The sequence below is a fragment of the Peromyscus californicus genome, unplaced genomic scaffold (assembly GCF_007827085.1).
Source record: "Peromyscus californicus insignis strain IS unplaced genomic scaffold, ASM782708v3 Scaffold_5__1_contigs__length_169319896, whole genome shotgun sequence".
NCBI classification, from domain to species: Eukaryota; Metazoa; Chordata; class Mammalia; order Rodentia; family Cricetidae; genus Peromyscus; species Peromyscus californicus.
In genome coordinates, this window is record NW_026294573.1 from 105,018,924 (window position 1) to 105,221,679 (window position 202,756).

Sequence of the window (202,756 nt, forward strand, 5' to 3'; positions counted from 1 at the left end):
GCGTGCTGGGGGCTCCAGCCCAGGCGGGCTGGCTAGATGAGAGGAAAAACATGCGGTTTGGTGGGCTGGACATGGAAAAACAAGCCAATTAGGAGGAAAACAAACAAACCCCAGGCCAGCAGAGGCACACGCACACGGCCCTGTATGGGACTCAGACACTGTCCCAGCTGACACAGTGACTCAGGCATCTCAGGAACCCCCACAAGGGGAAGCTCGGGCTGCCTGGGCATCTGAGAGCATGCCGCATACCCAGGTATGACACTGTCATGTATGTATAGGAGTTTGCTCAAACACCCCTGACGTACTCTCACACCAGGTCCAGCCCATTTGTAGACTGGGCATTCAGGGTTTCTTCTCATACCCATGGTTTGAAAAGCACACTCAGAGCCAGGTGTGGTAGCACACACCTTTAATCCCAGCACTCAGAAGGCAGAGGCCAGCAGATCTCTATGAGTTTGAGGCCAGCCTGGTCTGCATAGTAAGTTGTAGGCTAGTCAGGGTTACCTGAGACCCTGTCTTAAGGCGGGGAGGGGAGCACATTCCGACTCAAGCTCCATCACATAGACAGTGTAGCTGGCCGGCTGCGTGTTTCAGGTACAGTGACACACGGGAGGACCTTATGTCCAAGCCTTGCCCTCACAGACACCGGGCAGCCTCACCCCACGTCACACAGTCATCCAGCTTGTCCCACACAGCCTCCACTTTTACACGACCAGGAGTCGCCCACGAAGCCACCTCGCAGCCACAGGGCCTTCCAGCAGTTCTCCGAGCTCACAGCTCACTCAGCGCCAGGGCCTCCCGATCCCACACTGTCCCACAGCCTCACACTTGGTCTCTCGCTACACCCCCATCTCCGCCCACCCGGCCCCTCAGCTGGGCTCCAGCTGCAGCAACTCGCTCCTTCCTTTTCTTCCTTTTCTTTGTTTTTCTTTCCTCCTTTCCCCTCGGAGAAACCTGGTCCCTGTCAGGGAACCCAAACCCTCCTCTCCTCAGGGCCCTGGGCCAGGCAGGAGTAGCCAGATGACAGACCGAACCCCTGCTTGGCCCCTACCCCTTGTGACCTGCCCATTCAGAGAGGGGAGCTGGTCTGAGGGGGAGGTTTGAAAGGGGACTGGTCTGAAGGGGAGGATAGAAGGAAAGGGGTGGAGATACATCAGCCCGTCCAGGGGAGGGGGCTGTGAGTCCAGTGCCATGGCCTGCTCTGCCCTCCACACCCCGGGCAGGCAGCAGGGAGCTGACTCTGCAGCTCCCCCCCCCCCCCAGCGCTCTCCTCCTTTGAAGCTGGGGGTAAGGGGGGGTAGCAGCGGGAGCGGGGAGTGGAGGTTTCTCGGCGACCTCGGAATGTCCTTTCCTCCTAGAGCGGCTGCCAACTCTGGCCTGGCCCACGGGCCCCCAGAAGGCACTTCCTGTGTCCTTGGCCACCCCCACCCCACCCCCATACAGCACTCTATACCCATGGGGTAGGTAGGGCAGGGACACCACAGGCACACAGGATGACAGGAGACCCACATAAGAGGGGCAGCTTCCCCGGGAAGGACGACAGTGGTGAGCAGATGCAAGGCAGCCCCGGTGTGCTCTCCCCTGCGCTGGGGAAGGGCTGCTCTGCCCACAGTGTCTCCACCTGCTGCAGGGAGGCTTCTCCTGGTGCCCTTCCTGCCCCTCAGCTCTGGCTGCAGAGCCGGGTTTACGCTCTGGGACATGTGTCCCGGGCTCCGCCACGTCGTCACACAGATTTCACATACTAGATGTGTGCATCTAGAAGTCACCCCAAGTCATGTACACCGTGGAAACCTCGGTTCCCCAAGGGTCACCACAGCCACTCTACAAGCGTAGACATGTACTCCCCTTCACTGTCCCTGGCTTGTTCAGTTACCCCCTCCCATTTCCTGTCCACCTGTCAGGCAGGGGGTGGGGAGGGGAGAGGCACAGAAGGGAGGTGTCAGTGTCCCTGGAGCCACAGACAGACATTCCTTGCCTGGGTCAGATCACAGAAGCTGCCTCCTTCCAGGAACTTGAGCCGCCTGTCCTCACGCCTTGCCCAGTGCCTGAAGGTGGGACAGCTGGGCTAAATGCTCACAGCAGCAAAAAGCACAGTTAGACAACAGAAAGAACTTCCCAAATGTAGTCATGTAGGTGAGTAACACCTTTCTGAGAGTAATTTCAGTTCTGGTTTTCTGTGTGACCTCCAGCCAAACAGTATCCCTCGCTGTGTTTCCTTACTCCACACGGAAGGCGGCCACCGATCATGTCACAGCCTTTCTTAAGGTGGCGGAGCACTCGGAGGCTGGAGCCAGGAGCCAGGGGGAAACACACCAGTGGAACCGCTGCTTTCTTCCAACAGACACTTTGCACACACAAATAGTCACATAGCGTTGTGCGTGGATGATGTGACCAAGAGCGGCATAGATGCTGCATGTTTCCAGTCACTCCTTCATGTCAGAGACGTGTGTGTGTCACATACACTGATACACGCAGGTCTGTACACACGTGGATGTGCTCATGCCTGTCCAGTTTGTACTCCTGTGTGGCTGCCAGGCCTCTTCTTGTATCAGTTGGCCCAGGGGGGGAGGGCGCTCTTCTCCAAAAGGTGCACAGGTCACCCTAGCAGGTAGAGAGGACCACTTGGTTCCCTTCAGTGTCCACGGCACTTCTTTGGACGTGGGCACATTTGTGATAGGAGACATGGCCAAGGACAATTCCCTGAGACATCATCTCCGTGCTGTGATCGATGAGCTGGGACTCACAGCTCCCCCCCCCCCCCCCCCCCCCCCCCCGTCCAGTTCCTGCCTCCATTGAGCAGGTGTGGGGGGAGGAATCCCCCACACAGCCTTGTTTTTCTTTAATTAAACATCTGGCTCTCTGTGGCCTGGGAAGCCTCAGACCCTTGCTGACAGCACCCCCCCCCACACCTTTGGCATCGATGATAGGTAAGGGGGGAGTGCTGGGGCCCACCTGTCCCCAAACTAGCACAAGGGACTGGATGCTTCAAGAAGGCCCTGACCTCCCTATCCTCACCCCCAGTGCCGCCGCGGGAGCCTGTGCTCAGCTGCCGCTCCAACACTTACCCCAAGGGCTTCTACTGCAGCTGGCATCTGCCCACCCCTACCTACATCCCCAATACCTTCAATGTGACTGTGCTGTGAGTAACTGCGCGCTTGACCCGGTTCCAGCCCTGACCTTTGACCTCCCCCTCTCCTCATCACGTCCTGAGTCCAAGACCCCGGCCCAGCCTTGGGCTTGACCTTCCCCCAGCCTGCCCCAACCTGACCCCCGATGTTGGTGACAGTACCTGGGCCTCCTTCCCTTCCAGGCACGGCTCCAAAATTATGGTCTGTGAGAAGGACCCAGCCCTCAAGAACCGCTGCCACATCCGCTACATGCACCTGTTCTCCACCATCAAGTACAAGGTCTCCATAAGTGTCAGCAACGCCTTGGGTCACAACACCACGGCTATTACCTTCGACGAGTTCACCATCGGTGCGTGTGGTAGTGATGGTGGGGGGAACCGCTGCCTACCCTGGGAGTGTGACAGCGTGTCAGAGGTGTACCTGCGCGTTGGTAGGGATGTTCACGTGTGTGCACCATGGCGCGAACATGCCTCCATGTACACCTGTGATCGCACAAGTGGATATCCTTACCTGCAGGGCAGAGACTTCTCCAGCAGTTCTTTTCATTGTCTCTTTGGCTCAAAGAACATGCAACAGGGGGAAAGGGGGCCGAGCTGGGCCAGACTCCTGCGCAGCTGCAGCCCCCCCCCCCCCCCATGCTAATGGCTTCCTTACGGTCTGTGATAAATGAGGTGTCAGAACAGGGAGACAGGAGAGGAGAGACACCGCCCTCACCCCACCCCTTACCCCATCCAGACCCTCTGCCTGCCCTTGCCATCCTCCAGACAGGCCCTGCCTGCTCCTGCCCCATCCCGTCCCAGACAAACCCTCTATTTGTCTCTGAGACAGTCTCTCGCCTTCCTCTCCTCCATCTTCCCCGCAAGCCTCACAGCTGGCTCTTCCGTCAGATTATTTCAATATGAGCTGGGCCCTTGGATGCCGCTACCATCAGATCCACAGCTTACCTCTAACGCCTCAAATCTAGACTCTTAACAAAGGTGTCCAGTCCCCGTTTAGAACTGAAAAAGCCCGAGGGGGAGCCAGCAGGGTCAGTGTGTGATCCCGGTGGAGGAGAGGTGATCTGGGTGGCAATAGGGGTGATGTGCCGGCTTCGTCTTCGGCGTGCTGGACAGCAGCGTGAGAATGGAGTTGTGATGGAGGTTGGTTGAAATTTAGGATGTTGCTGCCGAGAGCTGGTGACTGTGGCTGTAGTGACGGCCAAGGGTGACGATGGGAGGTCAGAGCTGGTGACTCATTAGGTGGTGGTTCATTGTAGCTGCCAGAGCTGACAACGGGAAAGAGAGACGGTAGCTGTGGGTCGTGTCAACTGTTGGCAACAGAGATGGCTGATCAGTGGCTGGAGTTGACAGTGTGTGATTCTTCCCAGAGATCAGCACACTAATGAAACAAATGTCTTCTCAATAGTGAAGCCTGATCCTCCAGAAAACGTGGTAGCTCGGCCGGTGCCCAGCAACCCTCGTCGACTGGAGGTGACATGGCAGACGCCCTCAACCTGGCCTGACCCCGAATCCTTCCCTCTCAAGTTCTTTCTGCGCTACCGGCCTCTCATCCTGGACCAGTGGCAGCATGTGAGTGCCCTGCCCTGCCCAGATCCTGATGCCTGAGTGTGCGGTACTGTGAAGGAGGAAACTATGCCCCAGGTAGTATCAGCACCACGAGGGGACCCAGTGGCCGAGGCTTGCGGCGGGGAGAAAGGGATCGGGTAGGCTTGGGAAGATGAGTAGAGCTGACGGAGGCATCCTCATCAGAACATGTCTGAGCGTGGTGGAGGGAAGTGCTGGGAGGGAGGTGAAGGGTTTCCTGTCCTATTCCTAACGATCCCTACCCCTAATCTTGACTGTCAGCCCTGATCAGGTACCTCCCATTACACGCTGGGTCCGTGATGGACCCAAAGAACAGGATGGTCCCACCCCCTCAAAGGTTTGCAGATGGGCCCAAGGGGTTAGGACCAGACACTGCGGTCAAGTTCGGTCTAGGGGGGTCTGAGTTTAGATCCTAATGACTATCCAGGCTCTAAAGTTAGGCCTAGTTTAAAGGTCGCTTTAAGGTTATAGGTCAGGGAGTGGCCTGGACTGGGAACCAAACAGTGGACAAGGGTCAGTGTGGGGTGAGAGGCTATGGTCTGGCTATTGATCGAGCTATGATGGAGAGCTCTAGGAAACAGCCAGGGATTTGAAGACTTCCGGGTATTCTCATATTGAGAGCCCAGGGTCTATTAGGCTGTGGGCACTCTGGGTGGCCCTTGAGCTCTGGGCTAGGACTAGAGTTGGGAGTGTTCCATGAGGCAAGCCAGTCTGTCTACTGGGGGTCAGCTTGAACCCCCACTGGGCTCCAGGGCCATCTCCTTCTGCCCTTCTCCCGTCTGGCCTTTAAAGCGTGTAATTTGATTCCTAGGTGCCTGTCCTGGTTGTAGGCCTGGCCCCCACAAAGGCTACTCACACTCTCACTCACGTGTTCCCTGACAGAGTCCGGAGTCCCTCCCGCCTGGCCAGCTGCCCGCGCCTAATGCATTGCTAATAACCAGGGTCTGGTTTCACAAGCCCCCTCCCCCGCTAACGAGCTACAGGCAGCAGCTCTGCGCGTCGCAGCGCACACGCCTTGCTGTGGACCTGGCATACTGCCCACCCCACACACACACGGGAACATACACACACACACACACACACACACACACACACACACACACACACACACGTGGCTCCCAGCAGGAACCATGCTGATCCGTGTACGGGACCAACATGCCAAGGACCATACATGGGCCTATACTATGGGCAGGACTCACCTCTGCACTGAGAACATGCATGTCCAGTGGCACGTTGTTCCTTATTCCATGTCTCACAGGCGTTGGGACAGGTTAGATTTGTGGCTCTTTTCAACTTGAATTTTGTATAGAATGTCTTCCCTGTCCTTGATTTTGGAGAGTAACAGGTGTAGGCTGCAAGAGGGGAGCAGAGAAAAACGTCCCTTGGATTTTCAGGGAACATGTAGACTAGGAATATGTAAGTAATATGTCGTACCAGGTGGTACGACAGAAGCTGTCTCAGCATGGACAAGCCCTGCGTGGGTACCTTTGTCACCTGCTCTGGCCCTAACTTGGCTTAACTCAGTGTCTGACATCCGCAGCTGACTGGGTAGAGGGCTTCCAGGCCAGTGGGTGCCAGCGAGAGCGCCTGTTCATTGAAGAGCTCTTCTCTGAAGGGTTAGTGACAACCTGGCAAGGAGGGTCCAGGCCTAGGATTGTCGCTGCCCAGAGATCATTGGCGAGAAGCACAGTGTCATGAGTCCCCCGGTGATCCACTCCCCTGGGCTCTCTCCTTTGTCTTCGGGGAAAGACATGTGGAGTTCTGTAGGCCAAGAAGGAGGGAGAAGTGAGCTAATCAGCCAGAGGGAATCTTTATAGACAGAGGAGAGTGAGATCCAGAGTTGGGACTGGAGCCTCACTTCCATGAGAGGAAGGCTTTTGGTGCCCACCCATATTTTAGGGCTTGGGAATAGGATTGACTGGGCCAGGGTCTGGGCTCAAGTGTATGTCAGCATGACCCTGACCTTTCCCTGGGGCTCCAGCATCAGGACCACAGACACAGCAGGACTTAGAGAGGCTTCCTGCTCTACATGGGCCTGACAGCACACACACACACACACACACACACACACACACACACACACACACACGCAAGCGTATCACAGACTAGCAGGTCAGGTGGCCTAGACCTTATTTTTCTGTGAGGAAGAAAAGGCCCTAAAGCCAGACATGGCCCAGAGCAGCCCCCCCTTCACCCCCGCCGGCTGCCCCTGTTTACGAGGAGGCTTAATGAGGCGGCGGGTGCCGCTGAGATGAACCAGAGCCCAGCCTGGGTCTGGGAGGGGCGCCGGACAGGCAGGCCGCCCTGGAGAATGGAGGAGAGACCAGAAGGATGAGGCCAGCCAGCGGGGCGGTGTGTGTGTGTGTGTGTGTGTGTGTGTGTGTGTGTGTGTGTGTGTGTGTGTGTGGAGTGGTGATGCCATTCCTCCAGGAGGAAATGGAGCGGCAGTCCCGTCACCCTGGGGACTGTCCCCACCCCTTTCCTACTTCAAGCAGAGTGATACCACATGGAAGCCTTTCTGGGAGAGGCCCTACTGGGGCTAGGTGGTGGGTACACTGGCTCTGGGCTGAAACCCACAGTGACAGTGTTGGCTGAGGTCTAATTGGTACTCTCCTCGTGGCTTAGTCCTCATTATAAATCTAAGGCAGATACTGTCACTAATAGCCATTTATAGAGAGGGACTCAAAGCCGATGGAGGCTAAGCAGCTTGATCTCCAAGTTAGCAAGAGATGGAGCCAAAACTTTATGTTAGGCACCTCTCCAGCGTCGGTGCTTGTGGCCTTTCCTCCATGGCTCCCTGAGAAGGAGGTACCCAACCACCACGCTGCTCTCCATTAGTCTCCCCCTTGGCACAGCAGCATCTTGGACAACAGCATCATGGCTACTGAGCAGAGTCACTCTGGGAGCATTCCAGCCTCCTTCATGCCTGAGGCCCCTCCTCTAGGTCTTCTTCCCGATGGCTTTACTCTCGCATGAAAAGTGAAGGCCGCTCATTGTGGCCCCTCTCCCCACAGGAAGCCCCCACTCCCTCCAGGGGTACATTCATGTCCCTCTCCCAAGATGCATCTTTGCTTCCCTTGGGGACAGCTCGCCTGTGACCCCAAAGGTGTCTCTGCTCACCCCGTCCCATGGCTGGCCTTGCAGGTGGAGCTGTCAGATGGCACAGCACATACCATCACGGATGCCTATGCTGGGAAGGAGTACATCATCCAGGTGGCAGCCAAGGACAACGAGATTGGGACGTGGAGTGACTGGAGCGTGGCTGCTCACGCCACACCCTGGACGGAGGAACCACGCCACCTCACCACGGAAGCCCAGGCCCCCGGTGAGCCTGCCTGCCCCCTGCCCTGCCCCCTGTGCATACTCCCTCCAGCTCCTCCTAGCAGCAGAGTGTCTGTGACTCACCCTCCCTGACTGTCCCAGACCCACCCATCTGCCCAGCACCTGGGTTCCTGGTTCTTGTTCTCTAGATGTCCTTGGTAGGGATGACTGGGTGCAGGGGTCACCTGTGAGCCTTGGGGAGCAGGATGGGAGAGGCAACACTAATCTGATCAGGAAGCAGGAACAGGGTGCCTGATGAAACCCCAGCTCCGGGTGGGACTCAGTCCCGGCCCTGCCCTGAGTTTCCCCCATGCTCCCCAGAGACCACGACCGGCACCACCAGCTCCCTGGCACCCCCACCCACCACGAAGATCTGTGACCCCGGAGAGCTCGGCAGCGGCGGGGGACCCTCGATACCCTTCATGACCAGTGTCCCTATCACTCTGGCCCTGGCTGCCGCTGCTGCCACAGCCAGCAATCTCCTGATCTGGTAGGTTTGAGTGAGGCTGGGCAGCGAGGGGAGGGAGGGAGGGAGGGCCTTAGGGACCTCCATCCCAGCCTCCACCCTCACAGCCCCACCTCCCCCCGCCTATCTCCCCAGAGCCAGGCATCCTATGAGGACGCGCCAGAGCACCTGCAGAGGAGCAGGAGGCCGGAGCTGAGCCTGCAGACCCGGTTTCTATTTTGCACACGGGCAGGAGGACCTTCTGCATTCTCTTCAGACACAATTTGTAGAGACCCCGGCAGGCCCGGGCCTGCCGTCCCCTAGCCCCCACCACACCAAGCCGGCCCTCCTTTCCAGGGAGGACCATGCAGCTAACCCACCCACCAAAGACCCCTCTCACCTTGCCCCCCTCGGGCTGGACCCTCCAACGCCAGCGACTCCCAGGAGCCCTTGGGGGACCTGAGGGGAGCCCCCCATAGCCCCAGTTTTCTCCTCCTGCCCCAGCCTCCTGTCTGTCCCAGGGTCTCTGTTGCCACCATCAGATTATAAGCTCCTGACACTGGGGGGGCCCAGCCATCCCCCTCCCCCCGGTGCCCACACTTTTCAGTCCCTCCACCTCTGCCCCTGTTTTGTACTATTCTCCATGGACCCTTCCTGCCCCCAGTATTTAATGTCCTGCCGGTCCCCTCTAGTCTGACTCAGTGGTAACTTGCTGTATTTGAATTTTTTATAGATGTATTATACAGGGGTGGGAGGGGGGTAGGGAGTTCTCATTAAACGTCACCATTTCATGAGACCTTGGAGCAGAACCACTTTGGAGGGAACTCCTCTTCTGAGGACCTCTGCCCTGCAGGCATGGAAGAAGAGAGAAGCCAGGCTGGGGAAGGTGGACAAAGGTTCAGCCTCCAGGCCGCAGTTCGTTACGGATGATGGGTTCTACTTCAGGGGTGGGGCTCCCCTGCAGCCAAGGGCAGACTTGTGGGAGATGGACCCACATTGGGTACCAGTCACTCGGAGAAGCCGCTGAAGTTCTGACTGGCTGTTTATGAATCACCCCCAGAGCTACCTTCTAGGAGGGCCCAGGCGGGAGGCCTAGTCCAGATGGACCAGCAGGTATTCAGCCAGGCCACAGAGGTTCAGAACACAGTGTCCCAGGCCTGGCCAAGCAGGAAGGCAGCCTGAAGGCAGAGATTCCTTAGAGCATGGATAGGGATTGAACCTGGGCTTCAGAACTGGAATTATACAGGGTTAGGTCTCAGATTGTGTGTGTGTGTGTGTGTGTGTGTGTGTGTGTGTGTGTGTGTGTGTGTGTGTGTGTGTGTGTGTAGTATTTAGGGGGATCTGGGCTTTTAAAGTTCCTAAACGGGTCTAAGTTCCCTCTGACTTCTCCTGGTTGTCCCATATGTGTTCAAGGTCCAATTCCAGCCAGATGTGGTGGCACATTCTTCTAATCCCAGCACCCAGGAGGCAGAGGCAAGATGATCTCTGTGAGTTTGAGGTTAGCTGGTCTACATAGTGAGTTCCAGGCCAGCCAGGGCTATGTAGCAAGAGGCCCAATTTCTCTCATAGAAGCCACCTTACCAAAGCTCCTTTGCTGGAAATACCTAGGGCTAGAGTCAAGTCAACAGACTTATGAGGTAGGGTGAGAAGAGGCCAGAGTCCTAGCCTGGAAGCCAGGCTGTTCTGTGTGCTTAGAGAAAAGTGGGGGTGTCATCAAATCCACACACACCAGAGTATCTGCTCTAGTCCACGCTCCCCATAGCAGGTGCTCGATACCACCAAGAATTCCCCCTGGACACCACAACCCTTTCTCCTAGACCAGGCACTTTGCACAGGCCTTTGCAGGCCCACATGGGACCATGCCTTGGGAGAGAGTTCACAGACCTAGAGCATTGGTGCATCACGCCTAGACAAGATACAGACTGAGTTAGTCCCAGCGGAGGGTCTACAGAGTGAAGGAGGTTGGCCGTCCCCCAGACTGGAAGACAGAGAATGTTTCAGGTGGAGACTTGTGGATAGAAAAGACCCAACACAGGGCAACCTGTGGCTTTTCTGTTTTTGTTTTCAAGACAGGACCTCACTGTGCAGTTCTGGGTGCTCTAGAACTCACTTATGTAGACCAGGCTGGCCTCAAACTCACAGAGATTCACCTGTCTCTGCCTCCCAAATGCTGGGAATAAAGGCATGTGCCACTATGCCTGGCTAACCTGTGGCTTTTCAAACAATGGGGACTGTGCCTCGTTGGGCACAGAAAGAGACTCCCAGAGCGGACATCCTAAGAAGTAGCTGTGGACCTGCATCTGTACTGTGAACTCCCAATTCTGCCTGTTGGTTTGGGCTCGGCGAGGTGTGGCTCAGGCTGGAGCCTGCATTCTAGGTCCAGCAGGGTTATGTAGAGATCAGGGGTTACCAGCTGTCTTGCCAAGAACATCAATAGTCCTGCAGTGTGTTAGAACCTTGCCCCTTGCCTATCTTTAAGGTGGGTGGGCTGAAGTCAGAGGGTCTCTGGCTTGTGCTGCCTTTCTGACTCAAGAGCCTTGGTCAGCCCTGACCCACCCACAGCCCACCCAAAGCTTGGGCATCAGCAATCTGGCCTCCATTAGCAACATGGGAAAGCAATTATGTTGGGCCTGGAAAGGAGGGGGCAGAGCAAGGAGAGGGGGCCTGCTGAAGCCTTGGAGGCTTATGGAGGGGAGAACTGGGGTATCTCCCTGCCCCCAACCCCAAGGGATCAGCCTTGTCCTGAGCCCTTCTGGTCAGTATCATTGACTCTGGGGGTGTTTTCCCCTCCTTGCAAGCCCTCACCCCTTAACATCAGAGAACATTCGCTCTGGAGGGTCGCGGCTGCTGGCGCCTGCTACCTCTCTTGAGCGCCATCTCTCCACAGCCCGCTGCAGGGGTAGTTCTGGAGAGCCTGGGGTGAGTATAGGCACCAGTTCTTGGAGCTGGAGCAGAACTCAGAGAATCAGAACATTTTTGAGGGGCCAGGGAAGCTGGGGGCCACATCTGCAGCCTATGTAGCAGCAGCAGCCTAGTAGACCAGTCTTCCAGTTCATTATTTCTGTTTGCTCCCCCAAACTGCACTGGGAATGGGGTACCCTCTATGTCTTGATCTATCAGCAACCTGGCTGCAGGATCTCTCCTCTCAGTGTGGCTGCCCTGTGCTTTACCCCTGTCCTCTCTGACCTGACTCTTGTCTCTATATTTGGGTCTCTCTATCCTCCTGTCTCTGGATAAGTCTTTGGCCTGGTCCCAAATCCCCTGGAAATGGAGTTACAGGCAGTTATGTGCTGCCTGGCATGGATGCTGGGAAGTGAACTCAGGTCCTCTGGAAGAGCAGTACACACTCTTAACCACTGAGCCTTCTCTCTTCCTCTGGTCCCCAATCTTTGCATTTCTGTGCGTCTCTGTCTCTTTCCTCCTCTGTCTTTTGGGTTGTTTTCCCTCTTTATCCATCTCTTGCCCTCTGACTCCTTCCTTTTCTTAGTATCTCTCTGCCCGGTCCCTCTCTTTCTCTTTGCCTTTCTCCCCATCCCCCTGTGTCTCTAACCCCATCTGCTCTGTCTCTGTCTCTGTCTCTCCATCCCTGTCTCTGTGTATATGTGTCTTTCTCTACAACCATCTCCATCCCTATGTCCATCCCAGTCTTGGTCCCTTTTCCAAGACTCAACTCCTCTTCCTTTGCCTCCCTCTGGGTTCCTGCCCCACATCCAGACCCCAGGCTGTGGCCTTTGCCCCTCCCTGGTCTGAGCCAGGGTCTGTCCTAGATTCTGCTGCCCCCTCTCGGCCACCTGTCTGCCCTTCGTTCCTGTTCCGAGGCTAGTGGCTATGAGCATGGCGATCCTGTGTCTGCATTCCTAGCAGCTAGCCAGGGTAGAGGTAGCTATTAGGCACGACTCCATGCGGACAGCCCCCAGTCCTGAGAACTGTCAACAGTAGGGAGCTTACCACCTCTGTAGAATGAGACCCAGGAAGTTCATTGTCACAAGGAGAGAATGGGTGCTTGGCTCTGAACTCCAGTGGTATGTCCTGCACCTGGGTATCTTTGTATCATTAGTCCTACATGCCCACTGTATCCACAGTCAAGAGGCGCCTAACCTTTAGAAGCTTCCACACAGCCCTGTAGGCAGGAAGGATTGAGGTGTAATTCCCTCTTCTTTCGACTCTCCTCAAAGGTAAAAAGGGAGGTAGGTTGGCTTGAGGAGAGCAGCAGGGGGGACCTTATCTGGTAATGCCACTGGAGGGGGCGGGTACGGGGCGGGGGGTGCTAACCTGAGAGTGAACAGCGTGAGAGGCCTGGGTAACAGGGTCAGCTTGAAGGGAAGATACTAGTCTGGTCCATGCATCCCAGGACATTCTAATTTAAACTGCTAGTCTGAAGGAGTAGGTCTGATCGGTCCTGGCTAAGGAGACTGATCTGAAGACATAGTGTGTCAAAGGAATAAGATCTCCACCTGGTCCTGGTTTGCCTGGAGCTTTCCCGGTTTTGGTACTGAATATCTCAAATCTTGGAAAACCCATCCCAAGCAAAGTGGAACAGTTGGCCACTCTATCTGCAATGGCTCTGCCGCATACCAATCTGAGTGGACGGACTGGTGTGGAGGGTATCTTAGGGGTCCTAACCTGACAGTTACTGTGAGAGGGAGGCTGTTCTAGGCCAGAGACTTCCTTGACTAGACAGCAGGCCAGGGAGGTAGATAGAGTACTTCCAGGGGAGTGACCACCAGGGGGCAGGGCAGGTTCTCAGGAGATTCAGGCGATGGCTCCAGAGAGAAGCCAGCCGTCTGGGGCTGTGTGCAAAGGCTACAGGTACAACAGCAAATGCAACTGTGGAATTGCGTGCAAACTGTGGTGCTGGTGTGCAAACACGCAGTGTTGTGTGTTAGGGGACTTGGTGTACAGGGTACATCTGTGTGGTATGTTGGTTTGTGGCTTGTCTGGTGTGGCCCCAGTTGAGGCCTTTCCTGTGGCTGGAGAAAGACAGCAGGAACACCTTGGGCCTCATTAGGACAGGGATGTCATGAGAATCTAGCAGCAGAGATGCTTCCTGGGAGGGGGCGGAGGATGGAAGGAGAAACCTGGAACGAGGCTTTCCTGTGGTGGTATTTTACTTGTACTGAAATGTGATAACTCTAGCTACACTTTCCAATGTGTCCCTGCCCCATCCGGCAGAGAGTTCTCTCTCTACAGGAGTGTGTCCTGTAGGAGCACAGCGCACACAGTAGAGAGAACATAGGGACAGTTTTTAAGGAACCGCCAGAGTTGGCCAGAGGAAAAGCGTTTGGGAAGAGAGACATGGATGAAGCAAGGCCAGGATGAGACAAGAGTGAAGCCATCACAGAATCCTTCCACCTCAGCCCCACTAAGAAAATGAACAAAAGCTGAAACAGGACACAATCAAAGGAATTTAGAAGAACCCTTAAATAATGACAACCCCCCCCCCCCCCCCCCCCGCTAAAAGTAACACAAGATTTGAGTGCAGTGAAGCATTCAGAAAAGGTGAACTGGCAAACGAGAATTCATACTAACATGGCCCTGCAGGTGAGCACGTAGGCATAGGGAGAGTCAGGCCATCGTGATGAGGGAACTTAAAAAAAACAACAATTTCTTTATTCATGCACCCTAATTCTGCTCACCTCCCAGTCCCCCATATCCTCCCCTCACCCCTGCAGTGCAAAAAAACCAAACAAAACAAAGTAAACAAACAAGAACAAAACAAAACACCTTTTCTCCATCTTTCCTGCCTCTCCAACACCTCTTCATTCATCCTGGTGGCATTGGGAGCTGCAGTGTGTCACAGTATACCCTCTTGTCCAATCAGCTTTACTAGCAAATGTTCATTGCAATGGGTCACTGGTCTGGTTCAAGGCCTCTGGTTTCCGATACACCATCATCACTGGGTCCTCACCGGAACTCCTCTGGGATATTCTAAGGCCGCCTCAAATCACAGAGATCCTACGGGTATCATTCCACAGGACCATCACAAGCTCCAGCAGGTCCTAGATGGGGTAGACGTTAGGGTGGCCAACCCAAGGCCTGGGTGGTAGGTGAGCTGGTCAGTCCAGGTCACTGGGGTCGCCCACCTCAGGCGAGGGGGCAGAATCAGCTCCCCAATGCCCATGCCATAAGGGTCAGTTCTCCCTTGCCTATGGTGAGGGGTGAGGCCGTCTCTCCCAAGAGCAGGGGTCAGCTCTCCCATGGGGGGTTGGGGCTAGCTCTCTTGCTGCAGTGTCCAGCGAGAGGCAGGGCCAGCTTTTCCTGGGCCAGCAAAGGGCGGGGCCAGCTCAGGATGGCCCCCTGATTTCATTACACAGGGTTCCTTTGGCCCCCTGGGGTGACATGGGCCACAGACTGCAATGGGGGCCACAGGCCCCAACTGACATGGTCCTTGGCAGCAGTTTGGGCCCAAATGACATCCTGGCTCTGGGTAGAAGCATGGGCCACTCAGATTAGGATTGCTCTGGTGACGGCATGACCCCCAGACATCATCAAGGCCTCAGGTTGCGGCCCCAACCCCGGGCTTCTCTGCAACCTTTGGTGGCAATGTAAGACTTGGACTTCAGCACAGACCCCAGCCGTGGTAGGCCCACAGACCCAGACATGGTCCTCAGCAGCAGCCAGGTCAAGATATCACCATTATCCTATGTGGTAGTGCAGGCCGCTCAGATAGGCAGGGCCCCAGAGGTAGTGTGGCCCTCGGACACAAACATGGCTCCAGACCTTGGGTGTCCACATGGCCGTCGATGGTAACAGGAGCCTTGGACATCAACACAGACCCTCACTGCAGTAGGACCACGGACCCAGACATGGCCCTCAGCTGCAGCTCTGGCCCAGATGTCACCAGAGCATTGGGTAGCAGCGCAGGCCACTCAGATCAGCATTGCCCTGCCTGCATCATGGCCCTTGGACCCCAACATGGACTCAGGTAGCTGACCTGACCCTGGGCATCCACGAGGCCCTTGGTGGCAACAGGAACCACATATATCCATCAAGACCTTGGTCCCTATAGGGCCATGGACCCAGACATGGCCCTTGACAGCAACCTGTACCCGGATGACACCATGGCCTTGACTACAGTATGGCCTGATAAAGGAACCTTTTAAGTAGAAGCCCCATGACCCTCTGTGACACCTCCACAGAGGCAAGAAGAATATGGCATCTTCCATAGTATGGACTGCTGTCCCAGGGACTTGAGCTATAAGGCTGTAAGAATGGAATACACTCCCCTTCAATTGGAGCAGATATCTAAGGGTCCTGGGAGGATGAATACTTAAGCACCAGCAAGGTTGACTGGTAGTCCCAGCCAGGCCACCGTCAAGCCACAGCATTAGGAGGCATGACGGGCCCAAAGCAACAGCTGTTCCTTAGGGGAGGATAAATTAGTTGGGATGAAGGGATCGACAATGCAAAGGAGGAGTTTTTTAAACATGAGCCGTGGCAGGTAGCAGTAGGAGAAAAAGAAAAGGATGGCCTTTGGGTACAAAGGCCATGAGCAAAACACAGGCAGGAAGGAAAGTGAGAGAGTGGGAAGGACTCTGGAACATAACACACACACACTTACACACCCGAGTGCTCACACACACTCACACCAATCTAGAAGAAAATATAAACAAAGGATTTCCCACAAGTTCTTCCTGTGGTAGGTCTTATTAATATATAATATCGATAGGACGAAGGACCCAAGGACAAGATGATAAGACAGAATGAGGCGAGTAGAGAGAGTAGAGAACAGACAGACATAATAGAGGACCCAAACAGTAGTGTTGTAGACACAGCAAATAAGCCAGACACAGTGGCTGCAAGTGATGTGGAGGAAAGGCTTGGGCTGTGGAGTCAGCTGGTAGGAAAAGATGAGGCCGGGAAAGCACCAGGCAGGCGAGAGAACCAACACCACAGTGAGCACAGCCAGGAGCATCCTTAAGACAGGTGGAGGCTCCGAAAATTGAAGGCCAGAATATGCTACAGGGTTAAAATACAGGGGAAATCCCCCAATGGAGAACTGGATGTCCGTCTTGAAGATGACACCACACACCAGAGTAGCTGACCTTAGGACGTGCGGCTCTGGACAGCCTGGCGCTGCTCCAGGCTAGCGCGTTACGAGGTAAGCGGCATCTCCGGAGGCTTCAGGGTGAACGCAAGCATAAACGACAGGGTTAATCATGAGTCTGGGCGTGGGCTGAGAACTCAGGAACCTTTCTAGAAAAACAAACCCCTGGAAACTCAGGGCTAGGAATGTGGCTCAGTAGGTAAAGTGTTTGCCTGGCATGAGCGATGCCCTTGATTCAGTCCCCAGCATTGCTTAAACCAAGGCCTGGAGATACAGGCCTGGTATCCCAGCACTCAGGAGGATCAGGAGTTCAAGGTCATCCTCAGCTCCAGAGTGGTTTGAGGCCAGCCTGGGATACATAAAACCTTGTGGGTTTTGTTTTTGTTTTTAAAAGACAAAATCCAGTCAGCCAAGAAATTAATCAAAACCACGAATGGAGGAGAGGAGAGCCGTAGTAAAAAGGACTGGTGGTGACATTAATTCCATTTAGGTTCAGATTAAACTGTGGGAATTTTAGTTGTAGAACAAAATGTAAATGTTATAAATCTTGATAAAATAAAAACAACATTGGCAGCGTGATCTGGAGAGGAGAGGAGGGCCGAAGAAGGAGGGTACTAATCACATTTTCTTCCACAGCACAGAGTCAATTAATAGTGTATAAAGCTGAAACACGATGGTAAAAATCCTACCCTAGCTTCTTAATTGAAAGCATTTTTCTAAACGCAAGAGAGATCTTTTAGGAATGACTGCTTTTTGAGGTGAAGAAATAATTCAACTTGAGTTCATTTATTGCATTTTTACTTGTCTCTTTTCCTAGTTAAGTTCAAGTTAATTTTTTACTTTTGCTTAAAAAAAAAAATCTGCTACGGCGTGTGCAATTAGAACTATATGAACAGTCCCGTTCTTAGCTAGCTCTGCACTGTTCCCTGTCTCCCTCAACGCTTCTTTCTCTATATAGGCATCTGCTAACTAAATGTAACACCAACCGTTTCTGGGCGGTGACATTGACTTGCAATTTTATTTTATTTTAATTTTTTTTAAAGATTTATTTTATTTATTATGTATACAGTGTTCTGCCTGCATGTGTCTTTGCAGGCCAGAAGAGGGCACCAGATCTCATTGCAGGTGGTTGTGAGCCACCATGTGGGTGCTGGGAATTGAACTCAGGACCTCTGGAAGAGCAGTCAGTGCTCTTAACCACTGAGCCATCTCTCCAGCCCGACTTGCAATTTTAAAAAAATTATCTACAACTTTAATAGTAACATTTTCGGTGTATTTTAAAAATGTCAGCCTAAAACAAGACATAGTTGTTTATGCTTTTAATCCCAGTAATCAGGAAGCAGAGACAGATGGGTCTCTGTGAGGTCAAGGCCAGCCTGGTCTACATAGCCAGATCCAGGCCAACCAGTGCTACACATGGAAAATGACTTAACTTATGTTAAGTCTAGTGCTAGGCTTAAATTTCAGGCTAACTAAATGCACATTAGAGGGCATTTTGAAGATTGTGAGATAATCGGCCACCCTCCTGTAGTAGGCTGAATAATGGTACCCAACATGTCCGAGTCTGAGTTCCCAGACCTGTGACTATTACCTCATACGAGAAAAGGACTTTGAAGATGTGATTAAGATCAGGATCTTGAGATGCAAAGATTATTCTGGGTTGTCCAGACGTGCCTAAGAATTGCAATGGTTCTGAAGGAAAAGAGGGAGGAGGAGAAAGAGGAGGAGGAGGAGGAGGAGGAGGAGGAGGAGGAGAAGGAGGAGGAAGAGGAGGAGGGACTTAGAGAAGGTGCCAGAATGATGGAGGCAAAGTCAGGGTGATGTGCTCTGAGGATAAAGCAGTCCGTAGCCGGGGTGTATAAGCTCCCTAGAAGCTGGAAAGGAAGGATACAGATTGATTTGTCAAAGCCCACAGATGAGAGCAGTCTCTCTGACACCTTGACTTTAGCCCAGTGAGATGGATTTCAGACCACCAGACGGTAAGAAAAGACCTGTGTTGTTCAAAGCCACTAAGTCCATACAGACTTGTTCCAGCAGCAACAAGAAACTGTCACTGTCCTCCATGCCCTCCCTTTGCCCGCTGACTTTCTCATCTATGTCTCATCCAGCCGGTTCTGACCCCTCCTTCTGCCCCGACGTGGGTGCTCGTGGATCTCTCTCTCTCTGTGTCTCTCTGTATCTCTCTCTGTCTCTGTCTCTCTCTCTCCCTTTTCTACATTTACCTGGTTTTCTCATGTCTTGTACATAATGTTCTTCTGATTTCTAGAAAACTGATCACTGTCATCGATTCAAAAAACACTGTCTGGTACTTGTTGTGTGATTGGGAGTAGGTTTATCTTAACATGGGTGTATCATGGCCACTGGCCTGGAACTTGTTATATAGGACAGGCTAGTCTTGAACTCACAGAGATCCACCTGCACCTGACTTCCTAATGCTGAGATTCAAGGTATGTGTCACCATGCCCAGCCTTTTATGGAAAAAAACAACACAATAAAAACTTTATTTTATTTTATTACTTTTAGACATGGTCTCATTTTGAAGCCTAGCCTGGGCTTGAATTTGTTTTCCTCTTGCCTCAACCTCTTAAGAGCTGGTTCCCCGGTGTCCTAGTTAGCTTTCAGTTCTGTGATAAACAGCATGGAGGAGAGGGTGTATTTCATCTTACAGCTTAACATTGAAAGAAGCCAGGGGAGGAATTGGAGGCTGGAACGCAAGCAGAAGCCGTGGAGGAATGCTGCTTACTGGCTTGCTCCCCACGGCTTGCTTATATAACCTAGGACCACCTGCCCAGAGGTGGCACCACCCGCAATGGACTGGGTCCTCCTGCATCAATCGTTGATCAAGAAAATGCCCCACCTGGACTTGTCTACTGGCTAGTCTGATAAGAAACATGTTCGCAACCTAGGTTCCTTCCCAAATAACTCCAGCTTATGTGAAGTTGACAAAAGGGTAACCATCACAGCAAGGGTGTAGCCCACTCGCGGCTGTCTGTGAACTTTTTTGAGTCAGTTTTCCTGGATGTGTGGTATCTAGGCAATGAATGTTAAATGTGTATATTCTCTATGTGAACATGTGTTTTTATGTGCATACGCCCAAGTGGGTTTTTAAAGATTTATTTATTTACTCATTTATTTTCCTGAGACAGTGTTTCTCTATGTAACAGCCATGGCTGTCCTGGAAATCACTCTGTAGACCAGGCTGGTCTTGAACTCACAGAGATCTGCCTGACTCTGCCTCCTAAATGCTGGGATTAAAGGCGTGCACCACCACCACCCAGCTCTTAAAGAGAGCAGCTTACTTTATGTGTTTGGATGTCTTTCCTGAATATGTGTATGTGTACCACAAGTGTGCCTTGTGCCCTTGGAGGTCAGAGCAGGGTGTTGGATTCCCGGAACTGGAAACCACCAGCTCCTCTGCAAGAGCAACAAGTGCTCTTAACTGCTGAGCCAGACCTCCAGACCCCACTGAGTGTTTTTTGAACAATTACTTATTTATTTGAGAGAGCGTGCAATTCCACGGTGCATATGTGGTAGTCAGAGGACAATTTGAGGGAGTCCTCTCTACATGTGAGTTCCAGGAAATGAACTCAGGTTGTTAGGCTTGGCAGCAGACGTCTTTACCTACTGAGACATCTCACCAGCTGTGTACTTAGTGGGGTTGTTTTTTTTTGTTTGTTTGTTTTTGTTTTTGAGTTTTTCGAGACAGAGTTTCTCTGAAGCTTTGGAGCCTGTCCTGGAACTCACTCTGTAGCCCAGGCTGGCTTCGAACTCACAGACATCTGCCTGCCTCTGCCTCCTGAGTGCTGGGATTAAAGGCATGCACCACCATGGCCCAGCGTACACTTAGTTTTTATGAAACAGAAACTATTGATTTTGTCCACCTGAGCACACACAACATTAGGCTCAATGTTAGTGGAAAACCCTCATCAGTGGGGAAAAGATTGGGACTATGTGAAGGCAGGAAACATCCCCTGCCTGTGAAGGGCGGAGCATGAGGAAAGACGGCGGGAAAGATAGGGTCTTCTGTGTTTCTTGGTGGGCTGGGGAGGAGTTGGGGCTGCAGAAGATGTGGGGCCACATGCCCTACTTTTGAAAGTCAAGCTGAGGTTCTGAAGTTTTTGCTGACAGTGGAGGGCTCAGGGTTGAGGCACCAGGTCAGCTGCATGCTCACGGTGCATGGAAGAGTATGGACTCTGGTGGTTGGGGACTCTGAGATATCCTGGGAGAAGCTTTGATTAGACGGTGTGTAAAGTCATGTGCAGCTTCTGGCTGGGGATGTAGCTCACTTGGTGGAATACTTGTCTAGCATGCACAGAGCCCTGGGTGTTACAGAAATGCCTGTAATCCCAATATTTGGGAAGGCATGCCGAGCAGAGGTTCAAGGATGGCCTCAGCTATATAGTGAGTTTGAGGCCAGCCTGGATTTCAAGCTATTCTGTCTCCAAACAAACCAAAAGCTCTTGCCATGCAGCCATGAGGACCAAAGTTCAAATCAACAGAAAAGAAGCCGACACAGTGTAATACCAGCACTCCTGCAGGAAGATGGAAGCAGAGATAGAAACCACCCCCACCCCCACCCCCCCCACCCCCACCCCCACCCCCCACCCCCACCCCCACCCCCGGGCCGCCCACCGCCAAGCATGTGGGCCAGCTAGCCCATATATTCAACATGAAAACAACCAAGATCCTGTCTCAAGGTGGAAGCAAGGACCAACATGCTTTGATAGGTCCACCACCCCACCCCTCCATTCAAATTAACAACCACCCAGCTTAGCAACAAAAAGTTCCGCTGCCTGCTGTATTCAGGCAGAAGGACTAGGATTGGGCAGTGAGAAGGGTACTTACCGGAATACACGGTCCTCAATCTTGGTGAACAAGGATCTGGGAAGGAGAGAGGAAGAAGAGTCTTGTAGAATCCTGTCGACTTGGGGATAATAAGACTGTCTGTTAAAATAGCCATCATGAGAAGACAGGATTTGGGCTACAGCTTGAACATCTTGTCACTTACTCTGGTCACACAGCTGAATAGGGACAGACAGGCTGAGACTCAGCCATTTCAAATATGAGGCGCTAAACATACCTCCTGATAAAAGAGTCAGCAGGTAAGACAGTGACTAAGCCTGGTGTGGTGCTAGGTGCTTGTAATCTCAGAATTAGGGAGTCTGAGGCAGGAGGATGGTGAGCTCAAGGCCAGCCTGAACTACATAGCAAGACTGTGTTTCATACAATGACTTAAGGTTCAGATAAAGCTTGGCTTCTGCTGACCTCGAGACAAGTTGACAACTTCTCTAATACTCAGTCTTAGGAAAATAGTGTATGAATATCTGCCTCTCAGTGTTCTGAGGATTTAATACGATAACACACATAACGAGTTTGGCATCGCACCCACCCTGTGGTAACACTATAAACCTCCGGTCTTAATAACGACAGCAGCCAACAGTAAATAGCATCTGGGACTTGGGGAGTGAGGTCTGGGTGAGTGGTAAAGCATTGTCTAAACAAAAATGGGCACTGAAACTACGCAGAGAAGCTTGCTGCAGATGGGAGAAGGGGTGTGGGGGAGGGGACAGGGGAGGGAGGGAGGGTGGGTGCAGAGAGCTGTGTCCACGAAGGAGCTAAGGAGGGCCAGAGAGGCGGGAATCCAGTGAGCTAGAGTCAAGGGCAAAGGAGCAGACTTAGGTTCAAATCCAGCACTTGTTGCTATGGGGCCTTGGGAAAACGCCTTGGTTGCCTGGAGCCTTGGTTCCCTCATCTGTTTCCTGCACCTGTCTCACAAGGCCGAGAGAAGTATCTGCAAGGGATGTAAAGCTCCAACAGAGTGCAGGTGCTCCGTCAACAAGAGTTGTTTTAGTAGGAAGAATAAATGTTCTCGGAGAAAGGACCCACCTGGAGACAAGAAAGGACAGTTTCAAAAAGGCGTCCTCAGCGCCAAATAGTCAACAAAGATGATAAGGACTAAAAATGTTCACTGGAAATGACAGGGAGATGAAAGTGACCTTGTGAGCCAGCCTCCGGGATGGTGAGAGCAGAAGGCTGTGATGGGGTGGGGGGTGGGGGAGGGGGAGGGTGGGGGGGCATGTGGAGCTAGGAAAGAAGGTAAGAGCTGGGCAGGGCTGAGCAGTGAGGGGGTGAGCGGGTACAGCGATGGGCAGGGTTTGGAGAAGGGGGATCAGAGCACAAGCAAGTTTGCCTGTCCCAGAATGGAGTGGCTCTGTCCTGCCCTGCCCCTGCGAGGGAAGGACTGGCCCCAGCTTTGGGACTCTCTGTTCTTCACACAAAGCGTCTCTGTCTGGGTACAGTTCCAGGCCCTAGGTGCTCCCAGGGCTACAACTTGGGTCACCCAGTGCTGAGGCCAGGCACCTCCTCTCCCTGCCCTACTTTCTGCTGTGACTTGGGGAGAGTTGGACAGGCTCCTATCTGCTGCCCTGGCTTTGACTCCTGCCCTTGACCCCACTTGCCTGGATCTACACAGCACAAGGCGGTGGGTAACAGTACCAGGAGCTGTGAGTCAATCCTTCCTTCTGGTTCCTTCCCACCAGTATTTGTCCACGTAAGAAACTTAAAATTTCATTTTAAAAAATTATACCTATAGACTGATTGATTGCGGGGATGGGATATAACGGGTATTAGGACGAAAATATTCTCAAAAATAGACCTGAAAATGAGGGACTGACTAAGCTGGTGGACAGAGGGCAGTGGGCGTCACCTAATCCCAGCGTGAGAGGGGCCAGTAAGACGGCTCAGTGGGTCAAGAGGCTTGCCCTCAAGTCTAGCGATCGGAGTTTGATACCCAGAACCCACATGGTTGAAGGAAAGGACCAACTCACCTAAGTTGCGCGCACATACACACTCAGCAAATACATACACATGCACACATACATGCATACATACATACATACATACATAGGCATGCATTCATGAATACATACATACATACATGCATGCGATGCAATAACCCAGTGTAAGGCTCTGGGAGCCTTTTCATGTGACAGCAGTGCATTGCTTTGCTGCAGTCTGTTGTTGCTTCTGAGATCTTGTGCCGGCTGAAGCGTTTGCAGACACGGTGGGCGGTTAGAAAGTCAAGGCATCCGGAATGGGTGGTCTGCGAGCCGCCGGGGGAAACAGAATGCTTCGGATTTGGAGAAGAGAACTTGATTTAGTCTTGACCCCAGGTTGCTAGGAGTTAGACAATTATGCTGCCTTGCTGAGTTTCAGACGCTGTTGTTTGTTCCTCTCTAATTAAGGAACCGTGAGTTACCAGCAATCAGGACCGGGATACACTGAACCACCAGAGGCCTGGGAACCCCCACTTGGTGTTTCTAGCCTGATGGGCAAATGGGGTAGCACTTCTGTTGAAAAGTCGTTGGCCAGAGTGGGATAAGACAAGCGCATTATTCCAGGACGGTGTAAAATGGTCCATTAGTCTGTGTTTCCCAGGAAGCCCGAAGGCATGGTGAGAAGGATCAGAAGAAATTACTCAGAACCATGCCCAGACCGTGGGTCTTCTTGGTGGTTCGGGGAACATGGCTTCACTAACTTCCTGTGTTGCTGTGGCGCACAGCAGTAGAAATATTCAGTGTTCATGAATGTCTTTCACCCTTCAGACAGTTGTCCTATCTGGAAAAATTCCAACTTTAAAATCCTACCTTTAGAAATAAAAATTACTTATGCTTCACCCCCATCTCCCTGAAATCTTGTCGGGCATGTTGGTGCACTCTGGAGCAGAGACAGGCAGATCTCTCTAAGTTCAAGGTCAGTCTGGTCCACTGGACAAGTTCCAGGCCTGTCAAGGCTGCACAGTGATACCGTGTCTCAAGAAAAGAAAAACAGATCCTACCTCCACAGGGGGCGAAAATCAGAAACGGCATGTGTTCTCAGCATCCCTGGCGGCTTGTCTACAAGCATGCTTCTTCACCCATGTGAGACTTCTGTGTGGAGGGGAACAACAGAAATAAATTGAAAATGACTAAAGTTGACTAATAGTTCTGGTTCCTTTTCTTCAGAGCACAAAGATTGATTTCCTGTGTCCTTTGATGTTAGTTATGGCTGTGAGAGTTGATCAACGCATGGCGGCAGAGGCCAGCGTGTGCTTGCTTTTGTTTGTTGTTTGTTTGTTTGTTTGTTTGAGACAATGTTTCAAGTGCCCAGGCTGGCCTCACACTGGATACATAGCTGAAGCTGGCCTTGGACTCCTTCGGCTTTCACCTTCCAAAGTGCTGGGTGTGAAGGCTCAGGAACCGCTTTCCTAGTCTGCCTAGCAACAGCAGGCCTGACACTCAGGTCAGGAAGGTGGCATCCGGTGGGGGTTGGGGGGTGGTGGTGGTGGTTCACGCTTGTAATCCTACCACTTGGGAAGCTGAGACTGGAGAATTTCTGCAAGTTCCAGGCCTGCCTTACTTACTTACTCACTTACTTCAAAGTAAGACCCTGACTATAAATAAGTCTGGAACTCCCTGCAGCCTGACCCTTTAGTGATCACAGTGAGCAGGACTTCCCCATCCAAGCCTGGCCCATGCTGGAACTACAGTACAAGCAAGAAATGTGTCTGTGCTGTTTGAAGTCCATGAAATAGGAGAGCTGTTTGTAATTATGCTGCCTCCTAGCTAGTCTTGATTGACATAGATAGGAAGCGTGTTGACATAGGGCTTTGGTTTCTGCTGTTGGTAGGAACACAAGTGTCCAGCTTTGGGGCTGGTCGTGGCAACAGCCATGGTTTCCCAGTGGTTGCAGTGAGTTCCTACCACAGGAGCGCTGCGGAGCTTTTGACTTTGGCAGGCGAAGGAGCTCTGAGTGACAATGGCTGTGATTTCCTCATCAGGCTGTGTGATAAGGCTTGGGTGTTGTTCCTATAGCAGCTTAGCCTCAAGACCATTTTCCAGTTCCCCTAACAATTCTGGGCTAAACAATCTCTTTTAACAAGTCCCTTCTCTGCTCTAACTAGCCAGTGTAGAGTCTATTGTTTGTGAAAAAGAACCCTGACCTGGTAAAATCATTGTATTTAAAAAAGCTCATATCCCATTGATTACAAAAGGCAAGTTACTTTGTGAATTCCTAAGGGGAAAAAGGACTGGAGATCTATTACATGTCACTACTTGAAAAACCCTTTCTGATTCCAAAGTTGTTTAAGCTGGGGCGGGGTCGGGGGGAAGCCCCTTAGGATCAATGAAACACTTTCTCAGCAAATGGGAGCGCCCCTGCTCCATGAAATTGCCAAGTCATTTGTTGTTGTTGTTGTTGTTTTTTAAAGATATTTGTTGTTGTTTTATTCACTGAATTTTTGCACTTATGTGGTGGCGGCGGCGGGTGTGGTGGCGGCGGCGGGTGTGCATGAGCGTTCCGGAGCATGTGGGGATAAGAGAACAAGTTGAAGGAGCTGGTTCTTTCCTTCCATTATGTGGGTCACAGGGATCCAATTCAGGTCATCAGACTTTTCAAATGCCTCTATTCTCTCTTTCTCTCTCTCTCTCTCTCTCTCTCTCTCTCTCTCTCTCTCTCTCTCTCTCTCTCACACACACACACACACACACACACACACACACACACACACACACAGCACACTGCACCTGTATATTGTATCATCTGGAGAGAGACCTCCACACCTAATCCTTATAAATGAAAAAATCTATGCTTGCTCAATCTCAGGACAATCCCTAAAACACCACTAGAGGAGCAAAGTTCATTGGAACAGGGAACTCCTCCACAGCAGTCCTTTCAGAACACTGAAGAAGGGTCTCATCATTGTGAATAAAAGCTAGACCAGCTGACCAAGGAGCTTCACAATCAAAAAAGTACGTCAGCAAACAGATATCATGAAGTTGTCTAGTCTTATTTTATTATTCATGGCCCAAAATATACAGATGATGCTGTGGATTAGTGACAAACACATAATGCTTTATTTTGATTCCATTTTGTTCTCTATTTTTCCATTTCCTTGGAGAGACAAGTGCATTGGTTTAAAGATGATCAAAAGGTACTGGACTTACTAGAAGCCGTATTCCTATATCACAGAGACCTAAGTAGATCATGAAGGGACATTACCCTGAGAACCTGTATTTGAACAATGGTCCTATACAATGACCTCCAGAGGTAGCAGCTGAATTGCCCATGATTGGAAAGGAGATGAATTTATTGTCATATGTATATGACAATATAATCTCAATTGTCAATTTGGTGAGTCCTAAATCGCCTGGGTGTGGCCATGGAGATTACTTCTGTTAGGCTTGTTGGGGTCAGAAGATTTACCCACTGTGGGTGGCACCATTCCCTGGGCTGAGATTCTGGACTTTATAAGAAGGAGAAAGTAAGCCGAACACAATTACTCGTTACTCCCTGCTTCTCGATTGTAGATATAAAATGACTGTGACTTCTCTGTCATAATGAACTACAACTTCAAACTGAGAGCCAAAGTAAACTCTTGTTCATGTTCGTTTGGTTGGTTTGTTGTTGTTGTGTTTTTTTTTTTTTTTTTTTGAGACGGGGTTTTGTTTTTTGTTTTAGATTTATTTATTTATTACATATACAATGTTCAGCCTGCATGTATGCCTGCACACCAGAAGAAAGCACCAGATCTCATTATATATGGTTGTGACCACCATGTGGCTGCTGGAAACTGAACCCAGGACCCCTGGTACAGCAGTTCGTGCTCTTAACCTCTGAGCCATCTCTCCAGCCCGTAAACTCTTCTTTAAGTCTCTTTTATTAGGGTATTTTATCACCCCAACAGGAAAAGTAACCAAGACAGTGAGTTTTCCACTGCTGTAACAGACACTTGAGATATTCAACATTGTTTATTTATTTGTCTGTTGGGACTTGGTCTCACTATGTAGTCCTGGCTGTTCTGGAATTCACTATGTAGGCCAGGCTGGCTTCGAACTCATGGAGTTCCACTTGCCACTGCCTCCTGAGTGCTGGAATCAAAGGCGTGCGCCACCATGCCTGGCTCATCTTCAACTTTTAAAAAAATAAAGAGGGGCTGGCAAGATGGCTTAGTGAGTAAATATTTTACCACCAAGCCCGATGATCTGAGTTCAATCCCCAGAACTCACTGGTGCAATGAGAGAACCACCTCCTGAAAGCTGTCCTCTGACCTCCACACCTGTGCGGCTCCTGCACATGTGCGCACACACACACACACACACACATTCATAAATGTAACGAAGATTTAAGTTAAAAGGTTACTTCAGCTCACAGTTTTGCAGGTGTCACCAGGGCAGAAAGAGGGCGAAACTACTCGCTTCTTGGCCCAGACAAGAAAAACAGAGGAAGAGGAAAAGATTCAAGTTCCACAGTCCCCTTCAAGAGCACGCCTGCAGGGACCCAACACTTCCCGCCTCCCGACAGCCCGTAACACATGGCCTTCAGGAACATTCTAGATCCAGGATCTAGCAGTTTCTGAGGATGTTTTGGAATCATATACAGAGAAAATGATGTGTCTGTGTCTGGGAAATAATGTGTAGAAATAGTGAGTACCTGCCATTCTGTTTCTTCGTGACCTGTCTCCTGGAAGCCACCCACCCCACTTCCTTAGGGTTATCATGTGGGTCATGTTAACCAGTTGGGCTCTCTTCTCCACCACTGCCGAGCAGTCCGAAGCTAAGCAAATCAGAGTACTTTCTGAGGAATTTCAAATCGTGTCCAAAAAGCAGCAGTGGCGACAGCAGCTGCCCCTCCACCGGTCTCCTTGACTACCTAGACAAGAAGATTTTAATATCCGGAACTCTTCGAAGTCTTGTTGCACTACGTGAACTGGGCAAACATTAGAGACCATATGAGGGTAGGGATGACCAGGACACAAGGCGGGGGGTCTATTGGGACTGTTTAAGCCACTCTGACTCCCCTTAAGTGAGCTCATATAGTTTTCGGACTTAACTCTCTTTCACCTAGTTGCAAAAACTCATGGGACATCTTTCCTGGACCTCGGAGCTGTTTATCCATGCCTACTGAACAGCTCCACTAAGGCATTCTATCGGCATCTCCAATTTGACGTCTTCAAATATTACCGCCTAAGTCCTTGCTGAAACTTACATTTAAATTATATTTGTTTGGTGGGGGGCACACATGTGCTACAGTGAGTAGCATGGAAGTCAGTGGACAACTTGGGGTCGGTTCTCAACTTCCACCACACTGATCCCAGGGATTGAACTAAGGTCATCAGGCTTGGTGGCCTCTCATCAGCCTGCTCATGTATTCTTTATCACTGGACATTGCATCACGGTATTGCGGCTACTAACCAGTTACCCCAGAATGTCCTCTTCTAACTTCCCCTATTTTTTTTTTTTTTTTTTGGTTTTTCGAGACAGGGTTTCTCTGTGTAGCTTTGCGCCTTTCCTGGAACTCGCTTTGGAGACCAGGCTGGCCTCGAACTCACAGAGATCCGCCTGGCTCTGCCTCCCGAGTGCTGGGATTAAAGGCGTGCGCCACCACCGCCCGGCTTAACTTCCCCTATTTTATAAGCTCTGCTTACTGATGTAACCGAATACCCCCAGTGACCTTCCACTCTGTTTGCCAGGGCCATTTTTAGCTGCTCATCAATACCCCTATCTTTCACCCTCAAATGCTTTTAAAACTCCTTTCCACCCAACAGCCCCAAATCATGCTTCTAATTTCTGGATATGATCACATCACTCCCGTGCTCAAAATTCTTCAGTGACTCCCCACTGTTTCCAGGATAAAATCTGAACCCCTGTGGCTAGGTCACAAATTCACTCACATTACACTCAGATGTGCGACCATATGTCTCCTCTCCTTCCTATAACTGATCTGATCTTTCTCACAATACCCCCACCCTGCGGGGGTAACAGGGGGGAAACTAAAATTAATCCATTCTGACAAACTCCACGGGGTCCACAGTTTATTTTAGACAGCCTCTAACACAGTAGCTTTAGATGATTCAGCTGTTCACATTACTTTATACTTCTCTTTCTCCTTTTCAAATAGTATCCAGGTTTCCAGGGGTCTTTTGGAAGGAGGGGGCCTGCCCTTTAGCCACCTGGTCCTGGATTTATGTCAGCTGGCATTTGCTGATGCAGATGCAGTTGGTATGGTATAAATGAATTAGTGAGAAACCTGAGAAGTAGCTATTACTATAACCATCCTGTAGAGAAGAAAGCCCTGGTTAGGAGAGTCAAGAAATTTGCCCAACGTCATAAAGTTAACCGCGACTCCAGTAGACATTTTGCTGTGAGTGTAGTAAGTATTCCAGAGTGAAGTTAAGCCTGGATGTGGGGCAGTAGGAGCCACATGATAGAACTGATAGTCCATGGACAATATTTAAAAGAGACAAGAGGGCCCGGATAAGAACACTTAAGAATCCCTGGAGGGCTAAGAATGTAGCTCAGTGGTCGAGTACATGGTTGCCTGGCATGCATGAGCCCAGAGCCCTTGGTTAGAACGTCACTGCCGTGTGAGGATCGGGGAGAGGAAGGCCTACTGGACTGCTCCTGTCCGAGCTGCTTTGGTCTCAGGAGAACTATCAGGACGGAGAGTCAGGGCATCCACCAAGCCCGGATCTAGTCCAGCTAGAGCTCAGCCATTCTTCAGGTGTCTCAGGCTCCCTCTAGCAAGCAAAGCACAAGCCTGTGACCAACACTGAGCGAGAAATCAGTAAAACGCAACAAAGGTCTTGTGTTACCAGGGATCACACTGTTCTTGGGACCCGGGGCAATCTATAGGTGCTGTAACGTGGGAATGCGGAGTGAGAATGGGATCTGTAGGAAGATAAGAGGTGAGGGTCAGGGGTGGAGACACATGGACTTTTCCCAGATAATAGGGACAGACTTCTCCCAGATATGGAGGGGTGGATGTCTCACACACAGGGGTGCATTCCAGGTGTGGGAGCTACAAGAAATCACTGCAAAAAGGTGAGCCTGGCCCTCCACCCTCTCAAGGGATGAATCAAAACAAAGTGGCCCCTTCATCCCCCTCTCGCCTCCCCCCTCCGCCCCTCCCTCCTTCTCTCCTGCACCAGGACAGTGGTGTCCCACCCCAGAGCACAACCAATGGTGCGGGAACTCGGCCCGACCAGCCAATTGAACGGCGGCAGCGGCACAGAGATGGCTCCGCCCCCGAAGGGCCGCAGGCCGCTGGCCACTCACGAGGCGGGGCTTTTCGCTGTTTTTGCTGCCCGCCGAGCTCAGCCGAGCTCAGCCGACTCCCTCCCGCCGTAGCCGAGCCCAGTCGAACCCAGCCGAACTCAGCCGAGCCCAGCCGAACTCCTCGACGCTCCAGCCGCCGCCGCCCGAGCGCCGCCGAGCGAGCGAGCTAGCGGCCCCGGCCGCGGAGGAGGCGCCGCCCCAGGGGGAGGAGGTGCCCGCTCTCCGCAGACCGCCCGCGGCAGAGGCCGGCCCGGTCGCGCCCCGGCGGGAGCGGCCGGCAGAGGCTGCGCGGCCCAGGGGGAGGGCCCGGGGAGTGGACGTCGCCCCTGCCCGCCTCCCGCCGCCCCCCGCCCGCAGGCTTTCGAGCCTCAGTCGGCGCTGAGCATCCCGCTGCCCCGGACCCTCCCGCGGGCGCGCACCGGGCTCAACTCAGGTAAGGGGGGGGAGGCCTCCCCTACGGGCAGGGGGTCGAGATACAGAGATCCTGAACGGAGATGGAAGAGACAGTGACCCACACAGAGACAGAGACACACGGCTTGGAGGAGAGATAGACACAAAGACAGAGACACATGCAACACGCACAGAACCCCTGATGCCGACCCCACGGAGAAAGGAAGAGACATGTCCTGGAGGGCAGAGGGACATAGAGTCGTGAAAAGAGACAAGAGATACCCAGAGACAGACTGGTGGAGAAATGAGACACACACATGAAACACTCAAAACACTCTGAGATAGGGACACAGAGACAGGCAGCCACACACCTTCACAGAGGTAGGTATGGAAGGACAAGGATGCAAATCCAGCAAGGGACAGAGGGACAGGAGGGTGTACCGTTCAGACACACACACACACCTGATCCAGAGAGGCAAAGTGTGTGCCAGGGAAAGGCACACCTCGGCACAACCTTGGATATGCAGGACCCACACATTCCTGCCAGGGCCTCCACAAAGTTCCCTTCTGGGTGAGCCGGCACCTCTGCAGGTTTCCTGGACTCGCTTACTGCAGCCCTCAGAAAGAGAGGATGCCCTAGCCTCCTCAATGATGGTCGTAATTCTCTTCCTCCTGGGCCTTGGGCCACCTCAGTCCCGCCCACCAACAGCATGTCTGAAGGCTAGAAGCTTGGTGGGCAGGGCTAGGCTATACCCACCAGTTCCACGGAGGATGAGACAGAGGGTGCCTGCCTGTTAACAGCTTCCCTACTCCGGCGGCACCACGCACCAGGTGCTCAGAGCCAGGCCTGAGGATGGAGGTCCTGGCTTTGGGAGGCTCCTGAGCCTGCTGGGACTCAATGCCCTCTGCCTGAGAGGCCAAAGATGGGAGAGGGGAGCTGCCCCCCCAGGCTTCAGCCCACTTCTTCCTCTTCACCCCCTCTCCTTTCCTCTGTACTTCCCCAGGCTCAGGACTGCAGGTGGGCATTTCCACTGCCCAGGAATCACTGTGTGTGGACAGGACAGCCTCCTTGGAAAGTCGGCCATACCGGAGTTGTGCCTCGGCATGGGCCTTGCCATTGAGGTAGCTCCGCTCTCTGCTCTGGCCTGAGGGTGCTGCCTGTCATGGGGGCAGCCATCTCCCAGGGGGCCCTCATCGCCATCGTCTGCAACGGCCTTGTTGGCTTCTTGCTGCTGCTGCTTTGGGTCATTCTCTGCTGGGCCTGCCACTCCCGTTCCACTGACGTCGATTCTCTCTCGGAATCCAGTCCCAACTCCAGCCCTGGCCCCTGTCCTGAGAAGGCACCACCCCCCCAGAAGCCTAGCCATGAAGGCAGCTACCTGCTGCAGCCCTGAAGGCGCCTGGCCTACCCTGGAGTCCTGGACCTGAGTATACCAGAGTCAGAGTGTGGCAGCTGATCCCAGAGTTCAGCCAGTCTGGGGTCCAGAATCTGGAGTCCAGTCTATTTGAAGCTGGACCCAGCAGCCTAGATTGTAGCCAGCCTGACTCAAGAGAGGCCTGAGTAGCCCTAGAGAGACAGGCCTGGTGTGGGGGGTCAGGAGTCGGTGCTAGGGCCAGGGCCCTCTGGACTCTGCTCCATCCCAAGGGCCAAGGGCTGCTCACTTCCCTAAGCTCGGTGCCTCTGGGCTCTCTAGGTTGGGGAAGCAAACTGGAACCCATGGCAATAATGGGAGGGTGTCCGGGCTGGGCCCCTTCTCTGGTCCTCCCACTGTTTGTTGGATAATAAATGGAACTATGGCTTACCCCGAGACTTCTCTTCTTGGGGGCTGTGTGGTAGAAAACACTAACGGTATGAGTTTTCAAACAGGTTTATTTGTGTAAAGGGAGTGTAATGGAGGTTGAGAACCAGGTCATGGAGAAGAGTGCTCTGACCATAAGAACTAGAATGTGGGAAGCAAATACTAGGACTTGGTCAGGGTGGGTACATCCTTGGTGCCCAGGCACCCTGGTGCCCAGGCAGAGCGCTGTACACGTTGGGCTGAGGCGGGGCCGGGCCAGACGCTCAGGTTTTGGTTTTGACTTCCCTCACGACGTTTAGCAGTTTGTCCAGCTTTGCGATCTCCACAGCTGGCCCCTTCTGCACTTCCTGCCCCTTCTTTTCCTGGGGAGAGGGGAAATGCCAATGGGAATGGTGAAGGACCGACTGCCTCTTTTTAGATGCCACCACTGGCTCCTCTGCCCAGCCTGCCCTAGCTATTCCCTGACCCTCCCTTGCTACTCCCATTCAGTCCTCCCCCTACTCAGGTTAGGTGACTCAGAGGCTCATCGGAGGGCCTGTGAGGAGGACTCCAACTCTAGCTCCAAAGCTTAGCAAGGGCTTGGTGCTGGCAGGATTGGGAAAAGGCATTTATCTTCAGTCTCTCAGAAGCTGGCCATGGAGAGCTGTAGGCTCCAGGGAGAGGCAGGAGCTTTCTGTTAGGACCACCCAGGTTCAGCCCTGTAAAGAGGGGATAGATGTGTGCTGCAGGAGAGGGAGAGATGAGGACTAGGCCACAGGTGTCCTCACAGGCTTGGGGAGGGGTGCCACTCGATGCCAGTGGTACCAGGAGACCCGTGAGAGCAGACAGAATTTTCCATGTGACTCCTTGTGGTGGGGACTGTATCTCAGATCCTGAGTTTATGACCCTTGCCCTCACCTGCAGAACATTCTAATGCTTCCACTGCTAAGTTGGGCCCTGAAACAATGGAATTTTAGACACAGGTACATTTGGCCCCCAGGCTTGAAAATTCTGTAGCAGGCCACACCAGTCACATTCGCCCTACTGTCCAGACAGTGGGCTGTGGACTGTGCCGAGACAGGCTGGGCATCTTCCTGCCTCCCCTCTCTTCTCTGCCACCTGTGCCCACTGTTTCCTGGCACCTGCCCCAGCCACACCTGCTGGGGCTGTAAGGTCAGAGGAGAGTGCCGAGGCAGGAGGCGCCTTCCTGGCTCCATCTAGCTGCAGCTACTCTGCAGAGCTCCAATTTCCTCTGGCCTTGACCCCTCCACCGGCTCCCAGGTCTGCTCCTGCAGCCTCTGGCAGTCTGTGCTTTCGCCCGTTACCCAGCTCCCTGCTCCGGGAGGCACAGGACAGTCATCTTTTTCTCTCTCCCCATTCTCCCTCCATCATTAAGCTGTTTCTCAGCCTTACCCCATCCCTTGGTATTTAAGGGACCTGATTTTTAGTTCCGTCGCTGCACTAGATCCCCCATGAGACTGGACAAGTCCCTTTCTGAGCCTCACTTTTCCAACCATTCAGGAGGAAAGGAAAGACAGTTCTTGACCTCTGATGGCACTCCGAGGAAGTTCCCGGGAGAGGAGTCGAGACCTCTCGGGAAGAGCAGGGAATCTGCAGCTCCCAGAGAAAGGGCAGCGGGGATGCCCAGAGGACTTCCTTCTGTATGAATCACTTGACTCTGACAGGGTCACCTCACAGGAACTTCTAATCCTGCCAAGTACTAGCCCCCACTGTCCCTGCTCAGATCCTGGGTGATTTAGGTTTCCAGATTCAGAGTTCAGCTCTCTCAGCCACAACTGACCCTTGCTTTGTGAGGAGATGGAACTATGATAAATCTTGCTTCCCAGGATCACATCGGGTAGCATTCCTTCATATCTTCCACGCTCCTGGTGTCAGGGCTATGGCCCTCTCCTAAAGAGTGACCATCATCCTCCCAGGGGGCTGTCTAGCTCTGCCATCTTAAGCCTGCCCCTCATTAAATTAAGAACAGATTTTATCTGTTCTACAAACATTGCTGCCTCCTTTCTCCCTCCTGAGGCCAAGGAGCTGGGCTCAGCAAAGAGATTTAGACCATGCCTGACTTCCCCCAACCCCCAAAGCCCACCACAGCCTGCAGGCCACAGCTGCAGGCGCTTAGCAAGCCTTCTGAGTATTTATAGCCAAGTCCACCCCCTCCCCCAGCTGGCTACAATTACGGGCCGTCCATACTTCCAGTCCATGCCTCCCTGGCCATGGTGGGGAATAGTCTATGCCAGTATCCAAAGGATGGTGCACAGTCCCTGGCTGGGTAGGGACTTGGGGAAGAAGACTAGCCGAACAAGACAAGCCCCAGACCCTGCCCCAAACTGCAGTATATGCCTCAGATTGTACCCTGGAGGTTCAATGGTCAGGGCAACTTGGTGACCCTGACCCTGGCCCAAAGCTGGGCAGAGAGCAAAGGGCCATTTCTACTCTCATATACAAATGGGTTCTGTATTTTTTAAGTTGGGTTCTGAGGCTCTGGATTCTAAGGCCTGTGCTGTGAAGCTTGAGTCTTAAGTCTGATTTTGGGCTCAGGTATAGATTTGAGGGCATTTCTCTGGGCTTTGTGTCATACATTTGGGGTCCTTGGGCTCTGGTCTGGTTCTTCTCACCATTAGAGTCCCGAGAAACAGAATCCTGAACTCAGAAGGAGACCTGCATGGCTGCTGACCTAGTTACCCTGCTCACGGCTCACTTGCTCCTTCCTGGGTAGACTCACAGCTCCCAGTTCAGGGACCATTGGAGCTGAAACTCTATATAAGCCCAGCAGCAATGCTTCAGCTAAGCCTTGAGTCCCTCTCCTGGTGACCTGTCCCAACAGCCTGCACTTCCGGTAAGCCAATGGTGCTTGCCTCCCCCGTGTTCCAAGGCCACTTACTCTTTGGAAATCACCCCAGGACCCTACAGGATGCAGCAGGTCAAACTGATCTGTTACTTCACAAACCTTTTCCCCAGCCTCCTCATTCATGCACTGATACCATCCTTACCTCGAGTCCTTCAAGCCAGAAACTTGGGGTGGCCCCTGGCTCCTCCCTATCATTCCCCTATCTCTTGATGGCAGCTAGGACTCCCAGAGCCCATACCTTCGGCATCTTTCGCAGGTTGGGAGAGAGCTTGAGACAGGTGATGTGACCACGGTCATCGCCCACAATTATGATGGGGTGGATGGGGTTGAACTGCACGTGGGTGATCTTGTTCTTCTTCTTGGCCACCACAGGCTGGTTGCAGATAGCTTCATACTTGTTGACAGCTAAGTCAAACACATGGGCCTACGGAGAGGCTAAGTGTCATCAGTTGGGTAAACAGGGCCCTGGTCTCCCACCTCGGGCTTTCTGGAAGCCCTACAGCAGGCTAACGGTCAGCCCGGCCGAGCTAGCGACAGCAGAAGGGTCTTTATGTCGGCTTGCTGTCCTCCCATGATGAGGGAATGAGGATAAAAAAGTGTAGAATTCTTGAGTCTATGCAGACTAAATAGCAATAGCCGCTATGGGATGTATGTGACATGAAAGCGAGGGGGGGCTCTTAGAGGGGACAAAGGGAACAGGCAAGGGGGATCAGAGGGATGGAGAGCACAGTGAGGGAAGAAGACGGAACAAATTATAACGACATGTATGTATAAAAATACCACAAAGAAACCCAAAGCCATATAAAAAGAGCCAATAATGGCAGCTACCATTTATCCAGTCTAATATACTTACCATGTTCCAGGCTCTGGGCAGGAGTGTTACAAGGTTGGATCATCTAATTATACCCCTCACAACCACTCCATATGGTGGTTCTGTTACTATCCCTGTTTTATAAATGAGGATTTGGAAGCCGTTGGAGGTTAACTTGCTTGTAAGTGGTGGAGCCAGGGGTTTATCCCAGCTAATAAATACAAAGTGCTCAGAGTTTGATGCCTAAGTGCCCAATAATGTCTGATATTATCTTTGCCTCACCGGGAGTCCAAATCACTATCAGCTCCTGCTGTGACAGCTAGCAGTCTCCCTGCTTCTGCTCTTGCCCATCCACAATCCATCCTCCATGCTGTACCTCGGCTTCCCTTTAAATTTTTTCTCTCAGCCTCCTTGGAGCCAAATTCCATATACTGCCCATGTCCTTCCTCTCATCCTAAGCCCTCTGCCTTTGCTGACTGAGCCCAGGCGTGTGGCCTCAGTTCCTAAGGCTGGACTCATTCCCATTCGCACCTCAGAATGCTGGAGTCCTGCTGCCTCCCTGTTCGCACAGCTTCCCCACCTCATCTTCATAAGGCTGCTGCTACAGAGCACAGTGGCCCACACTTTTAACCCCAGCACTCGGGAGGCAGAGGCAGATGCAGATGGATCTCTGTGAGTTCGAGGCTAGCCTGGTCTACATAAGAGGACAGGCAGGATGACATAATAGAGAGACCCTGTCTCAAAAAGAAAAAAGAAAAAGGCTAAAGGCTAGTGCTCGCCCGTCAGCTCCCAATTGGAGCTTCACCTCACCCAAGAAGCCTTTCCTCAGAAACCGCCCGGCTCCCACCACCACCTCAGGGGCTTGCTGTGTAGCTCAGTCTGGCCTGCTGGCACTTGCTGTCAATGCAGACTGGCCTCAGACTTTTGATCTCTGGCTTCCTCCTTCTGCATGCTGGGATTATAGGCATAGGCATGTACCACCAAACCTGGCTTCCTCTGATATATCACTTTATGGAGGTAATAATTCACATACTATAAGGTTCATCCATTTAACGTACCTAATGTACACACTTCTTGGTTTTAAGCATATTCACTTTTCAAGCCATTATCACAACCAATTTTAGTGTTTTTTTACCCACAAGGCAAACTTTGTACTCATTAACAGTCACTCCCCATTTTTTTCTCAACCCCTCTATCTGAAGCAAACACAAATATACTCTGTATCTCTATAGATCTGTCTCTTGACATGATGCACACGGTGCAAATCTGTTTTGGACATACCAGATATTTGTTCTTTTGTGTGTCTGGCCTATTTGACTTAGCATAAGCTTTTCATACCCATCTATGTTATCATATATGTTCCTTGTCTGCTGACTATGATCCTTTTGCATACACACTGCACTGTTTGCTGTTCATGATTTGATGGACCCTGGCTTCTCTCACTGTTTGGACACTAGGAATAATGCTGCTATCAGCACTTGATCCATGCCCCACCCTCTTTCGGTCCTCTGCTCTAACATGGTGGGAATTTTGGTGCCTGCTTTTTGTCTTCCTCCCCACTATAATGTGAGCTCCACAAGAGCAGGTGCCCGAATCGCCAGATCCTAGCCTGGAACGGATCACCACATTGGCCCTTAATAACGTGTTCTTGGGGGGCTGACTGATGTGAAGGTGATGTCTTAATCGCCAGATTCTTTCCTTGGGGCTGCAGGTACTTGTCAGGTTATATCAAATTCCATAAAGAAAACAAGCCTGCACCTAAGAACAGTCTCACACGAGGTGGCTTCTGAGTCTCTGTGGCATTCTACTCAAGCTCCCCAGACCAGCTTGGACACTTCTGGAGGTGGGGGTGCTCACTACCTTACAGACCAGTGACTGGCCCAGAGGCTAGGCATCCTCTAACCCACTCACAGAGACCTCAAGGAAGACAACTTCTGGATGGCACCTCAGCTCCCCAGAGGGCCTGTTCCCCAAGGTGAACATTCCTGTCCTTCCTTGAGGGCCCCTGTGATGAAGGATTCCTCCACACTTCCCTGCGTAGCCTGGCCTTTAAAATACACAGTCCTCTGTCTCTTCACCCCCTACCGACCTGGGGTGGCATGTGGTGGGTGGGCTCTCTAGGAAGGGACCCTGAGGCACCTCCTGGTCTCCATGGTGGCTCCGCAGGGTGAGAAAGGACTACTCACCTTCCCATCTGTGGTGACCGCTGCAAACACCGTGGAAGAGTATGGTGCCCAGGCCACGTCACCCACGGCTGAGTTCAGGTCATAAATGAACATGGGGGTCCTGCAGTGACAAAAAGGTCAAGCCCGTAACACAGAGGGTTCACAGTGCCAGAGCCAAGGGGAGGTCGGGGCAGGGCAGGGCCAAGGCAGGCCCCTCACTTGATGGTGTGGTCCCAGATCTTCACGGTCCAGTCAGAGCTGCAGGACATGAAGACCTTGGTGTGGAATGGGTTCCATATCACAGCATCCACGGCCATGTTGTGAGCATCATAGGTGTCCAAGAATTGGCTGGAGTAGGATTTAGAGCACTATGGAAGGGAAGGGGATGGATGATTCAGGAAGGCTGAGATCAACAGTGAGAGAAAAGTCAGCGGCAACCTTCCCCTAGGGGCCCTAGAGGACCAGCACCTGAGCCTGTCTGTCCATCTGCGCACTCCCCCGCCAACTCCCAAAGGAAGAGGAAGCATTGAAGGACTGGGGTTCGGGCTGGGCACGGAACCCTCCTGGAGGGTGAAGGGAAGTGACTGACCAGAAAGTGACCTCTCTCTCTGTTGCAAGGCAAAGTGGGTCTCACACCCCGGGCAAGGGTGGGGCACAGCCTGATCTCTTGTCCATGCTAGAGCCTGGGTAGACAGAGCCACGGGTTTACTGCAGCTCAGACATCATCCAGGCCACAGTAAGCAGCACCCCGCCTCGTACAGGTAAGAGCAGGTGTGGAGCCAGGAGCCACCTCAGATTTCCCATTCAGTGTCTGCCCTGGCCAGCAAGCCTCTCTCCTTCCCTCCAGGAGACAAAGTGGCCAGTCTTTCCTTCCTCTGCCTCTCTCTGGCAGCCACAGGGAGGGGTGGGGAGGGGGTGGGGACCTCTTTTGCATTCAGACCAACTCGGGCTGGGCCTCTGGGGCTCCCGGGAGGCTGTCTGTAATTAACATTCTGAGTCTCTGAGCCTAAGAAAAGCTCACAGCAAAGCTATTTCTGGACGATGGAGGTTCAGAGGGATGTTCACCTACTAACACTGAGACACGGCAGAAAGCTGGCTGTGAGGCTGTGTCCTGATGGCGGCTGTGCACCTCATCCTCAGAGATGACTCTGTTGGATACCTGGCCTTCAAAGCTGGGCTCCAGTTCAGATCTCCTCCAGGAAGTCTGCCCAGAATGGCCTAGCTCCCCCAAGCCCCTACTCCCATGTCTGCCTCTTAGGAGAGGAGGAAAGAGACTGCCTTGAGCTACTCTCCAGATTCTCCATCACCTTTCCTAATTGTAGCCCCTCTTCCTGCCACCAAGCAGAACAAGACATGCGTGCGTTCTTGGACCGTGAGATGGCTCAGCAAATAAAGGTGCTTGCTGCTAAGCCCGATGACCTGAGTTCAACCCGTGGAAAACTACAAGCTATCTGCTGAGCTCCATACATGTACTGTGGCATGCATGTGTCCCCAACACCACCACTAAATAAATAAATGTAAAAAAAAAAAAAAAAAAAAAAAAAAAAAAAAAGAGCTTACAGGACGGCTCGGTGGCTAAAGTGCTTGCCACCAAACCTGAAGACCTGAGTTAGAGCCCCACACGCCACGAAGTTGTCCTTTGACCTCCACGTGCACACTATCACACACACACACACACACACACACACACACACACACACACGCACACAAATAACAATTAAAAAGAACTTTTAAAAAAAGAAATGCATTCTTCTCCCCCACAAAAGGCTTCCAGAAGAGTGAACACTAGATGGTGTCAGAACAGGATGTGTTGAATACTATACCCTCCCTGGGTGCTTAGGTCCAAGTGGCCCTGTGAGGAGCTGACGGGGCATGCTGCCTCACCTTGTAGATTTTCCCCTCCTCTGTGCCCACCAGGAACATGTAGTCGATCTCCCTGTGGAAGTCAAAGGCGGTGCCACAGCCTTGGAAGAAGAGGGGCAGACTTAGCCTGGTTCTCCCAGGGAACCTCCCACCCAGCCCAGTGCAGGACACAAAGAACTAGGCTGTAAGGGCTGGGCTCAGGCCAGGAAAACAGAAACTGGACCACGGGCTTGCTTGCCCTAGGCAGTTAGGACTTTGCAGACAAGAATGGGGGACTGGGTAAACAAGGCAGGAATTGAGTTAAGCAGGGTCAGGGTCACAGTAAACAGGGATGGGGGTCTGCAAACAGGGACATGGTCTGTGCAAACAGGGATAGAGTCTGCATAAACAGGGTAGGAATTGAGTAAACAGGGACAGGATCTGGGTAAACAGGGCTTAGATCTGCATAAACAGGGATGGATCTGCAGAGCAGCACCTGATCTGCATAAACAAGAGCAGGGTCTGCACATGGGAAGGGACCTGCCTGAAGAGCAGTGTGTGCCAATGGTCAAGGGCTCTGCCCATAACATTGGGCTTTTCTGTCTCCTCCAGTCTAGGCTCCAGTACAAAGGAGGGGAGAGTGTTGGGAAGGTAAATGGCCACTGTCACTGATCGTGGGGTGCTGGGGCTGAATGGTCTCATCAGTCGGGAGGTGTGAGGGCTGGGATTCCTACCTACAGTGTGCAGCTGCAACCCCTCAGGGGTCTCTGTGGTACTGCTCCCCTCTACCTTCAGCTTGATGACGTCTATGTGAACCAGCTCACTCTGCAGTCAGAGAGGACGGGGACAGGTGAGGGCGACTGGTTCAGTAGCTCTTCGCCTTTAGCTCCTCCCACTTCACCCCTCCATGACCCTTATCTGGGAAACAGGCACCTTTACGAGGGTCCATGACACAATCCTGCCGTCAGACGACACAGAAAAGAAGTTGAGGTTGTGGTCCATGTCATCCTTCTGCCATTTGACCTGAAAGATCACAAGCCACGGGTTTTGGAACTCTGTTAGGGGGTTGAGTTAGGGCTGCAGGCGGGGCTCAGCTAGAAGTTCTGCGAGCCTGTTTTCCAGAACTCTATAGTGAGACCTCCCAGTCTCATTTCGCTCAGCTCTGTTTCCAACCTGGGGGCCACAGTGCCAGCCAGAGCACTGCCCTAGGACGCGCTTTTGGCAGTAGTGGTACCCAATCTCTTTCTGCGTTCGGTTCTGGCAGTCTGGCTATGGGAAGTTCTGGTTCTGGGTTTAATCTCCCCACTCAGCCATGGGAAGGTCAGGGCCCCACAACTGGTTTTTCACTTATAAAATGGAAGCCATGAGAACATGTGAGAAGAAAAAGATCAAATGTGTGTAAAATCTTCAGAACACTGCCCATAGTAAATGTTCAAAAAAATACGAGCTAATGGAGTCAAACCTCCAGTTTGATGACATCTGTGTGAACTGACTCCCAGCATTCAGAAGACTGAGGCAGGAGGATCATGAGTTCTAAACCAGCCCAGGCTAAACAGCAAGACCCTGTCTCAAAAAAACGAACAAAATCTCTAGCTAGCTAATATCCTCATTATTGCCATCATCCTAGGAAGGTGGGCTGCAAGCTTCTGTAGGGCTTGTTCCCTGCTCAGTGGGTGAGGGGAGGGAGTCGGTCCCCTCTTCTAGGCTTGGCCTTTCTCTGGAAAGTCTCCTTTGTTCCCACCTTCAAACCGACACCAGCTCCTGCTCCCAGAATCTTGCTCCCAAATCCCAGATTTGAGCTGCATTTCTCCATCTGCAAATCCGGGTTAATTACCCCGCCCCGCCCGTCTTCTCGGGGCTGGAAGCAAACACATGGGGAAGTGTTTTGGAGACAGAGCTGTTGTCTTATGAAGATGACACGCTTGAGGCTGAAGTTTCTGTTGCCAGATGTGGAGGCCTGGCCAAGCCAAGTCCCAGAAAGCCGGGGTGGGGCTGGGTGCCCAGGGCCTCCCATCCTCCGACTCCCTCCAGACCCCCCATGCTGGGACCCCTGTCCAGTCCCTTCCCTCTGTCACAAGCTGAGGTCCAGAGAGGGAGGCCAAGAACCCAGGCCTGTTGACTGTAACTGCCGTTGCCTGCAACCGCAGCTGTCACCATGGCTGCTGGGGGCGAGGAGGGGGGGTGTCTCTCCATCCAGCCCCTAGGCCTGGTGAATCAGATTGCAGTCGCTGCAGGAGGCAAGGCTGAGTCCTGCCTGGGCCTGTCTGGGTAGCGGGTTCTTTTTTGCTTTCATGGGGAGGCCAGAATGCTGCAGAGGCCGTACCGCACAGTATGGACGGATCTTGAGCCCCACTTCCACTTCCCCTTCTGTGCATGCACGGTCCCTTTAAAGTGGCGAGGGGACAAAAATGTCAAAGGCCAGGCTGTAAGAGGCGCAGGGGAGCTGCAAAGGGAAGTGTTTAATGAGCAGACGCCAGCACTCATGGAAATTGTATTTCACACCCCACTTAGCAGCCTCATGCCCAGTGTGTGTGTGTGTGTGTGTGTGTGTGTGTGTGTGTGTGCAAATTACACATGCACTCCTACAGTGGAGGTGAGAGGGAAGGGATAAAGTGGAGAGGGAAGGTTTACCAGCAGGGTCCAGAGAATCAGTGAGGACCCAGGGACCAGTGTGGGGAGCACTGCACAGAATTCCTCTTCTTCTTCCCTTTATCTGATTATGACAGAGCACTGGACCAGTCTCTCCTCATACTTTCTTCCTGTTCCCTTTCTAGAACTGTACAGCACGAGTGTTCCTGGTTAGGGCTTCACAGTAGGGTTTGATCAGGGCTCAGGCACCCATGCGGGCCACCTAGGGAAGGAGCCTGTGCAATACAGGACAGGAGTAGTCTTAAAACACTGGCTCCACAGCCTCCCGTGGCTTCCTATGGCCAACACAACAGACTGCCCCAGACTGGCGACTGAGTCCATAATGAAGTCTTGTGTCCAGACACACAGCACAGTCCCTTTAAGAAGGACCTGGTTCTTAGGTCTTGGACATCTCATTCAACCAGTCAGGCTTGTCTTAAAGCCCCAGGGTTCTAATAGAACACTGGAGCTTCCCCTCTGCCTTTTCTATTAATCTCTGGTCACACATGTTCCTCCCTGCCATTTCCCACATCTACTGATGCCCGACTGGGCACCCCAAATCCCCAGCAACACGACTCTTCCCTTTCCCCGTGTCTAAGCACCTCCTTCTATTGATGCCCCTGCCCCAACAGCTTCCCACTCTATGTCCACATCTCCATCTCCACTACCGCTGCCCTTCCCCAGCCTTCAAAAATTTTCATGCTCTAGCCAGAGTGCCTTTCCAAACCACTGTCGTGACTGTTACACCTCCACCCGAATCCTCCGATGATTGTGATTTTCCAACTATGCTCATAGGATGTGTCTTAGCCCCCCCCCCCCCCCGGAAGAACCGCAGGAGGCAGCAGAGAGGACAGCGGGGACCGTAGGGAGGCGAGGCCCTGGCTTTATCAGAGCGGCTCTGCTCTCGTCTATATATTGTACTTTTATTTGAAAACCACTGAGCTGTAATGCCCAAGCTAAGCACACTCCCGCCTGGGTGCCTGCCCCTCCTCAGGTCTCCCCTCCCCCACTTCACATGCTCTGAATGATGTCCTGTTCCCCAGAGGGCCGCTATACTTGAGGCCCCTTATTATTGCCAGGGGCTCCTTTTGTCACAGTGACATCCTTTAAAATCCAGATCAGGAGCCAGGTGCGGTGACATACACCTTTAATCCCAGCATTCCAGAGGCAGAGGCAGGAGGATCTCTGTGAGTTCAAGGATGGGATGGTCTACACAGTGAGTTCCAGGACAACCAGGGCTATGCAGGGAGACCCCGTCTCAAAAAAATAGAATAAAACAAAAATCCAGATCAGAGGTTATTTCCTCTAGAAAGAGCTCCGTGGCCTCCCGCCTTCGGCCCTCTCTGCACGCTCACATTCAGCACGGAGAGGTCTGCCCTGCCCCCAGAGGCCCTTCAGCCTCTCAGCAACTACAGGAGCAAACAGGGAGGAGTTAATGAATGAATGGATGATGGAGGGGATGAGAGGAAAAGAAGGAAACAGGAAGTGGATAGATGAGTGACAGATGGCTCCTCTCCAGGTTACGTGCCATGACGGCAGCCTGAGCCTGGATTTTGCAAAAATAGCTGCCCTGTTTTCCTGGCAGGACAGAGGAGAGCAGACCATCCTGTCCAGGTAAACTGAGTATTCTGGGATGACTCTGCTATTTGATTTAGAGAACACGGCAGGGGAGGGACAGGGTGCTTGGTCGGGATCGACCCCACAATCCTGGGTTTGAGGAGGGGGAGGTGGTCAAGTCAACTATGGATGCTTCATGCTTGGCCTTGGGCTGTCTAGGCTGGGGGAGCAGAGTCAAGGGCTCTGAAGCCTTTGGTGACATCCTCTTCATTTCTGGAGAGTCCCATGTGCATGGAGATAATGAATTGGAATGTGGACTTTCGGGTGGACAGAACCTCTCGGCCCTGCTTTGTAGAGAGAGATCAGAAAGATATGTGGCCTGAGGGCTTCCTCTTTGACACCATTCACCCCAGGCTCTGGGGAAAAGCTGAGGCTGAGAGGGTGCCATGTCCCGGGGCCTAGGAAGCCTACTCTCCGATCTGGCCTATCTGGAGTGCATATCCCATGCTGGGGGCAATGGACTCAGGGCCAGAATAGGTGAGCACAAAACATCTGCCTAAAGATCGTTGGGGGCACGAGGGCAGAGGAAGACAGAGCCCTGAGCCTGAAGAGCCCAGAGACTTGGGGAAATTTGAGGCAGAAATCCAACCTTAGAATCTCTCAGACCTGTCCATGAGGGTGCTCCATGGCTTAAAGAGGTGGAGTCTTTGGGACACAGTGGAGATGGCCTGCTCTCCGAGTGAGACAGAAGCCTTGCCTAACCTGCCTAGAGAGAGGGATGCTACAATGCGACTCAAGAACCAACTGCCCACCAGACTCTCCAGCGCCCCCCAGAGGGCATGCAACAGGCAGTGCCATTCCTATTTGGGAACATCCCCAAATCTTGCTCAGGTGGCAGAGGAGGGTCCCTTTGGGTCCAGGAACCTTATAGGTAAGGATCTGAACTGGAAGTCCTGGAGGTGTCAGCTCTGGCTGCTGAGGTACTGATGACACCAGTGAGTGAGTCTCGGCAGACAGCCAAGGTCTTCATGGTGGAACTCATGGGCAGCAGACTCCAGCTCTTTGTATTTTGTTTGTTTGTTTGTTTTGTTTTGTTTTGTTGTTGTTTTCTCCAGACAGGGTTTCTCTGTGTAGCCCAGGCTATCCTGGAATTCCTTCTGTAGACCAGGCTGTCCTCAAACTCAGAGATCTCCATGCCTCTGCCTCCCAAGTGCTGGGATTAAAGGCATGCCCCACCACCTCCCATAGACTCCAGCTCTAAAAGAAAACTCCTGGGTCTCACGTTCGTCCTTCTCTGCCCCGTCTCATATCCAGCTCCTGGGCTGGATACCTGCCGTCCCCAGCCCCTTGCTCGTGGTTTTCTCCTCCCCAAGGTCCCTCATTCATGGCCCCAGAGCCCACATGCTCTTCCCACCAGGTCCTGGGCTAACCTGCCACACAGGGTCCGTGTGCTTGCCAGACTTGGAGGTGCTACGGAAGCAGGGCTGTGAATGAGGTTTCTTGAGGTTGTAAATGGCCACGTTGCCGTCGTAGTAGCCCACAACCACCAGGTAGGGGTGGTCTACGTGCATGTCCAGACACATGATGCCGCTCTCACTGCTGAAGATGTACTCTGGGAAGCTGGGGTTCTTCATACTGTAGAGCAGCAGCATGCCCCGGCTCTGTTTCATGAAATCATCTACCCAGGGAAGATGGGAGACTGCAGATGAAGGCCCATCTGTTCTGCCAGGGGGGCCCCCTTGCCTGCACCCCACCAGATGAGTGGGCCCCACCTGGCTGTGCCGGCCAGGGAACATGGGAGGCCTGTGGGCCTTCATTCTGTGACTATGAAGTGGAAGTGTGAATGTGGCCCTCTCTTCTGATGGACAGATCCAACAGCTGGCGAAGGTGACTAGGCTAGTCATCGACGGTCACACTCTGTCCTCTCGAGGGCACAGAGCAGGCCGTGCAAGCTCAGACTGCGGCTGTGTGAAGAATGGGAGTGGATTTCAGGAGGCGTGGTATCCTCAGCAGGGGTTCGGATACCCAGGTTAGGGGCAGGCTGCTGTACAATACATACCCAGATACCCACGTTCCTCCCAATCTTCAGCCAAGGACAGGAATTAAGCATGAACTAGTGTGCTATTGTCTAACCAGGCATGGTGATATAGGCCTATAGTCCCAACACTTAGGGGCTGAGGCAGGAGGATTGCAGGTTCAAGGCCAGCCTGGGAAATTTCGTTAAGACCCCGGTCTCAAAAATTAAAGAAGAAAGGAGGAGGAAGAGCAGGGGGAGGGAGAGCAAGGAGGAGAGGGAGGAAGGGGGAGAGGAGAGAGGGATAAGAGGAACAGGCTGTGGGGGGCGTGTACACAAAGCCCCGATTTCGGTCTCCAGCTCAACAAGCAGGACAAAGCAACAAAGGCTTGCTGTTGTCTGAGGTCAGCCCATGCTGGTCACCTGTAAGCATCTCCTCATAACTTTACCCCACAGTTCCCAAGAACAGCCTGCCCGGGCTCTAAGCAGACCTCCGGTATCTGGAAGTCTCTAGCCAAGCAGGTCAGGCTTCCACAGGCCCACTCAGCCCAAGAGCAGATCTTGGTGATCAGTGATGGAGCACTCAGCAAAGGTCCTCTTCCCGACCTGCCCACGTCATCTCCTGCATTCGTAGTGACTATCCTGATACACGACTATTGAGCAGCACAAAGACCCAGCCCTCACGTCCAGTTCTCTTGCTGTCCAGACCTCCAGCCTCACCAAGCTCAAGGAGCCAGAGCTGGAAAGATAGAAGACAGACTAGTGCGGTCCTCCATCTTGTACATCCTACCCCAGGTGGCCTTTGACCTTTCCACTTTCCCTGTTCCTCCTCTAGCCTAATGGCTGCAGAGCCTGGCCATGAACTGCAAAGTAGCCAGTCCTGAGGTGTTCAGTGGTGTGGGGAAGATATGGAAAGCAAGGCCAACTTGACACGTTTGGGTTAGTCATTTCTCTCTGTCTTATTTCTAAGGCATCCCACACAGTCCCTGGACTCAGGGCATGACCTCAGCCATTATCACCCCAGGTATTACCACCCCAGAGACTCTGCAAAGACCAGGCTTATGGAAAAGCCCACCTTCCTTTGCTGGGATGAATCATCACAAGTCCTGAGGCTCTGCTCAGGAACCTTCTCTAGACTCCCTGCATGCGGGGAGGAGCCACATTGACAGTGGAAGCTTCTAGGGTCCAGCCCGAGCCACGGAGGAGGTGGCTCAGGAAGGAAAATGTTTCTGTCCTAGGGGAAGCAAGCTTGGGGCCTCAAGATCCCCTTGTAACAGGGTCAGGCCTCAGCACAACTGATGGGAGGTGCCGTTCAGGCCATAAAACTCAGCATGTAGACAGCTCCACCTGCCAAAACTAAAACAAAGACCTGATCCACCAGAGTCCGTAGCTCTGGGAGTCTCTGAATGTACTAACCTTGCTCTTTAGCTTCTGTGGTTCTGCTTCTGGCTACTGAGGTGCATCAACCCAGGACATGGGTTTTGTGTCTAAAAGCTCACCCTGAGAAGGGCTTGGTGCTACCCTGGGATCCTGAGCATCCAGTGTAGCAGTGACCTGCCAGCTAAGAAAGACTTTCTATTGGCTTAAACCCACGTCCAAGCACTCTTCTCTGGTGGATACCCCACAACACCCTGAAGCCAAAGCCACAGTAGGGGGTTGCCTTGAAGTAGGTGGGGAGGAGCTGGCGGTATGCCCATTTGTGAATTTCTGGGTGGGCCCCAAGGATTAGTTCTCCAAGGGAAGAGATCTAGATATGGCCGAGGCCATTGCCATTCTTGAAGGGCTAGAACTGGCCACTGCTGCTCCTTGGGTTCATCAAGCAGACCCTGAGCACCTGGCCTGCCTCTCCCTACCTCCCACCTTTCGCTCCTGGTTCACCCTGCAAGGTCTGAGACAGTCCATCGCTGGGCCCTCCAGCTGGCCACCAGCTCAAGGGGAGCCACTGGGGCTTCTGATTCCAATCTGTCCTCCACACTAGAAGACTGACACAGGGTACGAGCGGGACAGGCAAGAGGGGCAACGGCAGACTGAGGCAATAGTTGGTGAGGCTGAGTGCAGTACACTGGGCCTGGCCTCTTGATAGGCAGCGGTGATGAGCTCCTTTCTCTAGACAAACTCCAGGCACCCCTGGCTCCTGTAGACATGCAGTGCTCACAACCACTGAAGCCAGGAAAGGCGGGTAGGGAGCCCTAGGCTACTTAGTAACTCTGACCGATTTGCTGAATCACTGGTACAAGAAGCCGCTATTAGGGCCTCCTAATTTTATACATGGAAAAACTGAGTCTCCGAGGGGGAAAACGGTCTACTTGCATGCATAGTACATGCCACATGGTATCCTTTTAATAGCTGAACTTATCTTTCTCTGTTAACCTGGTCTTTAAAGTTGTTTTTATTTATTCATTTGTGTGTGTGGAGGCACTCACATGCCATGGTAAGCATGTGGAAGGCGGGGGACAAGGTAGGAGTCATTTCTCTCCTTCTACTCTGAGTTGCAGGGATAAAGCTTAGTCAGACTTGGTGGCAAGCACCTTTACCTGCTGGGCCATCTTGCCAGGCCTGGTAATTTGGTCTCTACATGGAAGAGGACAGAGGAAGGGGCAGAGCCAGCCAGCATAGTGTGGTGGTTATTGGCAAAGCCAATTCACACCTCCAGGTTCTGGACTAGACAATGTGTAAGGCACAGGGCAGTGAAGCATGATAAAGGGAGAGGCTGTGCAGAGAGAAGCAGATGTCATGGATAAGGTACACAAAGAACAACCAATCACACTGGTGTGATGGTCAAATGCATGCTGGGATTCAGTTCCACTTCCTCCACCTGGCTTTAGAGGTCTCCATCACTTGCAAGTAAAGGAGTCCTCTTTGCGAGGTGGTGGTGATGCACGTTTTTATCCTAGCACTTGGGAGGCAGAGGCAGGAGGATCTCTGTGAGTTGGAGGCCAACCTGGTCTACAGAGAGAGTTTCAGGACAGCCAGGGCTACACAGAGAAACCCTGTCTCAACCCCACGGCCACCACCAAAAGGGAGTCCTTCTTGATACAGAGCACAATTGCTAGTCCTGGTTAGAGTATGTGTTTTGTGAATTTTAGTTCAAGGCTCCTTTTGTCAAAATACATCGAGAAAGCAGAGAGAAGCCTCATCTGACTGGGGTCTCTCTTGACTCTTGTACTGTGAATGCCTCATTCCTGACCTCAGTGGCTCGTTGAGCTCTGAGTCATACTTTACACGTCTACCCAGTGTGACATCACAGCCCCAACCCCCAACAACCCCACATGATATCATCATCTTATCTAGAAACCATTAAATGACAACATTACTACTCAAACCACGAATGGTCCTCACGTGGCATCATCTGTTAGTGCCATCATTGCCCAGTCATCCAAACATCTTAGAATGATATCACCAGCCAGGGCACCAGAAGCCCGATGATGTCATTGCTCAGCTGCCCAACATTCCCAGTATACCACGAACCAAGTCACCAGGAGTCTCAGGATGACATTAGGATCACAGAGTGCCTCAGTTACCAATGAGATCGGAAGCCTTGGATCTCTCTCCTGGGGGTGCTTTGCTCTTAATGCCACAGACTTTCTAGTTCCAGTGAACCCCAGATGGGAGTCACCTAGCTTTCCCTTTGTATAATAAGGCAAAGACTCTAGTTTGGGGCCAATGAAAAAATCTAGAGATTTCAGGAAGTACATGTGGCTAGGTATAACAGACAGTGGGACAGAGGGAGGGAAAAGGTGTAGGAGTGAGGAAGTCTACTAGTCTTGATAGTCTCTGGGAATCCTTCCAGAACATTCAGCTACTAGGGCTCTGGTTTCCGAGAAAGTGCTGTTTCCCACCATCCGTATAAAGAATGGAAAAAGATTAAGGTAAAGATGGAACACATCTCGGCACACGTCTTGTTCTCTCTGGTGACCGAGTTTGTTTCCTGCTAACCCCACTGCTGCTCGGTCCCCAAGGCCTCCCTGATCGGTGACCCTCAAGGTTTTCAGGGGGAGAATCAACCCCCGATTGACAGAGCCTTATCATCTAAAACCACCATCTCAGGGATCGGGAGGGAGGGAGAGACAGACAGACAGACAGCTACTCTTACTGGGGACCCAATCTAGGCAAGCACTACACCACTAAGCCTAGCTCTCTTCTTATTTTTTTTCTTTTGAAACAGGGATCTCACTAAGTTGCCCTGGCTGGCCTGAAACTTACTCTGTGGCCGGGGCAGGCCATGAACTTGCCATTCTGCTTCAGCCTCCTGAGTAGCTGGGATTACATGTCTAGGCCACTAGGCCTGGCTTCATGTACCTGTCTTAATTCTACCGTAGACCAAAGTTCTGACTGTCCTCAGTTCTGCTCCTCGAGCCCTGGCAAAACAATATCCAGTGAGCAACACAGATCATCATCTTCTTTAACTGGAATCTATCACTGGGGGCCTCAGACCCACAACTACCACCCCTGTCCCGTGCAGTTCTGGGTTATGAGGGGTGGGCAATGCAGAGCATTCTGGCTGCAGAGGAAAGGCTCCAGACTCACGGAGAGCAAGGCAGGTGGAGGGCATGTTGGGGCACCAGGCTAACACCAGGTCAGTGGTCATTAGGAAGTAGGTGCCAACTGCAGAGACAAAGATACCATGCCAGCCTTGGCTGGCAGGCATCTTCTCGTACTGCGGCATCCCAAACAAGGCCAGCCTAGGACCGGTTCCAAGGCAGCAGCTGTTCGATGACTCCCTTATTAAGTCATGCAAGAGGCACTTGGAGGGGGCGTGGAGTAGGCAGAATAATGCCCCCCCCACAAATGTCCACATCCTAATCCCTAGGGCCTATAAATATGTCACTTTGTATGGCAAAAGGGACTTTGCAGATGTGATTAAGTTAAAGACCTTGAGATGGGGAGATTATCTTGGATTATCCGGGTGGATTGATGTAATCATAAGAGTTCTTATAAGGGAAAGAAGGAGGCAAGCGAGTCAGAGACTCAGACATGACGGCAGAAGCCGATGTCAGGGTGATGCAGTTGCTGGCTGGAAGAGGGCCACAAGCCACGGAATGCAGGCAGCCACTAGAAGCTGGAAACAGAAAAAGAAACAGGTGCTCCCTGGGGGGCCTCCAGAAGGAACACAGTCCTGCTGACACCTGACTTTAACTCGGTGTGATCCATCTTGAGAGTCTGGCCTCCGGAGCTCAGAAGAACTGTGGCGCTTAAGCCATTGTGTTTGTGGCCCTTTGCTGCTGCAGCAACAGGAACCAAACATCAGAGGCCTTCGGGAAGGGCGGCCCAAACGCTAATTTTAGGAGTCAGAGCAATGACACCTTTTCCTGGGTGATACAGAAGCAGTTCTAGACGTCAGACGAATGGCCGCAGTGGTCCTCAGCCCTTCTGATAACAGTGAAACTCCCGCCGTTTCCCACCCCGCCCCCCACTCTGCCACCTCGGACTCTGGAAACAGAAATGCCCCCTTGTGTTGGGATTTCCACAGGCAGAGGACCAGCCCAAGGCTGCCATGGAAAAGGGTCTTGATCCCAGGAAAGTTCCAAACCTCAGGCATGGCCGGAGGCACCAGACAAGCTGGGCTTGGGCTCTCGGGCAATGGGCTTTCCTAGGCATCCTTGTCAGACTGGGAGTTGTATTTAAACAGTGTGGGAAATAAGAGGAAGGCCTTGGAGACAGAATACATCAATTGGGACATTTAATTTGATTTAGGGAAAATGAGGCAAACATTTGAGAACCTAAATAACTAACCAGTAATTAAACTAACAACGAAATGCCCTTGTACTGCACCCTGGCAAGCTAGTGGCCTTTATGGACTGTATTTACAAAGAGACCTGACAACATAATTAGTCCTGTAAATTTCACGCAGCCTGCAGCTAAGGAGTGATGGATTCTGTGTGTGGAGGGTGAACAGGGAGAAATGAGGTGGATGAATTTCCATTTTCAGTAAATGAAATTAACACGGCTTAATTAGTGAAGCTGACAAATAAATGATCGGGAAAGATTTAAACCCTCATGAGTGTATCTCTGGCCTGGGCAAGTTCAAGGGACCGGGCAGGAATGAGTTTAGTGTTTGGAATTTAGGGCTGCTGTTGGTCTCCTTTGAGGCGCTGCCCCAGAGACGGACTGGGCAGGAGGACAGCTGACTCCTTTGCCCTTCCAACGTGGGGCCTGCTGGGAAGCTTCCTGCCTCATCTCCTGTGGGGTAGCCTCGGGACCACACAGAGTTTCTCTAATCTGCTATACCATCCCTGCCTGACAGACCCTGAGGAGTCTCCATTTCCCTGCTATGCGCTGGCTAATGAGCTGGAACGGACCCCTTTGGTCTCACAGGCTGGCACAGTCACATCCCAGCTGTTCCAAGACCATCTCTTCCTGAATTGACTCTTTTTGTCCCCCAACACCCCTGCACCCCTTTCCCCTGCTAACAGCCTCTTCCTCTCCTGAGCTGGGAAGGTGGAGCCTGAACTCTCTGTGCTTTAAGCAGCCTAGCATGCTGGTACCAGAAGCCACAGTGAGAAAGCAGATGTGGATTCCCCCCTCCCCTCTCGGGTGAATTTTGAGACAGGGTTTCTCTAGGCTGTCCTGGAACTCATTCTGTAGACCAGGCTGGCCTTGAACTCACAGAGATCTGCCGCCTCTTCCTCCTGAGTGCTGGGATGTGCCACCATGCCTGGCTTCCTATCCTCTTCTTGCTCCATATCTAACCCCAGGAAACCATGTCCTAAGGATGTGACAGGCTCCAGTCCTTCCTAGAATATATGTCTGTCTTGCTTGTGCTGCCTAGATTTATGTCAACTTGACACAAGCTAGAGTCAGCTGAGAGGAGGGAGCCTCCATTGAGAAAATGCCTCCGTAAGATTAGGCTGTAGCCAAGCCTGTAGGGCACTTCCTTAGTGATTGATGAAGGTGGTACCATTCCTGGGCTAGTGGTCCTGGGTTCTGTAAGAAAGCAGGCTAAGCAAGCCATGAGGAGCAAGCCAGTAAGCAGCACCCCTCCATGGCCTCTGCATCAGCTCCTGCCTCCAGGTTCCTGCCTGTGTGAGTTCCTGTCCTGACTTCCTTTGGTGATGAACAGCAATGTGGAAGTGTAAGCTGAATAAACCCTTTCCTCCCTCAGCTGTTTGGTCATGGTGTTTTCTCACAGCGATAGTAACCCTAACTAAGACACTATGTAATTTTTCTGTGCCTGGGTTACAGAATAAACATCTAAATTTCAGGAGGAAAGGAAGCTTAAGAGGCCTGGACTGTGCTTATTAGGATCAAACTTAGCAATAAACCTAAATTCTCATTCGGTATTTGTCTTCGGGCAGTTTTTCTCCCCTGGGGGGTTGGTATTTGGGAACTTTTGAAGACTGTGAGGGAGGTTGATGAGACTAGCTGCTCCTCACGGTGACCCGTCCACAAGCGGGGTGCTGCCTCAGCTTGCACGAAGCATGCATCTGAGAACACAGGACACCCCAGGTGATCTCAGGAGCCACTGCAGAATTTCTGAGGCCCAGCCTCGGCTGGCCCTGCTCAGGCCTGAGGCTGGTACTGTATAGATGATCACCTGAAAGCTGACCAGTGACCCCTGTGCCATTGACAGCGGCAAACAACACCACCTCTGTCCCATCTCCCATGCTGTGCTCGGGCCCTCTGAGGGGTCTGCAGGGGGCAGGCAGGAAAGTGCTCTTGGCCTGGATGTGTAAATGCTCCTGGAGATCACAGGGTGCTCCTCCCAAATGCAGGAGAAATGGTTCTCCAGAGAGGTCTGTAGCTGCCTGTGGGTACCACTGGGCCTGTGCCTCAAAAGTCCAAGGAAAGACAAAGAAGCATTTCCTAGGTCAGGGCTTGTCCAAAGGAGGCCAGTGAGCCTGTCAGCTGGAGGCCATTCCCTCGGGGAAGGCATTACCTTTTCTGACTAAGGCTACCTCGAGTGGATGGCCTCCACATGACCTTGCTTCTAACCCTGGCTAGAAGACAGGCTGTCATTTGTGGGGTTTCTCCTCCACCTTCTGGGGAGGCTCCCACACTCTCACCTCAGTCTCAAGCATCAGGCCTGGGCCTCGCGTGGGGGTCCACACCCTCTGCTGGGAGGGCCTGCCCAACCCCCAGGCTCTGTTCCAGGCCCGGTAGCTGCCGCAGAAGGGAAGAATCTGGTCGTTCCCGCCAGAGGGGGAGGTGCTTCCCATTTGGCAGCAGCCTACCCTCAGGAGTAGGGACACAAAGCAGGCATTTAGGGCATCCTCAAAGGCAGCCCAGACCACAGGGCCGGGAGCAGCTCCAAGATCTCCTCCCTGAGAGGAAGGACAAATACCAACTCCTCCCCATCCCCATCCCCCTGCATCCCTACCCTGGTCAGAGAACGGATGGGCGATCTAAGGGGCAGTGACCAGGAGCTTGTATGCCTGCCAGCCAGCAGCAGCTTGGAGAACGGGAGGGTTTTTCTGTTCACAGAAGTGAATCCTCCCAGCCAGAGAACAAGCTGTTAGCATTAGGGAGCTGCGCCTGGCTGGACGTGGAGGGCCCTTCCCATTAGGAGAGGGACTATCCAGTTCAGTGGTGGGGGTGTCTGCTTGACCCAAGGAGCAGTACATTGCGTGGACACAGGTACCACCATGTGCTGCCTCCCACCTCGAGCTTGTCCCAGCAGGGCCGGGAACATGGGTCACTGTGGTCTCCAGTGCCTCAGGCACAGAAGAACCAACTTCAACGGCTTGCTTTCCTCACTCCTATCTTGCCTCAGGCCTGGTCGGGAAGGCCAGGTGAGGAGGCAGGGAGAGGGCCTCCATCCCACCCTCCGGGGTAGCTGAGGTCTTTCCATTTCTCCTGGTACACCTGCACCAGGCCTCCCAGCTCTCCTCCGAGGCCTGCAATTCCTCCCCGTACTGGACATGTGCCTGCCCTTCTAGAATCCCTTCAGTGGTTTCCTTCTTGAATGGCTTACCGGGTCCTTTGAGGGCTGACCCCACCACATCTCTCCTGCCTGCAGGCTTGGCCTGTGCTGGTCTCTGCGACAAAATGTTCCCCTTCACTCTTTGAGGATCGGTTGGCATGTTTAGCTGTATTCTTTTGACCAGCACTAACCGCACATATGAGAGTGAGTCTTCTCATTAGAACAGTGGTTCTCAACCTGTGGGCTGTGACTCCTTAAGGGTTGAATGACCCTTTCACAGGGTCACAAGACCATCGGAAAACAGATATTTACATTATGATTCATAACAGTAGCAAAATTCATACAATTATGAAATAGCAACAAAAATACTGTTATGGTTGGGGGCCACCACAACATGAGGAGCTGTATTAAAGGGTCGCAGCAGTAGGAAGGTTGAGAACCACTGCACCGGACTGTGAGCTCTCTCCAAGGGCCAGTGCCTATGTCCTGGTCATCACTGTATTTCTCACACCTGGCCAAAAGCTCCAAACAGACTAGGAAACTAGTGTCTGTATTTGCATGAGTGAACAAATGAATAACCCGATCACTTACAGGAGCCGTGTCCCACTGCAAAGAGATCCTTGTACTTTGGATTCCTGCAAAAGAATTGTGAACTCATTGGCACAGGAAACAGACATGGCCCTCCCACGGTCAAGAACATCCATGGGCACTGGTGACTAACTCTACTGCAGATACCCACTGTCCAGCGTACAGTCTTACCAACAGTAGACATTAGATAATCCTGAAATTCAATAAGAATCCAGGCCCTATTTTTCCCCCTACTTTGTCACGTGTCATACTCAAGTTGTAAAGCCCAATAGAAGGGCCATATGGCTCAGAACTTGGCACGCAGTGGGTACTCTGGGGCCCTAGATTCACTGCAATATCTGTACTCACCAGCAGAGGGCGGTGACAGCCAGGCGCTTGGCTTTGTCATTTTGAAACTTCCAGAGAGGCAGCAGCGTACCCTCCTGGTCCCTGTATTCATCAGCAGCATCCTCATAGTACTTAAAATCTTAAACACAAACAGACACAGTCAGCCAGGAGCTGCCACTCTGTGGCAAATCGATACCTCCTTGGGCAACACAATGAACCTCTTTGTGTTTGGGGCTGGAAATAATAGAAGTACCATCTCAAAGGACCATTGTGAGAATATAGGTTGGGTTTAATATATGCAAAGTGCCTAGAAAAATGCCCGACACGTAAGTTCTCCCTGTAGATGAGTTGTTGGGGGAAATTACAGTAATGCATCCGTGTGTGTGGACAGAATCCCAGGTTGCATCCCTCACCCTTGAGCTTCTCAGTGCTTCGGAAACCCAGATCAGAGCAACCAGATTTCAAGGGTTCAGCTGCCAGAGGCCGATTAATAGTTTTATTCATCCTACCTCCTAGATTCCTAAAATACAGCTCAACTGTATACTCACTGCCAAACCTCACTGTAATGAAGCCACCTGGACACTCCTCCACGGGTTCCCAAGACTCAGCTTCGTCCTCAGCGTCCCCTCCCATTTTCACTAAATTAGCCAGAAGCCTCACTTCCCATTTACCTAACTAGGAAGCTGGGGAGCCTGGGCTGATCTCTTTCTACCCTTTCTTATACTTTCCTCCTGTCTTTTTAAATCCATTTTTTAAAAAACTCATAGCTACTATCTACATTGAGATCCCTATACCCATCATCTGACTTTCATATCCTTTAAGCTGGCCTCCCTACCTCCTCCCGTAACACCTCCTTCAGTCCATGCTCTTCAGGGCCAGCAGAGCAAGAGCAAACCCTCTCTTCACCACACCACCCTCCTCATACCACCAAAACTTCTCATGGCTCTCCTTGAACAAGGTTCTCTGGTCCGGTCAAGGCTCCTGGGCACCCCCTCCACATCCTTTCTTGTGTTTCCTCATGTTTTTCCATGTCTGGAACGCCTTGCCCCCCACCCCCAGCTGACTCCTACTTGCTCTTTATCTGATTCAACATCCTCCTTTTCTACAGGGCCTTCATTTTCCTTTCTCTCCTTTGAGAATGGATTCTCAGTTGCAAGGCCACAGCATGTGTTGCTTATCAACTCTGTCAAGAGCGTTGCAGAGGAGGGTGGCCTAATTGGGGGAGGGGGACAGGAGTGAGTCTGTGCACAGCAACAAAAGGGTCTGTAACCTGTTATCACTATGTGTTACCCAAGCTGGACTGGAACGTCTGGGCTCAAGTGATCCTCCAGCCTCAGCCTTCTGCGTAGCTGGTACTACAGGTATGAGCCACTACACTGTTTTTCACTGTGTAGCTCAGGCTGGCCTGGAAGTCATGGTGATCCTCCTGTCTCAACCACCTGAATGCTGCAAGTTCAGGCATGAGCCACCATACCTGCACCTGCACCACACCTGGCTCTTTCAAATAGAGTTAATTTGTCCATTCCAGTCTTGCCTTTCCTCTACTGAGACATCCATCAGTCTTTCTGCCTGACTTCCATGCTCACAGCTCCTAGAGAGCAGGACCTACATTACATTCATCCCTGTGTCTCCAGTGCCTGGTGCAGGGACAGCCACAGAGACCCAAAGTCAGATGGGAAATGCTCGGTCTCCTTTCAAGCAGGATGGCCAATTAGAAGGAGCTCCCTAATTGGGCACAGTCAGCCGCCCAGGCACTGCCCAGACCCTCCCACAATGCCCGTACCTTGAGGCTGTCGCAGGACTACATCCAAACCTCAAAACAGTCTTGGCACAAAAAAAGATTTGAGTGCTCAAAAAGGTGTGAGCCTTGATCACATCAAGACTCCTGAGCTTGGGGGAGCTTTGGAAATTCCTCATTTCAGAGCAGGATTAATTGGTAACACTTCTTTATTTTTATTTCTCCTTCATGATTACACTTTCCCAAAGGGAAAACACTGTGCAATTAAAAAAAATCAAAGTTCAATGCATTTTTATGTGACCGTGTTCTTATAAATGAAAGCGGTTCACAAGGCCAATTTCTGCACGGATATTAATCAGGTTTACGGCCCTGTGGTGGGCCGCTTGCAGAGGCTGGGTCTCCGGAAGCCAAGCTGTGTGAGTGACAAGTTCATTCACAGCTGCTGTGTACTTTGACAGCTTTGGAAAGACTCAAGGTCGTTTTCCAGCCTCAACGATAACGAGGGGGCTTGTTTAGGCTGCTGGTCTTGGCAGCCTTAGTTTTGTGTCCCACGGGTGAGCACTGAGCATCAAGTCACCAAGAAGGGCCCGAGGCTGTGAGCAAAGGAGCCCAGCCAGCAACATGGCATTGCCAACTCTGGGGAGGCAGCTGCTCCACATAAATGCACAACCTCTTAGGGAAATCCAAGCCACTTGGGAATGTGCTGTTCATACCATGGGAAGGAGTCATTTCCTTGGCACTGTCGGGGACACCAGACTGTCCCAGGCCCCCAGGATCGAAGCATTTCTGAATCAAGTTCAGCTTCACCTCATCACTAATTAATTGCTAGGACAGCTCTATTGAGTGTGTTCATTTGAAATGCCTCCTCCAGCTCAGAGGCTCTGTGGCACAGTGGTGAAGAGGTTAGTCACCAGATCTACCAAGGGGCCTGTGTTCAAGTTCTGGTTCAGCCTTCATAGCTCCCACTGGCTGTGGGTTTGGTCAAGAAGTAACATGTTAGCTTGGGTTCCTCATCCATAACATGGGATAATAATGTTACATCCCAGGATGGCCGTTTGGAACACGTGAAGTGCTATGCCCACATTGTGCAGCACAATGCCCGGCTTTGGTGCTTGTTCTCCACTATTACAACTCTCCCTTTGTACCATCCCCACTGACCCTGTCTGCCCAGGCATGGCGAAGCCTGCTGCACCCCATACCTTTACCTCGGTCCCTGACTTCTGCCTCGTCCATCCTCTTCCAGCTCCTCTCTCCCTGAACTCTCCCTCTTTCCCAACAACTACTGTTTGGGGCTTTGAGCCTGCTGCCCTTGTCCCCAGAGTCAGTTCCTACCCATTCTCGCCACCAAGTCTTGCTCATGCCCTCCTTTGCTGAGAACACACTCGCCCTGCTACACCCTCTCACACAGGCCCTGCTTACCCCCTGGCATCCAGTCCAGTGCCCCCTGAAGCCCTCCTTGACATGTCCCATGCATCTCATGTGTGTTTCTTATTTTTGTTTTTGTTTTTTCTAGACAGGGTTTCTCTGTGTAGCCCTGGTTGTCCTGGAATTCACTCTATAAACCAGGCTGGCCTTGAACTCAGAGATCCACCTGCCTCTGCTAAGTGCTGGGATTAAAGGTGTGCACCACCACTGACTATTTTTCTCTTCTTTAGGGGGCCCCAGAGAAGTTCCTTTCCTGTGAATTCTAGTGTTAGCATCTCCAAGCCAACTGAGTGCAGACTGGGACACAAGATCAAGACTAAATTTGGGTTCTCTTTGCCACTCACTAATCAGGCAGCTTCGGCCTTTGCTACCATCTGCGGAGTCAGAGTGACCACGTCTGCTCCGCCTGCTCCCCGGGACAGTTGGGAAGGTGGCATTAGATCATTCTTCTGCAGGTCATTTTTGCCACATGTCAGATCTCATCACTACACCCACTGCTTTTCACACCATCATTCATGGTGGACTTGCATAAGCCTCACCTCTTCAGCGACATCCAGAGGAGGAGAGGAGGTGGCTTTTTTTCTTTGGTTGCTATTTTATTTTCCCCTTCACGATAGGACTTAGTATGGGACACTCGACTACTAGTCTTTTGTGAAGGATTTTAAATTCTGAGACTGACAAGTTGGCTCACAGTTAAGAGCACTTGCAGAGGACCTGGGTTTTGATTCCCAGTACCCATAAGGCAGCTCATAAGCATCTGCAACACCAGTTCCAGGAGATCCATGCCCTCTTCTGGGCTCTGTGGGCATGGCACACATGTAGTTCACATTCAGACAGCCAGGCGAGAGTGCACACACACACACACACACACACACACACACACACACACACACCCCTAAAAATAATGAAAACCACGATCCCCTTAAGTCTCACCTTGAGCAACATCATCATATGTATTTTGGTTGACCATTCGCTCCACAATTTTAGCAGCTTGGGTCACTTTGGTGATATCATCACTCTGTGGGATACAAAAGTCACAAGGTCTCATCAGTTAGTGCCCAGCAAGGTCATATGCCCTGAGCCACAGCCCAGATTTGACATTAGTTCAGCAATATAACCCTGTGGTTTGCCTATCCCAAAGGGCTCAGAAACGGCTCACAGCCAGATTTCCCACCATCACCACATCCTAGGAGCCTTTCCTCACGGGTGCACAAGGACACCGGGGATGCATCTGGTTCCAGGACAGAGCTGCTGTTCACTCTTCCATCTGGTTGGTTTTGGAAAAGGCATTGAACAGAGCCCAGGAAGGCAGAGCACTCAAGGACCTGTTAGAGGCTTTGGTGGAGGCAGAGAGGCTTTCTCAGATCAGGGAATGACTGATTCCCATGAAAGGCCTCATGGACCCTCCAGCCCAAACTCCTTATTTAGTCTCAGGCTGAGGAGTCACAGAGGCCCAAACAGGGAGAGATGAGCTTCAGGTGGAATGCAAGGCAGAACTGAGCCTGCTAACCCAGGGCCCTTTCCAGACCGCAGACAAAGCAGCAGATTCTACCCTGGAAAATGACTCCTTCTGAATGAAGAAGCAACTTCCATAAACACACAAAGTAAACTGCTTGGCAAGGAAAGCATGCAGTGGGGGAGAGATGATGGTTCAGGAGGTCAGAGCACTTACTGCTCTTGCCCAAGACTGGAGTTCCATTCCCAGCACACATTCTGGGTAGCTCACAACAGACTGTGACTCAGCTCCAGAGGAATCAGTGGCTCTGGACTCCAAGGACCCCGCATCCCTGTGCATATAACCCTCTCTCCCCGCCCCCCACATAATTAAAAATACTAAAAAATAAGTCTTTAACAAAGAAAAGAACAAAGAGTTTGGGTGAGTGGCAGGAGAGGAACAAGCTAAGTGTATATCCAGAGAGTGACCATGGGCTGGACATGTGGATCCTGGAGGTCAGCACTGCTGGGAGAGGCCACATTGGCTGTGACTAAGAGACTAGTTTCTGGGGCTGGCAAGACTGCTCAGTGGGTAGAGCCTGAAGATCTGAGGTCATCCTCAGGACTCACATGGTGGAAGGAGAGAGACGATTCCCACAATTTGACTTCTGACTTCCACACATGCAGTGAGACATTCTTTCCACAAATTAAATAAATAAAATCTCAGAAAAACCTTAAAAAGGGACAAGATTCTAGATCACGTGGATGTGTAATTCTTTCCTAGTTGGATGCAGCCCTGAGCAAGTTATTTTGATTCTGAGTCACAGAGTCCTTGTGGCAAAGGCCTAGGCAGCCTCTCCCTCAGAGGCCACTGTGGGGAGCAAACACAACAATGCACATGTTGATTAACTCGATTCCTGGTGGCAGTGCACACAGAGCAAACAGTTGAGTTCTGGGGACTTACACACTGGCATCCGGGAAATGGCTTTTTGAGGGCCCTTCACTGCTCTTCAGACTGACTCTATTTATCTTAGAAAACCGGGCAAGGAGGGCAGATGTTGGATTCTGTAAGTATAGTGCTCAGAGTCCACCTGTTCCCAGATGCCCCTCCCACTCTTGATCCAAAGCACAACCTCTCCTTTCATAGCTTCCGGGCACTTGACTCTCCCGATGTGAGTCAATGCTTGCTGTGGACAGATAGCCACTGACAAATGGACACCAGCTTCCCTGGCTCAGCTACCTACAATCTGAACTCTTTCCTCTGGCCACAAGGAACTACATACCTGAAGATAACCCCTCTGATCTGCACAACAGTACCTCATTTCCCCACGTCAACACTTCCTACAGCAATCTCTTCCAAGCTCCATCAGCCTTACTGTGGCATATTACTAACAGTGATAGTGCTAGTACTGTGTATACACATCATTGTGAATTTGCTCAACAATCTTGCAAAGTAGGATGTCATTAAGATGGCTTTACACTTGGGGAAACTGAGGCTTCAGAGAGCTCCAGCTCATAGTATCAAAGCCAGACTTGAAGCACTAGTCTAGACTGTAGAGTCCACGCTCTTGTCCCTTCTCAGTCTGACTACACTGTCCTTGTCCTGGGAGATGCAGGATCCTAGATGTGCTCAGAAAGAGTCCAGTGGGCCATCACCTCCATTGTTCTAGACGCCATGCTCCTGGAGTAGCCACATCTGTTCATGGGTTCCGACTGAACTTGTGGCTTCTGATCCCATTTCCCCGGGCCTGCCAAATCTTTCAGACCAAACAAGCTTGCATTCATTTTTGTGTATTCAGTCAAGTCACTAATGAGCCTGAGACCTGAACTCCACTAATGGAGACCTTCTCATAGGGTATCATGAACTTATTCTCTTTTCTCCCTGCCCACACCTGAGCTTTTTACCAACCCAAATAGACAGAGATCTTTGAGGAAATGACAATTCTCTGCTCAAACTTTAGGCCTGGGCAAAGGAGAAGGTGCTGCCAGTCTTTTCTGTTCTACAGACGGCCTGGCTCAGTACTTGGTATTCCCAGCTAGAACTGAACTCATCTTGGAAGAGAGTTCTTACCAAGGTACTCACCCAGGAATGGGTGTACATTATACCCCCAGTGTCCTGCCGCACTGTGGCTTCTTGGCCTAGAGGATCAGTGTTGTGGAATATTAGCTTAAGATGTGTTACATTCATTTATGCTGTGGAATATTTGTTTAATGATGCAAAGATGTTTTGAATTCTTTTATGTGCATTTGTTTAACTCTGTAAAGCTGTGTTACTGTGCGTGCCTAAAACACCTGATTGGTCCAATAAAGAGCTGAGTGGCCAATAGATAGGCAGGAGAGGGCTAGGCGGGGCTGGGCTGAGAGAATAAATAGAGAAAAGAGTGAGAAGAGGGAAGCAAAAAAAGGAGCAAAGGAGGAGAGGAGGATGCCAAGGGCCAGCCACACGGCCACACAGCCAGACACAGAATAAGAGGGAAAGAAAAGATGTACAGAAAGAAAGGAGGGAAAAGCCCAGAGGCAAAAGATAGATGGATAATTTAAGTTAAGAAAAGCTGGCTAGAAATAAGCCAAGGTAAGGTTGGGCTTTATAAGAAAGAATAAGTCTTCGTGTGATTATTTGGGAGCTGGGTGGCGGGCCCCTTAAAGAGCAAAGGGTAAAAAGAGTTTTTTTTAAAAAGCCCTACAGATCAGAATCTGCCTGTATCCCTGTTCTCCATATCAGCAAAGCTGGAAGAACCCAATGTGACAGGGAGTGTTAGACATCATCTTGGGCAGACTTTAGGTTCCAAATCAGTTTTCAGTCTCAGCCACAGAGAGTCTTCTCCTGATTTCCGGGTCTTGATGATTCTAGTTGGGTTTTCTGCCATTATGGGTTCCAGCAGAGCCAATAGCCCAAACTCTGACAGGTCTTCACATTGAGCCTAATCCCGGCCAGAGCCTCCTCTGACATTTATATGCTCTGAGGAACGGTGTAAGGGAGCCAAGGATACCCACACAGCCCTCAAGCCAGGGCCCTATCCCACCCTGAGACTGCGTACTGGGCATGGCCATGATCATTCAGTGTTTGATCAGTGATTCAAAGAACCTGAAAGATAGTGTCTATTAAGTCATAGCAATGGCCCCTCAAACTTCCCTTCAAATATGACATCAGGGTCATGGAACAGAACTAAGAGGACCTGGGCACAGCTGGGATAAAGGAAAACAGCTCTTCTTTAAACTGAGCTGGGTTTTCGCGTGGTTGGAGAGGAGCAGAGCCACTTCCGAGGGAGGTGCCCTGGGCGCTCTCCAAAGTGCTGAAACCAGCCCCTAGCTATTGGTGACCCTCTTCCAAAGCAGGTCACACCCATAGGATCTCCACTCTGGGACTCCATCTCCTGACCCAGTTTTCTCTCTGCTACAGGAATAAATGAGGTTCTCCAGCACCTCCTGTGGTGATCCCCGCTGTGGTCATTGCCCCATGGTTATATCACTTTATTCTATATTGATCCCTAAACTCCTGCAGGCTGCACTGTTCCAAGTCCCCCACCATGGTCTTTCTAAAACTCCCACTTGGCTTCTTATGGTGAGTCCAACTCCAGGTGGCTACATCCATTGACTTGATGGTGACGGTATCTGGGATAATTGTGGGCTGGCTCCTGGCCCTGAAGACTCACTGACCTGGTTTCACTTCAGTTACTGTGATAAAAATACCTTGACAAAAGCAACTTAGGGGAATAATGGTTTATTTTAGCTCAAAATTCCAGGTTACAGTACATCATAGTGGGTAATTCAAGGCAGCAAGAACTGGAGACAACTAGTTGCTTCACAGTCAGGGGAAAGAGAGAATGAATGCCTGCCTGCCTAATACCCGCTCACTTTCTCCACTCCAAACCTAGGGAATAGCGCCACCTACAGTGGGTCGGGTCTTCCCTTGTCCATTAATGTAATCAAGACAACCCTCACAGACACACCCAAAGGCCAGTCAGATCTACACAGTCCCCCTTGAGACCTCTTCCCAAGTGACTCTGGATCGTGTCACACTGACTATTAACATGAGCCATCTCACTCACTCTGACTGCCAGATGTGATTAAATCAAAGACTGAAGGCAGAAGAACCCGACTCGCCCTAAACTCAGGGAGGGTACCTTATCCTTAGATCCCACCCCTCCACAGCAGACGCATAACGCTCCTGCGATGCAGAGAACACAGACCTTTCAAGAAAGTCGGTCCTAGGCCAGCAATTCCCAAACCCTTCTGACCTTCAGAATACCAATTGGGGGAAGGTGTGGACTGCCAGGGACAATTCTAGCTGTCATTACATCTTCTCCTGAGGTAAGAAATTATCCACACCTCAATGTCAGCCTTCCCCCTTGAGCATCTGTGAAGCCCTTTTATAGAGCCAAGCTTCCATCGACCTACAGCCCGAGGCCCCACTCAGACACTCTGTGACAGAGCTGTAGACACCCCCACCGAACCTGGGACTCCATAGACGTCAGTTTTCTCAGGGCCATCTTCTCTGTTTTCTTAGCCACTGGAGTCTTGGTCTTCTCCTTCTCTTTGGTCTTTTCCAGTTTCTCAAGCTCATCTACATAGGCATCATAGATTTCCCACTAGGCAAGAGCAAGACAAGAGAGTCACCACAGGGCACAGCTTTCACTCGGCCAGCTCTTCAGCCTGCAGGAGTTGGTCGCGTTAAACTGTCAAGTGTCTCCATAGCACCCTCTAATCATTGTAATTACATGTTCAAAGTCTGTCTTCCCTGCTAATCACCCACTCTAAAAGAGGAAGGAAGGAGTTTCCAGGGCTCCTCTGGGCTAGGCTTATCTACCCTGAAGCACAGGGTCTGAATCTCAAGCTGGAGATCCATGAATATTGTTCTAGGTTTCAACCCCCAACAGGAAGACAAAATGTGTAACCACTAGGCAACTAATAGTTTGTTAGAAACTTCTAAAACTGAATTAAGAAATATGTTTTAAAAAAAATCTTCCTCAGGTTGGTGAGATAGCTCAGAGATTAAAGACTCTTTCCAGCAAGTCTGAGGACCTGAGTTCAATACCTGGGACCCATATGGTGGAAAGAAAACTGACTTCTGAAAGCTGTCCTCTGACCTCTATGCATGGAATACACACACACACACACACACACACACACACACACACACACACACACACAGTTAATGAAAAAATGTCTGCCTCCATGGAAACAGGATAAACATATTGGCTCAAGCGGGCCATCTACTTCACTGCCCACATCTCAAGATTAGAAGGAAATACATAAGCATTCTGCCAACTGGACCTGAAGAAAGGAAAGCCCTTCTTCAAGGGCCGTAGCAGAAGCAGCGGCAAGGATCTAGGGCTGGGCAAATGCAGCAGATTACACAGAGTGCCTCCCAGACTGGTCAGTCACTGCCACCTGGAGGCCAGATAGATACACCTTACATGTGAAAATCCCATACAGGCCAGTGTGCATTTCAGCATTTGTTATCTCATTCAGAGCCCTCCAACACCTCTGGGGCAGCTTATCATCCTTTGTTGACAAAGAAAGAAACAGAAGAATTAAGAAAGAAGGGAAGCATACTATGCCCACAGTAGGAATAGTAGAGCTCCAGCCTGATCCTAACACCAGATCCTGTCCAAGTTAGCACCGCCAGCAGGGAGGGCTTAATGGGAAGGAGGAGGGTCTGCAAGAACACAAAAGGATGCTGGCACTTTAAAGCCAGTCACAGGGTGCCACAGGCTCCCGAGAGTCCATGGGAACAAGCATTCTACCATGTTCTGGGGAAGGCTCCAGAAGCCATGCCTCCAGCATGGACAGCCTTGCCCTGGAGGCATGTGGCTGGTCCAGAGCTCATACTGGAGACCTATTGTGATGTGCCCAGTGCTCAGGACTGATAGCTCAGGATGATGTGCAGCGGGGTGGATGGGTAATTAAGGCAGACTGGCAGAGGAGTCTAGCCTTGCCAGACTCCTCCTCTGCTGAGCATTTCAGGGTGCCTGGGAGTGCAGATGGAGACGGGATCTTACCTGATTGGCTGTGGCTGAAAAGTTTGTTCTCGGTGGAGGCTCCATCTGACATTCCCGATCCTACAGAACAGGGACAACAGACAGGAGAGCAGCAGATGGTCTCACCCCCCTCCCTCTCACTCAGCCCAACAGCACCTCTTTAGGAGAAGCATTTTAGTTGGAGCTGAGGAAGGAACAGAACAGAACTAGGGAAGCAAAGAAGAGCCTGGTGAAAGACTGAATTGCTCAAATCCCACATTTGGTTTTTCATTCTGGCCTCCGTCAGTCGCCTAAACCAGAGAGCAAGGGCAGTGACGATCAATCACGACAGTTTTTAATCAAGAAAAGGCCCAGGTGGGGGATGGACAGATTTATAAGGAGCCAGCCTCCAGACACGATGCACAGAGGTCAACCTCCCACAAGGCCCAGGGCTAATGCCCCTTACAAGAGAAGGCTTCTCCCCAGTAATGGGGTCTCCGCATCCAGTGTGCAAGTTGCTCCCTCCCCACTATGTATCACCCTGACTATCCAGCATCAGCCTAAGGACTACATAGGGTGACGAGGCGCTGCTCAAGAATCCACCATAGATGCACTACTGTAGAACATTCATGTGAGTGTACCGCACCTAAAACCCTGTCAGGTTCTCTCTCTCAGCCTGGTTCTCAGGATGCTTCACAGTCAGGGAACGTTCTAGCTTTTCCAAGCTGATCTGCCACAGAGACCACCAGCTTCTGTTACATTGTTTCAAGATTTCCCATACCTCTGGCACACTTCGGTCTTGATTTCTACTTTCTCTTCCCAGGCTAGCCCAGGTTTCAGCCTCTCAGTGGAGTCGAGGGTCCTAGCCTTCCTCGGGCTGACTAGATTTCTTACAGGGACTTGAATGCATGTTCCAGTTCTCCTTGGAGAAACTGTGGTCTTTCCTATCCCCCTTGTCAAGCTCAGGCCTGCAAGGACTGGTCTCAGACCTGTGTCCACCTTGCCATTGCATAGCACAGAGTCTCAAAGTAAAAGGGTGTAGTGGAAAATCTACCTGGAGGGGGTTGTTGAAGGTGTGTAGAGGGGTGTGGTGGGGGATCTACCCGAGGGGGTTGTTGAAGGTCTGTAGAGGGGTGTGGTGGGGGATCTTCCCAGAGGGCATTGTTGAAGGTCTGTAGAGGGGTGTGGTGGGGGATCTACCCAGAGGGCATTGTTGAAGGTGTGTAGAGGGGTGTGGTGGGGAATCTACCCGAGGGGGTTGTTGAAGGTCTGTAGAGGGGTGTGGTGGGGAATCTACCCGAGGGGGTTGTTGAAGGTGTGTAGAGGGGTGTGGTGGGGATCTACCCAGAGGGCATTGTTGAACGTGTGTAGAGGGGTGTGGTGGGGGATCTACCCGGAGGGCATTGTTGAAGGTCTGTAGAGGGGTGTGGTGGGGATCTACCCGGAGGGCATTGTTGAAGGTCTGTAGAGGGGTGTGGTGGGGATCTACCCGGAGGGGGTTGTTGAAGGTCTGTGATGCTCTCTCGCTGAAGTTAAACTGGTTGGTGAGTTTCCGCTCCTTGGGCTGCACAGGTGCCCTCAGTTCTTCTTCAACCACCTTTTCAGTCATCTGGAAATAAATCAGGAGGGCCAGAGCTTGACTGGGAGGGAGACAGTGGGCCATCAGGAGTCAGGGGAAGGAAACCCCGGCCAGGTAGGGTGGGGGCAGGCGAGAGGATGCTGCCAGAAACATTGGCACATGCAGCATCTACTCCACTCTTTCCTCCCCAGGTCACCCGAAAGCCTCCACCCACGGCTGCCCTGGCATGGTGGGGACCAAGAGCAACCCCACCCGCACCTCAGCTGCAGCAGCAGGCACATCTGTTTGACTGCCAGCTTCAGTTTCTGCCTCTTTGGGTTCTTCTTCCTCTTCAAGGACTTCTGTTTCTGAAGTCACCACCTTAGCAGACTCCTGTGACCCTTGACAGGATATTGCTAATGAGTTCAGGGTCCAAGATGGCTCAGTCCCTGGCAGGGAGGATCATCTTCCTGCCTGTCAGACCCTGCTTGTCCCCTGGGCTCTCCATGACCTGGGTTAGCTCCCAGGCCTGCCCAGGACAGCTTGCAGTTGGATACCATGAAAGCAGAGGTCTTGCAAAGCTCTAGAGGGACCTGAGGCCGGCCCACAGCCCTACCTGCCGCCAGCTCAGCTCGGTAGTGCTGCCGCCGTCCTTCATCTGAGTCTTTGGGAATCAGGTTCCCCACCTGGCTGAAGTGAACGGCCATTTGGTTCACAAAACCAATAGCTTTATATGTGCCTTCCTGAAAAGAGAGAGACTAATTCACACCAGGACCCCCACGAAGGGCTGGTGTCAGAATGCAGTCTGCCTTAATTCTCCAGAGCAGCGTTCTCAACCTTCCTAACACTTTGGCCCTTAGATACAGTCCCTCATGCTGTGCTGACCCCTAACCCTACAATTATTTTCGTTGCTACTTCACAACTGTAATTTGCTACTGTTATGAATCCTAATGTAAATCTCTGTCTTTCTATGGTCTTAGGCGACCCTGTGAAAGGGTTGTTTGCTCCAAAGGGGTCGCAACTCACAGATTGAGGACATTGCTCTAAAGTCAGCAGTCACCTTAAGTAAAGGAACTGTAACTCCCAATCCTTAATGTTTTCACTGAATTTCTGCTTAAAGAAGAAAAGACAAATAAAAGAAGCTTTTTTTAAGTTCTCATCAAAGACTTGTTTAAAAAAATCAATTTTGGGGGGGAGGAATCAGTCTGACTATGTAGCCCGCACACTCAGCCTCATAGATTTATTTTTAAATATTCTCTGCTTCCAATCTGAAGTGTACCACATTTACTCATCACTGGTTCAGGTGCCTTGTTGCCCACATTCATGCCAAGGGATCCCAGTTTACCCACCTCACCTTGGGCAGGTCAGACATAATTGTCCAACATACCTGGCATGGCCTTGCTATGCCACTTTAGTGGATGTCAGAGGGAACAGAACATCAGAGACAACCAGGTCTCTAGTCCCCCTATTTCTTCTATCCAAAAGGACCACAGAGGTCCAGAGAAAGTTTAGGTTTGGCACTTGTCCAGGTCACATAGCAGATGAGAAGCAGAACTGGGCTTCAAGCCCAGGAAACCGTATTTATTCGTTCAACAAATAATTTTTGAGCAGCTACAATGTGCCAAGTATTTTCTAGGTGCCCAGGATATAAAGCTGAGCAACAACAGACCCAGTTCCTGCTTTTGCAGAGCCCATGGTCTGGAGTTCCTGTGGACATCTTGTTGATTAGCCTCCTAGCAACCCCAAAAGTGGAGCTGGAGACAAGAGGCCCCCTCCTTTCTTTTAAAACAGTTCTGTTCAACCATTTCACATCATGTGGAAAAAATTATATTTGTATGGCACCCTGAGATTTAAAAAAAAATCTTACTGTGCAGTGGGGGCACATGCCTTTAATCCCAGCACTCCAGAGGCAGAGGCAGGAGGATCTCTAAGTTTGAGGCCAGCCTGGTCTACAGAGTGAGTTTTAGGACAGCCAGGGCTACACAAAGAAACCCTGTCTTAAAAAACAAAAAGAACAACAACCAAAAGAAAAAAAAAAGAAAAGAAAAGGAAAAAGAAAAAAGACCACGGGGTGGTGGTAGCACTCAGGAGGCAGAGGCAGGTGGATCTCTGTGAGTTCGAGGCCAGCCTGGTCTACAGAGCGAGATCCAGGACAGGCACCAAAACTACACAGAGAAACTCTGACTCAAAAAACAAAAACAAACAAACAAAAACCAAAAAAACCCACAAAACAAAAACAAAGTCACTATGAAGTCCTTCCTCTCTGTAACTCAGATGGATGGGGGACAGAAAAGTAGTTAAAAGCATGGTCTTTGGTGGCAGAACTGGATTCAAATCCTTAGTCTGCTCCTTATTATCTTCATGACCTTATCTTAAACCCCCAGGCCCCGGTTTCTTTCTTCTATCAAATAAAATAATAATATCCGTGGCCGGGCGGTGGTGGCGCACGCCTTTAATCCCAGCACTCGGGAGGCAGAGCCAGGCGGATCGCTGTGAGTTCGAGGCCAGCCTGGGCTACCAAGTGAGTTCCAGGAAAGGCGCAAAGCTACACAGAGAAACCCTGTCTCGAAAAACGAAAAAAAAAAAAAAAATAATAATATCCAATTTTTGAGGTAGTGTAAGTGTTGACAGTAATGGAAGTGGTCCATTAACACAACGCTGAACACATATTAAATGCCCAGTATTAATGCTCAATAAGACAGTAACTGACTGTATGATGGAGGTCCCCATGAGAATGAGTGGTCCATCCTGTTTCCTCTAAGACTTCACCTCCATCCTGTCCTCAACGCTGACTGGGAACTTCCTCTTCAATTTCGGGATGGGATTTGGATTCTTTAGCACGTCAAGGGAAAGCAGCAGCTTTGGTACCTAAAATTGGACCTTTAGGACCAACAATGTAAAGACAGCTGTGTGGGAGAATGTTCGGCAGGCCAAAGGGGTACTGAAGGCATAAATAAGGTGAGTTTTCCTGGGAACCAGCTGGCAGTTTACTCAAAGGAAGAGTAAGAAGAGGACATTGAAATGGAAAGGTAACACTCTAATACACTTGCCCCAGTCAGACCACTGAGTCCTGGCGGGCCCCTATTTCTAATGTCCAGCATGATTTCAGGGAGTGAAAGGCAGCTTCCCTCCAACCTCTCTAAACTCTCCAAGGGTGGAGGGGGAGTCATTAGTTTAGTGAAACTCTTGAATAGCATCTTTTGAGAAACACATCTGGATTTGCTTCAACATCTTTGTGGAGGGGTCTACTACACAATCTGAATAAGAAGCAGTATGTTCATGAAATTTTTCACAAGACATACACAGATGTTCATTACTTAGCAGTATTATTTAGAATTGCCCAAAGAAGAAACAATCCAAATGTCCATCAATGGGAAGATAAAGAAAATGCAGCATATTCACAGAATGAAATATTACTTGGCAATAAGAAGATATGGAGTATTGACATATGCTGTACCATGGATGAATCGAAAACATCACGCTGAATGAAAGAAGCCAGTCACAAAAGACTAGGAATTACAGGATCCATCTCCCCACACGTCCAGAATAGGCAAATCTAGAGATAAAAAATAACCCAGTGCTTCCCAGGGCTAGAGGAGATGGAGGGTTGAGTATGAGGCATGGCGTTTCCTGTGGAGGAAATGTTCTGGCCTGGCATGGTGGTGCACACCTGTAATCCTAGCACCAGGAGTGAAGGCAGGAGGACCAGGAATTCAGGGTCATACTCAGCTACCCAGCAAGCTCAAGGTCAGCTTGGACTACACGAGATTTGGTCTCTAAGAAGCAAAACGAGGACAAAGGTGTCTGGAAATGGGTTGTGTTAGAGTTGTACAGTCTGTGAATAAGCTGAAGTCATCACTGTAAGGTTTAAATGGGCAGATTCCAGGGTGTGTAAACTGTGTCTCCACAGACCCATCTTTAAAACAAAGAAGTCAAGCTGGTGACACACCCCTGTACACCCAGAACTCGAGAGTCCGAGATGCTCCAAGGATTGCAGATTTGAGGTCAGCTTGGGCTGCATGGTGAGACCCTGTCCCAGAGATTAAACAAATGAAAAACTGGGTGTCCTTCTTCCTGGAAAAGGACATGGGACGGAAGGAGGTTTGCTTTCCACCATTTTTGAATATTTTGAAACTTGTACTATGGGTTTCCATTATATATTCAAAATTCTCCCCACTCGTGTGTGTGTGTGTGTGTGTGTGTGTGTGTGTGTGTGTGTAAAAGTTTGTTGGCTGAGACAGGGTCTGTCACGTGGATGCATCCTAGACTGACCTCAGACTTGCAGTGATCTTCCTGCTTCTGCCGCCCACGTGCTGGGACAGTGTTAGCCACTACACCTGGCAAAAACTGTTGAAAAGAAGCAATGCCCCTGCTCTGGAGTCAGACGAACTAGTCAAAGCTTGCTTTGAACACAGCTTGCATGACTTTTGCCATTTGTTGGTTTTTTTTAGATATTTTTTTCTTTTTCATTTTTAAGGATCCCCTGGAACTGGAGTTACAGACAGTTGTGAGCTGCCATGTGGGTGCTGGGAATTGAACCCGGGTCCTTTGGAAGAGCAGCCAGTGCTCTTAACCACTGAGTCATCTCTCCAGCCCTTGCCATTTGTTTTATGTAATTTAATATCAGAATCAAAAAAAAAAAGAAAAGAATAGAATAGTTTCTATATTAAAGAAGCATGAGGGTTGTCTGTGGCGTTCTGCGTAAAAACACTTCGTACAGGAGCTGGTGCACAGTAGGAGCGGAGCTAAAAGGCCTCCACGTGAAAGAAGAAACAGAGGCCTGGCTTCCACTTTGGCTCAAAAGTGCTCAGAAAAACTCTCCAGTTCCCCAGGCGCTGACCCTGCTGCACTTAGACCACAGTGTTGTCTCTTATGAAGCCCTGCTGCAGGCTGTCTCCTAAGAACTTGCTCACACCGTGGTTACTGGAGATGGCCCTGGGAGTCATCTATCTGCCTGCCAGGCTGGCTAGCATGTCAAGAGACTCTGTGCCCAGAGCCTGCCAGAATTCCTCTTGGATGGGAAGGTCCTGTGTGGATGTGAGGCCAACATCTCAGAGAGGACTCTGTTCTACAAGTGTCTGGCTGGAGGGAAAGATAAAATCACTTGTGTTGGTGGAAATGTATTTTTTTTTTTTTTTTTGGTTTTTCGAGGCAGGGTTTCTCTGTGTAGCTTTGCACCTTTCCTAGAACTCACTCTGTAGACCAGGCTGGCCTCGAACTCACAGAGATCCGCCTGCCTCCCAAGTGCTGGGATTAAAGGCATGCGCCATCGCTGCCCGGTGAAAATGTATTTTGTATGTTGGAAATATTGGAAAAATCATTTTCTAACCAAATGCTTCAATATTCTTAAAAATAAAAACATACTGAAAAGCTGGGATTGTAGCTCAGTGGTAGAACACTTGATCAGTATGAGCAAAACTCTAGATTTAATGATTCAGTCACCATCACCACAAGAAAAAAAACTCCTCCTCAGGTTTTGAAGGCTTTGCAATTAGCAAGACTTCTAGGGAGATGCACTAAGAAATTTCAAAGGGGCCTGCAAGATGGCTTAGCAGATGGGGGTCCCTGCTGCCATGCCTGACAACCTCAGTTTGATCCCTTGGCTCCACAGGGTGGAAAGAGAAGCAATTCTGAAAGGTTGTCCTCTGACCTCTGACCTCCACATGCACACTGTAACCCTGTCTCCTCTCTCCCTCCCTTCTCTCTTTTGTGCACATGTTCTCTCTCTCTCTCTCTCTCTGTCTCTCTCTCTCTCTCTCTCTCTCTGTCTCTCTGTCTCTCTGTCTCTCTGTCTCTCTCTCTCTCTCTCTCTCTCTCTCTCTCTCTCTGTCCCTCCCTCCCTTCCTCCCTCTCTCCCTCCCTCACTCCTCCAAATAAAACGTACTAAAATTAAAAAAATTCAAACATCTCTGGAGCACTCCACGTAAAAACCCAGATTTCTAGCCAAGGACCTCAGTTTACAAGGACCTCGTAAATTGGCCAGGAGCCTTGTGCAATGTGCCCAACCATTGTTGCTTCAAGGAGACATTAAGGCCCTGCCCAGGAGGGGGTGACTTACTTTGAAGCTGTACCTGACAATATTCTGGGGTGCATGTGGGTTGTTGGCTGTCAGGATGCGAGTGAACTCCTCCTTTAACTCCTGAGGGGAAGAAACACCAAGAGGATCATGCATAAAGCTCCCCCCTCCCATCGCCTCTGAGGCTTGGGACCCCCAGGGTACCTGTAAGCTCTGCACAGGCTTCTAAGCTGCACTATGGAAGAATCCACTTCGGAAGCAGGAGGAGGTAAAATGAGCAAGGACAGGAGTTTGTTCACTCACTGCATCAGTCAACTCCAGCTGGTCAGGAGGTCGAACTGTGGCTCTGGATTGGGACCATTCATCAGTTCCGTCTCCCACGTCAGTCCCTGAATCTTCATCCTTAACAAAAACCACAATCAGTCAGGAGTGCCCAATCTGCTTGAACAAGCAAGTGATGCTGCAGGAAGTCCCTTTATTCACAAGTCCTCCCTGAAGCCAAGTCCTACCTATTGTGTACAGAATATGAAACGCCAACAGACCACTCATGGAAGACTCCAAAGGAACTGTTGATGCTTGGGCTCTTAGAGCCTGGAAGATCACAGCCACCTCTATCCTGGGGTCAGGCCTCACCTGAAACACTGTTGTGGGCCTTTGTCCCCAGCAGGGCATCAGAAGCACCAGCTCTTCCTATTGCCTTCCACAAAGCCTAGAAGCTGAAGTCTGGGACCAGCTGCCAAAGGCTTTTATGCAACGTGCTTAGACAGCCAGAGAGCCCAGACTGTTCTGCAACCGCTGCTATCCAAATTTGTACTTGGCCTTCCAATCTGCCACATCAAGGTTACTTTTTTAAAAGATGACTCTTAAAACAAATACTGTCTTGTACTTGGCTCCTTTAAGTCAAAAAGAGCCAAGGATAGAAACTCTGCATTGCTGGATAGAGTGTTAAATGCCTTGCCAAAGTGGCCATGGGGTATTTGAAATATTTGCTCATCTTTACTAACAATCAAAGACATTTGAAACAAAGCAATACTTTTTTCTTCCATAATAAAACTGGAAACAACAAGAGTCTTCAGGGTGGAAGGTAGGCTCCCCAAAATGGGCACAGCCTTCCTAAAGAGTAATGTGGAAATGTTTACCCAAGTTACCTAATAACTGTTTATGTTCTTTGACTCAAATATTTATATGTAGGAATTTACAATAAGGAAATAACCAGCAAGGCAGTGGTGGCACACGCCTTTAATCTCAGCACTTGGGAAGCAGAGGCAGGCAGATAGATCTCTGTGAGTTCAAGGCCAGCTTGGTCTACAAAGCAAAATCCAGGACAGCCAGAGCTGTTACACAGAGAAACCCTGTCTCAAAAATAACAATAAATAAATAAAAAGAAAGAAAAGAAAAGAACCAAAGCCATGCCTAGAGACACAGGTAACGGAATATTGGTCATAACAGTGAAAAAGAGGAAATGTTGACGTGTTTCCTCTAAAGAGAGGCATGGTGGAACACATTATGGTGCGGCCTTAAGGGACATATGGTTAAATTGTGCAATAATTTCAAATGATATAATAAAAGTATATTAGCAATGGAAAGTACCCTAAATATTGTGTGAAAAACAGGTCATAAAATAATACATACTGTTTTATTACATATATATATATATATATATATATATATTCTTTTATGTACATAAAAATACCTGGGAGGATATAACATTGCATGTTAAATAAAAGGTTATCCTAGGGTAGTGGTAGTAGTTCAAGTTTTAAAGTTCTAGCTTGTTCAAACTATCTAAAAATATATGGATAGTATTCTCAATAGACAAAATGCCACTAACATCTTGTTTGGTGACTGGTGGTCTCAGCACTTACTCTTTTCCTGGCTCCTCTGGTCGCACTGATACTCTAAAGGGAGAATAAAAACAGAAGGTGAGTCACAGTGAAACGGTACAGGAGAGGCATGAATCACACCACAAGGCGGCCTCTGCCCAAGGCCTCTGCAGCAAAGGGCTGTGAGCTCTCCCAGCTCTCAGAAACCATTCTGGGGTCACTTTTAAGGGCAGCAGGTGCTTCTTGGTTGAGTCAAGGAGGTTCTGTGTCTGAGGCAAACCTGTTTTACTATCATCACAACTAGCCCGTGAAGAGTAACCCAGGACACTTAGCACTGGGAATTTCCTACTTGTAACTAGTCCAACAAGTATATTTTTAAAATAATTTATTTAATTTTATTTTATGTGCACTGGTGTGAGGGTGTCAGATTCCCCGGAACTGGAATTACAGACAGTTGTGAGCTGCCATGCTGGGAATTGAATCCAGGTCCTCTGGAAGAGCAGCCAGTGCTCTTAATCACTGAGCCATCTCTCCAGCCCCCAACAAATATTTTTAAAGTATATGCTAAGACAGCCCCAACAAATATTTTTAAAGTATATGCTAAGAGCTGAGGATGGAGATAGATTGGTAGAATATTAGCTGCTATGCACAAAACTCTGGATTCACTTCCTAATAACACATAAAACCAGGATTTGTGGGTCAATGAGATGGCTCAGTGAGTAAAGGCACTTATTTATAAGACTGGTGACCTGAGGAATTCTAGTAACTCTAGTTCCAGGGGATCCAACCTCTGAGGGCACCAGACACACACATGGTACACAGACATGCTTGTAGACAAAATATCCATACACAAAGTAAATGAAAGAAAAATGTCATGTTCCCAAAAGCATATAGTTTTAATGTCTTCCCAAAGTTCACATGTTGAAGGCCTGGTCCCCAGGTTGGGTACTGGGAAGCAATAGGACCTCTAAGAGATGAGTCCTAGTTGGAAGCCCTTGGGATATTGAGGGCACGCCTTCGGAAGGCATTAGGGTAGTGGTCTAACTTTGTGGTTCTCAAAGAATGCTTATAAAAGGAGCAAGCCTGGCACCTCCTTCTGAGATCCTTCCTCCTGTGCTAGCTCTGCTGTGTGGTCCTCTCCTCAGCAGATCTGATGCAGAAGCAATGCCCTTGAGTCCCTCCAGAACTGTGAGCTAAAACAGACCTCTTTTCTGGCCAGGTGGTGGTGACACATGCCTTTAATCCCAGAGTGAGTTCCAGGACAGGCTTCAAAGCTACACAGAGAAACCCTCTCTCAAAATAACCAAAACAACAACAACAACAACAACAACAACAAACCCTCTTTTTTTCAAACACTACCCCCAGTATTTGTTATAGTGACAGAAGCTGTCTAATATATAAGTAACATGCTCAATTTAACTTGACAAACACTTGTGGAGCATTTATTTATTTATTTGCTGTGCACCAACCTAAACATGAGACAAGGATGAAAAGATGAGCTTCCTGTCCAAGTTTCCTTAGAGTCCAGGAGGACAGGTGAGCGGCATCAATGCCCACCACTCACTCACTTACCTTAAGTTCTTTTGAAAGCTAGCTCTGTGCCAGGGTGCTATAGGACTGTATGGGTGGTACCTTCCCAGCCTGAGGTACACAACGCAGATGCCAGAGGTGATCACTTATCATCTGGGTGTCGACGGAACAAGACTGTCGAGGTGGAGATGTTGTTTTCAACATCTATTTTTTATGTGCACGTGTGGGTGCCTGTGTGTATGTCTGCCACGTGTGTGCAGGTACCCATGACGTCAGAAGAGAGCATAGGGACCCTGGACTGAGGTTACAAGTGGTTGTGAGTCCCCCCATAAGGGTGATGGGAACCAAACTCACATCCTCTGGAAGAGTCCCCAGCATTCTTAACCACTGCGTCTTCTCTCCAGCCTGAGATCTTTTTGTTTGTTTGTTTGTTTAAAGGAGAAAACATCAGGTAAGGAGAGAACAAAGACAGAGAGTAAAATGTTTCATCAAACAACAATCGAACACGGAACATGAAGGAGGCAGACAAACCAGCTCTCACAGCTCTCACAGTGGCAGGATCCTGGGAAAGGCGTGGATGGGGAGAAGGAGAAAGGGCTTGTGGAAGAAAAAAGCACATCTCATCCAGGACTGGAATTCTGGCTGGGAAGCCAGGCGGCAGGATTCAGATTTCAGCTAGGTTGCCAAGGTTTCCAGTGATGGCTAGGCCCTGTGAGCTTTCCTTTGAAGAGACTCTGATCTCTAAGGTTGGAAGCATCACAACATCCAACAGCTTCTTGGTCCACAACAGAGCACTAAAGGGCCAATCCCCACCCAGACCCCTAGCCTTAAGTAGAAAATGAGACCCAGTTACCACCGCCCTGTGAATGTCCAGTTACCACTGCCCTGTGAATGTGTCCAGTTACCACTGCCCTGTGAATGTGTCCAGTTACCACTGCCCTGTGAATGCCCAGTTACCACTGCCCTGTGAATGTGTCTAGTTACCACTGCCCTGTAAATGTGTCTAGTTACCACTGCCCTGTGAATGCCCAGTTACCACTGCCCTGTGAATGTGTCCAGTTACCACCGCCCTGTAAATGTGTCCAGTTACCACTGTCCTGTGAATGTGTCCAGTTACCACCACCCTGTGAATGTCCAGTTACCACTGCCCTGTAAATGTGTCTAGTTACCACTGCCCTGTGAACGCCCAGTTATCACCACCCTGTGAATGTGTCCAGTTACCACTGCCCTGTGAATGTGTCCAGTTACCACTGCCCTGTGAATGTCCAGTTACCACTGCCCTGTGAATGTCCAGTTACCACTGCCCTGTGAATGTCCAGTTACCACTGCCCTGTGAATGCCCAGTTACCACCGCCCTGTGAATGTCCAGTAACCACCGCCCTGTGAACGTCCAGTTACCACTGCCCTGTGAATGTGTCCAGTTACCACTGCCCTGTAAATGTGTCTAGTTACCACTGCCCTGTGAACGCCCAGTTATCACCACCCTGTGAATGTGTCCAGTTACCACTGCCCTGTAAATGTGTCCAGTTACCGGCCGGGCGGTGGTGGCGCACGCCTTTAATCCCAGCACTCGGGAGGCAGAGCCAGGCGGATCTCTGTGAGTTCGAGGCCAGCCTGGACTACCAAGTGAGTTCCAGGAAAGGCGCAAAGCTACACAGGGAAACCCTGTCTCGAAAAACCAAAAAAAAAAAAAAAAAAAAAATGTGTCCAGTTACCACTGCCCTGTGAATGTGTCCAGTTACCACTGCCCTATGAATGTCCAGTTACCACTGCCCTGTGAATGCGTCCAGTTACCACTGCCCTGTAAATGTGTCCAGTTACCACTGCCCTGTGAATGTGTCCAGTTACCACTGCCCTGTGAATGTCCAGTAACCACCGCCCTGTGAACGTCCAGTTACTACTGCCCTGTGAATGTGTCCAGTTACCACTGCCCTGTAAATGTGTCCAGTTACCACTGCCCTGTGAATGTGTCCAGTAACCACTGCCCTGTGAATGTGTCCAGTTACCACTGCCTTGTGAATGTGTCCAGTTACCACTGCCCTGTGAATGTGTCCAGTTACCACTGCCCTGTGAATGTGTCCAGTTACCACTACCCTGTGAACGTCTGTAAAACATTTATCTGGCAATGAAAAACTGACAAGGCACTTTGAGTGTGATTGTTTTTGGCAGTTGGAAATATTTCAATTAACACACTATAAAAGCCACACTATAATAAATGCAAAACAGGCCAATGAAATCAGCTACAGCCCTGACTTCCCAACCATGGCAAAGGAGATTGAATGTCAGGCTGCCACTTTGGGCCCTTGGTCTTCCAGAAGGAGACGCCTGAGACAGACAAGCCTGAATTCCTAAAAAGCTTTTGAAGGTTGTTTCCAGAAGCCATCAAACTACAGAAGAAGAAAGCCCAGGCTTCTTCCCTGGGCCCTCAGAACTCCATCAGTCTGGCCCCATGTCTCCATTCCAGCCTCTCCGACCCCTCCCACATCAGAACTCCGAGGTGCAACCATCAAGGCTCCTTCCAGTCCCTGCGGCTGGCCTGGGCCTTCCGCCTCTCCACCTTTGCTTCTTGTTTCTTCTGCCGAGAACACCAGCCTTCTTTCCGGCCTGCTGACACCTCCGCCTGATAAAATCCACTCACCAGCCTCTGCTTCATCTAATTCCTATTACCACCTTTCTCCCACCTCCTTCTGAGCAGTTCCCTTCCACTTTTTATTACCACACAAGCACTGGCTGTTGTGAGATTAAGCACCCAATTAGTCTTTAATTAGACACTCTTTTGTCTCTTTCATTTACAAAAGGGGACAGTACTATGAGAGGAATCATACATAATAATGCAGTACATATGGGAGGTGACTTAGAAATTCCAGCACAAACGCCTGCTATTCTTATGCTGTTGTTCAAAGAAGGCCCTCTTCTCTTGGGCAGGCTATTCTACATGGTCAGCTGAAGCTATCTGCAGAGCAGGACAGGAAGACGCGTACCCAGCCCACTATGGTAGGCAGCGTAACTCTGGTCATTAGTGAGATGAACATTTTTCTGTTGTTAGGGCCTAACTACATTTGGTTTCCCTGTCTCCAGTTTCTCTTCCCTCTAATTGTATCATTAACACCATTCTCAGCTAGTGGGCACTCGCTCTGGGATAGCCACTCACTAAACTACTTATGTATATGATTGCATTTAATATTTATAACCAGCCTATGGGGTTAGAGTCATCATTACCCCCGATTTACAAATAAGAAATAAAGATTTAGAGAGATGGAGCAACTGATCCCAAATTAACACAATCTGAGATCATACCTTTAGTCCCTACAGTCTTCCTAAAATGTAAATCTGATCAGGTCACTCCCTTGATTTAAAGTCTCCAAGAACTCCCCACTGGGTAGGAGAGGGAGTCCAAGCCTTCTGTCATGACCTCATTCCTTTCCTTCTCAGTCACTTAGAGGATTCCCAAGTGTAAGTAGCAAAGAGCCATGTCAGTAGGGCCATTGAGCCTGCGTGTCTGATGGTCAGACACGTCCCCTGCAGCCTTCCCTGCTGGGCAGCAGTGGCTTACTAGGGAAAACTGCCCACATAAAAAAATGACTTCTCTCCTGGAGAAGCAGTGGCAGGTGTCATGTCCAGCTGTGAAGGTGACCAAATGAAGCCCTTGAGACGGCCCAAAAGGCAGGCCAAGGAGACACGAGGAAGAGAAGGCTTTCGTGCAAAAACAAATGGAGCAGTATCCTGGCCACAGGTGAAGCTAAGAATTCCAGCAAAAAAGAAGGTGTTCCTTGTCCTGAGATGATGGTGACCCCGATCCCTTTCCTATCTAAACATCTTTTGTGATCAAAAACCACAATGAAGTGGTGTCTTGGAGTATGTCATACATTTAATAATTAACTTCTATAAAAAGAAAAAAATCTCTCTCTCTCCATTCTATGTGCCCCATTTCCTGAGTCACCTGACTTTTCTGTTACTTGTAAGCATCTTTCTCCCTGACCTAAACACCACCAACCATGTCTGGCGAAAATTAACCCCCTTATGTCAGGCCAGCCTCCTCATTAGGTGCTGCTTTTCAGCCAAGGCGTGGTGGCACACGCCTTTAATCCTAGCATTTGGAAGGCAGAGCCAGGTGGATCTCTGTGAGTTCAAGGCCAGTCTGGTCTTCAGAGTGAGTTCCAGGACAGCCAGGGCTACACAGAGAAACTCTGTCTCAAAACAAACAATCAATAACAAAGACGCTGCCTCACTGCACACCACAGCTCTTTCCTCGGGCACAGCACTGGATCACCTGCTCAGCTCAGCATGCTTTTACATGATCTTTAGATTAAGATTGCTCCTAGACTTTGTCTTCTGAGGACCTGAGTTCCATTCCCAGCATCCACATTAGGCAGCTTACAACTGCCTCTAACTCCAGATCAGGGGCACCCCATGCCGCTGGCATTTGTAGGCACCTGCATTCACATGCAAGTACAAATACACTGATGATGATGATGATGATGATGATGATGATGATGATGATAATAATAATAATAATAATATAAACAAATAAATAAAGCTTTTAAGAATCTATCTCTTGGCCTTGTCTGGCTTCCCAGTACTGTCCCTGTTTATACTCAGCCTTCAGTGTAGCCTCGGTGTGTCTAGGACACTCAAGGAAGCCAGAGGGCAGAGAAGAGTTTCCAGAGCTGTGGACAGGAACTGAGAGAGAACAAGACAGCTAACCAGAGACCTTCTCATTACAGCAGTAACGAACCTAGATCTGGTCACTTGGCACAATGCAAAGGGGAGAAGGGTGGGAAGAGGCAGGTAGGACCAGCTGGCCACATCAGCATCCTTAGCTGCAGTCTGCTGAGCACTCACTCAGGCAAGCACTCTGCATTAGGCATCAGGCATCAGGCAGTCATTACACTTGCTCCTCAGGGGCTCCCTACAAAGCAGGTAAAATCTTCTCATTTTAAAGATAAGGCTCTTGAGAACAGTTCACGTAAATGATGTTCACAATGCAAAGGGTACATTGAAAACAAACTCTCTAGTCATCGTAAGTGCCATTGTTACCGCCTACTGTGCACTTACCAGCACTTAGAATTAATTTGTTTTCTGACTGTTTTGTTACAGTATGAGCAACCTACTCCCCGAGCATAATTTAGGGTTAATTTAAAAATTTAAAGAAGTTAATTTAAAAATTCTCTGTTTTTTGTTTGTTTGGTTGGCTGGTTTGGTTTTCCAGACATGGTTTCTCTGTGTGGCCCTGGCTGTCCTGGAACTTGCTTTGTACACCAGGCTGACTTCAAACTCAGAGATCCATCAGCCTCTGCCTCCCAAGTGCTGGGATAAAAGGCATGTGACACAACTACCCAGTAATCTAAAATTTCTTAAGTCTTCAGGAGTGAAAAATAAGTAGTAAAAAAAAAGTGAAAAAAAAAAAGAAGAAGAAAGAAAGAAAGAAAGGAAGGAAGGAAGGAAGGAAGAAAGGAAGAAAGAAAGAAAGAAAAGAGTAAAAGCACACGCCTTTAACCCCAGCACTCGGGAGGCAGAGGCAGCCGGATCTCTGTGAGTTTAAGGCCAGCCTGGTCTATATAGTGAGTTCTAGGACAGTCAGGACTGTGCAGTAAAACCCTGCCTCAAACAAACAAACAAAAAGTAAGTCATTCCTTATCATTTTTAAAATGAGGGTGCAATTAGAGAGAGCCACGGAGACGAAGTGTGGGCTTTGAATCAACTTTTCCTTGAGTGTCCACTGTGCTGCAGACCAGTTCCATGACTCTAGGAGAAATATTTGTCTTCTCCACCTCGGGGTCTTTGTCTTTAAAACACACATCACAGCACTCCCCTCTCAGGCAACCACAGGCTTGGGAGGATTCAGTCAACTTTTGCACAGAACGCATAGTGTGCTGCCTGTCTGACAAGTGGTGGCTGGCAGCAATTCACTCCTGTGTGTGGAAACAGCTCCTCCCAGCCATGCAGGGTCTGTATGCGCCTTTGCCCGTTAGGAAGCACCCACTCCAGGAATGACTAGTCTTCAGCAGCTCACATATCACATGATTGTTCCTGGAAAGAGGGGCTCTTCAAAGCATGCAAACCCACAGACACTGTTTCCTCTTTCCTGGGGCCCACGAGACTGTGTTTACCATTTCAGTTGTCTTGGTCCTTATTTTAAAACTCACTAACAGGTTTCCATTAAGCTAAATTGAAACTAAATACCTCGCCAGCTTGCAGGTTCAGTTTCTTAAAAAAGCAGAAGCCCTCAGTCCCAAGGGAACGGCAGTTCACCAACACATCTTCATCCAGCTACAATGAGTGCATTTCAAATCCCTGAGCTGAGGCCCACAAAGCACACGGTAAGTGTTTGATGAGAGGCCTTGAGTTTGGGAACAGCATCGCAGGGTAACAAGCACTGTCACACACTGCTCTGAGAGGATGAGTTGATGCAGATGTTCTGAGGGTAATTTGGTAATACACACTGAGATTTAAAATACCTATGTGCCAGGACCGGAGAGATGACTCAACACTTAAGAGCACTGGCTATTCTTTCCGAGGACTGGGGTTCAATTCCCAGCCCCCACATGCAGGCTCCTATCTGTCCATAACTCCAGCTCCAGAGGATCCTATGCCCTCTTCTGGCCTCCACAGGCACCAGCCATGCAAGTGTTGCACAGACATCCATGCAGACAAAACATCCATACACATATAATAAAATTAAACTTAAAATTTTTAGAATTCATATAGCTCTCGGTTTGGCAACCCCACTTGAGTCTTTCTCATAGAAACTTTGTACATATATCTTCTGCCTTCTGCTTCTTGCAAACTTGGTCCTTTGCAAGTCAAATGTATTTGCAGCATTATTATAATACTGCTAAATATTCATCAAGAGCACCTAGTTTAATACAATGAAGCAAGCCAGGGCTGAGGCCATAGTTCAGTCCATAAAGGGCTTGCTGAACAAGAATGTGAATCTAAATTCAGTCCCCAGAATGCACATAAAAACCCAGTCATGGTAATGCATATTCGTAATCTTTTACTAGGGAGGTAAAGATGGCAGGATCCCCAGGGCTGACTGGCTAGCCAAAGTAGCCTAATTTGTGAGCCCTAGGTCCCAGTGAGAGAGTCCGTCTTTAAAAAAAAAAGCAGAGAGATGGCTCAGCCATTAAAGGGTAAGCTCATATCCCAAAAGATAAGAGTTCGGTTCCCAGAACCCACAGCTGTCTCTCATTCCGGCACTCGGGAGGCAGAGGCAGGTGGATCTCTGTGAGTTCAAGGCCAGCCTGGTCTACAGAGTGAGTTCCAGGACAGCCAGGGCTACACAGAGAAACCCTGTCTCACCAAAACCAAGCAAGCAAACAAACAAAACAAAGCAGAAGGTTACCCCGAGGAACAACACCCAAGGTTGACCACTAGCTTCTACCTAAACACACACACACACAAACACACACACACAAACACACACACACACACAGACACACACACAAACACACACACACACACAAACACACACACACACAAACACACACACACATACACACACAAACACACACACACAAACACACACACACACACTTGAATGCACACCTACAAAAACATACATACAGCAAAGTATTGCAATTCAATGAAACATTGTGCATACATTAGGAAAGAATGGTTGTTGCACAGCATGATAATGATAGTTTTTATTACTTTCATTGTATGTGTATGGGTGTTCTGGCTACATGTATGTATGTGTGCTGTGTGTGTGCCTATTACTAGGGAATGCCAGAAAACCCTGATGGATCCCCAAAACTGGAGTTATGGATGGTTGTGAGCTGCCATGTGGGTGCTGAGAACTGAAGCCAGGTCCTCGGAAAGAGCAGCAAATGTTCTTAACTGCTGAACCATCTCTCCAGCTCCAACAATGCATTGCATTTAAATTTTTTTCTCCTTTTTTTTTTTTTTCGGGGGAGGGATGTGCCTTCTCACATCTTACTATTATTCTTGAAAATTGTTAAAAGAGTAAAATTTAACTATTAATACACATGCTAAAGGTAAACATGTGAGGTAATGCACACTAGTCAGCTCAATTTAATTATTCTTAATGTGTGCATACTTCAAAATATGTTGTATGTGGCCAGGAATGGTGGCATATACCTTTAATGCCAGCACTTGGGAGGCAGAGGCAGGTGGATCTCTCTGAGTTTGAGGCCAATCTGGTCTACATAGTAAGTTCTAGGACAGCTGTTACACAGAGAAACAAAATAAACAAACAAAAAGTATGTTGTACATATATAACATCAATTAAAAAGCACACTATTGAAAAATTAAAAGAAAGAAATACATAGTCACACGTTGTGGAAAACTCTCCAAAGTATATTATTAGAGAAAGAGTAGGTATAGGGGCTAGAGAGGCAGCTCGGTGGTTAGGAGCACTGGCTGCTCTTGCAGAGGAGCCGAGTTCAATTCCCAGCACGGGCATGGCAGCTCACAGCTGTCTGTAACTCCAACCTATTCTGGCCTCCATGAGCACCAGGCACACATGTGACTTATATGTAGGCAAAACACCCATACACATAAAAATAATTTTTAATAAAAAATAGAGGGAATAGACTATGAACCTAGACTGGAGGCCAAAGGGAACAGGACATATCAGAAAAGGGGCCCTTGAAAGGAGAATGGAAAGACTAATGCAGAATAAAGACACACAGAGGGAGAGAAGAGGCGACGAAGGCCCAGAAATACAAAAAGAAAATGAAACTTCATAATGTTTAACAACCAAACAGCAAGTTAAGGGGCTAAGTATGAAGCTTGGGAGAGCATGCATAAGGCTGAGCTTGATCTCTAGCACAGGAAAACGAAGAGAGAAGAGGTAAGGGGAAAAAAGGGAGAGAAGGAAAAAGAAATAATAAAGAAAACACACACACAAGTTACAGGGATGGAGGCCCATCGTCTTACTTTCAAGAGTATGTGTCTGGCTGGGTGGCAGTGGTGCACGCCTTTAATCCCAGCACTCGGGAGGCAGAGGCAGGCGGATCTCTGTGAGTTCAAGGCCAGCCTGGTCTACAGAGCGAGATCCAGGAGAGGCACCAAAACTACACAGAGAAACCCTGTCTCAAAAAACCAAAAAAAAAAAAAAAAAAAGTGTCTGGTGGCCAGAGAGACGGCTCAGTGTGTAGAGGCTTTCTGCCACAGAACCCAGTGGATAAGACAGAGACAAAAGCCCCGCCCTGGGCCACCTTGGTAACCGGTAAAGTCAAGAGCCAACTAACTCTATGGGTCTCTTCCCAGATATAGGTGCAGGAGACAAAGCAGTGTCTAGTCTAAAGGATCAGAGCTCAGGGGCTGAGGTGATGGTCCAGGAGACAAAGATTTTGAGGTAAAGCCTATGGATGCTAGACCTCATGGTGGAAGGAGAGAACCAGTTTCCCCAAGTTGTCCTCTGATTTCCTCATGGACACTCCCAGGTATGCACTCACTCATGCATAATAAATAACAAGTGAATGAGTGGATGAATATGAATGAATGAATGAATGAATGAAGAAAAGGAGATGAGAAGACAAAGCTCCAAAGCACGCCATGTTGGGTTGCTGGCTCTGCCACACACTACATATGTATCAACAAGGCCCTCAGTAGTCCTCACTCTTGTCTATAGAGCAGGGAAGAATATCAGTGCCCTCCTCACAGAACTGATGTCAGAACAAGAAAGTACACAAAGAACACTCATCCAGAACCCAGCACCAGGAAGTCCTCAACTATTAGCTGTAGCAGGCCTTCTCTGTCCCACAAGCCAGCTCCCAAATCATGACATGGAGACTTATTATTAGTCATGAATGCTCAACCACTTAGACTTGTCCCACTACCTCTTACAACTTAATTTAACCTCTTTCTCTTCATCTACATTTTGCCTCAGAACTTTTTACCTTTCTTTCCTTCTGTATGTCCTACTTTCCTGCTTCCTTCATTTCTGGCTGCCTGGTGGCTGCCCGGCAGCTGCCTAGCTGGCTGGCCCCGGGCGTCTCCCTCTCCTTCTCCCTAGTTCTCTCTCAAGCCTAGATTCCTCCTCCTACTTATTCTCTCTGCCTGCCAGCCCTGCCTATCCCTCTACTGCCTAGCTACTGGCCATTCAGCTTTTTATTAGACCAATCAGATCCCTTAGACAGGCAAGATAAAACAGCAACACATCTTTACATAGTTAAACAAGTGCAGCATAAACAAAAGCAACACAGCTTTACATACTAAACAATTATTCTATTCCACAACAATCAGGGGTGATGTAGGCTTTGCAGCTGCTATTACACTTATACCATAGTGCACTGTGCAAGGCAACCAGGCTCTCTCAGAGGGCAGATGATGAATAATTGAGTGTTTTGTCCTGGGCCCAAGAAGCATCTGTCAGGGAGAAGCCTGTCAATCTCAGGGTGTCACAGTAAGACAACTGATTTGCATTATATAGCATCTCTCAATTTGCCACACATTTTTGAGTGCACAATCCCATTTGACCCTTATAACAATCTTTAGTGGATGGATGTTGTATTTGTCATTTTTTCCCCCTGAATCTAGAGATGTCACCATATGGATTTTCTCTTTTATTCTGTTAATGTCAAGAAAGACTTTGATTTTTTTTCTTTTAATGTTGAGCTGATTTGAGTCTTGAACATTCTTGAGACAAACCACACTTGGTCTAATATGTTATTCTTTTGATATATTGCTGGAACAGATTTAATAATATTTTGTCAAATTCTTTTTTGCTTTGATGTTTCTAAGGATCAGTTTGTAACTTTCTTTGTGTCTAATAGCTTGGTTTTGCTATCATATCAGACTTATGCTACATCATTATTTTCTTTTTTAAAAGGATGTCGATAAGATTGGAGTTTTGTTGTTTTGTTTAGTACTATTTGGTTGAGACAGAGTCTCTCTACATTGCCCATGCTGGCCTTGAACTTCATTCCTCCTTCCTCAGCTTTCTGGGTGGCTGGGGTTATAATTCATGGCACCAAGCCTGGGAAGTCTGAGGTTCTGTTTCCGATCATTTACACCTAAAGTTTCTTTGGGGGAGGTTTTAAATCATGAATTCAATTTCTTTAATAGATAGGGTATTTTCTATTTCTTCTTACATCAGTTGAGGTGAATTGTATTTTTCAAGAAGTTTGTCCATTTCATATATGTTGATAAATTTATTGAATAAAGTTGTTAATAAGATTCTCTTACTATTCATTTAATATCTATAGGACCTGATACTGGCTACTGTATCTTTTCAAAAATCCCAATAAGCTTTGATAATTCTTTCTTCTTTCTTTCTTTCTTTCTTTCTTTGTTTCTTCCTTCCTTCCTTCCTTCCTTCCTTCCTTTCTTTCTTTCTTTCTTTCTTTCTTTTTTGTTTGTTTTTTGAGACAGGGTTTCTCTGTGTATTTTTGGAGCCTGTCCTGGAACTCACTCTGTAGACCAGGTTGGCCTTGAACTCACAGAGATCAGCCTGCTTCTGCCTCCCAAGTGCTGGGATTAAAGGCATGCGCCACCACCGCCCGGCTGCTAAGCCTTGGTAATTCTTTAAAAAAAAAAAAATTGACGTGTGGAGCCCAGTCACAGTGGATACACCAGCAACAGCTCAGGGAACATTGTGAAAGAGGGAGCAGAAAGAGTGTGAGAGCCAGAGTATAAGGCAGTCTTCTGTGAGACTGTTTCTTTAGTAACATCAGAAGCTACATGTGTCAAGTCTCACCAACACGGCTGCCTAAACATGAGCTGAGCAAGAACAACAATAGACATGCTGAAGTGGATGGGGAAAGCCCGCTAGGCTCAACTCTATAAAAAGGACCACAGGCAGCTAAGGAATGCTGAGAAGTAGTTTTCCCAGGAAAGAACAAACCAATTTGTTAGCCAATACAAAAAGGTCAGTCCTGTATCCATACATATAACATTATATAGACTGTATATAGGAATATATATATATATATATATATATATATATATATACACACATGTACATTTATGCATGTAACAATAATTAATGAAAAAAGAGGCCATGAATTTGAAAGAGATCCTATGTAAGAAGGTTTGGAGGGAGGACAGGGAAGGGGGAAATGATGTAATTATATTATAATCTCAAAAATAAAAGAAATAGGGCTAGAGAGAGATGGCTCAGAGGTTAAAAGCACTGACTGCTCTACCAGAGGTCCTGAGTTCAATTCCCAGCAACCACATGGTGGCTCACAACCATCTGTAATGAGATCTGGTGCCCTCTTCTGGCCTGCAGACATACATGCAGGCAGAACACTGTATACATAACAAATAAAAAAATCTTTAAAAATAAATAAATAAATAATAAAATAAATAATAAAAATCAACTTTATTACTCCAAAAAAAACAACTTCTGACTCTGCTAAGCTTTTTCCTTTCCAAGTTTCTCTGAAACAATAAAATAAGTTAATTCATCAAAGAAATGCAGGATGTCAAATAAATACTGATTCAACTACTTTAGGTTTGATTTGCTTATTTTTCTATGTGTGTAAATGTTTTTACATCCATTTGTTTATTTATTGGTACAGCACACATGTGGAGGTCAGAGGACACCTCTCGGGAGTTAGCTCTCTCCTTTCACTGTGTGGGTCCCAGGGGTTGAACTCAGGTCATCAGGCTTGACAAGTGCCTTAACCCACTGAACCATCTCACTGGCCTCTTTCTTCTCTTACAAGTTAGTTTTATTTTTACTTATGTGTACATGTGTGTTGGTATGGAGTTCCAGGCAGCTGTGAACTGCCTGATATGCGAGCTAGGAACCGAACTCAGGTCCTTTGGAAGGGCAGCGGGCACTGCATTGCTGAGTGCCTCTCCAGCCCACACTGGCCCTCGTGTGTGTTCTTAGAGTGGAAACTTAGAAAACTGATCTACCCCATTCTTCTTTTCCAATAAAGCATATAAAAAGCTATATATTTCTAAGACCTACTCTAGCAGCATCCCACAACTTTTATATATTTTTATCACCTCCAGTTAAGGTATTTTCTAATTTCTCTTGTGGGTTTGTTTGTTTGTCCATGGGTCATTTAGAAGTATATTCTTTAATTTTTGGAAATTTTGAACGTATTATTTAACTCTGTTTTGAACACATTGTTTGACTCTATTTTGCCTAAACTAAAACTGAAATGTTTTGTCCTCTGTGGATATATTAAATTTCAATTGAATTAAAATCTGCAGGAGCTCGGTCGTAAAAAAAATAAAAAAAAATCTGCAGGAGCTCAATCTTCAGAAATACATTAAGGTTTATTTTCAATCCCAGTGTACAGTTGATCTCTGGAAACACTACAGTTCTTGAGTGTAATGTTCTATACATGTTAATTAGGTCAAGTTGGTTGACGGTACTGTTCAGACTTTCTGTACCTCTTAATTAGTGAGAGAAGAGTGCTAAAATCTGCACTTACTTCTCTGTTTTTCTATCTCTCTTCAGTTCTGTCAATTCTTTTTTTTTTTTGGTTTTTCGAGACAGGGTTTCTCTGCGTAGCTTTGCGCCTTTCCTGGAACTCGCTTTGGAGACCAGGCTGGCCTCGAACTCACAGAGATCCGCCTGGCTCTGCCTCCCGAGTGCTGGGATTAAAGGCCTGCGCCACCACCGCCCGGCCAGTTCTGTCAATTCTTAATTCACATATATTTTGAGGTTCTAGTAGTAGGTACATATGCTTTGTGGGTTTTTTCCTCTTTTTTGAATTCACCTTGAAACATTGTAAAATGGGAATACTTCTTATCTTGAAAGTGACTATGTTTAATGAAGAAAGCTGCTCACACTGGCTACTTGCATTGCATGCTGTCACCATCACCATCATCATCACCACCACCACCATAATATCATCACCACCACAACCATAATATCATCACCACAACCACCATCACCACCACCATCATCATCACCACCACCATCATCATCACCACCACCATCATCATAACCACCACCACCATCATCACCACCACCATCATCATAATCACCACCACCATCATCACCACCATCATCACCACCACCATCATCATAACCACCACCACCATCATCACCACCATCATCATCACCACTACCATCATCATCACCACCACCACCACCATCACCACCACCATCATCATCACCACCACCACCACCACCACCACCATCACCACCACCACCACCACCACCACCACCACCACCACCATCATCATCATCATCATCATCATCATCATCATCGACAAGGCCTTAGGTAACTCAGTCTGGTCTTGAACTCACTATGTAGCCACAAGACTGTGTTACTCCTGATCTTCCTGCCTCTACCTCAGAAATGCTAGGTCATGGATGTACACCACCCCTGGCTTACACAATACATTTTCCCCCATCTTTTTATATTCTCTTTATGTCTTTACATTTAAACCCTATCTCATGTAGGCAACATATAGCTTGGGTGTGAGCTTTTTCCCTTAGGCTGGTCAACTCTACCTCTTGGATATTGATTGGTATTGATTGGTATGACGGTCTTCACTATGTTGCTCTGTGTGTAGTTACTTTTGCACTAATAAAAATTAATAGAAGGGTGGGGGAGCTAGTATTTTCCCTTTACCCACATGTTTCCTACTACCAGTGCGCCCTGGTCTTGATGAATAATGATAATAAGTCCTCAGGGCTTTGGCTTATTTAACATATGCTTCATCCTTTTATTGAGGAACCTTTTTATTGTTTATCTTTTGTTTATCATTAACAGTGTGCATGTATGTGGAAGTGCACACAGATGGAGGTCAGGGACAGCTCTTGGAGCCAGGTCTGTTTCCACTGTGGGCTCTGGGAAGCGAGCTCAGACTCTCAGGCTTGCAGAGTCAGTGCTTCCACCCTCTCAGCCATCTCACTGGCCGTTACTTTTTCTTGAGAGGAGAGGCGTTTCGCTGAATAGAGAATTCTGGGTTAATAGTAATTCTTCCAGTGCTTTAAATATATAATTACGTTGTGTCTGGACTCCATTGAGAAGTAATACATAATTTATACCACTGTTCTCTGTAAGCAATATGTCTTCTTTTTTCCCACTCCCACATCTCAGATACCTTCATTTCTCTCTGTCTCTGTCTCTGTCTCTGTCTCTCTCTGTCTCTCTGTCTCTGTCTCTGTCTCTGTCTCTCTCTCCTTGTACTAGGGATTGAACTAGATCTTCAAGAAACTACAAGATCGCTAGGAAGAACATGGAGTTGGACAGATTAGAAGTGGCTTCCCGGGATGTGGGAAATGTGTAGACTGAGGCAAAAGAAAGGGGTGGGGTGCAAAGGTCTAGCACCGACTCGTCAGTCTATTCCCTCTATGCCTTGGGCACTGGACAGAGCAGGGTCACATCACCTTCAGGGAATTCTTGGGAACTGCTCCCTAGGGAGTGCTTCCAACTTAAGGTGAAACAAGCTGGAAAGCGCTGAGGGTCTGGGTGAAGCAGCAGGAATACAAGCCAAGGCCACAGAGACTGCTTGGCTCCCCATGACTAGAGACGCAGTGCTTTACAGCAGCATGGAACCCCAAGATGCTTGAAGTGACAGGCTGCGCCAGCCCCTGTTGAGGTCAGTCCTCAGGAAACCGCTGTGCACAGTCAAGGGGCAGAGTGAATGGTTTCATTTTTATCTTTGGTTTTCAAAGGTGTTATTATGAGGGATCTGACTTCATTGTATTTATCCTGCTTGGTCTCACCGAGTTTCTCATCATCCCATAGGTTTCCTATCATTTGGGGAAGCCTTGAACACTATTTCTTCAGATTTTTTTCTTCCTCTTTTATTTTTCCTTCGAGTAGTCCAACAACATGCATATTCCAAATATACACAATATGCTGCCACAGATTACTAAAGCTCCTTTTTAAAAACTCGTGTTTCTTTCTGTTTTGCAAATTGGATTGCTTCCATTCATTTATGTACCCAGAATGTACCTTTACAGGCCTAGCAAACTGGAAGTATACAGATGTTCCTCCACTTCCAACAGAGTTACATCAGATAACTCCACTGTAAATTGAAAGCACTGTAAGTCAAAGTGCATTTAATGCACCTAAGATACCAAATGCTTTGCTTAGCAACACAGGCCGCTGTGACAGCTGTCAGGCCATCCAATGAAAATTTCCCTTCTGATAGTGTGTTTTCCCATTGTTTCTATATTTCTGCTGAGATTTCCCATCTACCCATCCATTGAGACAGTGATGTCCTTCATTCTTTGAGATGACTCTTTAAAGCCTTTGTCTGTTCTCACTGTTACCTGTAGCTCATCTCTTGCACTCCCATGCTCTCCATCACACCCCCAAGCCACGATCAAGAAATTGTCATGAGGCAGAGAACAGGGGTAAAATGTGTGACTCATATTGGGTGTTCCCTTTCCTACAGGAATCAATGTCCTGTGCTGCTCATGGCTCAGTGCCTTAGAATTGTGTCCATATTTATAGTTATTCACAGTGGGAGGGAGGCAAGTCAGGATTAACTGCTTCACGATGGCAAGAATGTAAGTCCCCTATAGTAACATCTTTAAGAGTTATATAGAAAATATATGGTATCTTAAAATTCACGCAGAAATGTGCTATTTTTTTAAGTTCTACAGTAAAGGCTTTTGTAAAGGATAAGTCTTTGTAATGTAAATATCAGCCTGAATGAAGGCATTGGGCCAGAAGAAATCTGAGCCCCTTCATGCACAATTCATGGGAAAGAAGAGATTTACCAGAAACAACACAAAAGTTACTTTAGTGTAAACCAAGTAATATTTTGCATTGAAGGAACCAATAAAAAAAAGAGTATCTCTAAGGGAAACTGCCCTGCTCCCAGCCTCGGCTGCCTAAGAGAGCCTTAGAGACTTGTCTCATGCTGATAACAGACTCCATAAACTAAAGCCACAAAGCTAAGGTCAATCAGACTCCTTCCCTAAGAGTCTGGACCAGTACCGCAGAGAGAACTGGCAGTTAGATGGAGGTAGCGATGGAGATGCTGGGAGGTAGAGAAAAGCAGGCATGATGAACTAGAAACACACTCAAGTTATGAGGGAGCAGACCATGGAAATGCTGGCTGATTTGAGGGTGGGGAGAATCGTTGCTTGGAGAAGTAGAGAGACTGCGAGCAATGTGGACAAAACCGTGGATCTCTACACCTGTTTCAGACTGAACCGTTTTTCTTTTTTCTTTCTTCTTTTTTTTACTTTCAATTTCTTATCTACTTATTTTTCTATTATCAGCTTGATACATAATAAATTCTTATCCTAAGAGTGAAATGTTTCATTGAGGCTTGCCCAGTGATTGAGTAAAACCAAAACTTATTATAAGCCACAGTCATCCCAGGGTCCCCCTGCTATGTAGCCTCCCTGGTTCTGAGGGTTGCAGTCTGATTGTCCTTTGCTTTTTATCTAGAATCCACTTATGAGTGAGTACATACCATGTTTGTCCTTCTGGGTTTGGATTACCTCACTCAGGATTTTTTCTAGTTCCATCCATTTGCCTGCAAATTTCATGCTGTCATTGTTTTTCTCTGCTGAGTAGTACTCCAGTGTGTATATGTACCACATTTTCTTAATCCATTCTTCAGTTGACGGGCATCTAGATTGTTTCCAGGTTCTGGCTATTACGAATAGTGCTGCTATGAACATAGTTGAGCATGTATCTTTGTGGTATGATTGAGCATTCCTTGGGTATATGCCCAAGAGTGGTATGGCTGGGTCTTGAGGTAGATCAATTCTCAATTTTCTGAGAAACGGCCATACTGATTTCCACAGTGGTTGTACAAGTTTGCACTCCCATCAACAGTGGAGGAGTATTCCCTTTGCTCCGCATCCTTTCCAACATAGACTGTCATTAGTGTTTTTGATCATAGTCATTCTGACAGATGTAAGGTGGTATCTCAGAGTCATTTTGATTTGCATTTCTCTGATGATTAAGGATGTTGAGCATTTCTTTAAATGTCTTTCAACCATTTGTGATTCTTCTTTTGAGAGTTCTCTGTTTAGCTCTTTAGCCCATTTTTTAATTGGATTGTTCAGTATTTTGATGTCCAGTTTCTTGAGTTCTTTATATACTTTGGAGATCAGTCCTCTGTCAGATGTGGGGTTGGTGAAGGTCTTTTCCCATTCTGTTGGCTGTCTTTTTGTCTTATTGACCATGTCTTTTGCCCTACAAAAGCGTCTCAATTTCAAGAGGTCCCATTTATTAATTGTTGTGCTCAGTGTCTGTGCTACTGGTGTTATATTTAGGAAGTGATCTCCTGTGCCAATGCGATGAACGATTTTTCAACTCCAGTGCCTGGCTATCTATACATTTATCTATATGTGATGTACCTCTCTGTGATACCCACACAGCCCTCTACATAGAAACTTTGCATATTCTCCTCCTGCCTCTTTTGAGCTAACTTGAGGACCTCTGTTCTCTTACCTAAAATATAGACAGCCTCTGGCTGATGATGCTTTGACTTACATTTCTTCAACCTATGATGGTGAAAGTGATATGCATTCAGTACAGACAACACTTTAAATGCTGATCCCTGCTATGCCACACCATATGGTATACTTCCCTCAGATGCTCGGCAGCAGTGGTGAGGCAAATCGTCCAGTCAGCTAAGGAATCTGATACTCTACAATGGACTGTGTTGCTAAATTATGATGTTTGGCAAGTGATATATAGTAAATGCATTTGACTCTCAATATTTTCAGTTGACATTGGGTTTATATGATTGTAAACCTATTGGAAGAAAAATAAACCGCCTGCACATATTCCTTACAATTTACTAGGCCTATAGCAGTAAAAGAAATAGCTTGGCTATTCTAGGGAGAGAGGAAAAAATCATTACAAAGGCAAGAAGCCTTTGACATAGGTGTCTGTCTAGTCAAGGATCCACAAATTATTTGACCCACTTATACTCCAGGGCTGGATCTGGATACATGATACATAGAAAGAGCAAGTAAATGAGAAGATGAATATGAGGTAAATAGTCAGGAGGAGGAGGAGGAGGAGGAGGAACCTAAGCTAAACAGCAGAGTCAGGGTCCCTCTTTGTTTGCGGGACTGGACTGCTGTTATTGGGATAAAGGCAGCATGAACAACTTCTCTAGGCGGAAAGAAGTTAGTGCCATGCTTACCTCTCCACCATCCACTGAACCACTCACTCATCTGACTCACGCAGCCATCAGCCACTCACCCACCCAGCTAAAGGAACAGAGCTGGGCTAGTTCCCACTCCCAAGGGTTCTTACAGCGGGGAGGCAAGATAAACAGAGGACATTAAAAGCCAGTGAATCCAAAGCACGGTGGCACTCAAAGAAGAGGAACTGAAGTTTGATCAACAGCTACATTCCTTGCTTTTCCCACACACCCTGTCAGTGCTCGGTAACTGGGAAGATTGAGCACGCCATACACATTCCTAACTGGCAGAAACAATTTCATGTGGCTTGCTCACAGCTGGAGCCAAAGAACCAACATTACTCTTCAGCATCGGCTTGCAGGCTGCAAAGCCCAATGATAAGCACAAGAGTGCTCTGTCATTATTATTCCAGTACCTGGCATGTCCCAAACACTAACAATGTGTTAGGCTACAAAGCGAATGGGGGTGGGGGTGGGACCAAGTTCTGGCCTCAAACGCTCACAGCTGTTTTGTAATCTGATAATTGCGCATGACAAACCTCAGACCATAACTCTGAAAATAGCATGACTGTAATCATAACAAAATGGAACAGCCATTGGCAAAATTTGTTTTCTAGTTATCACTTCCAGAAGGAATTCCGTAACACTATTAGGGGAAGAGAAGAGAAAAACCCTCTCAACTTCCTGCCACGAAACCTCAAAATTATCATCGTCAGCATCCATCCTTTCTTCTCCCCTGTTTCAAAGCATTCCCCCCGTCCTGTCTGTGAGGATCCCTTCCCACCTTCTCAGAAACTTGGATCAAGTCATAATTCAATTTTTCTCTCCTTTATCTTCAACTCCTCTCCATCCGGATCTTTTGCCACAGTGCTTAATATATTCAAGTTTTACTTTCATCTTTAAAAAAATACACACTTGCCCATATGGTCTTCACTGCCTCCTAGTTCACGGTCTCGCTTTTACCTCTGAAGTTGTTCTCTGCAAAATCCTTAATGAATTCCTAATCCTTGCATCTGAAGGCCATGTCTTAGTGGTTACTCCGCTGACACTTGAGCAGTTGGCCACATGGCTGACAGCCAACTCTTCCCTTCAGCTTCTGAAGAACTACCCCCCACACCACCACCACCACCACCGTCTTACTTCTTTGGTTATTTCTTATTCTTCATTTTGGATTCATGTGTGTCTGTTCAAACCTGCTGTTGGTATTTCTCTCAGAAGTCTCTCCTGTTTCCCCCAGAATCAGTGTGAGGAGACACAGTGTGGTACACCCCCACCGAATTCCCTTATTCATTCAACACTCAGTCAGTCATTCAGCGTTTCTGACATGATAGCCACTGTGTTAGCCTGAGAATACAGCTGTAAACAAAAGTATCCACAAGCCCTGCTCCAAGGAGACTACAATCTCATGAGAGACATACAATGATCAATGTAATGTAAACAATTACACAAACAAGTGAATAATTACAAACCATCATTCACGCTATGGAAGAAAGGAGCATATAGCACAATAATACCCACATAAATATGAATGAATATGAACTTTAGCCCCATCTTCCTCAACAAAAGGGCAGGAGACATCAGAACAGGTTGTAGGGATTGGTTTCTGAGTTAAAAATCTTAAGATTACATGTATGAGTGAAGATTTGAAGACTGTTTAAGATGGAGAGGAAAGGCAGGCATGCCTGTAGTCACAGCATTTGGGAGGCAGAGGCAGGAGGATCAGGAGTTCAAGGCCCTCTTCAGCTGGGCTAGGTGAGGCCCCCATGTCAAAACAAAACAAAACATCATAAATAGGGGACAGCACATAAAAACGAGGTAGAGTAATTTTTTTTTTTTTTTTGAGACAGGGTTTCTCTGTGTAGCTTTGTACCTTTCCTGGAACTCACTCTGTAGCCCAGGCTGCCCTTGAACTCACAGAGATCTGGCTGGCTCTCCCTCCCAAGTGCTGGGATTAAAAGCATGCGCCACCACTGCCCAGTGAGGTAGAGGAATTATGAGGGAAGATAAGTACATATTAAGTTTTAAGGCATGAGCAAGCCTCAGTCCATACAGGACCCTGAGGGATTACTTAAAAATCAGGACTCTATCTGAAAAACAATGGGAGTCACTAAAGAGTTCTGAATGGGGGAATGGCCTAATCATATTGGCAGTTTGAAAAGATTTGGGGCCTGGTGGTGGTGGTCCATGCCTTTAATCCCAGCACTTGGGAGGCAGAGGCAGGCAGATCTCTGTGAGTTCGAGGCCAGCCTGGTCTACAAAGCCAGTTCCAGGACAGGCTCCAAAATTATACAGAAAAACTCTGTCTAAAAAAACCAAGGAGGAGGAGGAGGAGGGGGAGGGGGAGGAGGAGGAGGGGGAGAAGGAGGAGAAGGAGAAGAAGAAGAAGAAGAAGAAGAAGAAGAAGAAGAAGAAGAAGAAGAAGAAGAAGAAGAAGAAGAAGAAGAAGAAGAAGAAGAAAGGAATAAAAGATTTGGGGTTTTGTTTGCTTTGAATTACATTTATGCTTTTATATATCTATTTGTGTGTGTGTGCATGCCACATCATGCATGTGGAGGTCAGAGGACAATTCCTGGTAACTGGTTTTCTCCTTCTACCATGTGCGTTCTCAGGATAAAATTTGAGTTTCCAGGCCTGATGGCAAGCTCCCCTTTTTCCACTGAGACATCTCAGCAGACCAGGTTTTTGTTTTTGTTTTTGTTTTTGAAGCAGGGTCTTGCTGTGTACTACCATGGGTGAAAATAAAAATCATTCTTGATGCAGTGTAGAGAATGGATTCGAAAGGGCGTGAACAGGTGCAAGGTTTTTGTAGCATTCTAGGTGGGAGAGGTTTATGGATTGGGCATGGGGGTGGGAGTGGTTTAGTCTGAGGTATTTAGAAGGAAGTGAGGTAGGAAAGCCTAGGAAGAAATTACTTATCTAATGCTCTCTTCTGGCCTCATGCCAATCCAGTCCCTCTACCCCATCCCAGTCACTCTTCATCCAGATCACTATTCTGAAAGTGTTGCCCCAGGGGGGTTTCTTGGAAGACCACAAAGTTGTCTAGATGTAAGTTTTTTTGGGGGCTTTTATAAGCAAACAATGCAAAATTCCAGACTTTTTTTTTTTAATGATAACCAACTGAGTTATAAAGGGGTACTAAAATTTGTTAGTCATAAACTAAAATTAGCTCTTAACTGGAGTTCACAGAAGACTCTAATTTGGTTTTCTACTCAGAAGTCTGGCTGCCAGGCAATGTTTGGCAACGCTGTAAAGCTCCTGCGCATAACACACACAGCTAGCTGGCATGCTCACCATTTTTAGGAAGGGCAGTTTGTTATTGAGGCATTACCAGTGATGTTTGGAGCTGGTCATGGTTTATGGTGCCTGGCATTCATGCATTTTAATTACAAATTATGATTCATGGAGTGCCATCATGACTGATTTAATATGGTGTGAGTTATTTGATTAACGCTAGGGGGTAAAGTCGAGAGAGGCAAGAGACACCTCTCTGACCTTATCCTACTACTTGCCTGCCTTCCTTGCTGACCCAGAGCACGAGTAGTGGGGCCCAGCCTCAGGAGCTTTACACTTGCTATGCCAACCGTCTGGCAGGCTCCTCACTCCCCCACCCCCAGTGATGCCATACCTCCTGCCTTTCCTGAAGGGCTTTGCTCTGTTGTTGCCTCTGTGAGGCTGAGTCTGAACACTTGATTTAATTATGATCATCTGACTCCGAATGTATAACTACATCACCCTGATTTGTGTTTCTTCTTGGCACCGTCTTCCATCAAACACACCACATTTTACTTATTTATTTATTGACAATTTCCCTCCACGTGGGGTGTGAGTGTGTGTGTGTGTGTGTGTGTGTGTGTGTGTGTGTGTGTGTGATTTCTCTCTGTGTCGCCAATACCTACGACAGTCCCTGGCATGGAGTACACAGCTCATCTGTAATTACAGAATAAGAAGGAGTAGTTACCTCATGAGGATTTTTCAGCCTCTTAGTCCCTTCCACCCATCTCCTAAGCCACAGATGAACATAGTTCAATCCAATCATTCACAGCCCTGCCTGCTGCCAAAGCAGCCACACACACAGGAGCCCAGAAGAGCATGTTTATACATGCATTTCCATGTTACCAGGTCCCACTAAGCTCCCTGTTATTATTAGTTCCATCCAGGCTTACTCCTTCCTGCCTATCAAACACACTCGGATGAAAACTCCCAAAGACAAGCTCATGCATTCAGATTAATATTCAACCAGTTTCTTTTCAGAATTAAACATATGCAAGGTTGTATCCAAGAAATGGAGAGCAGCAATGAAAAGAATATAGATTTGAGCTTTGCCACAAAGGAGTTTATACAGTGGTCTGTTTCCAGAAAGTGGACTTAGTCCTTTATAGGAAAGTATGAATACTGTGTTGAAACTTGACAGACACACAAGAAAGAAAAGGGAAATTTAGGGCAGGGCAAAGTGAAGCAGATGGCAGCAGATGGGAAAGACTGTACCAGCCACAAGCCTGAAGGAGAAAGAGAGTGTGGCTGTCACTCTGCAGGGAGAGGGCAGGTCATTGTACTGATGGGAAAGTTTTCATGTAGTTAATGATAAGTCTGAAGTGGACTGGGGCTGTCTGGGCCCTATGAATCAACCCAGTTAGACTTTTGAGATGTTGAGAGCAACAGAAAATACGAAAAAGTGAGGCTATCAAGAGCATGCATTGCTCTTGCAGAAGACCTGAGTTTGATTCCCAGAGCCCACCTTGGGTGGCTAGCAACCATCTGAAATTCTAACTCCGGGGTTATCTGATGCCTCTTGTCTAAGCAGACACACACACACACACACACACACACACACACACACACACACACACACACACACACACCTTTAAAAGAAGAAAGCACTAAAAGACCTGATCAGTGGTGTGACATGAACTAAAAGTTTAAGGTTCTCTCTGTCCTCTAGCTACTCCAATCCTGACCTTTCCTCACCACTGTGGGCTTCCGAGTCCTAATGTCTCCTCTCTGAAGCCTCTCCACTGCTCCAACCTGCATGCCTTTCTCTCCTTCGGCCCCAGGAATCCTTCATCTGTCTGCTATCTATTATGCTGGGAGACAGAGAAAATGTCTCAAGCATGTCCGGTACTCAGCATACCTTAATACTGATCTGAATTGAGTTTCACCGAGACAAGACCATGATAAACACAATCTAGCACAACCTAGCCTTTTCTTATAACACACGAGTGTTTGTGGTATACTGAAATACCCCTTCCCTCCAGCAGACAGTGCTGGTGTGTGCAGGGCTTTGACCTAGGTTGATCTCCTCCCTACCTGTTGTCAACTCTCTGCTTTCAACTTAACAAGTCATTGATGTTTCCCCTAATGAGACTGGAGACACTCATCCTATTAAAACTACAAGTTGCTACCAAAAAATTCATTTGTGGTGAGAAAGCAGACCAGAGGTCAGGGGGTAGGGGACAGGAAGAGTGCAAGTGGACTAAGGCACAGAGAATTTCTTGTAATAGAGGACATATTCTATATTTTAATTGTATCTGTATAAGTGTCCAGCTCTTATACATACAAAAGGATCATATAAAAGGATCCATTTTACTATATATAACTAGCTAGACCTTGGTAATTTCAAGTTAAAACAAACTGCCTATGAACTAAGGGCCAGCTGCCTTAAGCACACTACAAGAGTTTCAAAACACAGCTCAGTCTCAACATAAAACTAGGACATGGCCAACACAAGAACAGAATAACCTCTCAAAGGCTACAGAACTTTAAGAATGATAGGTTCTTCAGCTGTAGGTGGCCAGTGTAAGAGAAGCGGAGGGCACAAGGTTCATATGCAAAAATATGTATCAAAATATGTAAAGTCACAAATATCATGGATACAGATTTGCTCTCCAGACCTCAACACACCTAGGCTTAAGTGTAGAAAAGTTTGGAGAGAGAGAGAAAAAAAAAGCCCTGATAGTTAGAAAAGCAATTTCTGAAGGACAGAGTTTTTATATCCCAGAATGCTCCTTGAGAACCTGAGACTAGCTTGTCATCTGTGGTGATGCTGGGGGGCGGGGGTGATTCGAAGCTCCTGTGAGAAGGATGCCATCTTGCCAGATGACATAGACACAATATTCGCATGATTGAGTGGGTGAGAGGCTCATAGGGAGGCGACTTGTGTTTGAGGGCAGGGACGACGGGTGGGAAGAGGGTCTTTGTGGAAACTCTCACTCTAAACTCCCGCACACGATCTGTTTCATGTCTCCTGTACAGTCCTCTCTTGTGCCCCCTCTCTGAGCTCCCACATGACAAATGGCCCCTTGTCCTCACACTCAGCTCAGCACTAACCATGCAGCAGGGTGTTGGACAAAGTCCTTAGGGACAAGAATGAGAAGGCAATGAGCAAAGGACTGAAGGGAGGAGGGGTGGGAGGACTGAAGGGAGGAGGGGTGGGAGGACTGAAGGGAGGAGGGGTGGGAGGACTGAAGGGAGGAGGGGTGGGAGGACTGAAGGGAGGAGGGGTGGAGGGCTGGGGGGTGGGGTGGACTGGACAGGCTGGGTCTGTGAAGTGAAGAGGTGGAAATAGTAAGGAAGACAGATGCAGTTAAAAGTAAAATGACAGAGGGTTCAGGAAAACATGGGCGAGGAGGACAGGATTTGTGAGGGAGAACAGGAGACTCGGGGCCGTGGGAACACAAGCCAGGAGTCACAAGAGAGAGAGGTTGGAGATCAACAGGGAATAATCGGCGGTTAAGGTCAGAGGTCATCAGAAGACCGCAGGCCACAGTATGACATTACCTGCTTACGAGTCTGTTTCTGGGGCATTGCTACAAAAAAAATAGAAAGCACCTCAAACCCTGAAAAAAACCTGCAAAACGCTCCCTCTCCTGGGGAGAATTTTCGCCTTCTTGACCACACACGAGAAACGCAGGCTGTCTTCCACTTCAATTCCCGGTTACCAGGGTTCTTCAGGGACAGCTGTCGTTTGTGGGTCCCCGCGCCCTTGTAGAACAGCGTCGGCTCCTCCCTGACGCGGTTACCCAGCAACCGATAGGCAGCCGAAGCGCAGGCGCGCCCGGCGCCCCCTCCCGGCACGGGGAGGAGGCGGAGCAGGGTGCGCAAGGATCCTCGGGCCCCGCTAAGCCCCGCCCCCGCAGCGAAACTACGTCCGCCCGCCGCGCGCACTGGGAGCTCCCGCAAGTGGGCAGGGCTGGGGCGTCCAGGCACCGCCTTCTCATGAATAATGCAGGATCCGGGCGGTGTCCCGGACCCGGAAGTGGAGTTGCAGAGTCACCGCAGTGGCTGAGCTGCTGACAGGAGGCGGCGGCGGAGGAGGAGGCGAGGCAAGACCTGCGGCTCCGCGGGGCCACTGCCGCGGTAGCTCTAGGCAACCCCACGGAGCTTACGCCGGCCACAGTCAGCCCGCGAGCCTCTCGCCGCCTGTCCGTCCTTCCATCCGCTTTTTCGCCCTACGGGTCCGGGGCGGCCTAGTCTGCATCATCTGCCGGGCTTCTGGGGCCGCCGCCCCGCGCGGTCCCGTCGGCGTCCCTGGCCGCGCCCGGCCCCTGGCCCGCTCGCCCACCGGCACCATGATGGAGGAGATCGACCGGTTCCAGGTGCCCACCGCGCACTCGGAGATGCAGCCGCTGGTGAGGGGGCGGGCGGCGGGCAGGCCAGGGCCGGGAGGGGCGCCGCCGGAGAGGAGGGAAGGAACTAGGCCGTGGGGATTGTGCGAGGGGGGCGCCATCTGATAAGGCAGGGGGAGCCGTGAAAACGCATTGCCGGGGGAGGGAGTCTTGCAGAGAGAGAAAACCGTGTGTGTGTGTGGGGGGGGGGGATTACCTGCGGTGAGAGCGAAGGACCTGGAAGGGCGGAGGGCACGGTCAGCGGAGGCAGAACGCCGTCGGATAGGACCCAGGGAAGCCCGATGGTGCACACCGCTAGTAGGGTGATCGAGGGGGATGTCACTGGGTATCTTTGGCAGCAGACCCAGGGGATGGGGATGAGGGCGGATGAGAAAGGCGTTTAGCCTTCGAGGCCTGTGATGCTCAGGACGAGGGAGGAGGCCAGGAGATCGGTCAGTCTAAAGAGGACTGCAAATAGGCTTTTAGAAAAGGAGAGGCCTGCTCGCCAGTCCTTTATATAAATAGCAAAGCTGAATAGGAACCAGGCACCGATGGGAGCAGAGGTTCGGTGCAGGACCTGGGAATTTCCTTCTTCTAGAAAGAGGAGCGCCCCCAGTTCAAGCTGGGGGCATCTGGAATCGGGAAGGGGAAGAGTGTGCAGTGGCGAGATGAAGAATCACCGGTGTCCATGAGAACACTAAGGTACCTCCAAGAATGGGAGGTGGAGCTGTGCTGGAGCAGCCTGTGCAGACCCGTTCGGAATTCGGAAGAGCCCTTGTCATCTTAGGCCTACGTGCTTAGAGTCTTTGCAGGGCGGGGATCCTGCCTCCGGTCCGCGGTCCTGGAGTCAGGCAGGAATGATGTCATCGATGCCGGCGCCGAGGGGATGGAAGGGGGGGAGGGTGATGCCGGTTTGTGGAGGCATGGCCTAAAGAAGATGATGCCTGCTGGCCATTGCCCTAGGGCTACCTGGCTGTCATTGCTGCTCGCAAATAGGTAGGAAGGTCAGAGGCCTAACCAGCTGGACTAGAAAAGGGAGGGGGAAAGAACGCTGAGGCTTCACTTAACCCACCTTGGAGCCTGTGCTGCAAGAGCTAAAAGGAAGCAGGATAGGCCAGGAACCAAAACGTGTAGATCCCTTGTACTCTGCTGGCCCTGACATGTGCTCTCACTTAAGCTCAGGGGCTCCCTAAGTCCCTTCCCTCTGTGTTAGTCAGAGTGGGCCAGAACAGGTTCTTCTCTTGAGCCTGCAGCTTCAGAATTGACAGTATGCTTTGTGGTTTCCTAGATAAATAACTTGCCTGTTACAGTAACCAAGATGGACCAAGGTGTGAAGGTGGGAAGTATGGAGTTCTCCATGCCACATATTTTGTTGGATAATTAGTTGCCACCTAGCTGGAGATCTGTCTTCTACATTTTGTGAAGCCGAAACAGACGGGCTTTGTAGAAGTGTACAATATTGAACCTGTAGAGGTGCTGCAAGACTTTTCCCTACCTTGATGCTACTACTGAATTGTTTGGGAACCAGAATATCCCCAGGGAGAAGTTTAGTCTATGAATGTAAAAAAAAAGAACCTTAGCTGGGTTAGACCTTTGCTTAATAGGTTCCCTATTCAGCTAACCTTGCTTCCAAACTAGGATGCGATGCCCTTCCAGTTCTAAGCTACTCATATGTGGAGGCGGGGATGAAAGGGGCGGAGGTTCTTGTAAGTCTAGGAAAGGAGTTGGTTCTTGTTTCTCATCTGAGGTTCCTGAGATGGTAGCTGTCCACGGAAAGAGAAGAGTAAGGCCGTCAGGATTGTGCAGTTGTCCTTGGTGACTCTGCTATTTCCTGGGATTCTTTCCTAATCATGGGTGGAAGACTCCTGAGCTGTTTTGGTTTGTGTGGCCCCGAAGAAGAGAAGTTTGTGGTGAGGAGGTGCTTATTAGAATAGCTGTAGCTGCCCACGTCCTTTTTTGAAAGCTGAAGTAGTCTGCAAGAGAATACTGTGTTGAGGTTGAGTGAATCTTAAAGAAGTAACAATATAGTCTAATACTTAGGGGTCATAGACATTCCCCTGTCTCTTGACTCTTCCTATGCTGGAGTCTAGAGACACCCCAGCCTTCTTAAGTGCCCTTTATTCTGTTGAAAACAGGAGAATGTTGTGTGACGTTTCCCCCAGGGACCTTCACTGAGTCATAAGGAATCAAGATGCACACCACAGAGGGAGAGGGCAGGATGGTTCTGTAGGGGTGTTTGGGGAAAGACCATCAAAACTAGGGTCCCAGGCTCAAAGTCACCTGTGATCTCTTCCATTTTTTGCTATTATTTATAGTGACCTCTAGGAAGTCTCTCATTCTCCTTGAACTGTTTTTCCATTTACAAAATGAAGACAAACTATTCATTTAATGTTTAAACAATAGTTCCTCATTCTCCCTTCCAAAGAATATCATGGAGCCTGATATATTGACTCAGAAAATTGATTTACCAAATACTGAACATCTGCACTGTTCCAGATTCTACACAAGATATCAGGGACACAGTGGTTAGCCATGTAAGTTCAGATGGAGCCCTGCCCTGCTGGACCACACCATTCAGTAAAAGCTTGTTTCTCTTGCTCACTCCATGAGTGAGCTTCCTTAAGGCAGAGTAGAGTCTGCCTCCTTAGACCACAAGAAAAGATGGAAGCTCCAGTATTGGCCTCATTGCCCCTTTCAGGACCTGGATGTATGGACAGAGATCTGTCTTGGACCTCATCATCAAATAACCCTCCCCCAGAAGAAGCATCTTTTTCTTTATTTTTACTTGAAAGAGAAACTCATCTTGAAAAAGAGGCTTGTGGGAGTGGCAGCACTTGAGAGAGAAGGTGCAGCCAGTAGATCTGGGTGTTTCCAAGGTGCTAATTTAAGCATTAGCTCTCAGCTAGTGGGAGGCAGAGGAAGAAATCCCTGCCTTGTTGTTGCTGCTGCTGTTACCACAGCTGCCTGGAGCCTCCTGTCTGGGGCGGGAGTTTGCCCGAAAGGAGTGGCTCCCTTCTTTCCCTATCAGGCCAATTATTTAATTGGCCTGGCTGCATCTCAGCAGCTGAACCAGGTCCCAGCCTATCTCTGAGCTCCCCAGGGTCTCTTCTTGTCTCCTTAGGAAGGAAACGAGAGCTCTTCTTGGTGATCTATTCCCTGGGCTCTGCTCCTGCTGTGTCTGTCTTCCAGAAACTTTGGAATGGCCCATTTTGTGTGCCAGCTCTGCCATACACCTCACTAATCCTGGGGAACTCCCTGCTGCCCAGGCTCTGTTGAGCAATTGAGTAGTATTTGGGCTGTCATTGGTATGAGTGGCAGCAGGCACAAGCCCTCTGGCCTGTTGTCTGTTCAGCTGGTTGGTTCAGCCACACGTCTACGTCTTGGAAGAGATATGTTGCAAAAAAAAAAAAAAAAAAAAAAAAAAAAACAAATAGAGCTTTTGAGTACTTAATTTCATCAAGCAACACTCTGCCTCTTGTGCAGTCAGAGGCATAAGAGACTTACAGAATGGCATATGGCAGCTGACGTGGTCCCTGCACACTTGAGAGAATGCTAGTCTAGCCTCCCTGAAACCAGATTACCCATTAACTCATTTGTTTAGTTCATGAGCATTTGCTACATGTCTGCTCAGTTCCTGGTACTTGAAGGATACAGAGACTGGTCAAGGCTCTGCTTGTGTGTCTCCAGGAGAAAGATGGGCTCGAATGCTGACAGGAAGGTTTATAGATATATGTCAGAATGAGTAGCAACGTGTGGTGATCCTGAGAGAGCAAGAGAATGCTGCCATCCTGACCCTTTGACTGTTGGAGCTGGAAGAGGAGTTTACGGCTTCTGTTGCCTGCTGACTGTAAGGCATGGAGAGTGACAGGGTGTCAGCTCAGTGACTGAAAGTGGAAGAGGGAGTGTCACAAGATAGGCAGTCCGCACTGGGGAGGACCCTCTAAGTTGTCCCTTGTGCGGTTGGAGGGTAAGATGTCAGTGGGAGGTGGGGGAGAGATGATGGGGCCCCGAGCTAAAGCAGATGCCGAGAGGGAGGACAGATGTGAGTAAAATGCAAGGGCAGGATATGGAGCCTCTTTAGAGGTGGGCTGGAGAGCTGGGCAATCAGAGGGGACTCTAAGGTTTCTGATGTAGACATTTGGATGGAGGGAGGGACCACCACCAACCACCTCAGGAAATGTGGAAGCTGTGCCCTTGCTTCAGGGACTTCTTGTTGTAGAGATGGTGTCTCTTTTCCTTGCTCAACTTCTAAGATTATGAGGAACTCAGAAGTTCTAGAAAATCAAATATGATAACAATGACCCCTCGGCTTCATAGGGTCACAGAGTATGTGCTCCTCTGAATATTTCTCCCTTGTAGCCTACTCTACTGAGTACAGAGCATTGGTGGTAGCAAGAAACGACAATGGGGTTTTCTAGACAGAGTCTCATGTTGCCCAGGGTGGCCTCAAACTCAATAAGTTGCTAAAGATGATCTTGAACTCCCGACCTTCCTGCCTCTGCCTCTGTATGTAGCTGAGGATATAAATCACAGTATAGACAAAGATGACTTTGAACTTTGGATCCTCCTTGCTTCCCCCTCTAAGTGTTGGGATTCCAGTGGAATCTGCAGTCCTCTGGCCTGACTTCTCATTATCTATTTGGTTAAACGTACGGTTTTATTTCACTGGTTTATTCTACCATGAATGTGTGTATGCCACAGCATTATCTGCTAGAGTCACAAGAGGAAAGACATATGCCTCCCTTTTCTGAAAGTACGTCATAGACTCTGCAAGCTGTACTGAGTTGAAGCTTGGGTCTACTTCCTTACAGGAAAGGGGTGCCAAAGCAACAGACTTCCCTGGTGAGAACACTTACAGGTGGCTTGGCTTCTCAGAGGTCCCTAGCGTGGATCTGCAGCAGGTAATCCCATGGTAGCTGGTGTTCAGGCTGAGACAGTCACAGGCCCAAGCAACCCACTGCCCTTAACTGCTGCTAGCCCTGTGTGAACAGGAAGGGAAAGTAGAGACTTCTTTCCTTGAACCTCATTAGCTTCTGGGCCCTGCTCTCCTCTGGGAAAGATGGAGGGCTAGGGCTGTACCTCAGTCGGCAGAGAGAAGAGCGTTTGAGAAGGGAACCTTGGGTTCCACCCTCACCACTGCACAAACTGGGTGTGGTAATGCTCACCTGTAATCCCAGAACTTGGAAAAGGGATGCAGGAGGATCAAAAACTCGAGGTCATCCTTGGCTACATAGTGAGTTTGAGCCAGCCTGGGCTACATGATTAAGAGTGTGGCTCTTCAGAGGACTTGAGTTTGGTTCCCAGCACCCATGATGTGTGTGGCTCACAACCACTCCAGTTCTAGGGCATCCCACATCTTCTGGCTTCCACAGGCATCCATGTACATTCACACAGACACATAACCACACACACACACACACACACACACACACACACACACACACACACACACAGAGAGAGAGAGAGAGAGAGAAAGAGAGAAAGAGAGAAAGAGAGAGAGAGAGAGAGAGAGCGCAGATGGAGCCTTGTCCTGGTTGGGTTTTTTTGTTTTGTTTTGTTTGTTTGTTTGTTTGTTTTTTTATCAGCTTGACACAAGCTAGAGCTATCTGAGAGCAGGGCACCAGGGCACCACAATTGAGAAAATGCCTCCATGACATTGGCATGTAAGCAAGCCTGTGGGGCATTTTCTTAATTAGTGATCAATATGGGAGGGCCAAGCCCACTGTGGGTGGTGCCACCCCTGGGCAGATGGTCCTGGGGTATAACGTGGGCTGAGCAAGCCATGAGGAGCAAGCCAGTAAACAGCACTCCTCCATGGCCTCTGCCTCAGTGCCTTCCTCCACGTTCCTGCCCTGACCTTTCTCAGGGACAGAGAGTGACCTGAAAAGTGTAAGCTGAAATAACCCCTTTCCTCTCCAAGTTGCTTCTGGTCATGGTGTTTTATCACAGCAATAGAAACCTAAGACAAGCCTTGTGCATGGAAAGGGCTTAGCTGTACTATGTCTTTCAGCTGACTGTGGGAAAACTGGTACAAGGAGCCCCAAGAGAGGTGGGAATGGAAAGAATCAGGCTGAAGCAGTTACTCAGAGGTTCTGGTTAAAGGAAGCAAAGGTGTGGCTCGGTAAGTCTGGAGTCATTGTTTCCTAAGGAAGCTGGTAGGATGGGTCTGTAATCCCAGCACTGGAGAGAGAGACAGGTGACTCCCTGGAGTCCATTGGCCAGCCACTCTAGGCAGTCTGTAAGCTCCAGGTTCAGTGAAAGAGCCTGTCTCAAAAAGTAAGGTGAAGCCGGGCGGTGGTGGCGCACGCCTTTAATCCCAGCACTCGGGAGGCAGAGGCAGGCGGATCTCTGTGAGTTCGAGGCCAGCCTGGTCTACGGCGCGAGATCCAGGAAAGGCGCAAAGCTACCCAGAGAAACCCTGTCTCGAAAAACCAAAAAAAAAAAAAAAAAAAAAAAAAAAGTAAGGTGAAAGAGAGAAGGGGAAAACCCAACATTGATCTCTGGCCTCCAGATGTGCTCGCACAAATGTATATACACACCGGCATGCACATGCACACAACCCACACAAGCATACCCCAGGGGGGCTGGAGAGATAGCTCAATGGTTAAGAGTACTGGTTGTTCTTCCAGAGGACCCAAGTTCAATTCCTAGCATTCACATCAAGTAGCTCAAAACTGCCTATAACTCCAGCTCCAGGGGGTCTAACACCCTCTTCTGGCCACTGTGGGCATCTTCACACCTATAGCACATACACATATACTCAAATAAAAATAAGAATTTTAAAAAATCCTCAAAATTCGATTAAAAAAATATTTACTGAAATGCTGAGCATGGGTGTGCACCTTTAATCCTAATGCTAGGGAGGCTGAGGCAGGAGGATCTTCAGTTTGAGTCCAGTTTGAGATACATGGCAAGCTCCAGGCCATCATGGGCTAAAAACTGACACTGTGTGGAAAAAACAAAAAGCTGAATAGCACACAAACTGTGAAGTGAGAATCTATATATTTCAATATATAGTTGATTTTAGTATAACTACAGTCAATCTCTAAGTTATTTATGGTTCCCATATTAATTGTATCCCTATAAAGAAATTAGAGATCGTCAGCCAAAATGACTCAGAACTGCCTCTCCTATGGTATTTTGTTAAGAATATTGATCCTTTGGGATACTTATGATAAAAAAGGATTCCTACTCAAATTCCTTGGGAAACACTACCTACTCTATCCTGATACAGCATTCACTAGGGTTTAAAGCCTCTACCAAGTCCTGCCATAAAGCAGTATCTTCAACTGTGTTAAACTCAATGTTTCCCATACTATGTAGCCTTGGCTGGCCTGCCTGTGTTCTCGGGGGTTGGGACTAGAGGAGTGCACCACCACACCCAGCCCAGAACATTGTTTTTGAATGTTGCACTACTAACATCTTACAGAGCCAGTGTGTTTTGTTGAATCGTCTCTAGTGTCCGGCTTGGAAGAGCCGGTGTTGTGACCACTCTAAATGTATACTCTTCTCTGTTCTTTCTTTTTAATTTTTAAAGATCTGTTTATCTTTTTTATGTTTATGAGTGTTTAGCTTGTGTGCCATGTGTGTGCCTGGTGTCTGCAGGGGTCAGAAGAGGACATCAAATCCCCTGAGACTGGAATTACAGGTGGCTGTGGGCCACCGTGTGTGCTCTGGGAATCAAACCCAGGTTATCTGTAAGAATAGCAAGTGCCTTTAACCACTGAGCCATCTCTCCAGCCCCTTCCCTATGCTTCTGAGCCCCTCAGAAGCCACGCCATCTTACCCAGTGTTGGGCCTAGTGGGATATTGCTAGCTTGAGTCAGAGTCTGACCTGCTGCTAGCTGCAGCAAGTTCCTCATGATCTTTGGTAGAGAAGCATGTACACAGGGCCTTGTTTTTCTCATGATTTGGGAAAAAGATTACTTTCTTTCTGTTCGGTTTTGTGGGTAGTTTGTTTTTACAGATTTATTGAGATATAATTCATTCTGTATATTTAACTATTTTTAACATTACTTTTAGTTCTAGCTTGGCTATCTATGCCTTAGTTCTGTTTCTCTTTTGGCCTGTGCGCTGTGCTCTGTCCTTTTATGTTCATCCAGGTAGTATGGAAAATAAAGATTATAGTCCAGATATCTTGTCAGGAAGAGTGCCATTGGGATTCAAAACAAGAAATGGGTTCCTGGTTTCAGAGATGTGCCAGAACCTAATCTGAAGCCTTAGGAAGTGCCCCTGCCATTTGGGACAGCCCAAAGGGTGTTCCTGCATAATCACTTCACACCCTCTTGGTCTCTAAATGACACAAAGTATGGGTGATAAGTAAGGTTTTGACCCCCATGCCAATTGAAGTGTAGTGGCTGTCTGGGGCATTGTGTGGGTGGATTCTGAGAAAGAGTCCTGGTGTTGTGAGAAAAGTGAATGTTACTGACTTTCCATGTCTGCCGTGGTCTTCAGTGGGAGGAATGGCCTTTTCGATGCTCTGCCCTACTATCATGGCTTCCCTTAATCATCATCATTAGCCTGGGCAGACAACACCGGAAAGGGAGTCTCTGGGGATAGGAGCCGCTCAGCAAGCTGTCTCACTGAGGGTGGCAGTCTTGTGACATAGCTACTTAAGAGCTGAAAATTGACCTTTTCTATCCCAGTGTCCCTAACAAGATCTTCAGCATTAGGTCTTGAAGAGTATGCAAAGTTAACTGTCCTTTGGAAGTTGGTGGGCTAGGTGAGAAGGTGGACCCTTCACTCTGCCAAACAGAAGACAGGGAGAAAGAGACAGAATGAGGCAAAGATCTCATGACTAGCACTTGAGTGGCTGGCCATGCTTAAAATGAAACAATAACCCCGTAAGAGCAGCACAAAGAGCCCCTGCTAGCCTCAGCATCTTCCTGGTTTTTCTCCAGGCTAAGGGGACCTTGGTTTTTCTTCTATGATTTCACTGAAGTACTCACATTCTCCAGCTGCCCTAGATACACAAATGGATACTTTCAAGTTTTTCTTTACACAGACCCGTCTGTGGGATCTGAGGAACCCACATTATTGTGACTGCCACTGTGTTTCATGGTCATATTTAATAGTTCTGCCTTTTGTTATGTTGAACTTGGGGCATATTTGAAATATGGTGGCCTTTTTGTTCACAGTGTAAAATCAAGAGGCAAACCTGGAACTGCATATAAGCTGGGCTGATTGGCAGTCAGGTAAGGGGCTACAGGGGCTGTGAAATGTCAGCTTCATGCTAATTAAAAACCACATCATATGTGTGTGATGTAAATCTTTCTGTTGTTATTTTGGTTTTTTTGAAACAGGTTCTCACTCTGTAGCCCATGATGACCTGGAACTCATTATGCAGTCCAGGCTGACCTCAAATTCATATAATTCTCCTGCCTCAGCCTTCTAAGTGTTAAATTACAAGTACATGCCAATATGCCTGGCATATGTAATATAACCATTATTCTCAGAAAGATAGTTGTCTGAATTCATCAAGGTGGAATCAAGGTAAGGATGTGTGATTATGTAGGCGAGGTAACTCTTCAAAGAGAGCTAGTGCCTCAGAGGATAGGAAGTTTAATGTAAGTCTACTATATGAGGTGGCCACTAGGAAAGGTAATGTACTGTTGGGTTCCACTGATAGAAGTATGGAGTTTAGATCTGAGGAGGTGGTGGTCCTATTCTATCCTATTCTGCACTGGTCAGCATTGTCTGAACTCCTAAATTCTTTGCTGTCATCATTCGAGAGAGTGACAAAAAGAATTGAAATCATGTCATGTGAGAACAGTTGGAAGAACTGCAGCTGTTCAGCCTGTGGATAAACAGTCTCAGAGAGCAGAACACATGACTAAGGCTTCTGAGTCCTAAATTACCGGGATTAGGAAAGGAAGGTTAGATTTCAAGCTACCTGTGATTTCACAGGGAAGATGCAGGACCATTGGATGGGAGCATGAAGGGGTACTTACCCCTTCCCCATTGGATGGGAACATGAAGGGGTACCTTCCCCATTGTGGGAGCATGAAGGAGTGCATACCCATCTTCTCCCTGAGGTAGTGGCTCTTCATCTGGCCAGAGGCCAAGACACCTGGAAACACACTGCTCTTTGGAAAATGCCATGCTCTTTCCAAAACAGGCACCAGGAATTGTACTGGAGCAGAAACACGGCTGAGTGAGGCAGTCATGTTCCAGACACTGTGAGCAGCACTTGGTTCCTATCATGAGCTTTTACTGATCTCTATATTTTGAGGCCTGTCCTCCAGGCTCTATCTTTTCCTGGCCCTCCTCTCTTTCTTTTAACAAGATGTAAGCATGCCATCTTTTACCCTGGTGTGGGACTTTGGTGTAAAGTCTTAGGAGGCCTACCCTAAATTCCTTTTTAAGAGAGAAGCAATGGATTTCCCAAGCACCTGACCACGTTGGGAAGTAGGTTGGGATGGTTCTTGCTGTTCGTTGTGTACTCCTGTATGTGGGGTCTGAAGACAGATAATAGGCTTGGCTGTTCCCCGGGGCAGCTTAGCATTTACCTGGCCAGAACCAAGATGTCCTCGTCCCAGGCCCAGGGTCTCCCTTTACAACTTGAGGCCTAGTTCAGTTTTCTGCATCAAGCTTCATGGGCCTTCGAGGCCTTAAACCAACTTCATCCTTCAAAGTTACTCATTTCTACCATTCACCAGCTTTTTTGTAGGACCAGCCATCCCCTTCACCTCCCTCTTCTATTGGTACCTAGAGAATATTGTCTACTTAGGAACTCTCTCTCATTTCTGACTGCTCACTCTTACCCATTCCTCAAAACCAGGACAACTCTGCTTCCCCAAGAAGCCCTCCCTGGCTATTCTTGTGAACAGTCAACTAGTCTCAAGGCCTCTAGCCTCTATCTAGTCTAGCACCTAACGTGGTATATATGGCGTTCTGGCTCAGGTGTCCACTCCAGTGAGCTGTGCTGTCCCCAGTCTTGTCCCCCAGCTCCTCCTCTATCTCGCTGGCAGGAAGCATCTACTCCAAGGGCTTGTCAGACCACAAAAAAAGAAATCTGGCCTTGTGAAATGGAATTACAGAAGACAGCTGGCTTGTTTGAGGATGAGTAAGAGCAGACAGGAGTTGGGGGATTCTGAGGAATGAGTAGGTAGGAGCCAGAGAGCAGAAACATTCATATTGAAGAATTGTGGGAGTTTCAGGGGGATATATGGATTGAAGAATTCATTCATTATTCAAAGAAACATCCTTTGGGCATCTGCTGTATATAAGACAGTGCAGCACACGTAGGGAATAGAATAATCAAGAAAGCAAACATGGCCGTCCAGCGGGAGAGACAGACCCTGAACAACGAAAGCACACAACCCAAATCACGGTGAGAAACAGGTGAGTGGTAGAGACACAAGAAAAGGTGCTGTGAGTGAGAACAGTGAGATGGGGGTGGGGGGTCAGGTAAGCTGCCTGTGAGAAAAAGTGCTGTTGGAGCTCAGACCACAGGATGAGAAGGTCCTGGGGTGCTAACAGGGAGTGACTTCTTGCTCCCTGGCAGGTCAGGGACTCCCCAGTGAGTCCCTTCCAAACTGGCCTTTCTCCATCCTGTCCCTTTGCAGCACTGGGTAAGTTTTCAGAAATGGGCACGTGGGAGGGCCAGTGTAGCCCTGCTCCCATTGGTAGTGAAACCTTTAACCACGCTGCCAGCTGTGTTGTGGGACTGAGAGAGCTGTTAATAGTGTGGTGGTATTGAATATTTAATGAGCTCTGTTGACGAAGAGCTCTTACCTGAGTTCTCCAGCATTGTGTGTTTTGCACATTTCCTCCTAGAGACGGGAAAGGTACCCAAGGTCTTGGCGGGAAGAGAGAAGGGAGACTACCATCCTGGACAGCCTGTTTTTAGCATGCCGGGCTCATGTTGTTAGCGCAGAAGCTAAATGTGACAGGCATTCTGTCTAGGGCAGGCCTACCTCTTACTGGGAAAGTCCTCAGCCACTGGCACACAGATTGCAGAGCTGGTGAGGGAGCCTCCACTGAACTTTCTGTGGACCCCAGAGCAGTCCACTGGAGATGCTAGCTTCCGGAAAACCTCTGTTCTCAGCCGGCCTGTTGCTCCCAGCCCTGGCTTGGAAGGGATTGCAGGCTCAGAAAGACCAGCAGGGATCATGACGTGTGTGTGGCTAGTGGTTCAGGGAAGAGGAGGAAGAATTGTGTGATAGCAGAGAGATAAGTGAGAGAGTCTAAAACATTGGCACAAGATTGGGCCACTTATCACCCTCTCCATCAACTTCAGATAGGACCTCACGCAGACTGGAGGTTCTGAGATAAAACAATGAGGCAATCTTGGGAAGCTCCCTTAGGAGGAACTGGTTTAGGTATCTTTAATTATAGAGACCCTAAGGAGCTAGTGAGGGCGGGCATCGGAGCAGGAGGTATGCCCAAGAGTGCCAGGAAGTCAGCTGGATGCATCCTAGCTGTATCTTCGGTTTGACCTCTGGCCAGCCTCCTGGCCTCTTTCAGGCTACTTATAAAATGAATAAGATCATGCATGTGCAGATGAACTGCATGTTACTCTATCATTTCTGGTCCAGGTTTGATGGTGATAAAGGTTGGTGATTTCCTTTTGCCATCGGTGGTTCCCAGGGGAGCTTTTATGGGACAGGGTGAAGAGGTGTTCCTTCCCTTCAGTAATCACACCCTTTTGATGGGGCTGTGGTGAGGCCAGCCTAGAGACCAAAGAGCTTTCTTCTCAGAGGGGGATCCCATGAGAGGGTAGGGGTAAGGGGAGCTGTGAAGGGGACCCAAGACCAGGCCCCTTCCCTGTGCCATGTCTGTGAGTCCTGTGGTCACGGTGACACCTTCCTGGAGAGTTCACTGTTGGTGGAGGGAAGGTCTTGTCCTGCTGCTGGTTCAGTTTACAAAGGTCAGTGGTGCTCAGGAAACATTTGAAAATCCCTCCCCTATGCCAGTGGGCTGGAGAAGGAGGCAGCCCCAGACTGCTGACTTTGTGTTCTTTTCAACATTTTGTCAGAGTAACCTGCAAGCATATGTATAGTAGAGAAGAAAGTAAAATGAGCCCTCAGGTACTCATCCAACAACTAATTGTCAACACAAGACTAATGTTTCTCCCGTGCCCTCCCCACATAATTCTAAATAATTCTTTTCTCTTTAGCATCAACATGTGTCTCTCTTTTTAAAGTCATAGCAGACCATAATATTTTCACATCTAAAGATAATTTTTTAACATCATAAAGTTTTACTTGGTTTGTTTGAAACTAATCCATACATAGCATTTAGTTGACCTTTCTTGCTTGCTTGCTTATTTTGTTTTTGTTTTTGTTTGTTTTGTCTTGTTTTAAGACAAGGTTTCTCTGTGTAGCCCTGGCTACTCACTCTGTAGACCAGGCTGGCCTTGAACTCACAGAGATCCTCCTGCCTCTGCTTCCTGAGTGCTGGGATTAAAGGCGTATGTCATCACCGCCCAGCTGACCTTTTTTTTTTTTTTTAATTTTATTGGTGTGTGTGTGTGTGTGTGTGTGTGCAGATCAGAATGACTTTGTGGAGTCTGTCTGTCCTTCCATCTAGGGTTCCAGGATCAGACCCAGCTTGTCAGGCTTGTGCATCATGGGCTTTTACCTACTCCTGGCTGATGTTTCTTCAACCTAAAGTTCTCCCTTCTACTTTCTCTTTTCTTGCAATTTTCCTGTTTGAAAATCTTTTGGTGTTCCAGTTTCCTACATTCCGGTTTTGCTGATCACACCCCTATGGTATTTTTAATCCCATTCTTCTCTTTCCTACATTTCTGTAAACTAGTAGTAGATCAGATTCAGATTCAACTTTGTATGAAGAATGCATGGTAGATGCACTGTGCATTCCCTTCTCCTCTGAGGTGTACATCGTCCTCGGCACAGTTGTCCTGCTTTTTGTGGTATTCAGACTGATTGATGGGGTAGTTAGCCTGATTACAACCCATTACAGAGGTTCCTCAGCATCGTTTACCTAATGTTCTCAGCAGTCCCTGATGGTCATTGGTCCATTATTTCATTAGGAGTTTCCTCGTCCCCATTAGTACCCCTGGCCCTCTCTCCTGTGCATCTGCTTTCCCCACACTGCCCTTAACCCATACCATCATTTCCTTCCTCATCAACCCAAGACACCCTAACAGATCTTCAGGCCTCACAGACTCCATCTGCCTCCCTGGTGGCCTGTGCTTCCCTGAGGGGAGGGTCCTGACTTGGATCTGCTCTCACTGAATCCTGCTAGAGCCATGTCTGACCCACACTGGGGAGTGCAAGCAGCCCAGGCTGTTCCTCCTCTGGGAGAGTTCTGCAAGGAGCTGGCTTTATTTCCCTTCCCAGGAACTTCTCAGGAGCCCTCTTCTGTACTGAGGAGAGTCTTCACACTTGTTTCCTCAGCTTCCTGCCCAAGCCTGGGCCCTGGCAGGAACCCAAGCCTGGCTTCCTGTTTACAGGCTGGGAGAGGTTGAGGGAGGCATGGGAAGGGCAACTCAGCTTTCGAGTCCTCTCCTCTCTCCTGCCCAACTTAGACACCTCTGAGGGCCAGAGCAGTTACCATCCTCTAGTGCTTCAGCATCCCGGTGCCTCCCATGATCACCACTCCTGTTTGGTTCTTCTGCTCAGCGGACAGACTATGGATACTGCGCTGTGTGTTCGTGCACCCCAGACAGATAAAGCAGATGCATCAGTTTTGCAGTGGGACAGCTGACCAGGAAGCACAGACAGAGCTGGGAGCTGCTGCTTACAGACCCTGACCCTGCCTAAACAAGTCCTGCAACTCTGTCACCCAGCTGTTGTTAGTTCTCTGGTCACTGTGTCCAACTCAGCAGAGCTTCTGCTAGAGCAGGAAGCCTGAGAGGTGCAGGCTGGCCAGGGTCTGCTTATGAGAGCCAGAAGACATCGGATACTCTACGATAGTGGCCATGACCCAGTGCAGTTCTTTCTCAGCATCTGTGGCTCTAGGACCAGTGCCCCCACCCTCTGCCAATACCAAAACACATGGATATGCAAGCCCCTTACTTACTTGATAGCCAAGCCTGGTAGCCTGTGCCTGGAGCCTCAAGGACTGCTTGAGTACATAAGTTCAGTACTGCCTGGACAACATAGGCAGACCCTGTCTCAAAGGAAAACAGAATTGGAGGAAGCATAGGGTGGCATACAATGCACATGCACTCTGTACACTTGAAATCCTCACATGGTTCCTTACAATGGCTAACACAATGTACATGTCATGTAAATAGTTATTTTGTTTGGTTGATTGGATTCTGTTTGGTTTTGAGACAATGTCTTACTATGTAGCCCTGCTAACCTGGAACTCAAAGATCTACCTGCTTCTGCCTAAGTGATGGGATTAAAGGTGTATGCCACCATGCTGGGTATAAATGGTTATTATACTATTATATTGCTTAAGGAATAATGAGAAAAAGCCTGTACGTGTTTAGTACAGATATTTTCTACCTAGTATTTTCAATCAAAGCTTGGTTGAATCAACATATGCAGAACTCACATTCACAGGGCCAACACTATAGGACTTCTGATAAGTGACAGCTTGGATGCCCACCCTCATTCCTCCATATGCCTGGCTCTTCCTTGAACAGTAAGAACCTGAAGGACCATATTCTGCTCCAAGAGAGGACCTGCCATGGATTAGTTATTTTCTCTCCTCTCCTGGATGGCTCCAGCAAGAATTAGGTGAAACCCAATCTCTTTCATCCCATGAAGAGAGATTATCAGTGATCTGAAGTGACACGTGTCTGTGAGTCCAGCACTTGGGAGGCTGAAGTGGAGTTGTTAGTTCAAGACCAGCCTTATCTATATAGTGAGACCTTCTGCCTCAAAATAATGAAACAATCAGCCAAAAGCAGATGTGGTGGTGCACATCTGTGGTGCCCAGTACTTATGAGGCTGAAGCAAGAGGGTTGCTTCAAGTTTGAAGTCAGCTCAGGCTGCATAGTGTTTCAAGGTGAACCTGGAACATATGGTAAAACCCTATCTGAACTTCCCAAACGCCCTAAACAGCACAGAGACAGAGAGGAAAGTGTGCTGCTAGGTATCAGGGAAGTCCGTTACCCTGAACACGCCAACAACTTCTGCTCCTACTTGTAAAGATTCAAATCCTGAGCAGGGAATGGTAAGGGCACCTGTAATCTCAACACTTGTGAGTTGGAGGATCAGGACATTAGGGTCATCCTCAGCTACATAGTAAGTTCAGGGCCAGCCTGGGCTACATGAGGGCCTGCCCGAAAACGAAACAAAAAGACTCAGATTCCTCAGGTGGCCTGCAAGGCCTCAAATAGTCTTCCTGCAAGCTTCCTGTCCAGCTCACCTCTTCCGTTGCCTCCGCCACTGCATCCTGCCTCGATTTCCCTCCCAGGTCCTCTTCCCCTTGCTTCAGTGCTTTTGCAGACAGTTTTGCTTTGGGGATGTTTTGTTCTTGTTTGGATTGACGCCATCTCATCTTCTAAGCTTGCCTCGGGGACCTTCTCTCCTTAATGTACTTTTCACAGGTGTGATTTGAGAAATGTATGAATAATTGTTCTATTGAGATAGGGCCTTATGAAGTCTAATTTCCATAAGGCGGAAACCGTTTCTGTTTTTATGTTATTCTCCTGCAGAGTACCCGCACATAGTAGACTTTCACTGAATACCTGTTGAATGAATGAAAATTTCGGTTTCTTACCTCCTTTTCTTAGTAACCTTTGTCATTCCATCATATTCAACATGTGCCCTGCTGTTGGTGAGCATTTACCAAACATGCAACGTTTCACTTAACCTCTGTAACTCTGTGAAGGAGGTATGCTCTTAATCTACAGAGAGGGAACTGAGACCCAAGGTCACACAGCTAATTAGGGAACCACTTCAAACCCAGGTATGTGGCCTCAAAGCCATTTCTCTTAACCGCAGTACCACACTGCCCCCTTTTGGCATGTCACAGAGTTGCCACTGGGTCCTTGGCTAATTTCAAATGAGTACTTGTCAGAACTGGCTGTGGAGCCCAGCTGTGGAAGGACACCGTGATGGAATTCAACCTGGGCTGCTGCTGTTCTACGGTTATGCATTTCAGGGTCTGTTGCCCCATATGTTTTCCATGAACCCTTTGCCACCTCCAGGATGTAATGTAGCATCTCGTTTTAGAGAAAAGAAGGGCCCGCTGTTTAAATGGCCTGGTTTGCAGTGTCCGGCAAGTAAACAGCCCTGATTAAGAACCTAATAAAAATAATTGAGAGGGAGAAAGGAGTGTTTGTCTCTTTGTGATTTAGCCACTAAAGACAGCACTCTGGAAAGCAGCTTTAAGGCATCCCTGGGAAATGCAGACCCAGTGAGAGGGCAATCCCTCTTAGTCTTGATTACAGCAAAGCTCGAGTTATCCAGGATCCCAGGGCTTCTCTGGTGGCAGGGAAATTGGAACTGATGAATATTTTAGACTAGATGGGGAAATGCAAATGAGCAATGGGTGGCATAAATATAAAAGCCAGCTCCCATTTGTTGACCATGCCAGGCACGCTGTGAGGATTTCTGCATTCCTTATTCCCTTCATTCTAACGCCAGCCTTGCTGACTCAGTAATGCTGCACCCGTGAAAGGAAAGAGGCATTGATAAAAGAATTTGCCCAAAGTCATACAATAGCTGGTCTTCCTGACTTTGAAACCAGAGCATCCCACAAACTGAGTTGGTGAGGAGAGACAACTGGCAATGGAGCATCCTTCCTATTTCTAGGACTGTGGTTAAACATCGCCCAGAAAAATAGGCATATGTATAAAGACTTCCTTTTACTGGGCATTATAATTGTTTTCAAATAAATACATCTAGGTGTGATGGTCCATTCCTCTAATCCCAGAACTCTAGAGACTGAGGCTGGAGGATCACAAGTTCAAAGCCAGAGTGAGCTCTGTGGCGAGACACTGCCTTAAAAAATGAAAACAAATATGTATATAATTTTATAATGTAGCATTAAAATAGTTACAATAAACATAATAGCTACAGTACAGTAACTGCAACATTATTATAGTGAGAAGAAGAAATTTTTTTTTTTTTTGGTTTTTCGAGACAGGGTTTCTCTGTGTAGCTTTGCGCCTTTCCTGGGACTCACTTGGTAGCCCAGGCTGGCCTCGAACTCACAGAGATCTGCCTGGCTCTGCCTCCCGAGTGCTGGGATTAAAGGCGTGCGCCACCACTGCCCGGCGAGAAGAAGAAATTTTAAAAAGCAAAGAGACTAGGCATGGTGATGTATACCTTTAATCCTAGCACTTGGGATGCAGAGACAGGAGGAATTCTGTGAACTCGAGACCAGCCTGGTCTACATAGTGATTTCCAGGACAGCCAGGGCTGTTACACAGAGAAACTCTATCTTAACCCACCCCCTCCAAAAAAAGCAAAGAGCCTAAGCCTTCAGTAGTGGAGTATGATTAAATAAATAAATCATGGAACACTCTTCCCACAGCATACATAAGGGGGATGGTAGCTCATGCCTATAATTCTAGCACTTGGAAGGCCAAAGCAGGAGGATCAGGAGTTCAGGGCCAGCCTTGGCTGCATAACAAATTCAAAATAAAGGGCAGCCAGCTAGATGAGCTGACTCAACAGGTGAAGGTCCTTGCTCCGTAGTCCTGGTGACTGTGGTTTGATCCCCAGAGCCCACCTGAAGATGGAGAACAGAACCGATTCTACGTTGTCCTCCAGCCCCCTCATGCGTACTGTAGCGTGTGTGTCCACACATCATGCACACTAATAGTAAGTAGTTTTTAGATGAAGAGGTGCTTTTAATATGTTTTCTGTGGCATAAAAAGCATATTACATAAAAGTTGCCATCATAAGATGCATATGTAATGTGGGTAGTCTGATTCCATCTGTGTTTAAATCTGTATGCATCTTAAAGTCTGAAAGTATAAAGTAGCAACAGTTCTAATCTTATGAGAACTTTCACTTTCTTCCTTATTCACCTTTGTGTTGGTATCTCTTAAGATAAATCAACTTACCGTATTTTTTTATTTTTCCTTTTTCTATTTTGTGTAACAAATGCTTAAAAGTATGCTCTTTCTCCTGGCATATCCCTCCCTGCACAGACAATAGAGCTTTTGTCCCATCATTCACATGTGTTTGGAATCAGGTATTGTATGAACAAGTTGGCTAAATGCATTGAGGATGGAAATGTTGCCTCATACCTGTTGGCTACTCATCTGGCCAGTCTTGCCCCTGCTGGGCCCCTCGGCTTTGACCTCATACACTCCATTCACATCTTCTCACTTCCTTCTCAGATTCTGCAGAGCCCCTGGCTGTGTGGAGACAAGGCATTTCTTTGGAAATGAAAAGCTCAGCATTGGACAGATATATTCCTGCCTCTTAGCTCCCTGTTGGCAGGTTCCCGCAGCTTCACCTTCACCAGCAGAGAGAGGCAGGAGGAGAGTCTAGTCTCACATCCTCCAAGCTGCAGCCACGACCACATGTCGGATGTTCTGCCTCCGGCTGGTGTTTTCAGTGCAGCCTTTTTAGGTGGCACAGTAGGAAAGGGACCAGAAAACTTAACTATTCCTGGCTCAGGGACTACATGGGAACTGCCCAGCCTTAGTTTTCTCTGCAAAACTGGAATAAATAATATACATTACTTCTATGTCTTATGATTGTCAGAGATTAAATGAGAAAATAAAGGAAAAGCTTTGAAAACATAAGTTGCAATAAAAACATAAAATCTATATTTTTAATGTAATCTTTTCAGATTTGTGTTATGCTTTTTATGTCTATATACATGCCTCTATGTCTGCTTATCTGCTTATTGTGGAATAACAGTTTAATAGGGAGATCAAGGATATTGAAAAATCTTGAAAGGTTACTTTTTTTTTTTTTTTTTTTTTTGGTTTTCTGAGACAAAGTTTCTCTATATTACAGTCCTGGCTATCCTGAAACTCAATTTATAGACCATGCTGGCCATGAACTCACAGAGATCCTGCCTCTGCCTCCCAAGTGCTGGCATTAAAGGCATGTACCGCCACTGCCTGGCGAAAGGCCACTTCTTTTTTTTTTTTTTTTTTTTAAAGATTCATTTATTTATTATGTGTTCTGCCTGCATGTATGCTTGCAGGCCAGAAGAGGGCACCAGATCTCATTACAGATGGTTGTGAGCCACCATGTGGTTGCTGGGAATTGAACTCAGGACCTCTGGAAGAGCAGTCGGTGCTCTTAACCTCTGAGCCATTTCTCCAGCCCCGAAAGGCCACTTCTTAAGAACAACCAAAGAGGGCTGGAGAGATGGCTCAGCAATTAAGAGCACTTGCTGCTCTTTAAGAGGACCGAGGTTCAATTCCCAGCACCCACATGTCAGCTCACATTGACTGTAACTCCAGTTCCAGGGGATCCTACAACCTCTTTTGGTCTCTGAGGGAAAGCAGGCATATATGGCATGCACAGATGTGCATGCAGTCAAAACATCTGTAGATATAAAATAAAAATGTTAAAGCCTAGGAAAGGGAGAGGGGAGGAACCAGGCTTGTCTTCACTTCATCTGCTCTGTACTGTCTTGTTTCCCCGGTGAACATGCATTGTTTTTTTTTTTTTTTTTTTTTTTTTTTTTAGTTAAGGAAACCAATACAGACTTTTTAATGGCTTAAGGTAATATAGTCAAACTAGAAATAGTCATTGGAAGTCATCCATACAGAGGTCGACAGCTGGGGCAGAGAGAACAGAGGATTTAGAAAGATAAGCAATTGGGGAAACAGCTTGATTGGCAAATTGGGACCATGTTATTAAAACTACTGAATGTCAGGTCAATGAGTTTTTAAGTGGTGGAAGCCGTTGGAGGGTCTTGAGCAAAGGAGTCCTGTAATCAGTAATTTAATTCTCAGAGCAGTGTTTGAAGAGTAATGAATGTGGATGAGATAGCTCAGGCCTTGGAAGCCTGGAGTCCTGATTTCAATCACCAGAACCCATGTGAAGGTGGAAACAAAGAACCAACTCTGTGGGGCTGGCCTCTGACTTCCACATGTAACACACACACACACACACACACACACACACACTTTAAATTTTTATTTATTTTTAGCTTTATCCATTTTACACATACTTTTTTGCAAAAGAATAATGCATGAGATAACTTGAAGGAGAAAGAAAGAAAGAAAGAAAGAAAGAAAGAAAGAAAGAAAGAAAGAAAGAAAGAAAGAAAGAAAGAGAGAAAGAGGAGGAAGGGAGGAAGGAAGGAAAGAAGGGAGGAAGGAAGGGTATATATAGTTAGGCATGGTGGTGAACTTGAGGCTAGGCGGGAAGAGCTTGAATTCAAAGCCAGCCTGGGCTACATAGGAAGTCCCCATCTTTAAATATACATTAACTATTTTGAAGAAAGTGCTATATTACATTTCCAATTGGTTTTCCAGAGGTCTAAATGGAAAGAGCATGGGTCAGGAAGACCCACAGTTGGGTTTAGGAGAGACAGGAGCAAGCTGTAAGAAAATAGTGATGGCACTGGGTTATAACCCCCATGTAAAGTAAGTATTAATCCACAGCGATATTTGTAAATAAACAAAGGAGAAGGGACAAATACTCCTTTTAGAATTCTAATTTTATGCGTGTATATTTTCATGAAATATATTTCATTAAAGTTTTGAAGAAAAATGAGGGAAATAAAAACTACCACTGGAACGCCATAGTAACAATAGCTGCTGTCAAGATTCACTGACTGCTAAATCTAGAGGGTGACACTTTAAGGAGAATCAAGAGATTTGAACAGTTGTATGACACTCTTACGTATTAATTACTGTGGTGGTTTTAAACATGTATCCACGCTTTCTTTGATACTCCTCTCTCTAGGAGATGGAATTTAATTCTCTCCCCCTTCAATATGGGCTGGACTAAGTGACTTGTTTCTGATGAAGAGAAAAAGTATGACAGAAATAGTAATTTTAGAATAGAGAGACCTGTCAAGTACCACCCTAAGTGATTCAGATTAATCCCACTGGTGATGAGACGTGAAATCCCAGTGTGCCGTAACAAGTACATGTCACCTCCGTTGTATCCTCCCCGGAATCTCCAACCTGAACTGGTTACGAGAAACGTGAGGCAGGGGCTGGAGAGATGGCTCAGCAGTGAAGATGAGTCACTGAGGACCAGGTTCAGTTCCCAGCACCCACATGGTGGCTCACAGCCACCCATAACCCCAGTTCAAGGGGATCCCACACCCTCTTCTGGTTTCCTCAGGCACTACATGCTCATTATGTACATACATACACACAGACACAGATGAATAAAATAAAACAAACATTTGTAAAGAAATATTAGGCAAATTTAAAAGATATTCTAGGAATGCCTAACCAGGCATTTTCTTAACCTCAAAAGTCAAAACTGAAAATGAAAAAGGATCCTAGTACAAAAACTGTAGAAATTTACACCAAATCTGAAGTGTAGTTAATAGCAACGCTCTAGTATTCTTAGAGTTGATCATGTACCATAGTTAAGTAAGATGTTACCATTAGGGGAAACTAGATGAAGAACTCTCTGAATTATCCCAGTGTAGAAATATAGAGTTCTTTCAGGGCTGTGGAGATGGCTCAGCAGGGAAGGCGCTTGCTACCGAGCCTGTTGAATTGAGTTTGACCCCCAGGATTTACACAGTGGAAGGAGAGAACCAACTTCTAAAACTGTCCTCTGACTTCCACATGTGCACTGTGGCACACTGCCCACCCCCATAAATAAATAAATAAATATAATTAAAAACATTTTTAATTATTTCAAAATAATTAAGGTTAAAAAATATCCCCACCACCATTTTTAGTGTATTTGGCTAGAAAAGAAGACTGCCATTAACAAGATAAGGATAGCTAAAAGGAAAAATGAAGACTATATATAGCAGGCTCCAGGCCAAGCTGGACTACACAGTCCATAACCAAACAAACAAAAACTGAAGAGAAAATAGAGTTTCCAAACAGAACTCATCAGTACTTCCAATGATTCTGAAAATGAGGGACAGTCACCTAGGAAAAGGCATTGACTCTGCAGCAGATTAAGCTGTTCGTCATGGTGTGCAGTGTCTGGGGACAGCATCCTCCTGGGGAGTGCCCCTGTTGCCTATGGGGTTGCTGTAAGCGACCTCGAAGACAATTTTCTGCTGCCTAGTCATGTATCTGGTCTCAATGCTTTCCCCGGTGTAGGTTTCGGACAGGAAGGCCCAGGGCACAGTGGCCAGGTCATCACATCTGTCTTCACCAAACTGCAAAATAAGGAACATGTGACTGAGGCCCTGCTTCAGGGTTAATCCCGATGAGCTTGAAGACATAGTGGCTGAAAAGCAGCCTATCCCTAATGACTGTGGAGTCAACTATATTCCCAGTTGTGGTCCCTAGACCAGTGGCAGGCCCTGCACTCCCAAGGGGTCCCATTTGCTGTCCTATACTCTCCCAAATCATGTTCAGTAATAAATCTCACATTCGGTGGGGCAAGGGAAGAAAGGGCCACTAGGAGCTGGGTACTGGCCCCAGGAGTTAGCAGAGGGGCTGGGGAGATGGCTTAGAGCACACTGCTTATGGAAGACCTGAGTTCATTTCCCAGCACCCACATCAGACACCTGGCAACTGCTTGTAACTCCAGCTCCAAGGAGATCCAGTGCCTCTGACCTCTGGCCTCCAGCCTCCATAGGCACCTGCACTCACACTCACATGTGTACACACACACACACACGTATAACTAAAAACAATAAAAGTAAATCTTTTTTTTTTCTTTTTGGTTTTTCGAGACAGGGTTTCTCTGTGTAGCTTTGCGCCTTTTCTGGAACTCACTTGGTAGCCCAGGCTGGCCTTGAACTCACAGAGATCTGCCTTTAATCCCAGCACTCGGGAGGAAGTAAATCATTTTCTAAGAGAGGTGAGAGAAGACAAGGAGAGGGGAGGGGAGGTGGAGACAGGAGTCAAGGTGCTGGGACTCAGAGTGCAGAAGCATTTGCCCAGGTGAGGCAGATCGACTCATAGAAGAAGCTCCTAAGGAGCCAGGCATGGTGGCACATCCCAGCACTCAGGAGGCAGAGGCAGGAGGATTTCTGTGAGTTTGAGGCCAACCTGGTCTACAGAGTGAATTCCAGAACAGCCAGGGCTACACAGAGAAACCCTGTCTCATGGGGGTTAAAAATCTAGGGAAAAGAAGGAATGGATGCTCCTAAACAGAGAGGCAAGAAGTGGTATCCAGCCAGGTCGTGGTGGCACATGCCTTTAATCCCAGAACTTGGGAGGCAGAGGCAGGTGGATCTCTGTGAATTCGAGGCCAGCCTGGTCTACAAAGCGAGATCCAGGACAGGCACCAAAACTACACAGAAAAACTCTGTCTCGAGGAGGAGGAGGAGGAGGAGGAGGAGGAGGAGGAGGAGGAGGAGGAGGAGGAGAAGAGAAGGAAGGAAGGAAGGAAGGAAGGAAGGAAGGAAAGAAGAAAGAAAGAAAGGAAGGAAGGAAGGAAGGAAGGAAGGAAGGAAGAAAGAAAGGAAGGAAGGGTGTCCAGAGCAAGTGAGCCAAAGGGCTGGGCCCCAAAGCTCAAGAAGAGGAGACGCTCCTCCTACTACCTGGCTGTGGTCAAACTCAGGCTAAAAGCTAGAGTGTGTATTAAGGACTGTTTCTTTCATTTCTTAGCTGAGAGGCTAGTTCCTTACCCAAGTCCTAGGTCATCCCCTGTGGACTAGAAAGTCAGACTGGACAGGAAATGAAATAGGCTGGACTTATCCATTCCCTATGCCGCTTGTACTTGAGATGGAAAATAACCTGGTTTTGAAATGGGCACTAAACAGCATACAGAGTGGTTTCTCTGTGCACATGTATGTGTGTGATAAACACACACCTACCATGCACATGCTTTACCAACTGCTTACCATGTGGCAGAGACTGCGGTAAACACATTCTGAGTATCATCTGTTAATCCTCCACACAGCCTTCTGAGACAGGCACTGCAACATTCCTCACGTTAAAGGTGAAAATGGAGAGCCAGAGTCGTTAGAAACTTGGTGAAGTTCACATAAATGGGACTTGGAGAGATGCAGTCAGTGGCAGAGAACCTCCCTGGCCTGCACCAGGCCCTGCCCCAGCCCCATCTGCGGAGGAAACCACACAGATAAGTAATGGCAGAAATAGACTCAATTCCAAACCATTTGTTTTAAGCATTACACTACACTCCCTACTCCTGACACAAATGAATGTGTCTCCCAGGAGACTAACAGTGGGTAGCTCTAGACTAGTGGTTCTCAACTTTCCTAATGCTGCAACCCTATTAATACAGTCCCTTCTGTTGTGGTGACCCCCAAACATACAATTATTTTCATTGCTATTTCATAACTGTAATTTTGCTACTGTTATGAATCATAGTCTAAATATTTGTGCTTTCTGGTGTTCTTAAGCACTATGAAAGGGTCATTTGACCCCAAAGGGTTTGGGACCCACAGGTTGAGAACTACTGCTCTAGATGGTGGGATTAAATGTGATGTTTTTCTCCTTTCTTCTTATGTGGACTTTTTAAGAGACTATATTCCTTTTGAATTTAGGAAAGTATATCATGTTATTTAAGCTTAGGTACTTCTGCCAACTTCCTGTAACATCTAAGACGAGAACAAAGCAGGCACATCAGCTAAGTGCAGAGAAAGACTACCTCCTCTGCAGGGACACGATGGAGAGTTTATGTGCTCGCTCTGTGTGTGTGTGTGTCTGTGTGTATCTGTCTGTGTGTGTGTGTGTCTGTGTGTGTGTCTGTGTGTGTGTGTCTGTGTATGTGTGTGTGTGTGTCTGTGTGTGTGGTGTGTGTGTGTCTGTGTGTCTGTGTGTGTGGTGTGTGTGTGTCTGTGTGTGTGTCTATGTGTGTGCGTCTGTGTGTGTGTCTGTGTGTGTCTGTGTGTGTGTCTGTGTGTGTGTCTGTGTGTCTGTGTGTGTCTGTGTGTGTGTGTCTGTGTGTCTGTGTGTGTGTCTGTGTCTCTGTGTGTGTCTGTGTGTGTCTGTCTGTGTGTCTGTGTGTGTGGTGTGTATGTGTCTGTGTGTCTGTGTGTGTGTGTGTGTGTCTGTGTGTGTGTGGTGTGTGTGTGTCTGTGTGTCTGTGTGTGTGTGTATGTCTGTGTGTGTGTCTGTGTGTCTGTGTGTGTGTGTGTCTGTGTGTCTGTGTGTGTGTGGTGTGTGTGTGTCTGTGTGTGTATGTGTCTGTGTTTGTGTGTGTCTGTGTGTGTGTCTATATCTGTGTGTGTCTGTGTGTGTCTGTATCTGTGTGTGTCTGTGTGTGTCTGTGTGTGTCTGTGTGTCTGTGTGTCTGCATGTGTGTAGTAGTCATGGAGGGAGAGTAAGGAGAGGATTTCATGAATACCACACAAATAATTTTCTCCCTTCCTTATGGCTACCTTGTCCTTGGACAAGGTTTGTTTGGTCCTGAACTTCCAGAGAGACTGGGGACATTTTTTCTTTTTCTTTTGCAGACATGCTAAGATTCTGAATCTTACCTCTTTTTGAAAATCTGGCCAGAGAGTCAAGCTTCTGGTGTGAAGCCCAGGCTTTAGCCATGAGTGATTGGAGTCATTCTGGAGCAACTTCAGGCGTGCAGGCCATGGACCAAGCAGGCAGCTGGTGTCAGCCATGGGCAGAGATGAACTGGTGGCATTTAAGGTCACCACTACCCAGTAGGCAGGCCTTGTCCAGATCCACCCACATGCTCAGGAGAGGTGATTCAGAACGCTGGATAGCTCCCAAAGGAGCCCTGCTTCTCCTGGCTAAAACTGGAAACCCTGGAGACCCACTTTATTCATTCATTTATTCATTCATTCATTCATTCATTCATTCATTTATTTTGGTTTTTTTAGAGACAAGGTTTCTCTGTGTAGTCCTGGTGGTCTTGGAACTCACTCTGTAGATCAGGCTGGCCTCGAACTCAGAGATGCACCTGCCTCTGCCTCCCGAGTGGAATACCCACATTATCAAGGTGCTGTGTGTATTCTAATTTGAGTAGCCTCCACTCACTTCAAGGGCCTGGCCTCTTCTCTTCCCACGACCATCTATGTGAGTGCAAAGGTTCTTTCTGCCTCAGCACCTTTCCTGCCTTCCCTAACGCACATCCAGCCTGACTGAACTCTCTTGAGATCACCATCCCTCTCAAAGCGAAGTAAGTTTTAGAGACACCATGCCATCTCCTGAGCTGTCCATGGGCAGGCTCTGACACCAAAATACCTCAAGGCTATAGGACTCTGTGAGAGTGGGGGAGCAAAGATCCTCTGTCTCCTAACATCCCTGGTACCCTCCTCTTTGACCAGAGCAGGAGGGAGGGGCACTAAGAGAGATACTGAGCATTTTTCAAAGCCTGGTGAAAGAGCCTTCCTTGGCTACCACCGTAACTTCAGCCTGGCAATGAGAACACGTCTGATTTAAAGACTTTGTTGTAGGGCATGGGCATTGACGTGAATGGGAGGAGCTTGTCTGGCAAGTAGAAGCAGAAATGAACAGTGGATCTGGGAGCTCCCTGCCTGCTCACCCCCACTGGAGCCCTGCACGTGGCCCCAGGCCCACAGGTGGAACTTTGGTTGAACACTATCATGGGAAGGGGTCCTCTACCATTCTCCAAATGACGTTGAGGGAGTATGAGTGTGTGAAAGGGCGGTAGAGTCCCAACCATTTACTGGACTTGGATTTTCTAGTAGAAAGTTCCTCTTCTGCCTTCAGTTCTCTCCTACAGCCAAGTGAATGAGCCAACAAAGGAGGAAAGAACATAAATCCACCTGGATTGAGGCCAAGCAAAGATGCTCCAGGGCCATTCCTCCCAACCAGTCATGCTCTGGCCCTGTGCAAGACACTTTCCTCCTGAGACCTTGTTTTCTTCAACACTCATAGGTTCCTGGATCCTTTAGTGATGGATCTTTTACACCCACGGTCACTGCCTGCCATATACCTCAATGAATGTACTGGTCAGAGAAACTGCCCTAGTTATTGAAATAGTATACTCTACCCAACAGCCAAACACATGCAGCCTGCTCACACTCCTAGCTCCAAGCAGCCACAGTGGGGCCAGAAGGGTAGGGAAAGAGCATTTGCTGTTTGCTGAGACATGGGTGGACCTGATGGCCATTAGGCAGGAATGACTAAGGCTGCTGTCACCCCAGCTGAAGTGCTTTTAGGTGGCACTCCTGCGGATGGAGCCAATGGCAACGTAGTAACTGATGATTAGTAAAAAGAAAATGTTCAATGGCCCTGGACCTGGGCTGTCCCTCAGCCTGCCCCATTGTGCTTTTGGAAACTGCACATTCCAGTTTCCAAGAGGCTCTTACCATGAGGCTAAGCACAGGCTCTTTCAACAAGTATTCATAGAGAAGAAAGAAGAGCAGATGAGGACCCTGCCCGATCCCAAGAGATTTGTTTGTATTGGTTTTCGTTGGAGTAAAACAATCTTAACCTCAGCCAGAGCTCGCTCTCCATCTGTTCTCAGGGGCAAAGGTGCCCTGTTTTCCTTCCTCATGGTGGATGCTCCGTGCTGATTGTTTAATTTAGGAGCTGTGATTATGTGACCACAAACCTTACTAAATCGAATACAACCCTGAGCGTTGAGAAGAATCCGCACAGGACTCAAGGGAGGAAGCAGCTGGCTGGAAAGAAAGGCCATGAATTCTAATCCCAAGGCTTCCATCTGGCATTGACCTGGGACAACTCATTTACTCTGCCCTGGGGCTCTTTCTGGAACTCTGGGCCAGAAGCCAAGCAGGCCTGGGCTGTTGGGGGTGAAGAGACCTGTCAGACCTCAGTCACTGCTGTTCACAGCAAGCAGGGACCCACAACCAGAGCATGTGTTTACTGTCCTGGAGGGTCTCGAATTTTTCTGCTTAGCCTTCCTGACCTAGTGTTGAACTCCCAAGAGGTCCCCTGCCTGGCTCATGAGCCTGGTTGGAACCCAGGGTTTTTTAAAGCACCGTAAATGGACAGATCCAAGCAGCCGACCTGTTTCCCTCCAAGGGTTTTGGTGGCTCTGATTTCAAGCTGGCTGTCCACTCCTCTAAAACTCAACAAGAACTGAGACTAAGTCAGGTACGGCAGCACAATCTGTACTCCCAGCACTTGGGAGGTAGAGACAGGAGGAGCAGAAGGCTAGCTTGAGCTCCGTGAAACCCTGCTTCAAGCAAACCAACAAAAAGAGCCTCAATTGTTAGATCGCGAGAGTAAATAATTGTAAACAAATAGTCTCTGCCTGTTCTGTTGATGGTTGGTACAACGAGAAGTTGATCTGGAGCTAAATTGCTACCTTAGCCATGGTCTATAAGGGTCTTTAACTTTTAATTTTGTGTATGGTGTTTTATCTGCCTGTATATCTGTACACCATATGCATGTCTGGTGCCCCAGGGGGCCAGAGAGGGTATCGAATCCCATGGTACTGGAGTATCAGATGATTGTGAGCCACCATGTGGGTGCTGGGAATTGAACCCAGGTCCTCCAGAAAAGCAGCAGCAGTATCTGTTTTCCAAATTAACTTCTGGGAGGCAGTTTTTCAGCTCTTAGCTCTAAGAAAAGCCCTAAAAGGATACACAGTTGCAACATTTGTCTAGGATCCCCACTAGTCCAGGCCCTGACTACCAGCCTTTGCCACCTATCTTACAAATAGACCCTTGAATTGTTTGTCTGCTATCAGATTACAGCCCATGATTCTCTGTTCTAGACACCATGGAGAAAGACACAGTCCGCACTTTCAGGAACATTTATTAAACAACTTGTACAAATAATCACTTGAAAAAATTGTTAAGTGCGGGCTGGAGAGATGGCTCTGAGGTTAAGAGCACTGGCTGCTCTTCCAGAGGTCCTGAGTTCAATTCCCAGCAACCACATGGTGGTTCACAACCAGCTGTAATGAGATCTGGTGCCCTCTTCTGGTGTGCAGACACACATGCAGGCAGAACACTGTATACATAATAAATACATAAATCTTTTAAAAAATTAAGTGCATGAAAAACTGAGGAGGGAGGGAATTGTGAGAATTCCGGAATTACAGAATTGTCTAACCTAGCCTGGCCCCCATGGGAAGCTTCTTAGCGACAACGTATTAATCGAGGCTGATGATGAGAGCTCTAAGAAGAGGAGTATGAGGTGAGAGCAATTGGGGTGCCGTCGGGGTGCCCCACTGGGATAAGGTTAGTGGCACAAAGTGCAGCAGGCCCAGGGAGCAGCGGTCCAGGGGCTAACGGGAAAGCGAGCCCTGCCCCTTAGCCGCCCACCGTCTCAGCCCCGTCTGAGCCGTCACTCCATGCAAACTGCTGTGCATGGTCCTGGGGCGGGTGAGGGCCTGTTCCTGCGCTGGCACAGCACGCTGGGGAAGGAAAGAGGCAAGACATGCCAGGCACTTACCTTCCCTGCAGATCCTCTCCGCATGTTTTTCCATTGCTTTGAACTGTTTATTAACACACAACAGAAGCCATTTTGCTGTTTAGATGGTTCTCTGGGAATTCCATGCCACTCCCACCCCCTCCTGAGGTGGATGGAAAAAAATCAGCTTTCAAGATATTTTGTACTTGAATTTCAGAAACTAAATTACATTACTACATACGATGAGACGGCGCCATTGCCTGTTCCTATCTGTATGCTTCAGGCCCCGCGAGGCTGATAACATCAGTGTGTCAAAGCAGCTGGACCCACACAATTTGCAGCCGGCTGGAGCTGGGCCAGAGGTAGTCAGAGTGGGGGTGTGAAACCCTCTCAGAATCTGGGGCGCCCCAGGATTTACTGTAGGCAGGCACCTGGGGTTTGGGGTTCTCTCCATAAATAATCATTTCTTCTTTCCATAAAGAGAGAAGCTGTCTTAATGGATCTAGATGTAACAAGCTGACAATTGCTCTCTGGAGCACTGAATCACACAAAAGCACTAATAACAGTGTGCTCAAAAGGTTTTCTCTGGGGTCAAGAGAGACGGGGCAAGGAAAGAATGGAAACCATAACATGTAAAAGATAGGCTCCTATGGTCTTTTTTAAGATTTTTAAATTGTTATTTTATGTATATGGATGTTTTACCTATGTGTATGTCTGTGTACCATGTGTATGCAGTGCCCATCAAGGCCAGGAGAAGACGCTAGTGCTCTAACCACTTAGCAATCTCGCCAGCCTGTTTTTATGGTATTCTTGAGACAGGGTCTCACTCTGTAGCCTAGGCTGCTCTCCTCCTGTCTCAGCCTCTCCAATGCTGGGATTCCAGGTACTGGGTACCACACTTATATTGTATGTTTAAAAACCAAAGTACTCTTGGAAATAAATATTCTGTGCTCCCTTGAAACCCAGATGTGAAGGTCTCCTAACCAGAGTTCTCACTAAAACCAGGTTGTAGAGTGGGTAGAGAGAAAGTATTGTTTCCCTGCCAGGGAACATAGTAACTTTTGGAGTCTCCTTCCTAATTATAACCAAGATTTAATTCTACAGAACAAGCATTCCTCTCATAGCAGAAAGTCTTTAGATTATTGAGTTATTTCAAAAGCATCAAATGTCATAATACATTCATTCAACTTGGGAAGTACTTACAGGCCAATTTTTATAAATAGCAAATACAAGCTGTTCATGTCCAAAACATGATTATTTCCCCAAATGCATTTGCTCCCCAAGGTCAAGGTTTTGGGAGGAATTCAGCCTCAGTGAGGTTGCCAGTCCTCTGCCATAGCTCAAGCCTGCCTTCCCTCACCCCAGTGTTCCCTCACCCCAGTGTTCCCTCACCCCAGTGTCTTTCCATTCACTCATGATCCAGTGTCTAGATGAAGGGACAGAAGGACAAAGATGTACCCCCAGCTTTAGCTGCATGGTCTAAATTTCTCTGGCCATACTGGGGAAATGTTGCTTACTGAATCCATCACTACATCTGAAGACAAATTAGTAAAGTTGTGATTGTTTTATTACCTTTGTTTGTTTGTTGTTTGTTTTGTGTGTCAGAAGGGTATTATTGAGGGTTTGAAAAGTAAGAAATTATGATTACCAGAGCATAGGTTCCCAGATTGAGCCTCCGTGTGGTTATTTATAATTGCTGGAGCAGGTGTTCCAGGTTCTGGGAAAATTGAGTTACTGTTTCTATGTCTGTCCTGGCTTCCCAGGCTACTACTGCAGTCTGTGCTGACCCCATTCAAGAACTACAAGTTCAGACCATTGCTGACTGCTTTTTGCTATAGGCTGGGGAGCATGACCCAAGGCTATCGGGACTCTGGTACATCAGAATTGAGTCAAATACCCACCCCACCACTTGCTCTCACCTCTAGATTGGCCAGAGCCTGCTCAGCCTCCCTTGCCTTTAGCTCACACTTGCTAAGGAACAGTAGAACCTGCCGTGGATGAACAAGCCTCCTGAAGGGCATCCCTCTGTGGGAAGCTCCAAGCCTTGCAGGGATCGGATCCATCATTACTGAGAATGAAATAAAGTTTTTGTGCAAATTTCAGCAAGCCTGAGAATGGTGTGTCATGATTCCTCTCTCTGGACTTCTTCAGACAGCTGTCCCTCCTCTCTACCAGTCTCTCCTGTCACTGTGGCAAAAGCCTTCCCCTGCAGAGCTCTGCTCTGGCTCCTCTCTCTCTGCAGTTATTCTTCTCAAAACCCAAACATCCTTGTCACCACCCTCTCCCTGCTCCCTGCCCCGCTCGCCATGGCTCCAGATCTTTTGTCCATCCCTTGTATGCTGATGTTCTTCTGGTGGCTTTTTCTTTTCTCCAGCCCTTCTAGGTTTAAACAAGCATGCCCTCCTGCATAGTCATCAAAACCGGTCAACCCATTTCTGCCTTTTTCTTACCCAGTGGCATTATAATTCTCTTCGTCATCCAAGTCAGCAAAGAAGCTGGTTATCCTTGCATAGCTCTTCACCCTCATCCTCATGTCCATCAGTCTTAAGCCCAGCAGCTTCCCTCCACCCTCTAACCTGTGGACATGCCTTGCTCAGGCTCCTGCACCTCCCTGGATGCCTCTACTCCAGTCTCTCTGCCCCCAGCTCAGCCACCCTTACTAGTTCCTCTGTTACTAGTTATGCTGCTCTGCCCATGTCAGTCTGACAGGGCTGAAGGATCCCTTCAACCTCCTTTTCATTCCCTTCCCCGCTTTATCCGGTGCTGCCTTCCACTTTTCTGCCCTGGGCTCATCTTTCTCCATCCCCTATGCCTTTCCCTTGCATACTGTCTCCCACCCCACCCCCATCTTGAAGTATTGACTGCTTTGATGGTGGCAATATTTTCTTCCGTAGAGAATTCATTCAGCAGGAAGTTAGTGATGAAAAGGCATCCAATGTCATTTCCTAAGAAGGGCTTCAGGTGCAGGTTGAGCATAAAAGACTTGATTGGACTAGGTGTCAGCCTTCCAGATGACTGCTTTGGAAGTTAAATCCCATTGCCCTATAAGTTCTGGCATGGCATTAATCTAGTAATATTATCTGATTCCTCTGGAGGCAAAGACTGAGGTATGGAAAAAAATGGACAAATCAGGTTCAAATCACCTTCAAGGTATGACTGTGAGCACTTTATACCTCCTGGTTCTTCACTTTTAGAAAGAGAATGATTGGTCTTACTCAGTTCAGGGGGATTAAATGAGATATAGGTAAAGTCTCCAGCACCCTGGCTGCACATATAGCCATATAGTAATGTAGTAATAGTAACTTCTAGGTAGTAATAGCATTGACCTCTAGGATAACTGTGCCTGGGACAAATTGTTCTAAACAACTCTGTACATGGCCTAGCCAGAAAGCTGCCTCCCCAGTACAAGCTTAAGTGGTCCTTCCCCCTGCTCTGTAAATGATTGTTCCTCTTACCACTAAGAATGTAGCCAGGGTAAGATTGGGATACAGGAATCTTTACAAGACTGTCTGGAGATAGTGTATGTATGGGAGGCCTGGCCTAGAGCCCTGCCATTCAAAAGCATAACCCCTGCACTAACATTGCCATCACCTGGGACCTGGGATGAAACATGGGCCCTGGACTGCCGTCCATAGTTACTGAATCAGACTCTGCACCTCACCAATCCCCAGGTGATCTGTGCACGTGGGTTTTTTTTGTTTTTTTTTTTTGTTTTTTTTTTTTTTTTTTCTGTGCACGTATTTTTGTTGCTGGCCTAGGATAACAGGGATGTGGACTGCATGGGGGTGCCAAGTCTATCTAGAAGAGGTGAATTCTGCATAGATGGGGTGGGACTGTGGTAGAGGAATGAGACCAGGGCACAGGCATCCTCTAAGATGTGGGTTAACTGTACAAGGCTTAGGGATTGCAATGTTGTTTTTCTTTCACGATTTCTTCCCTGTGGGTGCCTTGGGCATGAGTTTGTACCCCTGAGTTATTCAGTCAGTGTCAGAACATCAGGCAGGGAGTGATGGGTGAGCCAGACTCAGCTACAATCCACCTTCAGTCTGAGGAGACCCTTTAGCAGAGACCCCAGGACAAACAATCTACTTAGGCAGTTGATTATTTTCCTTGAGAGATGCGTAACTAGCTACTAATGTATAACCCTCGCTGTCCTAGAACTAGCTCTGTAGACCAGGCTGGCCTTGAACTCATGGAGATCCCTCTGCCTCTGCCTCTCTAGTGCTGGGATTAAAGGTGTGCCCCACCATGCCTGGCTCTCACCCCACTCTAAAGTATTCTTAGAGTGCTTACCTAGCATGTCCAGGGCCCTGAGTCTGATTCCCAGCACCACAAACACAGGATAGCAGAGAAGGGAGGGAAGGAGAGAGAAAAGAATGAACAGAAAGAAAGGAATAAGTCAATAAATCATCTCCATGTCAAAAACCAGGGCTCAGTCTTGTTGCCCTAGCAGATAGCATGTCCTACCCATTGCTGTTGTTCAGGAAATATCACATTCTTAAACAGTCATTGAAATGAGGGATGGGGGGCTAGAGAGATGGCTCAGTGGTTAAGAGTACTGACTGCTCTTCCAGAGGACCCGGGTTCAATTCCCAGTACCTGTATGGCAGCTCACAACTGTTTATAATTCCAGTTCCAGGGGACCCAATACCATGGCAAAACACCAATGCACATAAAATAAAAATAAATAATTTTTGGAAAAAAAGAAATGAGGAACAGAAGAAGAAATAATAATAGTAATAATAACAACAACAATAATAGAACATTTGGCCAGAGTTAAGCTTTAGAGCTGTAAGTGTCTTTATGGGTAAAAGATGGTATCTATCTGCCAGGTGTAATGAGCATTAGAAGTTAGAACAGGCATAAAGGAAAGCAAGGACAGGGCTAGGAGGCACCACAGAGAACCCATTGATCCCATCCTTTCAACTTACTGTCCATTGTAGACAAGCGGCTCCTTATTCTTCCAGTGCTGCAGGAGGAGGCAGGGGTGGCTGCTCTGGGCAGGCATCCCATGGATTCTATCAGACTATTACTTTTAGTCCTTGGAAGTCAGAACAAGATTCATGAACCAGAGCGGGCCAGGCTCACTTCTTAAGTAACTGAACCATATGAAGCAAAATGGCACATGCCTGTAATCTCAGCACTCATGAAGCTGAGGCAGGAGGTTTACTAGGAGTCCAAGGCCAAGTCTTACACAGCAAGACATTGTCAAGAAGGAGGAAGAGAAGCAGAAGAGAGAGAAAGTCAACAACAACAAATCCCCTTTAGGGTTGGGGATTTAGCTCAGTGGTAGAGCGCTCACCTAGCAAGCTCACAGCCCTGGGTTCAGTCCTCAGCTCTGGAAAATAATCCCCTTTAATGAGATTTAGGGCCAAGCTCCAAGTGAGCATCCTCAAGTGATTCTGCCCAGGCACGTGCCAGTGTCTGCTGGCATTTCTCCTGCTTTGGCTTCAATACCACCTGCCTATGACCAATCCCAAGCACCCCCCACCATGTGCCAGTTTCTGGGCAGTGTCTTTTGTGTGTACCTCTTGCCTTACCTTGAAGAACCAGAACCCACATCCTGGAAGGAAATGGAAAGATATTCTCATCTCCAAACCCCAAGTCCCCTCCAGCTCTCTTGGACTTAGAATCATTTCCCTTCTATGAAAAGCTTCACTCCCCAAAAGTCTGTGTTGGCTGAATCTGAATTTTAAAGATATGGGACTATTTATTCCCTTACTGCCCACCCTGACACCATTTTCTCCTGTCTAGGTCCTGCTGGTGACTTGTGTGTGCATGTGTGTGCATGTGTTTAAGTATACATAGCATAACATTTGCCATTTTAATCCATTGTTGATCTTTTTTTTAAAAGGAACTTTGTGTCTATACTTCTTTAATTAAATGAAATCACCTTTCTCTAAAGAGGTTGAAATGAGGTGAGTGAGGATAAATAGAGACCTTGTAGATCACAGGAGAGCATACGCTGGTCCAGGGCGAGGAAGGAGCCTCCTTAACATGTGGGCAGGGATGAAGGTCAGGGCTAAGGCAAACTAGGCTTCCTAGAAGGAGCCAAGAGCTCTATGCTCCTGGACCTTACCTTCTGGCCTTTGTACCCAAGGTTTCCCCAAACGAAAGCTGCTGAACACAAGCATTTGTCCCATCTCTCAAACAAGGACTCTTTGGTCCCAGGTTTCTAGTGAGTGTTGCCTGATTTTTTTCCTGGGGAGACACAAATGTCTATATACCCCACTTAGAGAAGGCACTGACACACCAATGTCCAACTTGGTGAACCAGGGCCTTAATTGGGCTTCCAAGAACTTGGGTGGGTCCCAGGCAGCTGCACCACTGAAGCATCCCATCCCAGTTGTTTCCTCCTAGACTGGTGATTAGAATCTTGGGAATGGTGTTGTGGGGTGGCGTTGGGAAGGGTTAGGGCCTGATAAGCCTCATACCTCTCTTTTCCCTCCATAAGGGAGTGTTACTAGACTCCCCTATCTCCTGTGGGTCTTGGGAAGGTCATCACAGATGCTCTAAGATGGTGATGCTCATGTTGCTGGAGGAAACGGCTTCACTCCAGTAGGAGAGAGTGAGTATCTGATAATCATCTGGAAGACAGACAGCCTGACTATGAAGAATGGGTGCTACATCTTTAAAAGACACTGGCTGGCTGAGGAGGCGGCTCAGCGGACAAAGTGCTTGCTACACAAGCATAAGGTCCTGAGTTGTGTCTCCAGCACCCACATGAATGATGTGAAGGCCTGTAATGCCACAACTTGGGAGGTGGAAATAAGCAACTCCCAGCAAAAACTGGCTACCTTAAACTAGCTGAGTTGGTGAGCTATATAGGTTTAGCTAAAGACCCTTCCTCCATGTATAAGGTGGAAAGTGATCACCTGATATCAACTTCTAGACTCCACATGTATGTGCACACAAGTGTACCCACACCTGCACACATATGTGTGGCTACACACATACATTCATGCATGGAAAACATACAAAAATAAATAAAAGTAACCCGCCATGGCCCCATACTTTGCATATCTTTCAAGTATCCACCCTAGAGCTGAAAACTGATATGTAAAAGACCTGAGCGTGGTCGTGCATGGCTGTAATTCAAGTACTTGGCAGGGACAGGTGTGAGCACCAGAAGTTCAAGGCCATTCTTTTTTTTTTTTTTTTTTTTTTTTTTGGTTTTTCGAGACAGGGTTTCTCTGTGTAGCTTTGCGCCTTTCCTGGAACTCACTTGGTAGCCCAGGCTGGCCTCGAACTCACAGAGATCCGCCTGGCTCTGCCTCCCGAGTGCTGGGATTAAAGGCGTGCGCCACCACCGCCCGGCTTCAAGGCCATTCTTAACTGCACAGTGAGTTTGAGGCCAGCATGGGCTACATGGGACCCTGTCTCAAAAAAAAAAAAAAAAGGAAAGAAAGAGAGAGAGGGGAGGGAGGAAGGAAGGAAGGAAGGAAAGAAGGAAGGAAGGAAGGAAGGAAGGAAGAAGGGGCTGGAGAAATGGCTCCGTGGTTAAGAGCAGTGGCTGTTCTTCCAGAGGTCCAAGGTCCAGTTCCGAGCACCCACACAGCTGCTCACAACCATCTGTTGTTCTAGTTCCAGGGAATCTGTTGCCCTCCTCTGGCCTCCCTGGGCACCAGGCACACATGTGGGATGCAGACACTCATGCAGGCAAAATATCCATACACATTTTTTTTAATTTAAAAAAAGAAAAGAAGAAAAAAGAGAAAACGTGGCAGGTGAGATGACTCAGTGGGTAATGGTGCTTGTGACATGAGCCCCTTGACCTGAGTTTAATCCTCAGATCCCACATCAAGGTAAAAAGAGAGAACCAGTTCCACAAAGTTGTCTTCTGACCTCCATGTGTGTGCACTCACACATCATACACGCACATACACAATTTTTTTTATTTTAATGTAGGAACTGCCACACAAGCTTCAGTAATGTCCAGGTCAGTCTGCTTAGTTCTCCTGGCCATAGCCTGAAAGCAAAGGAGACGCTTTGTGAGGTTGGCCTCCTGGCTCTGCCATCTCCATGGTTCCCGTAGCTGGGTACTGACATGAGCAGGACCCACTGAGCATGGCAAGTGTTATGACCAGCTACCAGGCAGTACTGGTGAGCCACTTAGGGCTCCCCAAACTTCGGTGTGACAAACCTGCCCTCCTTTTGTCCCCCATTGGTAGTCTCGAGGCAGGAATATTTTGTCGGGTGGGTGATCCCCAGGGAAATTCTATTCTTTGAGAGAAGATTCCCCAGAGGGGAGCACGAAGACGAGAGCTGGAGCTCTCAGAAGATGATGGATAGGTTTGGTGGCCTGGAATTCCCTGCCACACAGTGTGAAATAAAATATTAAAAACCAACCATATTCTCACTCATGACTAGGAGCATTGTAAATTGGAACAATCCTTTGGGGAAATGGTTTGTAATATATATATCAAGAATCTTAAAAACATGCATGCTTTTGACTTTGTAATTTTACTTTATTTATGAAATGGTTCCAAATGGATTTTAGTGTGGCATCATTGGCAATAGTAAAAACCTGCAAACATCCTGAATACCAACCTGAAGGATTCCAGAGTTATTGTACTCTCCCTGTGGGTGTTTGTGCGGCCATTAAACTGATAGCAGCAAAGGCAATTTTAGAGTATGGGGAACTAATTACGTTGCAGTACTAACGTGTGTGTGTTGTATGTGTATATGTACACATATATGAATATGTGTGCATGACCAAGCATGTGGATGCTGGAGGTTGATGTCAAGTGTCTTCTGTCACTCTTCACCATGTTTTTTGAGACAAGGTCACTGCACTGAGCCTGGATCTCACTGTTTGACCAGAAAGCCCTCAGAACCGCCAGTCTTCCCTTCCCAGGGCTTGGTTACAGGCGTATGCCGCCATGTCTTGCATTTCATGTGGGTACTGGAGATCCCACCTTAGGTCTTCACACTTGCACAACAAGCCTTTCACCCATGGGACCATCTCTCCAGCCCCCGATACTGACTGTTAAAAATACAGAATAAGTCAGATGTGGCAGCACATGCCAGTAATCCCAGCATGCTATAGGCAGACATAAGTGGATCAGGGGTTTGAGGCCAGCCTGGGCTACAGAGTAAGGTTCAGGCTGGTCTAAGATACATGGTGAGAACCTGTCTCAATAAACCAATAACTAAAATAAGATAAAATACAGAACAGGCCTGGCACAGTGCTGCTGCCAGAAGCTGAAGTAGGAGCCTAGTTTGGTGGCAGCCTGTCTCAGTAAAACAATAGTAATACGGTGATCAGAGTAGAAGACACCACGTGCTTCTCTTTGGGGTTTTTAGTGTGTGTGTACATGGGCATACACGTGCATCCATATGCCTGTGGAGGCTGGAAGAGGGTGTTGCATCCCCAGGAGCTGGAGTTACACACATTAGTGAGTCACCAATGAATGTGGGTGCCGGGAACCAAACTCTGGTCTTCTGCAAAATAGTAAACATGCTTGACCACTGAGCAGTCCAGCCCATACATGTTTTCCTTTAAATGTGCTATGCATGTATATTAGTTTGTGCTTTCTGGTTATAGAAACAAAATTCAACTGAAGTTATTTTACCTAAAACAAGAGACTAGTCTAAAGGGCACTAGAATTCCTTCAGGGCTTTCCTTTTCCTCCTATTTGTGGTATTGAGGATTGAACCCAGGACTCTGTGCATGCTGAGTACTCTGCCACAAAGCAACACCCCTCACCCCAACACTATGGTTTTGCAGTGAAGTGCTCAAGGGTAGGGAAGCTCTGGAGCCAGAGCCTGACCTGGGCAGCTCTTTCCATCTCCCCTTCCCGCTGGCCACAGGCATTCTCTATTAATCCCACTTGCCAGTTCTCAAGGACATGGCTGGCTCTGTCTCGTCCAAGCATATATCCAGAGAGGTGGGGCACACAGAATCAGCCCATCCTGTGCCTCTTCCAGCTTGAAAAGAAGAGGAAACTCCAGAGAGCTGCCTACCAGCTGTAGTAGGCACAAAAGACCAGTACACTGGACTAGTAACAGACACTGTCTCAAAGTGGTGAGATAAAGGTGATTTTTAAAAAACTGAGCACTGGGGCTGGAGAGGTGGCTACTCTTCCAGAGGACCCAGCTTTGATTCTCAGCACCCACATAGTGACTCAGCAACTGTCTGTAGCTCCAATCCTAGGAAATCCGATGCCCTTTTCTGGCCTCTGCAGACATCAGGCACAAATGTGGTTCATAGAGTTAGATGCAAGCCAAACACCCATGCACATGGAAGGAAGGAAGGAAGGAAGGAAGGAAGGAAGGAAGGAAGGAAGGAAGGAAGGAAGGGAAGGAAGGAAGGGAGGAGGAAGAGATGGATGGAGGGAGTGAGGGAGGAAGAAAAGAAAACAAAAACAAAACAAAAAACCCACCTCTTACTTACATGAACAACCCAAGTTCCTAGACCTCAGATCTAACATGAGAATCCTTTGTGAGTGCATGTGAGCATGAATACATGCGTGTGTACATGAATGCATGTGTGTCTTTACCCCCAAGTGCTCTGCACAAGTGTAGTGTGTACTTCCTCCTGCATTCCCCTGCTGTTGTGTGCCCCACACTGGACAGAATGGACAATGTGTTGATTTTGTTTGAATTGAGTGTTTTATTAGAGGAAAAACTCAGGAGACTGGAGTTAAAACTAGTAAGAGAAGGCTCCTTGAGCAGGAACTCTCTGCCCTCACCCCAGACTGGGGCTTTGTAAGCCTCCAGCCTTTCTGTTCCCCTGATCTTTGTAAGAGCTCCAAACATCAGAGATTGTCTACCTTGTGTCTCCCATATATTCCCTCCAGCTCTTCTTTGGAGACCTTACCCACGAGAAGTCTGTCTTTCCCTATAAATGGGATCCCTAAAGACCTTCCTATGTCCCCAGAAGATAGAAGTCCCAGCCAGTTACTTGGCTCTAGAGGAGAGATGGAGCAAAAACAGGAGATAAGGCTTCTCTCCAGTGGTGGACACTCAGTGAAGCTAATGTGGTTTTTGCTAGCTCTCCCTCTTAATCATATCTTAGTATTTCTAGTTCTACACACTGCCACGAGTTGTCTGGGTGGACAGGTATAGACCTGAGCAAGAGTACTAAAGCCACAGGTAGTTGGTAAGCTGCCCTCTGGACAAATTGTGACAAGGACAGAGCTGGCCCTCTCCCATCAATATACCTACCTGCCAGAGAGTGGCCTGAGCCAAGGCCTCCCCTGATTTTCTATTTCTTATCAGCGTTATCTTTGCTGACTACAGCGTCCTGATATTTTGTCTCTCTTCCTTTCTGATTTCACCCAGGGTTGCATGACTCTATTCCAGAGGCATCCATTTAGCATTCCCAGCTCAGAACCTCCTTCTCCAGCTCCCTCTGAAACTGGAGGGAAATTCATTATGTGCTCTGTGAAGAAAGGTCAGATGCTGCTGCTGTGTGCGTCTTACTTCATTCGAAGTCCATTTCAGTTACCTTCTTCCTGAGAATTGCTGCTTGGAAATGAAGACAGAGGTTACGTTCCCCTGTGGGGAAACCAAAATTGAGTCCTTCCTGTACCTGAACCAACCACTCTCAGTACACAAAACATAAGCAGCATTGTTCAGCACCTCGGAGAGCGCCTTTCACCCCCGAGGCTGGATCATGATGCTGAAAGGTGAAGTATCATCAGCATGACCGTCCACTCCCACCAGCCGCCAGCATCCTCTCCAACTCCTTGGTGCTCACCTCTTCCTTTTCCTGACAAAGCCTTTGGAATGAACTCCCTCAACTTTCCGCTGACCTTTCTGACCCCGAATTGTCTACATCTCCCCACATCAGCACCTCCCTGGCCTTTCTGTAAAGAGCCCCCCTCTTCTAGTTGAAGGTCTGGCTGTCTGCTCCAGACTCCTTGATGTGCCCATGACAGTCTCCTTTTAGATACCTAACTCTTTCCTTTTAGTGTAGGATAGTGGCCATGTGTCCCCAGCCCTAAAGAACTCCTACAGCTTTGAAGTTTCCTGTGGCTATCATCCATTCTTGTTTCTTCCTTCTCCCATGCAGCTCCTTGAAATATCTACCCACTGCCTCAACTTCCCACTGTCCTGTTCCCTCCAAACCTCTTGTAATCTGGTCTCTGTTCCTGTACTTCAACTGAAACTGTGTCCAGGACTGCCTAGGATGTCTTTGTTTCTAAATTTCATCTTTATCTTGTGGACCAAGCTTCTCTTTGGGGCACTTGAAACTTCACAGCTTCTCACTTCTGTTCCTTCCTCATTCTGCTGCTCCAACTCACTCTCCTCCACATGTTCCCTGAGATGTCTGCTCCTCGAGGCTTCACCCCAGATTCTTATCTTTTCCATTCTGTCCATTCTCTCTAGGAAGATTATACTCCCCTAAGCTTCAGTCATGACCAGTTCCCGATCCCCAAAGCCTACTGACTGGTGATATCATCTGTTTCCCAAAAGATACCCCCAAACACAACATATCTCCAAATGAGCTAACCTGGTTTTCCTCGGCAGTGCCCTCCCTCTGCTGCTCTTCTGAGTAATTAGTATTTTTTTCTGCATACTCCAGACAGAAAGCTAGAGGCATACAGACACGTCCTCGTACACTTTGGTCTTCAGAGTATATCTCTGTCTTCTGCTTCTTAGTTCAGGTCCCTGCTGGCTTTCCTTTGCACAAATTATCTTTACCTACAGTCTTATTCTCTCAACACGTGTCTCTCACATAGCTGCTATAAAGAGTTCTTCATCCCAAATATGTTCATGTTACTCCTGTGCTTATGTTTTGTTTCCCCATTATCTTCTAAGAAAAAAATCAAAGTCAAGACCCACCTTCCACTGTGATCTGAGCCCACTTTATTTCTTTACTTCTGCCTTCCAGACTTCAGCTATAGCAAAACTGTCTGCTTCTGGAAAGTGCTCTGTCAGATGCAGGCCTCTGAACTTTTGCAAATGTTCCTAAATGTCCTTCCCAGGAACTGCCAATCCAAGCCCGTGTTTTGAGGCCACTCCCCATTTCTCCCTTTGTCCTGTTCCTTCTGCCTTTTGAGGCAAGGTCTCATTATGTACTCCTGGTTGGCCTGGAATTCACTCTGTAGACAAGACTGGCCTGGAACTCATAGATATCTGCCTGCTTCTGCTTCCCTAGGGGTTAAAGGCATGCGCGACCACACCCAACTCCCTCTACTTTTTATGTCATTTTACATTGATTGGCAATTATTGGACACTCCTTGGAGATAGGCCTATTGTCTATTTATCTCTGTGATACCTAGACTAGAGTTGTTATGAATAAGGAAAATGTAATCGTGGTGGAAGAAGACAGAATGCTCCCTAGTCCATCCCTTCCCCAACCCTGTGGAGAGAGTCCTTCCCATAGATAGCTGTGTGGTGCTAGAGCTGCAGCTGTGGGCTACTGGACACTCCCAGAGCACATTGCGCTTATACAGATAACATCTTTGTAGTTAATGCAGGTGTGGTGCTCAGCATTTACTATAGTGGGACATAAATTCTCACACACATCTTTGACGTACATTTCGATTTATAGTTGAAGAAACCAAAGTACAGCACTAGTAAATGACTGAGCTGGGATCTGAGCCCAGGGGCAGTGTCTCCAGAGTCTGGTGTGTGTGTGTGTGTGTGTGTGTGTGTGTGTGTGTGTGTGTGTGTGTGTGTGTGTGTGACAGAGACAGACACAGAGAGACATAGAGACAGAGAGTAGATACATGCTATAGTATTCATGTGGAAGTCAGAGGACTTTTGGGAGCTGGTTCTCTCCTTCCACTGTGGGTTCCAAGAATTGAACTCAGGTTGTCAGAATTTCTTGGCTAGCACTTTTGCCTGCTAAACCATCTCACGAGCCCCATAGCCTGTACCTTTTGCCACCACAATCTCCTTTTGGTCCGTGTGGCAAAGGGTGGGTTGTCTTCCTTTCATCAGATAGCCCCTTAGCTCTGAGAGCATGGTCACACCGCCCAAGCCTTTCCCATGGAAGAAAGGTATAGTGTGAACAATCGGGAGCCAGTCACACTGTCTATTGGGTATTGTGTGTTTCAGAGGCTCGTGGATCTGCATAAGGAACTATGAAACAAGTCTCATGTGCTTTGTTTTTGCCATCCAGAGTTCTTCTGGAGCAGACTGTAGATGATCATCCAGGAAAGCATTCTCTCCTGTCACTTCCCAGGCCCTTCCCTCCTACCTATGAGCCTTAAAGACGGAGTTTCTTCCGTCATGCCCACTTTTTGCTCATCCAGATCTATTCAGCTCACAGTAGGTCTCCTGGGTCCCAGCTTACTTTATCTGCTATACTACCCCAGCTGTGACAAGGCCAGGCAGCTGAGACCCTTGAAGAGTTAATACAGCTCCAGGGAAGGTATACAAATGTGGAGGTTTGCATGCAGGCTGATGTATGGCCCCACAGGAGGCGCAGCCTCCCAGAGGGCCATCTCTGTTCCAAGTCTTGGTCAGGTTCTCCTCAGCATCTTCCTTTCTAGCAAGGCCATTGGTTCCTTTAGTTCCTGTCAGGGCCCAGGTGTCCTTTATTTATTTGTTCATGTATTATGGGGCAGGGGAAGAAGAAGACATTGGGTCCCTTGGAGCTGGAGCTACAGGTGGTCTTGAGCTGGCTGATGTGGATGCTGGCAGCCGAACTCAGGTCCTCTAGCACAGCATGTGCTCCTAACTACTGAGCCATCTCCCAGTCCAAGTTTTCCTTTTATGTTTGGTTGGTTGGTTGGTTTGGTTTTTGGTTTTTTTGTTTTATTTCTTTGTTGTTGTTTTGTTGTTGTTGTTGTTGTTTTGAGACAAGGTTTCTATGTAGCCCTCGCTGTCCTGGAACTTGCTCTGTAGACCAGACTCAGAGATCTGCCCTCCTCTGCCTCCCAAGGGCTGGGATTAAAGAAGTATGCTATCATGCCCAGTTCAATTTTCCTTATTTTTAAAAACAAAAAATGGATAGAGGGTACGGAGATGGCTCATGGGCAAATTGGTTGCTGTGCAAGCATATGTCCCTGAGTTCAGATTCCTCGTACCCACGTAAAAGCTGAGCCTGACAGTGGGGCCTATAACCCCAGTGCTGGGGGAACAAAGTGGTGAAGACAGGCAGATCTCTGGGGCTCACTGGCCAGCCAGTCTAGCCTAACTGCAGCGCTCCAGAGTCAGTGAGAAGCAATAGGAACAGCCACTCAACATGGACCCTTCAGCCTCTCTACACACACAAGCATAGTGAGTGCACCCGCACCCGCACATGCACAGAAAGGTACCCAGATCTCACTAGCGCTGTTTTCTGTACTTTCCATAAAGCATTTTAAAAGACTAGACTGGATTAAATCAGTGAATTTTTAGCATTGTATTCTTATTATATTTATTTATTTGTGAGGGCTGGGAGGAGCCACAGCACACATGTGGAGGTCAGAGAACAACTTGCAGGAGTTGGTTCTCGCCTTCCACTCTGTGGGTCCCGGGGATTGTCAGCCTTAGTGGCAAGCACCTTCACCCACTGAGTCATCTCCCAGGGCTGTAGTTAGTGGGTTTTTCCTTAAGCAACAAAACACTTTTGCGAACCCAAAGTTTGCAGAAAGGTTAATATAGAAGTGAACTAATAATGGCTTTCTTTGATTGAAGGGAACCCAGGACCCTGTAACTACCATTCCTACATACATGCCCCACTTACATTTCCAGCCCCACCCAAAGCACAGGGTTCTGGGAATACAGGTTAATGAAAATTGCTGGACCACACTAACTCTAAGAATGCTTCTGGCTCTTTTGCTTCCTCTGGCTGTGTTGATGTTGTGCTGGCCATTAGCCTATAGCCCGAGCTATTAATCTTCTCTGCAGCCTTTGGAGGGTTTGTTTGAATGGTTGTAGAGACATGGATTGCTGTTAGGAACGTATTTCAGGCCCTGTCTCTGCTGAGTGTTTATTAATAATCTTGTTAATCCCCACTCTAGTTCCCGGATCTAGCTAACGCCTGTCGGAAGTCCTTGGGGGGCATTTTAAATTCTCTCTGATTCTTGGAGCCAGACACTTCCTTCTGCCTGAGTCCTCTCTGCTACTTCTGTTCATGAATATTTTACATTTAATCTCTATGCAATGGTCATGGTGCACTGCCTGCATTTCTCAGAGAAGACACTCAGAAAGTCTACAGCTTTTGATGGCACTGTGCCAAAGACCTTTGTAGTCGCCGCTTAAATGGCCTTCTCCCATGGACAGTGATGGAGGAGCTGCTGGAGAGAAGAGTCTGGTGTGGAGCTTCTCAGCCTGGGGCTTTGATCCTATGGTTTCACTCGGGATCAAATACTAGGAGGAACTGCCAGTGGGCCTTGAGAGCCATAATGGGGTCACCAACCAGAGATGCTCAACAGCTCCCCAGTCCTTGTCCTAGGTTCTGTCCTTCCTGAGTTTTCTGCCACACATGTTAACCACTGACACCTGCAACCTCAGAGAAGAAATTGACGCACCTATCTGTGCTGGGTCAGTACACTTCAGCCTACATTGCCTAGGGGTTTGTGTTCTCTAAAATCAACCTCAGGGGAAAAAAACAGTGAGACCAAACACCCATGTAGCAGGTAGAGTAGAGAGGGTCCAGGAGCAGGTTCAAGATTAAAAGGCCGCAATTTAGAAGTCATCATACAAAATGTCATCCAGACTGCAGGAGGCATCAGGTTTCTTCAAGGAGAAAATGGAGTCGGAAGGGTGCGGCCCTGCTGAGGAGACAAAGAGATGTGGATAGACACAGAAATAATCAGATAGCCGTGGGAGCATAGCATCCTGAGGAAGCCAGTTTCAAATGGATGCCCTGTGTGTCCTACCTAACAAAGATTACAGAAAGGATGAAAGACTGTGACTGATGAGCCTAGAAATGGACCAGATCTTCCCTAGTATGGTGCCACCAGCATGTTTACAGGATTGCCCATCTGAAAATCCCTCCCTCTGGATTTCTTGGGGGTGAGCTCACCCTGTGGACCAAGAGTAATGTCAGAGCCCAGCCATCAAGTCTCTGCCTCCCCCATGGGTAGCAGCTGAGAGGCCATTGGGGCCTCAGTGTGGATAAAGGCCACTGCAGACCAGCTTCTCCAAGGTGCAGTTTGAAGGGAGTCTCCCAGGGAGCTCTGAGAGTCGGGGGAATGAGGATTGGGACGGTTTGCCACATGGGAAGTTATCTGAGATTCGAGCGCTTCTGAGATGCAGGTACTTCTGAGATGCAGGCATTTCTGAGATGCAGGTACTTCTGAGATGCAGGTACTTGTGAGATGCAGGCATTTCTGAGATGCAGGTACTTCTGAGATGCAGGTACTTGTGAGATGCAGGCATTTCCGAGATGCAGGCATTTCCGAGATGCAGGTACTGCTATACCTCACCTGTCCCAGAGCTCCTGTCACCCTCTCACCTCACCATGGCTAAGGGGTAGGGTAGGGACTGAGGCAGAGAAAGAGGCCCAGGCTCTTCCCACAGGAACTTGAAAGCCACTGTGGCAGCCAAGCCCATCCAGGAACAGACCGTCAGGATTTCCCTCTCAGACATCTCGATTCTCCTTCTCACTGTAGTAACAAGTCGTGCGCGTGCCCACTGTCTCGTTTTTACTTTATTTTCATGTGTGCGATGTGTTTGTGTGTGCACAGTCATGTGTGAGAGAGCAGGTGTGCTCCTGTCATGCGTGCGTGTGAAGGTCAGGATAACTGGGAATGAATCAGTCCTGGCATCTACTGCCCTTTATTTTTATTTTATATACCAGGCTAGCTGGACTGTGAGCTTCTAGAGATCCCTGTTTCTGCCTCCATCTCACACGGTAGGAACACTGGGCTGTGGACACTCCGTGCTCCCAGCTTTCCCTGGGTTCTGGGGATCTGAACTCAGGTCCTTGTGCTTACACAGCACACGTCAGCCACTGAGCCGCTTCTCTGGACCTCACTTCATTCTAAATGGGTCACCAGGAGCTACACAGATCCCTGGACCTGATACTGGGGCCGGTCTATCTGCCTGTCTGCCTGCTTTCTGGCTCTTCAAGGACAGAACAAGCAGCATGGATCCTCTGCAGTCCTCGTACCTTAGGTTGACCACTCCAATCCCTGGTTGAAGATGGCAGCACTCATGGTGCACTAGTCATGCTGGTACTTAATTCAGAAATGCACAACCAGCCAGAGTGCAGAGAAGTGTCAGTGGACTGCCCAGCCGCAAACGGAGCCTTTTGTCACTTCCCCACAATGCACAGGGACAGTTGAGGAAGAGGGGGCAGAAAAATTATAAGAGCCAAAGGTCAGGGGGGACCAGACCAAAACGGTGTCTTCTGGACTCATAAACAACGGCAGCTGTGGTTACCTGCACAAGGCCACATAGATCCAGGCAGTCCATATTCTAGCAGGAGTGGAGAGGGGCACCCCTAACCTGCACCCCTAACTGGGGAACTATAGGCTGTTTATGGCTTCTGGGAAGGGGAGAGAGTCAATTTTCTTTTAAGACTGTGGCTGTTGGTGGGTCAACTATGCTCCGGTGGAAAGCCCACACCCAGACTAAGAAGGGCTCTCTCAGGGGAGACCTGCTCTGACCTTAATCTACCCTTAAACTCAGAGGGACAGAGACAGACCTTTTTCTTAGGAAATACATAGAAAAGCCTGAGAGCCAGACAGCATGTATATGAATTTGTAGAGGAAGTCTTGTGAGTTTTGGCAAGTTTGGGCTTTCTGGAGCAGCCTGGGTTACACAAGACTCTTGTTGGATGTGGTTAGGACATACATCTTAGCTTTTCTATTGAGGTCATAGTAAATGGGTCTGCCTCTCTCTCCCTGAACACTGGCCTGCTGCTGAAGTAAATGCTCCCGGAAACTCAGAGGGCAGATGAGAAGGTTTGTTTCAAGGTTCTGGGCAACCCCTGGGATCAGATGCTAATAGTTCCCTGTCTCTCTGCTCTCTCTCCCATAGGACCCAGCCGCCGCCTCTATCTCAGACGGAGACTGTGACGCCCGGGAGGGTGAGTCAGTAGCCATGAATTACAAACCATCCCCGCTCCAAGTGAAGCTGGGTGAGTGTGTCTGGGGGATGAGGGCGATGTGGGAAGTGAACAAGGTGCTCTCGGGCTGGGTTTACAGCAAGGTGCTACAATTAAAGTAGCTCAGGCTAGCTCAGGCTAGCGGATTCCAAGACTAAACCTCCAAGTAAGTCATTGGCACTCCTGGGCACCTTATGTCTTGAAAGACAAAGAAGGCAGTAGTGGTTTTCTGCAGAGTACTGGAACTCTAGGAGAGATCTCTGAGGCTAGAGGCACCAGGTACTCAAGGGGTGGCTGCAAGTGTGTAAAGCACAGAACCCCAGGACAGGACTCAGAAGGACCAGCCAGGAGCCTGCCTCCAAAAGATACAGCTGCTGCTATGTTTGAGGGACAAGTCTCAGGACCTGGATGGCTCCTGTCTGGGGACATTGACCCCTTCTTAGTGAACCACAGAACCCCTCTCCTTTCCAGATATCTCATCACCTTTCTCTTAGGGTGGATTCCATGTCCATTCTGATGTCCATTCCCTGTTTTGAAATCATCTGACTCCCACAGCTACCCAAAGCTCCCCTGCCTGGCCCAGTTCTTACCTTCTTCTCTGCTGAAAACTGCCCCCCCCATGAACCAAAATCTCATTGACCCAAGGCTACTAGAGACAGCAGACTTCCACTGAAAAAATGATTTCCTGAAGAAAAATTATAGCATGTCACACAGGAGAGAGCTGACCATTGAATACAGGTCATCACTGTCCTTAAAACTCCTCCATCATTCCAGCCATCTTTCTCAGAACAGCTCTAGCTGCCCACCAGAAATTGAGATCTTCCTCAGTTAAGACTGAGCCTCTTATCTCTTTAACAAGCTTCCCCTCCACAGCTATCACAATTCCTTTCCACGGGACCTGTTCTTTCAGTCTATTCAAAAAAATACAAATAAAACAGACCTTGGCTCTTTCCTTCTAGACCACATCCAGGCTGATTTCTAAACAGAACAGCAGTTCTCTCAATGGAATTGTTTGTCTTCCTAGGACATTCTATTCAGAGTACAGCTAGTTTTGTTTATTATTGTTTAATGCAACAATAAAAGTATTTTAAATGCATATAAGTTCTCTACTCTCTCCAGAGGCAACCATTCCAAGTTCTCGTAGTTTCATTTTGTACTTTAGCACAAATGGCATTGCATTGTACACATTTTGTGAGTCATGTTTGCTCCCACTACATAATGTCTCAGAGCCCCTATAGAAAATGACTTCGTTCTTTTAAATGGTTGCATAGTAGTCCATAGTCTGAGCCTTGCCAGCTTATTGTCTGCATTTTTTCATGATTTCAAACAAACTTAGCATGCTTTTAAAATAACATTTTTATTTCCTTCACCATTATATTACCACCAAAGCTCATGAAAATTCACAACTTGTCTCATTTGCGATAAAGAAAATCACCAAGAACTTTAAGGCAAATTGCATCCCCTAGAGGCTAGATGTAGTAATGGCAGTTACTGCCCGCTGAAGAGAGGCTGGAAAAACCCCTTGTAGAGTAAGAGGCAAAGAAAGCTGACGGGAAGTAGGATGAGAGAGCTTCAGAGGCGTGGGAATCAGGGAACATTTCAGGTGAGTCATAGGCGCTGTAATGGCCCCTCCCATCCTTATGCTCTTGCTTTTTTTTTTTTTTTTTTTTTTTTTGCTTATTTATTTATTTAGTTTTGTTGTGTTGTGTTTTTCATAACAGGGTTTCTCTGTGTACTCCTCGATGTCCAGGACTTGCTCTGTAGACCAGGCTGGCCTCAAACTTAGAGATCCAACTGTCTCTGCCTCCCAATTGCTAGAATTAAAGGCATATGCCACCCCCGCCCGGCTGCTCTTTCTTTTCTGAGACAACTTTCCCCCTGTGTTTCTGCCATAGAACAAGCCCTTTTCCTGGATCTTGGCTTTACTTAACATGAGTAAGAAAGAATGGTTGCCCCCTTCTGAACCCAGGCAGCTCCTGGTAGTAATAGCTGTCCTGCACCACTAAGTGGGTCACCAGATGTCCAGCTCCATAAGTGCAGTACAGGCCCTGGACCCCTAGCAGAGCTTGCAGGCTGTTCAGAGGCCTCTTGCCATGAACCCCTTGGTAGCTCCTTCCCCTTCCACATCAATCCCAAATGCCGTAGTCCCGGTCAAGGCTTTTGTGCTCTGAGGTTTGTTTTCTGAGATTGGGGGTATGTATGTGTGCTCTGAGTTTATAACCATTGGACGCCTTCCATCCCTGTGATATAGTACTTGATGAGTACTTGGTGATTCTGGTGTTTGAGTGAATAATTAACTGAATAAATGACTCCTTTCTCCAAACTCCACCTCCTTACCTCCTCTCCCCTCTATTCCATCCACAGTTGTGTTCACTTCTTGATTTGTTTTTGTACATACTTCTTTTGGGGGGTGGGCAGGCTTGAGACAGGGTTTCTCTGTGTAGTCCTTGCTCTCCCTAGAACTCACTCTGTAGCCCAGGCTGGCCTCGAACTCAGAGAACCATCTGCCTCTGTCTCCCAAGTGCTGTGATTAAAGACATGTGCCACCACTGCCTGGCTCATGATTTCCCTCTTAATGTCCTCTTTCCTACAGAAATTCCTCCCTGGCTGCCCCAGCCCTCTGTGGTCATCTCTTCTTCTCTAGCCTTTCCTTGACATCAAGCACACACTGGCTGCCCAACACAGGAACTGTGGTTCCCAAAAGCAGGACTCAGCCTCCTCCTTTCATCCACCACAGTCCTCCTCAAGTTATGCAGGGCCAAATGCATGTCCATAAGCATCAGGTGCCTGGCGGGCCATGGGCTCTCTGCCAGGTAGAGAAGTAAATGTGCACAAGAAAGGTCCAGGGCAGGCTGCCCCAAGCAGCAAGGCCTGGTGGCCCTGGGGCGGGACACAGCTTCTTTCCCATGGTCTCCTGCAGAAAAGCAGCGGGAGCTGGCCCGGAAGGGTTCCCTGAAGAACGGCAGCATGGGCAGCCCTGTGAACCAGCAACCCAAGAAGAACAATGTCATGGCCCGGACGAGGTAGGCATCCTCCCTGCCCCACTGAGACCCCACCAGCCAGCACCTGCTCTCCAGCCTCTCCCTCCTCAGGGGGACCCAGGGGGGAGGGGGAGGAAAATGAGGGGACAGGACCCCATCAAACCCTCCACCATGTTTGTGCGCTCCAGCTGGCACTCCAACTCCCCAATTCTTTACCCAGGCTGGTCGTCCCTAATAAAGGCTACTCCTCGCTCGACCAGAGCCCCGATGAGAAGCCACTGGTAGCTCTGGACACAGACAGGTGTGTATGGGGCCTGGGGGCAGCTGCGCAAGCCCATGATCCTTTGTGAGCACAGATGGGCTGGACAGGCCACACCTGCCATATTACTGGAAGGGGGGTGTTCTTCAGCCAGGAGCTCTCCGTGGGTGAAATTTCCCAAGGGGATTGTTTTGTTTTGTTTTTAAGGAATGGGCATGGAGAGGACATAGTGAGAAGAGCCCTATTATGGGAGAGCATCAGGCTAGCCAGAAACTTTGAGAAAATCCAGCCAGCCAGGATGATTTGAACCTAGAGAGAAAAAGTTAACAAACAGACACACCAGGACTAGGCAGAAAGGAAGAGACGTAGCAGTTCTATCCAGAAGGCATTTAAGAAGCCACTTTATTTGAAGGTTGAACTGGGAAACCTGTCATTGCAAACATATATTTGCGTAATAAGCACGGATTATTAAAATCATACTGTTGGGGGACGGCGGGTATGGCAAAGATACTGAGAATTTTCTATTTAATTTTCCTGAATCACTTCCTCTCTCCTTTTCTCGGCCAGCGATGATGACTTTGACATGTCCAGATACTCTTCCTCTGGCTACTCCTCTGCAGAGGTGAGGCTCCACCCCTTACCTCCACAGACTATGGGAGCCGGAACTGCCTCCGCCAGGCTGCAAGACTGGGCCTCTTAGGGGGCAGAAGGCAGGCAGATGGGGCAGAGCCCTCTGAGGAGGGGGCTCCGCGAGAGTCGGGAGAGCCTGGGAAGAAATCGCTACCCTGAATCGCAGTGAGCCTGGGGTTCTTACAGCGGGGCTCTAAAATAGAACAGGGTGACGTGCAGGCAACATGTTCCAGGAGTGGGCCTGAAACGGGAGCACCCCCGAACAGAAACAAGGGTCAAGATGGGAAGTTGATCTTTGGACTGGGCAGGGGTCTGTAGAGGGCCTTAGGAAGACTTGCCTGGGGGAAATGAGGCCCGAGCCAGACCGGAGTTGGAAATAAACCTGATATGAGAAGGGGCTGTCTCTGTGGCCTCGGGGTGGCAGTGGCGGCCTCAGCCCGGGGTGATGCCTTCCAGCTGACTCGAACCTTTTCTACAGCAGATCAACCAAGATTTGAACATCCAGCTGCTGAAGGACGGCTACCGGTTAGACGAGATCCCCGACGATGAGGACCTAGATCTCATCCCCCCCAAGTCCGTGAACCCCACCTGCATGTGCTGCCAGGCCACTTCCTCCACCGCCTGCCACATTCAGTAGCGGGCGGGGTCGCCGCGGCGCACGGGGCGGGGCCGAGTCGGGCCAGGTGGGGCCGGCAGGGGCAGACCCCTACCCAGCTGGCCCACTGGCCCCCTTACAACCCCGAGCCCCTTACAGCCGCCAACCTCGTAACAGTCATTGCTTCCTCCTATGGTAGGACGTGTACCTCTGTGTGTTCATGGAGCCGGAGAAACCAAAACCGGGTCTGTCTCCAGCCCCGGGGCTGGGGGTGGGGGCACTGTATGTTCAGTTACTTGGGGGAAACTACCCCAAGCACCCTGCCACCTCTCCCCAGAGCTGCAATCAGGGGCAGCACTGAAGGCCAGGAGGCCAACTGTAAGCAGTCGGGTGAAGGGATCACAAGGCCAGGGGTTTGGCCCCAGTGCCAGTGAAGCCATGAATTCCCCAACTCCAGCCTGGAAAGGAAGGAAAGGGATTTGGAAAAGAAAAGGCCCCAAGCAATGGGGACAGTTCTCAACACCTCAGAGCCCCTCCCCACCCCGTGCCAGCCCGTATACCTATTTGTGTTTCTGCCTCATCTCCAGATGGGAAGCCCGGCAAAGCTGTCCAAAGGGTACTGCCTCTCCACAAGATCACTGCCTTCCCCCTCTGCTCTGTCACGCTCCCACTTCCTTACTTGCTGAGGATTGGGGGCGGGTGGTGTGAGTCTTAGAGAGAGGCCAGGTTTGGGGTGGTAGGACCTGTTCTCAGAGCCTCTAACCAATGCATCTGTCTCTACCCTGTCTCTACCCCTCTCCCAGTCTCCTAGCTATTGGTTCCAGGCTGGAAGCAAGAGATAAGACTGGCCCCCAGTTCCCAATTCCCCCTAGCTAGAGGTCCAGGAGGCTGGCTTCCAGAAAGGCTTTTCAAGGGCAAGCTTAAGAAAAAATTGTGCACCAAGTAGCTGTGTGGATGTGGTAGGGTGTGTGTGTATGAATGTGTGTCTGTGTGTGTGTGTCTGTGTGTCTGTGTGTGTGTGTCTGTGTGTGTTAAACCTGTCTGTCCAGGTCAGCCTGGTGGGTGTGTCTGTGTGTGTATGAATGTGTGTGTATATGAATGTGTGTCTGTGTGTGTCTGTGTTTGTCTCTGTGTGTGTGTCTGTGACCATGTCTGTGTGTATGAATGTGTGTCTGTGTGTGTGTGTCTGTGTGTGTTGAACCTGTCTGTCCAGGTCAGCCTGGTGGGTGTCTGTGTGTGTGTCTGTGTGTGTTGAACCTGTCTGTCCAGGTCAGCGTGGTGGGTGTCTGTGTGTGTGTCTGTGTGTATGTCTCTGTGTATTGAACCTGTCTGTCCAGGTCAGCTGGTGGGTGTCTGTGTGTGTGTCTGTGTGTGTGTCTCTGTGTGTTGAACCTGTCTGTCCAGGTCAGCTGGTGTGTGTGTGTGTGTGTGTGTGTGTGTGTGTGTGTGTGTGTGTGTGTGTTGAACCTGTCTGTCCAGGTCAGCCCGGTGGGTGTCTGTGTGTGTGTGTGTGTCTGTGTGTATGAATGTGTGTCTGTGTGTGTGTGTCTCTGTGTATTAAACCTGTCTGTCCAGGTCAGCCCGGTGGGTGTCTGTGGTGGGGAAATGACTGTGATCTGTTGACTGGACATAAGGCTGCCTGGGAATGCAGTCAACTGAGGACGTAGCCTGGCAGTCAGAAGCCTGGGTTCTGACCCCGGCTCTGACATTCTCCCTGAGCTCTTAAGCAGTTCCCAGGCTTTTCAGGGCTTCAGTTCTCTCAACTGGAAAATAGAGAAGAGCTGACATTACTGACAAAGTCTTTTCATATCTGAAGGAATTTCTTCACAGGAATTTCTGCAGAGGGCTAGAGAGCTGTCTCTGAGCACAGCTAGAAGGTGCCCTGAGGTGCGTGCCTGCATAGGCGTGGGAAGCACATGCAGATTTGTTTGGAAAAGAGGGTGTGTGTGTGTGTGTGTGTGTGTGTGTGTGTGTGTGTGTGTGCATGCACGTGTGGCTGTACGGGGTGTCATGCATACTGTTGCTTCTGCTGCTTTTGCTGATCTGGGGGAGGAAAGCTGAGGATACAACTCGATGCCGAGGAGATGGTAGCTCCCCTGGCTCGCAGTAGACCTGCCCTCATATAAAGACAACTGAAAGCCTCAGGTGGCTTGGCCTATTCCCCAACAGCCTCCTCTCACCAAGCCAAAGTGGCCAAAGTGTGGCTTCTCCAGGCCTCCTGCTGACACCCCACACAGGCTGGGGTTTCCACTGTCATGGCTACCACTCACATACCACTCTCTGGGTACCAGTCCTGGGAGGTGGGGGCTGGAGTGGGCGTGGTGAGAGGAAGTGTGGGGCTGTCGGCTTAGGAAGGGAAGCACCTCTCCCTTACCACCCGTGGCTGCCCACTCCAAAGTATCAGAGTGTAGCTGTCGACTCCCCACACCTCCAGTCCACCTTCCCTCCCCTAGTGCAGAGATCCTAATTAGATAGAGAAAATGCCAAGGGAGGCAAGTCAGAAAGTATCCACAGGGGCCACAAGGCCCATAGTGGCCCCCATCTGAGTCCCTCTACCACCCTGGTTAACACCCCATTACCCCTCATCTGGGCCCCAGAACTAGAACTCCTACTGCCCCCACCCCACTGGGCTCTTTGACTCACCCTTCTAGAACATGGGTACCTCCTCTTTGTAGACTGCTGCCTCTGCTGCTGACTTACTGTGGGATTCTGGCCCATCAATGTCTGTGGCCCTGAGAGCCAGGGAAAAGTGCCCTCCCCACAGGACACACTCGTTCATTAGCAGGCCAGGGCTTTAGACTGGGGTAGTATATACACCGTGGGTAGGGGCAGGAAGCTGGCAGCCAGCAGCTTCTGTGTCCAAGGAGAGTCCAAGGTCCCCTCCTCCCTCCCTGTCTGGAAGTTGAAGGGGAATAGCCAGGGCCTTAGCGTGCCCCAGCTCCCCCCACCCCTTGTAGATACTGCCTTAACACTCCCTCACCCTCGGCTGTGGCTGCCACCCAGCCAGGTTTCTCCGCGCTCACTAATTTATTTCCAAGAAGGTGTGTGGAAGACATGAGCCGTGTATAATATTTTTTTTAACATTTCCATCGCAGTATTGACCATCATCCTTGGTTGTGTATCGTGTAACACAAATAATGATATTAAAAGCATCAAACAAGCCAGATGTGTCTCCTTACCTGGGCTGTGGGCTGAGAAGGGGAGAAAACTCACCCCCTGGATGCGAATGCCCTCTACCTCTCTTCTTATTGATGTGTGAATCTAGTGAATCACAGCCCTCCTAACCGCTGCCTCTCTCCGGCAGTGAAAAGTCTGGCCTCCAGTTTTCTAGGGGCCTTCTGAACTCTTGGGACATGGATATTTTGAAGGGTTCAAGGCAGGAAGGGGCTGGCATGGGGAGGAAATGAATCCTCTTGTGCGGGATGGGGCCAAGGCAAGTGATATCATAATGGGCACGCCCATCCTGGAAAGGAAGCCGGGTGGAGTGGAAGCAGGAAGGCTGAGGGGGGAGGGACACTGAGAGGTCCCCCAAAGGAGGGGGTCACAGCAGCTAGGGCACCTTCCAGGCTGGAGGTGTGGGCTGTCTATGGGAAGGGGTGGTCACTAATGTCCAGCAGGAGTCCTTGATAGGCAGAGCCCACTACCGCATCCCCGAGACTCCACCATGTTCCTCTTCTCCCGGAAGACCAAGACCCCCATAAGCACCTACAGTGACTCCTACAGGGCTCCGACCTCCATCAAGGAGGTCTATAAGGACCCACCGCTGTGGGCATGGGAAGCCAACAAGTTTGTGACCCCAGTAAGTACAGGGGTTCCGGTGGGATGGACAGACGACAGTCATGTGTCTGGATGCCTGGTGTGTGACTGTCTCTGTGTTTGGAGTTATTTTCAGTTTTTTTTTAATTTCATTCCTGTGTTTGTTTATTTACTTATTTGTTGAGACAAGGCCTCACTGTGTAGCCTAGGCTGGCCTTAAACTTGTGGCAGCCTTCTACATCAGCCTCCCAAGTTGGCTGGGATTTCAGGCAAGACTGTGCCTAGCCATTTTGTGATAGCTTTGCATTTACTAAGGCAGATTCTAATAACACAGTCTGGCTTTAAACTTGTAATGTAGCCTAGGCTGGCCTTCCATTCTTCATCCTCCTGTCTCAGCCTCAAGTGCCGGGATTACAGTGTGTGCATCACCACACCTGCCTTTATTTATTTGTTTGTCATTGTTTATTTTGTGGTGCTGGAAATCAAATCCAGGGTGTCAAGAATGCTAAGCAAGTGTTCTACTCCTTGAACTATAGCTCTAGCTATTAAATTTTTTGATTTAATTTTTAAATATTATTTGTTTGCATATTTTTGTTTACATGAATGCTGGGGATTCAAACTCAGGCCCTCGTGCCCACGCAGCAGGTACTGTTACTCACGGAGCCATTGCCCCAGCTTCTTAAAGTTTGATATAAGGTCTCAGTAACTTACTTACTCGGGCTGCCCCTGAACTCACTCTGTATCCCAGGCAATCCTCCTGCCTCAACCCTCCAACAGTGGAGACTACAGGCCTGCTCCCAGCTGCCTTTTCTGTATTTTATTCGTTTTCCTAGGTACATCCAGCAGTGTGTAAAATAGTACAGGGTCCTGTTCTCGTGGAACTACGCCTGTGAGGGACTAATAACAAACAAGAAAAGAAACCACAAAATTTCTAAATTGTCCAAAATGCTGTTTAGCAAATAAACATCGTAGTGGAAACGGAGGAAGCCCACTCCCACAGGTCACAGAAGCCCCTTCTCTGAAGGTGACCTTGATCTGGACTGGAGAGAGAAGGGAAAACAGGTGAAGAATTAATTCACAGAAGAGCTGAAAGTGCCAATGCCCTGGGGCTACCTGAAGACCAGGCCGGAAATGTTCAGGAGCACATCTTTATGCATGGGCATCACATTCCCTCCTGTGTGTCTGCGGTAGAGAAGAGGAGCAATGAATGTGGGGAATTAGAGATTGTGATAACAAAGGAATTTATGAATAGAAATTTGTGAAGTATTTCTGTCTAAATATGCTCTGTAGAAAATGAGCAAGAGTGGGAACTTGGAGGATAGCAAATTGGACCAAACTGGGCTGCATCTGGGTACTTGTCTAAAGCTCTGAGTCTCACATAAAGTTGATTTTTAATTTTTGTTCTATTTTGAAGAATCATAAGTGATAAATATACTTCAAAAGACAGGATTGCCTGATAGCATGCCAATACCAGCTCTCCGAGAGACACTCATGTTAAAGTAGCTGAAAGTAGAGGTACTAAATCTGTCAGTTCCAGACTGAAATCAAGGTTCAGTGTCTCTGGCTCTTTACACACACACACACACACACACACACACACACACACACACACACACACACATGCACACACACACACCTGCATACATACACAATGTACACACACACACACACATGTACACACACACACCTGCATACATACACAATGTACACACACACACATGCACACACACACACACACACACACACACACACCTGCATACATACACAATGTACACACACACACACACACTTGCAGGCATACATGCACACCTGCATACATACGTAACTCACACCTGCATGCGCGCGCGCACACACACTTACCACTGTACAGCTTCTATGGAAGAAAACATCCTTACCACAGGTCTTCAGGTATCCAAAGTGCTGCCAAATCAACATACGTTCACAATAAGATAGAAAACAAGTCAAGGCCGGTGGTGTTGCTTGGTGGTAAAGCACTTGCCTAGCATGCTTGAGGCCCTAGCTTTTACCCCCAACACTGCTAAAAAGAAAAAGAAAGCTGGGTGGTGGTGGTGCATGCCTCCCAGCACTCAGAAGACAGAGGCAGGTGAAGCTCTGTGAGTTGGAGGCCGGCCTGGGCTACAGAGTGAGTTCCAGGAGAGCCAAGGCTACACAGAGAAACCCTGTCTCAAACAAACAAACAAACCCACCATATTACAGAATCACCAGAAATAACAGACCTGAGGATCTCAGAGGTGGAATTAACATCTTTAAAGTTTCAAATGGAAGGGCAAGGGATGTAGGTCAACAGGTTTTTTGTTTTTTGGTAAGACTCAGACAAATCTCTAGAGAGATTAATCAAGAAAGACAAGATACAGACAAAAAAAAACATTTCTAACCGAGGACCTAGAAGAAAATAGAGAAAAGAAATAGTCTGAGCAGCTTTAGTAAAATTGGCGACAAATGAATGCTGGGTGAAGTGCTCCTCTGTGCGGTTTCAGCCACTCGGGAGGCTGAAGGTGAGGGAGGCGACATAGTGAAGCCGTCATTTTAGTGACTGGAAGTGAAGGTTAGAATCTCCTTCTTCAGTTTTAGTGAACTATGAAATATGAAGTCCATCTGTACAATGAACTTCTATTTGTATTCTGTATACTCAAAAAAAAGCCTGTCAAATGGCTCAAGGGGTAAAGGCCCTGACTGACCTGACTAATCTCTGAGCCTACACGGTGGCTGGAGAGGACAGACTCCTGTAAGTTATTCTCCTGCTACACACCACACACACACACACACACACACACACACACACACACACACACACACATACACACACACACACACACATACACACACACACACATACACACATACACACACACACACACACACATCACACCACACCACATTCACACCACAAAATAAAACACAACAAAAATGTTTTTTAGGCTGGGCATGATGGTGCACATCTTTAATCCCAGCACTTCAGGAGGCAGAGGCAGGTGGATCTCTCTGAGTTTGAGGCCAGCCTGAGCTACACATCAAGTTCCAAGACAGTCAGGACTACACAGAGACCCTGTCTCAAAATAAGAAAATTAGGAGGCTGGAGAGATGGCTCAGAGGTTAAGAGCTCTTCCAGAGATCCTGAGTTTAATTCCCAGCAACCACATGGTGGCTCATGACCATCTATAATGAGATCTGGCATGCAGGCATACGTAAATAAATCCTAAAAAAAAAGGCAGTGGTGGCACACACCTTTAATCTCAGCACTCGGGAGGCAGAACCAGGGAGGCCAGCCTGGTCTACAGAGCGAGATCCAGGACAGGCTCCAAAGCTACACAGAGAAACCCTGTCTGGGGAAAAAAAAAAAAAAAGAAAAAAGAAAGAAAGAAAGAAAAGAAAATGAAATGGAGCTGGGGAGCTGGCTCAGTTCATAAAGTGATTGCTGTGCAAGCGTGAAGGTGTGAATTCAATTCCCAACACCGGTGTAAAAGCCCAGTGCAGTGACTCATGCCTAATCCCATGGCTCGAGAAGGAGAGACAGACGGACTCCTGGGGCTTTCTGGCAAGTCGCTGAACCAGATCTCTGGGTCCAGTGAGAGACCCTGTCTCAAAAGCAAGGCAGAGATCGATAAAGGAAGACACTGAACATTGCCTTGGCCTTCACACAAATGTCCATACACTCGCAGCTGCACACACACACACACACACACACACACACACACACACACACACGATAAAGAATTTTCCAAACAGATATGCATTACATATATTAATTACAAAGTTATAGAAAGGCATAAATAGATGAATAAACAAAAGAGCATATATCAAGAATAGACTCATACATATATGGAAAAAATATTCAGCAAAAATGGTTGACGATAAAGCTGTGGAAAAAGATTTATCAGGCTTGGGGTGGCGTGACAAATTCATGGGAGAAACAAACTGCTCAGTAAGAAAACTAGTTATTCATATGGATAGAAATAAAATTAATATCTAATACCGCACCCAAAATGAAAGTACTGTTAGACTAAATATGGAAAGTAATACCATATAGCTTTCAGAAGAAAATACAGGACATTATTTCCATTATCTGAGAGTATGGATAGACTTCTTTAGTCACAAAAAGCATTAACCATCAAACAGATTAATAATTCAGCTGGTTTAAATTATGAACTTCTGTTCATCAAAGACACCATAAAGGGGGGAAAAAGCCACAAACTGAGAGATTTGCAACATGTAACTGATTAGTATACAGAATACATAAAGAAGGATAATCCTCTGGGCTAAAATTGAACACACATGCATTCTGACCCCTGCCTGAAACTGCAGTAAATAGATACTTGAGACCCAGATTCACGAGGCTGGTGAGAAGGAGCCAAGGGCAAGGAAAGCCTGGCACGTGCGGAGTATGACAGAGAGCAGTAACTGACCCTGCGCATCTGAGGGAGTGGGTGGAGAGCCAGTGGCAGACGCCCAACATCATTCAGCTTAAGGATATAGAGTTCAGAAAGGCTCTGGGATTGGCGATTCTGGTTCTCTGGAACTGAAGGCGGGACAGGACCAAAGCTAAAATAAAGATTATTTGAAAGTCACTTAAGAATCAGTTAAACCTACTAATGGTTTCTATTCCTTGCTGTGGGGTGACTGCCTGGCTCCGGCTCTGGAAAAGTCACAGACTTTTTTTTTTTTTTTTCTTGGCAAGGATCTTGAAAGCAGATGAGCATCCATATATCGACTGTTAAAATCCCCAGCAGCCCTCTTCTGCACTGGCAGCTGGATCATTACCCTAGGCCAAAGATTAAAGGAGCCTTTCCAAAGAATAAGATCCTCACAAAAAGAAAGGTGTTAGGATACTGGTGTTAGAGTCTGCAAGCAATAGTCCAGCTGGAGCAGCAGTGGGTGCCACGCCAGTTACCGAGGGGTGCTAGCTGCTGGCAAATGGCTCAAGGCTTCAGACACGAGTCCTTTCAGTTTTCTATTTATGATCATGAGCAAAGATCACAGACATCTTAGGAAAGCTTCTAAGAGAAAAAAAATGGTTGATGTGAATCCTTCTAAATGGTCTCTCTCTCTCTCTCTCTCTCTCTCTCTCTCTCTCTCTCTCTCTCTCTCTCTCTCTCTGTGTGTGTGTGTGTGTGTGTGTGTGTGTGTGTGTGTGTGTGTGTTGCTCCAGGGGAGGCCTGAGGTTGGTATTGGGAGTCTCCTTCAATTGTTCTCCATTTTTTTTCTTTTCAATGAGTGTTTTGTTTGTTTGTATGTATGTGCACCGTGCACATGCCTGGTGCCCCTGGAGGTTAGAAGAGGGTATCAGATCCCCTGGAACTGGAGTTCTAGACTGTTGAGCCACCATGTGGGTTCTGGGAAGTGAACCTAGGTCCTCTGCAAAAACAGTAAGTGATCTTGACTACCGAGCCATCTCTTCAGCACCCTCCATCTATCTTATATTTTGAGACAGGGTCTTTCACAGAACATTGAACTCCAAGTTTCCACTTGTCTCACTGGCCAGGGAGCTACAGGGATCTGCCTGGTTCTGCTCCCTGCTCCCTGCTCCCAGCGTGGAGGCAGGCTATAAGCATGCTCTGCTGCACCTGGCTTTTCCACAGTGGTGCTGGGAATCCAAACTCGGGTCTTCATGCTCGCCCAGCAGACACTTTACTGATTCAGCCCTGAATGACTGCTTCTGTGTGTGTGTGTGTGTGTGTGTGTGTGTGTGTGTGTGTGTGTGTGTGTGTGTCTGTGTGTGGTGTGTGTGTGTGTAGTGTGAGTTTAGTATGTGTATCTATGAATGCACATCTGTGTAGGTTTAAACGGAGCGAGACTATGTGCATATAAAGCTCAGGGAAGCGCTGAACTGAAGCACAGAAAGCTGCTTCCACCCACATGGGAATGTCACTGCGCCAGATGTGGCCGAGCATCATTGGCTAGGCACACATTATCCCAGAAGGTCCTGAACTAAGGACTTTTCTGGGAGCAACCAGGCATCGTGCACACACACACACACACACACACACATGCACACGCACACGCACATGCACACGCACATGCCCTTGCCCTTGAAATCAAAGGGTCAAGTATGAGTGGTCTCAGCTAGCACTTCAGGCTGTCCTTAGAGATCCATGGAACCTATAACCTATTTGGAATTCTGCCCTCAGACGAAGACAAGGGACCCCAAAAGGAGGTCTTCATCTGGCTTTCCATACATCTAATCAAACAAGGAGTGCTGGGCTGAGGTGAGGTGAACTTCAGTAAGTGGAAGACTCCAAAGTCCAGAATAAGAACAGGAAAAAAGCCAGGGCGGTGGTGGCACAGGCCTTTAAGCCCAGCACTCAGGAGGCAAAAGCAGGCAGATCTCTGTGAGTTCAAGGCCAGCCTGGTCTATAGAGCGAGTTCCAGGACAACCAGAGCTACACAGAGAAACTCTGTCTTGAAAAAAATCAAAAAAAAAAAAAAACCAACAGGAAAAATGATCAAGGGTAGATAACGACCAGAACAAAGTGAGTCTCAAGGCCAAGGAGATAATACTGCTGTCAGAGAAAGAGTCACAGTAGAGTCCCGGTCTTGTTAGGCAGGGTGTTAAATATTCAAACAGATGTCCCACCAAATCCTTCAGCTTCAAGGTGCCAGATGCCCCCCTGTCCCAGAAATCTGCATAGGGCAGTCAGTTCCCAGGAAGCCAGCCTTCCTTCCAGGTTGTGTCCACTGGCCCTGTTAGGGGAGACTCAGGCCCTGTTCTCAGTGAGGCACAGTCCAGACATCAGGCACACATGCCTCTTAACCTTCCGGGGCTCTCTCCCATCCAGGAAAGGGCAGAAATGAAGTTAGAAAACTACCCCAACTAAGGGCAAGAGCCTGGTTCTGTGTGTCACCTTTAGAAAAGAAAACAAGCAAACAAGAAAAAGGGGCACGAAGATGGTTCAAAAGCAGGTCTGGAAGCTGGAGAACATCTCTGCAGTTAAGAGCACTGGCTGCTCTTGCAGAGGTAACAGATTCTGTTCCCAGCACCGGTATGGGGGACTCGCAAACGTCTGTAACTCTAGTTCTCGAGGTTCTGGCGCCCTCTTTTGGCCTCTTCAGGCACTGCATTTTGTGGTGCATGTATATACATTATAGACAAAACACTCACACACAGAAAGTTTAAATTAAAACAAAAATAGGTCTATGCAGAAGGGCCAGCCAGCGTGACACGAGAATCCATCCCCCTTGTACTGGGGGTAGGGGGAAATCCAGCCAGGCTGAACTTTTCAAGAATGACTAGATCTAACTCCAGCGAGGTTCCAAGGCTTGAGAACTCTCTGGGCCACTTTTGCTCTCTCCCTCTACCCAGGGTCTGACTCAGACTATGCACCGCCATGTGGATCCTGAGGCCCTTCAGAAGATGGTCAAATGTGCTACACAGGACTACACCTATAAGAGTTCCATATCAGGCCACCCTTACTTGCCTGAGAAATACTGGCTCTCTCAAGATGAAGGTAGGCTCGCAACCTCTTCCTAATTTCAACCTCAGAAGTGGCCCCAGCAATGACCCTCAACTTGAGCCCATTTGGATCCTGATCTCCGTCCTGACCTTCTTATTCATGACCTTCTTATTCTTCTTTTTCCCTAATCGACCCCCTGTGCAACCTGATACCCTGCCCCCTATTCCAGCCCTTGACTCTGGAGGAGACTCAAAGCCATGGGTTTTTTTTTTTTTTTTTTGGAAGTTTACAGTCTCAAAATAGAGCTAGGATCTAACCAGGCATGGCGGCATATGTCTGCAGTCTCAGCTACGCAGGAGGTTGAGGCAGGAAGGTCACTCAAGCCTGGCAGTTTGAGGCCAACCTGAACAACATAGCCAGCTACCATTGAAAAGAAAGAAAAAATCACTGCAAAGGCCTGAGGTCTCGTCCCCAGCAAGGTGGAGAGAGGGTTAACCTCCTGCAGGTCCCATCTCTTCCGTTCCCTCAGCCACCCTTTCCCGCCGGCTTTCTCCAATTCCGTCTTTCAGCCCCTCTACAGCCTGGGGCATTTTCTTTCCACCTAAAATGTTTTCTCTTGTTCTTCTCTTTCGCAGAGACATAGTCTAGACTCATATTGTTTATGAAAAATCACCTTTCTCCTTTGGCCACATGTTTATGATCTGTCTCCCTGCCCATTAAAGAAGGACGGAACGCTGTCTTAGTCACAGTTGTGCCCTCTCCATCATGGGGCTTCGTCGGCACTTTTCTTCATAAGTATCTGTTGAATTAACTGATAATTCCCAGTTAATGGTGAGAGCCTGGAGCACTGAAATTATACTTGTGTGTGAGATTATCACATCCATGGGAACGCTCCGTGGTTAGCCTCTGAGACAAGTCCTGCGTTTCATTCTTCTGGCCACTCTCTCCTTGAAATAACCTCCTTCCTCAACTTCCCTTTCTTTAGTAACTCGGTGTGAAAATGGAGGACACCATCTCTGGCCACTTTATGTACCCCATGCATGGCTTTTTGTTTTGTTTTGTTTTCTGAGACAGGGTTTCTCCGTGTAGTTTTGGTGCCTGTCCTGGATCTCGCTCTGTAGACCAGGCTGGCCTCGAACTCACAGAGATCCGCATGGCTCTGCCTCCTGAGTGCTGGGATTAAAGGCGTGCACCACCACCGCCAGGCCCTCATGGCTTTTTTTTTAATGATTTACTTATTTTTATTTTCTGACCATTGATGTCTTGCCCGCACGTACGTCTGTCTCTGTGTTGGATCCCCTGGAACTGGAGTTACAGACAGGTGTGAGCTGTCATATGGGTACTGGGAATTGAACCCAGGTCCTCTGGAAGAGCAGCCAGGGCTTGCAACTGTTGAGCCATCTCCCCAGCCCCGTGGGTTTAGTTACTATTATCGCAAATCTTTCCGGCTTTGTTGACCTCTCGCTAGCATCCCACTGCCTTGTACTTTGAGCAATGTTCAATTCAAACATCTCAAACTTAGTAGCCAAATCCTCCAGCTTTGAACAGCAAATCTAACACTCCACCCCTCCCATCAGGAAGCTGTTTTTTCTTGGGCTTCTTTTATGATTTTGTAGGGTTTGGTTTGGTTTGGTTTGGTTCACATGTATCCGTGGCTAGTGCACCACCGGATATGTAGACCAGGCTGTCTGCCTCCTGAGTGCTAAGGTTAAGAGCTGTGTCACCATGCCCAGTCTTTTAAGTATTTTTATTACATTTATCAGTTTTGTATGTGTGTATATGGGGGGGCAAGCCCATATCATAGCCCATATGTGGAGGTCAGAGGACAACTTTGTGGAACCACTTTTCTCCTTCTACCATATGAGTCTCGGGGATTGAACTCAGATTGTCAGACTTGGTAGCAAATGCCTTTACTCATTAGATCTTTCTGTAGCCCAGGCTAGCCTAAAATACACAATATCACCCAGGCTGGTCTTGAACCCTTTGTGGGCCTCCAACCTAAGCCCCACAAATGCTGGGATTGCAAGAATGCACCATCAGGCCAGAGTTCTCATTCTTCCTGTCTCTGTCCTTCAGGCTTTGGGGGAGTGGACCAGAGAGGGCTTTGTAGGACACGGTTAAAGGATGAAGCAGTACTAAAAGGTTTTGAACTAGAACAGTATCTTGTTTGAATTTCACTTGTGGAAAAGTATCATAGCTTCTATGTTGATGTTGGGTTGTAAGATTCCAAAGATGGAGCAAGTAGCCCTGTAGACTAATCATAACAGCTTTCTGTATGCCAAGCATTCTTTCCTTTTTCTTCTCCTCCTCGTTCCCCACTCCTCTTCTTTAGACAGGGTCTCCTGTAGCCTAGAGCTGGCCTTGAACTCAATTTGTAGCCAAAGAGGACCTTAAACTCTTGATCCTCTTGCCTCCACCTCCTCAGGACTGGGAATGTCAGGGGGCTGTTTGTTTGTTTGTTTGTTTGTTTTGGTGTCCTTAATCAATATATCATCATACAGTCCAGGCTGGCCTTGAACTCAAAGCAATTCTCCTGCCTCAGCCTGCTGGAATTACAGGTATGGGCCACTGCGTTCAGCATTTTTCTAAAACTTTTGTATAGAGGAACTCATCCAGACGTCACAACAAATCCTACCCTTTTCCCCCTGCAGTGCTGAAATCTGAAGCCAGGCACTGAACCATAGAGTATATCCTGCTAACCGTGACATTATTTCTGTCTCCTGGGTGAAAGCGGCACAGGGGTAAAGGAGTGAGCTCATAGAGGAAGAGGGGAGAAAGTCAAGCAATTTTAAGGTTGAGTAGGCAGACCTTGGGACCGGGCTATGCTAGAGAGGGGAGGCCCCATTTCCAGGCTGGCTGATTCGAAGGCAGTACGGACCAGGTGAAAGCGGCTAGCCCAATGTACCCAAACCTTGTTCGAAAGCGTCGCTTAGGTGAGACATGACCTGTGGCTGGATGGCAAAAAACAAGGGTGGCAGGCAAGGGTATGGTATTCCAGGCCTGTAATCCCAGCACTAGAGAAGGTGAGGTAGGAGGATAGACAGACTGAGGCTAGCCTGGGCTACATAGAATTCCAGACTTACATAGTAAGGTCCGATCTCCAAAATGAAGAAATGAATGGTAGGGGATCTGCAAATCTGGACTTGGGAACTGGGGTCAGTGAGGGTCAGCTTGGTGACAGAGATCAGAGAAGAGACATTTAGAAGGTCCCAGGCTCTGGATAGACTGAGAAGTAATCCTCTCTGACGTCTCCACTCCTATGCTGAAGAGGACAAATGCTGTACAAGCTACCTGGATAATGACCGTTACAACTCATGGAGGACAGGACCACCTTACAACAGCTACTGGAACAAGTATACCACCTGTCTTCCCCGACTGCCTAAGGTACCTGCTGTGCCGCCCACAATTACCTGAGGTCTGGGACACAGACACAGACACACACACACACACACACACACACGCCTCCACACTGCATTGACTCTTCCCCATCTGTAAAAGTAGGGCTGCTTTTTGTTTTGTTTTGTTTTCATTTTTTAGCTGACAATGGAGGCCAGGAATTGGCCTGTGATAGACCCCTGGGTTCCAGTCTCTGACCGAGCTTGGTGGTGACAAGGCTAGTGTGCACTCCTGACCGTTTGGAAGGTTGCCAAGTAGTACTGCCTCGTCTGGTCTAGCTACTGTGACACCAGCGCTGCCTTTGACTCAGTAATGAGCTAGGTCCTCCCTGCCCCGCCTTCCCCTCCTTTATGACGGAACGCGGGCAAGGAGAAGGAGACTGCTCAGTGAATACAGGAGACTTCGGAGGATAGGGAGTCTCCGTGAGGCCCAGGCCTTTCTCCAGGCGTGTGAGGCCGACTGAAATCCAGAGCAGCCGAGCTTAGCTGGAAGCTGATAGCTGACTGAGCCCTTTTGAAATAGAACTTTCTCCTGAATCGGATCCACCACCACAACCACCCCGCGCTGCCCCCCCCCCCGCCCCCGCCCCGCCACAGCCAAGAGATTCTGATGAACAAGCACTATTAACCAGAGCGCCCTCCCCACATTAGAGACGCGCAGATACAGATGGCATATAGGTAAATGCTAAAGTAGCGTTGTCAGAGTCCCAGACCTAAAAACGTCTTTGCCACCCACCCCTCCCGCGGGGTCTGGCATCCTCACCTTCACCTTGCCCGCGTAGGCGGAACAAATGCGTTGCCCAGCAACAGCTCCAAACAACCCAGGAGAATAGGGGGAGCTGCTGAGGAGGGGAAACTGCACCACCTGGAGACAGTCTGGGTATTCAAGGAAGACAGCTTCTCCCCTCCCCATCCCTCCCCTCCCCCACCCCCCAAAAGGAGCAACTATCTCATGTCAGAGCTTAAGGTAGCACGTGTGCCGCTTCCAGGATGCCGGGATGGAGACAGTAGTACGAGGAATGCCGTTGGAGTACCCTCCTAAACCGGAACGCCTCAACGCCTACGGTAAACGGCGGGTTGGGCAGTGGAAGAGGATTACTGAGTGCGAAGGAGGAGGCCAGGGGGCAGGATGGGGATCTGGGGAACCTAGAGAGAGTGTAATTGTGTCTGTCGCTGTTTTTGTCTCTGCCTCGGGCTCTGATCCTGCTTTTCCCCATCCCTCTGGCGCTGTCTTTGGGTATCCTGGACTCTGGGCTCAGAGCGCGACGTCGTGGTGAACATGCTGAACTCGCTGTCCCGGAACCGGACTCTGCCACAGATTGCGCCCCGCTGCGGGTGCGTGGACCCTCTGCCGGGCCGCCTGCCATTCCAAGGATATGAAAGCCCTTGCTCGGGCCGCCACTACTGTCTGCGCGGGATGGACTACTGCACCACCGGGGACACCAGCACAGAACGCCGCCTGCGGCCTTTGTGTCCCGAGGAGCCGACTGTAAGGTTCGCAGGGATCCGCCCGCCTTGGCCGGGCTCCACCCACAAATGAGCCCCGCCCGCTAGGGTCCCGCCCTAGACGCCTGCAGGCCCGCATCCTGCCTCATTCTGGCTCTGTTGTTTCCACGCCAGGTCCCTATAGGCTTCTGCCTGCTTACAGGGCCCCAAGGCACAAGCGAGCAGCTAAGGCAGAGAACCAGCGTGAAGGTTACTCCCAAGTCCTCCTCAGTCCTGTCCCTTCCAACCGTGCTCAAGGTCGACCTGACAAGTGTTTGTATTCTGGAGATCCTGCAAAAACAGTTTAAGAGGATTCCAAACCCCTCACATCAGTCGCAACCTTTTCTCACATTCACCGTTATTGGACCCCTGGGTCTGGAGACAGAGGTTCTAGCCCGGGCCTAGGAGCATCGTCAGCAGTGGGCAGGATCGTTGTTGGGGGGAAAGGAAGTGGTTACTGCTTCCCTACAGGGTCCATGGCTTCCTTGAGTGCACAGAGGAGCACAGTATCCAGCCTGCGTCCAGCCACAGCAGACAATACGGATGGAGGGGGGAGGGGGCCTTTCAAGTCTGTGACTGTTTAGAGCTGTGCAGAAGGTCCTGAACCCTGTCCCTATGACGATCTCCTACCCTTCCTCAAGCCCGGTTCATTGTCAAAGATTGGAATCCTTTCCCTCAGAAGGGGTGTGTGGGTGTGGGAAAGCGTCTGAGTCTCCAGAAGGCCTAGAATCCTTACCTGCTTCCCTGAGTTGAAGAAATCGCTGTCTCACGGAACGGGGGTGGGGTGGGGCATGCTGGATCCTCAAAGGCTACACCTGATCCTCTCCAGATTCCTGGCAGCAAAAACCAGGCCTTGGTGCGGAGGGGACTTCCTGGAACCTTCTCAGAGGCCCTGCCGTAGTGGGTTTATGAAGGGCAAAGAAGGACCCAGAGAATTGATACTGTATCCAGGTTCTTGGTCTGGAATATTGCGATATGAGGATATCAAAAAGCCCGATCTCTCCCTGCTGTTTCTTCCTTCACTAGGAGTGTCTCGCCCTACGGTCACCGACCCGGAATGCTATGTGCTGTTACAACTCCCCCGCTATCATACTACCCATTTCCCAACCTTAGGTAAGTTTGGCGCCAGGAGACAAGCTGTGGGTGGGAAATGCCTGTTGAGGCGCTCAGACAGGGAATTAACGCCAGGGGGCGCTAGTGCCATGGGGAAGTCAATGGTTGCCAGAGACCAGAAGACCTCAACAAGGGCTTGAGTTGGCAGTGGACTTAGAGTCAAGGGAGTTGGGTTCAAAGTTTTATATAAAGGTTAAGAAGTCAAGGCTGGGCAGTTATGTCTTGGGTATCAGAAATTCAACAGTAGAACTTGAGGTCAGTGTCAGCCGGGGGGGGGGGGGGGGGGGGGGAAGGTTGAGATAAGGTTAATATTGAGAATTGGAGTCAGGCTCATCTCTTCTTGCAGATGGGACACAAGTCACTTCAAGAAAACCGGTGGTCCCCAGAGAAACAACTATGTTGTCCATCCTGAGTTTGTGTCTGAGTCCTATCCTCTCTACCATTCCTGGTAAAGCTTTGGCCAGGTCAAGGAAGTGGGTGGAGCAATAAACTCTCCACCACAAAAACTGCTTCCCGTGTCCTTATGTGGAAAGATCTGGATGTAAACCTCTCCAATCATTTCAGGACACCCCTAAGTGCCCCCCTGATATAGCAGTAATCCAGCTGATGTCCTCCTCCCTGTCACCGGAGAGCCTGAATCCAGCTAGCCATGCAGGTCTGTGGACTTGAAGACCGTCTAGCCGACATTTTCCCTAATATACGCATAAACATAGATTCCTCTCACATCTCAGATCCCAGGTTTCCATTCCAACCTCCCGAATGCTCTCTGCTCAGACACCTTTGCCACCCTCCCCTACCTAGTCTAAGCGCTACAGAACAGGATTTTGGAAAGACTCATGATCAAGAAACTTCAAATTGTAACAGATCTGTTTCTCTGCCCTATAAGGGAGCAGTGGGTGGAGTGTTCTGGAATCTTCTCTTGCACTACCACTTGCTTTAGGGGAAAGGGAAAGGGTGCATAGCACACCCACCTCTGCAGCACAGGGTTTTGTTTTTTTTTTTTTTTTTTTTTTTTTTGGTTTTTCAAGACAGGGTTTCTCTGTATAACTATTCTGGAATTCTCTCTGGTCTATCAATTATCAGAGACCCACCTGCCTCTGCCTCCTGAGTGCTGGAATTAAAGGTGTGTGCCATCACTGCCCAGCCAGCACAGGCATTTCTAACTAAAAGTGGTCACTAATAAGAGGAGCTAGCATTATAGGTCAGAGAGTGGGCATTTCAAAACACTGAGCAGAAACAGGTACATTGCCGGTCTGGTCCTATGAGAAGTGAGGCTGACTGGGTCTACAAGCTCCCACCGTGGAGCGCTCCCACTGTGGAGTGCTTGACTGGGGTATTATTAGTGGGGAGGGGGAGCGCAGGCCCTCCCAGAATTGCTGTATCCGTTTTTACACTTATTATAGGTGTCGTGTGGAGATGAGAGGCCGACCTGTGGGAGCCAGCTCTCTCCTTCCACCCTGTGGGTTCCAGAGATCTAACTTGGGTCAGCTAGCTTGGTGGCAAGTGCCTTTATGTGCTTACCATCTCTCCGGCCCTGTGTTAGTTCTTTATATTATCTAGCTGCCCACATCTAGAGGAAATGGATTCCCAAAGACTTCTTAGCCACTGTTCTATTGTTGTGAAGAGACACCATGACCACAGCAACTCTTATAAAAGAAAGCACTTAATTGGAGGCTTGCTTACAGTTTCAGAGGCTTAGTCCATTATCATCATGGTGGGGAGCGTGGTGGCAGGCAGACATGGTGCTGGAGAAGGAGCTGAGAGGTCTACATCCTGATCAACAGTCAGAGAGACTCCCACAGCCCACTCCCAGCGATACACTTCCTCCAACAAGGCCATACTTACCCCAACAAGGTCATGCCTTCTAATCCTTGTAATCCTTTCAAACAGTACCGTGCCCAGGACAGATGAGCCTATGGGAGCCATTCTTATTCAAACCACCACAGCTACCTCTGCCCCTCACCTTGCGCTGCTCTCCTACACACGGCAAATCTAGTCTGAGTTGCAAGAACCCCAACATTAAGCAACGCCTCCTTCCTTCAGAACTACATCTCCCATAAGGCCTGGGGATGAGCCAGGCTAGCGGTGGCCTGCTCTCATAGCCGGGGCGGCGCCTGAGGCAGGAGGTGGGACCACGAGGCGCCAATCTAGAGGCTGGCCCAAAGGGCAGAGAAGAAAGTCGAGGGCGGTGAGAAGAAAGTCTCGGCTAAGCACTGGGAGCTCCAAGAGGCTGTGGGGGAGGGGCCGGGCGCCAGGGGGTGGGGCTGGAGTCCCAAGTCTGAAGCCACATTGGACGCGCTGGGCGTGGCCGAGTAGCCCGAGGGCGGGGCGCAGGAGGGGCTCCACGGTGCCCAGGCAGGCAGCAACCCGCAGGGGCTGTGGCTGCTCAACTTCTGCTAGCGTGGAGAGAGAATCTACCCGTGGATCCCTTCTCCCCTTCTTGCGTGTAGTGGTCACTGCGGTGAGTGAGCCCAGTGGGAGGCCTCTGAGGCATGCGGGGTGCTGCGCTGCCTGAGGAGCACAGTTCCTGAACTTTCTCTGGTTGGTAGAGGACACCTGAGCCCCTCCTTAGGCCAGAGGTTCCCGGCGGGCGATGGGTCCCTTGACCTTCCTCTGCCCCTTTGGGCCGTGTGGGATGTGGCGCCAAGGGTGGGTGTGAAGTATTCCAGGCTGTGTTAGAGCAGTCACTTGATCCTTGTGGCTCCTGTCCCTGAGCAGGGGAGGGAGATGGGCAGGATCGAATTGCCTTTGACATTTCCACTCCCCTCCCAACTGTGTCCCACAAAGGACTCTGCCTTCAGTGGCTCAGCTGGGCTGAGCTGGGCCCTCGCCCTTCAACTGTGGGCTAGGAGTTGGCAGCCAAGGCTGAGGGTTGAGTGTGAAGCGAGCGGGAAGAGGCTTCTGAGGCTGAGCCTAGGGGTAGGGTGGCTGATCCCACCTGCTAGCTTTAGTCTGTGTTTGGCCAGATGGCAGACGCGACAGATTACAGGGGTCTTGAACGCCACTAAGGCTGGAGCCACAGAGTTCCTTCCCCACAGCTGCAATACCAGATGCCATTAAATTGCTCCTTTCGCACCCCTAAAATCTTCCTGAATCTGCCTGCGGCAAGCAGAAGCTGCAGCAGCCCTGGAAAACACAAGCCTCACTGGTCCAGCGCCCATCTCTCATTATGGAAGGTGGAGGCAAGATTTCGGACCCCAGGACACTTCGCTGTCTGGGTGCCTGCTGACAAGCCCTGTTTTCCCGTCTGAAAAGGGACACAACAGCTTACGGTGTGGTTGGTATTGGATGCTGCGGGTTCCTTTGGAAGAACACACTGAGACCCCATCAAAGTGGTGTGCTTAAATCCGTGGGCTCCTGTCCTTCATCAGATAACCTAATAATTCTAAAAATTGCTTCTCGGAACCCAAGCGTTGAAAGGGCTTTTGAGACCACCGAAGTGAGCCTTTCAGGCCCCCAGGGGTCATAAGACAAGGCCAACTTACATATTAAGTTTTGAGGCTGAGGGAGTCTTTCCTATTCAGAACCAGACCCTCTCCTCTTAATCCCTTTAGTGCCCAAAATGTAGCCTTGGTTGTTGAGTGAATGATGGAAGTGTACAATAGGTCAGGCTTGGGCCCCTACCGTCTTCTTTGGGTTCCTCTTAGCTTTGTGAGAGTATCAGCAAAGGACGGTGCTACCTACAAGAGGCTAGGACAACTCTAGATTGTGTAGGCGGAGGAGGAAAACCAAAAAAAAAAAAAAAGGTAATGCCAGCACTCAGGAGGGAAGAGGGCAGGCAGATTCTCTGAGACCAGCCTGGTTCTACAAAGAGAGTTCCAGGAACCCTGTCTGGAAAAAAGAAAGAAAGAGACAGAAGAATAATGCTGACTATTGTCTTCCAGGATCAACATTCTGATCTGTACCTGACATTCTTTTTTTTAAGATTCATTTATTTTTTATTGTATATGTATGGGTATTGGCCTGAATGTATGTGCACCATGTATGTGCCCGGGTGCCTGCAGAAGCCAGAAAAGGGCACTGGATCCCCTGGGACTGGAGTTATAGACAGTTGTGAGCAGCCGTGTGGGTGTTAGGATTCGAACCCTGGGGTCCTCTGGGAAGTTGTGCTCTCTGGCCCCTGGCACCTGGCATTCTTGACAGATTCTGCATGGGAGAGCTGGACGAGTAGGAGAGTCTGAGTAGTTTTTCACCTTGGAAGTCACTGGAGACAGACAGACAGATAGACATTTGGACAGACAGACAGACACTGGCATCTGAGAAGCGACTAATTACCATCTGCCAGTCTCTCTCCTCTCCCCCAGCTGGGGAGAGTTGGGCAACCCACTGGCTGGTAGTGTGTCTGCCTGTGTTCGCACGTGGCTGGTGTGCTTCTTTGTTGGACTCTGCCCTTGAAGGTTGAGACAGGAAGAATTAGCGGGCCTTTAGCAGAAGGTTGAGGCAAATCTTCTCCCAAGCCTACATTTTCCTGCAGACGGATTTCAGTGTTTAGTATACCTTGTGAACATTTATGTGGTGGTTGGTCGGGTATCTATTCCCTGAAGAGAGATAGGCTAAGGAGAGGTTTATCAGGCTAGACAGCTGGAATCTTACGGCAGGGGACTTGCGGGGTTTAGGTTAGGGACTGAGCCTTACAGTAGTCTTGGGATAGATAGGCCTGGCTGGAAATGGAATCAGAAAAAGGAGCTGAGCTCAGGTGTGGTGACGTATGACTGTAATCCCCAGCTATCCAGAGGTTAGGACAGGAGGATTACAAAGTCAGGGACACTTTTCTGGGCTGCATAGAGACATGGCTGGAACCACATCGTGTCTTGAGCTTTGACTGCACAGCTTACAGCTTCTCTCCTGGGAGCAGAGAAGAAAGATGAGCAGAAGAAATGGACTTGATGGTTAGTGGCTTGGAGCCAGGGAGAATTTGTGTGCAAAGTGGGGCAGATCAGAGAAGCAAGATCCTTTGCCCAGCTCCTGCCTGAGCCCTAATGTTGGACCCCAGTCCTACCTTCCTCCAAACCAGTCTCTGTGACTAAATGTGGCTTTGGGTGCTTTCTTCAATTTCCAGAGAGCCAGCTAGGCTGGACTCAAGATCAAATTCCATGACTGAGCTATCCCTTTTCCTCTTGTCCTTGCCTCTCTAGAGACAGAGAAGCAAGCATACTGCCCTGTTAAGGGTCTCAAGGAATTGGCTGGACCATTCACCCTGTCTTACCCTGGCCTTACATGTGGTAGAGTAGGCCCTCTTCTTAGCCAGGGCTTCTTCAGTCCTCCTTCAGGGGCTGGCTGCTTAGGCTGTGATCCTGGACAGTGCCTCGATTCTCTGGGTTTGTTTTTCCACCCGGAAAAAGACAGAGGCATACTTTCTCATTCACATGGTTCTCTCCATTCACAGAGTTCTCACCAGTTTGGCAAGCAGTAGGGCCTGAGAGAAAGGAGGGGTAAGACTGACTGTCCTGGACAAGAGCCCTGCCTTTGCCGTTTGTCAAGCTCTTAGGCCCCTCTCCTAGGCGGCAAGAAACGGAAATACAGTGGAAGAGAAAGCTCAGTGGTCCGCTCTCCCCCCCCCCCCCCCCCCCCTTTGCAGATTCCAGCAGGCCAGATTCAGATGGGCTTGGTGTGGTGGGTCTAGCTGGGGACTAATGCCCCAGGACCTTCGAGAGAAGAGCCAGGCCTACCCCCGACACCGACCTGGTAGCAACGCAGGCCCTAAAAGTCTCAAAGTCATCCCAGCAGCAACCATGTACACTTTCCTGCCTGACAATTTTTCACCTGCCAAACCCAAGCCCACCAAAGAGCTGAGGCCGCTGCTGGGCTCGGCGTTATTGGGACTACTGCTGGTGCTGGCGGCCGTTGTGGCCTGGTGCTACTACAGCGCCTCGCTACGCAAAGCTGAACGCCTGCGTGCAGAGCTGCTGGACCTGAACCGTGGTGGCTTCTCCATCCGTAACCAGAAGGGTGAGCAAGTCTTCCGCTTGGCCTTCCGTTCGGGTGAGCTGGACCTTGACTCTTGCAGCCGGGAGGGTGCCCTGCTTGGCTGCTCCCGAACGGCCGATGGGCGCCCGTTGCACTTCTTCATCCAGACTGTACGACCCAAGGACACTGTCATGTGCTACCGCGTGCGCTGGGAGGAAACCACCCCAGGGCGTGCTGTGGAGCACGCCATGTTTCTGGGAGACGCGGCGGCGCACTGGTATGGCGGCGCAGAGATGAGGACGCAGCACTGGCCTATCCGCCTGGATGGCCATCAGGAGCCGCAGCCCTTTGTCACGAGCGACGTCTACTCTTCTGACGCCGCATTCGGGGGCATCCTCGAGCGCTACTGGCTATCTTCACGCGCGGCCGCCATCAAAGTCAATGATTCAGTGCCCTTCCACCTGGGCTGGAACAGCACCGAGCGTTCGATGCGGCTACAGGCACGCTACCACGACACATCTTACAAGCCACCAGCTGGCGGTACCGCAGCGCCAGAGCTCAGCTATCGCGTGTGCGTGGGCTCAGACGTCACCTCCATCCACAAGTACATGGTTCGGCGTTACTTCAACAAGCCATCCAGGGTACCAGCATCAGAGGCCTTCCGAGACCCCATCTGGTCCACGTGGGCGCTGTATGGGCGCGCCGTGGACCAGAACAAGGTGCTGCAGTTCGCCCAGCAGATCCGCCAGCACCGCTTCAACAGCAGCCACCTGGAAAATCGATGACATGTACACACCCGCCTATGGCGACTTCGATTTCGACGAGGGCAAGTTCCCCAATGCCACTGACATGTTCCGCCGCCTGCGGGAGGCTGGCTTCCGCGTCACCCTTTGGGTGCATCCGTTCGTCAACTACAACTCGTCGCGCTTCGGCGAGGGCGTGGAGCGTGAGCTGTTCGTGCGCGAGCCCACGGGCCGGCTGCCGGCGCTGGTGCGCTGGTGGAACGGCATCGGCGCGGTACTGGACTTCACGCGGCCAGAGGCCCGAGACTGGTTCCAGGGACACCTACGGCGCCTGCGCTCACGCTACAACGTGGCCTCCTTTAAGTTCGACGCGGGTGAGGTCAGCTACCTGCCCCGGGACTTCAGCACCTACAGGCCTCTGTCCGACCCCAGTGTGTGGAGCCGGCGGTACACCGAGATGGCGTTGCCCTTCTTCTCGCTAGCCGAGGTCCGCGTCGGGTACCAGTCCCAGAACATCTCCTGCTTCTTCCGCCTGGTGGACCGCGACTCGGTATGGGGCTACGACCTGGGGCTGCGCTCTCTTATCCCCGCCGTGCTCACGGTCAGTATGCTGGGCTATCCGTTCATCCTGCCGGATATGGTGGGTGGCAACGCGGTGCCCGAGCGCACAGCCGGCCGCCAAGAGGGGCCGGGGCCGGAGCGCGAGCTCTACGTGCGCTGGCTGGAGGTGGCGGCCTTCATGCCCGCCATGCAGTTTTCGATCCCGCCCTGGCAGTACGACGCAGAAGTGGTAGCCATCGCACACAAGTTCGCCGCTCTGCGCGCCTCGCTGGTGGCGCCGCTGCTGCTCGAGCTGGCTGGTGAGGTCACCGACACTGGCGACCCCATCGTGCGCCCCCTGTGGTGGATCGCGCCGGGGGATGAAACGGCTCACCGCATCGACTCTCAGTTCCTCATTGGGGATACGCTGCTGGTGGCGCCGGTGCTGGAGCCTGGTAAGCAGGAGCGCGACGTCTATCTGCCCGCCGGCAAGTGGCGCAGCTACAAGGGTGAGCTCTTTGACAAGACGCCGGTGCTGCTCACGGATTACCCCGTCGACCTGGACGAGGTCGCCTATTTCACCTGGGCGTCCTGACCCACTTCAAGACCTAGGAATCGCACAGTCCTAACCCCAGCCTTCATGCAGATTTTTAATCCTTTACCACACCCGAATGGTGCACCCTCGGGAAGTCCCCACCTCTATTTCGCCTAGGAAATGGGCACTGATGTAAAAGTGCTCCAGCCAACAGCTGTAGGTGAGACCTGGGAGAAGTCCCGAAGCAACCTCCTCCGGTCCCAGTGCACAGTCCTAACAGCCCGCACGCCGGCCCGGACATTCACTCCAGTCTTCGGAAACCTTTTCCCTGGGTTGGAGGCCCGAGAACTCAGAGGACAAAGGTCTGTTCTTTCTGTTACACAGGGTCTGGTTTTAAAAGCACACAGAGAAACCTCTCCGCCCCCTGGCCTTTGTAGCCATCTTTGTCCTCTGAGATGAGGAACCGATTCTCTGCAAAAATTCCCAAATAGTTTCCTATCATATTTAGAAAATGTACCTTTAGCTGGGCGATGGTGGCGCACACCTTTAATTCCAGCACTTGGGAGGCAGAGGCAAGTGGATCTCCGAGTTCAAGGCCATCCTGGCCTACAGAGCGAGTTCCAGGACAGCCAAAGCTACACAGAGAAACCATGTCTCGAAACACAAAAAAAAAAAAAAAAAAAGAAAGAAAAGAAAGTATATGTTCTTGGTGACAGCAGCTAGGCCCTGAGTTCCCAGCACACATCTGAGCAGTGATTGACCTGGTCCCAGATGGAAGAAAGATACAGATGTTTGGTTTGGCCAGCTGACAAGGAAGCAAAAGGTCTCTTCCTAAGCAGTAGAAGAGCTGGGCTCAGCCTGGACTAATTGTCTCTGTGAAGAGACTCAGAACACTGCACTAACCTATTTGTGTATATACTGGACTCAACTTTGGACCCAGCCCTGGGCCAGAAGTGCCTAGTGGGCCGACTTGCAGAGCCATGCAGGCCAGACTCATGCCTTAATTCAAGAACTTGTGTCTATGTGTGTATGTGTACACATACTCGCATCTGAGAGAGGAGTGGGGGAGAGGAGAGAGGTGCCCACCATGGATCTCTGAGTCCACAGAACAAACGGAATATCTCTGAGGCTGGATAAGCCGAGAGGGAGGAGGATGCAGGAACCAATCAAGGCTCTGATTGTTGAGCGCGTTCCAGATGGTTTCCCTAGGAGAATGCCAGCCCCAGTTTAAGAGTTCAAAACATGGGTTGGGGATTTAGCTCAGTAGCAAGCGCAAAGCCCTGGGTTCGATCCTCAGCTTTAAAAAAAAAAAAAAAAAAGAGTTGAAAACACTAGAGCTGGGCTGAGGAGGTGACTTGGTGGGCACTCACTGGCAAGCCTGCCAAACTGAGGTCAATTGCTATAGGAAAGAAACAGCCCTTTCAAATTACTCAGCTGTCTCACTGTGCACACATGCTCACGTGTGGCCTGAAAGGGAGCTGTGTTCTTACCCCGGCAGTGATGTGTTTGGCACGTGAGTGACATTACACCCTGACACCTGCCAACACGTGTATCAGGGAAGGTCTTTCATCTCGGTAATCCTCCTGTTCTAAGATCAGCTCCAGCCAGGGTGAGTTTTTCCTGACTCTGTGGCTAAGTCTGCAGGAGTGGCTTGCCAGAGAAGGTGGAAAATGAGGTGGGGCTCAGCTTCCCTCAGTGGCTCTGGCAACCAAGCCTGTGCCCGAATCCCTAATTTCTCTGGGTGAAAAGCCCTGAGCTTCAGGGCTCCCACAGACGCCCGGCTCCAGTGCCAATTCCTTTGTTTCTTTTCGGTGGCAAGGTTGAAGCTAGAACCCAGGCTCCAAGCATACTAAGCAGCACTCTTCCAGTGAGCTACACCCCTGGTCTTCGTTGTCAATCAGCTGGGTGACCTTGAAGAAGCCCTGAACCCCACTGAGCCTCAGTTTTTTTTCTATGTAAGAGTGATGATCATGCCTACCTCCAAGGTCATTTTAATAACAAGCACAGATATATGGAAAGTGCCTAGCACAAAGTAGGTGCTCAATAAAAGATAGCTGTTGTAGTGGTATTTGTTGTTTTCTTGCTTAGAAACAAGGATTCTTTGGGATTTTTAAAGACTTACTATTTATGCATATGAGTGTTTTGCCTGCATGTACTGCATGCATGCATGCCTGGTGCTTGTGGAGGTCAGAAAAGGGCAACAGGTCCTCTGGAACTAGCATTATGGATAGTTGTGTGCCATCATGTGGGTGCTGGGAATTGAACCCATGTTCTCTGTAAGAGCAACCAATGCTCTTAACTACTGACCACCTCTCCAGCCCCTTCTGCCTTGCCCTGTCCCACCCGCCGTACCTCTTGTGCAGTCCCAGTTTGTCTCTCTCCCTGTACACTGGATCTGAGAAGCCTAGCATTGCTCCAAAAGGCCTTGTGTTGCTACTCTCTTCCTGCACCTAGGCTGTTGTGTATGTGCGGTAGGGGTGACATACAGCAATCTGGAACCCCCTTCTCTGGAAGTAATGGGGAGGACCTGAATGGCCACTGAAGGGCTTCAGCATGGATTATGAGTGGGTTAAGCTTTAGCCAAGTGAGTTTTCTATGAGAATTTTGTCTGTCATTCCCCCACTTCTGAGTAAAGTGTCTCTGACTCTTGCTCTGGATCCAGAGCAAGCATTCTGCTGGGTCTCCTCCACAAGCCCCCAGGACCCTTCTCCTTCCCCAAATCCAGGGTGAGACTGGCCTCTCCATCCTCTGGCCACTGTTGAACAAAGACTTAAAGGGGGGTTTACTAAAAGCACTGGCTCTTCACTTGGCCCTCCAGGTGCGCAATGGGTTAACTAAAGGGCAGCACAAAAGCCTGGTGTGATGCCTCTGCTCTGCAGCTGTTTCCTTTGCACGGGGTCATTCTCTTACAGTCCGGTGGATTCCAGGAACGGAGCCCCGGGAAAAACATCTGTGTCAAGGATCAAACCTACCCCTACCCGGAGGCAACTGAACAAGGCCTGCCAGACCAATCCTGAGATAATGATCAACCAGATCACAGTTGGACCAGAGTTGACTAACTGTGCATGCTTCTTGCTCTGGATTCTGTCCCTTTCCTACGTAATCTGGGAGCTGCTATGAGCACCACTTATGCTAGAGCTGAAGACATAGCCCCCCTTGGCTTCCTAGTAGAGTTATGCTGATTAAAATTCCTTTCCTGCTTTTCACTAGTTCTCTGTTTTGGAGTCAGATTTGTCAGGATCCCTAGAGTCTGAACTCTAGGACTCCAGCGACATTCCCCACTTCAGACCTTCTCAGCCACATTCTACTAACAGACCTTCAAGTCCATCCCACACAACATCTCTCCAACCATATCACCCTGAACATGTTTGATCTTGTCCAACCCACACAGCAGTCAAGGAGAGCTCTCCAAGGTTCAGTCATGTCCCTGGTGGGGAGGTGTTCTGGTCGGGGTTCAAACCCTCTAAGATCTGATCCTTCTCAGGCCTTGTTTCACCCATATTCTTGGGTCATAAAAGTCTATGTTGAAAAGCATTTGAAGAAACACTGCCTCCTATCCTGGGGGGCAACTGTACAACTGTCCCTTGCTAGGAGAGGTCTGCTCAGACTTAGCCTAGAAGGAAAATGCAGTGGCCACTGGGTGGTTTCCTTTCCTTCCATTGTTTGGCTCCAAGGGTTTCTGCTAACAACCCCCACAGGGTACACCCCAGCTCCAAGGCACAGCCTGTTTTTTTTTTTTTTTTTTTTAAATCTTAAAGCTAATCATTTACTTGAGTAAGCCCAAGGATCTTTCCAGCAGCTTGATAAGAGGGGAGCTATTCAGCTTTGGGTGGCCAGACCTAAGTGGCATTGGAGGAGAAGGGAATGGCGCAGAAAGAGGCCCTGTCCCTGGGTGTGCCCAGTCTAGAGAATGTGGAAAGTTGTGCCCTTGTGTTCTCTATCTTTGGACTGCCTTTTCCCTCCCAGGTGCCTTTCCCACTCCAGATTCACAAGGCTGAGTGGAGTGAGGGTATCGAAGGGTCTGAGTTCTGACTGCCTTCGACATCGCGGCCTCAAGGGGGCAGCAGGAGGAAGCTGGCACCACCCTCCAGCTCTCCAATTAGTAGAGTTGGGTCAGACCAAAGGCTACGATGACAGGATTCAGCCTGGAAGACATGAAGGAGACATGCACCACAGCTCCCACACCTGCACAGGAATTTCTACTAGACTTCATTTCTTAAGGTCTCCAATTCAACAAACAAGTACCTTCTGCAGACACGAAAGCCATTGTTGGCGTGATCGAGAGGGCATTTGGATTTCCCAGAGCCTCTGTGCCCTAGGAAAGGAAAACTTAGGCCTCCCTTGTAGGGCTAAGCCCATCAGTTGTCTCTTCACCCTAGGTGGAGGAGGTAGGAGTGAGGAAAAAAGGGGGAGTCCAGAAAGAGCACCTCTGGGCCCTGGCAGGAAACAGGATGGATGATTATTGGGGTAAGCTTCCAGGAGAAGTAGATCTGGATTTTGGAAGGCCCCAAATTGAAGAAGACGTTGAAGCTTTCCCACCTCTCTATCCTCTGAGGTGAAAGCACATCTAAAACCAAGGAGGTAAGCCACCCTCTCCTCTGCCACAGGTATTTACCCAGGCACTCAGCAGGTGTCCACCCTGCGCCCTAGAAAAGACATGTCATTTCGTGTCGTTCCATGAGCATTCTTCTTTGTGCCTGAGATATAAAAAGAGATAATGGTCGCTTTCTAAACCTCATGGTCTTTATGGACCAGGCCCTAGTTGGTTCAGTTTGGGTTTTAGTCCGTTCCACTTAGGATACTCACTCGCTCTTCCTTTTCCGGGGCCCATGCTTAGCTTTTCCATTCTACTATGGTGGTTTGTTTTTGAGACAGGGTTTCTCTGTGTAGCCCTGGCTGTCCTGAAACTCGCTCTGTAGACCAGGCTGGTCTCAAACTCACAGAGATCCACCTGCCTCTTGCCTCCTGAGTGCGCATGTGCCGCCACCACCCCGCCCATCCTACTATGTTTAAATTCTACTCTTAGGTACCTCACTGACTTGTGCCCTAACCCTGACCACTGATGATTCTACCTGGACCCAACATTTTCCAGCATGGCTTGGAAACCAGGCTAGAACTTTATGGTGCAGGGTCAGGCTTAAAGTCCCTACCTCAAAACACTGTCTTATCGCCGGGCGGTGGTGGCGCACGCCTTTAATCCCAGCACTCAGGAGGCAGAGCCAGGCGGATCTCTGTGAGTTCGAGGCCAGCCTGGGCTACCAAGTGAGTTCCAGAAAGGCGCAAAGCTACACAGAAAAACCCTGTCTCGAAAAACCAAAAAAAAAAAAAACAAAAACAAAAAAAAAAACAAAACAAAACAAAAAAAACACTGTCTTATCAAAAAGTGCTTTTTTTGTATAAGTTTCTTAGAAAAATCAAAGGCAAAACTCAACTTATTTTCAATTAACATTGCTATTCAGTCATCGTACTATGCTTATTTAAGTTTTTGAGACAGTCTCATGTAGCCCAGACAGGCCTCAGATTCACTATAGAATGGTCCTGACCTAACTCCTACTCCTGGTCGCCCTGTCTCCACCGCTGATACATTTGGCGGGTTCTCATACTGTACCACAAGCTGACCTCAAACTCACTATATAGTCCATGCTAGCCTTGAAATTGAAGTAATTCTCCTGCCTCAGCCTCTCAAGTGCTGGGATTAGAGGCATGAGCCTGATTTATCATCAGCCTCTGTGCCTGACTTAAAATACTTTTTAAAGGAATAAGCAAAAGAAATGTAAGGCTATACATTGCAACTGTACACATTGTTGAAAGACATTAAAAATAACATAGATAGAAGTGAAGACATGGTCATAAATTGTAGTATTTACTACTATGAAGATGGCACTACTTCACTAATCTATAGATTCAGTATAATACCAGAATCCCAGCTAAATTATTTGTGGAAATCAACATGTCGATCTAAAATTTATAGGAAGCTGGATGTGGTGGCATACACCTTCAACCCAGTCCCAGTACTTGAGAGGCAGAGGCAAGTGGAACTCTGTAAGGTCAAGGCCAACCTTGTGAGTTCCAGGCCAGCCAGAGCTACAAAGTGAGAGTCTGTATCAAAAATAAAAAAACAAGTGATAAAATTCGTAGGGAAACCTAAGGGACCCAGAATAGCCAAGGCAATCTTGAAAAAGAACAAGGTTGGAGGATTCATACTTTTCAGTTCATTACTTATTACAAACCTATAATAATGATCATGTGATGCTAGCACTAGCATTGAGAGAGACATACACTGTCAGGCATAGGGGCCAGGCCTTTAATCCCAGCACTCGGGAGGCAGAGGCAGCTGGAGCTCTGGTCTCCATAGTGAGTGCCAGGACAGCAAGAGCCATAGTGAGATCCTGTCTAGAAAAACAAAACAAAACAAAACAAAAGCTAGACATATCGTCTAGGAATGGTGGGTGAGCCGACATCTCACTGGGTAAAAGTGCGCTATGCTAGCCAGACACCCTCAGTTCAATCCCCAGAACCCTCAGAGAGGTGGAAGGAAAAAAACTGACTCCACAAAGTTGTCCTCTGACCTCCACATGCGCACTGTGGTACATGTGCAACCCTCCACTCCTACCCGGAATCACACGCGCGCACACACACACACACACACACACACACACACACACACACACACACACTGATATTTTAAAAATTGAAAAGTGAGGGGTAGGTGATGATTCGGTGACTTCAAGTACCAGCTGCTCTTCCAGAAGACCTGGGTTCAGTTCCCAGCAGCCACGTGATGATGGCTCACAACCATCTGTCACTCCAGTTCTGGGGATCTGACTCCCTCTTCTTCTGGCCTCCAACGGTACCAAATGCTCACCTGGTGCATAGGTTCACATACAGGCAAAACCCAATACAGCTTTAAAAATAGGGGGAAAATATAGTTCAATGGAATAGGTTTGAAAATCCAGAAATAAAACATTTGTGTGCGTGTGTGCGTGTGCATGTGTGTGTGTGTGTGTGTGTGTGTGTGTGTGTGTGTGTGTGTGTGTTTTACTGGGTCTCTTGTATGCTAAGCAAACATTCAACCACTGAACTTCACTTCCAGTTAAGGAATTATCATTTTTTTTTCTTTTTCAAAGAATAGTTTGGGTGGAGGGGAGCAGTCTGGAGAGATAGCTCAGCAGTTAAGAGTGTTTGCTGCTCTTCCAAAAGACAGGGGTTTGGTTCCCAGCACCCATGTCATATGGCTCATAACTGCTTGTAATTCCAGCTCCAAGGACTCTGATGCTGTGGGATGTTCTGTATGGCAAATGTGTTGCTCTGATTGGTCAATAAATAAAACACTGATTGGCCAGTGGCTAGGCAGGAAGTAAAGGCAGGACTAACAGAGAGGAGAAAAGAAAGAACAGGAAGGCAGAAAGAGTCACGGCCAGCTGCTGCAATGACAAACTGCATGTGAAGATGCCGGTAAGCCACAAGCCATGTAGCAAGGTATAGATTTATAGAAATGGATTAATTTAAGCTGTAAGAAAAGTTAGCAAGAAGCCTGCCACGGCCATACAGTTTGTAAGCAATATAAGTCTCTGTGTTTACTTGGTTGGGTTTGAGCGGCTGTGGGACTGGCGGGTGAGAGAGATTTGTCCTGACTGTGGGCCAGGCAGGAAAACTCTAGCTACTACTAGCTACTACTACTACTACTCTGATGTCCTCTTCTGGCCTCTGATAACACCTGCATACACATGGCATGCACTCACACAAGCAAACATATAAACACAATGGAAATAAATCTGTTTGTTTGTTTCGAGGCAAGGTTTCACTGTGTGGTCCTAATTCACTTGGTAGACCAGGCTGGCCTCAAACAGACATCTGCCTGCCTCTTCCTCTGCAGCACTGGGGTTAAAGGTGTGTGCCACCATGCCCTGCAGAGTCTTTTAATTTCTTTTTTAGAGAATAGCTTAGTATCTGAAGGGAAACAGTGGTCTGAGCAGTAACTACAGCATGCATTTCCTAGGAATCTTTTTTTTTTTTTTTAAAACAGAATCTCAAGCTGGGTGGTGGTGGTGCACACGTTGAATCCCAGCACTCGGGAGGCAGAGGCAGGCAGATCTCTGTGAGTTCGAGGCCAGCCTGGTCTACAGAGTGAGATCCAGGACAGGCTCCAAAGCTACACAGAGAAACCCTGTCTCAAAAAAACAAAAAAAAAATACATCATCAAGAAAGCAAAAGGAAGGCTGGCAGATAGCTCAGTGGATACAGGACTTGCCACCAAGCCTGATGACTGGATAATTACTGATAAATATATGAAAAGATATTTAAAATGATATTCCACCAGGACAGTAAGGATAAAATCACTGAGATACCTCTTCATCCTCATTAGGGTGCCTATATGATTATTATTATTATTATATATGATTTTAAAAATCATATATAGCTGTGGTGGTTTGAATGAAAATGGCCCCAAAAGGTTTATAGGGGGTGGCATTATTTGAAATGATAAGGCCATGTGTCCTTGTCAGAGTAGGTGTGGCTTTGTTGGAGGAATTGTGTCACCATGGAAGTGGGCTTTGAGGTTTCAGAAGCTCAAGCCAGGCCTAGTTGGCTGACTGTTTCTTCCTGCTGCCTGCTGATGTAGAACTCTCAGCTACCTCTCCTGCACTGTGTGCCACCATGCTTCCCACCATGACAGCAATGAACTAAACCTCTGAACTCTAAGCCAGCCCCAGTTAAATGTTTTCCTTTGTAAGAGTTGCTGTGGTCATGGTGTCTCTTCATTGACTAAAACATAAACGATGTTGGAGAGGCTGTGTAGATATTCCAGTCCTCAAACATCACTGGTGGACCTGTAAGAAGCACAGACACTTTAAAACCAGTCTAGAAGTATCTCAAAGGCTAGATATAGGTACCACCTGATACTGCAATTCTATATTTAGTTATATCCAAGGAAATAAAGTTTTATTCACAGAACTTGGAGCACTTTTAATAATAGCTAAAAAAAGGAACAACTCAAATTGGTAATATGAAATACTAATAAACACTACAAAATGAATGACCCCTGAAGACACTAGTCACAAAAGACTACAAATTGCATAAGTCACTATATGGCATGTCCAGAACAGGCAAATCTATAAGGGACTGAAAGTAGATTGGTGCTTGCCTAAGGTTTGGAAGAAGTAGCTTGATTGCTGATGGTTATGAATTTTTGGTTTTTGGTTTTTGAAGGGTAATTAAAATGTTCTAAAATTGTGCCAGGTGGTGGTGGCACACACCTTTAATCCCAGCACTTGGGAGGCAGAGGCAGGTAGAACTCTCTTGAGTTCGAGGTCAGCCTGTTCTACAAAGTGAGTTTCAGGACAGCCAGGGCTACATAGAGAAACCCTGTCTCAAAAAAAAAAAAAAAAAAACCAACAACTAAAATTGTAATTCCTCAACTCAATTGATGTATTAAAACCTTTCAACTGTATACTTTAAAATGGGTGTTCCATTTATTTTTAGAGCAACAACTTACTGGGTATCACTTGAGAACCTGTCCCTGTTTCAAGGGTGAGTTACTTAAGACACCAGCTTTATGGCCTCTGGGTCTTCTGCGTAATCTCTGTGATGTTTGCCATAACATTTCATGGGAAATGTTCTTCTGCATTAACTGGGATGTTGCCACCTGAAGTGATAGCCCCCGAGCCCGAAGCCTGGCCGGTGCGACGGTACTTCGAGTGCCTGTTCCCGGGATGACTGGCATGCTAGAGTGACCGCACTGCCATTCAGGTTGTCCAAGAACAAAATCATCCTAAATTCTTGTTTAATTACCAGAAAACCAGATTCCTTATCAGAATTATGGAATAAAATGTGTAATATAACAAGTCATTTTTAGGCGAAAACTGTTCAAGATAATGCTCTTAACATCTCTTAAAAACGTTGAAGAAAAATTTATAGTGGAGTCCTTGAATGTTTTATTTTTGAAACAACCATGTTAAATATTAGTGTGATTAGAGGGAGTTGCAATACCGCAGTGGACAGTGATCTCATTAGTACTAGTTGTAGTAATTTTGAGACTCAGTCATGCCGGGCGGTGGTGGCGCACGCCTTTAATCCCAGCACTCGGGAGGCAGAGCCAGGCGGATCTCTGTGAGTTCGAGGCCAGCCTGGACTACCAAGTGAGTTCCAGGAAAGGCGCAAAGCTACACAGAGAAACCCTGTCTCGAAAAACCAAAAAAAAAAAAAAAAAAAAAAAAAAAAAAAAAAAAAAGAGACTCAGTCTTACTCTGTAGCCCTGGCTGGGCTGGAACTTGTCATGTAGACCAGAGGGGTCTCTGAACTCTGATCTTCCTGCTTCTGTCTCTGTCTCCTAGATGCTGGGGTTAAAGTTGTGCACTGCCATACCAGGCTGATCAGATTATTAAAAAAAAACAAAACCGGGCTGGAGAGATGGCTCAGTGGTTAAGAGCACTGACTGCTCTTCCAGAGGTCTTGAGTTCAATTTCCAGCAACCACATGGTGGCTCACAACCATCTGTGATGAGATCTGGCATCCTCTTCTGGCCTGCAGGCAAACATGCTGTATACATAATAAATAAATCTTAAAAAAAAAACCCAAATAAAATAAAATAAAATGAGTGTTCCATACAGTATATGAACTATATTTCAACAAAGCTATAATCATAAAAGTGGAATGAGGTAATGACACATATTATAACATGAGTAAACCTTGAAAACATGCTACATAGCCAAAAAAAAGCAAAATACAAAAAGTCACAAATGGTATGATTTACCTTATATACTTACTTATTGGGGTTTGTTTTGTTTTATTTTGTTTTGTTTTGTTTTGTTCTGAGATGGGGTCTCAAGTAGCCCAGGCTGGCCTTGGACTCTCTAGCTGCTGAGGATGACCCTGGACTCCTGTTCCTTCTTCCTGCCCCTCCCACACACTGGGTTCCAGGTGTGCACCACCATGCTCCGTTGCTGAGAATGGGGAAATCTACATAAAGGAAGTAGGGTAAGTGGTAGCCAAGAGAACATGAGAATGCTTACTAAGAGGTATGAAAGTTTCTTTTTTTAAGTGTTGAGAATCTTCTAAAATTAGGCAGTGGTGGTGATAATTACACAGCCTCGTGAATAAAGAAAAACTACTAAATTATACTTTTTGAAATGTTATACTGCTCAGGGTAGTGGCACACACCTTTTATCCCAGCACTTGGAAGGTAAAGGTAGATGGATCTCTGTGCGTTCAAGGCCAGCCTGGTCTACAGAGTGAGTTCCAGGCCAGCCAAGGCTTTGTAATAAGACCCTCTCTCTGTCTCAGAAAAAAAAGATGTACTCTGTTATATATAAATTATGTCTCAATTGTTTTTTTTTAAAGCCTCCAATCCAGGTGTGGTGGCATATGCCGTGAATCCCAGCACTCAGGATACCAAGGCAAGAGGGTCACCTCCAGTTCAAGGTCAGTCTGGACTACATGTGAGTTCCAGGTCAGCCCAAGTACAGAGTGAGACTGTTCATTCTAGAATAAACAGAAACTAGAAATCTGCTTCTAGCCTTTTCCACCTGTTACTGTTTTACTCTTCGAGCAACACAGTTTACCCGTTGTGTGTTTCTGCGTGAAGTTCAATCTGCTCTTGGGAAGGAATAACTAACTTGAATGTCCCTTTTAATTGAAAGAAAGTTTCCATTGTTTTTGGTCCTTCTTTTCCTATTTCTCAGCCCTTTGAAGCTTCATACTGCTACAAACTACATCTGCTCATAAACGATTTTGCCAGACTTTGAATATTTTCTGCTCACACCCAAACCAGTTGTTTTTCTTACAGGAACAAAATCTCTTTTCAAAAATTTGCCTTTTATTTTTGGTTGTGAGCCTAGCCTTTAACGGCTGAGCCATCTCTCCAGCCAGCACTCGGGAGGCAGAGCCAGGCGGATCTCTGTGAGTTCGAGGCCAGCCTGGGCTACCAAGTGAGTTCCAGGAGAGGCGCAAAGCTACACAGAGAAACCCTGTCTCAAAAAACCAAAAAAAAATAAAAAATAAAAAAAATAAAATAAAAAAAAAATAAAAAAAATAAAAAAAAATTTGCCTTTTAAGCTGTGTGTGGCATTATATGCCTGTACTCCTAGCACCCAGAAAGCTGAAGCAGGAGGATTGTGTGTTTGAGGGCAACCTGGGCTACATAGTTGAAAAAAAAATTGTCTCAAAAAACTAAAAAAACAGGAGTTGGAGAGATGCTCTGTGGTTAAATGCATGGGCTGCTCCCGAGGACTTAGATTCAATTCCTAGCATCCACAGGCAGCTCACAGCCTTCTGAATGACACTTCTAGGGGATCTAATGCCCTCTTCTGGCCTTCTTGGGCACTGCACACAGGTGGTGTACATTGAGGCAAAACACTCACAATAGGAAATAAAAACACATAAATCTAAAAAAAAATTTTTTCATTAGTATTCTTTAAAAAAACTAAGGAACAAAACAAAAATAAATAAACACGCCTTTTACTAACAGCCACAATAAATAGAAACAAAACATTTTAAAAGCTATAACTTGTACAAAGGTAATATATCAGCATGTTAGAAAACTTGGAAAACTCATACAACAGAAATAAGAGGACAATTATCATTCCTTGTTTTCTCAACCAGAAACATTTGTTTCCAAAACTTATTTTCTAATGTATCTATTCTTTACAACATGTTGCTTTTTTTTTTTTTTTTTTTTTTTTGGTTTTTTGAGACAGGGTTTCTGTGTGTAACAGCTCTCGCTGTCCTGGAACTTGCTTTGTAGACCAGGCTGGCCTGGAACTCACAAAGATCCTCCCGCTGCCTCCTGAGTGCTGGGATTAAAGGCATGTGCCACCACCACTCAGCTTCACAACACTTTGCTTTAAAGTATACACACACACACACACACACACACACACACACACACACACACACACGGGCACGTGAGCGAGCGAATTGTGTAATGGTTTAATCTAGTTAATTAACATACACCTCACCTTGTTGCCATTTTTGAAGTGGGAACACTTAATGTTCATTCTCTTAACATTTTTTTGAAAATATTCTACATGGGGTGGGGTAAAGCTCTGTTGATAGAGGATTAGCACCACATACACTGGGCATGGCAAGTTCCTCTTTAAACTCAGCACTAGAGACAGATTCAGGTAGATCTCTGTGAGTTCAAGGCCAGCCAGGTGTACATTACAAATTTCAGGGTAGCCAAAGAACTACATAGTGAGATCTTGTCTCAAAAAGTGGGGTGGGGTGGGGTGGGGGGGGGGCAGGCTAGAGAGATGGCTCAGCGGTTAAGAGCACTGGCTGTTCTTCCAGAGGTCCTGAGTTCAATTCCCAGCAACCATATGGTAGCTCACAACCATCCGTAAGGAGATCCAGTGCCCTCTTCTGGCCTGCAGGCAGACATACAGACAGAACACTATGTACATAGTAAATAAATAAGTAAATCTTTAAAAAAAAAAAAAAAAGCTCAAGGTCATCCTTAGCTATAATGAGTTTGAGGACAGCCTGGGATTAGAGACTTTGTCAAGTAGTAGTAGTAATAGTAGTAATAATAATAATAATAATAATAATAATAATAATAATAACAGCAATAATAATAATAATAATAAAAAGAAAGAAAAATACTGGTAGCAGATATAGTTACCATGTTTGGTAATAAATCCAGAAGTGAGTACTAGCAACCATTCCCTAATTTTTTTCTTTTTTAAAGGTTTGCTTATTTTTACTTTACACGTATGGGCGTTTTGCCTGCATGTGTGTCTGTGGATCATATGCATGCCTTGTGCCATGGAGCCAGAAGAGGACACCAGATCCTCTGGAACTAGTTACAGATGGTTGTAAGCAGACATGCAGGTACTGGGAACTGAATCCAGGTCCTCTGCAAGAGCAGCCAGTGCTCTTAACTGCTGACTCATTTCTCCAGCTCCCTCCTCTTACTTTTAAAATGCGTTTTGTTGCCTAGTTTGGATCATATTCATTCTTATCCCCTGCCTCGAATTCAAGAGATCAGAGTGAAGCAACATTGTCCAGACGAACCTCTAACTTCTGAGCTAAAGTGATCCTCCTGCCTCATTCTTCTGATGAGCTGGATCTATAACTATGTCTGGCATCCCAAGATTTCTCAAGAAAAGGCTTCAAACATGCTGAAAGTCTATGCAATACACCTGCATCACCACCCTGAGTCAATGGTTGTTACTGTGCTATGTATGTATCTTTTATCTGCTTATATGTATGTGTTAATCTTCTTTGTCTACTTGATTGGATTGGAACCATCTAGGAAACACACCTCTGTGCTTGTTTGTGAGGGCATTTCTAGAGAGATTTAACTCAGGGAAGACCTACTCTGAATGTGGGCAACAACATTCATTCCATAGGCTGGGATCCCAGAATGAATAAAAGGGAATACCAGGGCACCCAATTTCAGAAACAGCCATGTTGACTTTGATCCCCTGGCCTAGTGTTTGTTCCAAGAGTCATCATTATCATCTGCCACACTACATGGAGAGTCTGAGACTCCCAAAGATCACATACCAAAATGGTGACAGAAGCAGTTATCCCTCCAGACCACTGACCCACACGCCATCTCTCAGCCCTATGCTTTGCCTCACAGTAATGGTGTTTTGAGTGTATGTCTCAGACACAGAACATGTTGAGAGAAGGAGGGAGGAAAAGGCTGGGGCCAGAGGCTAAGCAAATTGATCGTGTTAGGAGAAAGACTAGGGTGTCCCTGTGCTAACGGTGGAACATCATAACAAGGCAGAGATGAGAAAGGAGAAGCAACTTCCTGATAGGCAAGTGAGTTTTGAAGATGAGAAAGGAGCTTTAAGAGGAATGGAACCCAGAGATCGCCGAGCATCTTAGGGAAGCTTTGGAAGGAGGCAGGACTTTAGAGAGCTAGACATGACGAGATGATTAAGCCTATCTCGAAGCAGAAGATGGTCCTCTTTGAAGCTCTTTCCTCAAGCCAAGATCCCTTGATCTTAGGGAGGACTGTTCATCTCTCTTCTGATCCATGTAGAAGGATATGAGAATCGTCATTGTGCCCTATAGAACCAACTTTTGGACAGAGCAAGGCTTTTGTCTAGCACCCTATCCTCAGAGCTTGTCCCCTGGGGAGTTCTCCATGGAGAGGAAGGATCTGGTTATATAATTGTGCTGGTCTTGTTTGTTAACTTGACACAAACTAGAGTCCAATGAGAAAATGTCCCCACCAGATTGTCTGAAGGCAAGTCTGTAGAGCATTTATTTTAGGGTTTTTGGTGGGTTTTTTTTGTTGTTGTTGTTTGTTTTGTTTTGTTTTGTTTTTTTTCGAGACAGGGTTTCTCTGTGTAGTTTTGTGCCTTTCCTGGAACTCGCTCTGTAGACCAGGCTGGCCTCGAACTCACAGAGATCCGCCTGCCTCTGCCTCCCAAGTGCTGGGATTAAAGGCATGTGCCACCACCGCCTGGCTTATTTTAGTGTTTTTTTTTTTTTTAAGATTTATTTATTTATTATATATACAATGTTCTGTTTTCATGTATCCCTGCAGGCCAGAAGAGGGAGCCAGATCTCATTACAGATGGTAGTGAGCCACCATGTGGGTGCTGGGAATTGAACTCAGGACCTCTGGAAGAACAGCCAGTGTTCTTAACCTCTGAGCCATCTCTCCAGCCCCCTTATTTTAGTTTTTTAAGACAGGTTTTCTCTCTATAGCCCTGGCTGTCCTAAAACTACATAGAGCAGGCTGGGCTTGAACTCACAGAGATCCACCTACCTCTGCCTCCTGAGTGCTGGGGTTAAAGGTGTGGGCCACCACCGCCTGGCTTGTAGAGCATGTTCTTGATTAATGACTGATGTTAGTGGGTCTAGTCTTCAGTGGATAGTGCCAGTCCTGGACAGGTGGTCCTGACTTGTATAAGCAAGCAAGCTGCGCAGGGCATGCATGAACAAGCCAGTAAATGGTACTCCTCCAGGTTCCTATCCTGACTTCTCTCGGTGGCGAAGTGTGGCCTGAGAGCTGGACACTGAAATCAACCCTCTCCTCCCCACGTTGCTTTTGGTCATGGTTGTTTTATCACAGTTTTAAAAACCTAAGGCAGAAATTGGTACCGGGTTCATGGGATTATTGCTATAACAGACCTGGCCATGTTGTTTTTGGAAAACTTATGGAAGAATTTGGAACTTTGGGTTGGAAAAGTCATTGTGTGTTCAGAAATTAATGAGCTCTTATGCTGTGCTGGCTAATTTTATGTCAACTTGACACAAGGTAGTAGTTATCTGAGAGGAGGGAACCTCAGTTGAGAAAATGCCTCTATAAGATCTGGCTGTAGGGCATTTTCTTAATTAATGATTGATAGGGGAGGGCCCAGCCCATTATGGTGGTGCCATCCCTGGGCTGGTGGTCTGGGATTCTACAAGAAAGCAAGGCCAGGAATGGAGCCCAGGCCATGACGAGCAAGACAATAAGAAATACCTCCACACGGCCTCTGTATCAGTTTCTGCCTTTAGGCTCCCACTCCGAGTTCCTGTCCTGACTCCCTTCAATGATGGACTACAGTGTGGAAGTGTAAGCCAAATAAACCCTTTCCTCCCTAATTTGCTTTTGGTCCTGGTGTCTCATCATAGCGATAGCAACTCTAAGATGTATGGGAACTTAGAAGGCACTACTGAGAGCAGAGCAGTAGAGGTAGAGGACTAGTTCATGAAGTTTCAAAGTTCCTGAAAAACTCCATGAGGGCATTAGGTTCCCCACCCCCACCCTCACCCCCACCCCCCGAGACAGGGTTTCTTTGTGTCTACTCTGTAGACCAGGCTGGCCTCAAACTCACAGAGATCCGCCTGCCTCTGCCTCCCGAGTGCTGGGATTAAAGGCGTGCACAACCACGCCTGGCCCATTAGGTATTTTTAATTAAGAATCTGTGGGTCTGGTCAGTTTGTGCTGAAGAACCAGTTGTGTTTAAGAAAAGACCAACATCATTGAGAATTGTCTCCTCAGGGTCAGCACACAGGATTTAAGGATACGGAGTCATGAAGTGCAGCTGAAGCTTAGCACTGTAAGAGGCCAGGAGAGGCCACTGGTGAGATTATAGATGCATGTTGCCATGACTGACTGGTAGTTTATTTTTTATGTATATGAGTGTTTTGCCTGAATGTATGTATATGTACCATGTGCATACCACATATGTGCCTGGTACCCATGGAAGTCAGAAGAGGGCATCACCTGGAACTGGAATTGCAGATTTTTATGAACCATCACTTAGAATGGAACCCAGGTCCTTTGCAAGAGCAACAAGTGCTCTTAACCACTAAGTCATCTCTCCAGCCCTCTGTATTTACATTTTAATGGAACACTCTGTAAGGGCCAGAAAAAGGATTCCAAAAGTAAGAGATATTCTAATCGACGATGATGATGTGTGTGAGTGTGGGCATGTGCATACCATGGCACGTGTGAAGAGGTCAGAGGGCAAGGTTTAGGAACGATTCTCTTCTCTTCTTCCCTGTGGGATCTGGGGATCAACTCAGGTAGGTGGTCAGGCTTGCACAGTGAGTGCTTTCACCCACTGAGCGTCTCCCCGGCCTCTGTGTAGGATACTCTACAGCATCTTATCTGCAAAGCTTCCCACACACAGCCAACTTCCAGGACCAAGGACCATTTACTTTCTTTCCTCCTCCTCCTCACTTTCTCCTTACTCTGTATTCTGTTTTTACTTTTGTTTCTTTTTTTAAAATTAAAAAACTAGGGCTGGAGAGATGGCTCAGAGGTTAAGAGCATCGTCTATTCTTCCAGAGGTCATGAGTTCAATTCCCAGCAACCACATGATGGCTCACAACCACCTATAATGAGATCTGGTGCCTTCTTCTGGCATGCATGCAGGCAGAACACTGTATACATAATAAATAAATAAATCTTTTTTAAAAAGATTTAAAAAAATTTATGTGTATGAGCATTTTTCGTACATGGATGTCTGTGTACCATACACATGCCACAACCAGAAGAGAACATCAGATTCTTTGAAACTGGAGTTACAGACAGTTGTGAGCCACCACGTGGGTGCTAGGAATCAAACCCATGTCCTCTGGGAAAGCAGGCAGTGCTCTTAACCACTGAGTCATCTCTCCAGCCCTTGTTTCTGTTTCTTGTAGCTCAGGCTGGCCTTGAACTCTCAGCAATCCTCCTGCCTCAGCCCCTGAAGTGCTGGGCTTACAAGCCTATGACACCGTGCCAAGCATCATAAACTTCCCCTGCAATAAAAATAAACAGCGAAATCTGATCATTTTCAGTCCCTTCCAACTTTGATGTATGAGGTTCTAGAATTTTCAGAATCCAGTCTCCCAGTCCGAGAGCGTGGGGCTGACCGGCCAGCCCCTAGTAGGAGGCAGCCTGTCTGTGGTTTGGCATCACTGCCCAGCAGGCATTTATTAAACCAGAGGGATGTGGTCCCTGCTGGCCTGGAGAAGAACAGTGAGCTCCAACAGCTTCCTGCAGCAGGCCTCCTTTGCAGAGTGCTGCTCCAAGGGGCGAGGAACACAACCATTTAGGGCCTTGGCTGCATTCCAAGATCGGTTCACTAGTACTTCTGCCCTGTCTGCACAGAGAACCAGTGACTGGAAACATCTGGAAGCCTGCTTCAGACCGGGTGACTCTGCTCTCCTTCCTCGGGGTGGCTGTTCTTGACTCTGGTAATCCATGTTGACCTTTGCCAATGCCCCCTTCCCCTCCAGTCTTCTACACTTCATTGGGCAACAGCCCGCTAATAAAATCCACATGAACCCAGCTGCTAACAGCTTCTGGAAGGGCTCTAAGACCTAACACCTGCCTCAGCATTCCTTGGGCCCTAGTAGCAAGGCAAAAGAAGGCTGAGGCCCAACTCTTGCACCTCGGGGTCTTACAGTGGCATTGTGGAGCAAGCCAACTGGCAGAGGTGAGGTTAGGAAGAAATGGCAATGGTCTGCTGAACAGGGGGAAGGCAGTTCTGGGTGAGGAGCACAGGTGTAATGACCTGGGCAGAGCCCGTGAACTTGGGCTGGCCTCATTTTCTACCTTAATCATGATGACAAGGCTCATTACTCTGGGAGACAGGCTGGGTTAAAAGGTGAGGGTACATGTGCTACTAACCTGATGATTCAACAATGCCTGTTTCCCACCTCTGCTTTGGCCCAGACAGCCCAAAGTTTTGGGTCTGAAATATTTCCTGTGTACCTACAAAATATGTGGGTGCTGGAGAACAAAACATTCAATTTCTGCACTCCAGTTCTATCGGGTTGGAAACCCCAACTCCGTCTGTCTGTATGTGGTGAGGAGGTGCTTGGAGTTGCAGAAGCAGAAGGGTTACCCTAGATGTGCTGGATTTCTTCCAGTCTCAACCCCTAGCCCTTAGCTTTTTGGGTGTAGTGTTTGCACACAGCATTTCCTCTGGCTTACAGTCAGAATGGCTGAGTGGTCTAAGGATTCTCTCTTGTTAAGTCCAGAGTTCTAACCCCTTCACCTTTCTTTTCTTCCTTCCTTTCTTCCTTCCTTCCTTCCTTCCTTCCTTCCTTCCTTCCTTCCTTCCTTTCTTTCTTTCTTTCTTGTTTTTCAAGACAGGTTTTGTTTTGGTTTGGTTTGGTTTTTGGTTTTTCAAGACAGGGTTTCTCTGTGTAGCTTTTGGAGCCTATCCTGGAACTTGCTCTGTAGACCAGGCTGGCCTCGAACTCACAGAGATCCGCCTGCCTCTGCCTCCTGAGTGCTGGGATTAGAGGCATGCACCACCACT

The 202,756-nt window shown here is 48.6% G+C and overlaps 6 protein-coding genes and 1 pseudogene across 17 annotated transcripts in view; 6 read left to right on the forward strand and 1 right to left on the reverse strand.

Annotated features, from left to right (window-relative positions):
* Positions 1-9,273, forward strand: part of Cntfr (ciliary neurotrophic factor receptor) — a 32,412-nt gene extending 23,139 nt beyond the window's left edge. For 3 of the 4 annotated variants that reach the window (XM_052716117.1, XM_052716118.1, XM_052716115.1), the window contains 6 exons: positions 3,022-3,139; positions 3,311-3,477; positions 4,533-4,696; positions 7,856-8,036; positions 8,354-8,522; positions 8,634-9,273. In XM_052716117.1, coding sequence (XP_052572077.1) covers positions 3,022-3,139; positions 3,311-3,477; positions 4,533-4,696; positions 7,856-8,036; positions 8,354-8,522; position 8,634 — 800 coding nt within the window. In that variant the 3' untranslated portion in view covers positions 8,635-9,273. Of the gene's footprint in view, positions 1-3,021; positions 3,140-3,310; positions 3,478-4,532; positions 4,697-7,855; positions 8,037-8,353; positions 8,523-8,633 lie in introns of those variants that run through there. The other variant, XM_052716116.1, reaches the window with a different exon arrangement.
* Positions 9,274-30,849: 21,576 nt separating this feature from the next.
* Positions 30,850-32,809, forward strand: Enho (energy homeostasis associated). Its single transcript, XM_052715453.1, has 2 exons — positions 30,850-31,050; positions 32,012-32,809. Exon 2 carries the CDS (start codon positions 32,171-32,173, stop codon positions 32,399-32,401), a length of 231 nt encoding a protein of 76 aa, XP_052571413.1. The 5' UTR covers positions 30,850-31,050; positions 32,012-32,170; the 3' UTR covers positions 32,402-32,809.
* A 50-nt stretch (positions 32,810-32,859) lies between these two features.
* Dnai1 (dynein axonemal intermediate chain 1) lies at positions 32,860-104,192 on the reverse strand. Of its 3 annotated transcripts, none has more exons than XM_052715438.1 (20): positions 103,716-104,192; positions 76,440-76,472; positions 74,878-74,976; positions 74,617-74,697; positions 69,175-69,301; positions 68,838-68,959; positions 68,490-68,609; positions 67,043-67,102; positions 65,495-65,629; positions 60,540-60,624; positions 56,465-56,582; positions 56,120-56,163; positions 46,085-46,332; positions 41,403-41,492; positions 41,204-41,294; positions 40,512-40,591; positions 38,847-38,995; positions 38,649-38,748; positions 35,890-36,075; positions 32,860-33,168 (listed from the first exon to the last, which is right to left on the reverse strand). In XM_052715438.1, the coding sequence occupies exons 1-20, from the start codon at positions 103,740-103,742 to the stop codon at positions 33,070-33,072; spliced, it is 2,094 nt and encodes a 697-aa protein (XP_052571398.1). In that variant the 5' UTR covers positions 103,743-104,192; the 3' UTR covers positions 32,860-33,069. The 3 variants fall into 3 exon arrangements, with proteins under 3 accessions (XP_052571398.1, XP_052571399.1, XP_052571397.1); XM_052715437.1 differs by lacking the exon at positions 32,860-33,168 and adding an exon at positions 33,178-33,504 and having other exon boundaries at positions 103,716-103,993; XM_052715439.1 differs by lacking the exon at positions 103,716-104,192 and having other exon boundaries at positions 74,779-74,976; positions 76,440-76,457.
* An 11-nt stretch (positions 104,193-104,203) lies between these two features.
* On the forward strand, positions 104,204-161,331 carry Fam219a (family with sequence similarity 219 member A). Of its 6 annotated transcripts, none has more exons than XM_052715444.1 (6): positions 104,204-104,566; positions 153,639-153,738; positions 156,626-156,728; positions 156,907-156,987; positions 157,513-157,567; positions 158,057-161,331. In XM_052715444.1, the coding sequence occupies exons 1-6, from the start codon at positions 104,507-104,509 to the stop codon at positions 158,210-158,212; spliced, it is 555 nt and encodes a 184-aa protein (XP_052571404.1). In that variant the 5' UTR covers positions 104,204-104,506; the 3' UTR covers positions 158,213-161,331. The 6 variants fall into 6 exon arrangements, with proteins under 6 accessions (XP_052571404.1, XP_052571408.1, XP_052571403.1 ...); XM_052715448.1 differs by having other exon boundaries at positions 104,205-104,566; positions 153,639-153,687; XM_052715443.1 differs by having other exon boundaries at positions 104,209-104,566; positions 158,054-161,331.
* LOC128098053 (uncharacterized) lies at positions 127,480-127,589 on the forward strand (annotated as a pseudogene).
* A 503-nt stretch (positions 161,332-161,834) lies between the features above and the next one.
* CUNH9orf24 (chromosome unknown C9orf24 homolog) lies at positions 161,835-175,838 on the forward strand. 2 transcript variants are annotated; one of them, XM_052715452.1, is made up of 7 exons: positions 161,835-161,969; positions 169,245-169,389; positions 172,604-172,719; positions 173,720-173,795; positions 173,990-174,224; positions 175,242-175,328; positions 175,675-175,838. In XM_052715452.1, exons 1-7 carry the CDS (start codon positions 161,835-161,837, stop codon positions 175,778-175,780), a joined length of 900 nt encoding a protein of 299 aa, XP_052571412.1. In that variant the 3' UTR covers positions 175,781-175,838. The 2 variants fall into 2 exon arrangements, with proteins under 2 accessions (XP_052571412.1, XP_052571411.1); XM_052715451.1 differs by lacking the exons at positions 161,835-161,969; positions 169,245-169,389; positions 172,604-172,719 and having other exon boundaries at positions 173,612-173,795; positions 173,990-174,219.
* Positions 175,839-177,650: 1,812 nt separating this feature from the next.
* On the forward strand, positions 177,651-185,121 carry Myorg (myogenesis regulating glycosidase (putative)). The gene is given in 3 exon segments (XM_052715435.1): positions 177,651-177,869; positions 180,907-182,011; positions 182,013-185,121. Coding segments are annotated over 2 exon segments (2,151 nt in total). The 5' UTR covers positions 177,651-177,869; positions 180,907-180,961; the 3' UTR covers positions 183,114-185,121.
* The last annotated feature ends 17,635 nt before the right edge of the window (positions 185,122-202,756 follow it).

Excerpts from the sequence above, each read along its gene's own strand:
- CUNH9orf24 (XM_052715452.1), top strand. The coding sequence starts at position 161,835 with ATGTTCCTCTTCTCCCGGAAGACCAAGACCCCCATAAGCACCTACAGT. Across the intron at positions 169,390-172,603 it reads CTGGCTCTCTCAAGATGAAG|AGGACAAATGCTGTACAAGC; the intron begins GTAGGCTCGCAA and ends CCTATGCTGAAG. Across the intron at positions 175,329-175,674 it reads TACCCATTTCCCAACCTTAG|ATGGGACACAAGTCACTTCA; the intron begins GTAAGTTTGGCG and ends CTCTTCTTGCAG.
- Dnai1 (XM_052715438.1), bottom strand. The coding sequence starts at position 103,742 with ATGCCCCAGAAACAGACTCGTAAGCAG. Across the intron at positions 56,164-56,464 it reads GCTGTCACCGCCCTCTGCTG|GAATCCAAAGTACAAGGATC; the intron begins GTGAGTACAGAT and ends ATTCTTTTGCAG. Across the intron at positions 38,749-38,846 it reads ATCTGGGACCACACCATCAA|GACCCCCATGTTCATTTATG; the intron begins GTGAGGGGCCTG and ends TTGTCACTGCAG.
- Enho (XM_052715453.1), top strand. The coding sequence starts at position 32,171 with ATGGGGGCAGCCATCTCCCAGGGGGCCCTCATCGCCATCGTCTGCAAC.
- Fam219a (XM_052715443.1), top strand. The coding sequence starts at position 104,507 with ATGATGGAGGAGATCGACCGGTTCCAGGTGCCCACCGCGCACTCGGAG. Across the intron at positions 153,739-156,625 it reads CCCGCTCCAAGTGAAGCTGG|AAAAGCAGCGGGAGCTGGCC; the intron begins GTGAGTGTGTCT and ends GGTCTCCTGCAG. Across the intron at positions 156,988-157,512 it reads GTAGCTCTGGACACAGACAG|CGATGATGACTTTGACATGT; the intron begins GTGTGTATGGGG and ends TTTCTCGGCCAG.